This window comes from Gorilla gorilla, chromosome 19 (assembly GCF_029281585.2).
Source record: "Gorilla gorilla gorilla isolate KB3781 chromosome 19, NHGRI_mGorGor1-v2.1_pri, whole genome shotgun sequence".
Taxonomy (NCBI): Eukaryota; Metazoa; Chordata; class Mammalia; order Primates; family Hominidae; genus Gorilla; species Gorilla gorilla.
In genome coordinates, this window is record NC_073243.2 from 99,786,826 (window position 1) to 100,075,183 (window position 288,358).

Genomic DNA, 288,358 nt, shown 5'->3' on the forward strand with positions numbered 1-288,358 from the left:
TTTTTGGCAAATAAACCCAATTTGTATGCTACCACCAAAGCTTAAATATGCAGTTGTTATGTACATAAATTGAAGCAAATTTTATTACTTGGAAAGAAATATAAGAAAAATAAATGAAAATACTGCTTAGACATTATCATTTGGTATGTACAATGGTAAAACTGGAAGACATGTAACATTATATAAGCCTATCTCCAATATACTTTGAATTCTTACTGGACTGGTGGTTATGAAGTGTTTCCCTGACTATTTCCAAAGATAGAACACTCAAGGCTGTTAATATTTCTACATATAATATGAGAATATGAGTCAAAATAAATATTTATTGAATGTCTAGCTTGTAAAACATATTAAACTGGCAATTTTTGCTATCGTCTAACAAAATTTTCGTAGTTTCATAAGCTAGATTATGCTTCTTAAAATATATTTGGTGAAATACTGTTTTGTTTTAAAAGAAATCTTTTTCACTCTCTCCAGCAAGATGCTTTTGTAAAATAAGAGAAATAATCACAACAGTATCAAATTGCTATACAATTTCTAAAATATTACTCTTAACTTCTGTATACCTGTCTAGTTTGGACCATTAATGAATATTTTAAGGACAAGGAGTAGTGCATGGTCTACACCTTGAGCAGAATAAGATAGATATCATTATGAGAAAACTAGATGTTTTAATTTATTATTACCATTGTACACATTGACACATTCTAGAGGTTTTTTTTGCTTATTTTGTTTTATTGGGATTAGTATTTCAGTTAGATAATAGCACAAGAAATTTACTTTTAAAAGATCTTCCAATGGCTGTGTGTTCAGCTTCTTGAGAAAATCCATTTGGTTTTCCTGGCTAGAATTGATGGAGCCTTCTACAAGGTTGATAGAGAAGTGGTAAAATGTGGGAAATGTTGATGTCTTGAAAGGATCATGAAGGGAATGTCAACATGAGCTCTAGGTTTCAGGTCTGGGCATTTGTGTTGGTGGTTTTACCATTTTTTTGAATAAGAAGCATTAGAAGTCAAGTTGTTGGAACACAGACACTTAGTGGTTTTCAAATCTTCTTGTAGTTGTAATCAATCTGTCAGCTTTCCCTAAACAACCAGCTGGATCAGACTATGTTCCTTTTAAAGGAGGTACTTACAGTTGGCCATCATCCTAATAGCAAGTGCCTGATGCAGAAAGACCGTTTGATAAATATCTGTAAAATCAATTAAGAGATGACAAAATTTCTATTAAAGATGTAAATTTTTTCAACTTAAATTATCCATGGTTTCAAGATATTATAAAATACGTAAGCTATTCCATTTTTTAAAGTCACTGCTAATAGAGGAATACACTTTGGATGAAACTCCATGGTTGTGGTTTGCATATTATGAAGACATAATAAATAGCCATTGGACTAATAGAATGTTTTTATTTGTGCCAGGAAGATAGTGGGCCCAGTATATTTCAAAATGAACACCTATATATCAAATCTTTTATCTAATTGTTCATTTATTTATTTTATATAAATGTTTATAAATGAACAGAACTATAAATTTACAGTTTAATCTTGTATAATAAAGGTGAAGCTAGCATGTATGTGCTATTCTCAACTTAAGTGTAAGTGTCTCTAAAATTTCTATTTTAAGTACTGATAAGGTACAATTTTTTAAAATTAAAACCATGGCTTCTACACAAATGTAAAAGAACATGTGTCAACATTTTATTCAATTCATTAATCAGTGACAAAACCTGCCAAATGGTAGGTTAGGATCATAAGTAAATTCATATATATATATATATATATATTTATATATATAAAATGAAGTAAGCCTAAAATGAATTTACACATAGAAACAAAGCTAGTCAATGCCCTACCAGCAGAAAATTTTTACTTTGGGGATGACCTTTTCTATAGACAGTAATCTATGAGTGCACACATAATTTCAGTCTCTGAGCTCTAATCAGTTAGTGGAAAACAAGACAATATAGGTGCATTCTTCTTAATAATAAAATAGTCCTTGAATAAGCCAATGGAATTGAAAGGACTTTGATATAGTTTGGCTTTGTGTCCCCACCCAAATCTCATGTCAAATTGTAATTCCCAATGTTGGGGGAGGGAACTACTGGGAGGTGATTTGATCATGGGGGCAGATTTCCTCCTTGCTGTTCTCATGATAGTGGGTTCTCACGAGACCTGGTTGTTTAAAAGTGTGGAGTACTTCCCCCATCACTGTCTGTCTCCCACTGGCCATGTGAAGACAGTGACTGTTTTTCCTTCGCCTTCTGCCATAATTATAAATTTCCTAAGGCCTCGGCAGCCGTGCTTCCTGTACAGCCTGTGGAACTGTGAGTCAAACCTTTTTTCTTCATAGATTACCCAGTCTCACATGTGTCTTTATAGCAGTGTGAGAATGAACTAATACACACTTATAGCCACCTTTGACTTTATGTCTAAAGATTTGAATAATTTTCATAAATGGGCACATTGCTTGCTGTAGGATTTTGAGAGAAACTTACTAATGGAGTTTCATTCTGTTACTAGTTCGCTAAGATTTTAAAGTCAATTTAATGGCATTTCATTCTGTTCTACTTAGCCAAATTTTCTTAAATACGCATTCATGAAATACTTTTTTATGGCTCTGCAGAGATAATCATTTTGTTTTTCTACTTTAGCCTGATGCTATTATGACTATCTAACACTAAAACAAACTTGCATGGCTATAATAAACCACAATAATCATTGTATTGGGTTAAATGTTATATTAAGTTCATTCATAATTTACTTAGATTTTTGCAGCTTTATTGAGGTATATTTGACAAAAAATGTGTAAATTAAGGTATACAACTTGATAGATTTGTATACGTATATATTGTGAAATGATCATCACAGGCAATCAAGCTAACTAGCATTTCCATCATCTCACATAGTTAGAATTTTCATATAAATAAGCAAAGATATTGCTGCCTTATAGTGCTCATCTTAATTGAATTTTAATTGTGTGGTTTTGATATTGATAATATACTAGCTATAGAAATTGAGTTAGGGAGGATTATTGCCTTTTCTAATTTCTATAAGAGATTTTAAATGATATATTATGTTTTCTTCATGTTTCGGTTAAACTTTCTTGTAAATTATCTAGGTCTCCTGTCTTAAGAGTGATGAGACTTGAGTAGCAATCAAATTTCTTATGTTTACTGGTCTAATCATGTTGTCTTAATTCTGGGTAATTTGAGTAATTTTTAATTATAATATTTTAGAAATTTTCTCATTTTTAAAATTTAAAGTGTAATGCATATAGCGCTCATATCATTATTTTCACTTCCTGCGTGTGTCAGTCTTCCTGTCACTTCACCGTGTTATTTTTCTCTTTCATTTTAACTTGTTACATCTTCCTAAAGTTGATCTCTTGCATTATTCTTTTCATGTTTTTAGGGGTTTACCACTTTCTATATTATTATATTATTTCCTCTGTTTCTTTCTTCTTCTTCTTTTTTTTTTTTTTTTTTTTTTTGAGACAGGGTCTTGCTCTGCCATCCAGGCTTGAGTGCAGTGGCATGATCATGGCTCACCACAGCCTCAATCTCCCAGACTCAAATGATCCTCCCAACTCAGCCTCCTGGAGTAGCTGTGACAGGTGCACACCACCACACCTGGCTAATTTTATTTTTTTCTGGAGAGATGGGGTCTCACTATGTTTCCCAGCCTGGTCTATTATAGTAATTTCTCCTCTTCATTATACCCATTCTTTTACTTTTTTTTAGGTTATTATGATTTATTTTCCCTATTTTCAGATACTTATTTTCAAACTTTTTTCTTTTTTTCTTTTCTTTTCTTTTTTTCTTTTCGCTTATATTTTAAAAAGTTCACTTAGCACTTAGGTTTAAATGTTATTTTAATGTGGATGAAAAATTTTATCATTTTTTACAAGTTTTAGCAAAAGGTGTTCAACTTTATTAGCAGAAAAATGTCAGTTAAAATCACAGTGAGATATCACTACATACTAGAATAGATAAAGTCATAAAGACTGACACTACCAAGTGTTGACAAGGATTTGATGCATTCAGAACTCATACACATTGCTTGTAGGAATGCAAAATGGTACAGTAACTGGTGATGAGTGTGGCATTACATTATAAAGTTAGATTCATTACTATATAATCCAGAAATTCTACTTCCAGGTATTTACCCAAGAGAATTGAAAATATACATTCAAACAAAACAAGTACATAAATGTTCATAGTAGCATTATTCATATTAGCCCCACTGGCAACAACACAAGTGACCATCACTATTAAATGAATAAACAAAGTGTGATAAATTCATACTGTGGAAAACTCAGCAATAAAAAGACAAGAAATATTAATATAGACAGTAACACAGATTCATCTCAAAAACATTACATTAAGAGAAATAAGTCAATCATAAAAGACTCCATACTCTATAAGTCCACTTATATGAAATTCTATAACATGTAAAACTATGACCGACAGCAAACCAAAGGTTGCCTGGAGTGAGGGTGAAGAAAGATTATGGAATACATACAGGTATGAGGAAGCATTTTGTGGTGATGAATTGCTCTACTTCAATCACGGTGGCTAAATGATTTCACACAATTACCAAAATTCACCAATCTGGACACTTAAAATTAATATACATATTACCTTGATAAACAAAAGAGAACAAACAAATTCCAACTAGTTGTGAACAATGTACAGCCAAAATTTAGAGTATTTGTTTATAAAGAGTTCAGTGTGATAAAAAACTTACATTGGTTTACAAAATAGATATCAAAGGCTCAGACTTTTTTCAGCATCAGATTGATGACAAGCAACAAAGAGGGAAAACACATAATGCCATTCTGAAGTATTTTTTATATTCAACATCAGCATTATCATAAGATTTTGTAATTTAGTATTCTGTACCTACGAACAAGCATTTACAAATTTTGGCAATTATAATTTTTTGCGATAAACACATTTTGCTTTCTGACAGTATGAATGTAATTATGAATGATGTGTGCACCACATCCAAATGCAAGCAGATCTCCAACTTTAGAAAACCGTTTTTATCAACGTTTGTATTCATAATGTCACCAGAAAATTAATTGTTTCTCTTCAGTGTTGACATTTTAAATTTATTATAGAATAATACTCAGAATTTTTTATATTTAACCTTCAGGAGGATACATTTCAACAGTTTTACTTTGATTTCATAAACTGGATGGAAAAAATTAAACATTAGACTGAACTGGTTTCCTATTTGAAGCAGCTGATTAGTGATCTACAACTGGCACCAATCAACTGTAAAGTTATTCCTCTTCATATAAATTGCTATCACTTTTTCTACAAGAAAAAAAATGAAGGAAATGATCAAAAGTACAAAAATGTGGTTTGATCTAAGTAGAAAGCTATCCATTATAGAGTAATAGATGAATCCAGCTTCTGCAACCATACATTTTATTCTTCTTAATTGATATATAACTGTACATATTTGTGTGGTACAGAGTGACATTTCAACACAAGTATACAATGTATAATGATCAAATCAGGGTAATTATTGTATCCATCACCTCAAACATTTATTATTTCTTTGTTTTGGGAATAAAAATCCTCTCTTCTAGCTATTGAAAATATACAACAAATTATTAATTATACTTACCCTACAATGTTATAGAACACTAGAAATTATTTATCTTATCTAGCTCTAATTTTATACCTGTTAAGCCAGCTCTCTCTATCCCCCAGTCCCCTTTCCAGCCTCTGGTAACCACTGGTCTATGTTCTACTCCTGTGAGATTAACTATTTAGATTCCACACGTAAGTAAGAAAATGCGGTATTTGTCTTTTCTGTTCCTGGCTTATTCCACTTAACATGTCCTCCAGACTCACCTATATTACCAAAAGTGACAGAATTTCATTATTTTCTTATGGCTTAAGAATTTCCATCGTGTTTGTATACTACATTTTCTTTATCCATTCATTTCTTGATGGACACAGGCTGCTTTCAAATCCTGGCTGTTGGGAGTAGTGCTGCAATAAACATGAGACTGCACATATCTGTTTGATGTACTTGTTTCATTTGCTTTGGATATATACTGAGTAGTGAGACTGATGAACCACGTGAGAGTTATCTTTTTAACATTTTGAGGACCCTCCACATGGTTTTCATAATAGCTGACCTAATTTATGTTCTTACCAACAGTGTGTAAGAGTTTCCTTTTCTCCACACCGCACTAGTATTTGTTACTTTTTAATCTTTTTGGTAATAGCCATTTTACCTGGGGTGAGATGATCTTATTGTCGTTTTTATTTGCATTTCCCTGATGATTGGTGAAGCTGAGCATTTCCTTATATACTTAATGGTCATTTCTAAATCTTCTCTTAATGCCTAGTGTTTCATTATTGGAACGCTAAGCTAGCGGGAGTTATTTATATCCTACTGCTCAAGGTCATCGCCAAGGTCTAATTTTTCACACCCACACAAAATTGTAACTTCTGGCATTAATGGGTTAAGAAATGTCTATTCAGATCAATTGCCCAATTTTTAATGAAATTATTTTGTTTTTGCTGCTGAGTAGTTTGAGTTCCTTGTATGCTCTAAATATGAATCCATGTTGGATCAAAAGTTTGTAAATGTTTTCTCTCATTTTGCAGGTTGTCTTTATATTCTGTTGTTTCCTTCTCTGTGTGAAAGCTTTTTAGTTTTATATATCCCCATTTGTCTATTTTTTTCTTTGTTATCTGTGCTTTCAAGGTCTTATCTGTAAAATACTTGCTCAAACCAATGTCCTTGAAGCATGTCACCTGCTTTCTTCTCTTAGTTTCATAGCTAAATATTTAAGTGTAAATAATTCAGTTTTAATTATTTACATTTAAATAACCAATGCATTTCGGGTTCACTTTTATATACAGGGAGAGAAGGTTTCTAGTTTAATTATTCTGCATATGAATATCCAATTTTCCCACCACCATTTATTGAAGAGACAGCCTTTTCCCCAGTGTTTGTTTTTTGAGCATTCGTTGATAATCAGTTGGTTCCATATATACGGATTTGTTTCTGGGCTGTCTGTTCTGTTCCATTGGTCTATTATCTGTTTTTATGCCAGTCTTATACTCTTCCAGTTAAAATAGCTTTCTAGTATATTTTGAAGTCAAGTATTGTGATCCCTCCTTCCAGCTTCGTATTTTTTGAGGGGGAGCAGAGCTTAAGATTGCTTTGGCTATTTGGAGACTTACGTGGTTCCATAAAAATTTTAGGATTCTTTTTCTATTTCTGTGACAAAAATGGCATTGGTAATTTGAAAGCGGTAGTTTTCAAATAGATAACTTTGGGTAGTATGCTTATTTTAACAAATTAATTCTTCCAATCTATGAATATAGGATGTCTTCCCAATTTATGTGTGTCCTCCCCAATTCTATTTTTTCATCACTACTTTGCAGTTTTCATGGTAGTGATCTTTTACCTCTTTGGTTAAATTTACTGTTAGGAGATTTTTTGTAGTTCTTGTGAATGGGATTGCTTCTTTTGATTTGTTTTTCAGATAATTTGTTATTCGTGTACAGAAATGCTACGTATTTTTGTAAGCTGATTTTGTATCCTGCCAGTTTACTGAATTTGTTTATCAATTGTAAGAGTTTTCTGCTGGAATCTTTAGGATTTTCTATAAATAAATCAAGTCATTTGCAAACAGGAACAATTTAACTTCCTCCTTTCCAACCTGAATGCCCTTTATTTTTTTCTCTTGCCTAGTTGCTCCGGCAACATAGTTCCAGTACTATGTGGAACGAGTGGTAAAAAATGGGCATCCTCTTCTTATTCCAGTTCTTAGAGTCTTTCAGCTTGTTCACATTCAGTGTAATATTAGCTGTGAGTTTTTCATATATGGCCTTTACTGTGTTGAGGAAGGTTTCTTCTATACCTAATTTGTTGAGAGTGTTTATCATAGAAAGATGTTAAATTTTATCAAACACTTTTTCTGTGTCTGTTAAGATGATCATAATGGTTTTGTCTTTCATTCTGCTGATGTAATGTAGCTCATTTTTTTGATTTTCATATTATGAACCATCGTTGGCTCCCTAGGATATGTCCCTATTGATCACAGTGTATACAATTTTTATTGTGCTGTTGGATTTGGTTTGCTAGTATTTGGTGGAGGATTTTTGCATCTATGTTCATAAGGAATTTTTGCCTGCAGTTGTCTTCTTCTCTTGTGCTCTTCTCTGGTTGTGTCATCAGAATAATGCTGGCTTCATAGAATACACTTAGAATTTTCTCCCATTTAACTTTTTGAAATAGTTTGAAAAGAATTGATGTTAGTTCTTATTTAAAAGCTTAGTAAAATTCAGCAATGAACCCATCCATTTCTTGGCTTTTTTTGATGGGAGACCTTATATTGCCAATTCAATTTTTTACTCATTACTGCTCTGTTCAGATATTCTATTTCTTCTGAGCTCAATTTTGGTAGGTTTCATGTATCTAGGAACTTATCTATTTCTTCTTTGTTTTCTAATTTGTTTGCATATAGTTGTTCATAATAGTTACCAATGATCCTTTGTATTTCTGTGTTATCAGATGTAATGTCTCTGTTTTTTCTGTTTTTGTTTATTCGGCTCCTCTTTTTTTGTAGTTGTCTTACCTGATATGATTTGGATCTGTGATCCCACCAAATCTCTTGTCCAGTTGTAATTTCCAGTGTTGGAGGTGGAGCCTGCTGGAAGGTGATTGGATCATGGGGGTGGATTTCTCATGAATGGTTTAGCAATATCCCTGTTGGCACGGTCCTCAAGACAGTGAGTTCTCATGAGATCTGGCCATTTAAAAGTGTGTGCCACCTTCCGCCTCACTCTCTCTTTCTTGTTCCTATTGCCACCATGTGTGTGCCAGCTTCCCTTTTGCCCTCTGCCATCATTGTAAGTTTCCTGCACCTCTCGAGTACCCAAGCAGACACCAGCATCAGGCCTCAGCCTACAGAACTATAAGCCAATTAAACCTCTTTTCTGTATAAATTACCCAGTCTGAGGTATGTCATTGTGCCAATGCAAGAATGAACTATTACACTAGATAATGGTTTGCCAATTGTTTTTATCTTTTCAAGGAACCAACTTTTCATTTTATTGATCTTTTGTATTTTTTCTAGTCTCCATTTGGGAGATATCTGTCTTATCTTTATTATTTATTTCCTTCTAGTAATGTTGAATTTAGTTCATTCTAGGTAATTGAGACATATTGTTAGCTTATTTGAAATCTTTCTATTTTCTGTTGTAGGTGTTCATTGGTATAAATTTCTCTCTTAGTACTGCTTTTTCTATATCCCGTAAGATTTTGTGTGTTGTCTTTCTATTTTAATGTGTTTCAATTTTTTAAAAATTTTCTTCTTAATTTTTTTATTGACCCATTTGTCATTCAGGAGCATGTTGTTTAGTTTCTATGTATTTACACACTTTCTTAGGTTTCCCTTGTTACTAATTTCTACTTTTATTTCATTCTGGCCAGAAAAGGTACTTGATATTATTTTGGATTTTCCAAATTATTTGAAAGTTGGGTAATGGTGTAATATATCATCTATCCTGGAGAATGTTTCATGTGCTGATGGGAAGAATGTGTTTTCTGCAGCTATTGAAGGAAATGTTTGGTCCATTTGGTCTATAGTATAGTGTAGTTTCAACTGATGTTTCCATGTTGACTTTCTTTCTAAATGAACTGACTGATGCTATGAATAAAGTGTTGAAGTCCCCAAATATTTCTGTGCTACAATCTATCACTCTTTTCAGATATAATAATATTTGCCTTTTTTGTTGTGTGTTCCAGTGCTGGGTGCATATATATTTACAAGTATTATGTACTCCTGTTAAAATCATCTCTTTAATGACCTTCTTTGTCTTTTTTTATGCTTTTTGACTTAAGGCCTATTTTATCTAATAGCTACTCCTGCTCATTTTGCCTTTCCATTGGCATGAAATATTACATTTGTCTATTGTCACACTGCTGTAAAGAAATACTGTTTATAAAGAAAAGAGGTTTAATTTGCTCACAGTTCCATATGCTGTACAGGGAGCATTGTTGGGGAGGCCTCAGGAGACTTACAATCATAGCAGTAGGCAAAGAGCAAGGAGGCACATGTTACATGGCCAGAACAGGAAGAAGAGAAGAAAGGGGGAGGTGCTACACACTTTTAAACACCCAGGTCTCATAAGAACTCATTATCATGAGAACAGTAAGGGGAAAATCTGCCCCCGTGACCCAATCACGTCCCATAAGGCCCCTCCTCCAACACTGGGGATTAAAATTTGACATGCGATTTGGGCAAGGACAAATTCAAACCATATCAAATATCTTTTTTTATCCCATTACTTTCAGCCTATGTATGTTTTTAAAGATGGGGTGAGTTTCTGGTAGGCAGCATAAAGTTGGGTCTTGCTTTTTTAATCCACTCTACTGGTTTATATCTTATATTTAGGGAATTCAATCCACTTACATTCAAGACTATTATTAATAGCTGTGGACTTATTCCTGTCATTTTGTTAATTGTTTTCTGATTTTTTTGTATATTTTTTGTTATTTTCCTCCTCTCTTATTGTTCATCTTTGCGGTTCTGTGATTTTGTGTTATGATGGTAAGGTTTGATTCTCATCTCGTTCTCATTTCTATTTCTGCTCTATCAGTGCATTTTATACTTTTGTGTGCTTTTATGATGGTAGTTACTGCCCATTTGCTTCCAGATGTAAGACTTCTTAAGCATTTCTTCTGCCAGCCCAGTGGTAATAAATTCCCTCAGTTTTTGCTTTTCTGGGAAAGCCTTTATTTCTTCATTTCTGAAGAACACCGTTGTTGGATCTAGTATTCTTGTATGGCAGAATTTTGCTTTTCTTTTAGTACTATGAATATATAATTTCATTTTCTCCTGGCCTACAAGTGTTTCCCTGTGAAATATTATGCTAATGAGGATTTCCTTGTATCTCTTGTTGCTTATCTCTTGCTACTTAAAGATTCTTTCTTTGTCTTTGACTTTTGACATTTTGACAATAATGTGTCTTAGAGGGTACTTTAGGTTGAATTTTTTTAGAAATCTTTCATCTACCTTGATCTGAATGTCCGTCTTTCTCCCAAGATGTGGGAATTTTTCAGCTATTATTTTATTACATAGGTTTTCTATGCCTTTTCCCATGTCTTCTTTTTCTGGAATACCCAAAATATGAATATTTCTTATCATAATGGTGTCCCATACATCCTATAGACTTTCTTTACCATTTTTTCTTTTTAGTTTTAGTTTAGTTTTTCTTTTTAGTTTTTTCTTTTTACTTTTCTTTTTAGTTAAATTTTGTTTGGTTTTAACTGACTTGGTTATTTCGTAAGACATGTCTTCATGTTTAGAATGTCTTTCTTCTGCTTGATCTGCTTTATTGTTGATCCTTTTGATCCTTTTTTATTTCATTCATTAAATTTTCAGCTCCAAGATTTCTGTGTGATTCTTTTTTATGATATTTATCTTTTTGTTGAATTTATCATTCATAATATAAATTGTTATCCTGATTTTGTTGGATTTTCTCTCTTTATTCTCTTGTATCTTCCTGAGTTTCCTTAGTATCATTATTTTGAATTCCTTTGCAGGCATTTCATTTACTTCCTTTCCTTTGGGGTTGTTTACTAGAGAGTTACTGTTTTCTTTTGGAGGTGTCATACCTTCTTGCTTTTTATATTTCTGTGGTCCTATGTTGATGTCTACACACCTTGTCACACAATTGTCTTTTCAATTTTACAGAATAGCTTTCATAAGTGAAGAGTTTTTTCTATAGATGTGACTATTGTTGCAGTTGGGTAGAGTGCTTAGGAGGTGCAGTAGTGTGGTCTCTGTGATTTTACTGGTTGTAATCCAGTCATCAGTGTCATCAGGTTCCTCAGTGGCCTAGACTGTGAGCATTTGTGAAGGCATTAGTGTGTCTTTGCTGAGTTGGGGTCATCAGCAGCACTAGTCAACAAGAGGGATAGTCATTAGTTTCTAGGGAAATAGGTTACATGTAGCATTCCACAGCTCTATCAATAGCAAGGGATTGGTCACTGCCACCAGCAGCCACCAGGGTCATCAGACCCAGGGGAGCATATACACCACCCTCAGCAGCTTTGGTGCTGCCAGTCACAGGGTTAGGGTTACCAGCAGCAGTTAACACCTATGGGTCTCTCCTCAGTCTCTGAGGGAGCACACACAGTGCTTAGCTACTGTACCAATTGGGGGATTGTGGTTGACACCATTAGTGGTTGTTGGCTCCCCAGGTAAGTAGGCAGGCATGGTACTTCTCCTTGGTGCAAATGATGCTGCATGGGCTCAGGAAGGGTCACAATTGCTGGTTCAAGCTGGAGTCATGGTATTACATCCATTTTTGTAGGCATAATGAGAAAACAGTAGGACTCTAGGGATGTGGAGATGCAGGGGCTAATAAGCCCTAGGAGAGAATGTTCTTCAGCAGTGACTCTGCTTTCAAAATGATGTACCACAGCAGATTAGATCCTAAGGAGTGAGACGGACCCAGCATGAGTTCCCTCTCTGGAGCAATACAGCCATCTGAACTCTAGGCAGCTCCTTATCCTGAGCTTGGCCTATGAGGACTATGAGTCTCTCATGAAGCTAGTATTGGAGGCATTCAGAGTTGTAATCAGGATGGCTGGGGGTCTCTTGCTTACATTTTTCCCAAAATGGGTAGCTCATCTTAGCTCTGGGACAATCCTGGCTGGGTGCTTCACTTCCCTGTCTATGCTGTTACCCTAAGTTAGTGTACTCCAGAGAATCTTGTCATTTTCTTGCTGAATTTTTGTGTTCTGCAATTTACTCTGCTTTTAGCCACTCTACTTGAAGTGCAGTTATGTATTTCCTGTTTTTGGTCCTTTTTTGAGTAAAAGAGAAGCATTGAATAACTCTACTCAGGTATCTTGATCTTCATACATTTTAATCTGCAGTATTATTATTGTGCTTTAAATATTGCATAATCTACTTTAATTTCTTCTTTAACACATAAGATGTGTGGAAGTTTTTTCAAAATAATTTTGATTTACTCATCAGTGAAACTTTTCTTTTACTATGGTTTTGCAATCATTTTATTGGTATTTTCAAATTCATTGATCCAGTGGCATATTCAATATTAAATAAATTCATTGAAATTTTAATACTTCTATTATAGCGCATGAGTTTTGTCTGCTTAAAAATGAATTTTAAATTATTATGTAGAATGATATAATTATAAATGTGAAAAAGGATCATAAGGATCCCATACACAATAGCACTTCTTTTTCCCACAACCATAATTTCAGCCAGTTAAGAGTTAGTCACTACAGACAGGCAAGTAGAGACAAAAAGCTAGTTTATAATTGTTAAATTGACCATGAGAAATGTGACTTAGTTGTCCTTGGCAATGGCTTACTAGTATATGACTCCTGAATTAGGCAGACTTACACAGGTAGAATCACTGGCAATGCTGCTTTACTGTGAGGGCTTCACTCAACCAGTATGGCATAAAGGAGGGCAATGGAGCAGAGTGTAGAATCTCTAAATGCAGATAGATCCTTAAAAGGTGAAGAAGGCTGCTTGGTTTTCCCTCCCAATCTCTTAAACTTATATGTCTCTCTGCCTCAGAAAATGAAAATATATGAAGGAGGGATATAGTAGCCAGAGGAATCCCTTCTAGCAAATGCAATGGAGATTGCTTATTTTAACTGTGTTCAAATAATACAGTTACAATAATTCAAATAATGTAACATAATATTCAAAATATCATGTAATCTGTTTTTCATTTACTGTTACAAAATTTTCTGAAAGAAATGAGATAGTGCACTATTATTGTGGCTTGAAATATGTTGAATTTTGCTTTATATGTTTTGCATTCTAACTGCAGATACATATGAATTCATGACTGCTATAGCTTTTTGTTGGATTTTCAGATTTATTTTTGTGAAGCATCCAGAACAGAATTTCATATTACATTCAGTTCTCACATTTTTTAATCTTTTAAGATAAACTAGGTATTCAGTCTGTCTTTGCCTTTTATACAGGATATAATCCATTATTTTACACAATATTTGTCTTCATTTTTTTACTTTTTTAAAAGGTTTAGAATTCTAGGTTAGCCAATATTTTCTTTTATCACTTTAAATGTATTTTGTCCTGGCTTTAAACATTTTTGAGAAGTCAGCAATCGATCTTATTTTTAATCTTTGAAGTTAATGAATAAGCTTTTTCTTGGATAATTTTGGAGTTTTCCATTTCTTTTAGGTTTCTATCATCTAAAATGTATGTATGATGCTTGCTTCCTTTAGCGGCACATATATTAAATTGGACTGATACAGAGACGAATAGTGTGGCCCCTATGCAAGGATAACATACAAATTTGTAAACTGTTCCATATTTTTGCTATTAGAAAACATTATGAGCAATTATAACCCAACAAACCAGATTACCTAGAAAAATGGATAAATTCCTGGACACATAAAATCTACCAATATTGAATATCAGAGAAGTAGAAAACCTGGAAAGACCAATATCACATAATAGAATTGAGTTAAAAATTTAAAAATCTTCCATCAAAGAAACGCCCAAGACCTGATGTCTTCACTGCTGAATTCTACCAAACATTTAAAGAAGAACCAATGTCAATTCTTCTCAAACTATTCCAAAAAAATGAAATGGGAGAAAATTCTTTCAAGCTCATTCTTCAAGATGTGCATTATCCTGACACCAAAACATACAGCAAAGCAAATAAAACAGCACATCAAAAATATTATTTAACCATAATCAAGTAGGACTTATTCCAGCATTCCGAAGATACTTCAACATATGCAAATCAATAAATGAGATACATTTCATCAACAGAATGAAGAAAAAACCCATATTATAATTTCAATAGATGTAGGAATAGTGTTTGATAAAATTTAACATCCTTTTATTAGAAAAACTTTCAACAAATTAGATATAGAAGGAATTTACCTCAACACAACAAAGGCCATATATGGCAAACCCACAGTTAACATCATACTGAATGGGAAACAGGTGAAAACTTTTCTTCTAAATCCTGAAACAAGACAAGGATGTCCACTGCTACTATTCAACATACTACTGGAAGTGCTAGCCAGAGCAATTAGATAAGAGAAATAAATTAGGGATATTTATATTGGAAAGGAGGAGGTAAAATTGTCTCTATTTGCAGAGAGCATGATTGAATATACAGAAAAGCCTAATGACACCACCAAAACAATGTTAGAATTAATAAATAAAGTCAATAAACTCACAGGATACAAAATCAATATATGGAAATTATTAGCATTTCTATATGCCAACATGAACTACCTGAATAAGAAATCAAGAAAGCAACCCCATTTATAATAGTTACAAAAATACAAAATATCCTGGAATAACTTAACCAATGAGAACATCTCTACAATGAAAACTATAAAATGTTGATAAAACAAATTGAAGAAAACACAAATAAATATTAACATATTTCGTGTTTATGTATTGGAAGAATTAATATTGTTAAAATGTCCATATGATCTAAAGTTACCTACAGATTCAATGCAAACCCTGTCAAATTACCAAAGCTAATTTTTATATATTTTTATTTTTATATATACAGAAAAAAATCTTAAAATTTGCATGGAATAACAAAAGTCCCACAAATAACCAAAGCCATCCTGATCAAAAAGCACAAAGTTGGAGGCATCAAACTACCTGACTTCAAAATATACTACAAAACTATTTCAACTAAAACTTCATGGTATTGGCATAAAAACAGACACACAGACTAATGGAACAGAATAGAGAATCCAGAAATAAATCCACACATTCACAGAAAACAGCATTTCAAAAAAGGCACCAAGAACACACATAGGGAAATGTTAGTCTTTTCAATAAGTGGTTCTGGGGGAAACTGGATATCCACATAAAAAAGAGTTGAACTAGACCATTATCTCTCACCAGTGACAAAAACTGACTTAAAATTGATTAAATTCCTAAATGTAAGACTCCAAACTATAAAACTACCAGAAGAAAACCTAGAGGAAAGGCTTCATGGCATTGGTCTTGGCAAAGAATTTTTTTTTTTTTTTTTTTTTTTGGGTACCAAATTTCTTTATTTGAAGGAATGGTACAAATCAAAGAACTCAAGTGGATGTTTTGGTACAACTTATAGAAAAGATAAAGGAAACCCCAACATGCATGCACTGCCTTGGTGACCAGGGAAGTCACCCCACGGCTATGGGGAAATTAGCCTGAGGCTTAGCTTTCATTATCACTGTCTCCCAGGGTGTGCTTGTCAAAGAGATATTCTGCCAAGCCAGATTCGGGCGCTCCCATCTTGCGCAAGTTGGTCACGTGGTCACCCAATTCTTTGATGGCTTTCACCTGCTCATTCAGGTAATGTGTCTCAATTAAGTCACACAAATGGGGGTCATTTTTGTCAGTGGCCAGTTTGTGCAGTTCCAGTAGTGACTGATTCACATTTTTTTCCAAATGTAATGCACACTCCATGGCATTCAGCCCGCTCTCCCAGTCATCACAGTCTGGTTTCTTGATATCCTGAAGGAAGATTCGGCCACCTTGTTGGTTCTGCAGCTTCATCAGTTTCTCAGCATGTTCCCTCTCCTCATGAGATTGGTGAAGAAAGTATTTGGCAAAGTTCTTCAAAGCCACATCATCGCGATCAAAGTAGTAAGACATGGACAGGTAAACGTAGGAGGCGTAGAGCTCCAGGTTGATCTGGCTGTTGATGGCGGCCTCTGAGTCCTGGTGGTAGTTCTGGCGCACCTGCGAGGTGGACGCGGTCGTCATGGCGGCGACTAAGGAGAGGCGGCGGCGGCGGCGGCGGTGGCTGCGCGGCGCTGGAGCGACGGCGGGGGCCTTGGGGCAGTCCGAGGGTGCGGTGAAGAGGTGACGGAGGGCTGGCTATGGGCGGCCGGCCGGGGTGGGGGACGAGCGCCGGGTTCCGTCCAAGCACTGTTGAAGCAGGAAACCCCGACGACTCTCGGCGAAGAACGTCTAAGAATTTTTTTAATAAGAACTCAAAAGCCCAGGAAACAAAATAAAAAATAGACAAATGAAAATACATTAAACAGAAATGTTACTGCACAGCCAAAGAACCAAGCAACAGGTAAAGAGACGACCTACAGAATAAAGAAAAAAAATTGCAAACTACACAGCTGACAAGGGGATAATATTCAGAATATGTAAGGAACTCAAACAACTCAATATAAAAAATATAATCTAATTTACAAATGGGTAAATGATCTGAATAGACATTTATCAGAAGAAGACATACAACTGGCCAAGAGGTATATGAAAAAAATGCTCAGTATCACTAATCATTAGGAAAATATAAATCAAAACGTCAGTTAAATATCATCTCATCCCACGTATAAAAGCTATTGTCAAAAAGAAAAATGGTAACAAATGCTGGCGAAGATATGAATTAAAGGAAACCTACCCACTATTGATGGGAATGCAAACTTGTGTAGCCATTATGGAAAACAGTATAGATGTTTCTCAGAAAGTAAAAATATGACTACCGTAACATCCAGTAATCCCACTACTGGGTATATATCCAAAGGAACTGATATCAGTTTTTCAAAGAGATGTGTACACTCTCGTGTTGTTGCAACACTATTCAAAATACCCAAGATAGGGAATTAACCTAAGTGTCCATGAATGGATGAATGAATAAAGAAAATGTGGTATATTTACACAATGAAATACTGTTCAGCTGTAAAAAAGAATGAAATCTTGTCACTTTTTACAGGTTAGATGAGTCTGGAGGACATTATGTTAAGTGAAATAAGCCAAGCACAGAAGGACAAATACTGCATTACCTCACTCATACATGAAATCTAAAAAAGTTTATCTCATAAAGCTAAAGAGTAGAATAGTATTGTGGGATCTGGCCAGCAACCCACAATGCAATGGGGGTCTCTCTTTGTTCCCAGGCGGATCAGCAGGTCAAGAAATAATAGACACACACAAGATAGTGAAAGCTGGGTCCAGGGGGGTCACTGCCTTCTGGTCCCACAGTGCCAACGATGCACTGGATATACCAGCATTTATTATTAAGTTTAGTGAGGGCGAGGGTAGGTTAGTGAGGGATTTAGGGTCATTTGATTATGAGGTGTGATGGTCACATGGGGATGAAGTAATTCTTTAACATAACATCTGTATGCAGAAGTACAGTATACAGAGGTAAGAATTTACAATATAGTGTGTGCATCAGTAATTTCTAACAGAGCCTTAAAACAGAAACACAGTCTTTCCATAACCTATGATTAGCAAGATATTAATCAGCAGAAACAATTGCAGCAAAAGCTGGTTACAAACAATCCATAGAAACAGGACGTGAAGCTAGACAACTGGTTAGACCAGAAATTCTTAACCCTAGGCCTTAACCCTAAAGAGGCCTAGAAGAGCTGTGGCAAGATGAGGACATCTATAGCCCTGTCTTATCCATATGGACAGGCACCCCTTATGCGTCCATTTTCTTTTCATATCTCTTACAGCTTACTTAATGTCTCTAATGTTTTCTTTTTATATTTCAGTGTTTTATTGTGTGATTTCTTCACATCAGTTTTCCAATTCACTGAGTGTCTCTTTAACAGTGTTTATTAGTTGATTCATATAATATATTTATTTCAAATATTAAATTCTCACATCTAGGGATTACTGTGTGACTACTTTTCAATTTCTTTCCTTTTAATAATAGTTTCCTATACAAATAATGTTTAGACCTATTTCAATGTTTTTCATAATTATTTCATCTTATTTTTGAGGCATGAAATATCCTAGGCTGTTGCATTCTATATGTCATAGCTGTGGATTCTTTTAGATGCTTTATACTTTCAGCAAGAGCATCCATGGTAATTGCACTTGTCTGTCTTATGGTGTAATCCCTATGAATTAGATTTGCAGTGAATTCTGACCAAGTCCACAAGCTTACCAAGCTGATTTTTGTTTTGTTTTTGTTTTTGTTCAGTAATTGTTATATTTTGTTTGGGCTAGAAAGTGGGATTCAATTTAAAACAATCTTTAGTAACTTAGAAGTAATATTTCAACACACAGCAATCAGTTAGGAAAAGTTATTTCTTACTTCAAATATTATACTGTCATTTCCAGGATTTTCGTATAATTATTTTCAAGTTTTCTTTCTTTTATTTTATAAACAAACTCATCTTATACAAATGATGATTTAATTATTTCATAGACTGTTTATATTGCACTGTTATATCTTCTTTCTTGGATATGAAATTCTCTTTTTTGATATATACAAGGCTAACTGTGCTTTAATTGCTGGTAAATTCTTCAATGGTCTAGTAGCAATATTTCAATAAATATCAAAATATACAATTGTTGGGCAACAAACAACATATATGCATCTATTAATTTATTTTTACATGTATACAGTAAAATTACCCTTTCTAGTGTACATTCTGTAGGTTTAGACAAAACTATAGTTGTATACTCACCACCACAATTAGAATACAGACATTTCATTATCTCCAAAATTTCTTTCCTTCCACTTTCATCCTCTGGGCACCAAATCTGTTCTCTGTACCAATTAGTTTGCTTTTCCAGAATGCTATGTTATTGGAATAACTCTACATGACATTTAAAAGATGATTTTTTGAAAACAAACAAGTACTTTTTTCTTTGACAATTAAAGAATTCCTCCTCACGTCTTCAAATTAATCAATACATTATTTTTTAATAACAAATGAAATTACAGAATTCCAAATGATAGAACCATTTAGAAAGGTGCTTGTAAAAAATTTTTTGTAGTTTTCAACATGAAATAGCGTCAAATAATAATTAAATTAAACCTCATCAAAATAGCTCTCTTGACCACCTGCTTGGGAAATCTCTTCCAGAGTTGTTTCAAGTCTGTAGAAATGAATAACACTGCCTTACTGCCCCCTAGTGTTTGAAGTTTATGGATACCCCAGCAGAGTTAAGGAAACATGATCGCTGTTATACTTTGCCAGGTGTTCTGCCACACTCTTTTATTTTACATCTGGGATAATTGGTAGTGATGAAACGCATAAAATCTCATGACAATAAATATCGAGGCATATGATACATAAGGCAAAAATCACTAGTATAATACCCAAGTCAGGTGGAAATGTGCTTTGCTAATTCCAGTCTATTTCCCAGGTGGAGAAATCATTAGGAGAGGGGAAAAGGATAACACACACCACTAACCTCCAATATTGTCCAAAGTTTTCAAGGCATGGTTATAGAGCTGTAATTAATTCATAGCATAAGAAGGATATCTAACATTACGAGCAACATTCTAGACAAGCTGGACAAAGAGATTTTCTGTGTTAGTTCGGATCTTCTGAGAAGCACACACCAAAATAGGATTCAAGATGCAAGAAATTTACTAGAGAAATGTGCAAAGTGATTGGAATGGTGTCTGACATGTTTTAAGTTCTATATATGTGTTTGCTGTATTAAAATATTCCATCGATGAATATCTTAGTGGCTTCCAAAGTTTCTCTACCATTAGTAGGTTTGTCAGATTTAGCAAATAACATACAGGATTCTTGTTAAATTAGAACTTCAGATTAGCAAAGAAGAAATTTTAGTAAAAGTATGTCCCATGCAATATTTTTTTTTCTGAAATTAAAAGAACCTACAAATATGTTAATGGCGTTCTGCTAGTCATAAATGAATGCAATTATGTACAAGAACAAGATTCTTTTGAGTAAATGACAGATTTGATTCCAAGGCATAATCAGAGATTTTTTTAATCAGTCATATCACCATTCATAGTTTCACTGTGTGTGTGAGTGTGTTTGTGTTTGTGTTATAGACGAATCAAAGTAAAAATGCTTTAAGTGATGAAATGCAGATACACTACTGGGTATAAGATACCGAATAATACTTATATCTCATAAAAACAAACCAACACATTTTGTCTCTAGTATTTAATTTGTTTATAATTTTCATACAAATGTAAAACTGAAAATTCACAGTTAACTGCTATAATCTCAATAACTTGCAATAAAATGTGTTTAAAAGGCTGAAACATTGACAGGTGCCTATGATTTAACATGATAATTTGCCTAGATTTTCAAGCATTTCATTGTATATTAAAAACCAAAGTGCTGATCAGAACAGGCTTTGATATCATTTGAAATTGAGTTTCTAACTTTAGCTTTGAATCTTGAAAGAGCCTGGTAGGTCTCAATGCACAAAGAGAGTAATTAGACATATTGAGAGGTGAGAATCTTTGCAAAAGCCTCACTTTTGAAAACCCAGAAATATTTTAAGGAGTGCCATTGGGATTTCTTTCAAAATGTATATGATAATTCATCTGCAAAGTGTTGAAAATGAAAGGTTTACAAAAAGTTGATGTTATATCTATATCCTATAGCCTGAATCCATGATATCAAGGCACACAGTCAGCTTCTATCTACTTGTTTCATTTGTTTATTTGGTTGCATGCAGAGTACTTATTAAATTTAATCTTGATACTACAGATCCACACATTACCCTTGACTTGTCACCCTACAACTCAACATAGTAAATGTTTTCACATAGTTGGATAAAAATGTTAAGTAGGCATGGTTATTTTATATATATATATGTAATTATATATAATTATTATATGGTCAATAATTTTATGTATCTTTGTTAATACAATAATTATATGTATACAATTGTGCTACATATATGTGGAGTTACATATATTTCACTTTTCCATTCAACTGGAGAATTGATGATTTTTTCTTGCTATGTAAAAATAGCAGGATATTTTGTTGACAGGCCAACGCATTCTCATACATTATGTTTATGTACTTTATCCTTGAAATCCCCAAAAGCAATGTCTGGATTTGGTTTATCATTAGAATTCCAAGGCCCATGTACTTCACATTATTTTGCTTGAAATCATTCAATAGAAATGTATAATCTTAAATTCACTGAGATTACTCAATTTCTTTTATGTAAGAAATTGAGTAATCTCAGTGAATTTAAGATTATACATTTCTATTGAATGATTTCAAGCATCCCATGATTATATTTGAATAAATGGCTTAGTATATGTTAACATATAGCTAGAATATGTATATACTAAATATAAATTTTTACTTGTGGTATTTTAAATTTTGCCCAACATTCTTATTGCTTTGATAACTATTCGACATTCAAAACTTCTTTCTACATGGTTCTACTGCCCATGCATAGCATCAGTTATCTTGTCAAAATATGATAGATGGTTGCATGCTAAATCCCCAAATAACTCAGTAGTCGATGTTTTATAAGTTTTGATGAAGAATTCTGTTTTTCTGGGAATCTTCCATGATAGACATTTTCTGCTTTGGCTGCGTTTTGGAATCATTTGGGGACCTCGTAATGTTCAGCTGCAGACACCCTGGCCCAGTCAATTTCATCAGAATTAACTCTCCTTTGGTGATTTCTGGAGTTTTAAGCTGAAGGAATTGTATAAATAATAGCTTCAAAGTACTTACCCAATTAAATTATTTTTCCATTCCCATTCATCCATACATTCACAAATATGTATTGCAGGTCTACTGTTAACTAATTATTGGAATAGACATTGGATATTCAGTAATCACTATAGCAACAAAAGTTCCTGTCTTTATCTTGTCTAGCAGTGATAATATATATTTGACAAGCAAAAAAGCTAATAATTGTAAAATGGGAGAGAAGTAAACAGAGCTCAGAGACAGAAAAGAATGGCAGGGCTATATTAGTAAGGTGTAGGATCAAATGCTACTCTAGAGATCCCTAGATAACACTGGTTTTATTAAGAACGTGTGTGTGTGTGTGTGTGAATATATGTGTGTATATATATATAAGAATGTGTGTGTGTGTGTGTGTGTGTTTTACAAAACAGCAGTAAACAGTTCCATCATCCCTAAGGGATTTACTCATCCACATTTTCTAAAATGGTACGCCAGAATGTGCTAATACTAGCCTGCACCTTTTCTCTTTTATATATACCACCTGAAAGTTGCAAACACTCCTCCCACTTTGATCCCATTAGCTAAGATTTATCTCATGGCTACACCTAGATACAGAGAGTTTCTAAAACGCTATTTTTGGCTTTCTTTTCTCTGCCTTTTTTTTTTTTTGAGATGAAGTCTTACTCTGTCTTGCCCAGGCTGGAGTGCAGTGTTACTATCTTTGCTCAATGCAACCTCCATCTCCCAGGTTCAAGCAATTCTCCTGTCTCAGCCTCCCAAGTAGCTGGGACTACAGGCATGTGCCACCACACCTGGTTAATTTTGTATTTTTAGTAGAAATGGGGTTTCACCATGTTGGCCAGGCTGATCTCAAACTCGTGACCTCAGGTGATCCACTCACCTCGGCCTCCCAGAGTGCTGGGATTACAGGCATGAGCCACCACGACCGACCCTCTGCCTTATTTAAATGGACATTAGAAGAAAGTTGAAAGGAATGCTGAACCCTCATCTACCAATCATGCACTGAGAGCTACCTCAGATATTTCTAGAAGGTCTCCCTAAGGAAGTGTTTGTAAAACTGAATGAATGAGAAAGAGCCATACACTTGAAAAGGTAGAGGCCAGAGGGCCAATGTCCTAAAGTTAGAACAAGCTTGCTGTGTTAAGACCTAGGTAACTAAAGAATACTCATTACATGAATAGGCGGTGAAAAATAAAGTTGCAGAGGAAAATAGGAATGGAGTATATACATTTGTGCATGCCAAGTGATATATTTTGCATGTTATTCTAAATTCATCAGAAAGCCATATGAATAGCTTACATTTTCAAGAGATGACTCTTGTTATTTTGAGGATTTGGGAGTTGTGAGGAACAATAAAAGAATAAACACAGAAAGTTGCATAAATACTGAAAGCAAGATATGACACTAATTTGGATTAAGTTGTAGCAGCAGAGAAGGTAATAAATGAAAATATTCCAGGTATAATTTCGAGACAAGGTTATCTGATCTGCTTGGTGGTTGTAATGTGGATGCTAATAGAAAGAGAAGAAATGAGGAAGGGTCAAGTTTCTAGATCAAGCCACACGGTAGATGGTGGTGCCGTTTACTGAAATGGTGACGAATGAGGGAAAACCTGATTTGGGAGGAAATATCAAGGCTCTTATCAGAAATGTTAGTCATGATACCTGTGATCTCCTTAAATCCAAATGTCAAATAGGGCATTAGCTATATAACTCCAGATTTTGGAATAAAAGTCTGCAGTATAAATAGAAATTAAGATCTATTAAATATTTTCCGGATAATTAAAGCCTTGGAATGTAAAGTCATGTGAAAGTGAAGAGAGGGATGAGCCACAGACTACGGTGAGCTCTGAGGAACACAAAACTCAATGGAGAGAGGGGCGAGGGGGATGAACTAGCAGGGACTTGGGTTCTCCTTCTTTTTTAAGGCTGAATAATATTCCACTGAGTATTTTTCACAGTCACCAAGGTATGTAGGCAATCTAAGTGTCCATCAACAGATGACATGGATTAATAATGTAGTATCCATATAACACAGCAGGTATGTACCTGTTCTTTATGTTCATAGGATGTGAGCTTCATGAGAATTAAGAGTTGTGCAATTTAATCTATAGTGAAAGAAAGGCAGAACAGTGTTTGCCTGTAGGAGGGGTGTGGCCGTAGATTGACTGGGAAGGGTTACATGAAAGCTTGAAAGCCTCCTGGGGTGACAGTAATATTCTATACATTAATAGGATTTGGGGTTTAGAAAGACATTTGTCAAAAATTATCAAAAAATATATTTAAAATGTTTACATTTCATTGAGGTAAATTTTAGAAAAATAGTAAATAGGTATTTGAACTCTAGGTAATGTTATACATGCTCAAGAGTTTAGGGGTGAAACATATTTTCTAAAATTTATTTGGAAATGAATACAAAATAAGATAGATTGAGAAATGGACAGATGTATAGATAAGTAATGCAACCAAAGCAAAATATTTATTGTAGAATCTAGATAGGGAGTATATGGTGCTCCTTGCCCAACTATTTTTGTATATTTGAAAATATTCATAATAAAATATTGGGAAAAAAAGTATTAGAGTTGTGCATTTGAATTCTCAGAGCTTCACACAATGTCTGATGCAAATTTTTAACAAAGAAGAAGGAAGAAAATACAGTTTATATTTTGTAGGACTATACACATATACTATCTTAGTTAATCTTCAGAGATAAAAATTACTATCAAATCATTTTATATTTAAAAATGGTGGCTTACGAATGACACATTGTATGAACTTGGAAAAGCTAGTAAGTAACACAGCTAAGTTTTAAGAATTGTTGTCTTTATCTGAAGCTCATGATTATCTACCACATGAAAGTTAGGCAAGCATTTCTTGTGCAGAAACAGACTGATTTGAGCCTATTGGGAATACCTAGAAGACCTACCAGAATGCATCATTCAAATCCATCCAGCTAACAGGACATTGGGTAAACTCAGAATTATTAGAGGAATTTACTAATCAGAGTAGAGAAAAAGAAAATATCACTTGCATGAATATAATTATCTATTATTACCTTATGTCTAAGACATAAAAATATATTTGTAGCTCTAAGTACTTCATATTTATGATAAACTTTTCACTTATCTGCCATAATATGTGGCAATCACATTGTAAATGTGTCATTTCTCCTGATAGTAATTTAGCAATCAAATTTGGAATTGTCCAGCAGGAATTTGTTGAAGACGCATTTATTTCTACAGTGGATTTACTACTGGACATGGAATTACATTTTAATCAACAACTTGGAATGAGGAATCCTAGATTATTCATTCATGTTTTACTTTTTATAATATTGAAGGCAATGTTTGTAATTGTATAACTCGTCACTTTTTTGCTTAATATTTACAGATGAAAAGTCTGATTTTATGTTTTCAAACATGAATTTTATTTTTTATTGCAGCATTTAGATATATCACTAGGTGTATTTTTGGAAGTCTAGGGGCGTTGTTACTGTGATCACGTTTTAACAGAAAATAAGTCTATAGCTAACTAGCATCATCTTTCCTATTACATATAAAAGTCCAGCCTTAAATAGCTCTTATTCATGCCATTTGAAACTAGAAAGTCTTCATAAGGTCTATTTCAGGTATTAAAGAAATACAGTTGTTTCTGATTGTAAAATTTCTTTACTAATTGTATATTTAATATATGATAGTCATTGATATTAATTGCTTAAAGTTGGATCATATTCTTATATTGTCTAAATGAGGTAAGCTCACTAGATAAAGGCAATGGCAGAATGTTCAAATGTATCTTTTTATAAACCAGCTATATTTTGCTTTCTTTCCACAACCTTATGCTAAATCAATATCCTCGATTAATACTCTCACAAATATGTGACTTTTTAAATGAACGAATCTTGATATGTCAAGATACTGTTAATGGCATAGAAAATTTCACAAAACATTGGCCAACTGGGTTTTATAGTTGTAATATCATTTTATATTAATTACCATGCCTGAAATAACAGTTCCTATTCATACAATAATAATCACCATCATTGTTTAAGTATATTATGTCTCATCTTCCTCATCCTCATAGCACTGCTATGGGTTACATAGTTGAAAAAGCTGATTCTCATCTACATTAAATGAGGAAAGTGGATTCTTATCGACATTACTTTAGGTTAAACAAGTTCGGCAACTTGCAATAGTTCACACAATCAGTGGGGGCTGCCAGGCAGGGAGTTGAACCTGTCTTCTTTCCACAATCCCCCAATGGCTTCAGCTGAGAAAAAAAAAATTGAATTTTCCACAATATTTTGTATTTCTCTTATTGGAGATCTAAAACATTTTCCTTTAAATAAATATTTTCTACCTTCATAGCAGTGTATGCATGATGATATTTAATATTTGGCAAATAGTGCGTCTCCAGGCTCCGTAGCAATATTGATGTTTTGAGTAACTTTTTTTTAATATAGTGAGGCTAATGCAACATTTTCAGTGCCATCAAAGTAAAGGAAAATAACATATGATTCCTGGTCCAGGAATCATATTTGTTACATTAGAGCATTTCAACACAATTTTTAGGATACATATATCGTTAGATTTCCATAAGTGAACACAGAACCATAAAAAGCAAATTTGGGCCAACTCAGGAAGATTAGGGCAGAGAAAAGGTGGTGTGGAAGTCACCAGAGCAAGAGAGACCTGGCTGAAATCCATAATAAGGCATTTGCACTCTGAACTAGGTCTACTTTCGGTGGCACCCTTGATCATGTACTGGTTCTCTCCACCCTTTCGACCATGGTCCTAGCAGTCTTTTGTTATTGAAGAAATTATTATAGCAAATGAGGATCTAAATTTCTTTCATTGACAGGAAAATGAAAAGATTTCTCTGAAATCTTGTCTTGATTTGCTAGTGAGGCGTGGGAACATTCGGGGAGGAGAGGAACCATTTATCCTCTTTCACTTTCATCTTTTTAGGGCCTCCTCTTCTCTCACTCGGGAATCCTTTCTCTCCAGAGGCATTTTATCCACTTTCACGGTTTTGATGATCATTTTAATGCAATTCTTCCAGAAATCTGTGCATCTATTTGAATTCTAATTAATGTGACATGACAATCTTAATCTCCTCTCTTTTACTATTCTCTATTGAAACACTTTCCAAAAAATATATATTTGGCCTTTATAGCAACACAAAAATAACGATATATATTTATAATTATATATAATAGTAACATTTTAACATATCTAAACTACTCTATAAACTCCTGCTTATCTCATTCACTTCAGCTTATCTTGTACACTTCACGTAGTCATTGTTCAACAAATATTGTTGAATAGCTAAATAATTGAATAAGCAGACATCACTAACTCTTGTTTATTTTTCTGAATAAATATTTCTGGAATTCATTCAGACTGTTTTTCTTACATCAGTCTCCAAAGTCCAGGTTCCCATCATCTCTTCTGAGCCACTGCCTCTCTCACGAACCACTCCCTCTTTCACAAACCACTGCCATGTTTTCTATATTGCTTTCAGAAGCCTTGTGGTCTCTTTACCACCTGCAGTAAGAGAAATCCCTTAAAAATCTATGTCCAGTCATAACTTTATTTTTTTCCTTGCTTTATTCGTCTGAGAATATTCAAACCTTTGACAAAGCTTTCAAAGAGTTGCACAACCTGGCCTCTGCATACCACTGATGTTCTAGGAAATTCTCTCCCATTCTCTCAAGAGACTTAAGCCATAATTTTATTACTTTAACCTCCTAATGGATTATACTGTCTGACCTTCTTTCATTCACATGTGGTTTTCCTTCTGCTTAGGACTTTCTTCCTCACCCAATTTTCCTCATTTTCCCCTAACTAACCTACACATGGAAGTATAAAGTTCATTTCCTTGGGAGGGTGGGAAGGAGCAAAGTATTTTAACTCCCTGACCAGATTCTAGAATTAATTCCCCTGATAAAGAGCCACACAATACAGACTCTCCACTTTTGTAACAATCCAACACTCTTACAAACATTTGCATAATTTTCCTAGTCCTTTTATTCCCCAGCACCTACCTTAATTGCATCTGGCATAGTATTGTGTTCAAAGATTTTTTTCTGAAGGAGTAAATGTATCTTAAATATAAATAAATATAATATTTAAGTGTCTCTAGGCCATTTGCCCTTAGATTGATTCCTCAGTTTTTGCCCACGCTGCTCTGTAAAACAGACGCCTGGCTGCTGAAAGGGCATGTTTCCCTGGTCTTTTGCCAGGGACTTTTGTAATTGTCCAATAGAAAAAATGGAGAGTAGGTGGAGGGGGAAACTAGCGTGTCTCTTCCCCTCCCTCTTTATCCAAACCGTGTCTCTGTCAGGAGGAGCATATGCTCCTTGGATTCGCACCCTGTTTAACAGTCCTCTGAGTTCCAAAGACCAGCCTCAGCTTTTGCCCCTCCAGTCCAGCGGTCCCAGAGGCTCACTGCTTTCTCTCTGGTGGCAGCATTTGCCCTCATTTGGCTTCTCAATTTTCCATCACATATTTTACAAATTCTTGCTTTAAATGATCTTATTTCAAATAAACAAAGTTATTGCTATTTTTCCGATTATATTCTGCCTGGTCCATTATCAACCCAATGAAAATTGTGGAAATTTGTCACCAGTATCCCTGCCCAACAAGAAATGTTAAAAGAAGTTCTTCAGAGAGGAAAAAAATGGTACGTGTCAGAAACTTAAATCTACATAAAGCAAAGAAGAACGTATCTTGGCTATTGTAAAGGGTACTTTAATGAATATGGGGGAGCAGACATCTCTTTAAAATCCTGATTTCAGTTATGTGGAATAAATACGCAGAAATAAGATGGTTGGATCACCTGGCAGTTCTAATTTTAACATTTTGTGGAATCTCCATCTTGTTTTTCATAGTGGCTGCACCAATTCACACTCCCTTCAACACTGTATGAGAGTTCCAGTTTCTCCACATCCTCACCAGTACTTGCTGTGTTTGTGAGTTTTATTTTTATAATACCCATCTTAACAGATGTGAGGTGGTATCTTATTGTGGTTTTGATATGCATTTCCCTAATGACTAGTCATATGGAGCGTCTTTTCATACACCTGGTGACCATTTATGTCTTCTCTGGATAAATGTCCATCAACAGGTAACTGGATAAAGAAAACAAGGTATTGACATAAAATAGAATATTATTCACTCTTTAAAAAAAGGAAATCCTGACATTAGCAACAACATGGATGAACCTAGAGGAAGTTATGCTAAGTCAAATAAGCAATTCTAGAAGGACAAATACTGTATGAATCTACTTATATGAGGCATTTCAAGCAGTCAAATTCATAGAAGCAGAGAATTGAACTGTAGTTGCCAGGAGCAGAGAGGAGGGAGGAAGGGGAATTTTTGTTCAGTGGTTATAAAGTTTCAATATATGCAAGATAAAGTAGTTTTATAGATCTGCTTTACAACATAGTACCTATAGTTAACAACATGGTATTGTGTATTTTCAAAGATACTAAAAGAATAGATCTCCTGTTAAGTGTTCCCACCATCACCAACAACATGCACACACACAAAAGAACACAAGAAAATGTTGTAAAGGTGAAGGATATGTTTAGTGCCTTGATGGTAGTGATGGTATATTAGGTATATACCTTTATTCACACTCATCACATGTATGCATTAAGTATGTGAAGTTTTTGTATATCTGTTATACTTGAATAAAGCTTTAAAAACTGAAGGGAGAATATCAAAGGAGAAATAAATTAGGTAAAAAAAACTTTATTTTTCTTATTCTTAACTGACCTAGAGATAAATAAGTGAATGTTATAAGATACCCAATGGAGAAAATTGGGATGTTTTGTTAAAAGTTATCTGTGCTACCCATGAGGTGGTATGTGTTATTTAAAGTGGACTTAGATTAGTTGTAAATGTATATTACAAACACTAGGACAACTCTATAAAAACTTCTTACAAGAATTATAAATAATATTGCTAAGAGGGGAGAGAAAATAAAACCATCAATTGACCAATTAAAACTAGAAAAAGTATTTTTTAAAAGGTGAAGGCATAAAAGAAAAATAATAAGCTCAATGAATACAAAACAGTTATAAAGATGGAGATATTCAAAAATATAAATAATAATGTTAAATTAATGGTCTAAGTACAACAATTAAAAGATGGAGATTGTCAGACTGTATATAAAATCAAGACCCAGCCCTATCTTGTCTACATTTTTTAAAATATAAAGAAGCAAACAGATTAAAAGTAAATTGATGAAGAAAGATCTACCATGCTAACACTTATCAAAAGCAAGTTGGGGTAGCTGTATTAATTTTATGCAAAGCGGACTTTAAAACAAGAAGAATTAACAAAGATAAAGAGGAAAATTACAGAATGTAAAGAGATCAGTTCTTTAGGAAGATATAACTATTTTTAATGTATATGCACTTAATAAAAGAATGTCAAAACAAGTGAGACAAAAATGGATAGAAATTCAAAGATAAATAGACAAATGCACTATTACACTTGGAGACTTAAACATCCCTCCAACAGTAATTGAAAGATCCAGCAGATAGAAAACCAGTAAGGATGTAGTTGAACTGAACAGCACCATTAATCAGTTGAACCTAATTTGCATTTATAAAATAATTCATCCAACAACAGAGATTAATCATTCTTCCCAAGCTCACATGGAACATTCACCAAGATAGACAATATTTTGAGACATTAAACACATTTTAAAAATAGAAATCATATAAAGTATGTTCTCTATAATGAAATTAAACTAAAAATAAATAAAAGAAGGATAGCCCCCCAAAAATCCCAAAATATTTGGAGATTACACAGAAAATGTCTAAATAACAGGGGATCATGAATCATGAAAGAAGTTTTAGATAGACCAATACATTTTGAACTAACTCCAAATGAAATTACAACTTCTCAATATGTATGTGATACAGCAAATGCAGTGCTTACAGAAAATATTTTCTATCTTAGAAGATGCATATGAATGCATATCTTAGGAGATAAAAAAATCAATGATCAAGGTTCTTGCCTGGCAATTACAGAAAAAAGAGAGCAGTGTAAGACCAATGCATGCAGAAAAGCGATTAAAATTAAAATTAGAGAAAAAGCAATCAAATTTAAAGTGAGAAATCAAAAAAGAAAATTAAAACCAAATGCTGGTGCCTGGAAAATATCAATAAAATTGATAAGCTGGTAGCCAATCTAGTCAAGAAAAAAAAAAGAAGATATGAAATACACTTATCAGAAATGAAAGAGAGGTCATCATTTCTGATCACGTGAACATTAAAAAGATAATAAAGGAATATTTTAAACAACTAACTCTAGGCTCACAAATTTGATAACTTTTACTAATAGAACCAGTTCCTTGAAAGATACAAAGTGCCAAATCTCACATAGGAGAAAATATATGATACGAATGATCTTATATCTACTTAAAAAATAAATCAATAATTAACCCTCCAAAAGAAAAGCGCAAGGCTCAGATGGTTTTATTAGAGAATTCAACTACACATTTAAAAAATAAACACCAATCTTTTACAATTTATTCAAGAAAATAGAAGTAGAAGAACACTTACTAATTTATTTATGAAACTAGTATTACTGTAATACCAGATAAATACATTAAAACTACAGCCCCATATCTCTTATGAACATAGATGCCAAATTCCTCAACAAAATATTAGCAATTTAAATCCAAGAATTTACAAAAATAATTATACCCAGCACCCGGTAGGATTTATTCCTGGTATTCAAATCTAGTTCACCATTTAAAAATCAGTGAGTGCAATCCATCACATTACCAGGCTGAAAAATAAATTTATGTGAGCATACAGAAAAAGAATTTGACAAAGTCTCAAATCCATTAATAATGAAAAAATACACTTTCAGCAAACTAAGAATAGAGAGTAACTTTTCCAACTTACAAATAACTTATATAAAAAACTTCAAGTTAACATAATTAATTGTGCAGAACAAGATGCTTACCCCATGCTCCTGAGTACAAGACTAGAATGTCCCCCTTACCACTTTTATTTAACCTCTTCCTGCAAGTCCTAGCTAATCCAATGAGACAGAAAACAAATAAAAGCTACACAGAAAGAGAAAAAAGAAATTAAACTGTCTTATTTCAGGCATAAGATATTTATCTGTGTAGAAAATACCAAAGAATTGACAAAAATACCGAAATTATTAAGCAATTATCACAAGGTCATAGTATGCAAGTTTAATATACAAAAGTTAATTGCTGTTTCATGGGAAAAAGCAATGAACGATTGGAATTTGAAACTAAAAGCACATTATCATTTGCATTAGCACCCAAAAATGAAACATTTAAGTATATGTCTGACAACATAGATATCAGATCTACATGCAAGAAATTACAAAACTCTTATGAAATAAATCAAAGATCTAAATAAATGGAAAGATATTTTATGTTCATGGATAGGAAGACTCAATATTATTAAGATTCCAATCTATCCAACTTGGTGTATACATTCAACGTATTCTAATCAAAACGTATGCAGAGAGAGACTCACAAAAACACAGGTAGATAATCTTTGACAAAAGAATAAACTCAATTCAGCTTGTATTCAAATTTCTAGTCAGAGCAATAAAAAAGTTAAATAGAATAATACTATCAACTAAATATCACCAAATTTAAAATACTAAAATCATATTAAACAAGGTATCTAATTGCCACGCAATTCAACTGAGCATAAGTGACTAGAAAAAAATTCATAAATTTAAAAGTTAAGAAATAGAATTCAAAAGACTCTATTGTTCCAAGGATGAATCACAATGAGGACTGGTAATATGCCTTGAACTAAATTATAATTGAGATAAAGCTATGGAAATTTGTAGAAGGCAGCAAAGCTATACTTAAAAAATTTTATAGTCTTATAATGTTTTCATGTAAACACTAAAGAAGCAAAAAGGCTGAAAAGTGAGCTAAATATACTTCTATGAGAGAAAATGAATAACAAATGAATGTACATAATATAAAAGGAAGAAAATAAGAATAACAGAAGAAATAAAAAAGCAAAGCATAAAATAGGTAAAAGACATCAACAAAAACAAATATTGATTCTTTAAAAGAGTAATAAACTAGCCAAATACTTGTTAATTTATGCCTCATGTTCCATTATTGGAATGCTAAGCATGTGGGAGTTCTTTATATCTTACTGCTCAAGGTCATCATCAAGGTCTGATTGCAAAAATTAAAAAAATTGAATCCTCAGGCAAAAATGAGTCAAGACCAATTGAGAGAAAAGTAGAGTATAGAGAATTTATATTGGGAATGAATAAGTGACTTTATTACAGATTCTATGGACATTAAGAGAAAAAGATTTTATTAACAAATATATACTAATATATTTGAAAACTGAAGTAAAATTGACATTAAAGAAAACTTACAAAACTTTACAAAAAAAATAAAATTTGAATATTGTATAATAGAGAAAATATATTATTAAATATCTTCTCACAAAGAAATTCAAGGTCCATATGGCTTTGTGAGTGATCTGACCAAACATTTAAGAAATAAATCATTTGAATCTTAGACATCTCTTCAAGAAATAAGAAAAAAATGTAGACACTCTGCAAATATTGTTTATTCTCAGCATACACTTGATACAAAACCCTGACAAAGGCATTATAATGAAAAGAATATTTGTACACACACACACACACACACACATGCTTTTAAATAACATATTAGGACTTGAGTTCTTGACAAAAAGAATGACTTCTTTTAATTTTTAATTTTTGTGGAGACATAAAAATTTAATTATAGTAGGATTATATATTTATATACTACATTAGATATTTTGATACAATCACAAGATAAATGAGATATCCATCACCTCAAATATGTATCATTACTTTGTGTTAGAAACAACTCAATTATACTATTACAGTTATTTTTAAATGTACAATAAATTACTGTTGACTGTAGTCACCATGTTGTGATATCAAATACTAGATCTTATTCATTCTATCTAACTGTATTTTTGTACCTATTAAAAAAAATACTCATCCTCACTTCCCTCGCCCATTACCCCCAACTACCCTTCCCAGCTCTGGAAACCATACATCTATTCTGTATCTCCAAGAGTTCAATTATTTTAATTTTTAGCTCCCACAAATAAGTGAGAACATGCAAAGTTTTTCTTTCTGTGCCTGGTTTATTTCACTTAACATAATCACCTCCAGTTCCATCCATGTTGTTGCAAATGACAGGATCTTATTATTTTTATGGCTGATTTGTACTCTGTTGTGTACATGTTATACATTATTTTTATCCAGTTCATCTGTTGATGGACACTTAAGTTGTTTCTGAATCGTGGCTATTGTGAATAGTGCTGCAACAAACATAGGAGTGAAGATCTCTCTTTGATATACTGATTTTGGGTATATACCTAGAAGTGGGATTGCTGGATCATGTGTTAGTACTAATTTTAGCTTTTTGAGGACCCTCCAAACTGTTCTCCATAGTGGTTGTAATAATTTACTTTGCTACCAACAGTGTATGAGGGTTCCATTTTCTCCATATTCTTACCAGCATTTGTTATTGCCTGTCTTTTGGAAAAAAGCCATTTTAACTGGAGTAAGATGATATCTGATTGTAGCTTTGATTTGCATTTCCCTGATGACCGATGATGTTGAGCACCTTTTCATAACATATTTGCCATTCATGTCTTCTTCTGAGAAATATCTATTCAGATCTTTTGCCCATTTTAAAATCAGATTATTTCATTTCTTTCAATTGAGTTGCTTGAGCTTCTTATATATTCTGATTACTAATCCCTTTCAGATGGATGGTTTGAAAATATCTTCTCTCATTCTGGGAACTTAGTTGATTGTTTTCTTTGCTATACAGAAGCTTTTTAACTTGATGCAATCCCATTTGTCCATTTTGCTTTGGTTGCCTGTGTTTGCGAAGTATTAATCAAGAAGTCATTGCTCAGCCCAATTTCCTGGGGAGTTTCCCCAATATTTACTTGTAATAATTTCATAGTTTGAGGTCATAGATTTAAATTTATAATCCATTTTGATTTGATTTTTGTATATGGTAAGAGATAGGGATCTAGTTTCATTCTTCTGCATATGGATATTCAGTTTTCCCAGCACCTTTTTTGAAGAGACTGTTCTTTCCACAACGTGTGTTCTTGGCACCTTTGTTGAAAAAGAGTTCACTGTAGGGGTGTGGATTTGTTTCTGGGTTCTCTATTCTGTTCTGTTGGTCTTCGTGTCTGTTTTAATGTCAGCTCCATGGTTTTTTGGTTACTATAGCTCTGTAGTATGATATGAAGTCACATAATGTGATTCCTCCAGTTGTGTTCTTTTTGCTCAGGATAGCTTTGACTGCTCTGGGTCTTTTGCAGTATACATTTCAGTATACATTTTAGGATTATTTTTTCTATTTATGTGAAGAATGTCATTTGTATTTTGATTGAGATTGCATTGAATCTGTAGATTGCTTTGGGTACTATGAACATTTTAACAGTATTGATTCTTTCAATTCATGAGCATGAAATGTCTGTTCATTTTTGAGTGTCCTCTTTATTTCTTCATCAATGTTTTATAGTTTTCATTGTAGAGACCTTTTACTTCTTCAGTTAATTCCTAAGTGCTTATTTTATTTATGGCTACTGTAAATGGGATTACTTTCATGATTCATTTTTTAGACTTTTTACTGTTGGCATATAGAAATGTTACCAATTTCACATGCTGACTTTGTATCCTGTAACGTTGCTGAATTTGTTTATCGGTTCTAATAGTTTTTTGGTAGAGTATTTAGGTTCTTCCCAATATAAGATTAAGAATAATTTGACATCTTCTTTTCCAATTTGGATGCTCTAGCTAGGACTTCTGAGAATGATTTCTTAAGAAACAAAGAACACTAACATGACAAATAAAAATACTGATAATTTAACTATGTAAAATAAGAATGCCCTACATCCAAAATACCTTTAACAGATTGAAAGGTAAGCAACAGAGCAGGAGAATAAATTTGCAGCACACATAACTAAAAAAGGACTCATATCCAGAATAATCAAATACTGCCAGAGAATAAATAAAAGACAGGCAACCCAACAGAAATAAAGGCAAGAAACATAATCAGACAGTGCACCAAAGATTATTACCTAAATGCCCTGTAATAATTAAGTACAAAGTAGATCAATGCATTCTGCAGGATTATGATTACCCATGCTCCAGAATGATTAAAGGCAAAGGTTATTCACCATGCCTAGAGCAAGGTAAGCTTTGGAACAAGGAACTTCTACACTTCTCCTGGCTGTGCACATTGGTGAGTGTGTCAGTCAATCATAAAGTTCAAGTTCAACATAAACATATGATGTGCCCTAGCAATTCCACTCCTAGATATATTTTCAACAGAAAAGATATGTATGCATATGTGTACCAAGACATAGGTACAAAAATGTTCATAGCTGAATTATTCTTAATAGTCAAACATGAGAAACAATCCAAATGTTAATCAACAATGCAATAGAATACTTACTAATGGATATTTGCAAGAACAAATGATCACTACATAAAAGAAATTAAATAATCTCAAAATATTTTATAAAAGTTGCCAGTAACAAAATAATTCCAATTTTATGATTCAATTTATATCAATTCATAAACAGATAAAATTATCTTTTAAGAATTAATAATAGTTATTTTATTTTAGGGGAGTGAAATGTTAGTGATGGGGAGGAGACACAAGAGAGTTCTGAATGCTAAAATGTTCTACTTAATGACCTGGTCTTGGCTATAAGTACGTTCAGTTTGTAGCAATCCATTGAGCTGTTTGGTTAGGATTTTTCTCTTTTCTCTATGCTTGTTACACTTGAAATAAAGTTTAAAAAATAATGAAAGTGAGCTCTGCTGTTGCTGTCAAAATACATTATGTGTACTTTACACTTTTAAGTGTCTTAAGATACTTATCCCTTCCTCTAGTTGAAAAAACATGCAATAATCTTTAAGACATTTCTGTATATATAAACAGAGAAGAAGGATAAACAGAGCAAGAGGAAGGATAAACAGAGCAAGAGGAATGAGGCAAGAGAGAGACAGAGACAGAGAGAAAGGAAAAGTACCTGGTATTTGTCATCCCAGAAAATAAGTAAATATGCTAATGCCTGGTAGAAAAACAACCTCTGGTAGAAACATAACCATATTATATTTACCTCCAGAAGAGGTAAAGAAAAGAATCCAAATATTCAGTGCACCTTTAAGCAAAATATTTAAAACACTTTTTTTAAAAAACTAGACTTTTTAAAGGTTGAATTTTTCAGAATAAATGTAAAATTCTCAAGAAGGATTTGTTTTTAAAGCTCTATTATTATTGTTTGTTAGGCAGTCACACAAGAGGGTATATTAAACTAATCCATATATACTTAATCTATGACAAGAAGTGGATTTTTAAATAAATGTGCTCTGGTGACAAACTTTCTATGAGACTGCAAATGCCCCTATGCCTAACAGACATGTCTGTATGTATATCATCTATATCTACCTGTCTTCCTATTAGCTGTCCTACATACCTGTTATTTGTTTTATTGGAGTTCCTATTAAAATTTCACTGTTTTTCAAGGTTTTATAGTTTGGGTATATATTTGTGTATTCTCTTCTCTTCTGGCAAATAAGCAAGTAGTGGGGAAAAAAGACTAATCATCATAATGGTGATTGTTCATTCATTGAGCTCAATGAAGCACATTCCTTAGATTGCCTGAGCTAATTCTCACAAACATCCTATGAATTAGATACCTTCAGTATGCTAATTTTGCATACAATTATCCCAAATCTAATACATGTTAGGGCCAGGATTCTCACCCTGCAGTCTGTATCCAGGTCTTGTGCTAATAACTATTATACTAGATGAGAAACCATAACGATGCTGCCTAAGGGGAAATTTCTCATCTCTCAGACACCTGTTTCCACCTCCATATATGTAACCATGTTTGCTTTTAACCACCTCTGCACTCTCAGAGGATGTGGTGAGCATATTTTTTAAAGTTTAACAACATGTTTCAGTGCATGTGGGTGTATGTATTTAACCACATCCCCTCCTATGTGCACAAGGAACAAGTTACCCTTAACTTTTTGCACTAATTTCTCCCTTTTTATGTTTATTTCACCAAAGGCTGATGTTTACAAGAGGAATCTCATAGTTTTTCTCACTTACATTTCCTTGCAGCTCTACAGAGAAAGGATACTGCTACAAACTGGCACATATCAAGAATGTTTGTTAAAGCAGAGTTAGCAAGTGAAGATCATTGTCTGAGCAATAACCCACTCTTGCTGTCATTTTGAGAGTGCCAGCCACCAAAGGATGCAGATTGCCAACCCAGTTCCCCAAGGAGGCACCACTTTGTCATCACAGCCTTTCCACAAAGACATTCTGTTCACCTCCATCTCAGGGGCTGCTGCCTGGTCACTTGGAGAGACAGGAAAGGCCTTATTATAACTCTGGGAAATCCTCACCCTTAAATATGATTTCTCTAAGGCCAGCATGGCCCACATCCAAGAGCAAACCTTTCTAGGACTGGTGCCCCATTCTACTCTGTACTTCTGTACCCAACTTTTTTTCCTACATTATTGAGTGGTTTCATCCAAAATCATCCCTTCTAAGATAACCTGCAAACTCACTTCCATTAAACGATGTTTTTGGTATATTTGCACCATTCTATGCCTTACCTGAGATTGGACTATCTTCAAAAGGCACTGCTCTCCAAGAATTGTAAGTTGGAAGTTGCTTGTTTTTCACTATGCAGAAAGGAAGGACAGGGTTCATCTTGTTTTCAGTCACTCCTGTAATAAGAACAGTATCTTCGACACCTCTTTCCATAAGTCTATTCAGCTTTCTCCCAATGGCATCACCCTTATTTACTGACCTCATGAACACCCTCCTTCAGTTATCACAGACTTTGCCATTTTGATCAGGTGTAATCTCTCCACCTTGGAAAAGTTTTTGTTTTGAATTTCATCGGACATCAATATTACATGTTTTATTTTTCTTCGTACAACCAGGTATTTCTATTTCAGTATTCTGAAACTTCCTAATTCTTTCACTCTAAAAATCATCCCTTGTGAATAGTCTATTGTTCAGGTTGTTTGTTTGCTTGTTTGTGTTAACTATTGAGATTATCTACAATTCATAATTATCATTACATATGTTCACCTGATCTTATTCCTCTGTCATCTTAGTTCAGGTTTTCCAGATATGCTTTCTATTTTATTTATTCTCATTTGTTTTCTTTTGTTGATTTGAACAAATTTTCCTTGTTTCATTTCATCTTTTATTTAAAAGTATTTTTTCAAGTAAATTCTGGACTTAAACAATATCTATATCTTTTTTCTGAATAAGAAAATGACCTTAACATATTTTCACCTTCTCTGCATTTTCTATTCCCACCATATCCCATTAGGAGATTTCCTGAGATTTTATATTTATATTTTTTAAATTATGGCAACGTTTACTTCAACATATACTTAAGTTTTACTGCCATTGTAAGTAGTACTATTTATTTAGCCTAAAATTTTCTTAAAACTATTTACCCATAAATAATTTTTCAAGAGAGATCCTCTAGTTGGCAAGTATTTCTGACTTTAAATATTCAAAAATATTTTATTTGTGTTTTTCTACAAATTCTACTGTGTCTGGACAGAATGTTGGGTTCCCAATTAAGTTTTCCTCAGAATACTTAAGATATGACTTTATCCTCCCACATTTGAAGTATTGAATGAACTTTTCATGGATAATTCAGTCAACTTCCCTTGTACATAGACTAGGTCTCTCCATTCTGCATTCTGCATCCTCTAGAGTATGTTGCTCTAATTCTTAACTTCTTGCCATTAATGTTTACAGTTTCAACATGTTTGTTTCCATTCTATAACACTTTTCTTTCTAAGAAGTAAAATCTGCCCAATGTGTCTAAAAACATTTTCTTAAATTTTTTAAATGCTTTGGAATTGTTCTTGACTAGTCCTGTGTTAGGTAACTATTAGTAAAAGCTGATGTTTCTACCAGGATGCTGCATTTGTTCAAGTAATTAGTAAGATTTGATTGTTGTAGTTTTCTTTTAATTTTATAATCCATGTCCATTTGTCTGTGGGTAGAGATGTGATTGATTACAGGATCTTATTTCTTACCATTCTGCAGATTTGGGAAGACCATGCTTCCTTTTGGGGTCTATGTTGGCATCTTGACCTCCACTTCTTAGTGCGCATTGTCTCTTCAAGGGGCTACTATCTTCCTGGAACACTCCCTTGAATCTCCAGCCACTGCTAGCAGCTTTATTTTTTACACCTGTTCACCTCTGCTTCTTCAGGGTTGGGGTGTAGACAAGAAGAAACCAGGCTAGTCTCCAAATTCTCTTTCCAATTAGTGGCCTTAATGTTTGTTCTCTGAAGTCCTAGTCTGTTTGGACTTCTATAATAAAATCTCATACATTGGATGGATTATAAGCAATAGAAATTTACCACTGTTCTGAAGTCTGAGATCAAAGCACCAGCAGATGTAGTGTCTGGTGAGGACCCACTTCCCAGACCATAGACAGCACCATTTGTTTGTCTTCAAACTCTGCAAGGAGTCTTTCTTTGGCCTCTCTTCTAAGGGTAATAATGCCATTCATGAGGGCTCCAGCCCCATGGTCTAATCCCCTTCCAAAGCCCCCACTTTCTAATACTATCACCTTGAAGGTTAGGATTTCAATGTACAAATTTGGGAGAGGGGACACAAACCTTCAGAACATAGCATCTGGCTTCCTATTCTGGTGCACTCATCAACTGTAAAATTGTAGCAACCCAGAATTTCTCCTACCTCCACAACATTTCTTTGTGTATTTTGTAACCACATATGTAAATAATTGATTGGAGAAGGAGACTACTATGAATAATGTGAAATAAGGCATTTATTATAGAGGTTAATCCTTACACATTATGGAAACTGATGAAGAAGTCTTGGTGTATTGGTGAGCCTGGGGTAGGCAGTGTCATGGGTCCAGTAAAAAAAGCTGGATGTGCATCAGGAAAGAGCATAGAAAAATTCAAACCTATGAGAACAAATCAGAACCCACAAGAGCAAAGGGAAACCTGTGTCTGTCCCTGACTGCCTCCAACATTGACAGTGAAAATGATCTGCAGAAGAGAATGTCAACCTTGCGAAGTTGCATAGCACCTGGCCTAAGCTATGGAATCTGCGAGCTAGTCAGTCAGTGAGGGTGTATGTGAGCTACAGCTCCTCTAGCAGTCCAAAGTAGTGTTCATATGATAACCGTTACTTCAGTTTTGCCTTTAAATTTTTCACGACTGTCTCTAACCTAGTATATACTTTGAGGGAATGTTGGGAAACCTAGCTAAGTTGACACAGTACAATGGCACAACAGTCCACTCTTGTCAACTTGGCATTTGTGCACATCTCTTTTTTATCATATGTAATCTTCAAGTAAATAAAATCATGCTTCCATCTGCAATGTTTCAACTATTCCTCATATAAATGAGAGCACTCTAACTGCTCCCCAAAGAGGATACATGGTCACATTATCTACCTTTGGTTGAGGTTTGGTTGGCTTCTAGCTGAGTCATATATCCCTTTAATATGCCTTAGGCTAAATACTAAGATAAGATTAGCTACTAGTCACACTTATCTGATATGATAGGTGTATAGAAAGGACAAAACTGTTGAATTATATATGAATACACTCATACCCAAACAAGGAAAAATACTCATAACTATTACAATATTCATTTATGTAATTGGTCCAAACTTTTTTCTTCCACTCTTCATGCTTTATTTTCTTTCTTGTCTTCAAGCACCTTGACTGATTGTGGCTTTCTGTGTGCTGGAATGACCCAAATCATCCTCCACTTCTGATGGCTCTAAGCCATTAGCAGTTCAGTGCTGATTATTTTGTGTTTCTGTAGTTTTCCTTTGATTGTTATTCAGGACATGGGAGTACAAAGAATTACCTCAGAGCCTATCTTATATTTCAGACATGTTTTCTTATCCCCATTTGTGTAGTAGCAACATAATTTTTCTTTGATAATTAGTGTCAATTACTGCAGCCAATATAATAACGCTTTCATTAAATGAGGAGCCCAATATGGCCAAATGTCAGTTTCACCTTTCTTTTTTTGAAAAAATAAACTTCCAATCTTAGAATACTTTTAGATTTATAGAAGAGTCATACAGCTAATATGGAGAATTCCAGTGTATTATTGTTTCTTCTATTGTCAACAGCTTACATTAATATGGTACATTTGTCACAACTAATAAACCAATATTGATGGGATTAACAAAGTCCATATTTCATTCCAGTGCCTTTAATTTTCACCTAATGTCCTTTCCCTGTTTTAGGACTCCATCCAGGAAGCCACATTTCACTAGCTGTCATATCTCCTTAGCCTCCTCTTGGCTATGACAATTTCTCAGACTTTCTTTGCTTGGATGGCCTTGACAGTTTTTAAGAATAGTGGTTAGGAATTTTGTAGAATGTCCCTCAATATGTATTTAATGTTTTTATTGTGATTAGAATGAGCTTATGGGCTTTTGCGAGGAAGACCATTCATTTTAATGGAAACAATGCCATACTGTGTCCCTTGCTGGAACCATTCCTCCCCTGGGAGTAAGACCACTAGACAAGCAGATGTTGTCCTTTGAACACCCTAATCTGAGAAGTTTATAGTTGAATATATTAACATAAGGCCAATGTCACCTAGGCATGGACTATCCTCCATATGCAATGAAAATTTAAGCATAAAAATGTCCCTTCCTTACAAAGTATACATAATTTGATCTGATAAGCCAATTATCAAACATCCAATGTGAAAGTGAATCTTATGTTCAGATTCACATAAGATGAGAGAGTAAAACTATGACTAATATTTAAAAGAAATGTGAATGAAGCTATGTTTTCAAAAATTTAGGCCCATCTGAAAATTTCTTTAATCATCACAGATAGTTAGAAGATGAAAATTATCTTGATCTTGATTAGTAATTTCACTTATACAAGAGAGAAAGACATAGTTGCTCAAAAGTTCATTTTTAAAATAAATGTATTGTTAGGGCTTGAATTGTGTGGCACCAAATGACATAGTGAAGTCCTAAACCCCACTATCTCAAAATAGAATCTTGTTTGGAAATAGGGTCTTCACAGAGAAAATCAAGTAAAAATGAGGCCATTAGTGTGAGCCCCAATTTAATATGATTAGTGTCCTTTTAAAAAGGGGAAACTCAGACAAAGAAACAGACATGTACAAAGGTAAAAATGACATGACATGAAGACACTTCGGGAGAAGATGGTCATATGACCGGAGTGGTGCATCAGCAAGGCAAGGAGCCTATCTTGTGTTTCAGCCTATCTTATATTTCAGCTCCTCCTGTTGGCTGCAATTCCTTCTCATTACAAGGAAAGCTTGCCACCAGGAGGAGCTGAAGGAAGCCAGGAGGGTTCTCCTCTAGCGCCATCCAAGAGTGCATGGCCCTGCCAACATCCTGATTTCAGACTGCTAGCCTCCAGAATTTTGAAAGAATAAATTATTGTTGTTTTAAGCCACAGAATAAGTAAGTATCTGGTACTTCGTTATGGCATATATATATGTGGCATATATATATACACACACACACACTGCTCATATACATATGTAGTCTTTAACATCATTTTTCTATGTAAATATACATCTAAATACATTTTCCCTGCTAATTATTTTAAAGAACATCAAGATGCTAATAATTCACAACACAAAACAAATCTAAAGCAGCCTTTTAATAGTCAGACACACAAATCTGTTGGAGAGAGAATAAGGTGAAAACTTTTCTGTTAAGTTATAAGTATTTTTGCGTTGATATGATCAAGTGCCTTGAATATTCAAAATATGTGTGAAAAAACAAAAACCTCAATATATATGTATTGAAATATATATTTATATAAATATTTATTAAAATATATATACTTTTTGAAATATGTTGAGTTCTGAAACTCGTTTTATACAGAAATAATAAAAAGTAATATCGGAAACAAAAAGCATTGACACATTGTTCAGAGAGAGAGAGCTAGATATTCCACAAAGGTGTTTAATTCATAAAGCTGTTTACTAGGAACTATTAAATTAACTGAAAATTTTTAAAAACTCTATTGTGTAAATTTCAGAACTTCACAATAATAATGCAGTAATGTTTCTAAGAACCATGTTCTAATCTATTACCCAGGAAATACATAAAAGTCCAAATGAAGCCTGAAATAATAAATGTGTCAGAATATTCTTGATTATAGAAGAATTGCATACAATGTTCTTTACGATTTTTTTCATTTATTAATTAAATCAACATGATTTAGCGCCCATATTTACCAGTCTGTGTATTAGCAGTTAGGAGCACATTGAGAAAACAAAGCAACATACATATAAAAAGTACAATGGTTTGTGCAAGCTTCTTATCTTGACAATTTTGTCATGTTATCAATAATGGTTTGCAGAATCTATGAAAGATATGTTACTGGTATCTTGGGTTCTTGCAGTCTCCCAGGAGATAAATAATGAGAAAAGACTATCAGGTATAGCAGTTAAGAGAATATTTATTTAGCTTGTGCACAAGGGAGTCAGCACTGAGGAAGGAAAAGGTGTGGGCTTCTCCCTGAAAGAAGTGTGGGAGTTAATTTTATAGGGCCTTCCTAGGGGGAGGGGTATTATCAGGGCATGCATAGGAGAATGGTTTTACATGCTTCTTTACACATTTCCTGTAGCATTGGCATTTTAAATTTCCTCCTTTGGTTATGATGTTTTAGCATTAAAATGAACAAGGAGTAACCATAAGTTGAGTTTTAGTCCTAACTGCACATGCAGGGCTTCAGGGAAGTCCCTGGCTCCCTGAAGCAGAAACTGTGGCTAACAGTTTCTAGGGTCTCTTGTTGCTGTTCTGCTGAAAGTTAAGTAAGCTAGGGCTTGAGAAAGGGGCTTTTGTTCTTCCCCTCTAGATCAGATCACAACAAGAAGGCAGACTGCCATTTTCGGATATACTAGCTTGGCTGGAAGAGGTATAGGTCAGGAATTTTAAACTTGGGAGTAATTATTTAATTTTCCTTCTTGAAGGAAAGATGTCTTCACAGTGGGTAAAAACATACACACACTCACACACTCACACACACACACACACACACACAAATAATGAGTTCATTGTTCATGAAAATAATAAGTACTCATGAGACGACTAATTGAGAAGGCTGATTTCAAGGCTAGACACTGTCAAATCAGTAAACATTAAAGTCTAACAACGCATTAAAGTTAAGATTATGGGCTTACCATGAAATCAACTGCATTAGCTGATTAATCTTCAATGTGACCCACTGAGTTACTATTTTTAATGATATCCAAATGAGGAAATGGAAGTGGTAGAAGTTAGGTACTTCTCCAAACTCACATGACATGTAAGTGAAGCCCAGAATTTGTATCCAGATCTTCCTGCCATAAACTTAACATATTAGTAAAACAATGCCATAGTCCACAAGTGCAAAGATCTGTGAATGTTTTTGTCGCACGTGGGAAGATTTGTGGAAAGAATGAAGGTCCAGAGTTGTAGTTCTTTGCTTTCTTTCATTTTTCTTTCCATTATTTCTGCCTAGGTTTTCTATCCAATTCCTCTGGCTTTGTTTCATAGACACTGCTTTATTTTAGATAATATTCCTTCCACTATCTATTTGTGTATTATACATATACTTATTTCCCTTTTTCCTCAATACTTTCAGCTTTTACCTTCCTACCTGAATTCAATTTCTTGTGCTTACTGCCTACGTTACATGTTATTAATGTTTTGTATACAAGCAAATATTAAGGGAAGTTTTGTATTTGAAGATAACCTTGAGGATGTGTTTTCTCATCTGGTTGTTTTGTGAGTATATTCTCCAGATCGCCAGAATACCACAGTTCTGAGCAGGTCCTAATGTGGCAGCTTGGGCTATAAAATGCACAGGGCTGGTGGAGATGGTGTCCCCAGGAGAGTGAGTGCTGTGGTCCAGTTTTCTGCTGAGTGCCGTCTCTGCACCTTCTGTAATTCCATTTTTCTCAAGGTGGGAATACCACTGCAGTTCCTTGCTTTATGTGGCGGTCCTGCCAATCCTGAAGTAGATTTATTGCCTTTCTTTGCCCATTGTCATGCTTTGGTTAATGGAAAATGTTATCTTGTTCTTGGTTTGTGTAGATAGAAGTTCATATACATAGTGCTCACTAAGAAAATAAATGTTTATACACATATATACACGTAAAAATTATCTTGCTAATGCTTTCATACATTTTCTCATCTATTCTTCACGACAATAATTTTTTTGTAGATGAAAAGACTGATGTTTTGAGAAGTTAAATTATTTCCCCAGGAATGCATTTTTAATAAGTGGCAACATGAGAATTCTGTTTCTCATGTCCCTCCTGATTTGGCTGAAATTTAAAGTTAATTAGGTAGACCAATAATTATTTGTTCATTGGTTTATTTACTTGTGATTAAAGTTTGATTATTACTCACAGAAGTCATTTATCAATGATAATCTTCACTTGACAGGCGTTTCTCTGAGGCAGTACATTGACTGACTAACCGGGATCAGAGATTCTTATGATTTGCCTTAGACTGAGCAATCAATCTATCAGCAAGAAGATAAAGCAATAAAAATGTCCATCAGCATTTCAGCAGCCTGAAAACACTATACTCTATATTCAGCTACTTCTTTGCAGCTTTCTGAGAATTGTTTCACAGTGATTTTCCAGATATAGAACAGTGGAAATAAAGAGTATGTGTTTGTCCACACACATGTGAACATATCTCAAAATGTTATGAGGCAAAAACAGTAAAGAAATTGTCTGAACACCAAATTAGATATGCAAGGGTCACACCTATTCAAATCAGAACAAATCTCTGCAATTGGTACTTAATGCACTAATGCCTTGTGAGAAAAAATGGTGACACATCTTTTTATATTGTTATTCCTGTATAGAAAGAAATTTTTCTAGGAATAATGATGTTTTTGCAAATTTGGTAGCTGTTTATCACAAAAATTTCAAGGCAAGGAAAAAAATCAAAGGAAACAAAAACTGCATTACCCTGCATTAGAGAAAACCACACAAGACAATCTTTGTTATTATGTGATAAAGGCAATTAGCACACATTTTTCTATGGCTAGAAATATATATGGAGATAGAAAGCTAGATGAATGGATAGACAGAGAGATAGGAAGACAGATAGACACATTTAACACATAGGAGTAAATGAATAAATATATGTAGCATTATACAATATTAATGTAAATAAAGAGCTTACACTTAAGTGTACACTTAAGGTTACTCAAATATAATATGTAGATATTAATGTAGAATTAAAGGAATTTCTGAACTTTGGTTAAATATTTCTTCACCAAAAGGATTTTTCCATCAGTTAAAGACTTCCAATTATTCACATTTTATGCTCTTTGAAATCAGAGTACCTCTTACAGTCAAAGGTGTTTTGATAATATGTCCTGGTTTTCTTGTAGTTTTTGTTGTTGTTCTTGTTGTTGTTGTTTAGTGGCGATGGTGCACCTCATAATTAAATGTCTATTATTTTTTATCAAGTAAAATTTTAGTCACTAGGGGATCTCCTTACAGTTAAAAAAAATGATTGACAAAAAAATCAAGGGATCAAAATCTTTAATTTTAGGCACTACTTAGTGCCCAGCTCCCTGCTATGATAAACGGAGAAACAATTGCATTTATACTTATTTCAACCTTTTGTTACATTGAAACTAATTTTAGTTATATAATTATCTTGCTCTCATTATCTATACTATGTACATTGTACTATATAAAAATACAATTATTTAGCCTTAGCTCTCTCTTTGAAAGCATGTAACATTTTTTATCAGATGTCACATTATTATATTCCGTATTGATTATCAAGTATCCCTAAAATCATAAAACACTGAGAGGGAATGTCTTTTGAATTAACATTTGAAGGATAATTGGGATGAATATAAAACTCCTTGGATGCACTTTCCTCAGAAATTTGTAGATCATTATCCTTAGCAAATGAATGCAGGAACAGAAAACCAAGTACGGCATGTTCCCACTTAGAAGTGGAAGCTATGAGAACACATGGACACATAGAGAGGAACAACACACACTGGGGCCTATCGGAGGCTGGAGGGTGAGAGGAGGGAGAGGATGAGGAAAGATAACTATTGGGTACTAGACTTAAAACCTAAGTGATGAAATAATCTGTATAACAAACCCCTGTGACACATGTTTACCTCTGTAACAAACCTACACATGTGCCCCCGAACTTAAAATAAAAGTTAAAAATAAAATAGATGCCTTTCTCCTTTTTCAGAATGTGGAGCTATTTTTGAGGCCACACTAATATTTCCCTCAATATGTGACTCCTTATCATCTAACCAAGACGTGTCTCTTTGTTGCCAGGTCTGTCTTGGAATCCTCACCACCCACCTGTATCTCCTGCCATGTGATATGACTCTTTGATCTTCAGATTCAAATCTATCTTTACCTCAAGAAAGTTCCATTATAGGTAGAATATTTATTTAATTGCATTTTTTTAATGCTTGAAAGTTCAGTATCATCACTGAATCACTTTTGTTTTTGCTCATAACCATCATGCTCTCAACAATGTCTTTAGGCAACTTTTAAATTGCCTAAAACACTTCAAATGCCTAAAAACACAGAACAAGATAGAAACCCTTAAGGTCATTTGAAAGAAATACAGAAACATGTCCAGCTAAACAAAGACAATATTTACTATGGACTTTTTATTAGAATATATTCAAGCCAAAAAATATTAGATACTAAATCACATCTTCAAGGTGCTAGAAAAAAATTAACTTAGGATTATACATGCAGAAAAAGTCTCCTTCAATAATCAAGGCAAATTAAAAGTATATTTGAATAAACAGAAATTCTGAGAATTCATTGCCAGCTGACTTACTCTATAGGTAATGTCTAAAGAAGCTTTTCAGGCAAATGGAAAATGATACCAGATGGAAGTTTGAGCCTATTTAAAGAAATGAAGAAAGCCAAATAGATAAACTTATAGGAAAATAATAAAATATATTTTTCTCATTTTATAAATTTTTAAGAACATATTGACTGTTTACCTTAAATAAAAGTTCAATCATTGCTGGCTCAGGCAACTCCCAACACAAGGAAAGACTCACAGCATATGGCAGGCCTCTTAGGGTTAGTAAAGCAGCAAATCCAAAACCCAGGGGCACTACCATTGCTCACTAGCCAGCTAGTGTGAAGGTCTACCAGCTTTGTGTGGGACCCAGAGCAGAAAGGTCTCTGCCACAAATCCTGACTTGTCCAGAGTAAAAGTGACACTTTAGTCACAAAAGCTGGTAGTTCCTATGGCATAAGAGCAGGGTTTTTCAACCTTGGCACTACCAACATTTCAGGCTGGCTCATTTATCGTCCTGGGTGGGCTGGCCTGAGCATTGTCACATGGTTAGTGGCATTCTTGGCGTCCACCCATTATGTGGTGATATCACTCTCCTCCCAAGTTGTAACAATCTAAAGTATCTTTAGACATTCTCCAATTTCCCATAAATGGCAACTTATGCCAGTCGAGAACCAATGCTTTAGAGGTATCGATGGTGGGAGAATAGCACCATGTGGTATTTATTCAAAGCTCTAATGGGAAAGTAACAACACAGCCTTGTAGGTATCTGATGCACTAGCCATACAGCTGCAGCAAGTGGTTAAACACCTTTGACAACCTACACCTGGTATTCTAGTAGGCCCTGGTTGAAATGGAGCTCTTGAACATGAGACACCAAATGACCAAACAGCCAGAGCTGCCCATCATGAGCTGACTTCTAGTAAGCTCCCCAAGCCAACAGGTTAGGTGAACCCCACCATAATCTATTGTAAGTCTGAATGTTATATCCAGGATTGAACCTAAAGTTACAAGAAAACTACATTACCAGGTTGCAAATAGTTGGAGTCTTTTTGTCTTGTGAATAACAGACAAGAAAATGAGACACTATCATGGCGAGAGTGGTTGATCCTCATCATCGGAAGGAAATACTGCTGCTGTATTACAATCAGAAAAATAGGCATGGGTTAGGGACAGATGACCAACTGGAGCCTTTCTTACTTCTCTTTAACTGCTGCTGCTGATGAATTGGCTAATGTGGCAACCATGGCATGGTGACCAGGGCTCAGACCCCTCAGAAATGAGGGCCAGCTTAGGCTACCAGGTAATCCATCGAGACTAGAGGAAATGGGGAACCTGTAAGTTTTCATCTCTGGCCACCAGCTTGAGCCATTTGGATGTAGTATAAAAACAAGGATAACTGAGCCTTGCTTCTGATATGAGAAAGCCAAACCACATTCAAAACGAATGTCAAGGCAACAAAAAATTATAAGAATTTACTGAATTACTTTCATTTTGTGGGTGTTGCTCCTGGCAACACTCTGCAGTTACTCAAAATGGCGCCCTTCATGTGGTTTGCAACAATAGCTTCCATTGCTCCTTCGTCCTCTTCTTGCTGATGTCTGCTCACAATCTGTTTTTCACGTGCACTGTAACTTTTTAAAGGGGAAAATAAAAATAGTAACATTTTAAACTTTTGGAATAATTGATTGAAGCATCTAAGGGCTAAGGGTAGTGTAGCTCCAATTTCTGTTCTATGTTTGGCACTCGATGACATAATTTAGGGCAAGTGGGACAGTCATGCGGCATTCTGAACCAACATTTTCTTGTCTTTAAGGAAAGTTAATTTCCTTATCCTGCAGGTCTGCTGTGAGGATTAAGCAAACTATTGCAGAGAAATTACATTTTCTGGCCAAGTGATGGGAAGTACAAAATTGTAGCTATAATTATTCTGCACCCTGAGAGGTGGCCCTGTTTAGCATTAAACAGAGATTCCAGAATGGGGTTGCCTGGTTTCAAATCTCATTTTTGCCACTCATTTGGTGACCGAGGAGCCTTCTCTGTCTATTTCTCCTTATCTAATGCAGTCTTTTCTATAGTCAGTTTCTCACAATGCTGATTGGGATTAAAGGAGTTAGCATATGAGGTGCTCCAAACCACACTTGGCATAAAGCAACTAAAAGGAAGCAGGTAGAAAATCTCTTCACAATTGCAGGTCAAGTTGAAATATATTTTTAATGTTAAGTTCAGTGTTCACAACTCTGAATAAAACAAAATTAATGAATGCAATTGTGGCTAAAATGTAAATGTTATGTATAACATTAATATTTTATTTTAAATATAAATATAAATATAAACCAAACTGAAAAGACAACTCCCAAGTCAGGATGAAGAAGCACATTACTTCAAAGATGTTACAATACTCTTCTAAAACACATGCCACTTCTTGCTAAAATTCATTTTGCTATATGGTTTTATATCTGATTTGAGATATTAGTGCAAAACTCTGACAAAGAATAAAATCATTCATTCATCCTGTGGTAGCCTTATTTTATCCAATTAATATTTCTTAGGAAAAGTTAAAAATGCACTTTGTAATGGTAGAAAGCAAAGCTATTGACCATACTTTTTCTGCTTTTGTCTTATAGTTTCTTTAAAAAATTTTTTGGAGACAGGGTCTTGCTGTGTTGCCCAGGCTGGAGTGCTGTGGCTATTCACGGGCACAAGCATAGTGCATTACAGACTCAGCCTCCCAAGTAGCTGGGACTACAGTGTTCTGTAGTTTCTATTTGAAATTCAAGTTAGAAATACAATGATGAAATCGTAACATTCTGAAATAATGTTTATTTTTCACTGTTTCTGTTCAAATGTGAACATTGCCTCCAACTTCACACCTCATGACAACCCTAATTGATGCAATTGACTAGGCTGCATCTTTTACAGAATTTGCTGATTGATTTGACAGGGACAAAAGAGACAACTGTTACTCAACAGTATTCCCTAAGCACAAACAAGTTACTTTCTCACACTTGGAAGCAAAAGCTAAGTTGAAAGGAGCAGGACAATTTTCAGGTTATTGGATTGTTTGCTCCCTTTTAGAGAAATAAGAAACAAAATTGTTGTCTAAAAGTTAGAAATTTAAAAATCAGCTAAATAAGTTATTTACACAGAATTTAGAAACAAAGAAAATAAATAGTCGTATTTCCTAAGATTTGTAACTATTTATAAGAAAATATTATGCAGTTTAAGGAAAACAGCTTGTGTGAAAATAAGTATCAGTTTACACCCTACCACATTAATTACTATTTGGAGAGAAGAGTAGGATTTTAAATATAATTTTTTATTTTAACTCAGTTCTTCTAGGGATAGATGACTTACTCTGTCTGATGTTACCTGGTAACAGTGAATTAATAGTTTTCACCTATTTCACTTTAACGATCTCCAGGAGTTTTACAAGGTCAGTGAGTCAATACAGTTTCCTTTTCCATTCTAAATTATTAGTAAGTAATTTAGACGTCTGGTATATTTATTGCCAATTATTTCAAAATAATCTGTGATGCTTGTAAAGAGTCAGTGTGTGTGTTGGTGCTATATACTTACTGCCAGAGAGTGAGAAAGGCTGTATCCAATAGAGTTAGAGAAGATACGGGGACAGGTGAACTCAGGAAATGGAGAACGGGATGAACAAATCCCTGTTCTACAAGTGAATTTTAGTATAATGATAATTTATTAAGTACAAGGAATAAACTTTACAAAGCATCTCTATTTTTTTTTACATCTTAAATGCCAGCACACCCACTTTTGCCCTCTGATCTAATCATCACCCCAATAACAATCCCTTTATCCACATTAATTTCTCTAGAGACCTTGTTTTTCCATCATAGGCAGGAGACTCCGTTAGTTCATGTAGATTGTTCACTACAGCAGTAAACAATTCAACATATGGCAACAACAACACAAGCTTCAGTAACACACTTTATGAGCAAATTTATGAAACTATAACATCTTGGCTCTAATCCTATCATTTCAGGTTGATGTGGATCACTACAAAATCAAGTTCCAACTTCACTTGTATCCAAATAGCAATTCAAGTAAGTTGCAAGGAAAAAAATGCGTATTTGGATTAATAAGAGAAATCAATATAGGCAAAAGAACATTAATCTCACCTAACCTCCAGTTGAGTAAATGTTCTCCCACTGAAAGATTTAGAGGCCATTAAAAACATAATCCACATTTAAAGGAGGGTGCCAAGGCAGTACCTGCACTGCCCAGATATGTACAACAATGTTTATTTAGTACAATCAATTAAAAAGAAAACAAACAAATATAGCTTATTACCATTTTTTTAGTTGAAGAAAAAAAGAATTTGCTTGTAGGAGAAATAAAGATCTTTCTTAGCATATCAGCTGAGGTAAAATAAATGGCCAGTCCACCTTACACCACTGAAGTAGCACGCCACCTTCACAGGGAGCAGAATCGAGATGTGCGCAGTTGCTGCATATAAGCACTGGCCGTAGACACAGGCAAGCCACTGGCAGGACAAGGATTAGGGATAGACAAGCCACACACTCTTTCTCCTCAAAAATTAAAGAAGGAGACCCTTGGGGGAAGGGGTAACATAGACACTATAATATCATTAGAAATTCAAAATATTAATCTGACTTGGGGACTGGAGAAAAGACTCAGTGTCTGACTGATATGGTGAAAACTGAATTATTTAATTTATAGCTAGAGAAATGCAACCTTGTTGCTTTCAGGTTGATACTCTACATGGATTTAGATAGGCATTCTAGAAAATTACTATTAAAGAAAGAATAATTTATAATGGTCATGTCACTCACAGTGGCCTAAGCAGGATTGGTCTCTATGGGATACGTGGGAAAAAGCATATTTCAAACAGTGAGGAAAGTGGTGTTTTAAATACACAAAAGCTTCTCTCATAAGTAATCTTAGTTTGTCGCCCAAATCCAATTTTAATAGATAAATGAAAGGAAAATTAAAGTGATTACAATAATTTTAAATTGTAAAAATGTGTTTTGAATTTTAAAAATAGACACAGAAACCGGGCGTGGTGGCTTATGCCTATAATCCCAGCACTTTGGGAGGCTGAGGTGGGTGGATCACCTGAGGTCAGAAGTTCAAGACCAGCCTGGCCAACATGGTGAAACCCCGTCTCTATTAAATATACAAAAATTAGCCAGGCGTGGTGGCAGGCACCTGTAATCCCAGCTACTCAGGAGGCTGAGGCAGGAGAATCGCTTGAACCCTGGAGGCAGAGGTTGCAGTGAGCCGAGATCGCGCCATTGTGCTCCAGCTTGGGCAACAAGAGCGAAATTTCGTTCCAAAAAAAAAAAAAATACACACAGAAAACATGACTCTGACCAGAGTAACAGAACAGAATCCCTGAGATGAAGACAAGAGGATATTTATAGGAGACATTGATATTTGTGGAGCAGTGCTTGCTGAACTGACCATTTGTGTAACTGTCTTATATTCCAAAGTGACATCAACATACTGCCCCTTTTCTCAAAGGCCAAGGGTATGGCCTTTATGCCCAGCCTTGTATATTTTTAAGTTGAATACCTAGATTTAAATGATATCATCTGCCCTGGACCTTACATAATTTCAAAAATAAAAAAAGATCATATATTTATGAGATTCCCTCTATTCCACCCCTAAAGCCTATAATTAAAAACTGTGACCTTGGGGATACTTAATAAATATTTATTAAATGAATAAAAGAGAAAAAATACTTTAGTCAAATGCTGTAACCCAAACAATACAGTGAAATATTTTGACTTCTAGAAAGATTTTTTAATAGAAGTTCATCACCGAATCCCATTATTAAGCACTTAGGTGTGCAAGGCAGTGTCCAGGGTCCTAAGTGGAGCATAATGAAATCAGTTTAAAATCAGTTCAATGCTATCCTAAAAAGAAAATGTATGATTTAAAGAAACATTTGCAGAAATAACATTCATATTGTCCAGTAGGCATATTCCTGAAAGAAGTAACACACGTACTGTTGGGAATATAAAAACTTGCAACCTTCAACTAGATGCTTTTAAAATGTATATACAGCAAGACTGCACCTAGGGAAAACTTGATTTTAAAACAGAATGTGCACAACGAACAAAAAGTCAGTCTTAGATTATCTTTGGCAACTGCTGATTTCATTTCCTTATTTAAAGCTCAGCCCAAATGGGTGGCAAAAGCTGTTATTTAATTTTACTTACTTGTACTTTCTGCTGCCCAACTGGCATCACCGTAACCAGCAAACACAAAGCACTAATTACCTTTCTTAATAAAGAAAATTGCCAACACCAATTGTTGAAGATATTTTCTAAAGGTGGCCACGATATTCTTCCTACAAGGTGATTTTGAGTCTTATCCTTTTGAGAAGTGGTGTCTCCCTGCCTTCCTCCCCTTGAATCTGAGTGCTCTCATAACTATAATATATAAGAGAAGTGACAGTATGTGACTTCTGAAGATGGTCATGAAGCTTCACACAGCTTTTTCCAGCTTTCTTGGGATGTTCACACTTGAAACCAAATCGTCAGTCTCAAGGAAGCCCAAGCAGCCCATAGAGCTGCTCCTATGGATAGGCCTGTGTGGAAAGGAGCTAAGCCCCCCAGCCCTCAGACATGATTGACTTAGTTGTCCCAATTCAACTGAATTGCCAGACATCGTGGCTCTTCCATCCTTAGTAGAGCTATTCCAGTTGACGTAGAACACAGATAAGCTGTCCCTGCTGAGACTTGGCCAAACTGAAGATTCATAAGCAATATTAATTATTTTAAGAAAAATCTACTATTTTCAACCATCTATCCTCATTCTTGACAATTTGTTAGACAGCAATATATATGTAGACCATCAAGTTTATAGAGATTTATCTCTCTCTCTCTCGTGTGTGTGTGTGTGTTTGTGTGTGTGTGATTTTTCTTTTGTTGGGGGTTAAGGGTTCATTATTCATTATAATGTGGATAAGAGACAATGGTTCATACAAGCATGAAAAGGAAGTGAAATGGATGAATAATTGGAAAATGGGAAAGCTTTTCTGAATTTCCATTGATGTCTTCAAATCCCATTTTCTTTCCCTTTTTTACTGAGAGTTCATTGCTGTTTTGGAAATGTTGTATATGTCAAGAATATCATGCAGAAAAAATGTTTTAACATGCTATAAAATTCAAACAGCTCATATAGAGTAGGGGTGAGATGAACAGGCTCAAAGTCAGGCTGATCTGCAATGATGTTTTACTTTTTCCCTAAAAGTTCCTGTGCAAAATTGCAAGTGAATTAGTTTCACCAAATCTTATTTCATTCACCTATGAAATGGACATAAAGATTAAATTAAATGTACTCCAGAGACCTATATCAAACTTATTAAATGGAAGCCATGATTGTATTTGGGGGATTATCTACTATTCTTTATTATCTGCATAATTTAGTTAGCTAATATACTTATGAAATATCTTTGAAAATTAAAACTAAATAATAATACATGAATTTCAGAAGGGTGCAAAATGAGGAATCACATAGCACTTTAATAAAAGGGTGTCTCCCGTCAACTCAAATTTAATTTAATACTTGGATAGATAGGAAAAGCCAGAGCCCTACAGTGCTGTGAACAATGGTCTCTCCACTTCTTCCCCAATGTGGGAACCTTCTCCACAGCTTTGCTAAAATCTCAGGTAGGATACTCAGGATACTACCTAATTGAGGAAATTTTATATCTGGCAACGCCTCCATTAATACAAATCAAAGAAAGAAAAGATTTATATAAGCATAGAATTTTAGAGAACAAAATGATGTTGTCTCTTCTGAAACAGATTCCTAATGTATCAGTTTAAAAGCATTCATGTTTTAATAAAACAATGACTTGTTGGTTTTCAGAAGAAAATATTACAGTGTCACTAAGAAAATACAAAAGATTAGCTTAATGCATTATGAACAAGTGTTTCCGTCTAAACTTGGGAGTTTTACCCTCACTTAAAAAATGCTGGGTTCATGGAGGATAAAAACCACATGAATTTAATTAAAACAAATCAGAAAACCCAGTGCATTATCCCTGCATCTACATTGGTTTTTAACCTACAGGGAATCTCACTTTTATTCCACTTTGGCTTGGCTTCTTAATTACACTTGCTTTCTCATAAGAGAAATTAAATATTTCTTAAAATATTCCATCATCTTTATTATTATTTAAAGGGCTGGATTCTTCCTTCTTATGCCAGGCCCTGCATAGCACCCCAAAGCCATATAAACGCTACTACTCTGCATAATCCTCACATGACTGTGGCACTCCCAGGAAAAAAGAAAGTGTTCACTGATTATTGGAGCTCCTCGGACTCTCTTTTGTTTAGGGCGTACTGAATATTATTAACATAATGAATTGGTGTGACTTCAGAGGAGGGTGAGGGGGATGAAAGGGGATGTGAGTAGCACCAAGCTTGAAGAGTATGATTGAAGAAGAAAAAGGTAGGAGAAAAAGGCTGCTATTTCCATTCATTAGTTTGAAATAGCTACATTAGGCTAACTTAGCTGCTGACACTAATGACATATTGCTACTAAGGAGAGTGACCATAGATTTCCTCTCTTGGAGATGCTAGACCAGAAGACTACAAACAGAAACAAAAGAACTGATTATTTTTGTTGTTGGTGGTGTTACTATTTTCTTCTGATTTATGTAACATATACTCATTGTAAAAACATTAGAAAATGCATATGAACCAAAAGTAAATTAAAAAGAACATGTGATCTTCCAATACAGAAATCTCTATGGCCACCCTTTTGGAGCATGTCTTCTGATGTTATATGTGAACATATAATACACAAATAAAACAAAAGTAATCACAGGTCACACTTTCTCATATTCTACTTTTTAGAAATAATAACAATTTATGCCTTCTAGTTACTGTCATTCTTAAATACATATGTTCTACCTCATCATTATTAATAGGTGCATAGTATTTCTTTGAATGAAAGTACATACCACATTTTCTTTTAAATTATGTCAGTCCTTTCATCATTTTACTGATCCCTTGTGGTACGGAAGCTGATTTAAGGCACTGTAGAAATGCTTGAAAGAATTTGAATCCTCTGCTCTGAATGTTTAGGTCAAGAGTCCAAATCAATTCAATCAGAAGGTAGTGTATCCTCTGTGGCCATGTTCAACTGTTGTGCAAGTACCACAGATGACACAGAACATTTCTGATAGTCACAGTCCACTAAATTGATAAATGGGATCTAATTAAACTAAAGAACTTATGCACAGCAAAAAGAAACTATCATCAGAGCAAACGGCAACCTAAAGAATGGGAAAAATGGGGTCGGGCATGGTGGCTCACGCCTGTAATCCCAGCACTTTGGGAGGCCAAGGCGGGTGGATCATGAAGTCAGGAGATCGAGACCAGCCTGGCTAACACAGTGAAACCCCGTCTCTACTAAAAATACTAAAAATTAGCCGGGCGTGGTGGCGGGCGCCTGTAGTCCCAGCTACTCGGGAGGCTGAGGCAGGAGAATGGCGTGAACCCAGGAGGCGGAGCTTGCAGTGAGCCGAGATCGCGCCACTGCACTCCAGCCTGGGCGACAGAGCGAGACTCCGTCTCAAAAAAAAAAAAAAAAAAAAAAACCGTTTTCCATCTGTTTCACTCTAATCTTGCACAGAGTTCAGAATTCAGTATTTCACTCCACTGCTTAAATCACTTTTAGAATATTTGACCTGCTGCTGACAACCCAAATAACCACTTCCTTTTCATCAATTTGTCTTTGCCTAAGTGTATCCCAAATTGCTCAAATAAATTCCCTTCTCACATCTAAAATTTTAAAAAATGAATTTATTTGTACAACTAGTAATAGTGTATACAAATATCTGAAAATTTAGCAAGGACAAATTTCAACAGAGTACACATTTGACTAATAAATATTTAATAATATAGGTTGACCATAGTGATGCTAAAATTCTTGATCCAGACATAAAACCTGTAAATACTGATTGAAAATAAAAAGAAAGAGAAAGATATACTGTATGGTGAAGAATTTAGCTTTTCCCAAATAAAAGTCTGAGCTTTGCCCTAGCTTCAAGGAGGTGATCTCTAAGCCCTTGGAATGTCTTGCCTGATAGACATGTCTTTGCTTAGGGTCTTTGGACCATGACAGAAAATCTAATACTGCGGCTCATGGAGTGGTAGGTGTGTCAGTGGGGGATTTGGTCATTCAATATCCACTCAGCCTCCAGAGGGGCTAGAGTGGAGATTAAGGTTGAGGTAAGCCATGTGGTCAGTGGACCACGCAGCTTCAATAAAGCCTCTGGACACCAAATCTTGGGTAAGCTTCCTTGGTTTGCAATGTTCTGTATGTGTTGTCACCCATCTTTGCTAGGAGAACTTAACACTGTCCATAACTATGTGGGGAGAGAATAGCCTGGAGCTTCATGTTTAGAAACTTCCTGGAGTCTGCCACATGTATTTTTTCCCTTTGATGATTTTGATCTGTGTCCTTTCCTTGAAATAATACATAACTATAACAGTGGTCACTGAGTTCTGTGGACTCTTCTAGAAGATTATCAAATCTAATGGTGGTCTTGGGAATCCTCAAACTCTGCAGCTGATGTCAGAAAAGAGGGAAGTTCTGTGGACTGAGTTCACTCAAAACTTGCATGCACTCACCAGGCATTTTAACTAGAGGATACTGACTTTATAACTTATTTAAAACTAGTTTTTAAAATAATGCTATAGTGCAACTAAAGACAGTGTCTTAATGAGACCGACAAGCATAAACTTAATGTGAATTCTTTATCTTAATTTATTCTTCTAACACCCTGTTAGGTTTCCAGTTTTCATAAGGGCAAAGATTTAAGTGACTGCTGATTTCTTAAAAGATATTTTGGAAATCAGAAGACAATGTGATAATATCTACAAGAACCAAAAGACAAAATAGTGTCGTTGACCCATAGTCTCTAGCTGGCATGAATATTCTTAGATTGAAGGAAAATAAAGATCTTTGTAAACAAAACAAAACTAAGAAAATTTGATGCCAGCAGGTTTGTACCATAATAGTAAGCCAAAATATGCAGCCTGAGGAAAGATGATACCAGAGGGAAGCCCAGAATTTCAGGAGGAATGAAGGCAACTGGGCAAGGTATGTGTGTGTGTAAATACAATGGACTATTTATTTTTAAAGTCCTTCATATATAAAGGGTTGTTTAAGAACAAATTATGACATTGTCTTGTGGGGTCTAACATATATATGTCAACTATAAATTATATAAACTATATAAAAAATATGTAAACTAAAAACGTATATATGTCAACTATGTCATAAAAGCCAGAGAAGAGTAAAATTACTTATAAAATCACATTGTAAAACTCCTACATTGTTTGTAAAATGAGAAAATTATTAACTCTAAGAAAATAGTGGGCAATGTTAGAAGTATATACTTTCATTGCTAGTGAGAACTAAAACATAACACAAAGGGGTATAGATAAACATCTGATAGGTAAATTAGAATGCCAATATATATTCAAATTTTTAAAGACAAAAAAGGGGAAAACAAATCAAGAAAAACTGGGAGGACAAAGAAAGCAAAGAATGAAATGGTAGAATTAAGTTAAATTATGTCAACGGTTAACTTTTAATGTTAATGAACCAGAAAACAGAGATTGTCAAAACGGATGGAATGTAATAGCCAACTACTTAATGACTACAGGAGATACATTTTAAATACGAAGAGACTAACAGGTTCAAAGAAAATGGATAGGAAAGATGTATTGTGCAATCCTTAAGCATAAGAAGGCTGAAGTGATTACATACATAACACAAAACAGACTATGACACTGAAAAGTATATCAGCCAAGATAAAGAAGGACATTTCATAATGAAATGATAAAAGGATGAATTCATCAAAAAGACATAACAATCAGAAATGGGTTTCCATTAACAAACTACTTCAAAATACACAGAGTAAAAATAAACAGCATTAAAGAAAGAAGCTGACATTTCCAAAGTCATATTTGGAAAGTTTAGCACCACTGTCTCAGTAACTGATAGAAAAGCTAGACAAAAAAATCATTTGATCTAAAAAGACTGTTAATCTAAACAAACATTATCCACCACCTTCACCTGATTGGTATTTATGGAACACTGCATCCCCTAAAAGTAGAATACATGTTCTTTTCATATTTTCATTGTATATAAGAATTAAAATATTTAACAGGGTTGAAATATTAAAGAGTGTGTTCTCACAAGAAAAACACAAAAATATTTAGAAGTTTAAGTATTTGGAAAAATATTTGAAATTATTTGGAAATATTGGAATACTTATAATCTAATATTTCTTGAAATTCAAAAAACACACATATTTGGAAATTTAAGTATTTAGATAATCAATTTTTCCTGAGGAGATACAACAAGAGAAACTAGAAAATGTTACAAACAGAATGAAAATATAACTACAACGTATTGGATATTGTTGAATTCAGATAAAACTGTATTTATTAGGAAATTAGTCACTTTACAAGCTTAGATTAGAATAGAAATTCTAAAATAAATAACCTTAAGTTTCTTCTTAAGAAGCTCAAAAAGGAGAGAAAAATAAACCCAAACTAAATAGAACAAAGGACATACTAATAATGAACAGGGATGAAAAAATATCAAACAAGCAATAGAAATTTAAAAATAAGCAGATTATTTGAAAAGATGAAAAAATTAAAACCCTAGCTAGACTAATTGAGAGACAAAATTATAAATGTTAGATATGAAAGGAGATTATTACCAAAGATCCAACAGACCTGAAAAAGGTAATAATGAAGAACTTTATAATAACAAATTGGACAAGCTAGAGAAATGAGCAAACATTGTTCAAAAACATAACTTACCACAGCAGACAGAAGATGGAACAATCAGAATAGCCTATAAATATTTTTAATTTGATTTTTAAAAAAATCTTACAAATAGGCCGGGCGCAGTGGCTCATACCTGTAATCCCAGCACTTTGGGAGGCCAAGGTGGGTGGATCATGAGGTCAGGAGATCGAGACCATCCTGGCTAACACAGTGAAACCCCGTCTCTATTAAAAATACAAAAAAATTAGCCGGGCACGGTGGCGGGCGCCTGTAGTCCCAGCTACTCGGGAGGCTGAAGCAGGAGAATGGCGTGAACCCGGGAGGCAGAGCTTGCAGTGAGCTGAGATTGAGCCACTGCACTCCAGCCTGGGCAACAGAGCAAGACTCCGTCTCAAAAACAAAAACAAAAAAATCTTACAAATAAAACTCTAGGCCCCTACAGTTTCAATTGTCAATCATTTAAGGAAGAAATAAGACCATTTTTATGTGAAATGTCTAGAAGAGAGGAAAAAACCTTTCTGAACCGTTTTACAAAGCCAATATAAATCTAATACTAGAAATCCCAAAAGAAAAATAAATTATGCACCAATTATATACAATATCCAACAAATAACCCCTATGAAATAAATGTTAAAAAGCACAACACAGTATTAGCACATAAAAAGGAGAAACATTTTAAAAGCATGTTACATCATGACCTAATAGGTAATTCTAAAGAATTCAAGGTTCTCACATTTAGAAAATCACCTCGAGTACAATGCACACTGTATTCTGCATGAATTCTCTGCTCACCTGTATGACTCCCAGCATGCTGACTTCTCAATTTCAAATCATCCTAATTTCTAATGTCTACTTCACTCAACTCAGTGTCTATTTATAGTCCCTTTCTGAAATTTGTCATCGTCTGGAACTATTTTGGGTTTGAAATGTTTAAGACCACCAGCCAATTAACCTACAAAGTTTTTCTGAATATCAGCCCATTTTTCATTTTCTTTCTAACTTAGATTCCAAAGTCTATCATTTCAACCACTCTATTGAGGATAATTTAAATTATCATTCGTCTGTCTTCATGTCATCTGCCTATATTCCCATTCTAGACAAGCCACTAGTCTACTCTATGCTTGCACCTAATAAGATTGCTCAATTAAAAAAATAAATTCACACAATTGGGATAATTGGTAAGACCTAAATTATGGTTCCTAACCTGACGGGGTCCTCAACACCATTAAACACACTCATAGGCATACATTTTTAAAATTGGCATTCTACTTCAGAGAAAACGTAAATCATCAGATTGCAATTTTCTCAACTTTCAATCAGCAAATACAAAAACTGAAGCACATCAGCCCTGTCCTTTCTTTCTGACTCCCTATGCCAATGGAGTAACATTTTGTCCATCTAGTACAAAAGCCAGCTCTGCCGTCTGTCTTCTGTTTTCCCATCTCTTGCCTTCACATTATTTAATCCTTCCTTATTCTCTCATGTGAAAAAAAATTTTTTTTCTATTAATCCCACATACTCCTCCAGGTATTTCTTCTATTTTCAACTTTTTGCAAGAGTCGTCTAGAGTAGCTGCTGTTTCCACTTTGTCACCACACATTTATTGATCAGGAATCTTCACTGTGTCTCCGTTCCCTTGCCATTATGCTGGAGAGCTTTACCCAGGCATAAACATGAATGCCATGACAACGAAACTAATGGACAATGTTGGAGCCTCATCATTACCCATTGTTTACTCATTTGCCAGAAGTGACCACTTTCCTCACGTGGAGGTTGATCACATTTTCTGTTTCTTCTGCTAGTCTTTATAGAACTAAATTCCTGACTTTCTTTCTGATTCTTTAGCCATTGCTTATCTTTTATTTGGCAATAAAACTTGAGGTTCATCAGGAATTGGCCATAGGCTACTTTATCTCTCTCTCTACATTCTCTTCCTGGGACTTCATAATAATCCTCGTGTCTCCAATTTTTTCCCCCAAGCAAACCTCCTTATTTATGTCTTCCTCTTAAACTACTCATAAACCCAGCTGCCTTCTCTGAATTTTCACATGGATACCTCAAAATGAAACATCCCAAATCAACCCAATATTCTTTTCCCACTGTCCAGATTTTTGTTCTATTTCTGTAAAAATACTATGTTTTTAAAGAAAAGAAAAACAAATAGTATAAGTAAAACCCATAAGAATGGCTAACTATAGAGAATAAACACATGAGTAGTCTGAGATGTAGGCAAATTTATAAGACATGTTAATTAGAGAGAGAGTAAGCAAGTAAGCATCTTATGAGACATACAGTAGGTATGAATAGCAGCTTAGTAATCTCTAAGACATGTTAAAAATGCATAGGGGAATGCAATATGTGATTGAAAAAACATAGGTAGGGCAAATGCAAGTGTTACTTATAGACAGAAAGGATGAAAAGGCCCAATTGTGAGTTCGGGATCATGCCAACTCCAGAGAAACAGCTATGTCATTCCCAAATTGGCCACTGTTTGATGACATGATAGTCCTATTTTGTCCCCGTGCTCTACTAGAAACTCATATGAGACTTAGAGCTATTTATCAAGCTCATTGGTAAGCAAGTAACAGCCATGGTCGACATACTTGATCAATACAGTATTGGTTGGTTCCAGGCATAATTTGACTGCTGAATTCCTTAGTTTAACCTCAGTTTTCTCCTTATAGTTACCCCACCAGTGGAGATTGGTGTATCTCAGAGATATAGGACCGATGAGCATTGCAAAACACAGGATTCCATAGTCCTTCTCTCCTCTTGTACCCTATCATAAAGTTAGGACTTATGAACATTGGAAAACACAGGATTCTGGTAGCATAATCCTTCCCTCCTCTTGTACCCTATCATAAAGTTATCTCACCCCATCTTTTTCTTCTTGTCTGGCTTTGTGTGTCATGAATGAATTAAACAAGGATGTAACATTAGTATCTTAATCTAAATGGTCCATAAACATTTATTTTTCATAATGTCTAAAATAGCTTGCTTAATGCTATACTTGGGAGGCTACTGGGATAATTTTTCCTAAAACATCCTCCACCACAAATATCTTCTCATGTATTTTCTACCTCTCTAAATGACACTAACATTTATATAAACACTTCTTCTTCTAAACTTATTTCCAACAATTGATGTTATGGTTGAGTTCAGGAATGGGTCTTATCTTAGTATTCCTCAACCCCTTGCTAGCATTCTTAATTCTCATAGTCCTTAGTTTGTCAGGAGTTATTTGCGAAGTGTCTGTCTACCAAAAAACACTCTAATTTAATTCTAATAGAAAGCAGGAACTATGTCTGCTTTCTATAGCATGGTATTTCCAACACCCATCATAATGTTTCTCATTAAAAGATGCTCTCTACATTCTCCTTTCCTAAATAAATGCCTACCAGATTTTCTTTCACATAGTAGGAATTTAGACTGATTGCAAAGCTGATTGGACAGGAAATAATTTCTAAAAAAAAACTAGAGTACAGTGGCATTTTGCCTTGAGAGAAAAGTGTTGGCACTGTGATAGGACACGCTGATAACAGTAATAGAGGTTGAAGCACAGCTTATCTTTTGTTAAAAAAGAAGTTACCTCATGCTGTGAAAACTTGACATGCAAATGAATGTATGAAATTCATTGGAAGTTCAACTGTAATCTATTTGAATGTTAATGAAGGCTGCTGAGGGATTCTTTTTAATCTTTTCCTTTTTTCCCTTTACTGTTAAAAGAAGCTCTAAAATTACCTAACAATTGATAATTCTTTATTTTATTTCTCTCATAATATGATTGATAAACTATTCAAGTAATTTATATTTGTATTTTGAATTATGAAATAGAAAAATCAGCTCTGCAAGGAAGTTTTTGGGACTACCATGTAGTCTTACATTTGAAATTTTTTAAAAAATGCATTTGGCTACGTGAATCCCTAAAGAGAGATGTGTTTATACATTGAAAACTTTGTGCTGAAATAATTTTCAACATAAAATTGAATTGATGTTGGATATTTTCCAGTGTAATATAAGAAACTGATCATTTACAAAATAGTAGTAATTAACCTAATAGAAGTTTTCCTATTGCTAAAACTGTGGTATTTTTTCAGAAATATAAGTTTTTGTTCATATTGCTCATATCCACATTTAATTTTAAATTGAAATTGTACCACAGACAACAAGACGTTAATTCATTACGACGTGTGAGTGTTTGTGAATTCCTCACCTCACTTTAATGCTGTAAGATTTCAGGTTCTTCCTCATATTTCCCCCAGAGGCTTTTATGACTCATTTTGTCCCTCAAATTGTTTCACAAACATGATTCGTTGGTCCCTACGTTTTTTCTTTCTATGTACTTGCTGCATTATTCACTTACTTAACAAATAAATGATTGATTGCAAAATGCTCTTTTCCCCTTCCCCCCCTTTTCTGAAAATCATATCTATTCCAAAATCTTCAGCTAGAATAACTCAACAATACTTAGTTACACTTTCATATGTTCATATGATTGCTCCAATTATAAGTCATATATAACAACAACAACAACAACAAAATTCAAGGCAACCAAAACTGATCTCACTCTAAGCCTCTTCAATACCACTGTCACAATAATATTGCTGATTCACAGTTCTGACTGTTCCATTACTGTGCTCGAAAATCTTGTATTGCTCATTATTTCTTTACATTAAACAAAATTTCTTACTTTCAAGGAACCTCGCAAGTCATTACTAAAAAATTCTTACTTGCCATTATTCCTGCTTTTCACTACAAGAACATCTACAAAAACTCTGCCTTCTAGCCAGAAAGCCCATGTGCCATCTTCCCAGGAATGTCTGACAGTTTTCCACAGACCTGTGGCTTGACTCATGCCATCTGTTCAAAATGCCTTTTTAATGCACATAAATTTTTGATATTTCATCTATACTTTAGCATCAGATTCAATGTATTCTCCTTCCTGGGTCTAAAACACATGAGAAAGGAGATAGAAATTTCTGTAAAAGCCTACAAACCTCTCACGCTTCATTTATGTTTCTGACCACATATTTTCTTGATTATAGTTAGTTGCTGCTGCTCTAATGTCCCCTGCTAGATTATAAAGTCCTGGGACTAGGGATCTTATTTTATTCATGTATGAATTTCTCACAGAACCTAAAGTAGCAGAACATCTTGCAAACACTCAAATATTTATTTGTTGAGTAAATAAATAATGCAGCACATACATAAAAAGTAAATGAAACAACATTGACAACATCAAGAATTTCAGAAATACATTAATCATCAAATAATTTACTATCCCTATAGTTATACAGTCTAGAAAACATTAGTTAGCTATAGTTTCTTGAAGAAGTTTAAGACCATTATTTTATAAAATCTATTTCTAGTTCATATCATTTAAAAACAATAATTTATTTCAATATAAAATGCATGCACATAATAAAAATATAAAAGTTACAAAATGAAGTAAAAACTGTTCTCTAAACCTTATCCTTCAGTCTCCCATACCCTTTCAAAGAGGCAACCCATTTTACCAATTCTATGCTATGCGGTTGGTGCAAAAGTTATTGTGGTTTTTGCAATTAAAAGTATTTTTTCCAGGGATAATCTACATATATACAAACTTAATGTTGTGCATTATTTTGCCATTTTACAGCTGTCAGCATACTCATACACACTATTCTGAAAACCATTTTTCACTCAAAAATAATCTTGGAGGTTGTTTTAAATGTTCATACTATCCTTATTGCTTATAATGTTCCTTAGTGTTTATACCATAATCTATCCATATATGACTAGATGCTTATTTATGGGTATGGAGGATTTTTTTCCATACTACTGTTATTACAAAACTTGCCACAATAAATGATTTTGTACATATATGTTTGCACATATCTATACTACAACTGGAAGACACATTCCATAAACAGGTATTATTGGCTCAAATTGTTTATTAATATTTCTTTCTATAAATATCATTGAATTTATCTGCATAGATGCTTTACTAGATTTTTATTTTTGCATACCAAAAAATCACAAACTTATGAGAGTAAAGCTATATACATTTATTTTCTCACTGCTTCTATGAAACAGCAGTCCAGGCTTGACTTAGCCGAGTTATCTGCAAGGCTGCAGTTGGGGTATCAGCTGAGGCTAGAATCTCATCTGAATGCCCAACTGGGAAAGGATCCTCTTCCAAGATCACTGGGTTTGTGGGCTGAATTCATTATCTTGCACCTAAGGACTGCAAGCCTAATTTTCTTGCAGAGTTGGCTGAAAATCATCCTCAGCTCCTAGGGGTCATCCTCAGCTCTTTATATTGTGAACCACCCCCAAACCCCCACATACACATGACCACCTGTGTCACGAAACAAGCAAGCATGAGAATCTCTCAGCCCAAAAGAAGTTACATCTTATGCAGTGTAATCATATACACATAATCAAGTATGTCCTGTATATTGTTGTATTCTCTTGGTTAGATGGACGTGACGGGTTATCTCCACATTCAAGCAGATTACTCAAGGGCCTAGTTTCCCAGAGACAGAGATCATGAGTGTGTCTGCCACAGAGATGTATCAGTTTAGAATCCTACCAAACATGGGAGAGAGCCTCATACTCCGCATGCTCTCCAAGTGTATTACCAGAATTTTGTTTATTGTTGCAAATCTGAGCTGAAAGTAAATGCTCTCTCACCGTAGTTTTTTTCATTTTCTTACAATATGTGAGTTTTAGCATCTTTTCACGTACTTAAATGAAGTAGATGTTTTTATTTAATATTTGTAAACTGTTCATGGACGCCTACTTTACCGTATGTTAATTGGTTTCCCTTGCGTTTTTTTGTATTAACATGTAGAAATTATCTACATGGTTTCAAAAAGCTTTTTGTCTCCAATAATGTTGCAAATAATCATTATTTGGTCAATAGGTTTGGGGATTTTTAAGAATTTCTTCTGTTCGCAGATTTTTTTTTTCTTTTCATTTTAATATAATTAAGAATATTACCTAGTTTGAGTTCTATTCCTTCATTCAATACTAAATTCCAGATAGATAAAGATTTAAATTTTAAAATTCTTTCTTAAAACTAAAGGGAAAAAATAGCACCACAAGGGGAAATCTCTAACTTGCACTCTACTGGGTGAGTGCCTACCTAAGACCATTTTCGAGAGGCCTATGCTCAATAAGGTAGGGAATTGTGCTGAAGTGGCATGCCCGTGATAAACTGCTGGCTGGTGGAAAGGCCTTCACAGAGGCTCTCCAAAGAGCGAACCAAGCCCATATCCCCAGACAAGACAGTCCTAACTCAGCGGCACTCTTTTACCACAAGTGGGAAGCCACTTCAAGCCCACCCACAGTAGCTGAGAGGTATGAGGTTCGCATTCACAAGTCACATCCTCAGTAATGCCTTTCCTGGCCACTCTCTAAAATTTTAACAACATTCACAACACTTTAAATCTCTCTGTCTTAATTTTTCTCCTTTGATCTTTTCACTATCTGATACTTTATGTATTTCATTCATCTTTTTTTAAGTTGTCTGTCTTCCCAGTAAAATGTAAGCACTGTGATGAATGGACCTGGTCAGCTTTGGTCCTCACTGGTTCTCTAGAGTCAAGCACAATGCATGGCACACAGAGCAGGGTGTGCTCAAATACATGCTCTTCATCGAACAGTGCATGGGCATGCATTTTTAAAAGAAACGTAAAATGCAAACATCTGATAAGAAAGTGAAGAAGATACTTCAAGAAGCAGAAGAAATGTTCTTGAGTATTTTCTAAATTGAAATTAATGCTTGGTGCGGTGGCTCACCCCTGTAATCCCAGCCCTTTCAGAGCCTGAGGCCGGTGGATGGCTTGAGACCAGGAGTCTGAGACCAGCCTGGGCAACATGACGAAACCCTGTCTCTACAAACAATACAAAAATTAGCCAGGTGTGGTGGCTTGCACCTGTAGTCCCAGTTACTTGGGACACTAAGATGGGATTATCACTAGAGCTCATGAGGTTGAGGCTACAGTGAACTGTGATCTCACCACTGTACTCCAGCCTGGGTGACAGAGTGAGACCCTGTCTCAAAAACTAAGACAAAAGCAAACAAAAAACCCCATGAAATTAATAAAAATATATAAATCAATCAAGAGCTTAAAATTGTGATATATTAGTAGAATGTGGGCAAAATAAAATTATTTCCCAAGGAAAAATAGTTAATTGACATTAAAAATCTGTAAAATAAATTCGAAACAGCAAAGAATAGAATAGAATAGACAAATTTGAAAGGAACTTGAACTGACATAATATAAAAATTCCTTTGAATTCATTTGACAGGACTCCAAAGGGCTGTTAAGAGCCAGGGGGCAATTTCTGCCTGGAAGTGACAGACATTTAGAACTTGCTAGATTCCAATAGAGAACATAATTCCTCCATGAGAAAAAAAATAGGTGATCTACGTGCATTTGGTCATTTTTTCTCCTTTTCATATTATATTGTTGTCTTAAATAAGCCTTATTTGAAATGATCAAGATGGCCCATTTATAGAAATATAAGAGAAAGGTTTTCCTTGAACAGTCAACACAATCTCTATTTAAATATGTATTTATTTGAATTGGATTCTTCAACTTCAGCTTATACAAATCAGAAGCTTTATTACAGAATTTTCAGAAAGCCTCCTATGTTTAAATTTATTTTGCTAATAACTAGACAATTTCAGAATTATTTAAACCTAATATTATTATTCCATTATTTTTTGACATAGGCCCAAACATTGAGAAAATTACATGTAAATTAAAAGCAGTAAACTTAAAATAAAAGTATAATCAAATGCAATTTTTAAATGTAAAATAAGTAAATACATAAATAAATAAAACTCCAACAAATCACAGCATTACAAGTTCATGGGTAACCAGAGCAGTAATGTCGTTAAACGTGGTATTGAACTGAAAACTCATTGTCCAGTGAGCCAAGTCTTGGCCTACCAATTCCATGCCACTACCTCACCCCAACCTTTCTTTAGGAACCACTGATGGGAGCAGAACATGAACATTCTAAGCTTTCTTTTTTTTTCCTTTTAAGGAGGGAGGAGAAAGTAATGAAGATGCGCATTATTATTCTACTTCAGGAAAAGCAGTATACGGTAGTCTCAATATTTGCAAGAAAAGGTCTAGGACTAAGGGGTTCCATGATTTTTAGGTATATGCTGCCCTTCATCTGCCAAAACCTGTTTAACAACTGATCTCAATTAAACTAGTAATCTTGAAGGTTTATTAACAATTCTACTAGAACAGAGCACAGGGGGTTTTGTCTTATTTTGTTACCACAGTATCTCCAACACTTAGACAAACAGGCAATCCATATTACTCAAGCACTATCTATTTGATGCACATAGGTAAGACTTTTATTTTTATTATTCCAACAAGTAGAAGAAAGTTCTCATAAAACTAATGGTGACTATTTCTGGTGAGAGGGTGAAAGAAAAATATAATTTTCTTTAGGTAACAGATGGGGATTTTCACATCACCTTCAGCCTCAGACTGGGACTTATCAACTTCTCGGTTTCCAAACCTTTGGGCTGGATCTGAAACTACACCACTGGCTTTCCTGGGCCTTCAGCTTGCAGATGGCAGATCATAGACTTTTCAGCCTCTGTAATCACGCAAGCCAATCCCTCACGCGCAATCTCTTTCTACGTATCTATGTAGCCTGTATTGTCTTTCTGGAGAACCTTGACTAATATACCTTCTTTATCTTAATCAATTAATCAATTTGACATAGAGCTAATTAGTCGCCAAGAAAGCCTTACCATTCCCCTTAGCTTCAGTAAACATTAGGCAGGTTTCTTCCTGCCTCCAGGATCTTAAAGCGTTTACTTTAGAAAACTTCTCATGGTAAATCCTCTCTCTGCACTTTTGAAATGCAAATCTTTTTAAAAGCCTCTTTCCACTTTCACAACCCAAGAATAGACCTAGGAGCCATGCTTTTGAAAGGTAATCATCAAGGAAGATGTAACCCCTCTCCCTCTCTCTGTGGGAGGGTAGGAGCCTAGCTGCAGTGGGGCACCTTGCTCTAAGTTGTAAAGCTACCTCCTATCATGAAAATAAAAAGTTTACTTTTCCTTTGGTTAAGGCCAACTGGCAAACAAAATTGGCTTAAGGTTCCCTCCAACCCCAGATCTTAAAAACGTTCCAGCTCTTGCTGGTATCGAGTTGGTCTGTCCCCACTACCCTATTGCTGGCCGTAATGTCAGAATAAAATCAACCTCTGTCTGCTCATCTTGTCCAGTGCGACTTTCCTTTTTAACAGTGTTAAGATTCCTTATCTGTTTATTCAATTTGATTTTTTGAAGATTTGGAATACACTTCAGAAGTCAAAAGTATTATGCTCAGAGGAGTTGTCTTCTTTTCCCTACCCCATGTACCATGTTGCCAGATTTCTTCTGCACATCACTATTTCTGGCTTATTCTTCCTGTGGTTTTTGCGGGGAGAGAGGAACACAAATAAGTAGGTAGGACAGGTAGCACACTCTATCTACGATGTTAACCCTTGACAATGTATCCAGGAACTCACTCTATACTACATAGATCTCTTTTGTTTTTCAGAGACATATAGCATTCCATTACATGTATATACCATAGTTAATTCAATCAGACTACAGTGCATTTATGTAGTTTCTAATATTTCACAGCTAGCAATAATGTCACAATGAATAATGATTTGAACATATTTCTCCCCACCTTCTACTTTGATGTTAAATCTTAGAAATGAAGTTGCTACTGCAAAGGGCAAATTGGCAATGGACATTGATGAGATATCACACAATTCCTCTTCATAAGGCATGCCATCTGGCACTAACACCAGCAATGAATGAGAAGGCAGGTATCTCCACAGCAATGCCAGCAGAGTTATGTTATCCAGCTTTTACAATTTTTTTCAACGTACAAAAGGAGCAATGCTATTTTTATGTATAGTTTCAACCTGCATTTTAATTATTATGACTGAAGTGACCATATTTCTTTACTTTGGTCAGATTCATTATTTGTTCTTGCGATCTTTCCATGTTTTTATGTGTTTTAAAAAATATATTGGGGGTATTAGCATTTTATCAACATGTTAGTATTTTACTGAAGGTCTTTTCAGCATTCAAAAGGAGAATGGCTTTTCTCCTTTGATTTAATCATTTAGAGAACTTTATCAATGATTTTCATAATGAACATGCTTACCTTTCTGAAATAAGCCTATTTATCTACAATGTACCCTGACTTTTTGCTTCATTTGCTATTTTATTTAGAAGTTTTGTGTTGATATTCATGTTTGGAATTAGTCTACAGTTTTCTTGAAAATTTGTTTCCACTTCTAGTCATCTCACTTTCAGTTTATTACACATTAAATAGAAACTATCTATTTATTCTATTTACCTCCATAGAGATGTTTAAAATAATATCTCAATTAAAATTTTTTTTAATTTAAATGGTTATTTCCTTATCATTTTCACATTTTGTTTTTGCTTTCTTTTTTCTTATTGGGTAGGTTAGTTAGTGGTTTAAATTTTCCTAATTATATAAAACACAAATTTTATTTAGTGATTAATTATATTGTTCTCTGATTCCTATCTAAATAATATTATAATTTTTATTTATTTTTTGATATTATGTTTGCTTTCACATTTTTCTTTTCCTAGCTTTTCAAGTTAGAAATTTATTTAAACTAATTTAACTCTCTCATTTTTATTGAAATACATGCTTCTGACTATGAGTTTTTCTTTTTTCATAGTTTAAAATAAATCCTATAATTTGGATACATAGTGTTTTTAATTTTTTAAAATAATTTTAATTTTCATGTCCATATTCTCCAAAAATTTGTTAGAGAATTTTAAAATTTCCAGATGGAAGAACTTTTTTTGTCCTTAACTTATAATTTCACTGTGCGCTAAGAGCTTTATTTTATTCCACTATTTTTTTCCATGTAAACTATTACTTGATTTGTAATTGTTTTACATTTGAGAATATATTCTTTATTGAATAATATAAAATATAAATATATCCCAAACATATACATTTCATATATAAGCTAAATTTTTGTGTTAGTCTGTTTTCACACTGCTATAAAGAAATATCAGAGACTGGGTAATTTATAAAGAAAAGAGGTTAAACGGACCCACAGTTCCACATGGCTGGTGAGACTTCAGGAAACTTACAATCATGTCAAAAGGAGAAGAGGGAGTGAAGACTTTCTTCACATGGTGACAGGAGAGAGATGAATGTGTTAAGGAGGAACTGTCAAACTCATAAAGTCTTCAGATCTTGTGAGACCTCACTCACTTTCACAAGAACAGCATGGGGAAACCACCCCCATGATCCAATCACCTCCCACCAGGACCCCCTCCACACATGGGGATTATGAGGATTAGAATTTGAGATGAGATTTCCCTGGGGACACAGAGCCAAACCATATCAATTTTACAGCAAATTGATATATTACATATATCACAGAAAGCAATTATTAATTATGTTGATTGTACCATACCCTTATTTCTTTATTTTGAATGTAGAAGCCATGTTAATATTTCTTATAATGTCAGGAACCACAACTTTAAATAAGTTGGCTTCTGTGCTACTTTTGCACAGATATCAATCATTTTATAGCTTCATTTTGATTATAATATTTAGCATAACACTATCCTTCTTTGTCATATTTAATGCTTTGTGGTCTGAATACTGATTTTTTTCCTGACATGAGGATTATAATTTCTGCCTTCCTATTATTTCCCTCAACTCCACTTTATTTTTTTTTAACCTATTCCCTAATTTTTAGCTTTCTGATTTCCTTCATTTTAGGGGTGTTTCTGGTGTATAGCATTTTTGGGGTTGTGTTTTGTAAGCCGATTTGAACATCTCTGTTTCTTAATAAATGAATGAAATCGGTTGGCATTTATTTACATAAATGATTTTATTGTTCTTGCTCCATCAAATTATTTTGTTTGTGTGATTTTTTTCTCCGTGCAGGCTTCAATTAATTTATTTAGTTATTTAGCTTTATTTTGAGTCGTTACAGATGCTTGCATTTTTATGTTGTTTTCTCTATATGGACTAATGTGTTTTATAGTGCTTTCAATCCCTTTTTCTTATTATGCATCTAAAATTTGGTTTCAGTTTTATGTGACTTACCTGACTCCTACCTCTTAACTATGTGACAATGAGTAAGAATTACATTACTTTCTCTTTTTGTTTACCCTACACATTTTCCGTTTTTACATTGCAGTGTTTCTGTGTTGTTATATCACTTTTATATATTATTTTCCCACATTTGTTTTAGTATTATATCTGCAATTACATATATTCACTTCCCTCCATCAGTTCCTTTGAAAATTTCTCCCATCAACTCCTGATTGAATGAGCGAGGTCTCTTAGTGGAATTCTTGGCATCTTTCATGAGTCCATATTCCCTTAATTTGTGCACACTGAAAACTATTTTATAGACTTAAACTTCGAAGGACATCTTAGCAGGATATAAAAGTTTTCTTCAAAATTTTCCCTTGATTTTATTGAAAGAGCTGATTTCATTAGAGTGTAATGCCAACTTGATTTTCTTTCCATTGAGGAAAATGTGGTCTTTTTGTGTAGGGCCCTGATAATTTATTTCTATCTATTATTAACTTCCAATAATTTTATAAATATATGTCTTGACTGTAAAACTCTGGACACATTTTTGAAGGTACTGGATAGTCTTCTAAAAATGTAGATTCTGGCTGAGTGCAGTGATTCATGCCTGTAATAGCACTTTGGAAGACTGAGATGGGAGGGTCACTTGAGAACAGGAGTTGAAGACCAGCTTAGGAATATAGCAAGATCCCGTCTCTACAAAAAATTTTAAAAATTTGCTGGGGGTGGTGGCATAAGCTTGTAGTCCTAGCTACTTGGCAAGCTGAGGTAGGAGAATCCCTTGATCCCAGGAGTTCAAGGCTGCAGTAAGCTATGATCAAGTCACTGCACCCCATCCTGGGCAACAGAACAAGACAAAGAGCTTGTCTCAAAAATTTAAATTAAAAATAAAATAAAATGTAGATTCACATCTTTTGCTTCCCTAAGTAATTATTTGATTAAAGTATTAAATGTTGATGAAGCATTTTTTTCCTTCAAAGTTTCTTTTAAAATATAATGGATTTTTGAACTCATCTTCTACATAGAAAGTTATCTTTCTGATACATTTTATATCATTTAAGATAATTTATTCCACTTATTTTTTTTTCAGTGACTTTATCACATTTTTGGTTAAATTTATTTCTCCTTTGGTTATTTTGTAATTTAGCACAATATAATGATTTGGCCTTCTTTTCCAATTTATGTCTTGGGTTGTTTAATTTTTCATTTAATTTCTTTTAATTTGCTTATTTATTTTGATTTTGTTCATATATGCTTCCAGTGGTTTTGTTTTTGTTTTTGTAGTAATGAATAAGTAATTTTATCATATCTGCAACTGCTTATTTAAAATTATGTAATTTGGTTTCAGAGATGGTAAAGTTTTTTTTCTTCTTTGTGATTTACATTTATGGAGAATTTTTATCATCTACTGTATTTTAATTTTTCATATCCTATTTTCTCCTTATTGTAGACACTTGTTTCCTATTTTTTCGTAATATCTTATTTTCTTGGATTAGATACAATTATTATATATGGATGAAGTGAATGTTTTGGAAAATTTACTTACAAGTTACATGACCACTGACCTGCTATCCTTCAGTCCTTGGTTTGAAATTATCAAAATTTTTTATATGACACAAAAAAATTTATATGACATAATATATTCCAGACATTAGTTTATTTAACTGTAAAAGATACGAAGCAGACAAAAGAGCACACAGCCAAAAGCAGATGCCTCAGAAGCTCTTGAAAAATATCAGGTATAAGCTCTAAACTCCGTCCTCCACCAACAACCACATGGGATGTCACTGATGGCAAGAGATGATTTCAAGCTACACCTTCCATTCTTTAGCCTCATATTATAGCCACCAAGGTATCAATTTTGTCATAGTTAATAATTCTGATATCTAGATACCAGTTAACGTAACTTAATTATTTTAACTAAATACATTCAGGTGGCAGTATTGCAACTAGATAAACTGAAAGACATGTACATGCTCTGCCACAAATTTGACACAAGATTTAGGGAGTCAACATTTTCCTAAAGAAGCTTACAACTCCATAATCCAATCATAATAATGGAAGTTTTATAAGCTAAAATTAATTACTGAGAATGCAAAACCATGGAATATTATTTCAAAATATTATCCAGCAACTATATTTCTCTATTTTATTACAGTTTTTAAAAATGGCATACATCCATTTATAATTAAAATTAATTTTTAACCAAATATAAATTATTTTAAAATATAAATGGGCATATATCTGTCACATTATGATGATATTGGATAAATAATATCACTCTTTGATACCTTTTATAATATTCAGGTTTATTTTTATGTTTTCCTCCAAAATTTTAGTAATATTATTACTTAATATTTGCCTATGGTTAGAGAAGGTATATAGGAAACATCTAACACAGTTCTTTGACTTCTAGGAGAGTGAACTCCTATGTCACTAATCTCTGTCAAGGGACTGATTTTAATCTCTAGTGTCTACGATTGAATCCTGATTCCCCAGACAGGTGACTGGGGCATAGAAGCTGCTCACCAATTATTTTTGGAAAGTTGAATAAATATTTGAATGTAATCACAAGAGGTGTATGCACCATCATTTTTTTTCCATTTTATTGAAAAGACTGTTGACCTTGCCTGTATCTATATACAATACCTGAGTTGGATTAATAACTATTTTACCTTTATAATATCCTTAGGTGATGACATAAAGGAGGTTTAACACAGACACCCTTATCATTGGAGACAAACTGAAAGGAAGTTTAACGTCCTTAACTAGGTAATACTCATGTAACACCTAATATGAATCTAGGCAATCTCACCACCACAAATTAAGTGCACCATAGTAGAGAAAAAGCAATAAGAGAGTGAATATAGACATTAATTAATGCAGGAAGCAGTGCCTATAAAATAGTGTTCTTATTATCTAAAAGCTACACAGTAAATAAAAGAGCACCCAACACTGGTTACAAAGAGTCCAAGTGGAAAAAAAAAAACAACTAAAATGCAATTTAAGGTAATATTTTTGAGGGTCTGCAGATTAGGAAGACATTTTTCCAGCTGAAAATTATATAAAAAGTAAAATGAAATCCTGTGACCTCTCTTAGTGTGTGCTGGGTTGGCACTGGGGGTTGCTGAAAACATTGCATCACAAGAGTGAGGCACAAATGAGATTGCCTCCAGAGTGGAGAGAGAAAATATTTCTAATTAAGCTTGCAATGTCCTGTGATCTTTGTTATGGCTTTGGATGGCTTACACTTGGAAACACAAATCAGCTATAGACTTTCAAAAGCCAAGAAAAGTAAGAATATCTGAGAATGACGATCTCAGCCAAGACATTAATTCTTCTTTCATAACAAGTCAAAGACACTCTCACACCCAGGATCTCAACCTTGCAATGCCCTTTTGTGATTGTCAAGTTTAAAGAAGTAGCTTTTGTTATACTGAATAAGCTTCACATGCAGAAGGAAGCTATGAAAATCTCTTGTGAGGCTGCTGGTGGAAAAGACCATGAGTTACAAGATATGAAATTTAACAATAAAGTAAATTATTGTGTTATATTTAGCCTGATAATTATGAAGTACTGAAAAAATGATTTTTAAGCATTAAAAATACAGTATACATCAGTTTAGTGGATCAGCTATCGAATCATCTAAAATGAGAAAGAAAAATTCACAGAACATGTTTGATTTTATTTTTGGAAGTTTGCCACTTCGTCTTTCTTGAAATGTTTTTTCACTAAAGCTTTCAAGCCATGGAAAGGCTCTTTTTTACATACATACATTCCAATGTCAGTTTACCTTTCCCCTAAGGGTTACTTGTCTTGTACAAGTATAGAGGGGAGTAGCTTGTATCACAAGCAGTCCTTCTAACCTCTAATTCTTTCTATATGCTGTATCTCTCCCACCATTTTCTTTAGTCTGGGGTCTAAATCTCTGTGTTGACTGTTGACCACAGGGAAAGCAGTCATGTGGGCAAAAGCTCCGCCCGTCGCAACAATCTCAGCAGATGTGCTGGGGTGGTGACACAGGCAAAGCTTCAACCCGGTATCCCACATTCGGTCTGGTGATAACTGAATTCAAATATTTCTGCGTGAATTAGGGTATATGGGAAGGGAAGGAAATGTTAAGAACAGAAAAATAACTTAAAATTGTAAAGGAAAATTATAAGGGATGGAGGGCAATAGTATTGCAAGGCAGGAAGGACATCTGTCTGACATGGGATTAAAGGGCCTATCTCCTGAGTTAGACAGTCCAGGCTTGACGACAGTCTGGGCCTTCCTAGCTGTGTAGTCTTAAGAAATTTGCGTACTACTCTGAGACTCAGTTTACTCATCTATAAAAGGGGAATCTTAATAGCACCAGAATCATAATGATCATGGAGTTATCGTGAGGGCTAAATTAAATGAATCATCTATAGCAAAATCTGACACATGAATAGTGATAAATAAATCTTAGCCAGCTTCAAATGTTTTCTCCAGGTAACAGCAACAAAAAGTTCACAAATTTATCTTACTTCTTTAAATAAACTGTTAGGGAGGACACAATTCTAATTATCTATTGAGTTATGTATGTCTTCGATTTATTTCCTTTTATCATCTACTATCAACAGTAGGAAAGTAGAGTTTTATTTTCATCATTTTACTAAAAATGGAAAACAAGCTCTGGAGAGTTAAGTGAATTTTCCAATGTTATAGACATTCAACTCTGACAGTAATTACTTAGCTATATAAATATATTTCTTTATTTTAGAGGTATTAACCTAATTGCTAATTACACACACACACACACACACACACACACACATATAACAAGAGAAAAAAATTATATCCACATGAGTAACAAATAGTCTCTTAATTTCTAGTTCTCTATCATAATAATTAAAACATTGGTATTTATCATTTTTCTTTATTACATTTTTGCAGAATTTAACTTTTCTTCCTTTGTATTATGTTGAACCATTTGAAATGACCATTTGTGATCATCTGTGACCTACAAAACAGCAATTTATTATGACTCAAACTAATACATAATATCAAGATTATGCAGAATTCCTCAAAATAAGACATCATAGTATGAAAAATTTCACCTACATTAGACTTCCCAGGGGGAAAGGATAAACAGAAATGTAATTTATCTTCATCTTTTCTCCCTCTTCCCTACCGACCTCAACACTGTATACGATGTGTAGATCAATTTTAAAGTTTGGGGATAAAATAAAAGGCATCCATCAGCATATATTAAAGGGCAAAATACACTGTATTACAAAATATTCACCAAACAGCAATAATGAAGCCCAATATATGAAAAATATTTTTGGCTTAAGAAATTCTCTGAAACATAATTTCTGGATTGATCTGTCAATTTCCTCAATCAACAAGAATCACCCACTAAAAATGCAAATGCTTTCTAATGTATAGAGTTTTGTGTAGAGTTCAGCAAGTGAAGACTTCTTGTACGACTTAAGTTCAAGCTAAAAACGTGGTGGGGTCACATGATGACCACACTGCCCTGCACACAGATAAGCAAAAGGAAAAACCTTTCTTGGAGAATTGTTACCAGCTATTCAGACCACATGGGAAGTGCAAATTCTGTAATTCAACATGAGGAGAAAAATCATGAGATCTGTTGTAAAAGAGTAGAGAAATTAGCAACACTGAACTCAAAATGCCTCTGAAAAATATAAGCCTCCAAATGTGAAATTTTACCCCTTGCAGTTATAAATACTACAGAAAACAACTGACATATAGTTGAAGAAGTCAGAGAGAGAAGGTTGCCATAGTAGCCAAAAGAATCACACAAAAAAATGGGCAGGTGAATTGAGAAAAGTAGCAAATTGGAATGATTGTCACTAGGTTTTCCATTTGCCCGAATTTCTCACTCCATAAATGCTGTTTGCAGACAGTCCTCAACTTGCTAAATGACCTTTATCTAGAAAATAGATATATTTTCTCATTCCCAGATGGAGAGCTCACATTTCTTTGCTAAGACACCAGCCCAAATTGAACCTGGAGGAAGGAAGATGGGGAAATATACAAGGCACTGAAAAGCATAAATAACTTGAAAGAGTAGATGGCAATATGATAATTCACCTAATATAACATGTCATACATTTTACAAGGTCACATTCTTTGATGTAGCATTAAGAAGAAAAAAATAACAAACTATGACATGCTGTTTTCATATGATTGAGTTTTCAATGGAATACTTAGTAGCCATTGAAATTATAAGGTAGAAATATTTGTGTTGGCACTTAAAATTGCCCCTTATTTAAAGAAAAATGTAAAACACTAAAGAATATTTAGCATGGTCTTGTGTATGTTGCACACATAATTGCCAAAGTCTGAGCATTGTAAATAATAAAATAACACTTGTTATTTCTAGAGGATAAACAACAGAATACATTTTAGGGCATTTAAAATTTTTACAGTAAGCAAGAATTGTATATACTCAGCAAAAGCACAGATTATAATTATGTTTTCAAAGCAGAAAGAGCATGAATTAAAACTTTAAAAAACCACATTCTGGTCAAATCATAAAAAGCACATGTTGTCGATTCCCCTGACTTAACAATGAAAAGACTTTGCTGTGCCATTTAACCAATTTTCTCATGTAAGGATCTAATTTAACTATAAAACAGTGGAACAATATATAAAATATCTTTGCAAAAAATGTATTAATTTTATGAACAATCACACAGTTTAGATATCTGTGTTTCTCAAATAATTCTATATCCAATTAATAGCCACAGGCACAGATCAATGAAGATAAAAAGTGATTTTCAAGTAAAATTGGCCATATTGAGAAACTAATAGCTCTATAATAGATGTGTCCATTTTCTCCTCTTGAGTATATATTCCAAATTACCACGTAAATCACTTACTTAAGAATTATGTATTCTCTTTTCAGACATCCATCTAGAGTACTCACTGTGTCCCCAAATATTCAGTCTGTATTTATCTGTTTATATTGTAGTGCTGTATATTTGATTAAAACAAGTGACTTTCTGCTTGAAATTAAATAAGGGACTTTATTTATATTTGTTTAATGTTGGAAAAGAAATCACCTGCAAGCTGAAGAGAAAAAGAGGCTTTACCTGAAATTATCAACCGCTCATTTTTTTTTAAGCACCTCTGAGACCCTAATTGCTAGAGTTAGCCATTCAGATGCATCTATCACAGGCTTGGACATCAAGACAATGCAAGCTTGAAGAAAGCCAAGCAATTATCACTTGGAGCAAAACGTCCTCTAATGTGAAGAGCAAAGTACAGTGAAACCCTTGGGAAAATTTCCCAGAAATGGCTAGGGTTGGATGGATGAAAGTCAGAGAGATAATTTTCTAAGGGCATTCAAACTGCTTAAAATATACTCTCATTCATAATCATAGCCATCCAAACAAAAATGAGATATTTCTCTTTTATATAAAAAGTATTTAATAAAGAATAAAATTGCCTCAAATGAATGTTATTGCCTATTCATACAGAGTGGGTTGACAGTCTTCAGAGTAAAAACTATTCTAGAACTACATATTTTCGTTTGACCATCACAAAGGGGAAAAGGAGATTAAGAGGGAACTTGGAATGATTGAATGCAAAGTAGACACAAGAAGCAATATAGAAACAAACCTATAGCAATTTCATTAATCTATATCCAGACACAATGAATTGATCTTAGGTCCCTGTTCTCTTTGTTTTTGTTGTATTTTGAGAGGGAGTCAGGGTCATCAAGCCCATTGACACAGGTTCTACAGCATTTGAGGCTGCCTCAGGAACTAAGATTGTTTTAAGCATGTTGCCACATAGGAGGGGGTAGATATCAGTCCTATCAGCATTAAGGAGCCAGGGAAAGCAATTGAGACTAACAGCAGTCGAATAAATATAAATTAAATACCTATTCTATATTTCTATCCTTTATGTTTTTTAAATGGAAATATTTGTATGTATATGAAAAAGAGGCACTGAAGAAGACACGAAAGAAAGTCTTCAATTTCCAACCCCACCGGTTCCCTGGGAGTAGCTGTGTGGCATGCAGAGAGAATCTGTATGCTTGAGGGAGGGAGAGCACAGTGATTGTGAGACTTTGCATTGGTACTTAGTGCTGCCTGTCACAGTGGAAAACGACACCAGGAAGAACTCAGCTGGAGCCCCTTGGAAGGAGCATTTAGAGCTCCATGATGTCTGTAGCCAGAGGGGGCTCATTCATCCATGGTAAGAACCTGATTTCTGGCAAGCCTTGCCACTGAGAACCAAAGTGTTCTGGAGTCCCAGATAATCTTGAGAGGCAGTCTAGAGAGCAAGAACTTTGATGCCTTGGCAAGTCCTAGTGCTGTATCAGAATGAGAGCCAGTCAACCTAGGGGGCACACAAACTAGTGATACAATAGCCGGGGAAGCCAAGGGAGTGCTTGCACCACCACTCCTACAACCCAAGGCAGCACAGTTCGCCGCTCCAGGATAGACCCCTTTCCTCTGCTTAAGGAGAGGAGATGTAAGAGTAAAGAGGACTTGGTCTTGCAACTTAGATAGCCCTTCAGCCACAGTAGGATAGGGCAACAGGCTGAGTTCTGGGGACTCCATTCCAGGCCATAGCTTGTGGATGATATTTCTAGACACACCCTGGGCCAAAATGTGATCTGTTGCCTTGGAGGGAAGAGCCTAGTCCTTGCAGGATTTATTACCTGCTGACTAAGGAGCAATTGGGCCATGAATAAGAAGCAGCAGTAGCCAGATGGTACTAATAAGGGCTTTGTGTGGGACTCAGATATGTGTTAGCTTTGGGTTGACCCAACACATTCCCAGCTATAGTAACTATGGGGAAAAACTCCTTCTGCTTGAGAAATGGAGAGGAAAGAGTAAAGAGAACTTGGTTTTGCAGTATAGGTACCAGCTTGGCCACAGTAGGATGGAGCGCCAAACAGGCAATTGGAATCCCTGATTCCAGGTCTTGCCTCCTGGATAGTATTTCTGAACCTACCCTGGGCCAGAGGGGAGCCCACTTCCCTGAAGGGAGAGTCCTAGGTTTGGCGGCATTCGCCACAAGATGACCGAAGAGCCCTTGGGCCACGGGTGAACATCGGTCATCTCCAGGCAGTATTTGCCACAGGCCTGGGATGGTGGTGGACTCTTCTTCTGGAAAGGATATAGAAAACTGGGAAGGAGCTCCTTCTGTGGTTTCGTTGCCACATCAGCCACAATAGAATAGAACATCAGGTAGACTCCAAAGGTTTCCAACTCCAGGCCCTGATCCTGCACAGCATATCTGGATCTACCCAGGACCAGGGGGAGTTTACCACCCTGAAGAGGAGGACCCAAGCCTGGCTAGCTTCATTCACCATAGGCTGACTGTAGAGCCCTAGGTTCTAGAACAAACATAGGTGGTAGACAGCAGTGGTTAATGCAGGCATTGGTGAGAACCAGTGCTGTGCTGGCTTCAGGCCTAACTCAACATAGTCCCAGTGGCGGTGGCCACTGCAGTGTTTGTGTCATCCCTCCCCCAGCTCCAGGCAGCCCACTGCAGAGAGAAACTCCATTTGTTTGGGAGAAAGTAAGAGAAGAGAACAAGAGTCTCTGCCTGGTAATCCAGATAATTCTTCCATATCTTATCCAAGACCACCAAGGTGGTATCCCTATGAGTATGAAAGAGCCATAGCATTACTGGTCTTGGGGTTCCCCCTAATGTAGATATGGCTGTAATTACCAAAAACTTATATCACAACTCCCAAATCCCTTCAAGCAGTTAAAAGCCTTCTCAAGAAGAACAAGTATAAAAAGCCCAGACATGAAGACTATGATAAATACCCAACTCTTCAATGCTCAGACATCAGTGAACATCCACAAGCACCAAAAACATCCAGGAAAACATGACCTCACCAAACAGGCCAAATAAGACACCAGGGACCAATCTGGAGAAACAAAGATATGTAACCTTTCAGAGAATTCAAAATAACTGTTTTGACGAAACTCAATAAAATTCAAGATAGCACAGAGAAGAAATTTAGAATTCTATAGGATAAATTTAACAAAGAGATTAAAATAACTAAAAAGAATCAAGTATAAATTCTAGAGATGACAAATGCAAATAACATTCTAAAGAATGCATCAGAATTATTTTAATGGCAGAATTGACAAAGGAAATAAATATTAGTAAATTTGAAGATAGGCTAATTGAAAATACACAGTCAGAGGAGAAAAAAGAAAAAAATGTAAAATAATGAAACATATCTACAAAATCTAGAAAATAGCCCCAAAAGAGCAAATCTAAAAGTTATTGGCCTTAAAGAGTAGGTAGAGAAAGAGATATTGGTAAAAAGTGCATTCAAAGGAATAATAACAGAGAAGTTCTCAAACCTAAAGAAAGAGATCAATATTTAGGCACAAGAAGGTTATAGAACACCAAGAAAAGTTAACTCAGATAAGACTATCTCAAGACATTTAATAAGTAAATTCCCAAAAGTCAAGAAAAAAGAAAGGATTCTAAAAGCAGCAAGAGAAAAGAAACAAATAACATACAATAGAGCTCTAGTATGTCCAGCAGCAGACTTCTCAGTGGAAACCTTAGAGTCCAGGAAAGAGGGGTACGGCATATTTAAAGTGATGAAGGAAACAGAAAGCCTTTCATCCTAGAATAATATATCCAGTGAAAATATCCTTGAAACATGAAAGAGAAATAAAGACTTCCCAGAGAAACAGAAGCTGAGGGATTTCATCAACACCAAATTTTTCTTACAAGAAATGCTATAAGGAGTTCTTCAATCTCAAGGAAAAGAATGTTAATGAGCAAAAAAATCATCTAAAGTTATAAAACTCACTGGTAGCAGTAAGTACATGAAAAACACAGAATATTATTATACTGTAATTGTTATATATAAACTATTCATATCTTGAGTAGAAAGACTAAAAGATGAACATATCAAAAAATTACAACAACTTTTCAAGACATAGGCAATGTAATAAGATATAAATAAAAACCACAAAAAGTTAAAAAGCCAGGGATAAAGTGAGAGTTTTATTAGTTTTTTCTTTGTTTGTGTGGTAATTTGTTTGCTTATGCAATAAGTGTTAAAATAAGTTTAAAATAATGGGTTATAAAATATTATTTGCAAAAAAAATTATTTGCAAGATTCATGGTAATATCAAATAAAAAACATACAGCAAATACATAAAAAATAAAAAGCAAGAAATTAAAACATACTACTAGAGAAAATGACCTTCACTACACAGAACAGAGGAAGGAAGGAATGAAGACAGACAATAAAATAACCAGTAAACAAATAGCAAACTGGTGTGAATAACTCATTACTTATTAATTATAACATTGAGAGTAAGTGAATTAAACTCCCGAATCAAAAGATAGGTGGCTAAATGAATAAAAAACAAGACTCAACAATCTGTTGCATGCAAGAAACACACTTCAGCTATAAAGATACACATAGACTAAAAACAAAGGGATGGAAAAAGATAATCCATGTCAACAGAAACCAGAAAAAAGCAGGAGTAGTATGCTTGTATCAGACAAAATAGATTTCAAGACAAAACATAAAAAGAGACAAAAAGGTCATTATATTATAATAAAGGGTTCAATTCAACAAGAGGATAAAACAACCAGGTATATCACACAAATATTATTTGAGCTAAGGAGATAGACTCCAATCCAATAATGGCTAGAGACTTCAACATCCCATTTTCAGCATGAGACAGATGACCCAGAAAATCAACCAAGAAACATTGGACTTAATCTGCACTACAGATCAAATGGAACTGATAGATATTTATAAAACATTTCATCCAATGGCTACAGAATACACATTGTTCTCCTCAGCACATGGGTCATTCTCAAGGATAAACTATACATTAAGCCACATAAAAATCTTTACAAATTCAAAAGAAATTAAAATTATATCAAGTATCTTCTCTGACCACAAAGGAATACAACTAGAAATCAATAACAAGAGGAATTTTGGAAACTGTGCAAACACATGGGAATTAAACAATATGCCCCTGAATGACTACTGAGTCAATGAAGAAATTAAGCAGAAATTTAAAAAATATTTTGAACCAAGTGATAATGGAAACCTATGGGATACAGCAAAAGCAGTACGAAGTGGGAAGTTTATAGCTATACGTGCATATACCGAAAAAGTAGAAAAACTTCAACTAAACCACCTAATGATGCATCTTAAAGAATCAGGAAAGCAAGAGCAAACCAAAACCTAAACTGGTAGAAGAAAATAAATAATAAAAATCAGAGCAGAAATAAATGAAACTGAAATGAAGAAAGCAATACAGAAGATCAAGGAACAGATAAGTTGCTTTTTTGAAAAGATAAACAAACTTGACAAACCTGTAGCCAGGCTATTAGGCCGGTGCAAAAGTAATTGTGGTTTTTGTCATTAAATAATAAAAAAAAATAGAGAAGACCCAAGTAAATAAGATCAGAGATGAAAAATGAAATATTACAACCATTCAGAGGATCATTAGTGGCTACTATGAGCAACTATGTACCAATAAATTAGAAATCCTGGAAGAAATTGATAATTTCCTGGACACATAAAACTAATCAAGATTGAAGCATGAAAAAAATCAATAATCCAAACAGACCAATAACAAATAATGAGATTGAAAGTGTGATAAAAAGTCTCCCAGCAAAGAAAAGCCCAGGACCCAATGGTTTCACTGTTAAATTCTGCCAAACATTTAGAGAAGGACTAATACCAACCTTATGCAAACTATTCTGAAAAATAGAGGAGGAAATACTTCCAAACTCAGTCTATGAGGCCAGTATTACCTGATAACAAAACCAAAGACATATCCAAAAAAGAAAACTATATACCAATATCCCTGATGAAGATTGATGCAAATATTCTCATGCTAGCAAACTAAATTCCACAAAACAATTAAAAACACATCTTGACCAAATGGGATTTATCCCAGGGATGCAGATGATCCAACATACACAAATAAATCAATGTGATACACCATATCAACAGAATGAAGGACAAAAATCATACAATCATTTCAACTGAAGGCTGAGAAACCATTTGATAAAATTTAACATCCCTTCATGATAATAACCCACAAAAACCTGGTTATAGAAGGAATATACCTGAACACAGTAAAAGCCATATATGACAGAACCACAGCTAGTATCATGCTGAATGAGGAAAAACTAAAAGCCTTTTTTCTAAGATCTGGAGCACAACAAGGATGCCCACTTTCACCACTGTTATGCAACATAGACTGAATGCCTTTGCTACAGTAATCAGACAAGAGAAAGAAATAAAAGGCATCCAAATTGGAAGACAATAAGTCATATTATCTTTGTTTACAGATGATAAGATCTTATATTTGAAAAAACCTAAAGACCCTACCAAAAAACTATTAGAACAAATGTAGTAAAGTTGCAGGATACAAAATCAACATACAAAAATTAGTAGCATTTCTATATGCTAACAGTGAACAATCTGAAGAAGAAATCAAGAAACTAATCACATTTAAATAGCTGTAAATAAAGTTAAATATCTAAGAGTTAACTGACAAAATAAAAGGCATCTATAATGAAAACTGTAAAACATTGATGAAAGAAATTGAAGAGGACACACAACATGGAAAGATATTCCATATTTATGGATCAGAAGAATCAACATTGTTAAAATTTTCATACTACACAAAGCAATCTACAGTTTGAATGCAATCCATATTAAAATACCAATGACATTCTTCACAAAAATAGGAAAACTAATCCTAAAATTTATACAAAACCACAAAAGACCCAGAATAGTCAAAGCTATTGTGAGCAAAAAGAACAAAACTGGATGAATCACATACCTGACCTCAAATTATACTACAGAACTATAGTAAACAAACTAGCATGGTACTGGTACAAAAACAGAGACATAGACCGATGGAACAGAATAGAGAACCCAGAAACAAATCCACAGATCTACAGTGAGACCATTTTTAACAAAGTTGCCAAGAATATACATTGGGAAAAGGACAGTCTCTTCAATAAATCATACTGGGAAAACTGGATATCCATATGCAAAAGACTGAAACTAAACCCTTATCTCTTGTCATATAGAAACATGAAATCAAAATGGGTTAAAGAATAAGTCTAACACCTCAAACTCTGAAACTAGTAAAAGAGACCATTGGGGAAACTCTCCAAGACGTCAGACTGGACAAAGATTTCTTGAGTAATGTTTCACAAGCACACAGAACCAAAGCAAAAATGAACAAATGAAATAACATCATTTGAAAGCTTCTGCACAGCAAAGGAAACAGTGAACAAAGTGAAGAGACAATTAACAGAATCGGAGAAAATATTTGCAAACAATCTATCTGACAAGGGATTAATAACCTTGTATTAATATATACAAGGATATATATATTAATATATACAAGGATATATATATTAATATATACAAGGATATATATATATACACACATATAGCTCTCAAACAACTCTATAGAAAAAAATCTAATAATCCAATTAAAACATAGGCAAAATACCTAAATAGATATTACTCCAAAGAGGATATATAAATGGCAAACAGGTATGTGAAAATGTGCTCAATGTCACTGGTTATTAGAGAAATGCAAATTGAAACTATAATGAAATATCATCTCACCCCAGTTAACATGGCTTTTATCCAAAAGACAGGCAATAACAAATGCTGGCGAGGATATAGAGGAAAGGGAACCTGCCTACACTGTTGGTGAATGTGTAAATTAGTACAACCACTTTGCAGAACAGTTTGAAGGTTCCTCAAACTCTAAAAATAGAACTACCATATGATTCAGCAATCCCACTCATATACCCCCAAAAGTCTGCATTCCCATTTTATTGTGGCACTATTCACAATAGCCACCATTTAGAAGCAACCCTAAGTGTCCATGAACAGAGGAATGGATAAAGAAAATGTGGTAACATACACAATGGAGTACTATTCAGCCATAACAAAGAATGTGATTTGCAACAACATGGATGGAACTGGAGATCATTATGTTAAATAAAATAAGCCAGGCACAGAAAGAGAAACATCACATGGTCTCACTTATCTGTGAGAGCTAAACACTAAAATGATAGAACACATGGTGATAGGAAGGCTGTTTATCAGAGGCAGGGAAGGGTAATGGTGGGGGGAAGTGGAGATGGTTAATGGGTGCAAAAATATAGTTAGACAAAAATATAGTTAGAACGAATGAATAAGACCTAGTATTTGATAGCATAACAGAGTGACTACAGTTAACAATAATTTATTGTATATTTTAAATAACTCTAAGAGAACAATTGTATTGTTTGTAACACAAAGAAAGAATAAATGCTAGAGGTAATGAATTCCCCGTTTATCCTGATGTGATTATTATGCATTGTATTTCTGTATCAAAATATCTAACATACCCCATAAATATATACACTTAGTATGTACCCACAAAAATTAAAAATTAAAAATATTTTTTAAAAGGAAGGTAAAGGAGCATGAGAGTTGTTTTAGATTTAGAAAAACTAGACGATGAAAGAATAATGGAATTTACTTACCAGAGGAACTAAGAAATAATATTCCTAGCATGAAAAACCTATGACTGTAAAGAAATTACTTCACTACCCTCTATTTGTCTCCTCAGTAAAATAAATATAGTTTTCTTTCCTCAAAAAAGATAATGTAGCATGATGAGCCTAAGGAAGATTTTTTTACTAAAAATGAGGAAGGAGGCTGAAGCCAAAAGACATAATGAAAATAATACAAAACTAGAGGATAGGCAGACACCCGTGAATGTTGATCTCAGGAAGTTTGTCAGATTTTAATAGATTCACGAAAACAGAATTTAGAAGATTATTTACAAAGGTGCCTTATATCCTACTGTTTGGGTGTAAAACATAATTCAATAGAAATAAAATATAATTTGTGTTGAATAAGCCAAGATTGAATCAGTCTGTCTGTAGAGATTTCTAGGATACCTTATTGACAGAGAAATCTGAAAGCATATCAAATTACAGAAATTCAACACATGATTTGAAGTTTCACAAACTAACAAAATAACTTTTATATTTGTATTTTATGGTTTGAAACAGCAGTTCTTACAGGGTATCTCAATCAAAGCACAGTGGGATGCTGAGTTAAATATAGCAATCGTCAAACATCAAAAAGTTGTGTTGAATAAATTTAACTTCTCAATATCCCAAGATATATACCATTTGTCTCATCTCATCTTCAGTCTGTAAACTACAGACCTTTTTACTCAAGTACATCCACTCTCTAAATTCACTGGACTCCTTTAAACATTCTCTCATTTGGGAAGTTAAAAGATTCATCCAATTTTCTAATTTGTACCTAAAATTGAGCAGTAGTAACAGTGGCTAGAAACCATCTTTCTAATATAACATCTAAATTCCTGCTGAGTAATGAAGGTATGATAATGAAAACTCATTTGTGAATAATCAGTGCAATGAAAAAATTATTTTGAAATAATTAAACTTTTTTTATTTTGTTTGTTTGTTTGTTTGTTGTTTGTTGTTTGAGATTGAGTTTTGCTCTTGTTGCCCAGGCTGGAGTGAAATGGCACGATCTCGGCTCACTGCAAACTCCACCTCCTGGGTTCAAGTGATTTTCCTGCCTCAGCCTCCTGAGTAGCTAGGATTACAAGCGCCCACCCCCATGTCCAGCTAATTTTCGTATTTTTAGTAGAGACGGGGTTTCACCACATTGGCCAGGCTGTTCTTGAACTCCTGACCTCAGGTGATCCACCTGCTTCGGATTCCCAAAGTGCTGGGATTACAGGTGGTAACCACCGCGCCCAGCCTAAACTGTATTTTTAGAGATGTGTATTTTCATTCTCCCAGTAATTCATTTCTCCTAAAGATATTTCAGCATTCAGTAACCCAGAGAGAAGGGATGAGGGTTATGAGCTTTGAAGAAAAGAACATAAGGTACAGTGAAGTCCCAGGCATTAAGGAATGAGAAACAAATTCTCTCTGATTCCAGAGTAAAGAGGAAGGGAAGTCAGGCAGTTCACTATGTGTTCTGACTTCCCCCTTCAGAGTGAAAATAGGTTGAGCGCACAGCTGACAACAAATGGTCTCATTCCCTGGCTCTCTGCACATGGGTTGCCTGCATCACAGTTTAACAATGGCCTTGTGTCTAATGGGAGGACCTGATTAAGCAACTCTGAACCTGTGAAGGTTAATTTTATGTGTCAACTTGACTGGCCAAAGGGTGCCCAGAGTACACATTGTTTCTGGGTATGTCTGTGAGGACGTTTCCAGGTGAGATTAGCATTTGTTATTGTGGTTGTTGTTTTAATTGACAAATAATAATTGTGTATATTATGGGATACAAAGTAATGTTTTGATCTACATATACATTATAGAGTCAATGAAGCTAATTAACATATCCATAACCTCACCAATTTAACTTTTTTGTGTTGAGAACATTAAAAATCTATTCTTTCAGCAATTTAAAAATATACAATATATTATTAAATTAATTGTGGTCACCATGCAGTGCAATCGATCACTAAAACTCATTCCTCCACACTAATTCTAACTTTATACCCTTTTATCAATATTTTCTCTTTCCCCATCATTTCCCCTCCCATCCTGAGAACCAGCCACTTTTGAGATTAGCATTAGAATGAGTAAATTCAGTAAAGTAGAATGCCTTCCTCAATGCAGTTGGGCGTCATCCAATCCTTTGAGGGCCTGAATAGAACAAAAGACAGAGAAAAGAGACCTTTATCCCTTTTTTCCTCCCTCACAGCTTTAACTAAGACAGCTCATGTCATCTTCTGCCATCAGACTGGGATTTACACCATAGTCTTCCCTGGTTTTCAGGATCAGACAATTGCACCAGCTTTTCTGAGTTTCCCGCTTTCAGATGGCAGATTTTAGAACATCTCAGCCTCCATAATTACATGAGTCAATTCTTTAAAATCAATCTATCTATCCAACATTCTTTTTTTTTTTTTTTTTTTTTTTTTTTGAGATGGAGTGTCACCCAGGCTGGAGTGCAGTGGCTTATCTCGGCTCACTGCAGCAACCTCCTCCCGAGTTCAAGCAATTCTCCTGCCTCCCTGAGATAACTGGGACTACAGGGGCACACCACCATGCCCAGCTAAATGTTTGTATTATTGGTAGAGACAGGGTTTCACCATGTTGGCCAGGCTGGTCTCGAACTCCTGACCTCAGGTAATCTGCCCGCCTCAGCCTCCCAAAGTGCTGAGATTACAAGCATGAGCCACCACGCTCGGCCCCAATGATCTATTCTCTACCGATCTAGTGATCTATCAATCCATATCTGTCTATCTCCTATCGGTTCTGCTTTTTTTGTTTGTTTGTTTTTGTTTTTGTTTTTGTTTTTTGAGACGGAGTCCTGCTCTGTCGCCCAGGCTGGAGTGCAGTGGCGCCATCTCGGCTCACTGCAAGCTCTGCCTCCCAGGTTCACGCCATTGTCCTGCCTCAGCCTCCTGAGTAGCTGGCACTACAGGTGCCACCACCACGGCCAGCTAATTTTTGGTTTATTTTTAGTAGAGACGGGGTGGGGGTTTCACCGTGTTAGCCGGGATGGTCTCGATCTCCTGACCTCATGATTCACCCGCCTCAGCCTCCCAAAGTGCTGGGATTACAGGCGTGAGCCACCGCACCTGGCCTGGTTCTGTTTCTCTGGAAAATTCTTATGTATATGGAACCTCTCTCTACTCCTACATCCAAGAAAGGGATGCTCTTTCCTAAATAGGGCACAGGAGGACCTCATGCATAAATCAACATACTTGCAATGTATTCATGAGGAACTGCATCCCAAACAATAAGGGAGATGTGACCTAGTCAGAGAGAAAAAGCAACCCGGCCTCAAGGCAAAGAATTCACTATATCCACTATAGACAGAGCTCTCAGAGAATACACCTGAGGAGCTACCAGAGACAGTGACTTGTGGTGACCTGGAGAGCAGTCTGAGCACCTGTCCATGGGACTGTGGCTGCCTTCCCATCCTCTGGGCAGTCAGACAATACTTCTCACATACTTCCACTTCATGTTGGGAAAGTAGGGTGAAAATGACCCAATACTTGAGCTTGAGACACATCTATCTTGATGTTTCTTTAGCATCTCAAACTTAATGGAAAAGAAATCTGTAATTGTTAGAATAGGTAGGTTGTCAAATATAAGTTTTATTGGGCAAGAGAGAGCCCCCCCCCAACTCCCCACCCTGCCTCAAGGAATGTCAGGTGACCATCAGGCGATGGTCAGGTGGTTGGTTAAACTTTCTCTCCAAAATAATAATTGGTTGCAACTTGTGCCACAGAAAGGCAGTCTCCCAATAGAAAATACCTGAAACTGATGATCAGTAGCTTCTTGATAAGAGGATAAGATCTCAGAATTTGGGCAAGCAGACTCAAGCATGTACGCTAAGAGGCAAGATGGTGGAGTTTGACTGGTATGTGAACTTCCTCTAGGAATGCTCAACTGGTAAGGGGAGAACACCTCAAGTGAGCCTACAGGTAACTTCAGTAAACACACTGCACATGCAGCCTCTCCTAAGTGCTGGCATGCCACCACACATGCAGAATGCTAGTGTATAAAACCCCAAGTCAAAGGTCAAACCAGGCACTTGATTCTCTCAAGTTGCCTGCTTGGCCCTCATCCAAGTGTGCTTTACTTCCTTTCATTCCTACTCTAAAACTTGTTAATAAACTTTCATTCCTACTCTAAAACTTGTTCCAGTCTCCCCCTCTGCTTTATGTCCCCTTGGTCAAATTCTTTCTTCTGAGAGTCAAGAATTGAGGTTGCTGCAGACCCATATGGATTTGCCGCTGCCAACATAATGTCCCTCAGCAAACATCTTCTTTTGCCATTTCCTACTTTAGTAAATACCCAATCAAGCCAGAAGTTGGGTGGTCATTCTTGATATGGTCTTCTCTCTCATTACCTGCCTCTAATATATCATCAGTTGCATTTGATCTTACCTGGAAGTTTCCTCAAGCCCATCTGCTTCTCTTCATCTCACCCCAATCACCATCATCTCTCCTCTGAGTTGATAGGTTAGTCTTTTAAGGAAGAATGAGTCAGCATGGCTTCCATTATATTCAGGGCAAGGGTGTAGTGGATAAATACAAACTGTGGAGCCAGATGGCCACAGCTCTGCCTTTTAGTAATGGAATGACTTCAGACAAGTGACTAACTCTCTGAACCAGTTTTTCTACCAGAGAAATGGAAGATAATAAGAGTACACACCATATATAGTTGTGGCAAGAATGAAAAGTGCTAGTGTGTGAAAAATGCTTAAAATAGTTTTGGCACATAGGAAGTGCTATAGCAATGTCTTTCTTTCTTTCTTTCTTTTTAATTCTAATTTTTTATGTGGCCTGTTCGAAGCCTGCTGCTCAGTTTAATTTTATGCCAGGCTCCGTCTCACCTACTTGTCTTCTGTCACTCTGAGTTTTTTTCATCCTCTCCAATACTGCAAGCCTATTTCACTCACAGTACCTGTTCACTGGCCATGTGTTCTGCCCAGGAGACTTCATCCCCCACTACTGGTAGGATTGGCTGGATTTGTATTTCTATTTGCAGCTCAAACTTCTCACAAAAAAGCTGTCTGAAACTGTCCAATCTAAATTAAATTTCTCAAGTCTATCCTATAGCTTGCATTTAAAAAAATAAGTCATTTCTTTTGGAATCATTTTAGATGTATTTAAAAGAAAGAATAAGATTGTTCCCATATAACCCTCACCATACCCATAATATATTTATCAAAAACTTTTGGTTATATAGATGAGAGGTTTCTATATTGCTCAGGCTGGCCTCAAACGCCTAGCCTCGCCTCCTTATGTCCCAAGACAACGGGCCTGAGCCACCGCGGCTCCCTATCAAACACTTTAAAAACTTACTATCAGCTAAACTCCAGGGTTTATTGAGAGTCTGTCAATTTCCCCACTAATATCCTTTTTCTCTGTACCAGGATTCAAACCAGGTTACCATACTATATTTAGTCATTATGTTTTCTTTCCTTCCTCTGAACTGTGACAGCTTTTTTATTTTTTATTTTTATTTATTTATTTATTTTGTCTTGTTTTTCACAATTTTAGCAGTTTGGAGGAGTACTGGTGACATATTTTGTGGAATGTCCCTCAGTTTTAGTTTGTCTGATGTTTTTCTCATTATTAAACTGGGATCATAGGTTTATTGAAAGGAGATTCTAACAGGCTGAATAGAATCCTAGCAAAATTCACATTCACCTGGAACCTGTGAGTTGGATCTTTACTCGCAAATAGGTCCTGGCAGGGTCTTTGTTGTCAGTTAAGATGAGGTCACACTGAATTAGGGTAGACTCTAAATTCAAAAAATGGTGTTCTTATAAGTAGAGGAAAATTTAGCCATATACACATCCCCAAAAGGGGGAACATCATATGATGGCAGACATCAGGATTGGATGATGCTGCTGTAAGCCAGGGGGCATCAAGAGTGACCAGCAACCACCGAAGCTGGGAGAGGCAAGGAAGGTTTCTCCCCTAGGGCCTTCAGGGGGAGCGGGGCCCTGCGACACTGGGATTTTAGGCTTCTCGCCTCCAGAACCGTGAGAACATACATTCCTGTTATTTCAAATGACCTAGTTTGTAATCATTTGTTATGGCAGCCCTAGGCAACTAATACAAAGACTACAATGGTATAAGCCCTTCTCCTCACAACTTGAAAGTTGTATTGCTTCCACATTGCCGTATTCTATTGATTAGAAGGAAGTTATTCAAGAGTAGGAGTTTACGCAAGAGCATTTACGTGAAAATGTGAGAACACTTAGGGGTCATCTAAGATCTACCAATCACAACATTTCACCAGTCATTTTCATTTTAATCATTCTAATCACTGTGCAGTGTTATTTCATTATGTTAATTTTCATTTTCCTGAAGAATAAGTGCTTATTGGCAACTTCTGTATCTCGTTTTGTGAAATTTCTGTTCAGATATTTTACCCAATTTTTAAAATTTCACTTCCTGACTGGTAAGAATTCTTTATTTTAAAAAATAATTATTTATGTATTATGGATACAAACCCTTGGTCAGATACATGTGTAACAAATATTGTCTCCAAGTCTAGGGCTTCCCTGTTTGCCTTTTTTTTTTTTTTTTTTTTTTTGAGATGGAGTCTCGCTCTTTTGCCCAGGCTGGAGTGCACTGGCACGATCTCGGCTCACTGCAAGCTCCACCTCCCAGGTTCACGCCATTCTCCTGCCTCAGCCTCCCAAGTAGCTGGGACTACAGGCGCCCACCACCACGCTGGCTAATTTTTTGTATTTTTAGTAGAGACAGGGTTTCAGCGTGTTAGCCAAGATGGTCTCGATCTCCTGACCTCGTGATCTGCCCGCCTCGGCCTCCCAAAGTGCTGGGATTACAGATGTGAGCCACAGCACCCAGCCCCCTGTTTGCTTTCTTAACAGTAGCTCTTGAAAAACAGAAGTTTCTAATTGTGATCAAGTTTAACTTATCATTTTTTTTTTCTGCTTGAGCTTTTTATGTTTTGTCAAGAAATCTTTGGCCACCCTAAATTTGCAAATATAATCTTTGGAAAGTTTTATGCTTCTAAGTGTTATGTCCAAGGATCATCATAAGACACATTAAAAGTTAATTTTTGTGCATGCTATGAAGTAAGGGTAAAATTTTATTTTTTTCCTAAAGGATATTCAGTGGATGATCCAGCATCCCTGTATTTTATTTTAATAAATAAGCATTTATTAATAAATAAAATCATTTATTGAAAATATTACATTTTCACCATAGAATTATCTTAGCACTTTAGTTAAAAATCAGTTTACTATATAGGCATGAACCAATCTAGACAATCTATCCTGTCTATCGCTCTACTTGTCTATTTTACACTAATGCCACAATGATTTTGGTTTATAACAAGTCTTAGCATTATTAAGACAAGTTAATGAAGCGTAAGCCTTCCTGTTTTTTTTTTTACAAAATTGTTTCTGCTCTTCCAGGTACTTTGCATTTTTACATAAGTTTTGAATTTGTTTGTGGATTTCTATCCAGAAAATCTGTTGTAGTTTCATTGAGATTTCATTGAATTTGTTAATAATATTTTTGTTGTTGTTGTTGTTTTGAGACAGTCTCACTTTGTCAACCAGGCTGGAGTGCAGTGGCACGATCGTGGCTCACTGCAACCTCTGCCTCCCAGGTTCAAGCAATTCTCATGCCTCAGCCTCTCAAGTAGCTGGGATTACAGGTGCCCACCACCACACCCACCTAATTTTTTTGTATTTTTGGTAGAGATGGGGTTTTGCCATGTTGGCCAGGCTCATCTGAAACTCCTGATCTCATGTGATCTGCCCGCCTCCCAAAGTGCTAGGATTACATCACCCCTGGCCCAATAATACTTTTCTACATTAAAGTGCTTTCATGAGTTTTAGATTTGCTTGATACTTTACAAATACTTTTTTTAATTTTATTTTTTTAAATTGACACATAATAATTGTACATATTTGTAGGGTACATGGTGATGTTTCCATACATATAGTGTATAGTGATTAGATCAGGATAATTAGCATATCCACCATCTCAACCATTTGTCATTTGTTTGTGTTAGGATCATTAAATATCCTCCTTCCAGCTATTTAAAACAATAAATTATTGTTAACTGTACTCATCCAGCAGTGGTATAGAACACTGGAACTTATTCCTTCCATCTAGTTGTAATTTTGTATCCTTTAACAAATCTCCCCCTATCCTCTCCCTTCCCCCTACCCTTCCCAGCCCCTCGTATCCTCTGCTGTACTTTTCACTTCTATGAGATCCACTTGTTTGAGCTTGCACATCTGAGTGAGAACATGTAGTGTTTAACTTTCTGTTCCTGGCTTATTTCACTTAACATAACGTCCTCCAGTTCCATCCATGTTGCCACAAATGACAGGATTTCATTACTTTTTATGGCTGAACAGTACTCCATTGTGTACATATACCACATTTTCTTTACCCACTCATCTGCTGTTGGACACCTAGGTTCGTTTCCATATCTTGGCTACTGTGAATAGTGCTCCAATAAACATGGGGGTGCAGATGCCTCTTAGATGCACTAATTTCCTTTCCTTTGGATGAATGCCCAGGAGTGGGATTGCTGGACCCATATGGTAATTCTATCTGTAGTTTTCTGAGGAGTGTCCATACTGTTCTCCAAAATGCCCATACTACTTTACATTCCCACTGAAAGCATATGAGTTCCCTTTTCTCCGTATTCTCACTACCATTTGCTTCTGATAATATTTTTTGCTTCTGATAATAACCATCCTAACTGGAGTGAGATGATACTCAATTGTGGCTTTGACTTGCAGCTCCCTGATGATTAGTGATGTTGAGCATTTTTTCATATATGTATTGGCCATTTGCGTGTCTTCTTTTCAGAAATGTCTGTTCAGATCCTTTGTCCATTTTTCAATCATAAATGATTTTAACATTCATCTTTGAAAGCAAAATATATAAAATAGCCTCAAATTTCTAAAACAATGACTAATATAGGGAGATATTTATCCATTTATCAAATTACATTTTAATAAATTTAATTAAATAATATGGCTAATAAAGACTAATATAAGAAGACAAAAATAGAGATAAAATATAGACTAATAAAAATAAGTCTGAAACACTAATAAAAGTTTTTACCCAGTTCTCAAAATGCATTACAATAAATTTAATTAAATAATAGTGTACTAGTGCAAGACCTATAGATATAATTAATCTGGAAATATAGCAACAAATAATTGCTATTTAATTTTAAAATGATGAGCCAGAAAAATTAGTTGTCCAAGTAATGAAAATACTAATTGGACCTATTAGTAATGCTACTCTAGATGAAAATATGTAAATATTCCAAATTCTATATGGTGCAAATATGTTTTAAAAATGATAAACTGAGAAATATCTATCCAGTCTTATCACTGGTAAAATTTTAAGCACTCTCATAAATATGTATTAAAAAGATCAATTCTAAAGAGAAATGTAGCCAAAGAACATGAATAAATAACTCATAAAGAAATAAATATAACTCAATTGTCCAACAAATATTCAACATGTATTAACCACATTAACAAATCAGTTCAAGCAAAAGCAATAATGAAATACTTTAGCTTTGTAACTGATCATTGAATGAGAAAAAGTAACTCTATAGTTCGGAAATTTGTTATTTCGACGTGAAAACCAGTTCTGTAGTAATTTGCAAATTTTTGCAAGCTTTATAAAAGGCAGTTCTATAATATATGCCAATTTAAAAATGTGCATATCATTTGCTTCAGCTGCTTCTGGTCAGTGAACATATCCTAAGATGATAATGTAGAAAGGGTGTGTGTGTGTGCTTGTATACACACAAATACATACACATATAAGGATTGTCAATGAAATGCTGCCCATATTATCAAATAAATGTTGACATTTGAAATGTTCATCCATAGGACATTAAAGAAATTAAGTACATCCATACAAAGGGTGAATAGTTTACCATTTTAAAATAGTTGAATTTATATGGTAATTCATATAATAAAGGACCACATCTTACGTTTGAATAAAATGAAAGGCTCTTGAAAAATTACATATATAATAAGATCCTTTTTAATTTATGCAATTGCATAAAAAGGACATTTAAAATCAAGATGAAAATCATTTTATCTTTCCTTGTGGGATTTGGGTTGATTTTTACCTCTTTTTTGGTATTTTAATTGCCTAAAATTTTAAGTAATTAATTAATGATAAGTAAAAACAACAAGCAAGGAATATGAAAACAAATTTACAGATTAAATACACAAGATGTGTTAATGGCCAATATGTGTATAAAAAGATATTCAACCTCAGTATTTATAAAGAAAGTGTGTATTTCAAGAAAATATGGTATATAATTTTCTTTCATCATTTTTCTTTCAAAATTTTTTAATGTGATAGAATTCATTATGGAACATGGTGATGGAAAGTGCATAATTTCATACATTGTTGGCAAAAGGCTTAAATTGATACTGAATTTCTTCTGGTTGGCAATGTCACATCTCTAGCAAAAGTTGAGTATATGTGTCATTTGATTTAGCAAATCTTCTTCTAGGCATATATCCAAAGCAACTACTTGCAATGTGCACAGAGACCTGTACAGCCACATTCCCTATGTTGTTGTTTGCAATAGTAAAACCTTGGAGAGATACTAAATGGCTACTCTGAAATGACTTTAAAAGTCTACGGTACAAGCACATTGTGGACTACAAGAACAGTAGTTATAGAATAATAAATGAGTGCTACATGAATTGACAGGGAAATAGCTCTAAGTTAAATATTTACATGGAAAAGTAAGTTAAAAGAAATTAAGCAGTTTCTTATAATGTAGTTAACAAAGGTAAAATATGTATTTTCTTCATTTTTATATGTTTACTAGGATACACCAAACATTGTTGAATGTTACTCTAATGTAGGAAATGCAAAACAAATATTTTTTATTGTGTAGCTCCCTCTCTATTTTAATGATTTTTCAAGAAAAATGTGATCCCATCTGTAAAATATGCCAATTACATAAAAAGAAAATAAAATGATTGTTGGACAGAATTTTTCAAATGCCAAAAATGCTTTCACTGTTGGTGCACAATTGGATTTTTTGCAGAAGTGGATGAAGAGGCAGCTCTAAGCTCTATGATAACAGAGAAAGCACTTGTCCTACTCATAGCTTTAGCTGTACTAGACAGCACTGGCAGAAATTTATAAATGTTTGTATGTCATTATACTTTCATATTTGCATGTTACTAATATTTGTATATTGTACATTAATATAATATTGTATAAAATTAATATACAGTATTATAATTTTGTAGAGTATATATTAATATTTGTATATTATGTAAAATATAATATACTTTAATACATGTATATTAAAATTTAAAAATATTTGTATATTATTGTAAATATTATAAATATTTGTATATTATTATAAAGTTATTCACAAAAATGCATTGATTGATTATGCCAGTTTAACTATTTAATAAGTGGATCATTGAAGAGCCCAGTGAGAGTATTGACCTTGAGATAGCCAGCCTAGTATAAGAGGCAGAAGAAGAGTTTACCACTGAAGTTTACATAGTACTTCTGCCAGCAGGGAAATGCATTGTTTGTAGGATTTTCTCACACACTGGAATGCTATCATTTAAAATATACACTTATAGATATACATAATTATAACATCTTTGATAATAGTGCCTTACAAAGCATACTCACTAAACACTTTTATAACAGTTTTCCTCATGAAAGTTTGAGGTGTTGATACTCCTCTTTTAAATGGTCTTAAAATGCAAAATCAATTGTTCAAAATTATGCGGATACAAACATTGATAATAGTTTGAATCTTTTCAAAGTACGGTAATTATAATCAGTAGCTAAAGGTTGGAAAGCAAAGACTCTTTTAAAAAATATATATTATATATATTGCAAGTCCAAGTATTAAAATGGAACTAAGAAACTATAACTTTTCTATAATGTAGTAATTGAGAAATGTTGCTTTGACAATAAAAGATAGCTAAATAAAATGTTAACGAATAGTATGTTTCTAAGCATTATATAAAATACTAACTTTAAAATATGTAGGATGAATATTATTGAATTTTAAAATTATATATTAACAGCTAGGTATTAAACATTTATTCCTTTAATATATAGTTCAAAGTATTAATGTTGATAATAAACTAATTCCTTCATGGAATAAATTGATGTGACTTATGGAGCCCAAAGGTAAGTTTTGCCATCTTACATTCATTTCTTGGTAATGGATGCTCAGAGATGGAAAAGAAAATGGAAAGGTCATAGGAAAATGGCTAAATAGCCCTCTTTCACCACATCCTAATATCTGAACCAGTTGAAATTTAGAGAATAAGAAGTCAAAATGGGGAGGAATATATTGGTATTATTGTTCATAAAGCTTATAGTGGAGAACATGGCTTGGTTGCAAATTAACACTAGGCTTCTTAATATTGTGCTATATTCAGCCTTTCTTGGGCATAGCTGGACAACCTAACGGCTCCTAATAGTGGAAACTGCTCCTTATAAAACTGAATTCCTGGAGGAGAAAACAAGTTCAGCAGCTGGCTCCCAGTGAGCTGATCTCTACCTTCATAGCTTCTTCTACTAAACTCTAAGTGACTCTTCCTCCCATAGGTAGAAAGGTGCCAGAAGCGAGTATTGTTTAATAAAAATTCTACTGTATAGATATAATAAGGCTTAGAGAAAGCTAAGCCCCATTTTAACATTAGACAGTATTCTTAATTATGTATAAATATGGGCTTTAACCTCTCCTATGTTTACCTGTTTGTTTTTTTTTATATCCTCCTTGGAGAGATAATCAGAACCATATCATGGCCATCTTGTTCTAACATTCACAAAGCCCCACTGACCCCAAATTAGCCAACTCATTCTTCTATATCTCCCAGGAATTGGTATTTGTTAGTAATTTACTCCCAAAAGGTTCTAAAATGTATATCAATAAATGTTGATGCTCTCTTCTTCAAGATAGAAAATGTGCTCTACATACTGTATCTTATGCCACATTGTTGTAGATAGCCTATCAGAGACCTGCCGTAAGGTTAAATGCTACATAAAGATATTTTAATAAAACACAACTACATTAAAAAATACCCCAATTTTTGATTCTGTTATGTAATTATTAGAGCCTCTTAAAGTGCTGAAAATCCAAGGAAGTTAAAGTCCAAAAGAAAACTATCTCATTCTTATGAGGTAAACCCCAGAGTTAAAAAAAAATGCATATCTTAAACAAACAATTCTGCCCCCATGCAACATTTTCTTCTTCTATTAACGTTTATCCAGAAATTCTCTTGATGCCTAAAGGGAGGTGCTGTTCCTACAGCAACTGCAGCCTGGCCACATCTCACTGGATGAGGATGGCTTTTTTATAGTCTCAGAAGTTTTATTAGCTCAATGCCAAACCCAGATGCATTTTTCACTTTCTAAAGTGTCTAGACTGCAGGGTGCTATGGATAGCACATTGGACTTCTAAAGTTTTAATAAATGTATAGCGATTTCCCAATTCACTACACAACTAACCAAATTTAAAGTATGTGTCTGACTGCCAATTCTGACAGCAGCTATCCCAGGGAATATCATAAGCCCAGAACACAGTACTTAGTGTTATAAGTTGTAAGCTTATAACCTCTTGTTATGAGCTCTCTTATAGGTATAAGGGACCATAACAGAGATTTAGAAGTACTGCTGATTACTGGAGGGGTGACTCCATTTGCAAAGAATTTGAAAAGCTGTTCACAATATTCCCTTGTTTTCCTTTTATGTCTGTAGTATCTGTAGAGACGTGCCCACTATTTTATAATATTGATAATGGTTGTGTATTCTTTGCATATTCACTCAATGTATCTGGACAGAAGTTTATTAATTTTATTGATTGTTTCCAATAATCAGCCTTGGTTTCATTTATTTTCTCTATTTTTTTGTTCTGTCTTCTATTTTATAGACTTATAGTCCTTATTATTTCCTAATTTCTTCCTGTTTGGAGTTGACTTTGTTCTTCTTTCTCTAGTTCCTAAAGGTTTATCTTATTGATTTAAAACCTTTTCTTGTTGCCGGGCGCGGTGGCTCACGCCTGTAGTCCCAGCACTTTGGGAGGCCGAGGCAGGCGGATCACGAGGTCAGGAGATCGAGACCATCCTGGCTAACACGGTGAAACCCCGTCTCTATTAAAAATACAAAAAAATTAGCCGGGCGTGGTGGTGGGCGCCTGTAGTCCCAGCTACTCGGGAGGCTAAGGCAGGAGAATGGCGTGAACCCGGGAGGCAGAGCTTGCAGTGAGCCGAGATCGCACCACTGCACTCCAGCCTGGGCGACAGAGTGAGACTCCGTCTCAACAACAACAATAAAAAAAAAAACTTTTTTGTTTTCTATTCTGAGCATTTGGTACAATAAACCTCCTTCTACAAACTGCTTATGGAGCATCCTACAAATTTTGCGTCTTTTTATTTTCATTCAATTCAAAAAAATTCATGAGTTTCTGATGCTCTGAAACTTTATTCTGTGAGTTATTTAAAAATTTGTTATTTAATTTCCAAATATATGAGGGATTTTCTTTTATATTTTTCCACTCCTGATTTCTAATGCAATTTTACTATAATCAGAAAACATACACTATATGATTTTATTTCTTTTAATTTTTCCAAGTTTGTTCTATGGTTCAGAATATGGACCTTAAATTGATGAATTCTCTATGTACACTTAAAAAGAATGTGCATCCTAATATGATTGCTGTTCTAAAAATGTCAGTTCAGTCAAGCTGTCTTCAAGTATCGTTGCAGTCTTTTATTCTCTTATGTTCTTTCAACTTGTTTTGTGATTACCTGAGTGGAGTATTGAAGTCTCCAAATATAATTGTAGATTTGACTGCAGTTTTTTTCTTTCAGTTCCAGATTTACGTATCTTAAGGCTATTTTTGTTAGGTGCATACACATTATGATTGTATTCCTTCTTGGTAAATTGGCCCATTAATATTATGGAATGACCTGTCATTTCCAATTATATTCATTGTTCTGAAGTTTACTTCATCAGATACATAGCTATATCAATTTTTGATTAATGTTTGCAATGTAAATTTTGTTTTATATTTAAAATATATTTTCTTCTATATACTTGGGTCTTGATTTTTTTATCAAACCTAAAAATTGCTAACTTAAATTGACACTTCTAGAACTTTTATATTTATGCAATTATGTTTGAAAAAGTGCTTATTAAATTTTTCTTTGATTTTTTAATTATATTTGAAAACATGTAAGTTATTATCTTTTCAAATATTTATCTTGTCCTTTTCTCTGTCTCTTACGCTTTTGAGACTTCAGATGAATGTATATTAGAACACTTTATATTGTCCCACAGCTCTTGGATACTCTGTTATTGTTATTATTTTTAACTATTTGTCTGTTTGTATTTTAATTTGACATTTTCTATTGATATATCTTTAAATTCACAAGGATTCAATAGAATCAGCTGTTTACTAATTAAAGCAGTGTTGACTACAGAATTCTTATAAAGTTCCCTCTCAGTTTATTTCAGTATGTACTGAGACAGGCACATATGTTGTTTCTAGACATGCCACAGCAGTTTGCATACAAATCTTATGCCAGGTAAAGTCCCCAGATTCCTTGGGCTATTTTATCACTACCCAGGACAGGTTTTCTGCTGCTGGTCTAAGGTCTCACATGCCCTGCCTGCTATATTTTTTAACAACCTACATATATCATCTAGACACTGTAAAAACAGCCTCTTGGCTATATAAAAATATCTTTTTATTTTATATTGTAACACTACAAGCTTCCTTAACCCAACATGTCACTTGCTTAGATATTCTGGGTAAAAGCCAAATATTCAAATGGAAGCAACACCAAAAAAAATCAGTGAGTACTGCACACTGGAAATGGTTATTTGAAGCCAAGATCAAGAACTATTATGGTCTGTGTCTACACGTGGAATACTGCCTACCTTGTCCACTCCAGAATCCTCAGTCCCTCTCTACATATTTCATTTTAAAAAACAACACTGTGTTGTCAACGTTCTTTGCCAACACAAAAGGTCCTAACACCTTCTGAATTGGTCTTATTTTCTATAACTACAGAAACTTTTTTACAAAGTTTGTGGCATGGTCAAGAGTTTCACTGTGATATCAGAAGACAGAAAGAAAAGATAGCCCATTTTCATATTCTGATGCTGAAGTCATCAAGGACATATAATTTCCATTTTCTGCAGAGTCCATGAGGAGCAAGTTGCATGAAGAATTTAGGAAAAGTCTTTTTTCAATGGAACCTGCACAGGTAGACAGAAACACTCCAACTCTGTAATACGATATGAAATTCTGAAGACTGCCTCTTTCCTAGGTTTCTCCATGAGGAAGAACCTCATAGATGAGACACCTGTAGTGTCCTGAGCTTGTGGCTGTCTTTGATGAAAACAAGGGAAGTGCAATGAAACAAGCTCTTGTCCAAGAGACATTGAATTCCTTTCCCGTCAGTGGACTCCCATAGTTTGAATGAGATAGGTAACGAAAGCAGGGGCAGTTGACAGCCACTGCCTAAGGATGATCAGAAGACAGGGCTGCAGCAGCCCCTTTGCCTGACTTCAAAGGAGGAACCTCTGCTCTCATTGACTTGCTGTTTTGCTTAGAAGAGGAGTTAGCGATCAGTTAATTTATTATTGATGTTGATGGCAGAGATAGGCAGTCCAAGAATGTTCAGTGTATGAAATCTCTGATCTAATTCTAGGATACCTTTTGTTCATGTGTCTCCTGTAAAGATAATTTTATTTTCTTCATTTCTGATTATAGTAATGTCTAGATTTTGCTTCACCCTTATTCATATATGACATATAACAAACACTTTTCAATCCCCTGTGTTTAAACATGGTACTTTTGTGCACATTCACCTAGTAAAGTATGTTTCATAGTGCAGACATTAATCTTATTTAAGGTATCTTATTCTAACAATGAAAAATAAAACAATGAGAGTAAGATATCTTTATTTAGAAAGAACAAAGTCTCCTTCTAAATAAATTTATTGATTCATTCTCAACTTCCTTACTTTCTGTAAATTTTTGAAACTTGAAGAACTGGCTAGCCTTGATCACATCAGCTATTTTTTTTTTACAGTCATTAATAAACTTCCTTTAGCTTGGAAAAAGTGATTAAGATGTATTTCTCATGATGATATTTATCCCTAGTGGTGATTATATCATCATTTTCCAGAAAGAAATAAATTATAGTTCCATACAAAATGTTCATTTACAGAGGTCTTTTTTAAAAGTAGTATTTGTTCAGTTGTTTCTATAGCTATTTTTCTTATTCTTTCAGCTCTTATTTTAAAACAGATAAAGTATTACTTATTATTTGAAGGCAATAAGCACAAACATATTTCCAAATGTAGGCAATAACACATATAACACACACATACACACACAAATTCTCAGTTTTAAATAATCTAAGTGATAATATGGTAACCTATTTTCATGTAAGAAGTTGAAGAGTGAGTATAAAGAATAAAAAATTAATAAAGTAAATGCCTTTCAGTAGCCTGGCAACATGAATTTAGGCTTGAAATAGGAGGTAGTTATGATTTTTCTAGGTCATTCATGGGAAATGAACGATAATCACAAAGTACAGTGTTTAGAAAAAAATATAGACTCAACAAATATTTTAGGAATGAATGCATGCAAGCAACCTGCTAATTGCTGTAGAATTTTACATAAAATTATTTTATATTTGTAATTATTTATACTATTAGAAAATCAGAGGACAAGTATATCAACCCAGCAATTAGAAACAAGATGCAGTGTTGTGTTTTTGTTCTTCTTGTTGTTGTTGAGACAGTCTCTCTCTGTTGTCTAGGCTGTAGTGCAGTGGCATGATCTTGGCTCACTGCTACCTCTGGCTTCTGGGCTGAAGTTATTATCATGCCTCAGCCTCCTGAGTAGCTGGGATTACAGGCGTGCACCACCATGCCAGGCTAATTTTTGTATTTTTAGTAGAGATGGGGTTTCACCACATTGGCCAGGCTGATCTAAAACTCCTGGCCTCAAGTTACCCATCCACCACAGCCTCCCAAAGAGCAGGGATTACAAGCATGAGCCACCGCACCTGGCCAGACACCTAGTGGTTTTGAGAGAATTTTTCTGGATGATGGTGAAACAACTGGGCAAAGCCATTTACCCAATGACTTCTTTATTCATGGTGACAATCAGGGTCATGATTATTTCCATAGACACTGGATTTAGTTTGAGTCCTGCCTTTACTACAATTGACATTAACACCTAGATCCTTCGAAGGGTAATATCAAAAGACTGATAGGGTTATTATGGTCACTAGATAGTATAATCCATTACAGTTACTCAGCAATTTGTATAGGCTCTGAAGGCACAAATATGATTTTTCTAAATATTATCACAACTATTCACTGGACCTATCTGCATTATCAATATAGCAGAGGCAAAAGCCAAGAAAGCTGACTAGAAGGAGCCAGTGTGTGCCACTTTTATGGAGAAAAGAAAAAGTGGCAAGTAAATACTAGATCTTCTACTGAAACATCCAGGAGGACACAATGGGATTAAGCAAGGAAACAACTCAACCCAAAGAGAATGAGAGGAGAGACAGGATGACCACCCACTCAGGAATGGCACAGAGACAGGGGAGGCTTCCCCACCATGGGGAAATGGTGAGTGAGTAAGTGAGTGAGAGTCCCTGGGAACCCATACTTTTCCCATAGACTTTTGCAACCTTGGGCTTAGGAGATCTCTTCACTTGACCAGGGCCTTCAGACTGACATGCAGAGCTACATGGAGTCTGGGCAGAGTCCCTGCTCAGGCACATGTGGAATCCAGGGAGCCTTGGATGCCCCGGCATTCTGGCTTAGTGGCAACAGCTCCAGCAACAGGGGAAGTCAGGTTCCCTTGCACAGCCACAGGAAAGGGGCCAAATCCAGAGTGCTGAGCAGTGATGGACTCCAGATCCAGAGTGCTGAGCAGTGATGGACTCCAGATCCAGAGGGCTGAGCAGTGATGGACTCCAGATCCAGAGGGCTGAGCAGTGATGGACTGCAAGCCTCACCTCCACTGCATCTCCCAGGTTAAGGCCCACTAGCCTAGGACTTCAACCACCCCCTGCTGGGGCTATCAGGCTGATAGCAGCTCTGCACTTTCCTGGGATGAAGCTCCCAGAGGGAGAAGAAGGCTGCCATTTTTGCTGTTTCACACACCTTGCTGATGCTGCCTTCAGTCCCCAGAGAGTGCATGGTGACTAGGGACCGGTGTGGATCCCCAGCGCATCACAGCTTCCCTACGGGGGGGGTGGGGGGGGGAAAGCAACAAGCAGATTTTTTTACTTGGGTCCACAATCCTGCTTCTCACTTCGCAGGACCTCTCAACCCAGGACTCCTGCCCCCACTCTGCCGGGGCTCTTGGATGAGTGGCAGCTCTGCGCTTCTCTGGGATGGAGAAGCAAGCTTCATTTTTTGCTGTCTTGCAGACCTTGCTGCTGTTCGCTTCAGGCTCTGAAAACTGTGTGCTAGAACTGGGACTGGACAGATCCCCAGCACAACACAGCTGCTCCACAGAAAAAAGCAGCCAGGCTATTTTCCATGCAGGTCCTGGACCCCACTTCTCTTGACCGGGTAGGGCCTCCCAACCTGTGACTCAAGCACAACTGCCCTGCCCCCACCTGAACACTTTAGATGGTGACAGCTCTGCAATTCTCTGGGGAGGAAATCTCAGAGACAACCCACAGGCCCTCTGCCATACTTGCCTACTAACCCTTGGGCTGGAGAAGGAACAAAGGGCCTAGTCACTAAACTTGAACCTCCAGCACACGGCAGCCACCATACGGAGAAGAGTTCAGTACCTCGTCCCTGTGCATCCCCGGCTCCCAGTCTTCAGCAGGCAGAGCCCCTGGTTCAGGACCACAGATCAGCCACTCCACCCACAGCTGAGCACTCCCATTGGTAATGGTTGTGAGTTTCCCTAGGGAGGGCTTCCAGTGGCAATGAGCCCCTCTGCTACTGCCACAGCAGTGGTTCTACCCCTGCTGCCTTTAGTATAGGGAATAAATAAAGATCCTGAGGGCTTCACTCCTGCTCCCAGCATGCCACACACCCCATATGAAGAAGAGCTCAGTCTCTCCTCCTTGTGAGCCCTTGACCTCCACACTCGTCAACAAGTAGAGCCGGCAGCTCAGGGCAGCAGCACAACCACCCCACTTCCTGGCTGAACATTCCCAGCAGCAGCTGCTCAGTGTTTCTCTGAGGTGGAGCTCCAAGAAGCAACCAAAAGCCCCCCTCCCACTGCCACTGCAGTGGTACTGCCCTTGCTGCTCTCGGACTGGGGAAAGAGCAAAGACTGGGAAGATTAACTACACCTCCAATAAGCTGCAGCTGCCCTAAGGAAAAGAGGCCAGTTTATCTGCCCTATGAACCAACCACCTCTCCTGCTTATTACCAGGCAGAGCCCCCCAGCTTGGGTCCACAGTGCAGCCACCCCATTCCAGGCTGATCACATCGATTGACAGTGGCTCCACTTCTCTCTGGGGTGGATCCCCAAGAGACAAGTGAAAGACTCTCTGCCACAACCACTGCTAAGGTCCCTTCCCCTGCTGCCTCCAAACTGGGGAGGGAACATAAAGCCTGAGCTCACCCCAGAGCCTCAGTGTACACCCTGGGAGTGCCAAGATGAAATCTACAGCCAGCCCTTGAGTGGGAGAGGAGCCCACACTCTCAGAACATGGAGCACTGAGTGGGAGCTTGGCTGCAACGATCAGAAATACAGAGGAGCAAAGTGGCTGAGTAAGATACTACTTGCCTACTGGCCATTATGCTTAAGTACTATGTACTGCATCACAGACCAAAACGTCAACATCAAAAACACTTTGCAAATATACCACCTCACCACCGGAAAACCCAGAATAAGAATTCAGCTGCAAATAATGACCCAGCACAAAGCCTTGTTCCTCTGAAAACATCCAGAAAAGAGGTCTACTGACTGTACTCAAATTACGCTACAGTTAAAGGAACGCCAGTCCACACAGATGAGAAAGAACAAGTACAAGAACTTTGGCAACTCAGAAAGCCAGAGCAGCTTTTTTTCTCCAATCAACTGCACTAGTCCCTCAGAAAGGGTTGTTAATTGGGCTGAAATGACAGAAAAAAGAATTCAGAAAATGAATAATAAAGAAAAACATCAGGATCCAGGAGAGTGTCAATACCTAATCCAAGGAATCTAAGGAGTACAATAAAATCATACAGGAGCTGATGGACAAAATAGCTATTATAAAAAAAACTGATCTGACAGAGCTGAAAAACACACTACAAGAGTTTTATAAGCAAAATTGGAAGTATGAACAGCAAATAGACCAAGCTGAGTAAAATGTCTCAGAGCTTGAAGACTGGCTCTCTGAAATAAATCAGTCAGAAAAAAATAAAGAAAAAGAATTAAATGAAATGAGCAAAACCCCCTGGAAATATGGGATTACGTAAAGAGACCACATGTACAACTCATTGACATCCCTGAAGGAGTCAAGGAGAAAGAAAGCAACTTGGAAAACATATTTCCGGATATCATCCATGAAAATTTTCTCAACCTCACTAGAGAGGCCAACATTTAAATTCAGAAAATGCAGAGAATCCTTGTGAGATACTACAGAAGAAGACCATCCCCAAGACACGTAATTATCAGATTCTCCAAGGTTGAAATGAAATTAAAAATGTTAAAGGAGCTAGAGAGAAGGGTCAGATTATCTACAACAGGAATCCCATCTGGCTAATAGCAAATCTCTCAGCAGAAACCCTGCAAACCAGAAGAGACTAGGGACCCATATTCAACATTCTTAAAGAAAATAATTTCTAACCAAGCATTTTATATCCAGCCAAACTAAGCTTCATAAGTGAAGGAGAAATAACATTCTTTTCACACAAGCAAATGCTAAGGAAATTCATTACCACCAGACCTGCCTTACAAGAGGTCCTGAAAGGAGTACTAAATATGAAAAGGAAAGACCATTATCAACCACTTCAAAAACATACTTAAGAACACAGACCAGTAATAATATAAAGCAACCATACAAACAAGTCTGCATGATAACCCAGTAACATCATTACAGGATCAAATCTGCATCTGTCAACACTAATCTTGAATGGAAACAGGCTAAGCACCCTAATAAAAACACAGTGACAAACTGGATAAACAAGTGCTACCCAATGCTATGCTCTCTGCAAGAGACCCATCTCACACGCAATGACATACATAGTCTTAAAATAAAAGGATCGAGAAAAATCTACCAAGAAAATGGAAAACAGTAAAATTCAGGGATTGATATTCTAAATTCAGACAAAATAGATTTTATGCCAGCAAAGATCAAAGAAGACAAAGAAGGGTATTACATAATGATAAAGGGTTCAATGCAACAAGACCTAACTTCCTAAATATATACACATTTAACACAGGAATACCCTGATTCATGAAGCAAGGTCTTAGAGACCTATGAAGAAGAGACTTAGATTCCCAAACAATAATAAAGGGAGACTTTAACACCCCACTGGCAGTATCAGACCATTGATGCAGCAAATTAACATAGATCTTTAGGACCTGAACTCAACCCTGAACCAACTGGACCTAATAGACATCTACAAAATTCTCCACCCAAATAGAACAGAATACACAGTCTTCTCATCACCACATGACACATACTCTAAAATCAAACACACAACCAGGCATAAAACAATCCTCAGCAAATTTTTTTAAAAAGATGAAATCATACCAACCATACTCTTAAACCACAGTGCAAGAAACATAGAAATCAATACTAAGAAAGTCACTCAAAACCATACAATAACATGGAAATTAAACAACCTTCCTCTGAATTACTATTGGGTAGATAATAAATTAGGGCAGAAATCAAAAAGTTTTTTGAAACTAATGAGAACAAAGATACAACATACCAACATCTCTGGAATACAGCTAAGGCAGTGTTGAGAGAGAAATTTATAGCGCTAAATACATCCAAAAGAGAGAAAAATTTCAAGTTAACATCACAACTAGAGGAACCATGGAAACAAGAAGAAACCAACCTCAAAGTTATCAGAAGACAAGAAATAACCAAAATCAGAGATGAACTGAAGGAAATTGAGACACAAAAAAATACAAAAGATTATCTAATCTGTGAGTTGATTATTTGAAAAAAATTAACAAGATAGACCACTAGGTGTACTAATAAAGAAAAAAAGAGACAACATATAAAGAAACACAACTAGAAATGACATGGAGACATTACCACTGACCTCAACAGAAATAGAAAAAATAACCCTCAGAAACTACTATGAGCACTTTTGTGCATACAAACCAGAAAATCTAGAAGAAGTGGATACACTCCTGGACACATACAACCTCCCAAGGCTAAAACAGAAATAAATTGAATCTCTGATCAGACCAGTAACAAGTTTCATAATTGAATTAGTAATAAAAAGCCCACCAACGAAACAAAAGCCTAGGACCAGACAAATTCGCAGTCAAATTCTACCAGATTTATAAAGAAGAACTGATACCATTCCTGCTGAAACTATTTCCAAAAAATGAAACTAGGCCGGGCACGGTGGCTCATGCCTGTAATCCCAGCACTGTGGGAGGCTGAGGCAGGCAGATCATGAGGTCAGGAGTTCGAGACCAGCCTGGCCAATATGATGAAACCCCATCTCTACTAAAAATACAAAAATTAGCCAGGCATGGTGGCACATGCCTGTAGTCCCAGCTACTCAGGAGGCTGAGGCAGGAGAATCGCTTGAACCTGGGAGGCAGAGGTTGCAGTGAGCCGAGATCATGCCACTGCACTCCAGCTTGGGCGACAAAGCAAGACTCTGTCCAAAAAAAAGAAGGAAGGAAGGGAGTCGGGGAGGGAGGAAAGAAGGAAGGAAGGAAGAAAGGAAGGAAGGAAGGGAGAAATTATTCCCCAACTCATTCTATGAGGTCAAAATCATCCTGATACCAAAAGCCTGGAGAGACACAACAACAAAAGAAAACTTCAGGCCAATATCCTTGATGAACATTGATGCAAAAATACTCAACAAAATACAAGCAAACCAAATCCAGCAGCACATCAAAAAGCTAATCCTCCACAATCAAGTAGGCTTTATTCCTAGGAAGTAAGGTTGGTTTAACATATGCAAATCAATAAGTATGACTCATCATATAAACAGAACTAAAAATGAAAACCACATAATCATCTCAACAGATGCAGAAAAGGCTTTTGATAAAATTCAACATTACTTCATGTTTAGGCATTGAAGGAACTTACTTCAAAATAATAAGAGCCATCTATCAAAAACCCACAGCCAACATTATATTCAATGGGCAAAAGCTGGACGCAGTCCCCTTTAAAACAGGAGCAAAACAAGGAAGAGTTCTGTCACCGCTTATTCAACATATAACTGGAAGTCCTAGCCACAGCAATCAGATAAGAGAAATGAATAAAAGACATTTAAATAGAAAGAGAGGAAGTCAAAGGATACCTGTTTGCAGAGGACATAATTCTATATCTAGAAAATCCCATGGTCTCTGCCCAAAAGCTTTTAGCTGATAAACAGCTTTAGCAAAGTTTCAGGATGCAAAATCAACAACAAAAATTAGTAGCATTCCTATACAGCAACAATATCCAAGCTGAGAGCCAAATCAGCAATGCAATCCCATTCACAATTGCCACAAAAAGAATAAAATAACCAGGAATACAGCTAACCAGGGAGGTGAAAGGTTTCTACAATGATGATTACCAAACATTGCTCAAATAAATCAGAGATTACACAAACAAATGAAAAAGTATTCCCTCTTCATGGATAGGAAGCATCAATGTCATTAAAATGGCCATACTACTTAAAGCAATTTACAGATTCAGTGCTATCCCTATCAAAAAATCAATGACATTCTTCAAAGAATTAGAAAAAACTATTTAAAAATTCATATGGAACCAAAAAAGGTTCATATAGCTAAGGCAATCCTAAGCAAAAAGAACAAAGCTGGAGGCATCTTGTTACCTGACTTCAAAGAATATTACAAGGCTATAGTAACCCAAACAGCATGGTAGTGGTATAAAAATAGAAACATAGATCAAAGGAACAGAATAGGGAATCCAGAAATAAGGGTGCACACCTACAACCATCTGATCTTCAAAAAAGCCTACAAAAACAAGCAATGGAGAAAGGAATCCCTATTGAATAAGTGGTGCTGGGAGAACTGTTAAGTCACAGGCAGAAGATTGGAACTGGACCCCCCACCTTACACCACATACAAAAATCAACTCAAGATGAATTAAAGACTTAAATTTGAAACCTAAAACCATGAAGACCCTGGAAGATAACCTAGGAAATACCATTCTGGACATAAGATCTGACAAAGATTTCTTGATGAAGATGCCAAAAACAATTGCAACAAAAGCAAAAATTGACATGGGACCTAACTAAGCTAAAGAGCTCCTACATAGCAAAAGAAACTATCAACAGAGAAAACAGACATCATACACAATTGGAGAAAATATTTTCAAACTGTGCATCAAACAAAGGTCTAATATCCTGAACCTATAGGGAACTTAAACAAATTAACAAGAAAAAAAAAGCATTAAAATGTGGGTTAAAGGACGTGAACAGACACTTCTCAGAAGAGGACATACATGTGGCCAACAAGCATATGATAAAAGCTCAACATTACTAATCAATAGAGAAATCCAAGTCAAAAACCACAATGAGATATCATCTCACACCAGTCAGAATGGCTATTACTAAAATGGCAAGAAATAACAGATGCTGGTGAGGTTGTGGAGAAAAAGAAATGCTTATACACTGCTGGTGGGACTGTAAATTCGTTCATTCATTTTGGAAGGAAGAGTGATGATGATTCCTCAAAGAACTCGAAACAGAACTACCATTCAACCCAGTGATTCTATTATTGGGTGTATATCCAAAATAATATAAATTATTCTACCATAAAGACACATGCATGCTATGTTCATGGAAGCATTATTCACAATAGCAAAGATATGGAGTCAATCTAAATACCCATCAGAGTAAATTGGGTAAAGAAAATGTGCTACATGTACACAGAGTGGACTGGGTAAAGAAATGTGGTACATATTCCACATTTGGAATACTACACAGCTATAAAATAAGAATGAGATCACGTTCTTTGGGGCAACATGGATGGAACTGGAGGCCACAATCTTAAGCAAACTAATGCAGGAACAGAAAACTCAATACTGCATGTTCTAACTTATACTTAAGAGTTGGGAGCTAAACAACAAGAACACATGGACACAAAGAGGGGAGGGACAGACACCAGGGCATCCTCAAGAGTAGAGGGATGAAGGGAGAGGATCAGAAAAAATATAAATATATCTATGGGGTACTATGCTTATTACTTGGGGGACACCAAACCCCATGACATGCAGTTTACCTATATAAGAAACCTGCACATGTACCCCTGAAACTTAAGTAAAAGTTACGATACAATAAAACATATGCATGTGGCAGACGCTATGTTAGCCTCTGAGATGCAAAGTTGAATGTTCATTTCTGCCTTCAGGTTTGCCACAGCCTACTAGATGAAGTAGAAATGTATAGATAACAAAGAGAAATAGTAGTTCTTTATTCTCTGCGGAGCAAGGCAAAGAATCTAGGAAGATTTAGCAAGTGACCTGAAGCTTATCTATTATCTATTTGGATTGTGTAAATAAAATTTACTAATAAGAACATTGACAATTCCAGAGAAGGGAATTTTCATGTAAGCTGAAACTTAACATAAGAAGAAGCCAGAGCTGACACAAATTATGCTTAAGGAATTAGTAGTAGTAGTTTATATGTTTCAAGCACTATTTTATATGAGAGTCAGTAATGAGATAAGAGGCTGCAAAGAATATATGTATACACACATGTTATATATACACATAAAATACACACATATGCACATACTTGTGTGCATATGCATTTTATGTTTATATACATTATATATGTGTGTATATATTATTTACAGCCTCTTGTTATATATATATACATATATATATATATACACATATATATATGTGTGTATATATATATATATTCCTCAGTATGCCTCAGAGGTGGGAGGCATTTGAAAATACCATGCCTCTTCAGCATTTAGAATGAAATGGTCTAGACCAGGAAAGCAGTAATGGGAATAGAGAGGAGAAGACTGAGTCAATAGTTTGGGGCAAAATCAACTAGATTTAGTAAATGGTTAGGTATAGGTGTGTGAGAATATATGTTGTCTGGGTTGACTCTAAATTTTCTCTGTAAAGTAACTGAGTGGATAGTATCCTACCCATTAACAAAAAGTCATACTAGATTAAAGAGGAAGACTAAGAGCTTATTTCAAAATGTTGAATTTCAGAAAGTATGTTAGATTCAGGTAAAAATGCTTAGCAGACAGAAGAAAGTCCAAGATATGCAACTCGTATCTATGAGTTATCAGCATTTATTTTAGATCAACAGCAAGAGCTGCAAATAGGTGTACAACCAAAAAGTATGAAAGTGTAAATTAAAATATAATTGATTATGGAAGACATTGTGGATGACTCCAAAATACCTATTACTCATCAGATGATCAATCTAAGACATGCAGAGTTTTGTCATTCTTCTTGACAGTGTTGAGCCGGAATCAGCATGTGACCTGATTCTGGCCATTGAGATGTGGGAGGAAGTCTGATAGTGGAAAGTATTTCTTAATCCTAAGAAAGAGATATAGGAAAAACAAAGAACAAAAAAAACAGTCTTTTTCTTCTGCTTCTGGATTGTGAAGCCTCAAAATGCTTTAGCTATCTTGTCATAAGTCTGAAGATGAAGTCAAAAAAAATCCAAGCTTTGGAGGAAAGAAAGAATCTGGTTATACCAATACTGGGGTCATGTTGGATTCACTTTTATGAGAGATAGTAAGTATCCCTTCTATTCAAGTCACTTTGAGTTTGTGCTTCAGTTACTTGAAATTGAAATCCTTATTATTAATGTGATGATTAATTTAATATATGAACTTGACTAGATTTTGGTGAGCATTTACTTGTTTGACACTTATCTAGATGGATGTTGCTGTGAAAATATTTTATTTTTTTAGATGTAATTAACATTTACAATCAGTTTACTCTAAGTAAAGTAGATGACCCTCCATAATGTCAGTGGGCTGCATTCAATCAGAAAAGGCCTCAAAAATAACGACTGAGTCTTCTCCAGGAAGAATAAATTCTGCCTCTAGACTGAAACGTGGAAATTCTGCCTGAGTTCCCAGTCTTCAGACTCAAGACTACAACACCAATTCTTAATTGAATCTCCAACCTGCCAGTTTGCCCTACAGATTTTTGGACTTGCCAGTCCACACAATCCTGTGAGCCAATTCCTTAAAATAAATCTTTTAAAGTATATGTATCCTACTGGTTCTGTTTTTCTGAGGAAATTTGACTAATTCACAGATACAGTAGTTCTATTTTGCAATTTTTTTTTTTTCTGAGACGGAGTCTCGCTCTGTCGCCCAGGCTGGAGGGCAGCGTGGCGCGAACTTGGCTCACTACAACCAGTGGCGTGATCTCAGCTCACTGCAACCTCTGCCTCCCGGGTTCATGCCATTCTCCTGCCTCAGCCTCCCGAGTAGCTGGGACTACAGGCGCCCGCCACCACTCCCGGCTAATTTTTTTTTTTGTATTTTTTAGTAGAGACAGGGTTTCACCGTGTTAGCCAGAATGGTCTCAATCTCCTGACCTCGTGATCCGCCCGCTTCGGCCTCCCAAAGTGTTAGGATTACAGGCGTGAGCCACCGCACCCTGCCAGTAATATTATTTTCCAATGAAAGTTAATAATGATAACTGATAATCAAAATAATTAAAGTTCATTGTCTTATTTTTTCTTTGGTGAAAGAACCTCCATCTAGCATGTGTCTGGAGACCAACAAATTTAAATAATCTTAATCTCAGGTTCATTTGATTACATACTTATTCATATAAAACTGTTGAGTGCTTTCAAAAATAGTTAATATTTTTATGACTGTTTTTATTTAAATCAAACCAAGCCTATTGTGCTTAACAACATTTCTTTTGTGGTCTCTGGATCTGGGTAAATTTAACATTTTTTCTTTTATAAAGACAGATTTATTTTATCTATTTTGTTTATTACAAAAGAATTTCCCTATAATAAAACTAAAACAATGAGAATGTGCATCAAATTATGAGGTAATATAATTTTAAATTCACAAATACATTTTTACTATCTCTTGTTGCCAAGGAAACCACTTTGTCCTTGTGTTGAATTACGACAATTTTTTTTAAATGTAAATGCTAATTCCTGTTTCACTCTGGATGCTGCATTAAATTAATCACTGTAATTTATATATGATGAAGCTATTTTAAAGTGTTTGTCAATAAAACACATGCAAAACAGAATACAGATCAAACAGCTATTGCCATGAGATAGGCATAATTATAGGAACAAATCTATTACCCATTAATTGAAAAATGTATGAAAATAATTATACATGCTTGGTAAGAAAAATCCTATAAATTTGAGAGTATATTTAAATATGGTACTTTAATATGCTATATGAGGTATTTCCTAGAGAATGCAAAAACATTTTTCCGGAAGCAATGAGATATAAATATCTGCCAATAAATACAGAGCTTAAACAATTTGGTTTACATATCCCTTGGAATTATAAGAATATTGTAAATTCCACATAGAATAACACGTATCTTCCATTTGCCTGATTGCTTTTATTCTGAAAATGGTATCAAGTATATATCGAATGAGATTAATAGCCGAAAGTCCCAAAAAGTTGATCCTACATTCCAGGTATCTTAAGCATCTTTCAATAACTTTTCATGGATTTGTAAAATTAAATTAAAAAATATTTTTAAAATTTTAGTTTTCAAATGAAAACATTTAGCTGAAATGAAAGCACGTATGTAAAGTATGCTATGAAAAGTTACAAAATTCTTCTGTCTTTATCTTAACTTTTCAACATTTTAGAATTTTTGGAAGTGTATTTATTCAATTATTATATGTTTATAGTGGGCCTAATCTGCTGAGCATTATGCTAAATGGTAAAGCAGTGTATAAACGTAAAAGGTCTCCACTGACAATAGTGACTAGGTATCCGGAACTGAATAGGAAACGTGCAGATACACAGATATTTCAACTTCACGATAAATAAACAGGTAAAACTGGGCTATTGATTTAGCATTGTCGAAAGAAAAACTGGGTGGCAAGAAACTTTGTGGATAATGTCCTGTGTCACTGGAGATAAATAATCACTGTCACCATGTCCACCCATATGTACACACACAGGCATATACCCATACCCGGAGAGGGGTGTGCGTGCTCACATGCAAACACACTTCGTATGAGGTACTCTGGATCTGAAACAGGTTATAATGATCTATTTTTTAAAGTTTTTACATAGTCCTTCCCATCCTGATTCTTATGCTGGCTCAACAGAAAAGCCACATCAAATGTTTTCCGTATACAAAATGTAATGTCAGTGTCATAAACAAGTGGAAATGGAATTAAGGAAAAAGGAGGGCAAAATAATTTGGAAATGGCAATGAAGAGAAACTAAGGTAGCTATTCCACCTCCAGGCCACATAGTGGGAGGTATGGGAGAAAAAACAGATATTACTTGAAGGCACTACAGAGAAAGCAATGGCTTCAGTGAAAAGCCCAATTTTAGTTAAAGCAAAAAGTAAAAGTGGAGCCCTTGAGAACCGAGGGTACTTTTCTGATGTTCAAAGTTCAGTTCCGGGGGATGCATTTGAAAGGTTCCAGAAATTAGGGAAAGATAGAATAAGGAAAGTGAAACAGGAAAGCGTAGAGGTGCAGGGGAATTGGAATGCAAGAAATAACAGGTGACCTGGAGTCCTGAGCCATCCTTATCATTGTGACACTCATGTGACTAATCTTCGTGGTCTCTCTGTGGCAGACGAGATAGTAAGCGTATGACTGACTGGTGAAGAGTGTGCAGTGGACACTTGCCAGGAGCACAGAGTTCCAAAGTCTCCCTTTGCCCCCTTCAAATAATTACTGCAAAGGTGAAAAGGGGGCTTATTTAGAGCACCTGGATTTAGAGTTTTTACCCATGGTGTGGTCCCTGGACTGGTGGCGTCAGCAGCAACACCTGGAAACATACTATAAATATAAAGCTTTGAGTTCCAACCAAAACCTACTAAGTCAGAAGCTCTGGAGTTGAGGCTGTCATCTGTGAAAAGTACTTTTGAAAAGCACTCCAGGTGATTCGAATGTACACAGACATCAGATGTTCAAGAACAATAGACTTACAGCATAAGCTTTGGATCTCTGTCACTTGATTTATCCCATTGTTCACCTGGAGATGATTGTTGATGGCAGAATGATCTAATTCTAGGAACTGTCTCTTATGCAATATGCTGAATTCCTCATAATAGCTTAGATTGCTATTTAATATTTTAAAGAATTTTAATGTTATTGCCACAGAAGCAGAAGGACCAAGACTTAGGAATAAATAATGGATGAAATTGAAATCAATCCAGAAGATTAAAAATTAAATAATTTAAGATTATTCCATTGAATTTAATTTTCTTAAATAAATGAAAATATATTTGTTGAAACAGCTATATGTATGCCCAACAAATAAAATTAATTTTCTTTCAGATATATGGAGATTTGAGATGGAAAACTAAACCATATTTCTAGAATCTTGAAAATGTCAGTACATATTGAAAAAGTCAAAGAGAACTGAAGGTTTTTGAATTGAACAGAATACTTTGCATAATATTCTAGGAAATTTGCTTAAAACATTTGTAAATAATACATTTCCCCCCTGAATAGTTGCATTTAGATTTGGTTAGTATATTCACTTCACACTGTGCATTTGATATAATAAAATGGTTAATTGCAGATGTTTAAGCCATATGGTATTAGAGAAAAAATCCTTTCAAAAATGTGATTGAAAGGATCATTAATAAATGAATAAAATGAAAATGGAGTCATTACTATTAATTTATGTTTAACTCCACTTGAAATATTGGCAGATTTTAGATCTCATTAATAATATTGAAACTGATTAAAACAGAAGAAAAATCAGTTTCCCGTGAAATATTGGAAGAGAGGGCTCATTCAATAAAGAATCTGGATGTATTAATGAAGTTATTTATCCAATAAATTATTCAACAACCCAGTCTGGCTTGTATTAGTCCCAGGTTTATGCAAAAATGTAACTCAGTGTCTCTGCTCTTCAGATATTCACACTTTTGATAGTACAATGGTACAATAAAACACTCCTTTTGCATTCATCATTTCATAAGAAAAGTTTTACTAGCGTGGAGTCTTCATAATGATGATTTAGGTCTTTGAGCTTTCAAAATTTTCAGTCATTAGGATTTGCCTATTTTGCACATACTTCGGAGAGAGCATAACTTAAGTCTTTATTGGTGGTTAGCACCTGACAGTTTAGCAGGGATTCATCAAGGATCTGTGAAATGAAGCAATCCCAGAAAACTGTGGTAGGAATTATAATACCTGAGAGAAGACTCAATGGAAAGGGAAAATGAATATAACAAGATAATTATTGCTTTGTCCTACATTTTTATAAAACCCACCCTATTGAAATCTATAGCAGAAAATTTAACCCCCCCAAAACGTGGCCTTTAAATTTTAGAAACCAGCAGAGGATCTGCCAACTTCAATAGAGCTAAGATTATATTTAAAGCTGAGTCCAATTTTTGTCTACAATAAGAAAAATGTTGGCTGCATTACAATAATGGATTTATTGGGAGGACTAAAATCTTTTGGTTACTGGAAAAATCATAAGAACATATGATACAAATATATAATAACATCGAGTTTGATTATTAATGCTAACAATTTCAAAGACTGGTTACATAATGGATTCTATTTAAGCGAAATAATCTTATAAATACTTCATGAAACTAATATATATTCAAGACAGGGCCTTTCTCTATTGCTCAGGTGGGAGTGCAGTCGCATGATCACAGCTCACTGCAGCCTTGACCACCCAGGCTCAAGTGATCCTCCTGCCTCAGCCGCCCGAGAGACCACAGGTGTGCGTGACCACACCCAGCTAATTTTTTTTTTTTTTGTAGAGATGGGGTCTCACTATGTTGCCCAGACTAGTCCTGAACTTCTGGCCTCAAGTGATTCTCCCACCTCTACCTTACAAAGTGCTGAGATTAAAAGGCATGAGCTACCACACTTGGCCCTAAGGTATTCTTACAAGGGTAAATCCAAGGACCATGTAGGAAGAAATGACGTAACTAGAACTCCAAAGATGTTTCAAAATTAAGCTAAATATATAGCAGTATTTTTAGTAAAACTTTGGAAGTATGTAAGGCTAGAAAAATCCTTGAGAAATTTAGAAATATAAAAAAACTATAATTAATAAAAAATTCAATAAATGCTTGAATTGATGAATTTATTGATGTCTGTTTCAAACTAACTGGAGATTTTCACATGTTTGCTTAAACTAGAGCCATTAATAAGAATGCTAAACTTCTAGATTCATGACATATGAGTTTGCCTACATATGTTTTAACTCAGTGGTAGATTACTATAACCCCTTAGGTAATAAATCCTGAATTATTGAGTTTCACTCATACTTCCTAGAGCAAATAATTTAAGCTTATTGATCCACAAGTTCCTCATTTCAAAAATGTAGGATTAATAAAAATATAAAAATTTGCTCATGTGTATTGAAGAAAATGAATTTTAAATGTTTGCATATTACATAAAGCAGTAAATTTATGTAAGAAATAATAACTATTATATGAAGACACTAAGAAAACAATTCCCCAAATCTTCTAAAATACTGATAATAGCCTAAATCCACGTCTTTCCTTTCAAACTCCAAACACTTATACGGATTATCTTTTATAAATTCACTCACCTAACAAAACAAAGCAAAACAAAAAGGCATATTTAATCAAGGTAAATACCACAGCTAAGAGCCAGAGAGGATTCCAAACTTCTAATAATGTGTAAATAAGGATCAAACACACTAATCCAGCAGAGCCGTTGTAGGAGTTCATTCAAACCTGGCATGGTTTGAATGTCCCTTCCAAAATTCATGTTGAAATTCAATCCCCAATATAGCAGCATTGAGAGGTGGGGCCTTTAAGAGGTGATTGGGTCATGAGGGCTCTGCCCTCATGAATAGATTAATCCATTCATGGATTAATGGGTTAGTGAATTAATGGGTTATTATTGGAGTGAAACTAGTGGCTTTATAAGAAGACGAAGGGAGACCTGAGCTGACACATGAGATGCTCAGACCCCTGGCCATGGGATGACCTGTGCTGCTCCAGGACTCTGAAGACAGTTTTCCCCAGCAAGAATGCTCTCACCAGATGCTTCCTCTCACTCTTGTATTTCTCTGCTTCCATAACTGTAAGAAATAAACTTCTTTTCTTTATAAATTGCCCTGTTTTTGGTATTCTGTTACAAGCAACAGAAAATGGACTAAGAGGCACTTTGTAGAAAACACAAAAAGGGAGAGACACCTTCGAGAGAAAAAACACAGTCACCCCAAAACATTGAAAATCCCAGAATGAGTACAGAAAATCTGAGAACAGTTCTCAGACTTGGCTGAGCTTAGTGAATAATGTCATTGGATAATGGCAGCACTCCTCCCAGATCCTCTTAGCTTCCTTCTGATGGCATTTTTATGTGCTCCTACCCCTATCTCACTCCATCCAACAGCCAACATCTTTATAGATGCTTTGCCAGAGACTGTCTCTCAGACTTCTGGATCCCTCTTTGCTTGCGGGCACACAGAACTACAGGTGGCCCTTCACCAAGAATTGAAGACTGTGGAGTGTGCCAGCCCAGCCCTGCCGCTGATGATCAGGACGTTTCTGAGTATCATGGGACTTTGCCAGTTATCACAAGTTTGCTTGGCTTCCTTTTTATTCCCGTCCTGCTTTCTAAACTTCCTTGCCAATTTCCTTGGGAATACGTGTATGCGGGCGTGCTCGCGGGTGTGTGCATATATATATTTTCTGGAGAATCCAAGCCAAAATAACTAGCTTCTGGGGGAATTCAAAGAAAGAAACTTGAAATTCATGAGTTCATAGGAGGAAGAAGTGCTTCAGGGGATGAATGTAAGTTGTAACGTGAGTTGCTCTTTGGAGACGTGGTGGTAAATGGAAAAAAAGGCAGATGGACAAAGTCGAATATCTTATGAAAAACAATAAAGAATGCTGAGCCATAGACATACTAAAACACTTCACCCTTCTCCAGTGAGCATAATCAGTTCAATAAAATTATACTTGGCTATATCAATGTTATTGGCAGATGGATTCAAGTGTCAGCTTCTCGGGAGTGTCCAGAGGCAGAGAGATTCCTCATGAAAGGTCACACTTCTTTCCCAGTGGCTCCCATCCAAGACATTTTGAAGCAAGAGTATAAAGACCTGGCCATTTCCTTCAACTTCGGGCAACTCTGAAAGGCCATTCTAGCTCCAAATTTCCCCATGGGGACAGCCAAAGCTGTCCTTGAGCCTGAATTACGTATCTCTTTCTCTCTCTGCCACCCACTACAGCTTTCTTTCACTACTTGCCAGATGTTAATCTTGAGTGCCCCTTAATAAATATTCTGCAGGTGAAACTACTTCAGAGTTTGTTGTTCAGGCATAACCTTGGAAATAAACTAACCCAAATCCTCACCATAACCGCATATCACTTTTATTGATGAAAATCATTCGTACAAATGCATTGCGAGAAAAAACAGAAAATGATAAATAACATTTCAGCTGGTAAAAGTCTTCCGCATGAAGCAGAAGAAAATCGTAACAAAAAAACTCCTCAAATAATTTGCATACTATAGAACGCCTTGCGTTACGGTGTCAAAAACTGATAATAGAAGAAATAAGGTGATATAAATTAACAACTGTCTATAATAAATTAAGAAATTTTAAATAACTCCAAATAATCTTAGAAATAATGACGAAATTATGGGGGTCAGTGAAGAAAGTCAACAGTTGAGACAATAAGAAGGAAATAACGAGGTTAAAAAAATGTGAAACAAAGAAGTGAAAAGATTTATTGATCGATATGCAAGATAAGAATATACGCTATGTAATATGCATAGAGTCCATTAAAAACAAAATAATGGAATAGGACATATATTTAAAACTGTCTAAGAAAGCTTTATGCAAATAAATTAAGACTTGAACCTCCATATAGAATGCGTTCTTAGTATATCTAGGGAAATTAATCTTAAATGGTCATCTCAGTGATATAGCCTACCCTAATAAAATGATCAGACTTTAAAGCTAACAACAAACAAGCAAACAAAAACTGTCAGGTCCACCAGGAAAAAGATGCTAAGTCATTTATCACCCCACCAAGAAAAATGAAATTAGAGGAGGAGAAAATAAAAATCAACTTGGTATCAGACTTTTTGCAAGAATGAAATGAGGCAGATTTGCAAGAAATTAAAACATGAAAAGGGTAAGCCAAGAACTATGTATTAGACAAAGCTGTACTTCAAGCACCAAGGTCTTAGCCAATGAGTTTTATATATGCAGTAACTCCATAAATGCCATATTCTGAAACCATTTTTTTAAAAAAATTTCCTAGAGAACAAACTTTGACACCCCAATGTTAGTGGGGAAAATTTTAGCAAAAAGACTAACAGTAAGCAATTCATGTATTTATAGCAGATATAAGATTAAAACAAAGTGGAGATAAAGTGGAATAATAACAAATATTGTATGCTCAAGCTGAAAAGAAATACAAGATATGAGCAGAAAATTTAGAAAAATTGTATAGTAAGATAACCTCACTGACTACACCGTAGCTAATAGGTTTGTGTCAAAGAATATCTGATAAAACAGAAATCCATAGAGTAGAAAACTAGTTAATAATAACTGGGACTTACAGTATTATATAAGGTCTTAATATAAAGGTAAGCATTAGAATAAAAAACATGAAACATTTCTGAATACCAAAACAATATAGAAATATTTTTTAAAGTATAATATGGAGAAATCAAAGGAGAATATTTGTACATTTATACATATGTATTTAAATCTATATAGAGACAAAGACTAGTTTCAGATTAAAGATATCAGTTATGTCAATAAATTTACATTGGTTTTACTCATCTGTTAAAATAAACTAAGCATGTTTGTACTAGTAGTATATAGATATGGACCAATTCAGAAAAATGTCACATGAACATGTATATGAATAGTTTGCAATCAATCAAAAAACTTGGATTTTTCAATAAATGGTACTTGAACAAAAGGATAGCTAATTGATAATAGGTGAATTTTAATCCTTACTTTACATCATAATGAAGTGACCCGAAATAGATTCACAATCTAATTCTAAAAAGTGAAGTAAAACCTTTATAAGGATATGTTTTACTATGGTTTTGATTTTGATTTTGTTGTTTTACATATTCATAAAACAAAATTAAATTAAGAATAGGAGGAATACAATTAAATATAACCATAAAAATAAAAATCTAATTGTACATAAAATTGAAAAGAGAACAACAAAGAAAAAAATTAATTTTTACACAGTGATCTTACAAAATGATATCAGTTAGAAACATAATTGTAAAAAAAAAAACTCGAACTAAATTTAAAATTGTTTTAGTAACATTAGTTTACTAAATTCAAACGATTTTGTATGTATTGTTTATATTATAATGTTGACTAATGAACATACTGTCATTTGGGGAAGTAGAGAGATTATTGTGGGAGAAATATCATATAAATGTTGAAAAGAGAAGGAGAGAAATAATCCTGTGTTGTTAAATTGACCGAGACGGTATCAGTGTGAACTTAACAATTTTTAGTATTTTTTTCTAGCTCAGTTGACTGAAATGACGTAGAGGCATTGATATCCCAGTACAAGTGAGCACACCTAGTGCCTAGATGTTGGGCTGTAATATCATTCCCCAATAAAAGCAAGAAGGGTTCCTTGGAGAAATAACAGGTTCCAGATGTAAGGCAGTAACAATCACTGATGCATCTGAAAGATTCTGTTTTGCTGGGAAAAAAGAAAGCACTCAAAAACTGATGCAGGCATTTCAGAAAACACAAGAACCACTGTACAGGGGTCCCCACTCACAAAATATGAGAAAATTCCAGGATCTAAAGAAATCATGACAGTGTGGGTTACAATGCATTTTTTTAAAAATTCATGAATCCATAATTATAATAAAAACTATAAAAAAGAGAAACAGTAAAGCTCTCTTTCTTTTTTCAGAAAGATGCAGGATGATAAATGCCAAATATCCAAGTAATGATTAATGAGGGAAGAATCAGCAATGGATACTAAACCATTGAGTAAAAATGTTGTTGGCAAACAAGGTAATCACAATCTCAAAATATCATCCTATAGATGACTTAGTCATTACAAAGAGAAAATGACACTTTTAACAATGAAGAAAACCAAGGGATCCAACTTAACATCGCTAATGATGGCACAAACTCACACTGTATGAATTGAATAATGAGGAGAGAAAAATCCACTTGTGCAGCGAGTGACCTCGGTACTTCCAAATTATCAACGCAATGAACAAAATAAGCCTAGATAATTATTCTAAATTAAAGAAAGTTAAATACATGTAAAAATTAACGATAGCGTTTACTCTTTAAGTGAATTCAGTATCAAAAATACTATAAAATATTTTATTAGAAAGTTGAACAGGCTGGGCGCGGTGGCTTACGCCTGTAATCCCAGCACTTTGGGAGGCCGAGGACAGCAGATCACGAGGTCAGGAGATCGAGACTATCCTTGCTAACACGGTGAAACCCCGTCTCTACTAAAAAAATACAAAAAAAATTAGCCGGGTGTGGTGGCGGGCGCCTGTAGTCCCAGCTACTTGGGAGGCTGAGGCAGGAGAATGGCGTGAACCCAGGAGGTGGAGCTTGCAGTAAGCGGAGATCCGGCCACTGCACTCCAGCCTGGGTGACTGAGCGAGACTCTGTCTCAAAAAAAAAAAAAAAAAAGAAAGAAAGTTGAACAAACATGAATATGTTATTAACATTAAATTCCTTGAATGTGATAACTGTATTATGGCTACATCAGAGAGAATATCCTAGTTCTTAGAAAATTATTGCTAAAGTATTTAGAGGTGAAATGTCATTATGTCTACAACTTACTTTTTCTCCAATGGTTTGCCAAAGAAAAATATGATTATCTCAAAATACCTCAGAAGATTATCTTAAATAATATCTCAAAAGGTTAAATAAATACGACAAAATATAAATAACTGTGGTAGGTAAAGCATTCATGGACACAAGCTATTCACTTAAATGTTTCTATATGTCTGAAATTTTCAATATAATAAGTTGTAGATAAAAAAAAAAACTCAAATTCTTTCTAGGGCTACTAAATATCTTAGGACAATTTCTCCAGGCTTCATAACACACAAAAACCAACTGGAAAGCAGAATAAAATGTATGTATCATCAAATTTTCCAAGATACTTGTAAAATTCTTAATTTGTTAAAAAGAAAAAAAGTGTCAGAATAATTTGAAAGCTCATTAAAACGATGACCCTTCAATGCAATAAATTTTTTTTGGAGTTTACTCTTAAGAAATCACAAGATATCTTAAAAAGTACAGGTGCAATTATCTCTATATATTTGAATAAATTGGCTGAAAACACAGATTTCTGTCAAAAAAAATCTCTGGTAAAGAAAATCACTTTGTTCAATGTTAACAGCAAAGCTGTTCAAATCATGACTTAACCGAAATGTTGAATACGGCAGTGGCACTCCTGGAGACTCTTGTTTTCCTCTTGTTAGCACCGTCACCATGACACCCCTGATTACATGTATTTGTCAGCTAATTGATGTTTCATTGGGCCTTAACATTTTCTTCCATGTTCTTCACCCAGAACATCACAAACTACTTTGCTCTTAAAAGAGCAGTACCCCAGAAAGCTTATACTGTGGCCCAACTCATGCTGAGTCCTGGTTCCCAACCATTTTGAGTAGGCTCTCTCAGGCTCATGGGCTTATCCTCCAAATTGTAGATCTATCTTTTACATACCAATGTTTGGGTAAATAATAGATTCTGCCAATAAAAAGTACTCAAAACAATCTGCTACATATATTTCCTTAATTTTATTGTACATAAACACGTTCCTGCTTTAATCTTAACCAGAAAAAATTATAAAAATTACTACTGGAATGGCATTCTCTGCTATTGTTCTCATCTCTCCATATAAGTTTTACAGAAACATTTTTAATTACTTTCCATTTTTAAATTAGTATTACTTTTTAATGTGGACTATACAAAGCATTGCATTTCTCATTTTCTTTCTTTAAATATTACTAACTAGGTAAGGGTTTTCTGTCTACCACTTGCCATACATTATTTATTGTCCTACATCACCTTGCTAGGATTTATTAAAATTCCTGCCCTACTGTGAAGTTCATGAGGTCAAGGCCCTTGTCTTTGGTAGTCACCACAGAAAGCTCAACTGATAGCACAATTCAGGGTGGTTGGTAGGCTGAGACTGCACCTCCAAAATGTTCCTGTCCTAATTCCCAGACACGGAAATATGCTACCTTACGTGGCAAAACAAAATTTGCAAATCTGATTAAATTGAGGATTTGGGAATGGAGAGATTATTCTGGATTATCCCACTGGGCCCAGTGTAATCACAATGTTTCTGATAAGAGAGAAGCAGGAAATTCAGAATGAGAGAGAAAGAAATTTGACTATGCTGTACTGCTGGCTTTGAAGGTGGAAACAAGGGCACCAAGAAGTGCAGGTGGCCTCATGAAGCTGGATAAACAGGTACTAGATTCTTTCCTGAAGCCTCCAGGAGAAACCAGCCCTATGGACACCTACCTGCTGTAAATTGCAACTGATTTTAAATTTCTGGCCTCTAGACTCTCAGATAATAAATCTGTGCTGTTTTACATCAATATTTGTGGTATTTGTTACAGAAGCAATTGAAAAATAATATGCCAGTAAGTCTGGAGGACTGGAGATCAGAAATTTTAAACTATCTCACTGTACCAGAGTCAAGATGTCCAAAGGGTTGGTTTCTTTTGCAGGCTCCAAGGGACATTCTGGTACCTGTCTTTCCCGGCTTCACAATGCCGTCTGCATTCCTTGCAGCCCCCTTTTTAACTGTTGTAACTAGGATTTAATACATTAAGGTAAATCTTCTTACATCACATGGGAATAAATTCGGGATTCAAACTTAGACTTTTTCTGACAATAAACCCTGCCTATTTTTATTAGGTTTGCTCAATTATGATAGTTATTTTCTCAAGACAATTGTGTGAAAACTGGACGATGTGCTGCTAAAATGTTTCCTGCATTACTTTATTCATTTTAAGTAAAATACAAGACAGCAATTAAATGAATTTCAGTATGTTTCAATGATTAAAATGAATGAGTCTTCAGATAACACTTTTGTTTCAATAATTTCTGGCTGAATTTAGTAGAATTAAAATGCTCCCTATACAACATACAAGTACAACTTTGTAGTTTTCTTGCTAATTTATGCAGAATGTTTAGTTTCAGACAAACATTACTGAAATGATGGGATGAACATTAAAACTGCTTTTATGTACTAAATAACAATTTTGTAATAAGTTATAGATCATCTCATTTATAATCAGTACAAATTCATCTTCTCTATAATTTCCATAAATGCAGTACATCAATTTATGTGTATTTAAAGTTAAAATTAAATTGTATATTGTTTCAACATCAACCACCTAAAAATGCAAGTTTTTTTGTTTTTTTTTTTTTTTGATACTTGCTACTTAAAGTTCCTCTGTTGCACTGAGAATAGACAAGTGCAGAGAGAAAACATTTATTAAGCATTAACTTGATATCGGATACAGCACTATCTTTACATACATATTCCCATTTAATTCTCATAACAATCCAATGAGATTGATAATAATATTCCTACTATGTCGTGGAAGGATTGAAGCCTCAGAGAGATTAAGGAACCTTCCCAGAGTCACACAACTAGATTGTGATCTAAGAGCAGAATCTGTGTCTTTTTTTTTATTGTACTTTAAGTTCTAGGGTACATGTGCACATTGTGCAGGTTAGTTACATATGTATACATGTAAAAATGCAAGTATTTTTAAAAATCTAGTTGTATTGAAATATTATCAATCCAATCAAGTTGACACTCAGTATTCACCACGACAAGCCGCTTCCACATTTGTAGGCATTTTGTTACAGCAGCATTCCACTTCTCACTACTAATTTCTGTTTAGTTCATTCTTACTGCAAGAACAAAATACTACAGACTGGGTAATTTATAAATAATGGAGATACATTTCTCACAGTTCTGCAGACCAGGGAAGACCTGGATCAAGGTGCTATCAGATTCAGTGTTGAGTGAGGACTCGCTCTCTGCTTCCAAGATGGTGGCTTGTTGCTGAGTTCTACAAAGGATAAGGGTCCAAACATTGTGTCCTCACACTGCCGATGAGATGGATGGGCCAAACTGCTCTCTGAAGCATCTTTTAAAGTCATTAATTCCATTCATGAGGCCAGAATCCTCATGACTTCATCACTTCCCCAAAGGCCCTACCTCAATACTACCACAGTAGGGATTAAGTTTTAACATGAATATTGGAGGGGCACATTTAAACCATAGCAGTGCTCTTTGTTGAATTTTGTCAAGTATATATGGTTGTGAATTCACTACCACAATAAAATATAGAGCATTTACATCTCATGCTTCTTTGCAATGAATACTCCCCCATTCCCAATTCTTGGCAACACCAATCTGTTTATAGTAACTCAAATTTTGATTCTTATAGAATTTGAGATAAATAGTATTATACAGTATCTAGTCTTCTGTGTCTAGATTGTTTCATTTAGTGAAATAATTTTGAGATTCATCTGTGCTGTTTGATGTTTCCATTGCTCATTCTTTCTATTACTGAGTTTCATTTCACTGTATGAATGCAGAAGGGTTTATTTATTCACTGGTTAATGGACACTTGGGTACTCTCCAGTTTGGGGCTACGATAAATAAAACTTATATGGTCATTCATATGCCTGTCTTTGTGTAAACATGTGTTTTCATTTCTCTTGGATAAATACCTCAGAATGAAATGCATAGGTCATAAAGTAAGTATATATTTAAATTTATAAAAGAAAATTGTGGCCAGGCGTGGTGGCTCACCCCTGTAATCCCAGCACTTTGGAAGGCCAAGGCAGGTGGATCATGAGGTCATGAGTTTGAGACCAGCCTGGCCAACATTGTGAAACCCTGTGTCTACTAAAAATACAAAAATTAGCCTGATGTGGTTGCGGGTGCCTGTAGTCCTAGCTACTGGGACTGAGGTAGGAGAATCACTTGAACCCAGGAGGCAGACGTTGCAGTGAGCCGAGACTATGCCACTGAACTCCAGCCTAGGTGGCTCTGTCTCCAAAAAACAACCTTGCAAACTTCTTTCCAAACTGGCTAAACCACTGCTACAGTTTGGATGTGTGTCATCACCCAAATCTCATGCTGAATTGTAATCCCCAATGTTGGAGGTGGGACCTGGTGGGACCTGGTGGGAAGTGATTGGATCATGGGAGCAAATTCCTCATAAATGGTTCAGCACCATCCCCCTCGGTACTGTCTTCACAATAGTGATTGAGTTCTCATAAGATCTGGTCATTTAAAAGTGTGTAGCACCTCCCTGCTGTCTCTCTCTTGCTCCTGCTCTGGTCATGTGATGTGCCTGCCCCCACTTCACCTTCTGCAGTAATTGTAAGTTTCCCGAGGCCTCCCCAGAAGCTGAGCAGATGCCAGCACCATGTTTCCCATACAGCCTGCAGAATCATGAGCTAATTAAGCCTCTTTTCTTCATAAATTACCCAGTCAGGTATATCTTTATAGCAATGTGAGAGTAGCCTAATACAACCAGTTTTCATAAGTTTTCTGATTTTAACCTTTCATCATCTTTGAGCTATTTCATAACTCTGCAAAGCATAAGTGATCTATAAACCTGTGAATTCTCCCCTGTCTGGTAAAATTTCAATTGACTTCACTCTCTGCTGTGGGGGAAAAAATCTGTTTTGCCTCCATTTGAACATTTATTTCAAGATTCCTGATATGTTTTTGAACTAGATATAATATCTAACTAATAGAATAAATGAATAAGTAAAATCATTTGTGTTCACTTTCATCTCTATGAAGCCCATGATTTTACCATTTTTTGAAACTTATCTATTGGCAGCATCTTAGACATCATGAATATTAACAACTGGAAATTCTGAAATCTGTTATTTTCTGTAAGAAATGTTTCTTTTGTTTTAGCAGGCAATTAATTTGAATAACTACAAAACGCAAAATGTTTCTTGGAGAGTAGCTCCTGGTTCCATTCAGATCTTTTATCTCTGAGTTTCTCTCATTCTGTTCCACTCATGCATGATTCAAGGATCAGCCCTAGACTTGGCCAGACAGATATCTAAGATCTTTTCTCTGGCCTTTACAGAAAAAAAATGCAAGATGTAATACAAGATGTTGTTATAGGTATCCCACCCTATTTTCAATTAGGCTGAATTTCCCTGACTTCTAACTGTGGCTCCTGAGGCCAGGCAAACTGTGCTCTTTCCCCTGCTACCTCCATCCCAACTCTATGTGTGTTCATTGCTCCTGTCCCTCAAACTGAAACTACAGGGGGAATACACCATACAGCTTCCATCAGAATTTGTGTTCCATACCTGCCTGCTTCTCTTCATTCCCCAGTGCCTTCAGGCATCTGCTTATTGTATTATGTTTAGATTTTATTATTGCTATCTGTGGCAACATCAGTCCACTTTGACATTATACCACCAGTATTAGAAATGCAATTCTGAATATCCTAAGGTTTTATTTTTTCAACGTGGGTTTCCTATACAAATCAACACTGCACTTAGTAACGTATCAACACATTTGAGTCTAACATGCTTCATAATAATGGAATACATGTACATATGCTTGGAACATGTACCTTTCATATGTGACATCTATAACCCCACAGTATAAGTACAGTTGAATATTTGATGAGTGCAATATTTACAATACATGAAAGTTAAAAATCTTTTATATTTCTCTTTGAATTGATAACAGTAGAAAATAGAGTCTCCTAGGATTTAAAACAAGTAAAAAAATTGAATTTTCTTTTCAAAGCTGTTTGCTCTTGTGTCTTATTTCACAAAAGGAAGAAGAAAATAAGCCAGTGGTAACAGTGATTAAGAATGGTTACAAATAAAAGCCTCACTTACAAAAGTAGACTCGAATTTTCATGAGCTGCTCATCTATCTTCGTGTGCTTTTGTAATTACCCTTTTCAAAATGCTCATCTTTACCTATGACTACATCTTATATTACCCTTTCTCATAATAGTAGCTTTGAATTTGTCCCCTCGGTGGGATGTTGCACTCATAACTCACATTTTCCTGATTTCCATGATGTAACAAAACACAGTCTGTTGCTATGGCAATGATCAGCATCTTGCAGCGCAAGCCATCATGATTATAGGTCTCCGGTGCTAGACTCTTTGTCCTTCAGTCAATTTTCAGAGATCTTTTTGTCCTTCCACACATTCCAAATTAAGTGTTTAGTGTGCTTTGATTAATGTTTCAAACTTTAACCAGTATAGTGATGTGTTAAGTGGCAGTGTTTTATCTGCATTTTTCTTTAACTGCATTGTTCAGCCTATGAGAATAGTTCACTGAATCACAGTAAACTAGATGTATCTGACATTTTGAAACTACACAAATAAGTCTGGAAAAGCAAATACATGTATTCTACAATTTGTTTGCATGTAATCTAGATTGTAGGACTCAAATCTTAAACATAAAAACTGCATTATAAAGAGTAAACTCTTGTATTAATAATGTCTTATTAAATATGGATCAGGACCCTGAATTACTGTATGTTGAGGACAGGGAAATCATTCCTATCACACAGGGTAAGCCACCTCAAGTATGATACTACAAAAGTATTACTTTGTATTTATCAGACAAATTTTAGTCAGATATTTAAGTTGCAAAGTTTGAAGTGTGTTAAATTAAAAGCATACATTCTGCTTAAATTGCACTTAGTTATGAGTGGAAGTGAAAGCCCTCTTCTCTGGGGTATAGGTTCTTAGTATTAAAAAATGTGAATATCTTTTTACAGTTTTTCAGTTCCTGTATAGACCAAAGTTTAAAGTCAAAATAACAATGAATGTTGGTTTTATAAAATTATAAAACACAGGCCAGTTTTTGTAGAAAGTAAATCATCACATAGCAAAAACATTGTGAATTTCGTAGTTCATCAATACTTGTTTTTAAAATTTTCACATCATGTTTAGGTCAGTGATTTTGTGAGAAGGCAAGTAAGCTATAAAATCCAAAATTAAGAAGTCTTACTTTCCAAGTTTGAGGAATAAATTAATAATCACTGATATGAAATATTATTCAAATACCCATGACTCTCCTACTTCTGACTTAATTTTGGATTCAATTAAAAGTCATCTGGTAATTTGGATTGCCATTTAAAGCCACAACTTTACTATCCTGAATGAAATTATTTTCCTTCTCCAAAATAACAAAGATACCCTAGCAAAAGTTGCTGTTTAAAACTCACTAGATAAGAAAACCAATTTTGTGGACTATCATCTACCACTAGGCATCTAAATGTCCTCTTGACAACTACTAATACATAGACTAAGTAACTTACATAGCTTCAAAAATCATGGGCATTTGGATTAATCTATACCCATTATCAACCCTCAAATTTGCTCAGGATCAAGTAAATTGAAAGGATTGAACCCTATTTAGAAAGGAAGTATACAAATTACACAGAGAGTGGATATGTAATCATCTATCACTCTATGCTACTAAGTGATATAATATTTTTAAGTGGAAGAATATTAAGCATTTAAAAGTTGATGAGTTTGCATTTAAAATACGTATTTTGCATGCTCATCTCCCCCTTTTCAGACCTGTTCTTAAACTTTGGTGATATCTAGTGATATCTAGTACTGTATCCCATATATGTATTGCAATGTTCTCTCTCTCTCAAGCTTTCTGTTTTCAAAATTCACTTCCAAAAAGAATTTGCCGAGCTAATGTAACCCCCAAAATGAATATTCAATAATCTTGAAGTATTATCTTTACATTTCATCGTAAAAATATACTCTTACTTAACAGTGAAGAGTTTCTGATTGAAAATGGTCATATGTGGGCCAAGAAGTGACATAGGTCAAGTCCGTGGAAGCCTTTGAATGGTACTTGCCTACTCAAAGTCTCTACTTCCGGTAAGGCAAATGCCAGAGTTACAATTTCACTTAGCAGAAGTGTAATAATAATCATGTATGTAATGACGTTCATATGACAAAGTCTTACGGGGCCAGAATCAATGAACCAAAGATGACATTGTATTTCCTATAGCCCTAGAAGTTTCCTGCATGAACCTATGAAAACACATTTCAGAGCAAGGCAGCACATATTTCAATGGCAAAATGTCTGACAGTAACATTGAGCAGAGTAAGCATTTTAAACAAGAAGGATAAGGCCTAAAGGAAAATAAATAACTTCTGTTGGAGCTTTAAGATGAAGAAGTTTTAGATTAATGCAAATGTATTCATATGGAGAAATAAAGCACAGGCTTCAAAGTTGGACATAAGGCACAACTTGAAAATAATGACCTTAGCAAAAGATGTGCCAACTAATTCAACATGTTGACCAACTGTATTAAATTGCACAAATATGATTGAAAATATGTATACTGTTTTGTGGCCTCTCTTTTGAATAGCAAATGAACCAATCTATACTTTTTATATTTTTATAGAAGTTGGCTAAATTTTCTTAATAGTCACTCTATCTTTTACATAAGAACACTTTTTTAACTTAAAATTTATTACCAATAGAAATAACTTTTTTATTGTGATTTGTTAATCAGAATTTTGTATTTTAAACTTTAAATTTTATAAAGCAAAACTTCTGAAGTAAATGTTTAGCTTTCTTGTACTTGGATTGGACCTGCTTCTTAAGTAATTGTATTTCAGTAAATACCAAATACTATAATGCACTTATTGGAAACATACAAACCAATGAAGTCTAGTCACTTATTTCAAATGGGTTTAAAGTTTTCTTCAGTTGCATATAAAATACTGAATTTTCCCCTGGTTGTTTTCTAATTATTACTTTCAAAGCAACTGAGTAACAATAGGTTTGGGATAATATAAATTGACTTCAGTTTGTTTTTTCATTATGTTGAATTAAAATGATTAATTACCAATTTTTGTTTTTTAATATATCTCTTTATGCCAACATTTTCACCATTTCTTTGCACCAGTCATTATTATTATACTCTTACCATATAGATTCCTAAAGCTGGGTATGAAAATCACTGCAGTACAATAAGAAAAGAAAATTAGATATGTGTTTATAATCATCTCATCCTCCAGAAATTTCTCATTCTGTATTTTATATAGAAGGGTGAATGTGTGTAGTTTAAATCACATATTACCACTCTAAGAGCTATAAATAGCTTCTTTACATAAATTGTATAAATGCTGATACAATTCAATATAGTATCAATTCACTCTTAGCTGATATACAATTCAATATATAGTACAATTCAATATATAGCTGATATATTCAATATAGTTTAACTATATTGAATTATAATAACAATTCTTAATGTTAATATATTAATTAATAATTTTTACTAAGGATAAAAAACTATATTAATAATTCTTACTAAGGGTAAAAAACTTATTGATAGAAAGGTACTCAAAAAAGTCCAAAGTTGATGCAGTGGAATGTCCTAAGGTACATTCAAAAATTGAATTACTGGTACTATATTGAATTGTATCAGCATTTCAATTTCCTAGCAATTTCTCTATATAATAGATATGATGACAATTGAACACAATGGATTAAATGACAATAAGCAACACTGGATACAATGACAATAAACCTTGATAAAAGGCTGGGAAAATTTGCTTTTAAGTCACCCATTTACCTTTAACATGGGCTTAAAATTGTATAAATAAGCCTCAAAAATATAAACCTATGAATAGGGTAAGTTATATAAGTTCAGGTGACTACAAATAAAGGAATCAAGAAATAAGTGGACTGTAATGTTTAAATTCCAATTCACATAAGGAGGTATTTCTGTTGGAAGTGCCTCCAAAAGTGGATACCAGTTGGTTAGCAGAGCTCATTATTTAAAAAGGAAATTTCATAAATAGGGAGATTTTTGGTTTATGCTGTATCTAATGTAAAAATATATAAAACAAGATTACATGTTTTCTAGAAAGATTGATTTATCTAGGCAGGACTTATTGTTTTTGATTACAGCTGATATCACTGTGTTAATACCAAATAGCATGACAACTAAGGAAAGTTGTTCATTGGGTAGAAAATTCTCTAATTTGCTTCCTTTAACTGTAGCTGATTTGTCCCTCAAATGATGATACTTAATTTAATCTTCACAATACAGCTATTCCCCTTGGGAATCAGAAGTGCCTCTTTTAATGCACATATATTTCTAAATATATCACTCCAGACATATTTAGAATATGCCATATGGCATTCAAGTTTATCTTACATTGTGACGACATTCCCAAGTTATCTGAAGATGCCCATTGAATCTGGAGGTTGGGCAGCCTTCATTGATCAAAATGAAGCCTTCTTCTTTGATCAAAATTATCCATTCCAATATGTATAAGTCTGTGCCTAAATTGGAAAATCTCTTGTAAATTTTTTCTCACAGATACTATGGGCATAGTCACAAAGAAGTTTACATGTAAGTTTTGCTTCTTATAGCCTTTGAGATACAATTACCAGTCTCACACTTCTCCATATATCATGTAGTTCAAATGAAGTATTACTAAAATAAATCATAAGGTAAAATACAATAGCAAATTTTATCTAGTGCACTATTCTATTTATTTGGTTTAAATTTTAATAACATATGAAAACATACTTTTTGCAATACCTCTGCTTTAATCTTTTATCTGGAATGGTGCAGTAGAAACTAAAAAAGACTAGAGCATTTAGTATGTAGAACAGCGTGGCAAATAAACTCAAAGACAGGCCCCAATGGTCCCCACCTCTTTATTCATATTTTATATATTATCTTTCCTTGACTTTGGGTGGGATCTACAACTTACTCCTAATCAACAGAATATGGCAAAGGTATGAGATGTCATTTCCATGAAGATGTTACATAAAATTGTACCTCCATAGTGAGTTTTTATTTTGGGAATGGCAATGAGGCAAATAACTGAGGTGGCCTGAGAACAACAGACAGCTAGAAACTGTAGCCCTCATTCCAATAGCCCAAGAAGAAATCAATTTTACATACAACCATGAGAACTTGGAATTGGATCCTGCCCCAACTGAGTGTTCAGATGATACCTCAACCCAGGTTGATACCTTGACTACAGCCTCATGAGAGACTTTAAAAAGTGGGCCAATCTAAGCCAGGCCTGGCCTTTTTTTAGTTTTTTTTTTATTTTTAAGGAGATGAGGGTCTTGTTTTATTGCCCAGGCTGGAGTACAGTGGCTATTCACAGACATGATCATACTGAACTGCAGCCCTAAACTCCTGAGCTCATGTGACCCTCTTGCCTCAGGTCCTGAGTAGCTTGAATGACAAGCATCTGCCACTGTGCCCAGCTTTTTGTCTGGACTTTGATCCAAAAATGTAAATAATTTGAAGTTGCTAAATTTGTAGTGATGTGTTATATAGCAATCATTAACTAATACAAACAGAAAACTCACTGTTATGCTGATTACTAAACTGTATTTATATCATTTCAGCAGGTGAAGGATTAATTGAGACTCATTGCAAGATTTTATAGAAAAGTAATTGTTAGCAAACAGAAATCAAGTTCAACACTGTGTCAGGTCCTGGTGTGATGGACGTATTTTCTTTTTTTTTTTTTTTTTTTTTTTTGAGACGGAGTCTCACTCTGTCACCCAGCCTGGAGTGCAGTGGCGCGATCTCTGCTCACTGCAAGCTCCGCCTCCCGGGTTCACGCCATTCTCCTGCCTCAGCCTCCCGAGTAGCTGGGACTACAGGCACCCGCCACCACGCCCGGCTAATATTTTTGTATTTTTAGTAGAGACGGGGTTTCACCATGTTAGCCAGGATGGTCTCGATCTCCTGACCTCGTGATCCACCCGCCTCGGCCTCCCAAAGTGCTGGGATTACAGGCGTGAGCCACTGCACCCGGCCAATGGACGTATTTTCTTGCTGACTAAGCTATTTAAGACTACCCTAAGAAATAACTGTTCGATATGATATAAATTATTAATATTAGTTAGAAATGGGCAAAGTAACTTGATGGATGCAATTAATTCTGTTATCAATACAGCATATCAAAGAAAACAAAGATTCTAATCATACTGTCCATTATTTCATTTCCACAAATTAACCATATGACTATAGTTGTTTTATTATTTCGTCCATATTTCTAACTGTATGGCTTAAACTACACTTCATAAGTTCAGCATATTGTTGCAATTTGAAAACTGTGTCCAGGTATATGAATAACTACTATGACTGACTGCTATGACTAAGCATTCACTATAAGAAATCTCTCTTATGTTGAGCGTACTCTGATTTTCAGAAACACATACTAAGTTTAGATGTTAGCTTTATTTCCCTTTTTTATTCCTAATTGTAATTTTTCTTCACCATGAAAATCAATGCAGCCATTCTATCTTTTAAAAACCTTTTAAAAATCTAGTTATTATAGATAGAGCTAGAAATATTATCACCCCCATTGTTTTTAACTGAGGGGTAAATTTTCAAGAGTTTCTACTTCACTTGGAAATAGAAATTCTATTTTATTTGGAAATAAAAATCCCCAAAACAAATTGTTTTCTTTCTCAAAAGACTTGTCTTTATCAACTATTTTGAACTTGATTTAAAAAATAGAAAAAAAGAACAAAAAAAGTATACTTTGCTGATTGGAACAAATAGCAAGTTAAAATGTAGCTAAAAGGGGAAAAACAGTATTTTTGCCAAAAAACAAAAGCCAAAAGTGAAATACAGAAGTGAAGACATTTTTATGAGGAATAAATATTCATGGGATATCACAGAAAGGTGAAGTTGAAAATTCAATCAGTTCTCTGTTGAATTAATAGGTACCTCTGGAACTGTCCTGTTACTTTATGTGAAATAGCTAATGAGCAGGAGAGAAGTTTCCAAAAACAGGAGAGTCAGCACGTTCCAGGAACTCACTTGCTTTTTAAAAGGAATTATAAATAGCACATGGCTATTTCTTGAAAATTGACATATTTTTCTTTCACTTCTACGTTGAGAAGAAATTGTTAGATTTTTTCTTCTGTCTGGGAAAATAATAGTAACAAGGAAAAAATTAAAGCTACACATTTTATGCATCATATCTGCACATATTTTTTACTTTTTAAATTGGTATTGCTCTGAATATGAAGTTTAAAATGAATTTCTCTTCGTGTACTCCTTGGTCCATCCCAGGAGAATAACACTTCTAAGAACCACCTCACTAACATATGTGGGACTCACAGACTCAATTGGCAAGGGCCAGCTTGGTGACTTAAAAGACTGACATTCATTATGTGACATTCAGGGAGTGAATACCCCATCTAAAGGGCAACACCTCTTGGCTTTAGTCATTTGTAGAGATGAGGAAATAAAGTCTCAATACGGCTTGAGTATTACATTTCAAACTGATGTTCAACTGTTTTCACAGCACATTCTGATTTTTAAACCTAAGTCAAACAATTCAAAATATTGTCAAGGCTTAATAGAATATGCCTAGTTGCATAAGGCAATTTACACAGCAGTACTTACCCAGTGGCCCATCCTGGGCTCACTCCTTGGCTCCATCTGAGAGACTCCTATGTAAGCATCATGATCCAAACTGCACCAACACATTCCTTGCTGGAGATTTGAAATCTGATAAAAGATACTCGGATATCCACTGTGTTGGGTACAAATCATCCTATAAGGCAGCAGCAAAAATAGTAAGAAAGGTCCCAAAACTCTAGGAAGTCATTGATTTCTAACCATCCTTCAATTTTCAGGTGACTTCCCTGGTTCTTCTGCTAAATACCTTTTGACTATGTTTTTCCTCAATTAACCAGAATTGAGTTTTGTTTCGTGAATATAAAAACAAAACAAAACAAAAATAACCTAACAACCACAGGAAAACCTTAATTGAGATGGAAATCAGTCTTTTTCTTTCCATCCAATCCCTTTCTATATGTAAATAGTTTCAATCAGGAGAAAGGCCAGGCTCCTAAGCATATGTGAATGAGGGGTGGGAGGTGAGGGGGCAATATTTTTGCTTGTTAATGAAATTGTGGTGATGGGGGGCAGTTGCCATTGTTACTTAGTATTTCAGGTCATGGAGTTTGGAGTTTGTAGAAGTTCCAGGCCTAGTAAATATCCTGCAATGAGAGGCACAGATGTACACATAAAGAATGGTGCCATTCAAACAGCAAAAGAAATATTGCTGTGTTTCTCAAAAATCTCAAGAGGGGCAGCATGGTATTCCCAAAGTCAATAATCTGTTATTTTGAAATTTAAGATGTCAGCTTGAGTCTTGAGCCCTCTCAAGACTCAGTTGAGGACTGGCTTCATCATGATGCCTCTCCAAACTATTCTCAAATTGTTTTCCTTCTTTCTCTCTTTTTTTCTTCCTTCTTTCTTTTTTATTTATTCGTTTTTGTTTTCACAAACTGTATCTTTCCCCTTGAGGGTTTGCAATATACAAGAAGGTATATTAAATGACTTGAATTTAAAAAAAAGAAAGAAAGAAAACATAGTCTTGAGAATCTTTAATCCAAAGGTTTTACTTTATTTCTCACCTATTTTTATGCCAGCTTCTAGAGATGAAATCCTATATATCACCTATCTTTCTTATGTTGTCACTAGAGAGAACTTGAAAATGTCTTTACGTTTGACTATCATTTATTTTTGGATTCCCCATTAAAATAAAATGAAAGTTTTTCGAATTGCTTCCACTCATTAAGTGAGTACTTAACCTTTATTACCATGACAATAGCACAAGTTCACTAGGGAAACTATTTTATATTTGCAATTGTAGGCATTACTATCATTGCATTTTTTGGTTTAGAACTTCTTGGAAGCACTAACAAATGCAAAGGCTTTGCAAAGTATTTTGTAGATATTTAGTAGGTTGCATTGTATAAGAAATTCATTGATAAAGCTCAGTAAAGCTAGAATTGTCTCTGTTTTCCTTAGTTACATCTCACTCTCCATTTGTTCTTATTCAAATTAAGCTGCTTTCTTCAAATCTACCAACCTCCTCCAAGCCCATTTGTCATCTTTAGCAAGCCTGGTGAACACATTTATTGATCACCTGGCACATGCCAAAAAACACCTCTGATTGCAAAAGTTAATAGAAACATAGTAATATGATACTTGAAGGGCATTGATGAGGAAATATTTTCCATGTGGTTTGGAGAGGTGAATGTTTTAAGCAAGCAAAGCCTCACATCATCGGATAGTCTATAATTCTTCTGCTCTTCTTTGGGTTTCTTTGGGTTTTTATCATTGTGTTATAAAAAGTTGTTTAAATAACTGCAGCTTTACTAGAATGTGAACTGCCTGAAGCAGTCAGCATCACTGAGCTTTGTATCTCAATGTCTAAGCAAGTTGCCTGGCTCACAGGAAGTACTTAAAAATGACTGTGAAGGAATACACAGGAAGCCATTCTAAATTATTGCTTTAATCAAGGTTCCTTCTAATTCACTGATTTCTCAAGATTTTCTGGTGCATTTGGACCACTTAGGTATGCTGACTCTGTCGGGAAATTGTATCTTTCACTGTAAAGAAAAATTTGGCCAGGCATTGTTGGTTATGACGTGGCATCCCAGCACTTTGGGAGGCAGAGGCAGGTGGACCACTTGGGTCCAGGAGATCAAGATCAGCCTGGGCAACAAAACAAGATAAGTGGTTAATGCAAGTCATTTTTGAAGACTGTGCCCAAGGCACTCAAGACATCTCATTCATTTACCTAACAAAATTAAGAGCCAGAACTGGACTTTGGTAAATGTATGGAGGGAAATTTATTTCTTAAAAGCAGAATGATTTGCTGTTGGACTGCAGAATGATTTGCTGTTGTGAAACTCCAAAAAAATTTCAAAAAGTACAAGTGGAAATGTGTATTGTATTAGTCCGTTCTCACACTGCTATAAGGACTAACTAAGACTGGGTAACTTATACAGAAAAGAGGTTTGATTGACTCACAGTTCCATAGATTGTACAGGAAGCATGGCCGGAAAGCCTCAGGAAACTTAGAATCATGGCAGAAGGTGAAGGGGAAGCAGGCACATCTTGACATGGTAGCAGGAGAGCACAAAGAGGGAAGTGCTACACACTTTTGAACAAACAGATCACGTCAAAATTGACTCACTGTCATGAGAACAGCAAGGAGGAAATCCGGGCCCATGAGCCAATCACCTCCCACCAGGTCCCTCCCCCAACACTTGGGATTACAGTTCAACATGAAATTCGGGTGAGGACACAGAGCCAAACCACCTGAAGTGTCAAGCCCAGAATTGTGTGAAAACAGTTTAAGTAAGATTCTTACATTTCTAACCAGAATCACAAATGTGATGTGCCCACTTAGGCTGTGAGTTATTGTCTGTTATTAAAGGATACCTCAGATGGAGGACATTACTTGGGAGCAGAAAGCAGCAGGTGTTTTGATGACAAATAAAACTGGACCACTTCCTGACTTTGTCACCTATAACCTACAGCAAATCTTCTTAATTGTGCAGACCATCCGTTTACTCAATTTTAAATATGCTAATGATTAGACTATCTGTCTTAAGTGATTATGACTACAGAGGATTGAAAAGTGCTTTGCCCAGTGCTTGACACACAATAGGTGCCCAAACACATTAATCTTTCCTCCTCCATTGAAATCAGTACCACTCCTGCCTATCCAACTTCCATGTATTTTTTAATTCAACAAACATTTGTTGAGAGTCACTCTGATAAGTATTAAGAAAAATATAAAAGTGAAAGAGATAATAATTCTGGCCTTCTGGAACCTTAGCAATTTCAAGTGAGAGCAAATCACATCATATGTATCAGACAGAGGGCAAGTTACAATGAATAAAATGTTACCATTTAAATAAATTGATGCAGCAGTACAGTGGAGGGTGACAGTAATCTGAGCTAAATGAATCTCCAAAAGTTTCTCTGAGGAAGTGTAAGACTTAAGCCTACAGGTTTGCATTGTATATTAAGCTTTCTCTAAGCAGTGCAATCACTAGGAAAATCTCCTTTTTACTTTATTGTTTCTTGTTTGGTAGACCTAACTCATTAGTTAAAAAGCATCTTGAAGTTACTGACTTTCATCACAGTGTGAAAGTTAGTGCATTTATACCATGCAGTAAAAAGTGGGGGGAAAAAAGCCCAAATTGGTTTAGAATGCAAAGACCAAAGGTACGTAATCTTGATCATTTGCAGAATATTTTCTACCTATAAAAGGTAGTTATCTCACTAATTCCAGTCGTTGAGATGATAATTTAACAAGGTGGGATTTATAGAAGAGAATCTTATCTATCAAATTCTGTAGAAGTGGAGGTTATTTTTATTGGAGTTCAACTAGTAACTGTTGATTGATTGAAACTTCTAGCAGTTTTATGGGTTAGGAAATAATTTTCCATTGTCTGAGTGAATCACTGAGATGTTTCATTGAAGGCACCTAAATGAATTTTTAGCTTCCTGTATAAAATCAGTCAACCATACAGGTGATAGATATATCCAGACAAGTCCTAGAGTGTATTGGAAATATTAATATTTTCTTTATTGGTTCTGATAATGTTTCAACTTTTGCTGTAGTAAAATTATGCTAAGTTTTGGTAGAATAAAAATTACAGTAAATTTTTAACTCCATAGGGGAAACTAAGTTGAGAAATCCAAGAACACAGTTTTTTATACTCCAAAGTAAACTACGGGAAAAATAAAACAAACTGATTAAGATTTTAGGGCAATTGTTTTGTAAATAAACATAATTACAGTTTTTCCCGTTATTGCTATTAAGAAGTACCCTACCATCTAATCTCTTCATTTGAAAATGTTAGAATATATACGTTAAAAATAATCTAGTTGGGCCGGGCGCGGTGGCTCACGCCTGTAATTGCAGCACTTTGGGAGGCCGAGGTGGGCGGATCACAAGGTTAGGAGATCAAGACCATCCTGGCTAACACGGTGAAACCCTGTCTCTACTAAAAATACAAAAAAATTAGTCAGGCATAGTGGCAGGTGCCTGTAGTCCCAGCTACTCGGGAGGCTGAGGCAGGAGAATGGCATGAAACTGGGAGGCAGAGCTTGCAGTGAGCCGAGATTGTGCCTCTGCACTCCAGCCTGGGTGACACAGCGAGACTCCATCTAAAAAAATAAATAAATAAATAAATAAATAAATAATAATAATAATAATAATATTAATCTACTTGATTAATTGAGTTTTCATTAATTTGTAGAAATATTAATGCACATAATATTTACTTGAAAGCCAGAACATATGAATTTAGAATTCAGGTGTACCACTACTGGATTATATTAGCTTGGATAATTACATGGTTACTCTGGCCTCAATTGCTTTATCTTAAAATTGAAGGTTACTATTATTGGTTTTGTAGGAAATGTTCAAGTGTTGACCAGATTCTATATTAAAAGTGCATTTTATTTATTTTAAAAAAAATTTTAGGAGCCAGGGTTTTGCTCTGCTGTCTAGGCTGGAGTGCAGTGGTACAATCATACCTCACTGCAACCTCAAACTTGTGGCTCAAGTTCTCCTCCCACCTCAGTCTCCTGAGTAGCTAAGACCTCAGGCATGTGCCACCATGCCTGGCTAATTTTATGTATGTATTTATTTATTTATGTATGCATTTACTTCTTTGTTTGTTTGTTATTGTAGAGATAGGCTCTAGCTAAGTTGCCCAGGCTGGTCTTGAACTCCTGGCCTCAAGTCATCCTCCTGCCTTGGCCTCCCAAAACACTGGGATTACAGGCATGAGCCACCACACAGAGCCCCTAAAAGTGTATTTTAAATGTTTACTGATACCCATTATTTACAATTTAGACACCAAATTTTCAAACTTCTTAATAATTTGCATGCACATACAAATTCCTATTAATATTGGCCAAGAAAAACTGCTTAAGCCTGTATTTCAATTTGCCAATTACAAAATATTTCCTCACTGAAACAAGACCTACCACAAAAGTCACATAGAAAAACAATAAAATTAAGTTTCAAAGTGTATTTTTGAATGCCCACAGTGTGCCAGATATGAACCTCTGCTAATTCATAGCTATTTATTAAAAAAAAATTGTTTTTGCACTATTTCAGATAGCCTTCTTTGACAGTTGTGTTCAAATTTTAAAATCTCTGAGAAAGTACCAAAGGTCTGTGTAAATGGATGGCTGAAAGAAAGGGGAGTAAGAGGACTTCTAGGTAGGAATCCAGAGACCCTGGTATTGTCTCAGTTCTATCCTCAGTTTTGATTCAATAAACTGTGAGCTTCTGCCTTAGCCACCAGCTCTCTCCTAAACTTGTTTCCTCTCAAAACGTGAGCTGGAGGAACTAGGTGATCTCTAAGTTATTTCTTTCATTAATCGAAAAAGAACGATGATCAAAAGGTGAGCCTTGATACATAAAATATAATTCAGTAGTAACAAGCCCCAAGCATTCATAAACAGTTAATTTTGTGCTGCTGAGACTATGTGAATAATAAAACCTTCAATATCAGAAATATTAATTAGAAAATGGGATCCTTACTTGCACTTGATTTAAAATAAATCTTACTTATCTTTGGAATAACTTAAACTGGACTTGAACGAAAGGATCGGAATTCAGTTAATCTCTGTTTAGACAAATACTTCATGTCTTTCAAGACGCAGTATAACTGCCTCGCTTCCATACATCCAATGGTTCCCTGCTTAAAATTCCAGTATATTTACTATATTTATCATTTAAAGAGACATAGCATTCTTGTATTTGTCTCTAATTGCATTCTTTAAAGACTTTGATGATAGTAGAAACCACTAAGAGAGTGAGAAAATTGAAGTTTAAGTTATGTACATTGCTCATAATCAAAGAAAAATGAGATCATTTATTTAGTGGAGAGTGACAACATGCTAACTCTGGTAAGAACAGTTTAAAAATGTAAATATATGCGACTGCATATGTGATTTCTTTCTTTCATGTCATTAAATACAGGATGTAGAAAATAACACTGTACAAATGCTAGAGAAAAATCATGTTGCACAATCTGTGCCCCTGAGAAGATTTTTCCCACACATTATAAATTTTGTTTTTTGCATATCTAAGTGCAATAATCTCTGTTAAAAGAGCTTCTTTCATATGTTGTTTCTGCCCCTATTTAAACCACACAAATAAAAAATTACATTAAAATATATATATATTTTTAAATTTACTTTAATTATATTTTAAGTTTTGGGATACATGTGCAGAATGTGCAGGTTTGTTACATAGGTAAACATGTGCCATGGTGGTTTGCTGCACCTATCAACCCATCATCTAGGTATTAAGCCCAGTATCCCTTAGCCATTTGTCTAGGTGCTCTCCTTCCCCCTACCACCACTACCAGGCCCCAGTCTGTGTTGTTCCCCATGATGTGTCCGTGTGTTCTCATCATTCAGCTCCCACTTATACGTGAGAACATGTGGTGTTTGATTTTCTGTTCCTGTGTTAGTTTGCTGAAGATAATGGCTTCCAGCCCCATCCATGTCCCTGCAAAGGACATGATCTCATTTCTTTTTATAGCTGCATTGTATTCCATGGTGTATATGTGCCACATTTTCTTTATCCAGTCTATCATCGATGGGCATTTGGGTTGATTCCGTGTCTTTGCTATTGTGACTAGTGCTGCAACGAACATATGTGTGGATGTGTCTTTATGATAGAATGATTTATATTCCTTTGGGTATATATCCAGTAATGGGATTGCTGGGTCAAATGGTATTTCTGGTTCTAGGTCTGAGGAATCACTGCACTGTCTTCCACAATGGTTGAACTAATTTACATTCCCAACAACAGTTTAAAAACGTTCCTATTTCTCCACAGCCTGGCTAGCCTCTTTTGTTTCTTGACATTCTAATAATCATCATTCTGACTGGTGTGAGATAGTATCTAGCTTGTCTCTTTGTTTAATGTACCAGAATCTGTGAGATGCAGCTAAAGCAATGTTAAGAGGGGAATTTATAGCACTAAATGCCTACATTAAAAAGCTAGAAAGATCTCAAATAGACAACCTAATATCACAGCTAAATGAACTAGAGAGCCAAGAGCAAACCAACCCCAAAGCTAGCAGAAGACCAGAAATAACCAAGATCAGAGCAGAACTGAAGGAGATAGAGACAGAAAACCCCTTCAAAAAATCAATGAATCCAGGAGCTGGCTTTTTGAGAAGGTTAATAAAATAGACTTCTAGCTAGACTAATAAAGCAGAATAAAGAGAAGAATCGAACAGACACTATAAAAAATGATAAAGTGTATGTCACCACTGACCCCACAGAAATACAAACAACCATCAGAGAATACTATAAACACCTGTATGCAAATAAAACATCTTTAAAAAATAAGAAACTATCAACAAAAACAAAAAACACATCTTACACCTTAGTGGAATATAAAAGAGACAGAAGTTGTAAGATGAATTTCCTATTGCTCAATGTTATATTAATTTCTGTAATTACAAAATATTTTTGTAATCAAAAACATTGACCTCAAGTTATTGTAAGATCTTTAAGGATTTTAAAATTATCAGACCATTAAATTATTCTCCAGTTATTTTTTTTAAATGCCTGTGAATTCCAGACTGTATTTGTCAAAGTCCTACGGTGTGCTCAGGAGTTCTACCCACACTCCATTGCCTAAAGATACTTATTATTCAGGTCAACACAATTGCACCAGCCTCCCAATCTACCTCACTTTTACTCCTGCCTAGTCTACATACAGAAACAGTGAGCTCTACAAAATCCCAAATTGTTCATTCAAATCTCCTGCTAACCATAATTTATGGCTTCCTAATACCACCAAGATAAAACCAAATGTTCTCAACATATCATGCAAAGCCCGCTATGATCTTTCTCTGACTACCTAACTAATTTCATTTCATCACATTCACACTGTAAGCGCTAGCTGTAGTAGCTATATATTTCCTTAACACTAGTTCATTTTTACCCGTTGGCCTCTATACACAAACTTTGTATTAAGAAAGTGTCTATGATTTTCTTTTTTAATTTATTCTTTAATCCCCAAAGACTGTTGCACTTTGTTATATGCCTTTCCTGCATCAACGATGTGATCGTATAATTTTTCTCCTTAGTTCTATCAATACAGTGAATTATGCTTTTAGATTTCCTAATATTAAAATCATCCTTGCACCCCTGGAATTAATCCCACTTTGTCATGATGGCTTCACTTTTAAATGAGCTAAATGATTCTGTTTGCTACCATTTTCTTAAGATTTATGCATTACTATTCATAAATTAGGTTGGCCTTTAGCTTTCCTGTTCAGTGCAATCTTTGTTGGGGGTAAGGATTCCAGTTATTCTCGTTTCATAAATCATATTTGAATATTTTCCTTCCTTGTCTATACTGTGGGACAACTTATATTGCTTTAGGATTGTCTGAGCTTTGGTATTCTTCCTGCATGAATTTATCTGGGCCAGGGGTTTTTATCGTAGAGCACAGTAATCACTTTCTCTCTGTGCATTAACTTATTTTGCTATTACTAATATGAAACTAATTTGTTACCTTCTGGGGTTTAGATTTTTTGCTTTCCTTTACTTTAACTTTCCTTTACTTTAACTGTTATCTTGCCTGTTCTTCAAAAAACTTACTTATTGGCTTATTTACACTTTTTGTTTTCCAACTTGTTAAATTGTTTTATTTGTATTAGTTGCCTTTATCTGCTTTCTTTTCTTACTCTGGTATTCATTTTTTAGAATTTTAAGTTTGAATGTTTTACTTAGTAAATTTATGCTTACTATTTTTATTAATATAACAGTCTTTTCCTGGAAAAGAGCTTTTACTGAATTTGGAGATGTTGTCATTTCACTACTTATTTTAACATAACAAAATTTTTAATTATGTTTCCTCTTTAAACAAAATTCTTGAATATTACTTCTATTTTAAATAATTTATTCTGCAATTTGTGCAATTAAACTTTAATATAAATATTGACTATATAAATGTTCCATGTGAAATGTTTAAAAGTATATTTATATGATTTGAACTCAAAGTATGTATATGTATTTTTTTCTTTTCCTGCTTGCAATGACCCCACCATGGTTTATGACTCATCTCACATCACCCCCCCGTCTGCATTGTTGTCATTTTCTCCTAAAAGTTTTCCCTGCTTCCCTTATTCCTAATTGTATTTTCTTTTCTTTTCTTTTTTTCTTCTTCTTTTTTTTCTTTTTTTTTTTTGTGAGACGGAGTCTCGCTCTGTCTCCAGACTGGAGTGCAGTGGCACGATCTCAGCTCACTGCAAACTCCGACTCCCTGGTTCAAGCAGTTCTCCTGCCTCAGCCTCCTGAGTAGCTGGGATTACAGGCATGCACCACTACACCCAGCTAATTTTTGTATTTTCTTTTTTTAGTAGAGACGGGGCTTCACCATGTTGCTCAGGAGGGTCTTGATCTCCTAACCTCGTGATCCGCCCGCCTCGGCCTCCCAAAGTGCCGGGATTACAGGCGTGAGCCACCCGGCCCGGCCTCCTAATTGTATTATCTTAACGTATCAGCTGGAATCAGCCCTTTAAGATATCAACCAATTATGACCGTCCATTTCACCATAAATGCCCGATTGATTTCCAGGGCAGTCTTCGACCCTCTCTCCTAGTGGCCTCGCTCTTACTGAAGCTATCCCCACCACAGTAGTAATCTTGCTGTTTACTGAAAACTAGTATCATGTTCCTAACTTAGGACATTTCTCTAGCTATTTCTTTTGCCTGAATTATTTTCACCTTAGAAGCCATATGGTTAAATCTCTCACGTCTTTTAAATATTTTTTCAAAATGTTAGTTTGAAGAGCATTGGCTTCTACTTAAAGTCTTCTTCTCCATTAGCCCCTAACCAGGAAATCAGCCAGTCCTTTGAAGCTTTGAAGCCAGACTTTTCATCTACATTGAAAATCTATTGTTTTAGTGCAGCCACCTTCATCAGTGATCTTAGGTAGACCTTCTGATGCTACAGCTTCACCGTCAGCACTTGTTGCTTCAAGCTTGCACTTTAATATTCTGGAGACAACTTCTTTTCTTAAACATCATGTACCAACCTCTGCTAGCTTTTCTTCTGTAGCTTCCTCACATCTCTCAGGCTTCATAGAATTGAATAGAGTTAGGATCTTGCTCTGGATTAGACTTTGGCTGAAGGGAAAGTTGTGGTGGGTTTGATCTTCTATCCAGACCACTAAAACTTTCCCCACATGAACAATAATGATGTTTCACTTTCTTATAATTTTTTTGTGTGAAATAGCACTTTTAATTTCCCTTGGAAGCTTTCCTTTGCATTCAAAATTTTTCTAACTGGTGCAAGAGGCCTAGATTTCAGCCTGTCTCAGCTTTGGACATGACTTTCTCATTAAGCTTAACCATTTCTACCTTTTAAAGTGAGAAACATGCAACTCTTCCTTTCAGTTGAACATGTAGACACCATCATAGGGTTACTAATTGGCCTAATTTCAATATTCTTGTGTCTGAGAGAATATGGAGGCCCAAGGAGAGGTAGATCGGAGTAGTCAAAACACACACCCTATTGATTAGGTTTGCCATCTTACATGAGCACAGTTTATGGTGTCCAAAAACAGTTTACACTAGTAACTTCAAACATCACTCATCACTGATCATTATAACAGATGTAATTACAATGAAAAAGTTCAAGTATTATGAGAATTACCAAAATGTTCCTCAAAGACAGGAAGTAAGTGCATGCTTGTGGAAAATTGATGCAAATGGACTTGCTGAACAGCGGGTTTCCACAAACCTGTAAATCATAAAAAAATGTAATATCTGTGAAGTTCAATAAAATGAAGTACAATGAAACAAGTTGTGTCTGTATGCTGTTTAATGAAGCCACTAGCCATTAAAAAGTAAGTCAATGATATTTGCTGTCAGATACAAATATGTAGATATTCATTGACCTTCCTGAATGAAGAGGAAAAGTGGTGTTTCCTTTGAATTTCCTACTTAGTAAAACAGGAGTCTCTTCCTCTGACCCTTCACTGAATAACAAATTATTGGAATAAAATCAGTGTCCATTTAACCTCTACTGAGTGAAATTAATCCTCTAACCAGCATAAAGTAAGATTGTAAATGACAAACCTTCCATATACATAGGATCTTGGCATGTTTGAGATTTTTCCTGGATTGGAAAATTCTGTGATCTGTCTCAGGTATTTACCAATATCCTACTCTCTGACATGTGATAGCATATTACGTATGTTCAAAAAAGCAGTTTGTAGATAAATTTTGAGCAATGAGTGAGTTTTCTAGTTACAGGAAGGCATATGCAAGGGAATCAGCTTTCAGAACTGGTTCCCAGAATAAAGAGTGAAAGTGGTATTTATAGTTCAAATTATTATATCATCAACAATAATTCCATTAGGATAAGCTTGAGCCAATGTTAATGAAAAAGGTGCTTTCTTCTTAGAAGGCCCATCTCATAATTCAGGGTTTTGGGAATGCTCTAATTTTCATGGCCTTCAGGAAGTTTCACTGGTTACCTCAGACGCTGAGAATTATGAGCTTTTTCTGACCTATTTTTTGTGTTCCTGTAGCCAAAGTCTGTGATGAGACTATGAGACTAAGGTCAAGATATCAGATTGGCCCTTCTAATACCTTGTAGTAGTCATCTACTACAGTATGTATTAAATTAAATAGCAACTTTCCTAAACCAGAACCATTAATTTGATAACATGTTCTATTTTGTCTATTTTATTTGTAGAGGGGCAACAGATGATGATGTGGGCAAATGTATAATAATATCCTCATATTATGTTTAACAAAACTGGAACTATAATATACTAAGCCTGGAGGATTTTTAAAGCATCTAGAGTTACTTACTCTCTCTCTCATGGGAAGCATAAGTTCATTGTCCTTTTCTTGTCATCTATTCCAAGTCTGAAAATCAGAATCTGCAAATTCACCAATGTACTTGCCAAGAAATGGCATTGTATTCCCCTTCTAAGGCTGATTTCAGAAGCCTCACAGCAGCAGCAGACTATGCTTTCTATAAGGAGGAATTCCATAAATGTTTCGTATATGGAAATTATGGAATTCCACTATGTTTTGTATATGGAGATTGTGACTCAAAATTCCTCCCTCCATAAATGGAAGGAGTTTTGAGTCATGATCTCCATATGCAAAACATAGCCTTTATGTCTTTAATTATGGATTGTCCTACCTAATCAAGTGGTATTTTCCCTTAAATTTGACATATCTGTCATGGATATGGTTGAAAAAATATTTTTTAACCTATCCAATTAGGATGCAAAATTAGACCAAAAAATCACTTGGGTTAATATTTGACCATTTATCAGACAATATTTATCAATATGTGTCATTTTTTAAAGAACCATCTTCCTTAGGTATTGTTAATTTATTAACTGACAAAACATACTTGATTTTTCACAAGATATTTTTCATGAACTTTGATATATCAGTTAGAGCAAGATGCCATTGAAAAGTTCTGTCATTCTAATTTTCCTCCTTAAGTCTTTTAAAATTGATCATTAGACGAAAAAGATAAAAGCAATTTTTACCCAGGTCTATCAGAAAATAGAACATTTAAAAGAACAATATTTCAAGACAAATCATTGAAGTTAATCTCCCCTCTTTAGTTTCATTTGGGCCCACATAACTAACTCTTGTTTTGGTCCTGAGTCAGCAGTTTGCCTCATGAAATCATCTGCTTCATCAATAAACATGGAAATCCTGACTCAGTTGTATATGAGAGACATCTGTTTTCATAGACCATGTCATCTTGGTGCCGAGAACCTGAGCTCATGACTCTCCATAACTCTGCGTCAACAATGAAGAGTGCTCATTACAACCTTTTCTACCAAGATTATGAGAAACGAGCTTTATTTATTATTTCTCCTAGGAGATCCAACCTCTGCTTTGTAACTTGTGGCAGGAACTTTAGATAAATAAGAGAATAATGCTAACCACCTATGCAGGGTCAGGATGGAGTAAAATCTCTACTTGTGGCGTAAAACACAACTATATTATATGTAATCAATCAATGGTTACCTTGAGATTCAGAAAATATTATGACCAGTGAGGGCATTTGCAAATTTCCCAGACCTTCTAATCTATTTTACGACACATGTTAAGATTTTCAACACTGACAAGTGTATTTTATTCCTAGAAACAAAACTTTCTTAAAACTTATGCTCACAAATACTTTGCTAGAGTCTGCAGTGAGTTATGATGAATTATAAACTATAACTTAAACATAATTATGTCTAATTATGTCCACATTATAATTATGGTCTGGATAAAAAGACTTTTCATTGCCTTGTTGAGCTACTTTATGGATAAATATGGAAAATTATATCAGCCTGCTCAGCCTGCTATAATAAAATACTTATAGACCAGATGGTTTAAACAACACATTTATTTCTCATAGTATTGGGAGCTTGGAATTCCAAGGTCAAGGTCCAGTTAACTTGGCTCCTGGTGAAGGCCCTCTTCCTGGTTTGCAGATGGCCTTCTGACTGTGTTCTCAGATGGTAGAAAAGAGAGTTATCTGTCTGTATGTCTCTTATAATGCCACAAATCCCGTTATGAGGGCCTCATTCTCATGATCTCCTCTAACCCTAATTACTTCCAGAGGCTCTATTGGTTATTAGTGACTCAGTGTATGAATTTGGGGGGCACACATTTCAGTCTCTAGCATTCTGCCCCAGCCCCTCAAAATTGATATTTTTCTTGTATGCAAAGTACATTCATTCCATCCCAATAGCCTCAAAGTCTTAACCCATTCCAGCATCAACTCTTTTAAAGTCCTTTTTTTTCCCTAAATATTATCCAAATCATATATGAGTAAGACTCTAGGTATGATTCATCCTAAGGCAAAACTTCTCTCCAGTGTGGAGCATGTGAAACCAGACAAGTTATCTGCTTTCCAAATATAATTGTGGGGCAGGGGCAGGTACATGTTCCCATTCCAAAAGTGATAAAAAAGGGAAAAAGAAAAGGTTGATAATTCCCAAGCAAGTCTAAATCTTAGCAAGATAAATCCCAATATATCTTAAGGTTCAAAAACAATCTTCTTTGCTTGGATACTCTACCTCTGGACCCACTGAGGCAGCCAGCAGTCTCACCTCCACAGCTCTGCAGGGCAAGGGTTGTTTTCCCAAAGCTCTGGGAAGCCTCACCTCCAAGGCTTCTGCTAGAGGCTGTTTGGCTTGTTGAAACTGTGGCATTAGCCCTAATGTATTACACCTTTAGGACACTTCTTTTCTTAAAGAATAGCACACGTTCTCAGCCAAAGAGCTCTATGGTGTAGGCTATGGAATAGAAGAAGTCTGTCATTCTTATTTAATTTAGTCTCTGTTTTTCCCCTTAATTCAAACTAGTAGTGTCTTTGCTGGTATGATCCCATCTCTATTCTTGGCTTTTGTTGAAATGGCTGATTTAATCCATGGGTCACACTAATGATCTCTTTATCAAATCCTTCTTCAGCCATACCCTTACCGCTCTCTTCAGAACAAACGTTCTTATTTTTTGCATGATGCTGAGAGTTTTCCAAGTCTTCAACTTCTGAGTCCTTTTGGCTTTACAGTTTCTTCTTCAATTTATCTCTCTCTTTTGCCATTTTACTATCAGCACTCAAAAGGAACAAGGTCACTCTGTCAACAACTGGTTTAGAAATACTCTTAGCTAAATACCTGACTTCATCACTCACAAGTCTTAGCTTTTATAAAACTGTAGAACACCGTTCAGCCAAGTTATTTGCCACTTTATAACAATGTCACCTTTTATCTAGTTTTCAATAACCTGTTCCTCGTTTTCTTCTGAGAACTCACCAGAATCAGTTTTAACATGCATATTTCTGCCATGCACGTCAAAACTCTTCCAATCTCTACCAACGGCCCAGTTCTAAAGCCACTTCCCCGTGATTGGGTATTTGCTGAAGCAGCACTGCACATCTCAGTACCAAAATCTGGATTAGTCAGCTTGAGCTGCTATAACGAAATACCACAGACTGGATGATGGAAGCAACGCCTGTATCTCCTGGTTCTAGAAAATGGAAAGTCAAAGATCAAGGTGCTGGCCAATTCAGTTCCAGTAAGGGCCCTCTTTCTGTCTTGCAGACCTTCTCCCTGTGTCTTCACATGGTCATTAACCAATCATGACTGCCGCAGACTCCTGATCTCATCTAACCCAATTACCTCCCAACAACCCCATCTCCAAATAGGACATCTGTGGTTAGGACTTTAAAATAAAAATGTGAGGAGGACACAATTCAGCCCTTAACCATAATATAAATATTTTCCATATCTACTTTTTTTTTTGCCATTCCTACTTGTTCATTAGTGCCATGTCTCACAGGTACACTCACAGTTACTAACTGAGCCTTTGGCACTACCCAGCTTTCTTTTCAGTTCAAGGCCTGATTTTTAAAAGGCAATATCAAAAAGTTATCAGAGGAGATTTGTTATTACAGCAACATATAAGTTGTAGATGCCTCAGGACCAGAAATGATTGCAGTCTTGTTTACATAATTAATCTGTCAGACAATAGTTTTCAAATGAAGAAAATAAACAATTATTACAAATTTTATCTTTTGCAGAAGCCAGGAAGTTTTATTAAAGATGATTCAATAACATGAAAAAATTCATATCAAAAACACAGTAAGTTAAAAGGTTCTCAGGAAATGAGAATGTTGTAATGAGATATGAACATCTGTTCTCTAGGCAGAATGCACTGGTATACACTGTTTCTGTTAAAGAACAATTTTATGCTGAGCTAATTTTTTTCTCTTCATTGTTTATAAGATTACTTTGATTAAAAATGAGAATATGCTTTTACCTTCAGCTTCTTAAAATATATGAACATAAAATATCAGCTTTAAAATATACAAATTTTAATCATGTTATAAGCAACTCATGTATCACACTGAATCCACACTCTCATTTATAATTTACTGTGTGTTGGTATAGACAAGAAAACGTAAGCAAATCTTTGCTTTGTGACTGATTGAATACTTCAGTTTTCTCTCTTTATGAATTTTCATCTCCTGTAGAAAGTATCCAAATAAAAATTACTTTTAAACCAACTTAAATTATTATTATACTTTAACTTCTGGGATACATGTGCAGAACTTGCAGGTTTGTTACACAGGTATACATGTGCCATGGTTGTTTCCTGCACCCATCAACTCATCATCTACATTAGGTATTTATCCTAATGCTATCCCTCCCCTGGGCCCCCAACCCCTGCCTGGCCCCAGTGTGTGATGTTCCCCTCCCTGTGCCTATATGTTTTCAATGTTCAACTCCCACTTATGAGTGAGAACATGTGGTGTTCGGTTTTCTATTCTTGCATTAGTTTGCTGAGAAAGCTGGTTTCCAGCTTCATCCATGTCCCTGCAAAGGATATGAACTCATTCTTTTGTATGACTGCACAATATTCCATGGTGTATACGGGCCACATTTTCTTTATCCAGCCTTACATTGCTAGGCATTTGGGTTGGTTCCAAGTCTTTGTTATTGTGAACAGTGCTGCAATAAACATACGTGTGCATGTGTCTTTATAGTAGAATGATTTATAATCCTTTGGGTATATACCCAGTAATGGGATGGCTGGGTATTTCAAATGGTATTTCTAGTTCTAGATCCTTGAGGAATTGCCACACTGTCTCGCACAATGGTTAAACTAATTTATACTCCCATCAACAGTGTAAAAGCATCCCTATTTGTCCACATCCTCTCCAGCATCTGTTGTTTCCTGACTTTCTAATGATCACCATTCTAACTGGCGTGAGATGGTATCTCATTGTGGTTTTGATTTGCATTTCTCTAATGACCAATGATGATGAGCTTTTTTTCACATGTTTGTTGGTGCATAAATGTCTTCTTTTGAAAAATGTCTGTTCACGTTCTTTACCCACTTTTTGATGGCATTGTTTTTTTCCTGTAAATTTGTTTAAGTTCCTTGTAGATTTCTGGATATTAGCCCTCTGTCAGATGAATAGATTGCAAAACTTTTATCCCATTCTGTAGGTTGCTTGTACGCTCTGATGATAGTTTGTTTTGCTGTGCAGAAGTTCTTTGGTTTAATTAGATTCCATTTGTCAATTTTGGCTTTCGTTGCAATTGCTTTTGGTATTTTGGACATGAAGTATTTGCCCATGCCTTTGTCCTGAATGGTATTGCCTAGGTTTTCTTCTAGGGTTTTTATGGTTTTAGGTCTTACATTTAAATCTTTAATCCATCTTGAGTTAATTTTTGTAAGGTGTAAGGAAAGGGTCCAGTTTCAGTTTTCCACATATGACTAGCCAGTTTTCCCAACACCATTTATTAAATAGGGAATTCTTTCCCCATTGCTTGTTTTTCTCAGGTTTGTCAAAGATCAGTTGCATGTAGATGTGTGGTGTTATTTCTGAGGCCTCTGTTCTGTTCCATTGGTCTATATATCTGTTTTAGTACCAGTACCATACTGTTTTGGTTATTGTAGCCTTGTAGTGTAGTTTGAAGTTGGGTAGCATGATGCCTCCAGCTTTGTTCTATTTGCTTAGGATTGGCTTGGCTATAGGGGCCCTTTTTTGGTTTCACATGAAATTTAAAGTAGTTTTTCCTAATTCTGTGAAGAAAGTCAATGGTAGCTTGGTGGGGATAGCATTGAATCTATAAATCACTTTGGCCAGTATGGCCATTTTCATGATATTGATTCTTCCTATCCATGAGCAAGAATGTTTTTCCATTTGTTTGTGTCCTCTCTTATTTCCTTGAGCAGTGGTTTGTAGTTTTCCTTGAAGAGGTCCTTCACATCTCTTGTAAATTTTATTCATAGGTATTTTATTCTCTTTGTAGCAATTGTGAATGGGAGTTCACTCATGTTTTGGCTCTCTGTTTGTCTGTTATTGGTGTCTAGGAATGCTAGTGATTTTTGCACATTGATTTTGTATCCTGAGACTTTACTGAAGTTGCTTATCAGCTTAAGGAGATTTTGGGCTGAGATGACGGAGTTTTCTAAATATACAATCATGTCATCTGCAAACAGAAATAATTTGACTTCCTCTTTTCCTATTTGAATACACTTTATTTCTTTCTCTTGCCTGATAGACCTGGTCAGAGCTTCCAATACTATGTTGAATAGGAGTGGTGAGAGACGGCATCCTTGTCTTGTGCCAGTTTTCAAAGGGAATGCTTCCAGCTTTTGCCCATTCAGTATGATATTGGCTGTGGGTTTGTCATAAATAGCTCTTATTATTTTGAAATATGTTCCACCAATACCTAGTTTATTGAGTGTTTTTAGCATGAATGGGTGTTGAATTTTATTGAAGGCCTTTTCTGTATCTATTGAGATTATCATGTGGTTTTTGTCATTGGTTCTGTTTATGTGATGGATTACATTTATTGATTTGGGTATGTTAAACCAGCCTTGCATCCCAGGGATGAAGCCAACTTGGTTGTGGTGGATAAGCTTTTTAATGTGCTGCTGGATTCAGTTTGTCAGTATTTTATTGAAGATTTTCACCTCAATGTTCATCACGGATATTGTCCAGAAATTTTCTTTTTTTGTTGTGTCTCTGCCGTGTTTTGGTATCAGGATGATGCTGGCTTCGTAAAATGAGTTAGGGGGAGTCCCTCTTTTTCTACTATTCGGAATAGTTTCAGAAGGAATGGCCCCAGCTCCTCTTTTTACCTCTGGTAGAATTTGGCTGTGAATTCTTCTGGTCCTGGGCTTTTTTTGGTTGGTAGGCTATTCATTACCGCCCCAACTTCAGAACTTGTTATTGATCTACTCAGGGGTTTGAGTTCTTCCTGGTTTAGTCTTGGGAGGATGTATGTGTCCAGGAATTTATCCATTTCTTCTAGATTTTCTAGTTTATTTGCATAGACGTGTATTTTCTGATGGTAGTTTGTATTTCTGTGGGATCAGTGGTGATCTCCCCTTCATCATTTTTTGTAGTGTCTATATGATTCTTCTCTATTTTCTTCTTTATTAGTCCGGCTAGCAGTTTATCTATTTTGTTAATCTTTTTTAAAAAAACCAGATCCTGGATTCACTGATTTTTTGAAGGTTTTTTTGTGTTTCTATCTCTTTCAGTTCTGCTCTGATCTTAGTTATTTCTTGTCTTCTGCTAGCTTTTGAATTTGTTTGCTCTTGCTTCGCTAGTTCTTTTAATTGTGATGTTACAGTGTTGATTTTCGATCTTTGCTGCTTTCTCCTGTGGGCATTTAGTGCTATAAATTTCCCTTTAAACTCTCCTTTAGCTATGTCCCAGAGATTCTGGTACATTGAGTCTTTGTTCTCCTTGGTTTCAACTAACTTATTTATTTATGTCTTAATTTTGTTATTTACCCATTAGTCATTCAGGAGCAAGTTGTTCAGTTTCCATGTAGTTGTGTGATTGTGAGTGAATTTCTTAATCCTGAGTTCTAACTTGATTGCACTGTAGTCTGAGAGATAGTTTGTTATGATTTCTGTTCTTTTGCATTTGCTGAGGAGTGTATTACTTGCAATTATGTGGTCAGTTTTAGAATAAGTGCTATGTGGTGCTGAGAAGAATGTGTATTCTGTTGATTTGCGGTGGACAGTTCTTTTGATGTCTATTAGGTCCACTTGGTCTAGAGCTGAGTTCAAGTCCTGAATATCCTTGCTAACTTTCTGTCTCAATCTGTCTAATATTGACAGTGAGGTTTTAAAGTCTCCCACTGTTATTGTGTGGGAGTCTAAGTCTCTATGTAGGTCTCTAAGAACTTGCTTTATGAATCTGGGTGCTCCTGTATTGGGTGTATATATGTTTACAGTAGTTACCTCTTCTTGTGACATTCATCCCTTTACCATTATGTAACGTCCTTCTTTGTCTTTTTTGATCTTTGTTGGTTTAAAGTCTATTTTATCAGAGACTAGAATTGCAACCCCTGCTTTTTTTTGCTTTCCATTTGCTTGGTAGATCTTCCTCCATCCCTTTATTTTGAGCCTATGTGCATCTTTGCATGTGAGCTGGGTCTCCTGAATACAGCACACTGATGGGTCTTGACTCTTTATCCAATTTGTCAGTGTGTCTTTTAATTGGGGTATTTAGCCCATTTACATTTAAGGTTAATATTGTTATGTGTGAAGTTTATCTTGTCATTATGATGCTAGCTGGTTATTTTGCCCATTAGTTGATCCAGTTTCTTCATACTGTTGACGGTCTTTACATTTTGGTTTGTTTTTGCAGTGGCTGGTACCAGTTTTTCCCTTCCATATTTACTGCTTCCTTCAGGAATTCTTGTAAGGCAGGCCTGGTGGTGACAAAATCTCTCAGCATTTGCTTTTCTGTAAAGGATTTTATTTCTCCTTCACTTATGAAGCTTAGTTTGGCTGGATATGAAATTCTGGGTTGAAAATTTTTTTCTTTAAGAATGTTGAATATTGGCCCTCACTCTCTTCTGGCTTGCAGGGCTTCTACAGAGAGATCCACTATTAGTCTGATGGGCTTCCCTTTGTGGATATCCTGACCTTTTTCTCTGGCTGTCCTTTACATTTTTTCCTTCATTTCAACCTTGGTGAATTTGATGATTATGTGTCTTGGGGTTGCTCTTCTCGAGGAGTATGTTTCTGGTGTTCTCTGTATTTCCTGAATTTGAATGTTGGCCTATCTTGCTAGGTTTGGAAAGTTCTCCTGGATAATATCGTGAAGCGTGTTTTCCAACTTGGGTCCATTCTCCCGGTCACTTTCAGGTACAGTAATCAAACATAGGTTTCCTCTTTTCACATAGTCCCATATTTCTTGGAGGCTTTGTTCATTCCTTTCTATTCTTTTTTCTCGAATCTTGTCTTCATGCTTTATTTCATTAAGTTGATCTTCAATCTCTGATATCCTTTCTTCCCCTTGATTGATTCAGCTATTGATACTTGTGTATGCTTCATGAAGTTCTTGTGCTGTATTTTTCAGCTCCATCAGGTCATTCATGTTCTTCTCTAAACTTAGAGGAAGTTAGCACTTCCTCTAAACTTTTATCAAGGTTCTTAGCTTTCTTCCATTGAGTTAGAATATGTTCCTTTAGCTCAGAGGAATTTGTTATTACCCACCTTCTGAAGCCTACTTCTGTCAATTCGTCAAATTCATTCTCCATCCAGTTTTGTTCCCTTGCTGGCAAGGAGTTGTGATCATTTGGAGAAAAAGCATTCTGGATTTTGGAATTTTCAGCCTCTTTGCCCTGGTTTTTCTTCATCTCTGTGGATTTATCTACCTTTGGTCTTTGCTGTTGGTGACCTTTGGATGGAGTTTTTGCATGGTCGTCCTTTTTGTTGATGTTGATGCTATTGCTTTCTATTTGTTAGTTTTCCTTCCAACAGTCAGGCCCCTCTTCTGCAGGACTGCTGGAGTTTGCTGGAGGTCCACTCCAGACCCTGCTTGCCTGGGTATCACCAGCAGAGGCTGCAGAACAGCAAAGACGGCTTCCTGCTTCTTCTTCTGGAAGCTTTATCCCAGAGGGGCACCCATGAGATGACAGCCGAAGCTCTCCTGTATGATGTGTCTGTTGACCCCTCCTGGGAGGTGCCTCCCCATCAGGAAGCAGGGATCCGTGACCCACTTGAGGAGGCAGTCTCTCCCTTAGCAGAACTTGAGAGCTGTGCTGGGAGTTTGCTGCTCTCTTCAGAGCAGGCAGGCAGGAACATTTACGTCTGCTGAAGCTGCACCAACAGCCACCCCTTCACCCAGGTGCTCTGTCCCAGGGAGATAGGAGTTTTATCTGTAAGCCCCTGACTAGGGCTGCTGCCTTTCTTTCAGAGGTGCCCTGCCCAGAGTGGAGGAATCTAGAGAGTCAGTCTGGCTACAGCAGCTTTGTGGCACTGAGGTGGGGCTCTACCCAGCCTGAACTTCCAGGTGGCTCTGTTTACACTGTGAGGGGAAAATCGCCTACACAAGTCTTAGTAATGTTGGACGCCCCTCCCCCACCAAGCTGGAGCATCCCAGGTTGACTTCAGACTGCTGTGCTGTCAGCAAGAATTTCAATCCAGTGCATCTTAGCTTGCAGGGCTCCTTGGGGGTGGGATCTGCTGAGCAAGACCACTTGGCTCCCTGGCTTCAGCCCCCTTTCCAGGGGAGTGAATGGTTCTATCTCACTGGCATTCCAGGTGCCACTGAGGTATGGAAAAAAAACTCCTGCAGCTAGCTCAGTGTCTGCCAAAATGGCTGCCCAGTTTTGTGCTTGAAACCTAGAGCCTTTGTTGTGTAGACATCTGAGGGAATCTTCTGGTCTATGGGTTGTGAAGACTATGGGAAAAGTGTAGTACCTGGGCCGGACATCAAGTCAGGGTCCCTCAAGGCTTCCCTTGGCTAGGGGATGGAGTTCCCTGACCCCTTGTGCTTCCCAGGTGAGGTGACATCCAACCCTGCTTCTGCTTGCCCTCCGTGGGCTGCACTCACTGTCTAACCAGTCCCAATGAGATGATCCAGGTACCTCAGTTGAAAATGCAGAAATCACCCACCTTCTGCGTTAGTCTTGCTGGGAGCTGCAGGCCGGAGCTGTTCCTGTTGGGCCCAGGAATGTTTTTTCATCAATTCCTGTCAGACATTGAATGAAGGCTTTTCCCAGAGAGCATCAATTCCCTGACTCTTTCAGCCAGCTACATGTGTGGCAAAACAGGCTCCAGTGACAAGAGAAAACCTTCAGGCAAAGAAACAGAGGGCCTGACAATTAGCAGTTGAGGTGACTTATGGACTGAAATGGCAAGTCTACAACACTCAAATAGCGTAGGTGGAGGAAAAGAGTCCACATGATATTCAACTTTAACTGATGGTCACAGAAGGCAACACTTCCAAACAATATTAGTATTGAATCCCAAATCTGACTGTATTGTCATAATTTTAAATAATTTGTGGAAACAATGATGACTATATGACCCCTCAAAAACAATATAGGAAATTTAGAAAGCTCAAAATAATGAGATTTTCTATAAGAAAAATAAAATTAAGCATTACAAAAATTAATATACCATTCTTGCATTTTATTCCAGAGTTGTCAAAATTAGAGAAAGGATGTATAGATATTTTTAAACCAGTACTATTAATGTAGCATTGCCCAAAGATTTATCTGGACTAGAAGTATTTATGAACTCAGATTCTTACATATGTTTCAAATGTATATCCCATACAGTAAATATTTCAGGGATCTTATTAGTATAATTTTATGACTACTGATTTCTAGTCCAATGACAAGAATTTTATATATATATATACATATAAAATACCAAACAAATGAAAGCATAAAACCATTTTAAACTGGTAAGCAAATAGACTGGGGAGTCCCTCTTTTTCTACTATTCAGAATAGTTTCAGAAGGAATGGCCCCAGCTCCTCTTTTTACCTCTGGTAGAATTTGGCTGTGAATTCTTCTGGTCCTGGGCTTTTTTTGGTTGGTAGGCTATTCATTACCGCCCCAACTTCAGAACTTGTTATTGGTCTACTCAGGGGTTTGAATTCTTCCTGGTTTAGTCTTGGGAGGATGTATGTGTCCAGGAATTTATCCATTTCTTCTAGATATTTGTATCTTCTAGATTTTCTAGTTTATTTGCATAGACTGGGTAATAGAACTTAATCAAATAAAAATTATGTTGAGGAAGAAAAATTCTGTGTACTATCTTTAATTAAATCGTAATATAGATGCTCCTTGACAACATCATACCTTAGCCTAGCCTACCTTAAACATGCTTAAAACACATTAGCCTACAGTTGAACAAAATTATCTAACCCTAAGCCTATTTTATAATAAAATGTTGAATATCTTATGTAATTTATTAAATTCTGTACCAAAAGTGATAAACAGAATGGCTGTATAGGTACTCAAAGTACAGTTTCTACTGGATGTGCATCACTTTCACACCACTGTAAAGTTGAAAAATCATAAGTTGAACCAGCACAGATCATTTTATTTTGAGTGTTCTGGCTAAAATGTAATTTGTTATTTTAATTGTAACAAAGCATTTTTCTCTCCTTTTTTTTTCACTGACACCTATAGTCAAATAAGAAACAAAGAATTTCAGACTTGGTTGCCAGAAATAAGCAAATGAGTCACTTACTCATTGAATTAGACCAAGGCTATTTAGAATCAATAATAAATTGAGAAATGACTTGTTAAAAGGAAATTTTTATTGTCTATTTATTCATCGAAGTCATGTCTATATGATGGTTATAATTCTGAGAATTAGAAGCTTGAAAAGAATGAAAATTAATCTGAGGAAAACAGTATGTGATTACATGTTTCTTAAGCACTCTAAAATTAATCAGGTATATTTCTTCACATGAGCCTTCATATGTAGAGAAAAATGTTTCACACTGAATATCATCAAAAAGCCATTACTGTTGATAAAGCATAATATAAAAACTGGAAGAATTACCAAAGAAATCCAGTTTATAAAGAAGAAATTAATTTAATTTCAGAAATATCAACAAACACAATCTTCATTTTTTATTTCAGATAATTAAGCACACTTGAAAGTGAAAAGTAACCTACAGGGAGTAAATACATTCCTAGAAACGTGCAACCTACCAAGACTGAATCATGAAGAAATAGAAAATCTGAACAGATAAATAATGAGTAAGGAGATTGCATCAGTAATCACAAACATGCAAAGAAAATCCAAGACTAGGTGGCTTTACTGGTGAATTCTACCAAATATTTTTTAAAATAATTAATGCCAATCATTCTTAATTTCTTCCAAAATATTGAAGATTAGGAAACACTTCCAAATTCATGTTATAAGCCCAACATTACCATGTGTCAAACCCAGACAAGTAAACTGCAAGAAAAGAGAATTACCGGCCAATATCCATGATGGACATAAATGCAAAAAACACAAAATACTAGCAAGCTCAATTTAACAGCACATTTAAAGAATCATACACCAGGACCAAGTTAAGATTTATCCCTGGGATGCAAGGATGAGTCAATATATGCAAATCAATAAATGTGAAGTACACATTAACAAAATAAAGCATTAAAATTATAGGATCATCTCAATAGATGTAGAGAAAGAATTTGACAAAATTTAACATCCATTTATGATAAAAATTCACAAGAAATTATGTATAGAAATGGAATGAACCTCAGCATAATGAGAGCCATGTATGACAACTCACAGCTAATATCACACTCTACAGTAAAAAATCTGAAAGGTTTTCTGATACGATCAGGAACAAGACAAGAATGTCCACTTTCACCAATTCTGTTCAACATGGTACTGGAAGTCCTAGTGGGAGCAATTACACAGGAAAAAGAAATAAAAGTCATCTAAATAAAAATGGAAGTAAAATTGTCTGTTTGCAAATGACATGGTCCTATATATAGAAAACCCTAAAGACTCCACCAAAAAAGTGCTACAATTAATAAACAGTTTCAGTAAAGTTGCAGGATACAAAATCAGCATAAAAAATCAATAGTTTCTGTATGCTAATAATAAACTATCCCAAAATGAAGCTAAGAAATCCCATTTATGGATCTAATAAGTGTTTACCCACATTTCATAAAATGACTGCAGAATACACTTTATTTTCCTCTGCACATGGATCATTTTCAACCAAAGTGTAAATGGACAAATGGGATCACAACAAGTCAAAAAATCTTCTGCACAGCAAAGGAAACAATCAACAAAGTGAAAAAAAAAAAAACAACTTATAGAATAAGAGAAAATATTTGCAAATTACTCATCTTACAGGGGATTAATGGCTGGAATATATAAGGAACTTAAACAACTTTAACTCCATAGGGAAAAAATGCAATAATCCAATTTAAAAAGGAGCAAAATTTTGAATAGACATTTCTCAAAAGAAGACATACAAATGGCAAACAGGTATTTGAAAAGGTGCTCAACATCATAGATCATCAGAGAAATGAAAATCAAAACTACAATGCGATATAATCTCACCTCAGTTAAAATGGCTTTTATCCAAATATGGTACGTATACACAATGGAGTATTTTCGGCCATTAGAAAAAATGAGATTCTACCATTTTCAACAACATGGATGAAACTGGAAGTCATTAATTATTCAGTGAAGTAAGCCAGGAACAAAAAGACAAATTTTGCATGTTCTTATTCTTTGAGAGCTAAAAATTAAAAGATTGAACTCAAGGATATAGAGAGTAAAAAAATTATTATTAGAGGCTGGGATGGGTTGTAGGGGGTTGAGGAGGATGTGGGGATGGTTAATGCCTACGAAAAATAGAAAGAATGAGTAAAACCCGGTATTTACTAGCACAGCAGGGTGAATACAGTAAAAAAAAATTTAGTTGCACATTTAAAAATAAGTAAAAGAGTATAATTGGATTGTTTTTAACACAAGGAATAAATGCTTGGAGTGTTAGATACCTCATTTACTCTAATGTGATTATTACACATTACACACATCAGTATCAAAATATCCTCTGTAATCCATAAATATATACACCCACTATGCCCACACGAAAAAAATTTAAAAAGTAATTCCATTCACAAAAGCATAAAAAATTATAAAATATTTAGGAATAAATTTAACCAAGATGAAATTTAACCAATTTACACATTGAAAACTGTAAAACATTGAAGAAATAAATTGAAGAAGACACAAATAAATAGATATCTCATGTTCATGGATTAGAAGAATTTGTGTTGTTAAAATGTCCATACTATCCAAAGTAGTCTACAGGTTCTATGAAATTCCTTTCAAAATTCCAAAGTTATTTGTCACACAAATAAAAAAAAAAGTTTAAATGTACATAGAACTACAAAATGCTCCAACTAGCCAAGAAGTCTTCAGCAAAAGTAACAAAGCTAGAGGTGTCCAATTACCTGACCCCAAAATATATTACAAAGCTATAGTAATGAAAACAGCATAGTACAGACATAAAAACAGACATAGAGACCAATGGAACAGAAAAAATTGTAGGATACTGGAACAAAATATACATATAAATCAATGGAATAGAATAAAGAAAGGGAAAGTTGGATTTCCATATGCAGAAGAGTAAAACTGGGCCACAATGAAACGTCATCTTATTCCAGCCAGAATGACCATTATTTAAAAAGTTGAAAAATGATAGATGGTGTGGATGTGTTAAAAAAGAAAATGCTTATATACTCTTGGTGGGAATGTAAATTAGTACAACCTTTAGGAAAACAGTATAGAGATTACTCAAAGAACTAAAAATAAAATTACCGTTTAAACCAGCAATCCCATTAGTGGGTACTCACCAAAAGAAAAAAAGATCATTATATAAAAAAGGTACCTGCACGTGTATGTCTATGTCAGCACTCTTCATGTTAGCAAAGATTTAGAATCAACCTGTGTGTCCATCAACAGATAATGGATAAAGAAAACGTGGTTTAGGGTCAGGCAGATGGTTTTTGCCTGTAATCGCAACACTTTGGGAGGCCAAGGCAAAAGGATTGCTTGAACCCAGGAGTGTGAAGCTGTAGTGAGCTATGATTGCACTACTGCACACCCTCCTAGGGTGACAGAGAAAGAAACCTTGTCTCAAAAAAAAGGAAATAAAGAGAGAGAGAGAGAAAAGAAGGAGAAGGAGACGGAGGAGAAGGAGGATGGACGGAGGAGGAGGGAGGGGGAGGGGGTATGGGGAAGGAAGGAAGGAAAGAAAGAGGGAAGAAGGGAAGGAGGAAAGGAAGGAGGGAGGGAGGGAAAGAAGGAAGGAAGAAGGGAGGGAGGGAGGAAGGGAAGGAAGGAAGGAAGAAAGGAAGGAAAAAGAGAAAGAAAGAGGAATAGAGGAAGGGAGGGAGGGAGAGAAGGAGGAAGGGAGGAAGGAAGAGAAAAAGAGAGAGAAAGAGAAAAGAGAATGGAAATATAGAAAGAAGAAAGAAAGAAAGAAAAAAGAAAGAGAGAGGGAGGGAGGGGAAGGAAGGGAGAGAGAAAAAGAAAGAGAAAGAGAAAGGAAAGAAGATAGTATGGTTTATATACACTGGGATACTACTCAGCCATAAAAACAGAAAGAAATCATGTATTTTTCAGCAATATGGATGGAACTGGAAGCCATTATCTTAAAACCACTCAGAAACAGAAAGTCAAATACCACATGCACTCATTTATAACTTGAAGCTAAATAATGTGTACATGTATACATACCATGTGGAATAATAGACATTGAAGACTCAGAAGGGTGGGAGGTGGTGAAAGATGATAAATTACTTAATGGGTACAGTGCACAATATTGGATGATGGCTACACTAAAAGCCCAGACTTCATCACTACACAACATAACCATGTAACAAAATGTTTTAAAAATTACAATTAAAAAGTCAAACTTATAAAAGGGGGGAGTAGAATGGCAGTTGCCATGGCTGGTGATATGGTTTGGCTCTGTGTCCCCACCCAAATCTCACATCGAACCGTAATTTCCAACATTCAGGAAGGGACCTGGTGGGAGGTGATTGGCTTATGCAGGCAGATTCCCTCTTGCTGTTCTCGTGATAGTCAGTGGGTTATTATGAGATCTGATTGTTCAAAAGTATGTAGTACTTACCCCTTCTCTCTCTGTCTCACGCCACCATGTGAAGACATGCTTGCGTGTCTTCGCCCTTCGCCCTTCCACCATGATTGTAAGTTTCCTGAGGCCTCCTAGCCATGCTTCCTGTACAGCTGGTGTAATTGTAAGTCAATTAAACCTCTTTTTTTTATATAAATTACCCAGTCTCAGGTAGTTCTTTATAGCAGTGTGAGAACAGACTAATACAGCCAGGATGTGGGGCCCAGGGGAGGTTGGGTGGGGAAATATTGGTCAAAGGGTACAGCATTTCAGTTAGATAGAATGAGTAATTTCTGTAGATTAATTGCATAGCATGTCGACTACAGATAATAATAATGTATTGTGTACTTGAAAATTGCTAACAGTAGATCTAAAATGCTGTCATTACAAAAAATGATAAGTATGTGAGGTAATGGATATGTTAATTAGCTTGAGTGTGGTAATCATTTCACAATGTATACATCTATGAAAACATCATGTGATATACTATAAATATATATAATTTCATTTGTCGATTATGCCTCAAAATTGGAAAAATATAAAATCAGTATTCTTGTTAAAAAAAGAAAATTTGAAAAACAAATATAATGTAATATCCAGATATCAAATGTTTTAATTTCATCTCCCTAAAAACTGTGTTTTACTTTTACTATATCCTTTACCTTACCTGTTACAGTTTTACCTTTTAAGCTTTTGATTTCCATAAATAAAAATGTTATAATGCATCAAATTAATCAAATGAAATAACTGACTCACTCAGAGATCTGATTACTTTGATTAGATCATTCAATTATAAAGTAGCTTTTTCATTATCTAATCAATTAATGTCACCTGCCTACAAAAGCAAATAAATATGACAGAACACTTTTCTAAGCTCATTTCACTAAGGATATTATCATGTGTTCATCAAATGAGGATGTTAGAAAGTTTGCTAAGAGCAGAATTATATATTAATTCTAAATTTTTTGAAGGAAATCTTTACTGTGTTCTTGATTCTGATAATTTTTTGTTGATATTGGAGAATCCACATTTAGAAATAGTAACACCAAAGAAAAAATTCTGAGGACAGTATTTCTACAGTATTTCTTTATTTTAAGAAAAATAATGTTGAAGCATACTGAAAGGTCATGTGGTTTGCATTAGAAGATAATATTTGTCTTGTATAACAAAATAAAATTCAGTAATTTTTATTTTATAAAATACTACAGAGAACAGAATACTCTCATTATTATGCATCATTGTAGTATAAAAGTCTTTAATTTTAAAACATTTAATCTGTGTTTAATAAGAAGAAAAATTTCAACCTCCATGTTTCATAATTATGAAATTTACAGCTAATCAAATAGTGTTCACAAAACTACTTTTATTTTCAAGATGAACTCTACCCCTTCCCAATTAAATGTGAAGAATGGTAGTGTAAGTTATTTTAGTTTTCTTGCATTGACAGCAAGAAGTAACCTCTGAGTTCTAAGGTGTTAATCAGACCATATTCTAATTTCAAAGGACCAGCTGATGTGGTACCTCACAGCGCTCTAGGGGCTTACAGATATCTGTCATTTCAGCAGGACCAGGATAAAACCTCCCCTCCAATCTCTGCACCTTTCCCAACTTCTATTTCCATTAAGAATTGGTTTGTTGTGTTTTCAAACATCACTCCTTTCCCCTCTACTTTTTGGGGTGTTACATGCTCTATTTTTTAAGTGCATATACTATCTATTTTAGGATATGTTTTTAAATTTTAACTTACATGGAAATTATGGCTTTAGTCATCATTTTTTCTTGTTTTTATGCAATCAATGTTTACTAAGCTTTACTCTCATTTTCACAAACATTTTTCTTACCCTTTCTCCATTTGTTTGAGACAATTTTCACCTGTGAGAAATGTGATTGGTGGTAAATTCTGGTTTTATCATCTGAAAATGTCCTTATTTTCCTCCTTTTCTAAAAGACAATTCGCCAGAAATGGAATTTTAGGCTATTTTTCTCTAACTCAATACAGATAGAATTCCATTAGGTGCTATCTTCATTGTTGCTAATTGCAGTTACTCTATTTTTTACCCTGAAGGTGGCCACCTCTCCAACGTCATCCACTTCCTGTAAGATCTTCTCTTGCTTTTGTGTTCTGCAGTTTTTCTGAAATCAGTCAAGACTGATATATTTTTTATGTATATTTTCTGAAATCTTAGCTTCTTAATACTCTTGAATATCTAGATCATTATGGAACTTCTTTGTATGTATCCAAATATTATGCAAATTTCCAAGATTTAGTTCAGTGTTTTACATCTCTATGCCTCTGGACTACATTTGAGATAATATCATCAGATTTATATAAGAACTATCAAACTACTTCTTCAATTGAGTAAATGTGGTGCTTAAATAATGATGTACATTGCATTTTAAATTTAACAATTAAATTTAAATTAGCATTAAATTAGTTTTGAATCTATTTCTCGAATTTTTTTTTCATTCACATACGCTTAGTCATTGTATTAGTTCATTTCCATGCTGCTGATAAAGGCATACCCGAGACTGGGCAATTTACAAAAAAAGAGAAGTTTAATGGACTTACAGTTCCACATGGTTGGGGAGGCCTCACAATCATGGTGGAAGACAAGGAGGAGCAAGTCACGTCTTACGTGGTTGGTGGCAGGCAAGAGAGAGCTTGTGCAGGGAAACTCCCATTTTTAAAACTATCAGATCTCGTGAGACTCATTCACTATCAAAAGAACAGTGCAGGAAAGACCCACCCCCACAATTCAGTCACCTGCAACTGGGTTCCTTCCATGACATGTGGGAATTGTAGGAGTTACAATTCAAGATGAGATTTGGGTGGGGACACAGCCAAACCATATCAGCAATTTTTCTTTTTTTATAATCTTGTATTTTCTTCAAATATTTTGCATTTTTTCTAGCTTCTTCAAACATATGAATATAGTTATATTCTATGCTTTATCTGACAATTTCATTATTTAAAATCATTGCAGATCTCTTTCTAATCTCTGTTTCAGCTAATTCTTACTAATGTTACCACTCTCCTGTAATTTTTAATTCTGAATTTGAGCCAATTGTTCTCTTTGAACTTTATTTGTAAGAATGCATTGAGTTCAATATTAAAGTTGTGTTCTTTCAGTATTTGTGTTTATGTCTACCAGTTTCTGGAGGCGTTATCCATCTAGACTACTTTAAATTCTCTATTTCAGGGACTAGGGGCCTTACTGGTGGCATGGATTTGGTCAAACGTCTATATGACAGCCTGTTTGAAGTGATAAATTCTCAAGTGAGATATTTGCTCCTTCACCCACCCATAAGTTTGATATAGTCAAGTTTAGTTTGTCTGCTGGGAGGCTGATTCTAATTCTTATTCATCCTATTACCATCACTACTGTAAGGAAATCGTAAGTATTATTGCCTGCTGCATGTCATGTACTTGGTTATTCAAGTAAAAACTCAAGGTTTCCAGAGTATGGCAGAAACCCTCTGAATGTAAGTCCATTCTGGCTCTTGCCTTCTTCTCAGGACTTCTGTTTTAACTCTATCTGGGGATTCTAAAGATTCCTTATTTTCATAATCATTCATCAATAAATTCATTTTTAATGTTTCTTATCTAGCATATTGTTTAATTTAGAGAGTCACTCAAGGTATTTAACACATATTAGAGTTTAGAAACAAAATCCCTATCTCCTTTAAAATAAAGTTCTGAAGGCAGGCGGCAGATATGGACCCTCTTCTTTGAGAATGTAGGGTTGACAGTGTATTAGGGCTCCCTTCCCCTTTTCCCCTATTCTGCTCCATGGGTGGGTGGGGAATGGGTAGGTTTCTGTTAAACTTTCTCTCTTTCACAGGATAACAATGATTCAGAACAAAGCCAACAGATGAATATTCAATTCACATCCATGCGTAGAGTCCATTCTTTTGCTTTCCTTCTTCCTGAAATGCATCTCTAGGAGAATTTGAGGGAGAGGAAGGCATTTGTCCATATCTTCATCTCTACTACAATCTCTACTCAACCAGTGAGGTCACATGCCTCTCAAAACTGTCAGCAATGTGGAATGGGGAGTTGAATAAAAATAAATCAAAATTAAATCAAAAATGGAGTGGGTTTTCTAATGACTAAAAATGACTAAAACAGTATGAGATTTAACTGAGCTGCCATCTCTGACATTTTGTTTCTCCAAGTCCATTTCAAATTCCTGCTTGTGAACTATTGTCCCAACTTGGATTAGGTGTCTACGCCTTGGTCAATGGGCAGCAAGCAGCAATTATTGGTGATTCTTCTACTAGGAATACACAAAGTGGGGAAGAAGTGTTTCTGTAAGGGTGTAGATCTTATTATACTAAAAATTAGCTATAAATGGCAAAGAGAAAGAGATAGTGGCCTGACAAGAGAGCTACAGACCATGACAGATTGCATTAAAGTCAGGAAATTATCAGATGAGGGAAAGGAACAGTAATGCTTATTAAAAAAAATATATATATATATATATATGCCTAGAAAGATATTATGGGGGACCAGCATGACTGTGTACACAAGATATCCCAGAATATTAGGTTTTAATATTTGAACACAAAAGAAACTTAAACAAAATTGCAAATAGACAAGTTTTTGTAAGAAGTCAATCAAAGATGCAGATTTTACATGAGTCATGACTGCATTAAGCAAAATAAATAATCACATTATTATGGATTAAAAAATGAGATAATTACTTATACCTTAACCATGGTTGCATATTTTCCATTTTCTTTAAAGTCATACTAAACAATGCAAATACTTTGAATAACTATTTTGTAGTATACACAGGCATATTAAGAGCACGTATTTTGCTATTTTGAAGTTAGGCTTATATATTTAATGTAATAAAATATAAATTTATTAAAAACAAGTAAGTAATTTACCCTGAAGAAATAAAGAAATAGTGCAATGTTATATACCCCTTAATAAATGAAAAAATGGATTGATTTATTAACAGAATAAATTGTATAGAAGCTATGATGTGATCTTCAAAAGCAGGTATAATCAGTGTTCTAGAAAATTAGTCACTGGCAAATAATAGAAGGTAGAAATGAGGATTGTGAAGCTGTTTTGTATCTTGTTAATTTTATTTTTTCTTCCCCTTTCTTCCAAGGCAGAATTAAAAAGCTCATTTCCAGTGTCAGCCAATATCAGGCATTTTGCCAGACAGGCAAAGAAGTGGAGGTAATATCATAAGGGGTAATGACTAAATTTATTTTAGAGCCTCTCCTTCTACAGCTTTGCAAAGAAAGTGATTCATAGCTGAGAAATCAGGATAATGCAATCAAAAGTCCCTATGGTACCATTCTTGACCTTTAAAGCCAAAGCACATTCGCAGAATGGAAAATTGAGCAGGAAGCCCTCTTTCAAACGCTGACCTAACAATGCTTGGTGGTTCACCAGCTAAACAGAGCTCCTTATCAATATTTCAGAGTCTAATGGAACAGGTGCCCTTTATAACCAAAGGTCATGTTAAAACTGGAAAAGAGAACTGCTTGAAGAAAGTCATCTTCGGTAGTACTAATCTTAGATACAAAAGAACATAGAGAAACGTACACAGAAATATTTTTGGCAAACATTTCTGAAAGGGCGTTTATAATGGTTTATTTAACTCAGAAACTTCAAAAAGCTGTAACATATTAGTTATTGTTTAATTGTAAGAACAGGAAGGCATTCAAGCTGATATATGTATAGGTGTTTATTTTTGTTAAAGCTCATAGATGATTTTAAAAATATTTGTGGAACTAGAAAAAAATGCACTTCCATGGCACATAGATCTGTTATTGGAAAGTAGGTGCTGAAACCATTTATTGTTTTCACTTTTGCCTCTCACTGTATGTCTAACACTCTCCTATTTTTCTCCAAAGACAAGTTTGCTGATGAATTCTGTTCTGTCCTCCAATGTTTTGCATCCACTCTGGCTTCAAATTTGAATAACCACTCAATCTTCACACCTAACAGAATCTAGTTAGCCTAGACTCTAAGGTTTCTATATCAAATTTTTATAGAGCCAGAAAGACTCACTCATCACAGCATATGGGTAAAGTTCCTGGGGTCAAAATTCCACTTTTGTTATGGTATTTGAGGGAAAACACCCCCACAAACCATAAGAAGTAGAAATAAAAGATAGTTGAAGCTTTGGTTGGCTGCAAATTATCTATAAAGGGAGAATAAATAAGGAAGCAATTATTAGCTTCTCTACAAAAATTAGTAAGGTAAATTTAGGTTAGAAAACAGATTCTCAGTCTACCAATCTAAGCCAGTTTTAAGGGGCTGTGTTGTAATCTCCACGATAAACACTCCAATTCTGAAAATACATGTGGATTAACTATATTACATTGCCTTATTTTTTTAGGATTATAAAAAGCTTTTGAAAATAGTGAGATATAAATGATATCACTGACCAGGCTTAGAACAACAGAGATTATTCATGATAGTGGAGGAAAGAGGCATAAGGTTACAAAAGAATCTGAGGGAAAATATTTAGGAAATATTACAGCAATCACAACTCGACACATGACACTATTATAAAATTGTGAACAATTTTTCCTTTTTGATAAGAAGGTTGAACTAGATTCATGAGATAGTCACTTATTGAAAACTGTCCCGCCAGAAAATAAATTTAGAGCTAAAATAATCATAGTAAAGTAAACAAGACTCTACCTTTGGTGTCAGAGATCTCACAATATAGGGACAATGTCCCTTCCAGCTCTAAAATTCTGCTACCTCATATGTTTGGGGCAATGGTGATGTTGAGGGAGATATTAGGCATAGCATCCTGCTGCATGGGGGCCTCAGATCTGCACTGGTGCAGGCAACTTTCCACTACAAGCTTCCCAGAGCTAGTCACACTAAAGAAATGTAAAACTTGAAACAAGTTAACACTTTCTATTAATGGAACTAATGCTGAAACCCCAGTGATACTCTGGCAGAAGCTGGATTGTAGAATGTAAAATACGTTTATAGGCTTACAGTGGCTTTTGCTTGACTTCTAAACCCCCAATCCAATTTAGATCTGACTGCCTCTGCCCAGGGGCAGGCATAGAAGACTGACTTGAGGAAGTCACAGGCCATAAATGGGTCCATCTGACTCATCCTGCTGCTTGGCTGGTTGTGGCAGACAGAGGAGAGAGAAGCCACAGATATCCGCAAAACTTCTACCTTTTTTTTTTATTAAAAAAATTTTTTTAAAGAGGCAAATGGCTCAATCACTTGCTTAGAGTCCAAATCATGATTAGCAATTTTTTTGTGAGAAAAAAAGTGCCCAGTGGGGTTGGAAAAGATCTACTTTCTGTATATTGCTAGGAATCTGCATTCACAGGCAGTGCCAGTTCTCGTAAGTCCATATTCCTTGCTAGGGCTTCTAAGGCTCTTCACAGTCTAGTCCGACCTCATTTTCCAACTGTACTCGCAGCCCCTCTCCTCCCAACTGCTCGTTACACTAACTTACATGTGCTCATACATTTGTAACACCTTCCTCATGCTTTCCTGCCCTGACACATCCTACCCACCACCGCACACAGTGATGAACACCTATTCATCTCTTCAGCTAAGGATCAGCTCTCCCATATATAGGAAACGTTCCCTAACTCCCACAGAAAGGCCTAACTGTTCCTTTATTCATGACTTCCTAAATAAATTTTATTTCACATTTTAAAAACCGTGATGTGTTTTTTCCTTGTGTCTCTACCGTCTTCGTGATAAATTAAACTCACTGAAAGTAAAGTAGATGGTGCTTCATCTTTGTGTCTGAAAACTATCTTACCTTAAGACATTGTATAATTTGCAACTGCCAATAATAATCAATAATAAAAAAATTAAAATAATGGTTTGTTTTCTTTAAAACCAGTAGTTATTGTCATATTTTAAAATCCCTTCTCAATTCCTGAAAGATTTGTAATCATTTAAATAAAAGTATACAATATATGTGTTCAACTGATGTCAAAAAATGGCCCCTTTTCTCCAGTCATTCCTGTGTCATCTCATCCTTAGCAACATCACTTTGCAATTCTTCCTTTGACTCTGAACTGACACTGTGACTTCCCTTAGCCCTTAGAATGTTCACTTGTGCCATCTTGCTGGGAGCTCTACCACCATGAGACAAAAACTCAGGTTAATGAAGTAGAAGCCTCTCAGCCAAGGTCTTCCCAGACCAGCCCATTCCCAGTTAACCCAACATATGACCATAGATAACTAAATGATCATGATCCCAGCCCAGCCAAGTCCAGGTCAATCTGTAAAACCATCAAATCAACATTGATATGAGTGAAATAATAACTTCTTCTTATTAGAAGCCACTAAGTTTTAGGGTGGCTTATTATTCAACAATACTTAACTGACATAAAACACAACAGTACAGAAAATATAAAAGAAGAGCAAAAAATGCCTTAGAATTTGACAAGAGAAATAAATTGAATCAAAATTATAAATATTTAAATATTTTATACAGAATAGCAGAAGCAAAAATCAGTATGAGTCAGTACCTAAAATAAAATAATGTATTTTATTATTTTATATTCAAATTATTAATTTTTATTATTTTAATGTAAGGTTAAAAATAAAATAATGTATTTTTTTCAATGAATAGGATAGTAAATATTATTATATCCTCTTTTAACTTTTATTTTAGGTTAAGAGAATCATGAACAGGTTTGTTATATAGGTGAATTGTGCATTGTGGGGGTTTGGCATAAGGATAATTTCATCACCTGGGTAATAAGCCTAGTACCCAATAGGTATTTTTTCTGATCCTCTCCTGAATCCTATTGTCCACTCTCAAGTAGGCCCCTGTGTCTGTTGTTCCCCTCCTAGTGTCCGTGTGTTTTCATTGTTTAGCTCCCACTTGTAAGTGAAAACATGTGGTATTTGGTTTTCTGTCCCTGCATTAGTTTGCCTAGGATAATGGCCTCTGTCTCCACCCATGTTGCTGAGAGGACATGATCTCATCCCTTTTTATGGCAGCGTAGTATTTCATGGTGTATATGTACCCAATTTTCTTTATCAAGTCTACCACTGATGGGCATTTAGGTTGATTCCATGTCTTTGCTATTGTGAATAGTGCTGGTATGAACATAGGTGTACCTGTGTGTTACAGTAGAACAATTTATATTCCTTTGGTTATATACCCAATAATAGGATTGCTGGCTCAAATGGTAATTCTGTTTTAAGTTATTTAAGGAACCACTGCACTGTTTTTCAAAATCACTGAAGTAATTTATATTCCCACTAGCAGTATATAAGCATTTCTTTTTCTCATCAGCATCTGTCATATTTTGACTTTTTTATTAATAACCATTTTGACTGGTGTCAGATGGTATCCCATTGTGGTTTTGATTTGCATTTCTCTAATGATTAGTAACTCCAAACAGTTTTTTATATGCTTGTTGATTGTTTGCGTGTCTTCCTTTGAAAAGTGTCGTTCATGCCCTTTACCCACTTCTAAAAGGGATTGTTGGCTTTCTGCTTGTAAATTTGTTTTTAAGTTTCTTAAAGATTCTGGAGATTAGACCTTTGGGGAATGCATAGTTTGCAAATATTTTCTTCCATTCTGTAGGTTGTTTATTTACTCTGTTGATAGTTTCTTTTGCTGTGCAGCAGCTCTTTAGTTTAATTAGATCTCCTTTGTCAATTTTTGGTTTTGTTGCAATTGTCTTGGATGTCTTCATCATGAAATCTTTGCCAAGTCCTATGTCTAGAATGGTATTTCATAGGTTATCTTCCAGATTTATGGTTCAAGTTTTACATATAAGTCTTTTAATCCACTTTGAGGTGATTTTTGTACATGGGATAAGGTAGAGCTCTGGTTTTGGTCTTCTGCCTATGGCTAGTCATTTACCCCAGGACCATTTATTGAATGGGGAGTCCTTTCTCCATTGCTTATTTTTGTCAATTTTGTGGAAGATTGTACAGTTGTAGGTGTGCAGCATTATTTCTGGACTGTCTATTCTGTTGCATTAATCCATGTGTTCATTTTGTACCAGTACCATACATTTTTGGTTACTGTAGCCCTGTAATATAGTTTGAAGTCAGGTAACGTGCTGCCTCTAGCTTTGTTCTTTTTCCTTAGAATTGCCTTTACTATTTGGGCTCATTTTGGTTCCATATGAAATTTTAAATAGTTTTTTCTAATTCTGTGAAGAATGCCATTGGTTGTTTGATAGGAATAGCATTTGATCTGTAAATTCCTTTGGCCAGCATGGCCATTTAGACAATATTGATTGTTACTATCCATGAGCATGGAATATTTTTCCATTTGTTTGTGTCATTCCTGATTTCTTCGTGCAGTGTTTTGTAATTCTTGTTTTAGAGCTCTTTCACCTCCATGGTTAGCTGTATTTCTAAGTGTTTTTTTGTGTGTGCAGAAATTGTGAATGGGATTGCATTCCTAATTTGGCTCTCAGTTTGGATGTTGTTGGTGTGTAGGAATGCTACTGATTTTTGTACCTTGATTTTGTATCCTGAAACTTTCCTGAGGTTGTTTATCAGATCAAGGGGCTATTGGGCTGAGACTATGGGGTTTCCTAGATATAGAATCATGACCCCTGCAGACAGGGATAATTTGACTTCCTCTCTTCCTATTTGGATCCCTTTGAATTCTTTCTCTTTCTCTTGCTTGATTGCTCTGTCCGAGACTTCCAATATTATGCTGAATAGGTGTGGAGAGAGAGGGCATACCTATTTTGTGCTGGTTTCCAAGGGAATGTTTCTAGCTTTCATACATTCAGCATGATGTTGGCTGTGGATTTGTCATAGATGGCTCTTATTATTTTGAAGATTTTTCCTTCAATGTCTAGTTTTTTGAAGGTTTTTAACATGAAAGGATGTTGAATTTTATCAACAGCCTTTTCTGCATCAATTGAGATAATTATGTGGCTTTTGTTTTTAGTTCTGTTTGTGTGATGAATCACATTTATCGATTTGCATATGTTGAACCAAACTTGCATTACAGGAATAAACCCTACTTACTTCATCATGGTGGATTAGCTTTTTGAGGTGTTGCTGGATTTAGTTTGTCAGTATTTTTCTTTTTGATAATTTTTGCCTCTGTGTTCATCAATAATATTTGCCTGAAGTTTTCTTTTTTTCTTGTGTCTCTGCCAGGTTTTGGTGTCAGGATGAGGCTGGCCTCATAGAATGAGTTGAAGAGAAGTCTCTCCTCAATTTTTATAATATTTTCAGTAGTTATGGCACTAGCTTTTCTTTATACATCTGGTAAAATTCAGCTGTGAATCCATCTGGTCCTGGGTGATGTTTGCTTGGTAGGATTTTCATTACTGATTCAATTATAGAATTCGTTATTTGTCTGTTCACAAATCCAATTTCTTCCTCTTTCAGACTTAGGAGGTTGTATGTTTCAGGAATGTATTCATATATTTTAGGTTTTCTAGATTGTCCGCACAGAAGTGTTCATAGCTGTCTCTGATGTTTTTTCTTTTTGTATTTCTGTGGGTTCAGTGGCAACATCCCATTTGTCATTTACAATTGTGTTTATTTGAATATTCTCTTTTTTATCTGTCTAGCTAGCAATCTATCTTATTAATTTTTTCACATAGCCAGCTCCTGGATTTGTTTATCTTTTGTATAGTTTTTCTTGTCTCAGTTTCCTTCAGTTCACCTCTGATTTCAGTTGTTTCTCATCTTCTGATACTTTGAGGTTGGTTTCTACTTCCTTCTCTAGTTCTTCTACTTGTGGTGTTAGGTTGTTAATTTGAGACCTTTCTACATTTTTGATGCTTAGTGCTATAAATTTCTCTCTTAACATTGCCTTAGCTGTGTCCTAGAGATGCTGGCATATTGTACCTATGTTTTCATTAGTTTCAAATAATTTCTTGATTTCTTCCTTAATTTCATTGTTCACCCAAAAGTCATCCAAGATCAGGTTGTTTAATTTCCATGTGATTGTATTGTTTTAAGTGATTTTCTGAGTATTCATTTCTATTTTCATTTCACTGAGGTCCAAGAGTATGGTTGGTATGATTTCAGCCATTTTGAATTTGCTAAGGATTGTTTTGTCTAATTATGTGCTCATTTTTGCTGTATATGCCATGTGGCAATGCGAAGAATGTCAATTCCATTGTTTTTAGCTGGAGAGTTCTAGAGATGCCTATTAGATGCATGTCATCAGGTGTTGGTTCAGGTCCTGAATATCTGTTAATTTTCTGCCTCAATAATCTGTCTAACAGTGTCAGTGGTGTGTTGAAGTCTCCCACTTTTATTGTTTGGGAATCTAAGTCTCTTTGTAAGTGTCTAAGAACTTGCTCCATGAATCTGGGTGCTCCTCTATTTGATGCATATAGATTTAGCATAGATATGTATTCTTGTTGAATTGAATCTTTTACCATGATATGATGTCCTTATTTATCTCTTTTTATCTTTGTTGGTTTAAAGTCTACTTTGTCTAAAATTAGGATTTCAACACCTGCTTTTGTCTTTCATTTGCTTGGTAGATTTTTCTCCATTACTTTATTTTGAGCTTCTGGATGTCATTGCATGTGAGATGGGTCTTTTGTAGACAGCATACCATTGGGTCTTGTTCTTTATCCCACTTGCCACTCTGTGCCTTTTAATTGGGGCATTTAGCCGATTTACATTCAAGGTTAGTATTGATAGGTGCAGATTTGATCCTGTCATCATGTTGTTAACTGGTTATTATAAAGACTGGTTTGTGTGGTTGCTTTGTATTATTATCTATACTCTGTGTACTTAAGTATGTTTTGTAATGGTTGGTAATGCTCTTTTCTTTCCATATTTAGTGCTCCTTTCAGGACCTCATTTAGGCAGGTCTGGTGGTAATAAATTCCCTTAGCATTAGCTTGTCTGAAAAGGTTGTTTATTTCTCCTTCACTTATAAGCTTAGTTTGGCTGGACATTAAATTTTCGGTTGGAAATTCTTTTCTTTAAGAATGTTGAATATAGGCCCCAGTCTCTTGTGGCTTGCAGGGTTTCTACTGAAAGGGCCACTGTTAGTCTGATGGGGATCCCTTTGTAGGTGACCTGTCCCTTACCTCTAGCTGCCTTTAACATTTTTAAATTTCATTTTGAACTTGGAGAATCTGATTATTATATGTATTGGGAATGGTCTATTTTGTGTATTATTTCACAGGGGTGCTCTGCATTTACTGAATTTAAATGTTGGCCTCTCCAGTGAGGTCAAGGAAGTTTTCATGGATGATATCCTGAAACTTGTCTTCCAGGTTGTTGCTTTCTCCCTGTCTGTTTTACAGATGCCAATGAGTCATAGATTTGGTCTCTTTACACAATCCCATATTTCCAGTGGATTTTTTGTTTGTTCTTTTTAATTCATTTTTATTTATTTTTGTCTGACTAGATTAATTCAGGAGCCAGTTTTCAAGCTCTGAGATTCTTTTCTCAGCTTGTTCTATTTTGCTGTTAATATTTGTGATTTGCATTATGCAATTCTTGTAGTATGAATTTCAACTTTATCAGCTCATTTTGTTCTTTTTTATAATGATTATTTCATCTATCAGCTCCTGTGTTGTTTTACTGTGTTTTAGCTTCCTTGAATTGTGTTTCAATGTTCTCATGAATCTCGATGATCTTCATTGCTATCCGTATTCTGAATTCTATTTCTGTTATTTCATCCTGGTTAAGAAACTTTGCTGGGGAACTAATGTGGTTGTCTGGATAAAATAAGGCACTCTGGATATTTGAGTTGAATCAGTAGAGTTCTTCTGCTGATTCTTTCTTATTTGTGTGGGCTGATTATCCTTTAATATTTGAAGTTTCTGTCCTGCAGATGGATTTTTCTTTTTTCTTTTTCTTTTTTTTTTTTTTTTTTTTTTTTTTGCTTTTTTCTTCTTTGATACCCTTGGTGGTTTGATTATGTTATAATATGTATTCAGTTGACTGGCTTTGGTTCTAGTCATCTCCTGAGTCTTGGAGGAGCCCCCTTCAATTATTCTCTCCATGCTTGTGTTCTTTTGTTGAGCGTTCTGGTCCACAGGTCTCCCTCAGGCAGGGGCCACAGTTGGCAGATAAGCCATATCCTTAAGAATTCAACCCTAATCTGATGTTTGTGTGCCTCCTGGGAAAACATGGGATTGCACCTGTCCACAGAGTTCAAGTGGAAGTGGGACACTGGATTGGAAGCTCTAGTGGGTGCGGCCCTTCTGGCTACAGGAGGCGGGAATGGGTAGGGTTGCCCATCGTACCATCCATGTGTTTCCATGGCAACAGGAGGCTGCATTCCTCAGCAAATTTAGGCAGAAGAAGGACCTCTGAGCCAGAAAGTCTAGCAGGCATGGCTCCTTTGGCTACCAGTGTCAGGGGTGGGTGGGGATGTTCACCCTGTAGTCCAGATGCTTCCTGGGACAACAGAAGGCTGTGTCCATCAGCTGAGATCCCACAGAATCAAGACTGGCCCAAATGGAAGCTGTGTTCCTTGGCTAAGTGGGCCACTGGGTGGGAAGTTGTAGCAAATATTGCCCTCCTGGCTATCCATGGCTTGGAGGGTGGGGAGCAGTTGGGGTGCAGTCACTTGCCCTGCTGTCAGGGTGTTTCTCAGAAGATCAGGAGGCTGCACCCTCCAGCTGAGTACACACAAAATAAGACTGCTGGGCTGGAGGCTCTAGCAGATGTTGCTCACCTGGCTACCCATGGTGAGGGTGGGCAACATGGCAGGCCAAATTTGGGCCCAGGCGGGACTGCTGGAGCCAAGTCCTCTCTGACAAGGTGGGTTGGAGCAATCCTACCGTTCCCAGGCACCACAACAGCAACGTCTACTGGGGATGTGGCAACCATGCCGGTTGGCTCCAGGACCCAGGGCTTATAGAGGTCCCCTTGGTCTCGAGAGTTGCCGCCAAAAAATATCTGGCATCTTCCTGCCTCAGTCTAGAAGTGCAGTGATTTTTCTCATCCCCAGTCTAGCACAGGTCCCTGTGGAAAGTGCGAATCTCCCAGGCACTCTTACTCACCCACTCACACTTTCCGGTGTTGGAGAGGTTCTCCTGGCTCTACCCTGAGCCTGGACAGGCTGGGGTCCAGCCTCATTTCTATCTGCACTCTGTCTTCCCCTGCTGCCTTGATGAATCCCAATGTGTTTTCTCAGATGATTGGCCTGTGGATTCAGTATCATTAGCTCTTTTCAGCACACAGGAGATAATTCCTGTAGGCCATCTTGGCACCCATGATTCTTGTTCATAAGAATAATTTTGTCAGATTATTTTGTGAAAAATAGTTACTTCTACCTGAGTTTTATGTTTACAGAAAATAAGTGTCAATTTTTTTAAAAAACTTTACTAGTAAGAACATACACACTTATATTAATACTCTCTTTTTATTTATTTATTTGTATTATTTTTCTTATTATATTTAAGTACTAGGGTACATGTGCACAATGTACAGGTTTATTACATAGGTATACGTGTGCCATGTTGGTTTGCTGCACCCATCAACTTGTCATTTACATTAGGTATTTCTCCTAATGCTATCCCTCCCCCATCCCCCCTACCCCCGACAGGCCCCAATGTGTGATGTTCCCGCCCTGTGTCCAAGTGTTCTCATTGTTCAATTCCCACCTATGAGTGAGAACATGCGGTGTTTGGTTTTCTGTTCTTGTGATAGTTTGCTGAGAATGGTGGTTTCCAGCTTAATCCATGTCCCTGCAAAGGACATGAACTCATCCTTTTTTATGGCTGCATAAAAAAGTATTCCATGGTGTATCTTAATCCATGTCCCTGCAAAGGACATGAACTCATCATTTTTCATGGCTGCATAGTATTCCATCATGTATATGTGTCATATTTTCTTAATCCAGTCTATCATTGATGGACATTTGGGTTGGTTCCAAGTCTTTGCTATTGTGAATAGTGCTGCAGTAAACATACGTGTGCATGTATCTTTATAGCAGCATGATTTATAATCCTTTGGCTATATACCCAGTAATGGGATTGCAGGGTCAAATGGTATTTCTAGTTCTAGATCCCTGAGGAATCACCACACAGTCTTCCACAATGGTTGAACTAATTTACACTCCCACCAACAGTGTAAAAGCATCCCTATTTGTCCACATCTTTTCCAGCATCTGTTGTTTCCTGACTTTTTAATGATCACCATTCTAACTGGCATGAGATGGTATTTCATTGTGGTTTTGATTTGCATTTCTCTGATGACCAGTGATGATGAGCATTTTTTCATGTGTCTGTTGGCTGCATAAATGTCTTCTTTTGAGAAGTGTCTGTTTGTATCCTTTGTCCACTTTTTGATGGGGTTATTTGTTTTTTTCTTGTAAATTTGTTTAAGTTCTTTGTAGATTCTGGATATTAGCCCTTTGTCAGATGGATACATTGCAAAAATTTTCTCCCATTCTGTAGGTTGCCTGTTCACCCTGTTGGTAGTTTCTTTTGCTGTGCAGAAGCTCTTTAGTTTAATTAGATCCCATTTGTCAATTTTGGCTTTTCTTGCCATTGTTTTTGGTGTTTTAGTCATGAAGTCTTTGCCCATGCCTATGTCCTGAATGGTATTGCCTAGGTTTTCTTCTAAGGTTTTTATGACTTTAGATCTTACATTTAAGTCTTTAATCCATCTTGAATTAATTTTTGTATAAGGTGTAAGGAAGGGATCAAGTTTCAGCTTTCTGCATATGGCTAGCCTGTTTTCCCAGCACTATTTATTAAATAGGGAATCCTTTCCCCATTTTTTGTTTTTGTCAGGTTTGTCAAAGATCAGATGGTTGTAGATGTGTAGTGTTATTTCTGAGGCCTCTGTTCTTTTCCTTTGGTCTATATATCTATTTTGGTACCAGTACCATGCTGTAGTATAGTTTGAAGTCAGGTAGCGTGATGCCTCCAGCTTTGTTCTTTTTGCTTAAGATTGTCTTGGCTATGCGGGTGCTTTTTTGGTTCCATCTGAACTTTAAAGTAGTTTTTTCCAATTCTGTGAAGAAAGTCATAGGTAGCTTGATGGGGATGGCATGGAATCTATAAATTACCTTGGGCAGTATGGCCATTTTCACAATATCGATTCTTCCTATCCATTAGCATGGAATTTTCATCGATTTATTTGTGTCCTCTTTTATTTCATTGAGCAGTGGTTCGTATTTCTCCTTGAAGAGGTCCTTCACATCCCTTGTAAGTTGTATTCCTAGGTATTTTATTTTCTTAGTAGTGATTGTGAATGGGAGTTCACTCATGATTTGGCTCTCTGTTTGTCTGTTATTGGTGTATAGGAATGCTTGTGATTTTGCACTTGATTTTGTATCCTGAGACTTTGCTGAAGTTGCTTATCAGCTTAAGGAGATTTGGGTCTGAGACAATGGGGTTTTCTAAATATACAATCATGTCATCTGCAAACAAAGACGATTTGACTTCCTCTCTTCCTAATTGAATACCCTTTATTTATTTCTGTTGCCTGACTGCCCTAGCCAGAACTTCCAGTACTATGTTGAGTAGGAATGGTGAGAGACGGCATCCTTGTCTTGTGCCGGTTTTCAAAGGGAATGCTTCCAGCTTTTGCCCATTCAGTATGATATTGGCTGTGGGTTTGTCATAAATAGCTCTTATTATTCTGAGTTATGTTCCATCAATACCTAGTTTATTGAGAGTTTTAGTATGAAGGGCTTTTGAATTATGTCAAAAGCTTTTTCTGCATCTATTGAAATAATCGTGTGGCTTTTGGCATTGGTTCTGTTTATATGATGGATTATGTTTGTTGATTTGCATATATTGAACCAGCCTTGCATCCCGGGGATGAAGCTGACTTGATTGTGGTGGATAAGCTGTTTGATGTGCTGCTGGATTCAGTTTGCCAGTATTTTATCAAGGAATTGGCATTACCATGCTGAATTATTTATTCAATTTTAGAAATGTAGCTAATTTTTATATGAAAAGTGAAGAGGGAATTTAGGCAAGCCATTTATAACTTCAGATAAAAGAGAAAAATAAGTATAAAACTGATTAAAAAAAGCATATCTAAATGTTTGTTTGAGGTTCTATGATTGATCAGCATATGAATCTTAAATCAGAGCCACAGAAAGAGAGAGTGAAGTGTCCAAGCGTTGGCTTAGGGGTGAGGGTTTTGATTTACGCATGTCCTCTATACCATAATTATGACTAGATTGACAAGACCTGGGTATATTCCACCTCATTTTTAAATATGAAGCCGAATTTATTCACAGAGGCTTGGGAAACAGATTAAGTTATTACCAGAAAAAGTCCTTCTTAAATTACAATAAATAAATGTAGTGAGTTTTTGATTCCCAAGAAACTCTACAGTGTGGTTACTCTAAGTGTTGATTCTTTGAATATCTTTTGAATTCCAAATACAGGATACACCAGTAGACTTTAAAGTGAAACCCTATCTACAGTTTTTCCTCCTAAGAAAACAATCTATTGGCTTTCAAAATTATAGCAAGGTTAAAAGACAGTATATTGGATAAAACATATGCCAAGTTCCATTATGGACTTTCTAAGCTATTTAATGAAGGCAGATTTTTTCACATATGCATATATTTTATTACTTAACTTATTAATTTTAGAGTATTTTTAGGTTCACAGCAAAGCTAAAAGGAAGGTACTAAGATTTCCCCTATACTTCCTACTCCCACACATGTATAGCCTCCCTCATTATCAACATCCCCCACCAAAGTGGTACAATTGTTATAACTGAGTAATCTACATTGACACAACATAATCACCCAGAGTCCATAGTTTACCTTAGGGTTCAGTCTTGGTATTGTACATTCTATGGGTTTGAAGAAACATACAACAACATGTATAGACAAATTCATGTACATGAGTTTCTGTAGTGTTAGAGGTGTATCATTAGAAGTGGAATTGCTGAGTCAAAAGGTAAATGCATATGTAGTTTTTTTGTTTGTTTGTTTGCTTTGTTTGTTTTAAGACAGAGTCTTACACAGTCACCCAGGCTGGAGTGCACTGGCATGATCTCAGCTCACTGCAACCTCTGCCCCAGGGTTCAAGCAGTTCTCCTGCCTCAGCCTCCTGAGTAGCTGGGATTACAGGCATGTGCCACCATGCCCGGATAATTTTTGCACGTTTTTAGTAGAGACAGCGTTTCACCACGCTGGCCAGGCTGGTCTCGAATTCCTGACCTGATCGGTCTTGACTCTTTATCCAATTTGCAAGTCTGTGTCTTTTAATTGGGACATTTAGCCCATTTACATTTAAGGTTAATATTGTTATGTGTGAATTTGATCCTGTCATTATGATGTTTGCTGGTTATTTTGTTCGTTAATTGATGCAGTTTCTTCCTAGCATCGATGGTCTTTACAATTCAGCATGTTTTTGCAGTGACTGGTACTGGTTGTTCCTTTTCATGTTTAGTGCTTCCTTCAGGAGCTCTTGTAAGGCAGGCCTGGTGGTGACAAATCTCTCAGCATTTGCTTGTCTGTAAAGGATTTTATTTCTGTTCACTTGAAGCTTAGTTTGGCTGGATATGAAATTCTGGGTTGAAAATTCTTTTCTTTAAGAATGTTGAATATTGGCCCCCACTGTCTTCTGGCTTGTAGGGTTTCTGCCGAGAGATCTGCTGTTAGTCTGATGGGCTTCCCTTTGCAAGTAACCGTACCTTTCTCTCTGGCTGCCCTTAACATTTTTTCCTTCATTTCAACATTGGTGAGTCTGACCATTATATGTCTTGGGGTTGCTCTTCTCGAGGAGTATCTTTGTGGGGTTCTCTGTATTTCGTGAATTTGAATGTTGGCCTGCCTTGCTAGGTTGGGGAAGTTCTCCTGGATAATATCCTAAAGAGTGTTTTCTAACTTGGTTCCATTCTCCCCATCACTTTTAGGTACACCAATCAAATGTAGATTTGGTCTTTTCACGTAGTCTCATATTTCTTGGAGGTTTTGTTCATTTCTTTTTACTCTTTTTTTTCTAATCTTGTCTTCATGCTTTATTTCATTAATTTTATCTTCAATCACTGATATCCTTTCTTCCACTGATTGAATAGGCTATTGAAGCTTGTGCATGCGTCATGACGTTCTCTTGCTGTGGTTTTCAGCTCCATCAGGTCATTTCAGGTCTTCTCTACGCTGTTTATTCTAGTTAGCAATTTGTCTAACCTTTTTTCAAGGTTTTTAACTTCCTTGCTCTCGGTTAGAACATGCTCTTTTAGCTCGAAGAAGTTTGTTATTACTGGCCTTCTGAAGCCTACTTCTATAAACTCGTCAAAGTCATTGTCTGTCCACGTTTGTTCCATTACTGGTGAGGAGCTGTGATCCTTTGGAGGAAAAGAAGTGCTCTGGTTTTTGGAATTTTCAGCTTTTCTGCTCTGGTTTCTCCCCATCTTTATGGTTTTGTATACTTTTGGTCTTTGATGTTGGTGACCTACAGATGGGGTTTTGGTGTGGATGTCCTTTTTGTTGATGTTCATGCTATTCCTTACTGTTTGTTAGTTTTCCTTCTAACTGACCCCTCTGCTGCAGGTCTATTGGATTTTGCTGGAGGTCCACTCCAGACCCTGTTTGCCTGGGTATCACCAGTGGAGGCTGCAGAAGAGCAAATATTATAAAACAGCAAATATTACTGCCAGATCCTTCCCCTGAAAACTTCGTCCCAGAGGGACACCTGCCTGTATGAGGTGTCTGTTGGCCCCTACTGGGAGGTGTCTCCCAGTCAGGCTACAAGGATGTCAGGGACCACTTGATGAGGCAGTCTGACCATTCTCAGAGGTCGAACACTGTGCTGAGAGAAGCCCTGCTCTCTTCAGATCTGTCTGACAGGGACGTTTAAGTCTGCAGTTGTCTGCTGCCTTTTGTTCAGCTATGCCCTGCCCACAGAGGTGGAGTCTGTAGAGGCAGTAGGCCTTGCTGAACTGCGGTGGGCTCCACTCAGTTTGGGCTTCCTGGCTGCTTTGTTTACCTACTCAAGCCTCAGCAATGGCGAATGCCCCTCCCCACTCCAGGCCACAGCCTCGCAGGTCAATCTCAGACTCTTGTGCTAGCAGTGAGCAAGTCTCTGTGGGCATGGGACCCACCCAGCCAGACATGGGAGGGAATCTTCTGGTCTGCCGGTTGCTAAGACCATTGGAAAAGTGCAGTATTTAGGTGGGATTGTACCATTTTTCCATCTGCAGTCTGTCACAGCTGCCCTTGGCTAGGAAAGGGAAATCCCCTGACCTCTTGCACTTCCTGGGTGAGGTGATGCCCTGCCCTGCTTCAGCTCACCCTCCATGGGCTGCATCCACTGTCCAACTAGTCCCAGTGAGATGAACCAGGTACCTCAGTTGGAAATGCAGAAATCACCCGTCTTCTGCGTTGATCTTGCTGGGAGCTGCAGACCAGAGCTGTTCCTATTTGGCCATCTTGGAAGTGACCACCAATACTCTCTTTTTAATATTGTACTCTGGCCTCCAATTTTCTTGTAAAGTTATATTTAGATTCATAAAAGTGATTGAAAATGTATTTCTTCATTTGATTGTCTGGCTTTGTCATCACTGAAAGTGAAAAACTAAAACAATAGTTTTGTTCTAGTACTTCATTCTATTTTATCTTTTTAACCTCTTTGTGAAGTAACTTATTCAGATCAATATCAGTGATTTATAAAGCTATTTCATTATCTGTAGCATTAAACAATTTGAAGATTAATCATCCTTCTATAAAAATACTGCTGTCTATAAATTAAGGTGTAAAAATTCTGTTTATTTTATACATAAATGTCACCATGCATATTACTAACTTGAGGAGCCAACATTCCACTTGGGTCATGTTTTTTATCTCACAAACTGAAAAGATCACATTTAGCTTGTACCATGTGGGGCCATCAATATTAATTGAATTAATTCCCAGTATGAGTCTTTTTATTTTTAAAATGAATCATGATGTATCTTTTATTAAGAATCAAGATAAAAATTCTGGGATTTTGCAAAGTTTTCGTTTATATATAATAAATATATTTCGTTCTATATAAGTATGTTTCAAGACAGTGTGACTATATCTGCCAAATGACAAGCTTTTGAAATAAGAAATAAAAGCATATTGCATTTTCCACTATGTAGAACTATTTTGTTACTATGATTTTCTATGGCTTTTTTATTAAAGAGAATTATAGATGAAAACGTAGCATAAAAGAAAAAAATTAAAATATCTGTTAACTAATTCTACAGTAAATATTAAAATTTCTACATCCAAAATAATTATATTTCAAATTTGTCTTTTTTTCAGTATAAAAAGGTTTTCTGAGGATAATAGCTTTCAACTTCATCCAAGTCCCTGCAAAAGACATAATCTCATTCCTTTTTATGGGTGCATAATATTCCATGTTGTATATTTACCACATTTTCTTTATCCAGTCTATCACTGATGGGCATTTGAGTTGATTCCATGTATTTGCTATTGTGTATAGTGCTGCAATGAACATACATGTGCATGTAACTTTATAATAGAATGATTTATATTCCTTTGGGTATATACTCAGTAATGGGATTGCTGGGTCAAACTAACGCAGGAACAGCAAACCAAGCACCGCATGTTCTCACTTATAGATGGGAGCTGAACAATGAGAACGCATGGACACAAGGAGGGGAACAACACTTACTGGGGCCTGTCAGGGGTGGGTGGGATGGAGATAGCATTAGGGAAAACAGCTGAAGCACGCGAGGCTTAATACATAGGTGATGGGTTGATAGCAAACAACCATGGCACAAAATTACCTATGTACAAAACCTGCACATCCTGCACATGTATCCCGAAATTTTAAAAATAAATAAATAAATAAATACAGTTTTTGAAAAAGAAAAAAGAAATAAAAGAGGTTTTATATCTCACATTCACATGATGTTTGATAGATAATAAAGCATTTTTTATTAATAATCTATAAAACTCAGGAAGGATGGTTATTTCTTCAGTGCCTCTTATGGGTCTTGTGCAGTGCCTACTATTACAGTTATTGTGTTTAAGGAAAATAGTTTTCAGAGCCAAATATGATTAAGGCACCCCTGGAAGAGAAGAGTAGGAGAAGTGCAGTCACATGTCCCTTAATGACGGGGATGTGTTCTGAGAAATGTGTGGTTAGGTGATTTTATCATTGCGTGAACAACATAGAGTATACAAACCTAAATGCAACAGCCTACTACATGGTATGGCCTATTGCTCCTAGGCTACAAAATTGTACAGCATGTTACTGTTCTGAATACCGTAGGCAATTATAACACACTGGTAAGTATATGTGTATCTGAACATATCTAAACAAAGAAAAGATACAGTAAAAATACAGTATAAAGGTTAAAAAAGGTACATCTATACAGGGCACTGACCATGAATGGAGCTTGCTAAGACTGGATGTTGCTCTGGGTGAATCAGTGAGTCAGTAACAAGCGAATGTGGAGGCTTTGAACATTGTTATACATTACTGTGGACTTTATAAACACTGGACACTCAAGCTATGATAAATTTGTAAAGACCACTTTCTTTCTTCAAAAATAAATTAACTTAGTTTACTGTAACTTTTTTATAAACTTTTATTTTTTTAACTTTTTGGCTCTTTTATAATTACATGTAGCTTAAAACAAACACATTGTACAATTGTACAATATATTCTATTTTCTTATTGCATAAAGGTGTAAAGTCTTCTCTATTTTTATTTTTTTTCTGTTTAAACTTTTTGTTAAAAATGAATACACAAACACACATGTTAGCCTAGGCCTATACAATGTCAACATCATCAATATTACTATTTTCCACCTCCACATCTTGTCCAAGTGGAAGGACTTCAAAGGCAATAACACACATGTAGCTATCAGCTCTGTCATCTCCTATGATAACAATGTCTTCTGGAATACCTCCTGAAAGGCTTGCTTGAGGCTCTTTCATAGCTGTTTTTTTTAAATGTAAAATGAGTACGCTCTAAAATAACAATAAAAAGTATACTATAGTAAATATATAAACAAGTAACATAATTGTTTATTATCATCATCCAGTATTATGTACTGTACATAAGTGCATGTGCTACACTTTTATACAACTGGCAGTGTGGTAGGTTTGTTTACACCAGCATCACTGCAAACATGTGAGTAATTTGTTGTACTACTACATTGTAATAGCTATAATGTCACTGGTGATAGGAAAAGGAAATTTTTAGCTCCATTATAATCTTATGGGACCACTGTTGTGCATGTGGTCCATCAACCACAACGTTGTTATGGGGTGCATGACTGTAATCAAATTGGGAACATACAATAGTTCTGTTTTTATCATAGCTTTAATTCTCTTTCACCATTTTGATAGCATCACTTTCACATATGGGCTTTTCTGATTCCCTACTCTTCCCTTATAAACCCAAAATTGAATTTTAAGGTTGAATTTGACCAAGATTTGGGTAGAAGATAACCTGTTAAGACAACAGTAGAAAATACGTCTCAGGTAGATCTGTAAACCCAAAGACAAACTTTTGAAAGACCATTGTCTCCAGACTATAAGACATTTATGGAATCGCCTTAGCTGGTAGTAGAAAGCCACATTCAAGAGGGCTAATCCTGGCCCCAAATAGATCCACAGAGGCAGACAGACCTTTTCAGATAAGAGACCCCAAAGCAGTTAGTTAGATCATCAACATCTAAGAGTCGGGTGCAGGTGGTGTGTTTCATCCATTGGGATGAGCGTGAGTCTGTTTAGAGGCCATGCAAAGTTCGTGAGAAGACAAGGAGGCAAGTCAGAAGCACAGTTGTCCTAAAGGGCATGAGGCAGGGAAAGAAGTGAACACTTGAGAGACAAGAGTAAAAGTCACCCAGTCATGGACAACTGTGAGGCACAAAGCAGGGCCTTGACCACAGGTTAAAATCCTAACACTCAGACACGGGTGGATGGATATTCAAACTTCAAGCATTAGAAATTCTGATTTTAATGTGAACTATTCAACCCTTAGCCTGGAATCCTGCCTACTTCCCTGACATGGGATATGATTGGCCTTTAATCTGCACTACCACTGAAACAGGCTCAGAGGACTTGAGCCTGGACTTGAGGTCAGCCAACCTAAGAGGGATACAAGCCTAACATATCCTCATTCAACTGCCCCTTCCTCATCTCCCTCTTTATAAAATTGGAAGGTTGCGTAAGATCATCTCTAAGGTATCTTGTTGGTCTGCAAGTCTCAACTTTGTTTTTCATCTTTCTATTATTTTTTCACATCATCTTTATAGAGATCAGCACTTCTTGAGGTCATCTAAATGACATGATCTGAAACTTCCGACTCGTTGAAATAGCAGAATTAATCTAGCCATAAAAATAGACAAAGGTCAACACAGTGTCTGAGCCTAAAAGAAAAAGACGAGGGAGGCTGTGATGAGAAAATTATACCTGACCTCACCCTTCCAATTCCTTCGGCTTTAGTTTTTATAGGATGCTATATTTCTAGGGGAACCATTCGCATTTGTTGCAGGTAAATGCTTGTGTTCTGAATTTATTGAGACAGGTAGCAGAGTGTCAAGGTATAGGCCAAGGGTAACTAAAACAGGGAAAGGGAGCATTGGAGAGTGATGTACACAGATGCAAACTTTGTGGATTAGACATGTGGTGGGGGTGGGGAATGGATCATTTACAGAAAAATGTAAAGGGCCATCTTTTAAACAACTGATAATAAAAGAAAGCAGCATATCATTTTTTGTCATTTCTTTTCTTCCTTAAATTTCTCCTGGGTTGCTACAAATAATTCCAAAGAAAATGAGTCTTTAAAATTATAATGCGTTGCATGTAACATTTTTGTTTTAGTATATGCTTAACTAATTTTTAAAGGGAGAAAACCCATAATTTTTACATAATATAAATTCAGTCTCTAACTGGGGCTTTAGGAAGCAGGCAGGTAGCTGTTCCATCCAGATGATTTTTTTTATTCTAATATAAATGGTCAATGATATCTTTCATTTGAAAAACCAAGGGTTTAACTGAGCACAGATGTTCTTATAAAAATTTTTAAAGTGAAAATAAAAACCTCTAACTTAACATGCTTTTATAAGCCTCCTTTATAACAAGTATTCTCTCTTAGTACTGGTATAATAGCTTAGGAATGATTTTATTCTTAAATATTGAAAGCAGCAAATGAGAATGTTCTTCTGACTTAATCCTTTATAGAATATGTCACTATTTCCACTAAATTCCAGCTCATTCAAAGCACAGAGGAATAATAGGTGGCTTATATTTAAAAGTAAATGGGCTTTTGAATATTAGTTCATAATTTAAATAAGGTGCTCTTACAAATGTATACATAAGTGTTTAACCTGGCTAATAACCTGCTAAATGAATGCAATTTCTATGTGTGTGTAAATTTAAGAGATATTCTCAAAAGAATGTAAAATAGCTGTTTCTTTAAAGTTGCTTTTGAGATAGTTGTAGATTTATATGCAGTTTTAAGTAACAATACAGAGAGCTTTCATGTACCCTAGGCCAGTTTTCTCTAATAATAAGTTGCAGAACTATAATATTACAAACATTATACTGACATTGATCCAGTCCATAAATGTTACTTGTATTTGTGTGTGTGTGTGTGTGTGTGTGCGTGTGTGTGTGTACGTGTGTTGATTTCTATTCATTTTTATCACATGGGTAGGCTTCCATATCCACCACCACAGTCAAGGTAAAGAACAGTTCCATCATCACAAGCATCCCTCACCTTGACCTTTAATAACTGCAAAGCCCATTTCTATCTCCAAAAGGCACAATGTCAAAATGAAGATTAAAAAAGAATAAGGAAATTGAGAATGGTAAGAATGTATAAAAAGAACTAGTAAGACACAAAAGAAGACAATAGGAAATAAACACAGATAATGGATGTCTTCACCTAGTTTGCCCCCAGAAAACAGTCTAGGATAAGGAATTTTATATCAGTAATTTCTTTTGAGAATTGAATAGAAGTAATAGAAGCAGAAAACTGGGAAGACAAAGAAATAGGAGGTGAAAAAACCAATACAATGGTGGGCCTTTCAAGCTGGAAATCACTGAGGGCAACTGGGGTTTGACCCTACTGGGATGCTTTGAGGAATCAGGTAGAATGCATCACAGAATTCACTAGCCATGGGATAAAAAGGGGAGCTTGTACCTACCAGTGCCTATCACAGTCCCTCGTTGGGTTGATTAAGGGCTGACTCACGAGGAATTAACTTCCTCACACCTCTTGATATGCACAAAGTCAGTGCCAAACTGGTTCCTACGGACGGCCAGGCTGCAGCATCAGAGAAGGCACAGGATGAGAGTCACTGGCATGTGGTGCATCTGAAACAAAATCCGTTAGGTTACCTTTGTGAAGTTGGTTGATACAACAAAAGGTGAGTAGACAGTGGAAACTAGGTGGCACACAAGAGGTATCTAACATTTTGAGTTGCATAGGTGAGACAAAAGAACTACTGCTTAGTTATAAGCAAACTCCTTTCAGATAAGGCACCTGACTGAAATTCTGTGACTTACATCAAGTAACTCAGGAAACCACCAATAAATTCTTTAAAACATCTTACTTAAGGCTTTGCTCAAATAGACTTTATGTATTACTCAGGGTTCTCCAGAGAAACCGATGAAGAAGATGAAGAGATAGATGATAGAGATGACAGATACATAGATAGATAGATGATAGATAGATAGATAGATAGATAGATAGATAGATAGATAGATGATAGATAGATAGATAGATAGATAGATAGATAGATAGATAGATAGATAGAAATTTATTATAAAGAATTGGCTTATGCTATTATGGAGGCTAACAAGTCTAAAATCAGAAGAGCCAGCATCCAGTTCCAAGGCCATCATGCAGGAGAATTCTCTTACTTGGGAGAGAGTCAGCATTTTGTTCTATTCAGGCCTTCAACTTATTGGATGAGTCCCATCCACATTATGGAGGGCATCTGCTTTACTCAGTCTACCAATTTAAATATTAATCTCACCCAAAAATACCTAACAGAAATACCTAGCGTAAGTTTTGACCAAATATCTGCATACCTTATGGCCCAGTGAAGTTGACACATAAAATAAACCACCACACTGTACATTCTTTTTCTAGAAATGAATTTTTAAATGATTACAAGTGAATAGACATGGAGATCTCCTTTGTCAAATGTGATCATATGTAAAGTACTGTTTTAAAGTAGCAATGTATGAATGAGAAATAAGATAATGGAATTAATTTTAAAATCTTCATTTAAATTAAACTGAACAATCGCGTTTCCTCTGTCACTAACGTTTTTAAATTATTTGGTTTGATGATTTTGTCTAATAAACAACTATACAAAATATAAGACTACACAATTATCAAACCAAATAAAAGTCAGTTTAAAACTATCAATAGGTTGGCTGGACTGAGATTTTAAAGCTTCCTAGAAAATTACCAAGTAGTATAAGCTAAAATTATGCTACATTCATCACTTTGGTGGTAGTTGGGAGACAGTAAGTTTGCATGTATAAAGGTTAAGTATAGGCAACTGATTGAGGTTTTAGCTTGATATTCGTTAATAAAAAAAATTAGATTCAGTTGGTCATGGCCTTTAAAGGAAGACGGAGAAGAATCAGACTATTCATGAGCATAATGCAAAGAATTTCAAGGGCTGTAAATTAGAAATACAACCATAATAGAGTTTTCTTGTAGTAGTTTTCCAGCTCTGGTCATAAGTTCTCCCTTCTTTCAAACCAGTATGAGTAGACTGATAAGTAGGTGACCACGTAGGAAAAACATGTCAGGCATTGAGCCCGTGTTCAAAAAGCTCTTTAATCCTACTCCAGACTAAGATATGTTGGTTTCCCAAAGAGACCATTAATTTGGTGCTCTTTCACACCGATATTTCAAAATGTTTAAACATTGTTCAACAGTTGTTTAGAATGAGAATTGAGTAATTCATTCAGTAAGGCATGGGGTGGAAGTAAGCTGAATTTCTTGATATCAGCCTCCTCTCTATGGTAGATTGAACAATGGCACCCAAAGCTGTTCTAATCCAGAGAACTGTGACTACATTATCTTATATGGCAAAAAGGATTTTGAAGATGTATCTAAGTTAAGGATTTTAAGATGAGGATGGATTTTCCTGAATTCCAGTGGGCTCAATATAATCACAGGGATCCTCATAAGAGGGAGGCAGGAGTGTCAGAGTGAGAGGAGGTGATGCAATGATGGAAACAAATGTCACAGTGATGCCACTGCTGGTGTCCAGAAACTGGAAAAGGCAAAGGCAAGAAATTGTCCCCATGCATTATAACATCACTTGAGAACTCTGACCTCACCAGGTGAGACCAAATGAGACTCCTGACCTCCTCAGGGTGTCAAAGTCGATCACATGAAAACATACAGCATCCCCAAGAAAGGAGTGATGTCAAAAACATTTTCAACTTTTCCCAACATTTCCAGTGATATTTTAGAGCCATAGTCAAGCATTCTTGCCGCAAGAAACTAAACGCATGCCAGATTTGCCTCACCCTGAATCTACCAGAGTGGGAAGGTTGGAGGATAGCACACACATCCTTCCAAGATGTTCTGCCTTTTATTTTTTTAGTTTGTAATATATGTTCTGAAGCCGAGGCTGATTTGCTCAAGAAATCAGGAATAGATGGTTCTTGTTTATCATCACCTTGTCCTCTCCTAAATAGAGTAGTCACTGCAAAAGTCACTGGATAGAATCAAAATAGAACTGGAGGAGAACTCAAATGCCATCTTCTCAATGAGGCTCACACCAATCATCCTATTTATACATTTCAACTCCAATGTCCTTTGCCTTTTCTTACTTTCTTTTTATCCTGTAGCACATATTGCCTTCTGACGCACTGTATGTTATCTTATTTAGTGTGCTTATTGGATATGTTCCTCTTCTCATACTAAAATGAAATTCATGGGTCAGGATGTTTGTCTCAGATCATTGATGTACTCAAAGCCCTGTAAGAGTTAAACAAACAGATGCATGAATGAATTAACATTGAAATTGCAAAGGCTGGCTGAGGGAAAGCATCTCATATAGTGACTTCTCTGCTTCACCTCTGGGTACAGTACCTTGTCTGGATTGTTAACCCTTTTAGGTGAGGGTGAACAAGGGTAAGGATGTGTCCCTGTTACTGGATTATTTTAGGTAGCCTTCTTTGAGGCTGTTTAATTTACAATGAAGATCCTTGCTATCTGGCAGATAAGAACTAGAATATATATGTAGACCATGATGGATACTTGAGAGCTAACCCCTCCTTGTCTGTGAAGCCTCTGTCTTACTCACAGTACAGCCCGAAGATCACCTATGCAGAAGGTACTTGCCTTGGTATAATGTGAGTTAAGGACCTAGGCCACTGCGTGATTAGTCAAAGAGGGTAATTTAGCTTAGATATGGCCTGAAAGGAATGAAATCGATACTGGATGGAACCTAGCTAACCCAATTTCTAAGTAAGATTAAATATCAGATGAGTGGAGAAAAATACAAACATTAAAGTAGAGAAGTAGCAAAATGGTATCTATAAGCAAGATAATAAGTAGGATCATGAGGCAGAAAAAAAGATAACAGTCAGTGGTGATTTCTGAGACCTTTCAGAGCAGAAATTGGAGAGCTGAGTCACTAGTTGAAGTAGTTGAAGCACTAGATCAGGGAGTAGGAGAGCGTGCTGCTGAAGGAGCCAGAGTCAATCACAAGATCAGAGTCTGTGTTGGACTATTGTTCACAACCTTGATCTAAATGATGGAGTCATGTTCTTTAAGGCCCTCTGGCAGGCTCGGAGACAGTTTCCTGCACCCATTACTTTTATTCTTACTAACAAATTTGTAGCTTAGAACACAAAGTCAAGTAGCATTCTTAATTATCTTCTACAATAACTAAACATTATTTCCATTTCTCTCCTCCATTTAGAGGGATAGTAGAAACTTAAAATAGGTCACTTTCTAATTCCCACCTTTATCCCTTTCTCTAGAGTTGTGTCAAGTGCCAGGAGGCTTACAAGGGGCAAGCGTTTTGGCGGCACTGTGTATAAGAATGATAAGAGTGAAGAGATGGGAAGGAGGCCATCTTCATGAATTTCCACTGATTTATACTTACTGTAGAACTTACTATATATCCTCTTGAATCAGGAGATCTCTTCATGTCTCTCCACTACTTCTAAGCTGTCTTCACTTCTCAAGCCTTGAATGTTTGAAGTCATAACTGCTTGGATATACCACGAGCCATTCCTTCATTGGGGTCTTTCTGCACTGCTGAGCCTCTGCCTTGGAGAGGTGTTTCATTTTACTTCTGCCCTGGGATTCTCTAAACATGCCAAGGCATTTGACTACCCCTTTCCCACACACCTGGACTTCACACCCTTGTTGGAGTCAGAAGGTTCTTGCACAAAGCTCAGTGCTCTGCACTGAATATTACACATTTCCTTCCCAAATATTCACAGTTGTAAATATATTTTCAATATTCAAAACTGTCCACCAGAACTCTTAATCCTGCCAACTAGGATCATTTTCCTGGATCAAGATCAGAAAGCCTTCACTAAATATTCTCTAAAATATATTATTCAAGCCCAGAAAGTTGTTCTTAACGCCCCCCGTCTTCAACATCAAAATTTTGGAAACAAAGGCCAACAATAGTTGTCTCTATATTCTGCTATGTCACCCCTTCTCTGAGATGATAAAGGTAGAGGACCCCAAATTTTGAATGGGGCAAAGGGCCTGGGGTACAGGGCAACATTGAAGGGGAAACTTTGATTAACATTTTGATATAAATATGCTTAAATATTTGCATTAATTATGGAAAATGATGTAACCTAAATACTATGAATTTCTTAAAATAAGGAAGATCCCAATCGACCTCATATGAAAGGATTTTCCTCTGTGAATCTTAGTAGAGATTTTAGTGAGCCAACTACAGTGTTCTGGGTATAGTTTCTCACATGAGATTCCTAAAACTGAATCATTAGTTACACACGCATACTTAAATCTGAAAAAGTGAAATAATGTTTAACTGCCACCAAAATGTATTATTTGAATAATAAATAATACTAATAAAGTATAATCATTTGATATCTTTTACATTTGCATATGGTCGCAATAATTTTCTCTGGCAATAGAAATCTTTCATATTCCAGAGTTTGAGAATTAATTATAATAACTGCAATCAAATGTTAGTATTGCACATTGGTATTTACAAAGTACTCCTTAATATATTGTTGCATTCTATTTTTATGGAAGAAATTGATAACTTTAAGGGAACCAAATTTAAAGTGGTAAATTACTTTATTTTTTTCCTAAAATGAAGTATGTAACTGGGAGTAGAGTAAGTTACCCTGGTGCTCAGTCCAGTAGTAACTTTAAGAAAACTAAATTGTTATAATAATTTCCAGAGCTAAAGAGATTTGCCCCCTTCACCTTGCAAGACTTATTTGATATACTAGCATCAAATCCTGGCTCAATTCCACTCCAGAGTTAGATATATTTCAATCTGTTAACATTTTTAGCAGTCTTTGGTTGACTACACACATAATCTGGAGGATGGTTTATTGCATATAAAGTATCTATTTTTAAGCAGTTTTCTCTGTGATTGGTTTTTCAAGTAATTACTTCTATTAAAGTCAAATATTTCATGTCTTCTCTTTCCACATCTATTTGTAACATGGTTGCATTACTTATTTTGTATTCTAAGAAGACATTCCTTTTCCCAAGGGCTTCTATGTTTCCTCCCTCTTACATTGCAACCATATTCAGAACTTAAACAATTCATCAAGACTCTGACACCTTGCCAGTCTAATTCAGAAAAGGCAGCCATGTTTTAATCAACAAAGCTTAAAGAGACAGAAAGAAAGGAAGATTTCACTTCTCTAGGGGTTTGTTGTATATATTCTCATTTTAGACACAATTTCTTTCAGTCAATCTTGAAGCACAGGTTACATAAGAAATATGTTAGTCAAATAACTACAAAATATTGGAGAAAATGGAGTTGCAATTTATGCACTTAATATTTTCCTTGCTAAAGTCAATGAAAGGAATTAATTTTGCATTCATGAGCATGAAATACAGCTATACAAAAACATATAATTTGGTATATTTATGGCATAATTTGTTCTCTAAAATTAAAAAGTTATCTACTTCATTAAATCTAATGAATCAGTATAGTGGGCATTTTCACATATAATTATACTGGAAAGCACAAAGAAGGAAGGAGAGAGAGAGAGACATACACACACACACACAGAGAGAGAGAGAGAGAGAGAGAGAGAGAAAGAGAGGGGAAAATTGTATTATTTGACTATCATTTTCTTTTTTATGGTATTATACATATATGTTAGATTTGCTTCATTAAAGTTCCTTGCAGTCTCTCTCTCTCAGTCTCTGTCTCTGCATGTGTGTGTATTCTTATCTCAGAAGGGGGCGGAGAAAAGAGTTGACATAGATAATAAATGTTCAAAGAATTAGGCCAATACAATGAAGGAATCATCTCATATTTCATATTTAGAGGGTAGATCTGAAAACAATAGGACTGCAGATAATTTTATGGTACACAAAAGTAACCATTTTATTATCTGAAAATCTCATATAACATATTTTATTCAATCTGCTTCACTAACCTACAATGTACATCACATGAATTTGTCCTATCAGATTCTCACTTTTAATTTGGTGACTGTAGCAGATACACAAAGTAACTGTGTTCCCAAGAAGAATTTAACATTTCTCATGAGATTAGAAGATACATTTCTACAGTGTGAATGAGAGAATGTAGCAATGCTGATATCCCTACAAGTCAATCTGGGCATAGAACTTGTTTGGTGAAAGGAGGAGAATATTGATTTAATGTTGGGCTTGTTCAACTGATTTTCATTTGTCCAGTGGCCAAGTAGGAATATTAGGCAGACAATTACATGCATGGGAATGGGGATTAGATAAAAACCTTGACTGGCCTGTCGAGCAGACTTAGAAATAGTATCAGTTGATGAGGTCATAAAGGTATTACTTTCCATAGAATTTCTTTACACTGGATCTAGAGTTGAGGGGAGTAATTCACTGTGTGGTACAATAACACATTTTTGTGATTCCAAGTCTCACCTTTCATTCACTTTGACATCTTTGAAATTTTCTTATAAGACTGTACACACATACATAGATGTATTTATGTGCATATACGTACAGTACCCCTTATTGATATCACTATAGAATCAAGGAAATATAGTCATATTTTGTATTTCTACTTGATATAATTTTCAATTCTCATTAGGAGAAGCATAGCTGCCCAAATGAAGTATTTGGGGACAAGTTTTTAATTTGACAAAGGTCTTCCAACTCTCCAAACTTTATGGCATGTGGATTTCAAATACTGCAAGTAACAGGTGGAAATGTTATCTAGGGAGTCAGCAGGTTGAGGCTTGTTATGGTCTCAATGTGTCTCTCAAATTATAGTATTAATAGATGAGGCTTTAGGAGGTAATTAAACCATGAGGATGAAGCACTCATGATTGGGATTAGAGCCTTTACACAGGACTGTGAGGGGATGGGTTTGTTCTCTTCTGCTCTTCCACCATATGAGGACACAGAATTTGTCCTTTTTTGCCCTGTCTTTCTCACCACATGAGGACACTGAGACAGCACCATCTCTGAGGAACAGGCCTTCTCCAGACACTGAACGTACTGACACCTTGATCTTGAACCTCCTAGCTTCCAGAACTGTGGAAACAAATCTAGAAATAAATTTCCATTCTTTATAGACTACCCAGCCTCTGGTGCATTGTCGGAGCAGCACAAACAGACTATCACAAAGCCCATGCCATTTCCTTTAGAGACTCAAAGCTATTGTGACAGTCTTTAACTGAAGTAGTTCCAAGCAAGATGAATAGTCTGCCTATTCACTATCAGTGGTTTTGAGGAAGTCAAGAGACTAGAGGGAAAATAAAATATTGTGTATAGCACTCAGGTGCTAGACCTGGTGACTGGGTGAATGATGCCATTACATGATATAGAGAATACCAAATAAGCCAGGGGAGAAATTGGGAGAGGAGAGTAATTCAGCCCAAAAATTGTGAATTCAAATGGAAAATGAAAGTTAATATTTCTGCAAAAATGTTGTTGATATAGTATGTAACAGCTAACTGTTGATACGCTATACATTTAAAGAAAGTGTATAGTAAGAGCTTACAAATACTTTCTGAACAAATTTTAGGAAGTTTTGTGTACATATTCTTTAGTTACAGGGCTATAAATATATTTTTATGAAGGCAATCATGCCTTAAAGTCTAGATCCATACTGTCCAATATTTTCAGATTTCTTATTCTTTACATTTTAGATGTGTTCCTCCAATATAATAAGGTTGCTCTTTAATTTGAGAATTTGTTCCATTTGTAATTAAATAACTTACTTAGATGAGTATGGATTCACATCTATTTATCTTATTCTTGACGTTTACCCTTCCTTTTCTTTTTTCTTTTAACTTCTCTTGGGTTGTTTTTTCATTATTCTATTTACTCTGGTTGGCTTGGTAGATTTACAAGATTTGCAAGATTACAAGTTTGTTTTACTATGCTTTTTAATGATTACCCAGCAATTATAGCACATGTCCTTCAGTTATCAAAGTTTAGTACCTTTACTGCTTCTCATATCAGACAATTTCCTTTAACTACCTTCATTTCCTTTGTCTTCTTCCTGACTTACAGCCTACCTCTCTCATGTGATTTGAATCTTTTAACTTAGTTCTTTTTTCTCATTATTGGGGGTTTCTCCACAAGTCATAATCACCATAGTTCTAACAGACAATATCCGTTTATATTTATTAATATATTTGCCATTTCAAATGCTCTTCTTTCAAGTTTGCATCTTCAAGCTTTTATCCAGCATCATTGCCCTTCTCCCTAAAAAATATAGTTATTTAATGTACTTCTACTAGTGACAAATCCTGTGCCACTTAATTTCTCTAAAAATGTCTATCTTTATTTTCTGAAAGATATTTTCATGGGTTTAAATTCTAAGTCAGCTGACATCTGCTTTTCCCTCTTTGAAGCTCCCGTTCTCCTGTCTTCTGGCTTCCCTGCCTCTCTGGGGAAGTCCAGGGTGGACTTCCTGTCATTCTTTTGAAGGTATTGTGCCTTTTTTCTCACTTCTTTTAAGATTTTTAAAAACAAATATGTTTTCCAAATCTTGATCTTGAGTATATGCTTTCTAGTTAATCATTAACTTTGGGACAGTAAAAAAAAAGAAAAAAAAAAAAAAAAAAAAAAGCTGTTTAGCGATCTCTGGCAATTCTCTGTCCCATTTTCAATACATTTGAGAAAGGAGTTATAGTTACAATACACTGACAAACGGAAGACATTTTTGTCCCACCAAGCTTATTTCGAGCAGCTCTTTAGTTCACTGTTCTCTGGCCACCAGACCATGAAGGGTCTCATTTTCTCTTCTCTCTTATTTATGAGGGGAATTTAAGTAGAATCTTGTATTATTCACGTCAAAAATGATCATCCACATTCAAAACTTCTCTCAAATAAAATATATTGAATGTCTTCTCAAAATCAGTCAATAAATTAAACAGTATGCTTTCTTCATAATGTTTACTTAAAGTGTTGGTCTGTGTGATAATTAAATTATTTTTAATTAAATATTAACCATCCATATGTGCCTTCCAGGTAATTGTAAGTAAAGTCTCTAATTACAAAACAATGTGTGAAACTTCCCAGTGACTTGTCACCAAGTTCTTTACAAGGCAGGAATGGGATTCTGGAATGCGTTGATGGCCTGGCTGTTCTCTTTGTCCCTAATATGTTTGTGTTGTGCATGTGTGCACATGCACATGTGTGGATGTGTGTCAGTTACTTCTAAATTTTTTAAAGTTTGACTGAGAACTCCACTATAAGCTTTAGCTTCTCTGCTATGAAGGACCTCTGAAAGCCATATTTTTCTGTGAGTGCACAGTATAGTCAGTTCAACATTTGATTTAATGTAAAGAGAAAACATTCATTAAAGATAATGTACTAACAAATATATATATACATATATATTTCAAATATATATAGGTCAAATATAAAATAAATAATTAGATGCACAGAAGTACAGGATTACAGAGATGACTAACATAAATTTTAAAGATTCACCGTTTACTACATATACGTTCAATGTTACACTTTCCACTACCATGAATAATATGTCCAATGAGCAAATATTAAACTAATGTATAATAATATCATCATATACTTAATATCTAAACCTAGACATGTTTTCTTCTAAATTCATAGCTCATAGTATTTGATAGTCTCTGGCTCTTACTATTACTTGTTGCCTGTTTATGAAGCATCCAGAATTTCCAGAGTGATTATTTTCTAGCCATTAATTTCACAACAGTGACAACAATGATCATGTTTGGTGCATCAATCTCCTGCTGAGAGCTGTCCACACTCTGATTTTCATATAGCCTTCCTCTTTGAAATAACCATCTCGCTTTCTATCTCTGTCGCTGTAGGTCTATATTCTGATAACTTAGGTCACACTGTCAGGTCATACCGGACAGTTTACTTTAAAAGTAAATAGGCCTCCAAAATAACTGGCCATGTGACAGTCTTGTGATTCATGGTGACCTTCTGTCCCTGAGTAAAGAATCTTATCATTAGTTTCTCAAATTGTTGATGTACAGATTAATGCATAACCTAAGGACACTGAGAAGGACCCTGATTTATTTCTGAAACATGAAGTTTTACTGACTCTCTTGCAGGTAGACATTTTAGCTTGTATGTTGCAATCTGTATACAATGATTGTAACCTCTGTATCACACTCTCAAACCAGAAGGGACAACTCTGGTATGAAGCCTCTCCTCCCTCTCCTAAAGTTTCCTATTCACACCTTCCAACTTGTAACAGATTCTGGAAACTCCTAACCTTTTTGGTGTGTCTTCCCAGGTCAGTCCTCACATATGGCTTCCAATAAACCTTTATCAAATTATTTCTGCCTCAACAGCTATAATTTGGGTCACAATTCCAAACTGATAAAACCTGAATGATATTTTTCAACGTATTCTTCCTAATTTACCACATACGTTACAACATTTTCATGACTAGTCATTTATCACTTAGATTAAAACAAAAATTTTCCAAAATTTACTGATGCAGTGCTTAGCAAAGTAAAGATTTAGGCCTCTGAACATGACAGGACTGTTTCAAGATGTAAAGACAGTGTACTTTATGCCATAAATATTTATTTTAAGAGAGCATAAAAATCTCACCTTCATTTCCAAAATTTAGTCCAAATTAGTAAATGTAAAATTTTATGGTACAATTTATTTATTATTTAGAAATAACCTGTTTTTCTATATATGCTCACATTTTAGATCTTGTGTGCCTGACTCAATTAAATGATTACACTATATTAATCTCAATCATTGTTTGGGGTTTAGGACATCAGTTTAGAAGTATAAATGATTTAACGTACTTGAGTTTAGTCACTAGGAACTTCCAGCAATATTACAGAAAGTCAAAGGAGATTACAGACATGCACATTTTTCAAAGACTAGAACCCTATTATTAATTAACATTAAACTCAAAGGAATGTTGATACTTCAATTATGTTAAAAACTGCTGATCGGGAAATGATGAATCAGAGTCAAAAACATAAGTATGAGTGCGGTCACCATTAAGCAGTTACTGAATATTTTATCTAAATGTTAAGAGCTTTTTGGTATAGTGATTACATATTCAGAAAGGTTACTGGTGAACACTAGGATCTCAAAAACAGTTTCATTAAAAATAATACAACATTAGAGAATTTGTGTTTAACTGGGGATTTTTTAACTTAAGGAAACAGTATCATCCTTGGCCTCCACCAATGATGGAAGACACTAGTAGTTCCCAGTTACATACAAATTGAATGTCTCCAGTCATTGTCAAATGTGTCCTAGAAGGCAATATTGCCCTGGGTTGAGAAACATTGTTTTTAGATAAAAGTCAAAAAGTTTCCTAAATTCTTACCATGTGCTGAAATTTTATTAACTCGCCTAATATTAAGATATTTGATAAACTGTATCTTTAACTAGGGGCTAACCTGCATTTTAAAAAACCACAATTCTCTGCTACAACAAATGTCTAACTGTAAAGATTATTCAATCCTTCTTGCCTGGGAATCACCTGTTCCAAAAATTAGTGTCCCGGGGAACACCAATCAATCTTTCTCTAATGGGCATCAGCAATCTGCTGAAAATTCCACATTAGTGAAGTAAACTCCCCTGTTGTAAGTACAGTTGTCCCTCAGTATCCATAGGGGATTTTCTGGGACCTTCCACAGATACCAAAACCCACTGATGCTCAAGTTTATATAAAATGGCATAGTATTTGCATATAACCTCTGCACATTCTCTTTTTACTAATTGTATTAAGTATTATAAGTCATCAGTTGGTACTAATACTTTTTACTAATTGTATTATTATAAGTAATCTAGTTGGTATACTCAATACCATTTTATTAGGCATTATATTATAAATATACTGTATATTATAAATATAATATAAATCTTATAATACCTAACACAATGTAAATTCCTCATAAATAGTTGTTTAGGGAATTGTGTAGGGAATAATGTATTGTATAGGGAATTGTATGTATTGTTTAGGGAATAATGACAAGAAAAATGTCTATACATGTTCAGTACAGATTCAACCATCTTTCTTTTGTTGAATATTCTGTCTAATACTGTAGACTGTTCTGTCAGAATTTTATAATATACTGCCATTGATCTGCTGTGGTGGTTGTGAGAGGGTATGAAAGCAAGTTAAAAGAGTATGGTCCCATCTCAACAAAGGAATTACTATATTCAGTAAACCAAGCTATATATTTTCAAAAGATATACAATAGATAGAAGAGCATGAACATCTGGAAGATCCCCAAACTAACAGCAATTCCCACTAGTGCAAGCATGGGTGAAAGATTATGTACACTGCATCTAAATTCTTCTAGGTTGCTTTTGAAGTGTCATTAATTGATGTGTTATGTGACTAAAATATAGTAATTATTTTATATATCAAATGAATAATGGATATTTTAACAATAACTAGAATAGAAAATATTTATTAAGAAATTTCTATTTGTCAGACTCTTTGGTGCATACTTTAGAAGATTTGCCTTATTTCAAAACAACCACATCACATAGCTAATATGATTATCCTTATTGTACAGATAAAGAAACGATGGCAGAGTGAAGCTAAGTAAACTGCCCAAGGCTGAATTACTGATAAGTGACAGAGCCTGAATTCCAAATAATGCACCCTATCCCCAGAATTCTGCTTTTAACCTGTAGGGTATTCTATATGACACATTACAATAATACTGTGATGTGGATACCCATTTTTCATCTTAACAACCTAAGAAATATTATAAGCAACAAATTATTGAGGAATGATGGTTAGCTGAACAAGGAGCGAGAGCAATTTTACAGGTGTGTTTCCTTGACCTACTTGATGAATACCATGACTGACTTCACTTGCAGATTGTATATAACATACAATTATTTGGTTAAATTGAGCAAACATTTTCACACATTATGAATTTCCAGTTTACAAAAATAAACCATTTTATTTCTATTCTTCATGAAACTTGCTTTATAATAGACCTTCCATATGCCTATACCCTGCAATTCACAATCAATATTTAATAGTTTTAGATAACCATCTATTATGGTTGAATTGCGTCCCCCAAAAGGATATGTTGAAATCCTAAACCCCAGTCCTCAGAACGTGATATTGTTTGGGAAAAGGGTCATAGCAGATATAATTGGCTAAGTTGAGTGATACCACAGTGTGATGGACCTTTAATCCACTATGACTGGTGTCCTTTTATAAGAGGGAAATTTGGACACACACACACACACACACAAGAGAGCAGTATGTGAAGACACACACACAGAGGAGAGAGCCTTGTGAAGACAGAAATCAAGCTTTGGAGTTATGCTGCCACAAACCGAGGAATGCCTGAGACTATCAGAACCTGAAAGATGCAAGGAAAGATCCTTCCCCAGAGGCTAGAGAAGAAATAAGGTCTAGCCAACACCTTGATTTTGGACTTGTGGCTCCAGAACTCTGAGTGAATATATTTTTGTTTATTTTAGCCACCCAGTCTGTGGTATTTTGTTATGAAAGTCCTAGGAAACTAATTCAACATCAAAATAATTAATCACTGAACTAATATTTAGAATAATCATTCTTTAAAAATTAAGTTTCTAGAATAATATTGGAAAATGATACTTCTTGACTGAATCAACAGATTGTAATGTGTTAAGGGAATTTTCTTAGCATGATGAAATCAACGTAAACATCACAACCCTTAGCTCTTAACTGTGGATTAATCATATCAGACAGTTTATAGTCTGAAGTACAAACCACTTGCAAGTAAGCTCATGAAGCCTTTTTACTAAGTGATAAAAGATAACACGCAATGCATTTCTTCCCATCAGGAAGAGGAATAGCTGTCCATAAACTAGCTGTCCATTTCCTTAGGGGATCAAAACAGATTTCTAGCATCCCTGGGAACCTGGAAGGACAACAGCAATTGGCATGGGACAGCAGAAAGTGGGTGACCTATCATCTTCTCTTCAGAGTGCTAGGACTTATTGGGTTAGAGATGCTGTGTAACCAAAGAACATGAAGCAATTTGGTATATATTTGGGCAACTACATTGCTGATGTTTATGAGAAAAAAATATTATTTGACAAATTAATGCGATTAGAAACATCAGAGATGTCAGCATCTTCTCCCTTGCAAATATATAGCAGAGACATCAAGTATAGTATCTTGAGAATTTTCCTAAGGGCAGTAACCAAATGAAAAATTTAAAAGTTCCTAAATAGAGGTCATCCCCAAGCCTAAAACAAAATATTTCAAACATAGATCTCAAATTAGTAGCTTTGGCATTTTCAATCCACAGGATCATTTAGATAACGCACTGCTCTAGATACCGCTTTGTAACAGCCGGGCAATATGTTTAACCTGACGGCCGATAATTTAATCTATGGTACACACTGTATACCAAAGTTATATATTCTTACTTTATTGTCTGCATGGAAATATTTTCGACTTGCAATACATTAAGTTAGACATATAAAATAGTATTATAACCTTTTTTTAAAAAGATTTTTTAAACACTCTAAGTATGCACCAAAATATTATCTAAAGTACAACCTTTTGTAAAAGGAACTGTCAAAACAGTTTGGCTAAACTTAACTGAAAATTACTATCTCACTTTGCAGTTCTGTGAAAAGACATTTAATGGGCTCATGATCAGAGATTTATAATAGGTACTAAATGACTATCTGACCAAAGATTTAACGTAGTACAATTATGTGAAAGGATAAACTGCACACTGTAATTTTAGATCATGTTGATTTGAGGATAATGCTAAGGCAAATGAAAATTTTTAATGGATGATCACTACAAAATTATTTTATAACTTTCAGTTATAGAAATGTATTTAGTGTTTAGAACCCTGGTTAGGTAATGTTAGACTTTAATTTGTTGCAAGGCAAGTGGCTGGTTATATGTAATATTAAGATAATATGTAAGGACTAGAAAGAAAATATTCGGTCTTCTAAGTGATTATATTTAATTCTATAGAAAAGAATCTCATTTTATTTAAATAAATTTTATATCAGAAGCATCAAGCCTTATATTAATAACTTATTGATACAGAGAAATACTGTTAAATTTTGAACAAGAGGATTAATAAAGTCGAGGCCTAGAAAGCCAAACTATTATTTTACATCTATTGGCAAATATGTGTGTGTGTCTGTGTGTGTGTCTGTGTGTGTGTGTGTGCATGCATGTGTGTGTGTATGCATGTGTGTGTGTATGAGAGACAGAGAGAGAGAGATTTTTATGTTGCCTGCTCATTTCACCTACTTAACTAAAAAACAACATAAGATCATAATTTCCCCTAAAAGCAATCATCCTAGTTGATGTTTAGATGGATAATGAAATGTAAGGAGGCAAAACTAGGGAGTGGGGTATCAGCTGGGAGCCTGCTGTAGTTGTATGTAGACCAAGGATGGTGGCTTGGGCCAGGATGCTGGCAGAGATGTGAATAAAAGAAATGAAACATACATGTGATGAAGAATCAAAAGAGCCTGATGGTCAATGAGAGAGACAGAAGGGCCAAGAATGACCTCTAGATTTCTCGCAGGTGCAACCAAATTGATGGTGATATCATCCACTAAAATGAATATCATCGGAAACTTGAATCACTGACTATTGTGTGTAAAGTTCTTGACCATCACTTATAATAAGGAAAATGCAAATTAAGAGGAAAGTAAGTTATTGCATCACTCTCAACTTTCTACAACCATTTGTTGATGGTGGTGAGAAAAAGGGGACACTAATATGCAGCCAGTGAAAATATTAATTGATAAAACCTCCTCAAGGAGCAATTAGAAAACATTTAGTGAAATTAAAGATGCAAATACCCTATGACCTGGCAATTCAGTGTTGTGTCCTGAAGAAACACTCCCGCTTTGGCCCAAGGAAACACATCCGGGCATCTGCACCATAGCACTGTTTGTTGTAGCAAAGTAGGGGACCTGCTTATTTCCTTCTCAGCAAGAATTACACAAGTAAGTATAATTGCTTCAAACAGTGGAATATTCCATAACAGCAGCAAGAAATAAATTGGGCCTATATGTGCTAACATGGATAAATAACTAAAATGTAATATAAAGTTCAGAGGTTGCAGAAGGATATGTACATTATCATACAGCTTATGTAAGTTCTAAAAGCATAAAACAATACTATGTATTGTTAATAGTAATACAAATTACAAAATGGCACTTGGGAATGATTAGCACCTGTATTATGGTAATAATTACCACTAGGGAAGAAAGAAAGGGATGGGGGAGCTACATATACAATACAAAAAAAATCTAAGAATACAAAAAAAATCTAAGAATTCAAAATAATAGTTTCAGGTAGGTAAAATTATTAATGAATTTTATTGCCATTATTATATACTTCTGTATTGTTGGCATTTTAATAATTTTAATAAATAATAAAATATTCACTAAAAATTATCTCAACAATTTTTATGTTGAGAATTACCGCCATCTTACTCCACACATATCCTTCAATATGGTGTTTTGCAAAATAAAGCACACACATTATTTCAAGAAATATGCATACCGTCGCCATCCTAGACATGTGTGCAATGTCATGATACTTGCGTTTGCCACTAAGTGTCCAGTAGCTACACACTGATGATGAGGTATTGTTGTCATGGTCTCACATGTTTCTGTCACTTCTACAAGCTCTGCAGCAACTGCAATGGAGATCAGTTATTTCAGCATTAGTCAAATCCAATTTGTCAGTTTCAAGTCCTCAATCTATCATTACATTTGAGGTCAGAAAATCAGACAAAAAGTTGCGAAGTGCCCAAAATCAGAATAAAAAGCCAAGTTTTATAATGTCTAGTGCTTTTAGAAAACTATGGCCAGAGATAAGACAAACTTGATTACTCAGCTTGGCTATGACCCTCATCCCCTGTGAGACTTTCTTTCTAAATTAAAAGTCATTTAATCTTGGGAAGGTGCAATTTCCTCGTTGCAGGTACTGACGGCATCTCTGCTGTGTCTCCATGTTTTACATACTTGTCTCATTTAATTCCTAAACAACTGTGAGAGGAAATATTATTGTCACTGTCTGATATACAGAGAAACATACATTTACCAACCTAATGTCCCCAAGTTGGTAAGTGTTCCAGAGACATCTCAGCCATGTTTTGGACCATCTGCCTCCCATTCTTATGATCAAGACACAGCATTTGGTCTGTTGAATGCAAAGCATATGTAAGTTTTATGCAAAGGAAGTCAAAGAAGTGTTCAAAAAAGAGAACTTTAAAGCATACTACAAGGATTATCTTATCAATATTAGCATACTGTTAAATCAAACATAATCTTCTGAGAGCCAAATCTCAGATAAAGCAGTGAATAGTTGGATAGGTGTTTGCACTCACCTTACATAGAGCTTTTAAAATAATAACAATTTCATGTCATGATTATTTAGTATCATCTTATTTGTCTTGCTCAATTCCTCATCATTTCCTCCCTTTTCAGTCCTTTTCCCACACCTACCATGCCAAAAATGTTTCTTTGCAGGTGTAGCTAGTGGCAGATTGCACTTAGGTAATAAAAGGCTTTATTAACTATAAATCGTTTTGCCCTATAGTAAACCTGGAATCGTGAAACTTGCTCTGGGTCACACTCACAAATAAAACAATCAATGGATATGTATGCATGAATACTAAGGTGTGAGTATTGGGGTTAGATCAAGGACACTTAATGTGTAACTGTGCTGAATAGTGGACTCTAGGGGAAAACCCAAGTGACTAAGCCTGTTATATTTTTTCATGATTGAATGCTCTCTTAAGGTTATCTTTGTAGAAGTACTGAGTCCTTAACATTTGCAAAATTATATACCTTTCAAAAATCATCAAGCTCATTTCATAACTGTATTTTGAGAACTTTTTGCCTTGGGTTTTTACTTCCAAAAATCTTTTACGTTTTGAACATGATATAAATATAAATCTCTGTGGTGAGGATCTTCCTTATTTATGTTTCTGATGATTTCTAAGCAAAATAATTTCACTCTAGGGTAGGCATGGTGATAAATTTTATTGTCCCAGAGAATATTGATAATTTAAGTTCTGTGCACTCTGAAGTTCCTTATTGATTCTGCTTAACCCTCAGGATCCAATTTAAAATGAAATCTTCTTGCTTGTCATAGAGATATGGAAAATGTTTTAAGAGTGGAGAAATCACGATAATATATATATAAATATTATTTCATTTTATATTCATCATTCCTTCTTAATTCCTTATCTAGTCTTTCTTTTGTTGTTGTCGGGAGTAGAGCCCCAGGTACTATTTTAAGGATTTTGGAAAAATTGGAATTAACCTAGGGTACAAACTCTGTCCCTGAGTTTCAACTTTGATTTCTCTGGGCTTCAGTAATTCTCGAGAAATTGGAAGGTCTAAGAAAAGTTAGTAAGTTTGGAGAGCTTTCAGAACTAAAGTTATTTCTAGGTGAGAAGGAGGGTCCTTGTTGTATCGTCTTTACACTGAAATTTATAGTTTGAATTTAGAATCACCTTTTTCCCACAAGTACCTTTATTTATGTTTATTTAACAAAGACTATTCTAAGCACTTTACATATGAAAACAAATTTGAGTATCTCATTACTGAATTAGGCACTACTCTATGCCCATTTTAAAGATTAAAAATCTGAGAAGCAGAGAGCTGGGGTATCTGTCAAACATCTTATCACTTGCTAGAAGAAAGTCCAGGCAGCCTGCCTCAAGAACTTACGCCCAGAACTACTCATGCTGACCTACAGGGGGAGTTTTCTTGAGGTTTGAGGTTTTGGTGCACATTATTGTCTACCGTACTGCAATGATCTAAAATAAAACTAAAGTGCCCTCTAGTTTTGAGAATGTTTTCATTTGGTGGGATTTTGTCTCATTTATGAAAGGGATTCCTTCTCTTTCTACTAAGAACATTGTCGTCTGCATCTTCATCTTTCTGGATTATAGCCTTGCCTGCCTTCCTCTCGTCCTTCATCACAATCAGAGCAGAGGAAATAATGATGCCTGTTCCTCTACAATGTGTTCAGAATTAATCACTTAGTATTTTCCTGCTACCTAACATTAGTTCTATTCATTTTCTTTTTCTGCTACTCAAGTCTCTCTTCATCTATCATTGCTTACTCTTGTTTAAAGGCAATTTTAAATATCAATGCCTGGTTCCTTCTTGCTTTGGAAAAATAATGGATTTTTCCTGACAAGAGCCTGGAGCACTTTCAGCCTCACCTTTTACTGCTATTCTTCGTGCCAATCTTGGTGAAGACAATAAACTGTATAAAGAAGGCTTTCCTTTGAGATCCCGTCACCTCCACCCAAACCCCACCTCCATGGGAAACGCGTTGCTGTCACATGCTCTTCTTTTTCCTCCTTGTCTAGTCTTACTTGCCTGTTGTCTGACCCTGCCAGACCCACTCTCTTTTTATCATGATCTCAAACTAAGCCAAGAAACTGATCTTGTGAGTTCATAAACAGGGATAAAAAATTCACCCTTTCCAAATTAAATAGAACCTGCCTTCTGACTTTCTCTTTCCTCATAATGCCATTGTAAATGTCCAAAGTTAAAGTAACCTGGCCCACTCTAATTATAGTCCAAAGTTACAGTATTCTGAACCATTGTTCCTTTTTCTTGATGTGTATTTACCTGTTAATTCATGAAAAGTGTGCATTTAAAATCTCACTCATCTATCTTGTTTCCAGATTTTACTATGTCTCCCCTGCACTACCATAACATGGTTTTTAACTGGCTTGTTGAAAGGCCTCATATCTCTATCTACACTGTCAGTTATTTAATATTTTTAAAAATATTTTTGATACCAACTCCGTGCACATAGGCAAACAAAGTTCTTGCTAAACAAAGTTTAATAATACATTATCCTTTCTCTTTAGAAAGCTTGGTAGCCGAGAGAGAGAGAGTGTGTCAGTGTGTGAGTGTGTGTGAGTGTGTGTGTGACTGTGTGCGTGTAAGTGTATGTGAGAGTGTGTGTGAATGTGAGTGTGTGTGATTGTGTGTGACTGTGTGCGTGTGTGAGAGTGTGTGAGAGTGTGAGAGAGTGTGTGAGTGTGTGTCAGTGTGTGTCAGTGTGTGTGAGTGTGTGTGAGAGAGTGTGTGTGTGAGTGTGTGTACCTGTACTCAGGCTTCACACAGCAGGTGTGGGAATCTATATTCAATTAAACACGGATTTAATTATATGCCTTTACTAAAAACATTAGTAAGTCTTTGTTTTCCATTGAATTAAGTGAATACCATGTATTCTGACCTTAGAGCCTCAAATTTTACAAATCTCCTAGATACACCAAACCTCATGACATATGGCATTCAAACTAGACTCTTCTTTTTCTGGAATGGCCCTCAGCTTTCCCCCTCTCCCTACATGTGCTGAAAACTCTTCCTCTTCTTCCTGCCACAACTGACTTCTTTGTTAAGTCTTGGGCTGCCTGTTTTACATCCTTCAAACACCATCTTCCTACAAGAAGGGCTGTCTTCCATCATGCCACCCTACTTCAAACTCTATTACCAGCCTACAGTAAGCAAAACAGCATGCTACTAGTACAAAAACAGGCACATAGACCAATGAAACAGAATAAATAACTCAGAAATAAGACTGCACACCTACAACCATCTGACCTTCAGCAAACCTGACAAAAACAAGCAATGGGAAAAGGATTCCCTCTTTAATAAATGGTGCTGGGAGAACTGGCTAGCCATATGCCGAAAACTGAAACTGGACTCCTTCCTTACACCTTATACAAAAATTACCTCAAGATGGATTAAAGGCTTAAATGTAAAACCCAAAACTATAAAAAGAAAATCTAGGCAATACCATTCAGGACATAGGCACAGGCAAATATTTTATAATGAAATTGCCAAAAGCAATTGCAAAAAAAGCCAAAATTGACAAATGGGATCTAATTAAGCTAAAGAGCTTGTGCACAGCAAAAGAAACTATCATCAGAGTGAACAGACAACCTACAGAATGGGAGAAAATTTTTGCAATCTATCCATCTGATAAAGGTCTAATATACAGAATCTACAGGGAACTTAAGCAAATTTACAAGAAAAAAATCCTATTAAAACGCGGGCAAAGTAACATAAATTATTCTATTATAAAGATACATGCATGCATATGTTCATTGCAGCACTATTCACAATACCAAAGACATGGAATCAACCCAAATGCCATCAATGGTAGACTGAATAAAGAAAATGTGATACATATACACCATGGAATACTATGCAGTCATAAAAAGGAATGAGATCATGTCCATTGCAGGGACATAGATGGAACTGGCAGCCATTATCATCAGCAAACTAATGCAGGAACAGAAAACCAAACACTGCATGTTCTCACTTGTAAGTGGGAGCTGAACAATGAGAACGCATGGACGCAGGGAGGGGAACAACACACACTGACACTGGGACCTGTCAGAGGAAGACAGGGGATTGGGGAGAACATCAGAAAAAATGGCTAATGCATGTGGGGCTTAATACCTAGGTGATGGGTTAATAGGTGCAGCAAACCACAATGTCACACGCTTACCTATGTAACAAATCTGCACATCTTGAGCATGTACCCTGGAACTTAAATAAAATAAAATAAAAAAGGACTGCTTTTAGTCCTTCAAACTGAAATGAGCTCCATCCTTTTCTGTAGGCTTATAATACTTTATCTCTTTCTTAAGATTTGTTCTTGATTACAGCTTGCATTTGTCACATTTAAGGACAACAGAATACGTCATGGAAAGGAAAGGGGACTTGGAGCAGGCACATCCAAATTCAAATTCTTCCCCTTTCTGTCTCTGAGATCTAGCCCATTACTTCACTTTCTGTCTACATTTTTCCTCATCTCTAAAATGTAGATAATAAATACCCAACCTGGAATTGTACAGAACGTATTTGGCACCAATTCAGTGCTCAGTGAAATGTTTCTTTCTCTTTGTGCAGCTGGCTTACTTTCTCTCGTTCATTGTCCACTTCTTAGGGACTTAGGTTTGAATGCCTTCAGGTTTTTCACATGGTTTTTTAAACATATTGATAATTCAATACCTTGTTATTGATTGAAATAAAATTTAATATTGGCCTTAAGAAAGTATGCATGAAACCAGAGTGATTCTGGAGAACCAGAGAGTTTGCACATCTTAACGTGGCAAGGAGAGAGAAGACGTGTTAGGATAGAAGAATCCTGTTTTTTAATCTTTCAAATCACACCAAAAAGATTCCCAAACCGTAAAGTCATTACCACCTTGAGGTCCTGATCACCAGTTCAGAGCTTTTGTTTTATGCCTTTACCTTTATAGTCCTTCTTCTGAGTCCAGAGAGCTCCTCCTCCAAGGTCTTGCTGAAATGTTTGGTTGTCTTCAACATTGCCCTGTTCTTCACCCACTAGCCACTCACTTCTAGACAGGGCCAGTGTCTTCCACCTTTTCCTAGCCTAATAAGTTGCTGATGTATCTATTGGTTCACTTTTCACATTGTATTGCAAGTATTTGTTATCAAGATTTTTTTTTCTTTTTCTTTTTCTTTTTTTTTTTTTTTGTGAGATGAAGTCTTGCTCTGCCTCCCAGGCTGGAGGGTAGTGGCACGATCTCGGCTTACTGCAAGCTCGGCCTCCTGGAATCAAGCGATTCTCCTGCTGATTCAGCCTCCCGAGTAGCTGGGACTACAGGCACGTGCCACCACGCCCGGCTAATTTTTTTGTATTTTTAGTAGAGACGGGGTTTCACCGTGTTAGCCAGGATGGTCTCAATCTCCTGACCTCATGATCCACCCACCTCGGCCTCCCAAAGTGCTGGGATTACAGACTTGAGCCACTGCACCTGGCCTGTTATCAAGATTTTAAGAGCTGAGTTGTCTCTGTTTAGACTGAGGTATGAATGCAATGGATATGAGATAGGTAGTTGAGTGCAGGAAAAGATCCTCAAATGCGGAATCTATGCAGGAATAATTATGAATTCATTCTATCTCCAGGGCCTCATGGTACTATCAGAATTATAAAAAAGAAAGCAGAAAGTGGAGACAGATAGTGAAGAAATGTGTTTTTGGAGAAAGGTGTCTTTGAACTTTGAGTCCTCACCCAAAAGGAGAGGCATTTGCAGGCTGCCTCATACATGAGACAAGCGGATGTGGGACAGAGGTCAGTTTCTGCCATAGTCTAGATGTTTGTCTCCTCCAGACCTCATGATGAAATTTGATCCCCAGTTTAGAAGTGGGGCCTAGTGGAAGGTGTTTGGATCATGGGAGCAGATGCCTCACGAATGGTTCCATGCCACCCTCGTGGTAATGCCTGAGTTCTCACTCTATTAGTTCCCACAAGAGCTGGTTGTTAAAAAAAAAGTCTGGCACCACCCCACTCCCTCTCATTCTTCCTCTGTCACCATGTGATCTCTTCACACATCTGCTCTTTTTTGCCTTCCACCGTGAGTAAAGGCAGCCTGAGGCTTTCACCAGATGCCCAGACTTCCATCCAGCAGAATCATGAGCCACATAAACCTTTTTTCAAAATGAATTCATCAGTCTCAGGTATTCCTTTATAGCAACACAACATGGGCTAAGACAGTCTCTGAGATTACTCACAGTAATGCTTTGACACACATTCTTTGCAGTGGGGAAATGCAGAGAACTGCTAGGTTTCTATCAGAGCCAGCAGGAGAAAGTGAAAATGAGCCAAGGAGCAGATGTGAGGTATGAAAGAGAGAGCTATCTTGGGTTCCGCTCAACAGGATACAAAAGGCTAGAGGTGAATGTCAGAGACTGGAGCCTGGGAATGGCTGGCAAGCCAGCACCCAGAGTACAGAGGCACCTATCCAGGCAAAGTGAATGGCAGCAAAAAGACCCAGGGTGATGGAAGTAGCAAAGAGTTCACTAAAGCGACAGAAGAAAGTTCCAATATCTGCCTGTTCAAGAAAATCCTTCCACACTTCTCATCCTTTCTCTTTCCCTGAAAAAGTCCAAAACAGCCCAAGAGGGTTATGAGTGGAAGTTGAAAAAAAAAAAACTGGCCAGAGGAATAAGAGAAGAGACCAACCCTGCCTCTTCCCAGTGCTAGAGCTCACACTCAAGCAGGCCAGAGCTGGCAAAGATAAAGGCAAACCTGACATCAGGTTCCTGGTGTCGTTTAACAGTTTGGAATGAATATTCTAATCATAACATGTGACAGTAGAGTCATCTTTCATTATATGTGGGGAATTGGTTCAAAGACCCTGTGTATACCCAAATTCGTGCAAGCTCCAGTCTGGCAGTCAGCCCTGCAGAACTCACAGATAAGAAAAGTCAGCCCTCCATATATGTGGATTTTACATGCCACAAATTCTGCATTTTTAGTAAGCATTTGGTTTAAAATTTTTGCATATAAGTAGTGGACCATGCAGTTCAAACCCATATTGTTCAACGGTCAACTGTATTTATAATGTAAAGCAACCATTAAACATTTTATTTCCTACAAAGGAACAGGCAAGTGAGGAGACCTACTTAAGGTTTTGTCCTTTTGGGGGTGAAGCATGTCGCCACTGAATTAAAAAATAAGTTTCATTTAGGTTGCATCTCTCATCTCAATTGTTCAATATGCTGCTTACATTCACAGTATGAGGCTCTAGGTGACTGAAAACAGCCATGTTTACTCATCTCCACTATGCTACGCCCCAATTGCCCCAAGTCATAGGCCCCACTCTCAGATAATAGGCACTAAATCAGTGAACTGTATGGACTGTTCTGGAACATAAGGGCACAATATTTGTCTCATGCAGGTTTGTATTTCTCGTCTGCCTCCAAGGCTATACCTTTGATTTTGCATGTAGCAAATACTGAGCTGTAATGATTTACCACGTTCCTCTCCCTAATCTCAGTAAGAGGCTTTTATGTTAGAACAACTTAAAAGGGGAAAATATGGGACCCAAAATGTAATGACACAGTTTTAGGCGTCCTAATGGAAATGTTGCCAAGTTTGGCTGCCACAGCGGTCTGTGGCATGAAGGAGGAAGTGTTCAGTTTAGAGAGAAAGAGAATAAAGAGAGTGGAGCACACAGCATACCCTTTTAACATTTTGGAGGACTAGATTCCACCAGGGACAGTGAGTATGCAGGGGCAGCATTGCCAGCCGCCAAGGTAGGGGCCCACCTTAATTGCCCACTTTCTAGTGTTTTCATGTGATGCTTCAAGGGAAAATTGTCTGCAGCTTATTTTGGGGAGGTCCTTAGGCATGGAAGTCAAATTCCATGTAAGGGTTCTTTTTTTTTTCCTTCCTTGTTTTGTGGCACTCTGAACAACCTATCTCTTAAAATCTGAGGCAGGCCGATCACGAGATCAAGAGATCAAGACCATCCTGGCCAACATGGTGAAACCCCCGTCTCTACTAAAAACACAAAAATTAGCTGGGAGTGGTGGTGCACGCCTGTAGTCCCAGCTACTCAGGAGGCTGAGGCAGGAGAATCACTTGAACTCGGGGGGCGGAGGTTGCAGTGAGTCGAAATCAGGCCACTTCACTCTAGCCTGGTGACAGAGTGAGACTCTGTCTCAAAAAAAAAAAAAAATCTGTGCAAATATTGACTTGTACTATATGATTAAATTCCCAAGAAAAAAATTATGCTTTGGCTTGAAATGTTCATTTAATTAGAAATAAAATCCAGTGAATAATTCTAAAAGAAAATATAGGTCTCAGTTCCTGGCATAAACTTTTTGTTATCAGGCAGATTTCCCAAACATCATTTTATTTATTTATTTATTTATTTATTTATTTATTTATTTATTTATTATTATTATTATCATTTTGCAACAGAGTTTCACTCTGTTGCCCAGGTTAGAGTGCAATGGTGGGATCTTGGCTCACTGCAACCTCCGCCTCCTGGGTTCAAGCGATTCTCCTGCCTCAGCCTTCCAAGTAGCTGGGATTACCGGCACGCGCCACCACACCTGGCTAATTTTTTATATTTAGTAGAGACGGGGTTTCACCATGTTGGTCAGGCTGGTCTTGAGCTCCTGACCTCAGGTGATCCACCCACCTCGGCCTCCCAAAGTGCTGAGATTATAGGAGTGAGCCACCGCCCCTGGTCCAAACATCATTTTATAAACAACCCATCCTCATCTTTACTTCTCACCTCCTGCATGGGCACACACACACGTGTGGACACACATGTACACACACAAAACTTGCTTGACTTTTACCTAGAGGGTGAAAGTGCTAAGAATTGCAGAATTCCAGGTAATTTACTATTGATCTTCCATTTCTGAATTATACATATGGAAGTTACAGGAGTCTGCATAACCTCGTGAGGACATTCATGGGTCATTAAGAAGTGTGTGCAATTTTCTTAACAGTCATAACTGCAGATCATTTATACAAGCTTATTCACTTGGAAGAATTTACTTCTATTTCTTGTATGATTTTTTTAAAAGAATGTTAATCATCTCTCTGAGAATTACTAACTGGATGTAATTTTTTGCTTGTGGAATCAAATCAGTTCCTCATTGATTTGAACCAGGCTTACAGGGTGGGCACCACAGTTTGGAGGTAACAGTCACAAAGAGAATCTTTTTATTGATTTAACCATAAAAAAGTAGTATCCTGGGAATATTTACAGACAAGAGAGATAATGCAGCCCAATATTCCACCTTTATGGCAAAAAACTGACGTGCAAAGACTGAGATGATCCCCTTTTTCATGACTAGTTATTAGTGTTTATAAAAAAGATTAAGTACACGTAGAGACTGGTTCATACACACTTTCTGCTGAGTATAATTATTAAATTGTTTTATGAATATGGTTTTAATGTATATGCACTTCAAGATTATGAATCTGAGAGCAAAGTGATGAAACAATAGTTTTCTATAACAAGCGTGATGAGAGACTTCCTGTGCAATCTGCTGCTAAGATGGCACCTCAGGGTTTACAAGGCATGTATTTTCTTTCAACTAGCTAAAATAAATTTTACCCAACCAAATATGGATTGTGAAATGTCAGGCAGATTTTAAGACAGAGACATCTCCTCTCTGAATTTTTAGATATTCTGTCTGCAAAGCAGAAGAGGTTTTATTGTTATGTAGCCAAATGTCTTCATGATGAATACCTTATTAAAATCATTTTAACTGTACAAGGTCACTTACAAAATGAATTATGCTTAAAAACCAGATGAGTTGTTTACATTGCAGGTAGATGGACGGAGAAATGTTGGTGATTTCTTTGTGAGAATTAAAAGGGAAATAAATGCAAGTCAGAATATATACATATACATATATATGTATAAGCTCACTAAACAAAATACTAAAACAAAAATTGACTATTAAAATATAAAGCACAGACATATGATTACCAGCAAATATTCTATACATGTGTGATCAGTTATTTGCTGGCTTACAGTGACTGTGTAGCTTTTTAGTGGGGAAGGGATTTTAAAGAATATTGTTCTATACATGTGTGATCAGTTATTTACTGGCTTACAGTGACTGTGTAGCTTTTTAGTGGGGAAAGGATTTTAAAGAATATTGGACTAGTTTCCTATTGCTGCAATAACAAGTTACCGCAAACTTGGTGGCTTAAAATGGCACAAATTTATTCTCTTAACACTTACAAAGGCCAGAAGTCTGACAGTTTCACTGGGATAAAGTCAAGGTATTAACAAGCCTGGTTATGTCTATTAGCTTTGCGGAGGATTATGGTCATTGATTTTGCCATTTCTAGAGGCTGCCCACAGTCCTTGGCTCCTGGCTGCATCTCTCCACTCTCTGTTTCCATAGTCCCATCGCCTTCTCCCTCACCGTAGTCAAATCTATCTCTGCTTCTCTCTTTTAAGGGTAACTGTGATTGCATTTAGGGTCTACCCAGATAAGACAAGTAATCCCCCATCTCAAGATACTTAGTCACATCTACAAAGTCTCTTTTGTCAAGTAAGGTAACATGTACCTGTTCCTGGGATTAGGGTGTGAATATCTTCAGGGTCATTATTTAGCCTACCATAGAAATGCTAGGATTTTTGCTGATGAACAGATTAGAAAATGCAGTTAGAATTTCCCAAAATATCTGAACAAATAGGTAGTTGAACCCTGTCATCAGCCAATAACATTGGTAATGTTGAAAAATGTTTTTTTAGGTTTATGTCAGTAATTTACCAAATGTGTATCATCATCAGAAACAACACTTTTCAGAAAATAGTAGATTACTTACCTGTAAATCCTTTTCTAGACAAGCCCTTGGGACGGATTCTTAAACTCCACTAAAAGAATACTAACATTGATATTTGGAACTATTCATTAGTTAACTCCTTATTGGAATGTAACCATCTCCTTATTGAAACAATTCCAAAATTCTGACAAAATTAGACAAATAATAACAAGAAATGTGAGATAAACTAGGCTTTTGAATAAATAGACCAGTAATAGAAAACCACTATAACTCAGTTTTTTAAGGTATCAACTAGTTATAATATTTGAATGAGTGAGAAATAAAAGGTGTTTATTCTATATACTTTAAAGTGAGTATTTGAATAGTTGGTAAATTGTGTAGTAAATTGAGATTTTTAATAAATATAAATGATTCTTCCAAAAAAAATAACTTTCTGTTTAATAATAGTTATTTTGCCTAAATTTGCTACAACTCTTCTTACATTAGGCACAGCGTCAGCTAGACGTATTGAACATTTCTCCAATTAAATGAAAGCTTTCACATTTACAGATGCAGACTAGATGTATAAAGTTTATCACAAAGCTATGCATGCAGGGTGCAATGCTAGCACCTGGAAAAGAACTGCGTGTGGGTGAAACCGGAGGCTAATCAACTAGGCACTGACAGCTGTTTATAAAGAAGAAGAAGAGGAAGAGAGAGAACAGGAAGTAGAAGGAATATGAGAGAGAAAGGGGAGGGAGGGAGAGAGGAAGTAGGAAAAAAGTGGTGCTCTTGATCTAATTGGTAGCATGTAATTCACTAAATTGAAATTCTCCAAGAACACAGTCACCTGACTCTTTAAAGGAAATGATGACACCTTTGATGACTGTAGACAGCCAGTTCACCAAAGAAGAATGACCTTTGCTATGAGAATGGTAGACAACTCTCTCTACCGAGTTTTTTTATTACCCAATGTTGAATTAATTTTGGAGGTAAATCCATTCAAAATATTGATGTGAATCATTTTTGTGCATTTATGACATGAAATTTTGCTCTATTAACAACAATAAAATTGAATTATATTTCAATTTTATAAATAGAGGTAAAAGGGCAACTCATTGAGATCACTTAAAAGTAACAAAAAAGATAATAAATACAGTTTTTAACAATTAGCATTTTCCCCCAGCACATCAATTTACCAAATTTTATAGGCACAACATTAATATGACGGCAAACCATGGTGAGTCTTTTTTTGGCCTACATCTACATTATGAAATGTTTGGTTTGATTTAATAGCATATAGCCAGAATGTTCTAAATTGCAACAGAATTATGGAAAATTTATATTGTAACAAAGATAAGACTATGGTTCCAGTGCTCAAAACAGCCATCACCAAAAATATATGACAGACTGTGCTTCAAAGTATCTCATTTGTCTCCTGCTTAACAAATGAAATCCGAAATAAATTACGTTGAAATAAAATGTACATATCAGAAGTAATTATGAACTCCTCTAGTGTTATCATAGATTTTTCCTGCATTTATGGCTTTCTTTTAGTGAATTGTCCAGAAGAACATTTAAATTCTACACTTTGTTAAAGTTCAATTTATTACACCTTAGGAAAAGGGCATATGTTTCTAGAAATCAGTAACTTCACAGTAAAGATAAGCTGAATTATATGTGCTTTATTTCCCTTTTATTTTTCCTAACTAATGTTGATACATATTGCAAATGTATGTGAAGACATAACTGATATAATTTTCTTCCCAGTGAATCTAGTATAACCTTCCTTTTATCTAACAGAAGTAACATGGTTCTTGAGAGTATTAAATGAATTATTGGAAAAGTACTTGGGAGATAAAAAGCCCATAAGTGCTAACTATTAATTAGTATTTCTATTATGAGTGTGACCTTGAAAACTGTAGCTCACACAATTAAATGCTGGCTATACTTAGCATATATAAATAAATTTCAGTGAAAAATCAGATTTTAGATTGAGTGAAGATAAAATTTTTTATCTAAATACATTCCACCTTAAGAACTGAATGATTATACATGTATATCATATGTATATCATACATGTATCACATGTATATCATGTGATACGTATATATGTGTGTAGTCTACATGTATGATATCATATGGTATGATACACAAAATTTAAGGCATCATAATTAACATTTTATACGTTATTTAAGGACTATAATAAATTAGCCAAACTAAGGCTAAATCAACTTGTATTTCAAATGGTGGATAAGTTATAAATTGCAGTGGATATGAATATCAGTTCATAAATTCATTTCTCTAAAAATACTATTTCACAATTTCTTGTAATAGAACTTAAATTCTGTTTTAATCTCTATCTCATATGGTAGAGGTGACATACCTTGAATCAATTTAGATTCTCCTCTTTGTATCAAATTTCTGGAAGACCTAACAAGTAACCAAAAAGTGTCTCGCTGTATGTGTGGGTGGGTGCATGCCATGTTTAAATATGCCCCCCAAATTTCATGTGTTGGAAACTTAATCATCAAATTCATATGAGGAGCGAAGGTGGGAATTTTAGGAGGTAATTAGGATTAGATAAGGTCATGAAGGTGGGGCCCCTATGATGGAACTGGTGGCTTGATAAGAAAACTAAGAGGAACCTCAGCTGAGACTCGTGCTCTTGCCCTTTCACCATATGATGCCTCACACTCTTGCCCTCTCGCCATGATACCTCAGCCATGTAATGACATCACAAGAAAGCCTCCACAGATGTGGGCACCATGCTCTTGGACTTCCCAGCCTGCAGAACTGTAAGAAATAAAAGTATTTTCTTTATAATTTATTCAATTTATGGTCTTCTGTTATAGCAACAGAAAACAGACTGAGACAGTATTCTTTTTATTTTTTGGCCTCTCATCTATCAATACTAGCACTGTTTGTTGTCAGCTGATCTGAGAGTTTCACCTAAGCATGCTTGTTGCTGTTGTGTATTTCTTATTCTTGAGAGCAGGACATAGAGCTAGCCTGCTCTAGGAATCACCAACACCTCTTTATTCATGTGTCATTTCTAACAACTACATGATATTTTGCTTTGAGAAAATTAAGAAACATTCTACAAAGCACAAACGTAGCAAAAAAACTACAACAATCACAAATTTATATTTGTTCACTTAACGTTATATTATTTTTTAATTTTAATTTTTTATTTCAATAGTTTTGGGGGTACAAGTGGTTTTTGGTTACCTGGATGAGTTGTATAGTGGTGAAGTCTGAGATTTTAGTTCACTCATCACCTGAGCAGTGTGCATTGTACTGAACATGTAGTTTTTCATCCCTCACCACTCCACTTCTGAGTTGCCACAGTCCATTATATCACCTGTATGTCTTAGCCTATCCACAGCCTAGCTCCCGCTTATAAGTGAGAACATACTTGGTTTTCCATTCCTGAGTTACTTCACTTAAAATAGTGGCCTCCAGCTTCATCCAAGTTGCTGCAAAAGACATTATTTCATTCTTTTTTATGGCTTTGTAGGATTCCATTATATATATAAATATGTGTGTGTGTGTGTGTGTGTGTGTGTGTGTGTGTGTATTTATCCACCCAGTTTAATGAATGAATAATGGGTACTTAGGTTGGTTCCATATATTTGCAATTGAAAATTGTGTTGCAATAAACATACACATACAGGAGTCCTTTTGATATAATGACTTACTTTCCTTTGGATAGATACCCGGTAGTGGGATCGCTGGATCAAATGGTAGATCTACTTTCAGTTCTTTAAGAAATCTCTATAATGCTTTCCATACAGATTGTACTAGTTTACATTCCTACCATCAGTGTATAAGCATTCGCTTTTATTAGAAATGAAATAATTTTTAAAAGTTTTTTTTAATAGAAAACAGTACAGATAAAGTTAAGGTCATTTTATCCCCAATTACTAGTTTTATTTTACTGCACACTTTGTAGAAACAAACTTCCCAATCTAAATATATATGCTTACACACACAGAAGCATGAAAAATAAAAAGATACTTATTATCATTTTTATTTCTACATTACATAAATGCTGCCTTATTATTTGTATTATTCTGCATCTTACTCATTTTTACTAAATTTAGTATTTCTGTAATCTGCTTTGAACTGTGCAGGAATTTCTTTCTATGATTTCCATTGGATGATGCACTTTCTATACCTTGCTCAACTTCAACCATTAGAGCTTTAAATTATGCCCTGAAACCTGAAATGACAACCTGCCACATACCCCGCATATTGTGATGATTTTCAATAACTTTTAGAAACAATTTTTTACATTCCACAAAATGTCCTATTGAGCTTTGGCTCAAAGTTGCATTAATTTATCATCTGTAGAGGATTTACATTTTTTAAATAGTACATCTTCCCTTTCTTCTTTAAAGCTTTCAATGGCATCATATATTTTAGGCACCATGCACATGTGCATATACTTTACACATATTCCTAGTGACCATCCAGTTTTTGTTGCTCTTTAGAATAGGCTTAAAAGATAAACATTATTGCACTTATTTCTTGTATAAAGATACTAGTTATTTTTGCTTGTTATCACGTATCCATACATTTATTGAACTCTGTCATTATTAGCAGTATTTTATACATTTTCCTGATTTTTGTGATTTCCTTTATTTCATTTCACTTATAATTCTATTTAAATCTTTTAGCTCTTATGTCTTTGTCTGACATTATTATATTATCTAAAATTTCCAATAATAATGCTAAATAATAGCCATCATATGAGGCACAATTTCCTGTTGCCGACCTTAATGAAAATATTGTATTTTTTCTGTACAATTAACAACTGTTTTATGAAAATGAATTGATTGCTACACAGATACAATTATATCCTATACAACCCTGTATCATTTTGAGAATATCTTGTCAAAATTTGTTTGAAAATCATCAGAATTATTTACCTTTTTTGTATTTTTTGTTTTGCATATACAAGTGCATATGGCTTTAATAAGCAGCTTGGCTTAAACATCTTACATAATATTGCTCAGTCAAAGGTTCTAAGTATTTTACACTTTTGACCATTCATTTTATAGGTGTTATCTAAAATTGAATGTTAATGCTACTCAAAATGCTTGTCAATTTCCATTTAATACATTTCACTGGTTTAGTTAAACTGTACATTTTCCCAAAGGTGTTGTGCCTCAGGCTTTGTTTCAGATGCATGTAAGATTTAATGTGCAAACAAACATACTGCCTGTCTAATATTTTGTGCTAAAATGACATGGTTTTTCCCATGGCCTAGTTATAGAACTACAGTGACAATAAATAGATAAAAAGAATCTTTTGAGTCTGAAACATTTAAGCTCTCAAGTCTTTCAATTCGGTGCTGCAAGAATAAAAATATTACACCTTTTAAATTCTGATACTCCTTCTATAAATACATAAGAATTTATTAAAATATAGAATTGCATGATTAAAACACAGCGTGTAAGGATTCATAAAAGTGATACACATTTTAATGTTAAAGAATGAAAAGCTAGCCAAAATGTATTTTTTGTGCTATGAAACATCCTACTAAATATGCTAAATTACTTTTGAGATGCAGCAGTGATGTTGAGAATATTACCTGTCATGCTAAATCAATCAATCTCTGGGGAATAAAACTATTCATAATTCTCCTTTGAATATAAACATGATACTATTGGCCAAAGTCAGATTTCTGTATCTTTAAATTTAGATTTTAATTCACTTCCAAGATTCTTAAGCAGTGGTATTAACATGGAAGTGAACAGTGTGCTAAAAAGGATTTTCCAGTCCATCATATGAAGCAGTGGTTAAATTAATTATCAAGACAGATCATGCAGTTATCTAAATTTATAATATGTAGCAAAAATTTTTCTTGTTTAACTAATATCTAAATTACGAAGTTCAAATTCCATTGGTTTTTCCAAATCTGTTTTTCCATTAGTATCTTTTTCCCTTTTATATATTCTAACAAACCTACATTCAAAATATTAATCATTCTAGGATAATTTTGCATAACTTCCTCCCTGTATTTATTTGCTCCTACTCCTTTCCTCACCAAAAATACTTTTCTCTTTCCCACTTTTTGCCAGACAGGCTCTACCCAAATGTCACATCATTCTCTGAAAATCTATTACATTTATGAATGCATATAAAATAACTTTGCCATCATTATTTATTTTATACTACTTGATATCAGATTTTAGTAAATAGTAGATATATTTTTAAAATTTTATTTTAACAAGCAGTCATATCAGTTAAGAGCTTTTTTTCCCCCTTCAAGATATTTAGGTTCCTATCAGTTTCTTCATTAGACCCTTTTCTTCTCACTCTATGCCGTCTCCTTGGATTCTGGCTGGCTCACAGCTAGGCCATCTCCCCATCATCCCTGCCAGTTCCTGAGAGCCCCAGTCTCGTATATTTGCCTGGTTATTGTGGAGCTCCACCATAAGTTTGTGTGGGCAACACAAACTTAACATATCTAATCTGAGTTTACTCCCCTTCTCCCATATAATTACGACTGCTCGTGGTACCACTATGTTTTTAGTAATCAAGGTCAAAAACATGGAAATAATTCAAAATATCTTCATTTTCCTAATTTCCTTTATGCACTTACCTTCTGGTAGTAGACTAAATGTTTGTGTCCCCCTAAAATTCTTCTGCTGAAACACTGACCTCAAACATGATGCTATTAGTAGGTAGGGCCTTGGGAGGTAATTATGGCTAGATGAACTCGTGAGGGGCCTCATCATGGGCCTCACGAGGGGACTGGACGATGGTAACACTATTGAATCTTAGAACTTATTCCTTCTATCTAGCAATGTGTTTACCCATTAAACAACCTCTCTTTATCCCCTTCTCCCAGCACACATACCAACACACACTTCACATCCTCTAGTATCTATAATTCTACGGTTTACCTCCATAAGATATTTTTAGCTCCCACATATGAGTGAGAACATGCAATATTTGTCTTCCTATGCCTAGTTGATGTCCAGTTTCATCCTTGCTGCTGCAGATGACATAATTTCATTCTATTTTGTGGCTGAATAATATTCCACTGTGTATGTATAGAACTTTTTTTTATCTATTAGTCTGTGGATGGACACTTAAATTGATTTCACGTCTTTGCTATTGTGAATAATGCTGCAATAAACTTGCAAGAGCAACTATCACTTTGATATACTGATTTTCTTTTCCATTGGATAAATTTCTGAATTATATGGTAGTTATATGTTTAGTTTTTTAAGAAATCTACATGCTGTTTTTCATAGTAGCTATATTAATTTACGTTCTCACCAACAGTGTATATAAGTTCCCTTTTCTCCACATCCTTGCCAGCATTCATTGTTTTTTCTTTTTAATAATAGACATTCTAACTGGGGTAAAATGATATCTTATTGTGGTATTATATTCGTTTGTTTCAATAAATTTTTGTATTTCCTCCTTAATTTCTTTCTTGATCCAATGGTTATTCAGGAGCATATTTTTGAACTTTCATCTTTTTGTACAGTTTCCAAAATTACTCGTTATGGATTGCTGTTTTTATTTCACTGTGGTCTGAGATAATACTTGATATGATTTCCAGTCACTAAATTTGCCAAGAATTTGTTTTGTATTCTAAAATATGTTCTATACTGGATAATGTTCCATATACTGATGAGAAGAATGTGTATTCTGTAGCTATTGAATGACATGTTCTGTAGATGTTGGTTAGGTCCATTTGGTCTAACGTGCAGTTTAAATTCAATGTTTCTTTGTTAATTTTCTGTCTGGATTATTTGTCTAATGCCGAGAGTGGGGTATTGATGTCCCCAACTATTACTGTATTGGAGTCTATCTCTTCCTATAGATCTAATAACATTTGCTCTACATATGTGGATACTCCAGTGTTGGGTGCATACAGGTTTAAAATTATGTCCTCTTGCTGAATTAATCCCTTTATCATTATATAAAAACCTTGTCCCTTTTTGTTCTTTTTGACAAAAAGTCTGTTTTATATAAGTATAGATACTCTTGCTCACTTTTGTTACTGTTTATAGGGAAAATCTTTTTCTATTCCTTTACTTTCAGTCTATATGTCTTTAAAAAGGTGAGATGGCCTTCTTGTAGGCAGCATATAGTTGAACCAATTAAAATAAAATTCATCCTGTCAGTCTACATATTTTAAGTGGAAAGCTTAATCCATTTACATTCAAGGTTATTATTGGTATGTAAGAGCTTATTCTTGTCATTTTATTAATTGATTTCAGGTTGTATGTACCTCCTTTGTCCCTTTTTTCTGTCTTACTGTTTACCATTTTGGTTTGGTGGTTTTCTGTTTTGAGTCCTTTCTTTATCGTTTGTGTGTTTGCTCTGCCAATGGGTTTTATACTTTCATGCATTTTCATGGTGGCAGATATCATTCTTTCACTTCCACGTGTAGAACTTCCTTAAGCATTTCTTAAAGAGCCTGTCTAGTGGTGATGAATTCCCTGAGCTTTTGCTTGTCTGGGAAAGACTTTATTTAAGAAATGTAACTTTATGGAGTATGATAGCCTTGGCTGGAAGTTTTTTCTTTTAATACTTCAAATTTATCATCCAATTCTCTCCTGGCCTATAAGGTTTCTCCTGAGAATATCACAGTTATCCTAATGGGGGATACCTTATAAATGCCCAGATACTTTTCTCTTTCTGTTTTTAGAATTATCTCTCTTTGACTTTTGACAGTTTGACTATAATTTACAAAAGATAAGACCTTTTTCAAAAAATTGTGTCTGCCAAACTCTGAGCTTCATGTATCTCAAAGTCTAATGTTCTTCCTAGACTTGAGGACAATTTTGTTAAATACGTTTTCTATTTCTTTTATTTTTCCCTTCACCTTCTGGGACCCTAAATATTTGGTCACTTTATGGTGTCCTATATGTCACACGGGCTTTGTTCATTCTCTTTTATTCTTTTTGCTTACTTTTTGTCTGCGTTATTTCAGAAGACTTGTCTTCCAGTTCTGAAATTCTTTATTCTGCTTGATCTTGTCTATTGTTGAAGATTTTGAATGTCTTATTATTTTATTTAATTAATTCTTCAGTTCCAGAATTTCTGTTTGGTCTTCTTATATCATCTCTTTGGTAAATTTCCCATTCGTGTCTTGAATTGTTTTCCTGATTTATTTGTGTTGTCTTTTTGTATTGTTTTATATCTTATATCTTCCTGAACTTCTTTAATATCATTATTTTGAATTCTCTTTCTGGAATTTTATAATTGTTTTATTGGACTCTGTTGCTGGAGAATTATTGTGACCCTTTCAAGGTGTAATGTTTTCTTACTTTTTCATGTTTATTGTGTCCTGATGTTGATAACTGCTCATATGGTATAACAGTCACCCTTCTTAGTTTTAGAATTTACTTTTTAAGGGGAGGACATATTTCTGAAGATGTATTTATGGTGTTCATTGGGTAACACACTTTAATTTTGATTCTTAGTGTGTACAGTTTTAGTCTCAATATAATTTATCTGGCTATAAACAGCATCAGTGATATCTGTTATTTCCCCATTGGCCTAGGGTACAATTGCTAGTGGAGGCTGTGATAAAGTTTTGGTGGGTACGGGGTCATGAAATAGGCCCATTCTTGAGCCTCAGGGTGGTATAAGTTGTTACCGCTGTTAGTAGGTCCAAGAGGGTCAATTTTGGGGCCTCCAGGTGACTTGCTTGGGTGCTAGTAATGGCAGAAGACAGCTAGGCAGATGGACAAGTCCTCAGGGCCCTAGGCAGTGGGCGTGACAAGGACAATGTCAATAGCAGGGATGGGACAATTTTCTGGCTCACAAGAAGTTCACTTTGGTCTTGGCAGTGGTTGCAACAGGCTGAGTGAGCCAGTCTCCAGGTCCACAGGTGGCACATGTATAGTAACCAGCTGTTGTGGGTGCCAGCCATTGTGGTAATGGCAAGCTGGGTGGGCTTGACCTCAGGCCCCTGGGAAGATAGTTCATTGACCAATGGTGGTGAACTTGGCTGGTTGGTCTGCAGCCTCCCAGGGGGCATGCTCAGGCACTTACAGGGTGGTTAGGTCCTGGCTGGGCAAACCTGCCCTCAGGACCCCTGGTGGAGCACACAGGTGCTGATTGTGGTAGACATGGGTGAGGTGACCCCTAGGAACCCAGCAGAATGCTTAGGTAGGGGCCACAGCAATGGCACTGCAGCCCAGATACTGTGGAGGGTGGGGTTGCTTTCAATGGCAACAGCCTTATGCAGGTGTTGGAGGTGCATGCATTTCACTGTGCTTTGATCTCAATGGCAGCAGCCTGCAGCTGCTGGAGGGGTTTGTCCTGAAGGTGTATGAAAATGCATGGTAGCTTTGCTGCTTAAAGAAGTGGGGTTATTGCCAATGGATTGTGCTTCAGCCTTGACAGAAGCAGCCAGCCATGGCAGTGGCTGTGAGCAGGGGATGTCAATGAGGCTCCAGGGATGTGAAAATGCAGGGGTTGTTAGGCTCCTGGGCAGGACATGGTCTAGAGGGGGCTGGGCTGTCTGTATGGTGCCTTGTTGTAGCTGTTTAGGGCTTGTGGGGGTGTGGTACCCAGCATGAGCTCCCTCACTGGAGCAGTGCCTTCATGCAGTGTCTAGGTGACTCCCTATGTTAGCCTCAGAGTTCACAAAGGTCTAGAGTCTCTCATGTAGCTAGGAGCATAGGAGTCCATGGTGGGAATATGGATTCTGGGAAGGTCACTCAGCCTTTCCACACAATGTAGAACCTCTCCAGGCTCCCCACTGGTCCCAGCAAAGCAGGCTGTTTTGCTTCCCTCTCTTTCCTTGCTTTAAATGTTTCCTGTCATTTCTCTGTTGAACTCCAGTGTTCTCTCTTAGATAATCTATTCAAAGTGTGATTATCTACTCAGAATTTTGGTTCTTCTTTGTAGAAGAGGGAAATACCAGTTGCTTCTAATCAGACATCTTAAAGGTCTTTCTCAAAGAAACTTTCTTAAAAAAAAAGATTCAAGTCTACAAATGAAAAATACTCCAATATCTCTCACAAAATTGATGCACAGTTATCTATAATGAGTGCCTTCTTATGCTACTCACCAGATTTGAAAAGTAAAATAAAAATCATTATGAATCTCAATGCAATAAAAGAAAAGGAAATAAAGTTAGATAATGTACAAAAGGGCAAAAACCAGGCTCCTCCCAGGCTCTGTGCACTATCATCTAATAGTATGTAACAGTGGAGTAATATCTACAATGACTGCAGTAAAAAAATGTGTGAATTATGAATTTTTTATGTTTTTAAAATTGGAGCTAAAAATCTTAAAGTACTTGAGAAAAGGCAGCTTTTTAAAAGCGGGTGTTAACTCAGGAACTATGGTTAACGATATGGTTTGGTTGTGTCCCCACCCAAATATCATCTTGAATGTTGTGGGAGGGACCCAGTAGCAGGTAATTGAATCATGGGGGCAGGTCTTTCCCGTGCTTTTCTCATAATAGCAGATAAATCTCATGAGATCTGGTGGTTTTAAAAAGGGGAGTTTCCCTGCACAAACTCTCTTTGCCTGCCACCATCCAGGTAAGATGTGACTTGCTCCTCCTTGCCTTCTGCCGTGATTGTGAGGCCTCCCCAGCTATGTGAAACTAAGTCCAATAAACCTCTTTCTTTTGTAAATTGCCCAGCCTCGGGTATGTCATTATCAGCAGCGTATAAATGGACTAATATAGTAAATTGGTAGCAGTAGAGTAGGGCACTGCTGAAAAGAAAAGATATCCAAAAATGTGGAAGCAACCTTGGAACTGGGTAACAGGCAGAGGTTGGAACAGTTTGGAGGGCTCAGAAGAAGACAGGAAAATGTGGGACAGTTTGGAACTCCCTAGAGCCTTGTTGAATGGCTTTGACTAAACTGTTCATAATGATATGGACAAAGAAATCCAGGCTGAGGTGGTCTTAGATGGAGATGAGGAACTTGTTGGGAACTGGAGCGAAGTGTCTCTTGTTATGTTTTAGCGAAGAGACTGGTGGCATTTTGCCCCAGCCCTAGAGATATGTGGAGTTTTGAACTTGAGAGAGATGATTTAAGGTATCTGGCAGAAAGAATTTCTAAGCAGCAGAGTATTTAAGAGGTGACTTGGGTGCTGTTAAAGGCATTCAGGTTTTTTGTTTGTTTGTTTGTTTTGAGATAGAGTCTCGCTCTGTCATCTAGGCTGGAGTGCGGTGTCACGATCTTAGCTCACTGCAACCACTACCTCCGGGTTCAAGTGATTCTCCTGCCTCAGCCTCCTGAGTAGCTGGGATTACAGGCATGCACCACCACACCCAGCTTATTTTTGTATTTTTAGTAGAGACGGGGTTTCACCATGTTGGCCAGGATGGTCTTGATCTCCTGACCTTGTGATCCACCCGCCTCAGCCTCTCAGAGTGCTGGGATTACAGGCCTGAGTCACTGCACCCAGCAAGGCATTCAGTTTTATAAGGGAAGCAGAGCATAAAAGTTCAGAAAAATTTGCAGCCTGACAATGCAATAGAAAATAAAATCCCATTTTCTGAGAAGAAATTCAACCCAGCTGCAGAAATTTGCATAAGTAATGAGGAGTCAAATGTTAATCCCCAAGATAATAGGGAAAGTGTCTCCAGGGCATATCAGAGGTCTTCATGGCAGCCTCTCTCATTACAGACCCAGAGGCCTAGGAAGAAAAAGTGGTTTCCAGGGCTGGGCCCAGTGTCCACATGCTGTATGCAGCCTAGGGACTTGGTGCCCTGTGTCCCAGCCATTCCAGCCCTGGCTGAAAGGGGTCAATGTAGGGCTAGGGCTTCAAAGAGTGCAAGCCTTAAGTCTTGGCAGCTTCCACATGGTGTTGAGACTGCTGCAATGCAGAGAAGTCAAGAATTGGGATTTGGGAACCTCTGCCTAGATTTCAAAGGATGTATAGAACGCCTGGATGTTCAGGCAGAAGTTTTCAGCAGGGGCAGGGCTCTCATGGAGAACCTCTTCTAGGGCAGTGTGGAAGGGAAATGTGGGGTCAGAGTCCCCACACAGTTTCTACTGGGGCACCACCTAGTGGAGCTGTGAGAAGAGGGCCATCATCCTCCAGACCCCAGAATGGTAGATCCACTGACAGCTTGCACCATGCGCCTGGAAGACCACAGACACTCAATACCAACCCATGAAGGCAGCCAGGAGAGAGGCTGTACCCTGCAGAGCCACATAGGTACCATTCAGGAAGAATAGAATTTTGATTTAGTTATTCAGGAGTTATCATCTTGTAAATTTGCCCATGCAGTGACTACCTCCAAAATTTACATTTCCAAGGGATAGTAAAGACAATGTAGTGCCATCTGATTTTCATATTAAGTATCCAAGAGAGATTGTGTCTACCTTCACATATGGGCTTCAATATATTTCTAATAACTGCAAGTATAGTGCAAGTTTCATTGTTTGAACAAAGAAAGCTAATGAGTATCAATGTTAAGAATTTGTGCCTGTCTGTAGGCAGTTATAAAATAGGCAGTAGTATCATGATTCTGTCACCCCAAATCATCCATCATCTGTCTCATCATTAAGATAGCTTAATTTTCATAATGGCTAGATTGCATACTCACTTGTCAATGCACAATTATTAAATGGAGCTAAGCATTGCGTGGGCAAAGCATCTGCATCATCAGTTCCAGGCATTTCAGTGCCTTAAAGATGAGGCCAGCAGCTGTGTCACACGGGCAGCAGCATGTCACTGGAAAGAATTAGTAAATTGGATGGAAAGCATGGTATCTGTGTATTACAGATTGCATGGTTTTCTGTAAGCTCCAAATTGGTACATTTTGGTTATTTTACACATCATTTCCTCCTTTTGTGACCATTAAAATCCACTGAACTAATCATTCTACAAATCCCTAGAAGTCCACAGCTCTTGCCTGGATGAAAATTTATGTAAACTGATCCTTTGGAATGTAAGAGGTAGTTATAAAACATGAAACCTATATATCTTTAAAACTCTAGGGATTTTACAAATACGATTATTCAAATAGATTTGTGATGTTACTATGCTCAAAATATATACTGCATCATAAAATAAGTGATTTACTTAAAAGTAATGTGATCCATTTCCTTTTATCATGTGTTCACAGAAGTTCCTAAGACAAGAATATGACATCATGACATGACAGCTTATAGCTACCACTTTGTAGGACACTTCCAGGTTCTTAAGTTTCTAATCAATCCTGTCACTTCTCACTGACTTTTGATGCTTTCTGGGGAAAAAAATTATTTTTGCTCTAGATTTATTCTGTCTAATATACAACCTTAACTCTGAATTTTTATGAGGCTTCTTTCTACCATCTTTTGGTACAGTGAATGATGAGCTGATTTTTAGACTAATAATTTTTTTGTGTGTGTTATATAAAATTATTGGGTTCTAGAAGTTTCCATTTGGTTTTCAGCATTTTATACTGAAACACAGCATTCTGTATACAATTTGGGGGGTCAAGATATTACAGAAGGTAGTTTTAATTAAATACATGGGCTAAAAAAATGTGTAAAATGTGTTTTCCCTCAGTGTTATGTGAAATTCTTGCATACCGGTAGATAACATCTGGAAGTACCAAATCTAATTAAGCAAACACAGCACGAAAAGATCCTCTTACTGTTAACCCATCTGACACCCAAAAATTCCTCATTCAACTATACATACCAATGAGAAGAGGATTTGAGCATTAGCAAGGCCTCAGCTGCTACCCTAAACTTAATGAAAGTCAGGGAAATGAGAAATCTCAGTTTTAACATAGACATCTGACTGTCTTGCTTTCCTTTTAAAAGTTAGTATTAACTTCATTTTCTAATTTGTAATGTACAAAAATATACCGCATTTTGCATACTAGTTTTATCATGTAACTATTAAATTCAGTATATAATTCAAATTTACATTATTATAGACTTTAATTAAAAAAAACCTAGAAATAAAGACAACTACTTTTCTCTTTGGTAATATGTTACCTCTTCCTCAAGAAATAGATTCCAAAAAGAGCCCCACAGGGCTCTATATCTGAGAAAAACAAGAGTTGGTAAACACCAAATTCTTTTCTCTATCTTGAATAATCACATTTCCTGCTAATATGCTTCTGAGAATTATTACATTAAAGATTTCTGTTTTTTGATGATAGAATCTTTTTCACTGAAATACCTATTAGAAGAATAAACTATGATGTAGATATCTTGGAATGTTCACTGATCTTAATTTCATTTAGAATTTGCAAAGAAGAATCTCATATAATAAGTCTAAATAGCTCTTAATGTGATAACAAGGTCCTGTCCACTTGAAGAGCTGCCACGCCTGGGATAGTTTGCTGAGAAATCATGAAATGCCTCCATCAACTGGCAGCTGGAAAACTGGTATAAAAGGCATGAATCAAATCTGGCCATGTCTTTCAAGCCCTGACCTCTCACCTCTCTTACCTTAAAAAAGTTGAAAATATACATTATTCAAATGCAATGCCAAGTTTTTCTCTAAATAACCATATGGCCAAGTGGAATAAGAAGCCTGTCAGGACTACTTGAATGTTACCATTTCCATGGGTTTAGTGGGTTGAGAAATTGCAGAGGCCCTTCCAGAGGTTATGCACTTCATTCAGCAGATGACGAAATCATCTGTCTTTGGAACGCTGTCCTTTGTGTCATGGCATTTCAGGTCTTCTTTTGAAAGGTCATGCAACTAAAGAATAACACTTCACATAATCTTATTTTTTAACAAATGTATTAATCGTTTTTTCCTCAAAATAATTTTATTAGGTATAATACACAGATCTTAAGTACACAGTTCAATCAATTTTGACAATTGAATGCAGCCACATAAATCACACTTCTATTGAGATAAAAAGTTTCTTTTTGCTGTACCAGGGGTCCCAAGACCATCCCCAGGTTTGGTGATTTGCTAGGAGTGCTCCCACGACTCAGCATATAGGCATAGTCATGGCAGTGATTTATTACAGAAAACGGATAAAAAGCAAAATCAGCAAAGAGAAAAGGTACATCCAGCAATATCCGGAAGAAACCAGGTGCAAGCATCCAAGAATCTTATCCCACTGGAGTCACACCAGCTGATCTTAATTCACCCAGTAGCAACTTGTAATGGCAAGTATGAAATGCTGTCTACCAGGGAAGCTCCTGAGACACTCAGAGTCCATGGTTTTTATTAGGGTTGATTACATAGGACACACTCTGCCTACTCTGTATAAAAATTTTAGACTTCAAGAAAAACAGATATTCAGGATAAACCAGTTGTTTGAACAAATGGTTTAGGACAATGAATCATTCTTATCAGAGAATGGTGGGTACTCTCTTGAAACATAAGTTTCTAGATGCCGGCGAAGACCAAGCTCGCAAGCAGGCCCTTCTAAGGATCAGAGTCTCCTGCCTGCTGATGTTAACACTTTCCTGCACATTTACTGCAAATCAAGCCTCCAAGAAACCACAGATGTACTTTTAATCAAAATAAGTTAGTTTTCCTAGTCTAGAAATTCACATAAGTGGAATCAAATAGAAGAACATAATGTCATTTCACCACTTAATTTTCATTCATTTGTCATAGTTTCTAAATGTTTTTGGTCTTGATTTAGTGTGCATTTTATATTGCGACATTTTCTAACTCAGGAATCATGGCCATCAGCAGTTCCAAGCTCAGCTTCACACAGCTTGGCTGCTGGAAAGAAAACTCAAGTGTGCATTGGAAAATCCCAGAATTTCTTCTCAGCTTTTTGGCTAAGATCATGTGTGAAAATTCCAGGGAAGAATCATGATTGTCCTGGATAAAGCGATGACCCACTTGTGACCAAGGCCAGACTCAAGGAAGGCAGTTTTGGCTTGCATTCTGAGCTACAGTTCTACTGTTATCAGAAATGAGTGGTTTTCAGAAAGAACAGGATCCAGCCACTAGAAGAGATGACGCTGGGTGAGACAACCATTCCAATGAAGACAATATGATGTTTAATTTTTCAAGATATCTTTAATTTTTTAAATTCCAAACCAAATGTACGTTAATTTATTGAGCAATAATAAAAATAATTATTTTCTCTTCCAAGGGACCTGAGAAAGTGCTGGGACCCTCAAAGTGCTGGGATTATAGGTGCAAACTACCATGTCTGACCCATTTCATGTATAATTTATAAAGTCCACAAAAGCTAGTAAAGCTGTACATATACGTTGAATATAAATAATTTTAAACATATATATATATATATATATATATAAAGCAGAACCTGCTCAGATGATTTTTAAGTATTAGTGTTGATCAAAAAGGAAGGACATTTTAAGGAACATAATACTAGTTATTTCTCTTTCTGTTTCAACTCTTCTGGATATCCCAGCCTCCAGGTCATCCATCCTTGGAAGGGACCTGAGAAAATATAAAATGAACAGAAGAAAGATTTTTTTTCACATAGTGTGTATTCTAGAATGGCACTTAGAGCCAGCCATGTGAACATTCAGTAGATCCTATATAGTGGACAGAAGGCATTCCACTGAAAACAATTACATCTTCCACCTCTGAGTCAATTTTTCATCATTGCATTTCAATCTTCTTTAGCTTCTTGTTAAAAAAAAATCATCTGACAACTATTCAGAAAGCTAAATGCCAGGGTTCAAACCTAGATCCTTCATCACATTGCTTCTCCAGGCAAGAACGAGATTGAGTTGAGGGTACCTGGAGATCAAAACAGAAAGCACACTTTACAAGTCATTTATTAACTACTTTTTAAAAAAATTCTGGTCCTAATAGCAACATTTATTCTACTTGAGAAGCCAAGTTGAAGATGGCATAATAGACAATTCAAAGTCATTTCCTCTAAATATATTTTGTCTAAACGATCTAATGTCAAATTTTCCTGCAGTTACATTTGCATCCCTGGAGAAGGGCTTCCCGATGTTGGCCTGCTGCTGATGTTTAGTGCAGCTGCAGAGCTTTAGCCTGACTCTCTCACTCCTTGAGCATTCCCTATGCCCAAAGAATAATTCATTGTTCCGGATAAATTTTAAAACCTTTCTTTAATGTAGTATTATTCCTCAGTTTATTGTGCAAAAGAAAAAAAGAATTGTTTTAAATTTATACATTAAAAATTAATCTTTTTCTCAACACTTTTCATTCAATTATATGTACGATTGATTGATTGATTGATTATTTTGAAACAGAATCTCACTGTCACCCAGGCTGGGAAACAGTGGAATTATCATGATCATAGCTCACTGTAACCTTGAACTCCTGGGCTCAAGTGATTCTCCCACCACAGGCACCTGAATAGCTGGGACCGGAGGCACATGCCACCACACTTGACTAATTTTTTTTTTTTTTGTGGAGATGGGGTCTCACTATATTGCCTAAGCTAGCTTCAAACTTCTGGCTTCAAGCAATCCTGCCACCTTGGCCTCCCAAAGTGCTGGGATTATAGGTGTGAACTACCATGTCTGACCCATTTTATGTATAATTTATAAAGTCCGCAAAGCCTAGTAAAGCTGTACCTATACATCAAATATAAATAATTTAAAACATATATATAAAGCAGAACCCGCTCAGATGATTTTTAAATGTGTTGATCAAAAAGGAAGGACATTTTAAGGAATGTAATGCTAGTTATTTCTCTTTCTGTCTCAACTCTTCTGGATATCCCAGCCTCCAGGTCATCCGTTATCTTGAGACTTCTGACACCCACTGTACTTTACACAACCTCCGAACTACCATAAACAGTTCCCATTTTTTCCCCTGAAGAAATCTATCTGGAACTCTTCTTCTGGGGTTACAAAATTTTCTCCTATTATCAACTTCTCTTTTCTCTCCCTTCCCCTTCCCTTTACCCAAACATCACTCTCCCGGACAAACACTGACTCTGCTTACAGGTGGAGGTTATTAAACTTTTCCTGTTCCTTCACGACCCCCATCATTATTGCCAAACCATTTCCACTTCTACCTCCCTCAAAATGTTACTGCTCTTCTGAACTTCAGACCACTTAGCTGTAATCTCCAAATTGTTTTGACACACCAGTGTCAAAATGTCTACAAATTCTCCACTGTGGAGTTCACTGAAAAACTTAGTTCTTGGTTCACTGTCTTTCCCTTCCCCCTTTTCTAGCAGTCATTCCCGGTGATTTTAAAACCCGCATGTAAAGCCCATACCACATTTTGAATCGGCAGCTCTTTGGCCACCTCACTTCCTACAACCTTTTCCTTTATCCTATTTCGGTCATCTTGTCTTTGATCGCATACTGGACCTTAGCAATCACCAGTAAAGCCACATGACCACCAAAAATCTCAGTTCCAAATACTCCACTATTTAACTCGTCATTTTAACCTTCAGTGTTACTGAAACCAGAGCCTTTACTCTACTAATTCCTTGGCCTCAGCATGTTTTCTATCACACCTTCCAAGCATTTGCTTCCTTGTTTACTAAATTAGAACTCATTGGCCATCTTCATAGTCACTGCTCTGAATAGCAACATCTTTGATTTACTCTCCCTTGTCCAATCAACTGATAAAGCACAAACCCTGGCTGCAAAGCTATATCTGCCTTTTAATCTGAGCCTAGCAAGTAAAGTTTGCTGGAAATTCTTACTCTACCATGTGATACACGACCACAGACTTTGAATGGACCCTCATCATTAGCCAAAAGAACTTACTACCTGTCCTTTCTAAGTTTACCTTGTCCCTTTCTAAAACAAAACAAAACCAACAATTGTATACCCCTTCCTCTCTCCTCAGAGGTCCAAACTCTCCCCACCACACCTTCTCAGCTGAGACTTCACTTCATACGGTATTGGTAAAATGGATGTCATCAGATGGAAACTCAATCAACTAGATTAACCTTCCTGTATCTGTTTTTATCTCTTATGGCTTCCCTCCATAAACTGGGATAATTTTCTTAGATTCTTCCAAAGGCATCCCCTCCAACTGTGATCTACATTCCCTCTTCTCTCTTCCTTCCAAGAATTTTAGTTGTTTCAATGTTTTTGTTCATCCTAATTCTTCTGAGTAATACATATTTCTCCTTATTCTTTGTTAGCAGATAGTAGTACATGGGTTCATCTTGGAAGTCCACTTAAGTAGGCATCTCCTCCATGAAGTGCTTTCCATGACTTCCTTTATGGAAATTAAAAATATGCCCCTCCTTTGTGCCTCTATATTTTGTACAATGTTTTATTGAAAGGTCATTTTGCCTTTCAATGTGGCATCTTGTTTCTACCTCTGCCATACAATAAATTCTAAACTACATGAAAATACTGAAAGTTTTTAAAAAATCTTTATGTTTCCCATAGCTTTAAGCACTAAAGCCTTCCAAATAATAGGTTGAACAAATATTTGTATCAATATTCTATTCATATTGCCTACCATTGCATATTCATTAAAGTGACTTTCTCCCCTATTAACATAATTTCAGTCAATTAGCTGATCATTCCCATCACATGAAGAATGTCATTAATGAAATTGGATTTTTCTACTCTTATATTTTAACACAGAAATGTGTTCTTTCTTAGTTTTGCATTCAGTCATTATGTTTGCTGATATCCATAATTTAATCATGAAATAACCATTAAACATTTTAATGTATTATATATTTAATGTTTGGAATATTTGTATTACTTTTATTCCTCTGCATATGCAGATTTAGCTCTTAACATTTCTCTATTTTAAAATAAAATAGGGCTCAGTTCCCTTCCTAGACTTAAAGATAAGTCCACACAATAACATAATTTTAAATTTTCTAATTCATCCTTGAAATCTCCAGCTATGTTGGCAATTTTTTTATATTGATTTGAAGACCACAATTAAAATTTTTTGCCAGGACCTTCATAGCTTCTCTTTGTGCCAGTAATCTTGCTTAAAATTTAGTAATTAGTTTCAAGAAGAATTTAAGTGCATTCAGTAAAATAAATTAAAAAGCTTAGCCCAAGTTTATAAAGAAGAAGGAATCAAGCCAACAATCCCTTTTCTTCCATCATATTTACCATATAAAACCTTCTATTCAGCTTAGGATTACTTCTGAGTTATTTTAAATGCTAATTATGTATTTGTTAAAATAAAGTCTAAGTGGTTAAAATGGGAATATTAATAATTACTCTAAAATATGTACTTACAGTACACTATGATAATCAGATTTATTATCAAATATGTATTTTTATAATCAATTTCAATACCACAAAGGGATTGAATGGTATATTACTTTTAATGAAACATCTCCCAGTACAATTACATGTACATAATTTAATAAATTCTTTTATTATATTTTAAAGCATGAGACATATAAATGTATTTTTAAATGTGCACATTAATGAAAGCATCCACCATTTTGTGGTTTGCAATATTTAAGCTTGAAAACCATTTTAACAATCTCTTTACTGAAAATAGACATTTGCCCTTTGCTTTTGTAAAATACATGGGTGAGGCAAAGTTGAGATGGACAGCACGACTGGTGAATGACACAGTCAAGATCCAAAAATAGTTTGATAGTTGTAAATAAGCAGTCAAATCTATTAAAAAGAGGTTACTAAGGTTAAATCAAAGACTTTTCTTCAGTTAACGTTTTATTATCTAACCTACCAACTTGAGGGACATAAATAAGCTGGTGGCAGTATGAAAATACTGAGTCATTTTAAACCATAATTAACATAAGCCATCCTGAGTCATTTTAAAACATGGTTAACATAAAGGTATTTTCCCAAAATATTTAATGAGTATATAGGTTTCATTAATAAAAGTAAATTATTCAGAGGAATATTCTTCAGAATGAAATTTACAAGATAATCCACCGAGGAACAGAAAAAAATGTATATTATTACATATTTAACTTTATAAAAGTTAAAGAAAGTGAAGTTGGACTGATATTAAAGATCTCATTGATAATCAAAGTATATAATTACTTAGAAGATACACAATTATTGTAATAGACAAACAATTTTTTCATAGTTAACTCTTTTGACATTTCATAATACCACATTTTTATAACACAAAAAGATTTCCCATTTCTTAGTTTATAATTGGAAGATAAGAATTTTAGCATTATTTCTTTTAAATGTTGACAATGTATATATGATTATTAAATCAGACTTCCACATTGAATTCAGAGTCTACCATCAGAGATTTGAATTGAAATTTAATAAATTGTGTACAGATGGAAATTCTGTGGAAATGAATTTTACTTTAACTTAAAATAATTCCCTAATATATTAATTACTTCCATTGGACAAAACTCTGTAAAGTATACAACTATTTTTGACTCGAAAGGCACCAAAACTTTGAATGATACGTGTTCTGCCAAATTCAGCATTAATCATATTGTTTTAAAGGAAAGTAATAGTTCCATTCATGTATCAATAAAGAAATACAAATATCATGGCTCACAGATTTCGGTTCTTCCACTTCCATCACAGAAATTTGGAAAAAGCATTGCACCACGCAACCTTATATCTAGAACAAAAAATAGCTAAATAATTTGTAAAATATTAACTTTTCTTGAATTCCTAAGTCAGCTAAGGTTGTAGAGCACTAACCTGAAATCTGAGGAAAAACAGGTACCAGGTAGGAGGCATAAGACACAAATATTTTCATCTTTGAAGCACAGGCTGGATGCACCAGGGCTAGTAAGAAGTCAGCTGAAGTTTTTAGCAAACTCTTAATGACTGACTGGGCTACCAAGAGAATGTGAAACCCTCGGAGCCACAGATACATGGGAATTTGTACCTACATCTGGGCTCTCCACGGCCCTCACAAGGCACCCAGGAGAGACCCAAGATTGTCTCTCATGACACAGGCCTGGAGTAAGGGCACAGAACAGCTTTGGGAAAGACACAAAATCTCACCCTTCTTCATCTTCCCTAGAGGAAAACAGCCACAAGTCACTGGGGAAACAAGCAGTAAAACCTGTCTCCTTCAGGATGCAGGAAAGACCCATTCCAGCTGGTCTCGGAAGAGAACTGAAAAGGATTCTTTAGATTATCAAAGAAACCCCCATCTCTGGGGCAGGAACAAGAAAACCTCTGGGGTCCAAAATATTAGTTGTCTCCTAGTGACACAAGAGGTGCAGGATCCCCGAGAACAACCCACACCCAAGACCCAGCAACACAACCCTTGCCAAAGACTGGGGCTGCGACAGAATAAAAGACAACAGCCTTCGCCTTCCCATGCCTATCTGCAGAGGAGGAAATGTTAAGAAGTAATAGGAATCCACCACTGAAGGAGAATCAAAGCTCACAGAGACCTCCTTTGAGACGCAGGCACAAAAGAAAGACCGAAATCAGATGGTGAGAAGACATTGAGGGAAAAGTCTGGCAAACCTATCCTCACCCTAAACACACTGGAGGCATTTAAAGTTTGTGCTGCACTAAGGGTAACAGGCGAATCAATAACAACAAAATGAACAATCCCAACTCAGGTTCTAAATGGATTGGCTCAACCCCCAGACTAAAGGTTTCAAAAGAGAGAGACAGAGACAGAGAGAAAGAGAAGACAGAGAGAGGCAAGGTGGGAGGGAGGAAGGAATTGGGAAAGGAACAAAAGTGGACTTTTTAAGCATAAAAATTATTTACCTCAACAAACAAACAAGAACCATGACACACTGACACATGATATTTAAAGTGCTGAAAGTAAAAGATAAAAGTTGCCAGAGAAAAAGGACATACTATATCCAGGAGGATAAAGATAAGAATTATAGATGTCTACTAATCAGAAAATGTTCAATACAAAATATGATGGAGTGGCATCATTGAAGTGCTAAGAAAAAGTCAACCCAGAATTTCATAGCCAGCAAGAACATCCTTCAAAACTGAAAGAGAATTAGAGGTGAGAAAAAAAGGCAGGGTATTAGCAATAGACCCGCACTACAAGATATGTTACAGCAAGTTTTTCAGACAGAAGTTTTGTATGCATTAAGTAAACAATAGCTATAAAATGTACTTTTTCCCCTTTTTGTTGCTCTAAAATATGTCTGAGCAGATAAAGCAAAGATAGTACCAACAAATTGTATCTTTACAACATAAGTAAAAATAAAGTCTATGGCAACAATAGCACCAAGAATGAGATCAATTTAACTAAAAGCCAATTATTTGAAACAATTGACAAATTTGATAAACACATAGCCAGACTAAATGAGGTAGGTTGGAGGGGAGAACACAAATTACAAATAGAAATAAAAGAATGTTCCTCTTCTCCCTCTTATTTAACACTGTTTTGGAGATCTTCTCCAATGTAATAAGAATAGTAAGTAAAATGCACTTAGACTGGAATGAAACACTAAAAGCTGTCTTTTAGTGGAGAAGAATACTGTTTTCAACAAAAGGTGCTGACACAATTAAATATCCATATGACAAAAAATTAACATCAATACGCAACTCATGTATTATACAAACACTCGCACAAACTCTTTTATAAACCTAAATGTAATAGCTAGATCTGTAAAACTTTTAAAGTAAAACACATGCACAAAAATATTGTGACCATGAGTGGGCAAAGCTTTCTGAGATACAATACAACAAAACAATTCAAACTAGGAAAAATTATAAATTCAGTTTTAAAATGATAATGACACTGTAAATAAAATGTACAGAGAAGCCACAGATTAGAGAAAATATTAGCAGATAACATAACTGATGAAGGACTTGTATTAAGAATACCTAAAGAACTACTGAAATTCCATAACCAGAAAATAAGCTACACAATAAAAAAAATGGGTAGAAGTACATTAAAATATGTTCAACATCATTAGTCACTAGGAAAATGCAAATTAAAACTACAATGTAATACCAAAATACATATAGTGGAATCGCTTAAAAAGGTACAAGTGAAATTTTTGGTTTGATGGAAATGTTCTATATTTTGATTATGGTATGGTTACATGATTGTCAAAACTCTGTTGAACTCTATCAAAACACAAAAATTAAACTAAAACAGTTGAATTTTACTGTATTTCAATTACACCTTGAATTTAAAAAAGAAAAAAATCATGACTGGCAAATAATTTGCATGCAGAAATGAACTGGTAAAGAAAACATTCGTATTTTACAAAAGTAAAATATTTGGATTTTGAAAGTATATTCTCCAATTATATGCCAGGAATTATAAGTGTTATGTAGGTTGAGTAAATAGCAAGATTATTACATGTGAGTAAAAATTATTTTATGTCTATGGAAAGATAGATAGATGATTGATAGATGATAGATGGATAGATAGATAGAGACATGGAAATACATATATTCATCTTCAACCTGTTTTTTCTCAAAAGCTTTTTAAAATACTGATTGTTACACCAAAGTAATTACTGACAAGTTATAGTTATCTGATCTAGGTTAAGTAACAGAAGCTCTAATAAAATTAGTAATAACTTCAATTTAAAACAGAATAAAAAGAACGTAATTCAATGCCTATTCCCCGAGACACCTAAGAAATAGATGACTTCTCAGTATTTCAGTAACAAACAAATATTAGACTCAAATAAAATGTTCAGTCATGTCATTAAAAATACATGTATAAAAAAACGCAGCATTTCCTACGAGCTCCTAATGATCTGATATATACTCAGCATTCTTCCAAAGTTTCCATATTTATTTTAGATTGTCTATACTTTTGTTTCTACTTTTAAAAATAATCACGTTTTTTCTTTGTATTTGATATTTATATTTTACAGAAGAGCACAATTAGTCACAAAAAGCTTCAGCAACATTGATTATTAATGGATCCAGGATTTAGAACTGGACAGTCTGAATCTAGAGTCCTCCCTCTTAAAGACTACAGGATACCATTAAGGAAAATTCACTGTGAATGTTATCAGATATATTTACATATTAATTTGTGAATGCTGTTTGATATTTAACCCTCCGAGGCTAGAGCTCAAGGCAAACAAATCCTACCCAGTAAGAATGCGTTGGGGCTGCTTAACAAGAAGGATCCCAAGAAAGGTTAGTTTATCAGGTGCTCAAGGAAGATGGAGGAAACCGTTTAAGAATCAGCAGATATCTCCAAAAGCCCTATCCCTGGGGAAGCAGCCAGTCTTGGAGTCTGATTGGAAACCCAAAGAAGGCTGGTTATACAGGTAAAGCAAATGTCATGCCATGTGAGAGGTCAGACTTGCCCAGGTCTCCTCGGGCTCTCCTACTTCTAACTATTTAGGGGATGAATCATAAACTGGCATATTTACATGGGTAGATAAATTATTTTTATCATACTTACTATTATAACATATTTTACATCAAACAAGACAATACAGATATTCTTACCTCTAAATAACAATGAAGAAACTGAGGCTCACTCACTTGCCAAGGTTATAAATCCCAGAAACACAGTTCAAACTCGGCTCTTTGAACTTCAAATGAAGTAGTCTCTCCCATTTGCCAAACTGCATTCTGTTTAATAAATTCTAGAAACACAGGCAGCTAATTCCTAATGTAGAATTATTCATCATTGAAGTGTCTGTGCTGTCAAATCTAATTGACTTCGTGTATGAGACGGTGGGTGTGGTAAAATCTTAGTGTGCTGTTTTTTTGATATTTATCTTAGCTGATGCTTATAATGGATGTAGGTTCATTGCCTACAGGATACAGTATCTTGGAGTTAAGGGTTAGCACTAAGATTTTTATTATATAAACAAAAACCATTGACATAATCCAAAGTCTAAACTCTGAAATATTATATAAAATACCTGCTTTATTTTTTATTTCCTAGGAAACAAGAGAACTTCCATAGTTTCTTTCTCAATTACATGTATGTATTATTTATAATTATCAGATTTATTAAACTTAAGTGTACATACTTTTACATATGAGTTTATGTACACTGTCACACATACTGTGTTCCACTCCCCATGCCTGCTCACCAAATCTGCTCAACTCATTTTCAGTATCTTGTTAAATGGAATGCAATTGAACTAGTTGATTATTCCAGTAACTTGTTTTTTAAACTCTTCATCTTCTGCACCTAAAACATCAGAATTTCCTACCTTCAAAATATATCCTCATCACTTCTCACACTTTGCCAAACTGTTCCACACTGGTCCAAGGCCAAGGATCTTTCACATGGCCAACTCCAACAGTCTCTTCATCTTTCCTTTTCTCCCTCTTTGACTCACTGTAGTCCAATCTCCACATAACCAACAAAGGAAACGTTCTAAACTGTAAATTGTATTTCATATTGTGCAGTCTTCCTGTGTGTAACTCTTGAAAGGCTTTTCATTATTATCTGCAACAACATATTTCCAATAAAACTTAAACACATATCCATGGCCGTGAAATTCCTATGTCATTTATCACTGCTAACCCCTCAGGTCCATCTTCCGTCACTCTTAACTTTTCTCAGTATAAATCAAGAGGACATGCCCATCTCCACCACAGAACTGCTACAGGTTGCAGATTCTACAATCTACCCTTCCTCCCAAGTCTCCCCAGAGCTGTATGTTTCTCATCCTTCAACTCTGCTCAAATGTTCCCTGTACAGGTAAGTTATTCATAAACACCATGAAAAAATATTTCCCCAACTTCCTCCCAATCACTATTCTGTTACTCTGGTTTCTATGGTAATTATTAGTGTCTGAAATTCCATTATTTATTTTTGCATTTGTTTGTTTTCTTACCCCCCAGATAGTAGGCTCCAAGATGGCAGCAACTCATTCACCCTGCTCCTTATTAAATGTCCAGTGCCTTGAGCAACGCTTGGTTTCTCCAAGAGGCTTGTGGTGGATTCCAAGACAGCCCACCACATCCCGTCTTCTGGCAGGTTGGCTGGAGTTGGCTAAATAGCAGCTGCCTTCTCTGAGGAGTTCCCTTGCTCTCACCTAGGAGGCAACATGCCTGTTACTACACCTGAAACTCTGCCACTGATGACTGACAGAGGGTACAAAAGCCTGCCCACCTTCACCAAGGTAGGATGGCTAGCTCTTAAGCACTTTTTCTTAAATTACATTGCTAAATGTATATTTATTACATTAAATATACATTTTTAATTATACATAATTAAATATACATTGCTAAATGTATATTTAATATATGTAAATGTTTTAATCATTATCATATCTAACTTAAACCTGATTATCTGAAATGCAGAAAAGTCACTTTATATATATATATATATATATAAAATACTTTAAGTTCTAGGGTACATGTGCACAATGTGCAGGTTTGTTACATATGTATACATGTGCCATGTTGGTGTGCTGCACCCATTAACTCATCATTTACATTAGGTATATCTCCTAATGCTATCCCTCCCCCCTCCCCCCACCCCACAACAGGCCCCGGTGTGTGATGTTCCCCTTCCTGTGTCCATGTGTTCTCATTGTTCAATTTCCACCTATGAGTGAGAACATGCGGTATTTGGTTTTTTGTCCTTGCGATAGTTTGCTGAGAATGATGGTTTCCAGCTTCATCCATGTCCCTACAAAGGACATGAACTCATCATTTTTTATGGCTGCATAGTATTCCATGGTGTATATGTGCCACATTTTCTTAATCCAGTCTATCATTGTTGGACATTTGGGTTGGTTCCAAGTCTTTGCTATTGTGAGTAGTGCCGCAGTAAACATACATGTGCATGTGTCTTTATAGCAGCATGATTTATATTCCTTTGGCTATATACCCAGTAATTGGATGGCTGGGTCAAATGGTGGAGAAATATAAACACTTTTACACTGTTGGTGGGAAGGTAAACTAGTTCAACCATTGTGGAAGACAGTGTGGTGATTCCTCAGGGATCTAGAACTAGAGAAGTCACTTTTTAAAAGATAATGCTCCCATTTCTGCAAACTATTCACAAATTATATCCTAGAGGGGAAAATCATGATTAAATAGTTTATAGTACATAGAACAAAGCTTGGTTTGGGGTAAATAATATAAACAAATAATAGAATCCACATTTGTAACATGTGGATCCAGAGTCATTCCTTTAGAATGAGTATTTTTTCAAACATGTTGGACATTAATCATACTCTCTGCATAAAATACAGAGAGGACCTTTAAACAAGTGTTACCAGTGCTTTTAGCTTTTGAGGCCTTTGGCATGAAGGGAACGCTTAACTACTTATTTCCCCAAACAAATAATCCTTTGTCATAAAAAAATCAATTAGCTATGAATAAAGTCTCTTATACCCTTCATGTCTTACAGTATTTACCATTCCAGAGATCTTTTATTAACATCCTCTACCCTGATCTTTTCAAAATATTAATTTTCATTGATCTTCAAACTATCCCCCTTTCTCTACCACCATGGTACTTTTTTATCTCAAAAAAAAAAAAAGTGTTTCATGCTCATCAGCTAACTCCCATTCACCCTCCATACATTGTAATCTGATTTTTATTCACACTCCACACATTGTAATCTGATTTTTATTCACCCTCCATACATTGTAATCTGATTTTTATTCACACTCCACACATTGTAATCTGATTTTTATTCACCCCCTTTTTTAACACTCCTCTTGCAACTATTACCTGTGATGTAGGTTTTCTATCAGTAGCTATTTATGGAGCATTTATCATGCACCCACACACCTTCAGAAGGACTTATGGGTCCTATTCTGTGTATACAGAGGTCTCGAGTGGTGTGAGCCTGGTCGTGTGTTGAGGAGTGCAGGCAGAAGAAGGAGGTGCTGTTGTGTTGGAACTGGAAACTGCTCTCAGAGACTCTGTATCTAGAGGCTCAAAGAATGTTTGTGTACAGGTTGCTAATCTTGGCATGTTTTCCTGCAAACAATATACATTAAAAATGAGATATCTTATATAATTAAATGTTTAAGAAATTATTCTTATGCTTTATAATTTATAGGATTCTCATAGTGAGTAATTATTTTGAATCTGCACTTAATTAATACATTCGAGACTCAGTTGGTGTTGGAAATTTGTATACTAAGATGCATAATAAATTTCCAAGTTCTTCCCAAAAAGTCAATAGCATACAGGATTGTGTAAGTTACTCCTTAAGACTAAATGAGGAACTTTGATACTCACTGAGATTATCAAATTTATTAAATAGAACACTAAGTTAAAAAGGGCAATAATTCAAAATCAAAATTACTATGGCTTGATAAAATCCACTGATCTCTCAGTTTTATAATTATATGTCCTCTAAATAAATGAGAATTTGCAGAACATACTAATTACAGCACATGTAAACTTGCACAGTTTTTTTGAAAATTAAAATTTTGTCTTCCATATATTAATCCTTCAACCAACCTTTTCTTATGAAATAACCATATACTAACTTTCATGAAATGTATGCATTAGAAATCTTTAAACATGCTTCCAATTTCAGAAGAAAAGCTGATGTTCAAGGTGTCAAAATTATTGATGTTATGTAATAGATGATCTTCCAAAATACAAGGCATAGCTGTTCATGCAATTTGTTACATCCTTGCTCAAAATTAAAAGCCATATCTGTAGCATATTGTACCTTTTCCATACTGATATTTTCAAAGTCAGCTGTGAAGTTAAAATGCCCAAGCACTCACTATATAATACTAAGCGTTTCATTATTATCTTTCATCTGAGTTCTTATTTTTTCAGATAAGAAAGTGTGTTTAATATAAAATGGTTAACATTATTAATAAAAACGTTACTGAGTACCTGCATTTTGTTACCAGGCAAAATAAGTCCAATTCCATTTTAGCATATGAAGGTTTTAACTTATATAGTTTAATTTTATTAATAAACACACAGATTGGCTGTGTCTAATATGCATTGAAATATGTTTCCCACTTTATTATGTGAAAATATCATAAGCTAGAAAAATAATTCCATTTTCTACAATTGTGATGATTAAACAATGTATGGAAGTAGTTGAATGAAAATGTGAAGCATCTAAATAAATAAAAGTGATTAAATAATAAAGAAGTAAATATTTGGGATTTTTTTTAGTTTACATTTTTATTTTCTGATTACTTTTATAAGCAGCAGTTACCTGATTAGACAGCATTTAAACTGATAATGTTATTTATAAAAACTTAACTAACTTTTGTTTCCAATAATACATTTCAGGAATGAAATGGTGAAACAAGAGAAATATTTAAACCATATGAAAAGAAAATGAGATTTCAACCATAATTGAAAAGTATGAAAGTTTATAATCTAAAGACTTCTAAAGAAAAGTTGAGAGTGTTTTTGTTCTGCAAGTTACCGAACTTTGCAGTTGTATTCCTGCTGAGCAGAAGGGAAATTGACCTAAATTTTATGGGCTCTCCAATTCTGTGTAGTAAAGAATGGCTTGGAAAAAATAGAGTTGGGAAATTATTGTTCAATTGCTTGGGGAACATGACTTCAATAGGTGTATTTGATTTATTAATACTGATTTATGTAACAGCTTCAGAAAGCCACATGTTTATTTGCCACTTTAAAATACATTATTTCATTTTTTGGGGGGGTGTTGGAATTTTACTTTAAGTTTTGCAGTTGAACTGGTATCAAGAAAATATTGAGCCAATATTTTGTGAAATCTACAATGGTAGGCCCTTGAGAGAAGGAAATAACAGAGTAATCACCTATCAAAAAGCGAGTACTCTAGTGAGGCAGGCAGACATCATGACTTGCAAAAGGGCTTCTAAGTAGGATTGAGTATCAGGAAGCTTGCTGTTACAGGATAGAAGACAGACTGCAATTCTGACTTTGGGATCAGAAATGACTTAATGGTGAGGGTATATTTTGAGATGAAGCATGATCAGAGCTTCTCTTGCTGTCAAGATGAAGATGAAGCAGCAGTGCATTCTGACATAAAATTTTAAAATAGCAAAAATAATTTGCAAGGCAGCATGGTATAATGTGTACTAATAAGTGGTCTGGAATGGCTGGAGTTGGTGGAAATGATACGGCACGAGCAGAGTGGGAAGACCGTGCAGGTGAAAAGAGAAAGTCAGGTAAATTAAGACACTGTGAGAGCAAGAAATAGTATAGATACTACCGTCTAGAGTTGGAATCTGCTGAACTTTTTCATCTAGATGCTGTTACAGAATGAGTGCTGGGAAAATACACTCAAGCACTCATCTTTAGATCTATTTCAGGCCAGCCATGGTAACTCATATCTGCCACCCCTGTAATTTTGAGAGGCTGAGGCAGGAGGATCACTTGAGGCCAGGGAGTTTGAGACGAGATTGGGCAACAAAGTGAGATCCTGTATCTACAAAACAAAAATAAAAAAAAAATTAGCCAGGCATGGTGGCACATGCCTGTACTCCTAGCTATAATACTTGGGAGGCTGAGGCAGGAGGATTGCTTGAGCCCAGGAGTTCAAGGCTATAGTGAGCGATGATAGTACCACTGCACTCCAGCCTGGGAGACAGAGCAAGGCCCCGTCTATAAAATTTAACTGAAAAATTAAAATAAAAAAATAAAGATCTATTTTGGTTTCTCATAAGTTCCTTGGTCCCTTTATATCAGACCCCACATACTCAACCTACTTTCCTCTAAAAGTCCCATGTTTGGGATCTAAAACCCAAATCAATCTACAATATCTGTCCCTCACAACAATGTATAAAATTAAATAATGTGAAGGTAAAAATCAGAAAAATAAAGAACCTATGCCTTTCTTATTATTCCATTCTGCTTCAACAACAGCAAAGGAATCTTCTTTGCATGAGAACATCTTTCTGGCTTAAACTTGCAATCACGCTGAAAATGCATTAAGCTGATTGACTGTTTCCTGTGAATAAACAACACTGCACAGGACTTTCAGCCATATGTCCAGTTCCCTGGCCTCTGCATGTTGAAGAAACATCCTCTTGTGGACATTTATATAATAAACCAAAAATATGTCCAAAGTTTCAATGTGACTAGGAAGATAACTGTGTAATTTGCCAGAAACAAAGTAAGAAGCAGAGAGAAAGAATGGAAACGGAAGCAAAGTATGTAAAATGTCAAGAGGAGGGAAGAGAGAAAACACACTGGGATAAATAGATTGAGAGGAATAAGAGAAGGAAAAGAAAAAACAAAAAACAGAGAATGCATTTTTAAAAATCCTTTTTGTGTCCCCAAAATGGAGGATTTCGTTTTCAAAGCTGTGTTAGTTATTGTCTAATAATGTTGCCACACTTAGTGGCCTAGCAACATACATAACGCTATACAGGAAGCCCTCACTTAATGTCATCAGTAGGTTCTAAGCAAGATAACATATAATGAAACCAATTTTGTTCTCATCAAAGTTATAGTAAAACAATATTGATCAAAATTATGTTATTCTGGGACCAGCTTTACATGGTTTCCAAAAATCTATGGACAGAACAACATTAAGCGAGGACTTACTGTATTATCTCACAGTTTCTATAGATCATAAATCTGCCACAACCTAGCTGGGTCTTCTGTTTCATGATCTCTCACAAGCCTGCAATCCAGGTATCAACCAGGGTGGGGGTTCATCTGAAAGCTCAGTAGGGGAAGGATCCACTTCCAGACTCATAGGGCTGTTGTCAAGTTTTAGCTCTTTATGAGTTGCTAGACTGAGGGTCTCAGTTCTTTTCTAGATGTCAGCTGGAGGCTGCTCAGAGTTGCTTGCTGGCTGTTACCTAGAGGGCACTCTCAGTTCATTGCCAGAGGGTCTACTATCAAGAGGGAACTTACAATCTTATGTCATATAACCACCAAAGTGACTTCTTATCACCTTTGTCATAGTCTAGTAATTAAAAGCAAGTCATAGGTCCTATCGCACACTCGAGAGGAGGCCGTTTGAGTGTCTGCCTGACACAAATGCATTGAGTTTTAATTGTAAATAACAGTTTATCTTAAAATGTCTAGCGTCTGAGAGCTCACATTAACATAACCCGCTTTCCCTGTGTTGAATAACACTTGTACCAGATGTACTTTCCTATCTGTGTGTTAAACAATGCTGGGCCCAAGTAAAAATGACTTCATGTCTTGCTCCAGAAAATGGCTGGTCCTAGATGATAAGACTCTAAAAAACTGCTTACTTATCAAGACTGATATCTTTTTTAAGACTCATTTCAATACCCTTTCTTTGTTGTAACTACCAATCCAAAGTTATAAACTCTATCCCATCAAAATTAATTCCCACCTTGCAAGAATTGATCTAAAATCACACAGTTCAAGGTCTAGGTTCCTACAAATATCTTTCCCTGAATCCATTCTCCTAAGACGTTACTAAGAGTCTATCAAAATAGTGTGCTACCTTCAAGCAGTAGGCTTTGCTTAGTCCATGAGTTTTTTTGGAAATTGACAGTCAACATAGTCAATGAATAGATAGATGCAGATTAGGAAGTCACCTTCTTTGATTGTTAAATCAATAGAAATAAATGAGTTATTTCAGGATATATATACAGGTCAAGAAGGCCAAATTTTGAGAATGTCTTCATGTAACCAAATTTCTCAGCCATAGTCATCAGAAAAATAAGTGGTGAATCAAGAAAGAGTTGTCACAGAGGCCTAGCTAGAGAAACCACAGAAGAGATCTCCCTTAATTTAAGAATGCATAATAAATTGTGAGAAATTATAATGTCATGGAAAGGTACACAGAGATTAAAATGAAGATCGATAGAGTTGCACATTATGATGCCAATGATTCCTATAAACTTAATATTGAGCAAAAATATATAACAAGAATAGAATGATTAGATTTAAACTTTAGGTGAATGCATAGGTGCACAACTATGAAGAAAATTAAGAGTATATTTTCATAAATGTTAGTATTGTGATTACCTTAGCAGGGAAAGGTGATGTGGTCTGGGAAGGGAGGTGATAACTTCTGTGGTGTTGGCATTTTGTATTTCTTCTGGGTATAAATTTCTAGAGTGAGAGTATTTCATCTTTATTCCTACAGAACTTTAAAGATATCACTCCATTGTTTTCTGGTTTACATAGCTGTGTTTCTGACAAGAAACCTGCTTTCATTGTAGTTCTTATTGCCCTGCATGTAATGTTTTCTTCTTCCCCTGCTACCTTCAAGACTTTTTTCTCCATATTTGTTTTTTGTTGTTGTTGTTGATTTTAGTTTGACTCTCGTGTGCTCAGGTCTGTTTTTCTTTGTACTTAGCCTTTGCTCAAAATATTCTTTTTCCATTTTTGCACCTTTCTCCTGGTGGAACAACAAGTAAATATGAGTTAATCAATTTAACAGTGTTCCACAGCTCATAGGTGCTCTGTTGTATTTTTTTTTTCATTCAGTTTTCACTTTGTGTTTCATGTAAGATTATTTCATGAAATGACTAACCATTTCTATTAACCATGAAATGATTGACCCATTTCTATTGACCCATCTTTAAGCTTATCCCTTCTGGAATCAGTTATGTAAAGTGTAATGATAATCTCATGAAAATAATTCTTTATCTCTGATAGTGTAGGATTTTTTAAAAAGCTTTTGTTTATAATTTCCATCTTCTTGCTTAAGTTTTCCATGTATTGCTGCATGATGCCCAACTTGCCAAATAGAGCCATTGACCTATTAGGTATGGGTATTTTAATGTGCCTATCTAGACTATCTCTAAGTCTAGTTCAGTTGATTGTTTTAGCTCTTGAAAATAGGTACTTTTTTTTTGCTTTTTAGAGAGCCATAATTTTTAAATTAAGTGGTGATTATTTAGATATTGAGGTAAATTGTACATACACTCAAATGTGGTCATTCCTCTGCTTTTCTTAACTCTCGCCATAGGGGAATAAGTCCATCTATTCAGGAGTTAGGATGTGTTTTGGATTTTTTGTTGTTATACTTACCTTTAGTGCATTGAAAACTGAAAATTTCTCCAGTTGTGAGCTGCTGCTACCTTGTGCTTAGTGTGATGCCTGGATTATCTGAACATTTTTTCTAAATATTTGTTTCTCTGCTTTCAGCAGGTCCTGCACAGACATTCCACACAGAAGTCTCTCTCCATACTTTTGCCTTTCACCTAGCAAATTACTATCATTTGTTATTAGTGCAGATTCTTGGTGTTAAAAGGTGGAGTTTTTAGGTTCTTATGCTCCAGATTCAGACACAAGCAGGCCCTGAGTAATTAGTCTCATGGATGGAGCTTTATCACTCATTCCATGGCACCTAAAATCTGTCTTACATAGTGAGAAAAGGTCTTGGGTAGACATGTTTCCCATTTCTCCTCTGGCAGCAGCTCTTTGTTTAGCATCACTGCAGAATTAGGTACAACAGGTGCTCTGCCACTTCTCATAAGCAGATGATTTTTGCTTCTACTCCTCCCCTGGCCACAGGTGACATCTGCCTGCAACAGAGATTTCCAGGGTGTTCTTGTAGTGCAGGTGACTTTTGCTTAGATGAGAAAAGTGCTTGTTCAGGAAAGGGATAGGTTTTAGTGGCTCTGCTCACTAAGGGAGAGGGAGATCTCTCTTGAATCTTTTGCTCTCCCCCCAACCCCCCACCAGTCCTTCTCATAAACACTAGGTGGAGGCCTGTGGCAAAAGCTGGTGGGTGGAACCAGTGCCCTTGTGCCTGGGGTCTCAGGTTTCTAAATTGTCACACTAGCCTACACTTATGATTCCTTACAATGTCACTTACTTTCTTCTCACCTGCTTTTATGGCTTTTACTGACCCTGTCTTGCTATTCCAAAGGCAGAACGATTTTTGTGTCCCACCCCTCCTTGTAGGGGCTTATCATCATTTGGAATTCAGTTCATCTGTATATCTTGCAAACTCTGTTCTCTGATGGGTCCCAAAAATATATGATTTTGTCAATTTTCTAGGTTGTTCTCAATATAGGTTGAGAGTCTTCAGCATCCTAAGTGCAACTGGAAATTCTTTAAGTGTGTTTGCTTTCTTTTGGGGGGGGCGGGGAGTGTTGATATTGTTTTTTATTGAACAAATAAATTTCTCTTTCTTGACACCTTCTGGTAAGGACCATAATAACTAGAAAATGAAGTTCTCTGTGGGTTCACAGAGAAATATTGTTAAAACATATAACTGCATATAAGCTTTATGGATTTTTCTTTACATATACCACATAGCACAAAAGAATGTTTAAAAATGAAGAAATCTTTATATTTTCATTTAAATTAACACTGACTTTTGCTTACAAATGACCAGAAATATATAGGTTCTTTATTCAACACATAGAGTATAAACTATCCCCTCTGAAATATGACAGAGATAGGAAAGTGAGAAAAAGCTGTGTATTCATCCGTTTTCATGCTACTGATAAAGACATGCCCAAGACTAGGTAATTTATGATGAAAAAGTGATGCCAGCAGGGTAGCTCACACCTGTAATCCCAGCACTTTTGGAGGCTGAGGCGAGTGGATCACCTGAGGTCAGGAGTTCAAGACTAGCCTGGCCAATATGGTGAAACCCCATCTCTACTAAAAATACAAAAATTAGCTAGGCACAGTGGCATGCCTGTAATCCCAGCTGCTCCAGAGGCTGAAGCAGGAGAATCGCTTGAACCCAGGAGGCGGAGGCTGCAGTGAGCCGAGATCGTGCCACTGCACTCCAGCTTGGGTGACAAGAGCTAAACTCCGCCTCTCAAAAAAAAAAAAAAAAAAAAAACAGAAAGAAAGAAAGAAAAAGAAGTTTAATAGACTCACAGTTCCCTAAGGCTGGGGAGGCCTCACAATCATGGCGGAAGGCAAAATGCATATCTTACATGGTGGTAGAGAAGAGAGAATGAGAGCCAAGCCAAAGGGAAATCCACTTATAAAGCCATCAGATCTTGTGAGACTTATTCACTACCAAGAACAGTGTGGGGGAAACTGTGCCCACGATTCAATTATCTCCCACCAGGTCCCTCCAACAACACGTAGGAATTGTGGGAGGTACAATTCAAGGTGACATTTAGGTGGGGACACAGCCAATAATATCAAGCAGTATCCTTATTCTTAAAAGTTTTATTGTCTAGAGGCAGGAAGGGATATAAAAATAATTTTGATAAAACACATGGCACTGTTACAGGAGCATTTAGTGGAAATATTACTTCCCTCAAGGATTCAGAATGCTATCTTCCTTGGAAACAATTCAGGAAATTTTAGAAAAAATATCTGATAATTCTGCAATTTCTGTATTAAACTCGAATACTGATCTCTACTGACATTTATTTGGCTTTATGAGAAAAATCTAAAAATATATCTGCTAATGTGACAGAGAGACATTCTTCAGATTCCTCTAAGTGTGCACAATGAGATGTTATTTTCTTAGTTTGGAGAAATCTTTTATTTTTTGGTATCAATGAAGTATGCATGAAAGGTGAAGCCAGCTGGACTTCCTGGGTCCAGTGGGGACTTGTAGAACTTCTCTGTCTAGCTAAAGGATTGTAAACACACCAATCAGTGCTCTGTGTCTAGCTAAAGGTTTGTAAACACACCAATCAGCACTCTGTAAAAACAGACCAATCAGCATTCTGTAAAATGGACCCATCAGCGCTCTGTAAAATGGAACAATCAGCAGGACATGGGCGGGGCCAAATAAGGGAATAAAAGCTGGCCACCTGAGCCAGCAGTCGCAACCTGCTGGGGTCCCTTTCCATGCTGTGGAAGCTTTGTTCTTTTGCTCTTCGCAATAAATCTTACTGCTCCTCACTCTTTGGGTCACTACCTTTATGAGCTGTAACACTCACCACAAGGGTCTGTGGCTTCATTCCTGAAGTCAGCGAAACCGTGAACCCACCGGGAGGAAGAAACAGCTCTGGACGCGCCACCTTTAAGAGCTGTAACACTCACTGCGAAGGTCTGCAGCTTCACTTCTGAAGTCAGCGAGACCAAAAACCCATCGGAAGGAAGAAACTCCAGACACACCATCTTTAAGAACTGTAACACGCCCTGGGAAGGTCCGCGGCTATGTTCTTCAAGTCAGTGAGACGAAGAACCCACTGGAAGGAACCAATTCTGGACACATGCATTTGAAAGAAATAGGGCTAATAATTCCAAAAAAAAAAAAAACCCTGCAAATTGCCAATCATATTACTACTTGAATAAATATAATTTAACATATGGTTCTACATGAATTATTTATACAGTGTCAACCTTAACATTCACATTCTCCAATTTCTGTCCAAATCTACATTTATCATTATTTTGAATTAATTCAATAGTACTTTACAAGTTTGCAGGAAAATTTCCTCTTTTAAAAAGTATTAATATTGAAAGACAAGTAGTTGGTACTTCTAAATTCATTTGTCATTGTACAATTCCATCATAATGGGAGTCAGTGAAACACCATTACTGAGAGTTCAGAAATTTTGCAACGCACTAAAGAGAAACTTAATAAAGGGGAAAATATCCAAAAAAGCTCAGATACTTTAAAGGACTGTGCAAAACTACAAGAAAACAAAACAAACTTTCATTCATTAGAAACTTGGATGATATTGTAAAGAAAGGTTTTAGAAGTATTCTTCATAATTTATATATAGGGTAATAATGCTGTGTACACTGTTGTTTATACCAGGTGGATACATCTGCCACAAACAAGTGCCTATTAAGCCAGTCAATATATTTAATGCTGGGCCAGGTGTGGTGGCTCACTCCCGTAGTCCCAGCACTTTGGGAGGCTGAGGCAGGCGGATCACAAGGTCAGGAGTTTGAGACCAGCCTGGCTAACATGGTAAAACCTTGTCTGTACTAAAAATACAAAATTTAGCTGGGAATGATGGCGGGTGCCTGTAATCTCAGCTATTCCAGAGGCTGAGATAGGAGAATCGCTTGAACCTGAGAGGCGAAGGCTGCAGTGAGACGAGATTGTGCCATTGCACTCCAGCCTGGGTAACAAGAGCAAAACGCCATCTAAAATATATATATATATGTATATATTTTATACATATGTATACATTATATACATTATAGACCTACATGTATACATTATATACATTATAGACCTACATGTATACATTATATACATTATAGACCTACATGTATACATTATATATATACATTTATATACATATGTGTGTGTGTGTATATATGATGCTAAATTCCCATTATTGATAAGGCAGCTTGTTGAACCTGTAACGATTATGACATTATTATTGCTGTTGCTGCTGCTGCTGTTGTTGTTATAGATAACAGTACACCATTTGCTAGCTTCTAGTCTAAGCACTTGACATACAACTTTACTATGACCCTATGAAGTAGATAATATTACCATTCCATGGTTTCAGATGAAAATCTGAAGTTTAGAGAGTTCAATTTGTTTCCACAAAGTCACACAGTTATTATGTTTGCCAGACTGCTTGGCTTCTGAATCCAAGCTACATCGTAATACTCTATTTGGTAGTGTCCTAACACATCATGTCTTACGGTGCTTACACTATTTATTTTTTGATTCCAAAGAATGGAATGAATTCTGCTCTTCTTGATTCATGTAACAAGCTAAAATACAAATTAAAATTTTGCCAGAGACTATTCTAAGTATATTTTTTAATGATAAGGATATTTGTCTTCTGAAAGAATTGATATAACTAAAGAGTTTCAGAAAATAATTATACAGATGAATATAATTTAAATTTAGAGAGCTAAATCATAGACTATGAGTTTATTCATGAGATTTCTTGTTAATACTGAGTCAGTATTCATTTTCTCATCTAAGTCAGTACATTATAGTGGTAGTTGTATATATCCATTTATTCAAGAATATTACTGAATATTTCTTATGTACTAAGATAATTTGTAAGAATATCCAGCTGGATATGAACACTGAATGTTTAAATAGATAGAGAGTAAAAAGCTTACTGAGAATTTAGAAGAAAATATCAATACATCAATACATGCTTGCCATAAAAAAAATTACACAAATATATTTAAGCTTGGATTACCTTCATTTCTCAATGACAACAGAAAGCCATGTGATGAGAATTCAAAATGCAGGAATATAAAGCAGCTTCTCATGGTTCTCCACCTAGTAATCACACTCTTCACACCTTCTTATAAGAGAATATCTCTGTATTTGTTTTAAAAAATGCTCTTCAGCCTAGTTATTTATAATGAGTGACTTGTAAAATGCTTTCAGAAGCTACAAGATGAATATTTTCTTCAAATATCGACTGCAAAGTACATAAATCTGTGACATAAAATAACTACACTTCCTATGACTTCCCTCACAGCATTGTGTTTTCTCGTTTGCTTGTTTCTTGCTTGGTTGGTTGTTTTTCTTACTATTACTATTGTTCATTCCACCAAGAGTTAGAACCAAAGAGTGGACAAAGAATAAGTTGAAAGTAACTGTGCAAGCAAAACATTTTCTACAGTTAACTGTACTCTTTAAAAATAATAATTATTAGAATAAGAAAACAAGCTTCTGTACCTGTGATTTTTCATCTTGTACCTCATAAAATGCAAGGCGGCATAAAGTACAGAAATTGAAACTCAATTGCTAGTTTTATTCTGGTTTTACTTTCAAGTTGCTTTCACTGGAATAATTTACTTTTCTTCTAAATTAAGCCAGGCAAAGTTAATATTTCTTCATCTTTTCTCTGCAGTATACCAGTTCCTAGAGCTATTATAAATGCTTTGGGGGGGAAAGGCAGAAGTTAAAAAAAACACACACTGAGGACACACTGATTTAAAGTCCAAAACATGTCAGTGATTTAATTGTGTTAACATACAAGAAAAATATCACAACAAAACTTTTGATACTTATGAACTTAGTATATAAATACTCAGAAAAATTAGTAAAAATTACCCAAGCAAATGAAAAATTGCATGTTGCAGTAACTCCCAGTAAGAAAAGGTAACTGGGTCACAAAGGTTTATTAAAGGGGGCATATCTGTTCTGGGGTATCCAGGAAGGATTCTCCTCTGAAAGGGGGATCAGATGGGAGAGTGGAAGAATGAGGTTTTTTACTTGTTTTGTCCCATCATAGAAAATTACACTATGAATAATTTATACACCTTTTATTGTATATGTCATGGCATTGTTGTAAGTACCTAGGAGTATAATTAAAGGGTTTGAAACTATGCATATTTTCATATTGATTAGATTTGGCCAATTATTTTCCCAAGGGTGTATTCCAATTTATACATCTACAATAATTGCATAGGCAAATCCCCTGTTCCATATTCTCACTGATGCCTAGTGTTATCCCATTTTCTATTTTTTGCCAATCTGATAAATATGAAATTGTAGTTTCCTATGGTTTTACATCTCTCTGACTAAATATGCATTTAAAAATCTTTCAGATATTCATTGGTCATTCTGATATTCTCTCCTATACATTGTTGTCCATTTACATCTCCTGATTTCTATGGAGTTATTTCTATATTTTACTTATACTTAGATCTTTTTATATTCTAAATATGAGTTGTTCATTGCTTTGATGTTTTTCAAATATCTTTTCCCAATGTGCTCTGACATTTTAATTTACATATAAGTATATATTATTTAGTAAATTACAAGAATTTTGTCCTCATCAATTTTCCTACTATAACAAAATACCATAAACCAGGTGACTCATAAACAATAGAAATTTATTTCTCACAGTTCTGGGGACTGGGAAGTCCAACATCAAGGTGTTGGTAGAGGTCCTCTTTATAGACTCCTGTCTTTTCACTGTCTCCTCACACAGCTGAAGGGGTGAGAGATCTCTCTGGGGCCTTTTTTACAAGGAAACTAATCCCATTCATGAGGGTTTTCACCATCATGACCTAATTACTTCCCTGAGGCCCCACTTCCAAATACTCTCACACTGAGAATTAGGTTTCAACATATGAATTTGCAGGGGGGTGGGGGAGCACAAATATTCAAGCCACAGCATTTGCTTTATTTTTTGTTTCTTCACTTTAACCTAATCAACATGAATTAACATTTACTTCATTGTTTTGCTTTTTGTGACTGACTCAAAAACTGAAGTCATAAATATATTCTATTTTACCTAAAATTGTTTCAGCTTTGCTTTCTGATTTCAGTTTTGAATGACCTAAAATGTATTTTTTGCATACAAAAAGAAGGGTCCAATTTTGTTGATTTACATATAGATTATTCATTTTTCCAGCAGGCCTTATCGAATAATCCATTTTTTCCCTTCTGATCTGCATGGTCAAATCTGTCATGTATCACATTTCTGTATATCGGTGCCACTTTCACCCTCTCTATTGTATTTTTCTGATGAATCTGCCTATTTCTGGGCCAGTGCCAAATGTCTTAATTAGGAAAGTTAATAATATATCTTCCTATCTAGATTACTCACTTCTACTTGTTTTTCCTCCCTTGGAGGAACTTAAAGAAAAATTACAGTTTTAAAATATGATGATGACTGCCTAGTGAGGACCAGGAGTGAATGTGAGGAAACCATTAGAAAAATCAACCAAGTGCAGGGTAAGGTAGCCGGTACTAGGCAGGTGGTGGTAGAGATGTAGATAAATTGGCACAATAGATATTTAGGAGTAGAATAGACACAGTGGGTGGCTGGCTATGTTTGATGATAGGAAGCAGTGTATGGTGGATGTCCTCAATGTTATTTGAAGAACTACATGAGAAACAGTGTCATGATTAGAGACAGAGAATACCAAAAATGATTCAAAGAAGATCTTTTACTTACTCAAGAACTAGCACCTTGTGACTCAGGCCAGCAATAGACTGGGTTTTAACCCACCAAATATATATGTGTTGAGATATATACATATAGATATAGATATAGATATCTGCTATTAATTTCACTTTGTTATTAATGTCACCTTCTATCTATCTATATAATTGATATTAGTGTGTGTGTGCGTGCATACCAACTGTTATCATATGATTCATTTATATTTCTTAACTGTTCCTGTACTCGATATACTTGCTGTTTTAAACAAAAGAATTTTAGAAAATGGATGTTACTTGAATACATGAGATTGAAGAACAAATTAATGGCACTGTAGATTCTAGTACTATTTGTTAATTAAATGGCTTTTATTTTGTTGTTGATGATTTTAATATTTTTATTTCCATAGGTTATTGGAGAACAGGTGGTGTTTGGTTACATGAGTAAGTTCTTTAGTGGCGATTTGTGAGATTTTTGTGCACTCACCACCTAAGTATTATACACTGCACCCTATTTGTAGCCTTTTATCCCTCACTCCCTTCCCACCCTTTCCCCCTGAGTGCCCAAACTCCATTGTGTCATTCTTATGCCTTTGCATCCTCACAGTTTAGCTGCCACTTACGAGTGAAAACATGTGATGTTTGGTTTTCCATTCCTGATTACTTCACTTAAAATAATAGTCTCCAATCTCATCCAGGTCGCTGTGAATGCCATTAATTCATTTCTTATTATGGCAGAGTAGTATTCCATCATATATATATACCACAGTTTCTTTATCCACTCATTGATTGATGGGCATTTGTGTAGGTTCCATGCTTTTGCAATTGAGAATTATGCTGTTATAGACATGCATGTGCAAGTATCTTTTTTGTATAAAGACTTCTTTTCCTCTAGTTAGATACCCAGCCAGTAGTGGGATTTCTGGATCAAATGGTAGTTCTACTTTTAGTTCTTTAAAGAATCTCCACACTGTTTTCCATAGTGGTTGTAATAGTTTACACTCCCACCACCAGTGTAGAAGTGTTCCCTGTTCACTGCATTCATGCCAACATCTACTATTTTTTTTATTATGACCATTCTTAGAGGAGTAAAATGGTATCATATTGTGGTTTTGATTTCCATTTCCCTGATAGAGATGTTGAACATTTTTTCATGTGTTTATGGGCCATTTGTATATCTTCTTTTGAGAATTGTCTATTCATTTCCTTAGACCACTTTTTGATGGAATTGTTTGTTTTTTTCTTGCTGATTTGTTTGAGTTTGTTGTAGATTCTGGATATTAGTCCTTTGTCAGATATGTAGATTGTGAAGATTTTCTCCCACTGGGTGGGTTGTCTGTTTACTCTGCTGACTGTTTCTTTTGCCATGCAAGGGCTCTTTAATTAAGTCCCAGCTATTTATCTTTGTTTTTATTGCATTTGCTTTTGGGTTTTTGGTCATGAAGTCCTTGGCTAAGCCAATGTCTACAAGAGTTTTTCCAAAGTTATCTTCTAGAATTTTTTTAGTTTTAGGTCTTAGATTTAAGTCCTTCATCCATCTTGAGTTGATTTTTGTATAAGTTGAGAGATGAGGATCCAGTTTCATTCTCCTGCATGTGGCTAGCCAGTTTTCCCAGCACCGTTTATTGAAAAGGGTGTCCTTTCCCCACTTTATGTTTTTGTTTGCTTTGTCAAAGATCAGTTGGCTGTAAGTATTTGGGTTTATTTCTGGGTTCTCTATTCTGTTCCATTGGTCTATTTGTCTGTTTTTAATACCAATACCCTGCTCTTTTGGTGACTATGGCCTCATAGTATAGTTGGAAATCAGGTAATGTGATGCCTCCAGATTTGTTCTTTAGGCTTAGTTTTGCTTTGACTATGCTGCCTTACTTTTTGTTCCATATGGATTTTATAATTGTTTTTTCTAATACTGTGAAGAATGATGGTGGTATTTTTATGGGAATTGCATTGAATTTGTGGATTGCTTTTGACAGTATGGTCATTTTCACAATATTGATTCTACTCATCCATGAGCATGGGATGTGTTTCCACTTGTTTGTGTTGTCTGTGATTGCTTTCAGCAGTGTTTTGTAGACTTTCTTGTAGAGGTTTTTCACCTCCTTGGTTAGGTATATTTCTAAGTATTTTTCATAGCTATTGTAAAAGGGTGCTATTGATTTGATTCTCAGCTTAGTCACTGTTGGTGTATAAGAGAACTACTGATTTGTGTACAAATACAAGATTAATTTTTTATCTGGAAACTTGCTGAATTATTTTATCAGTTCTAGGAGCTTTCTAGAGGAGTCTTTAGGGTTATCTAAGTAAACAATCATATTATCAGCAAACAGCAACAGTTTGACCTCCACTTTACCAACTCGAATGCCCTTTATTTCTTTCTCTTGTCTGATTGCACTGGCTAGAACTTCCAGTATTATGGTGAAGAGGACTGGGGAGAGTGGCATCCTTGTCCTGTTACAGTTCTCAGAGGGAATGCTTTCTACTTATCCGCATTCAGTATTATGTTGGCTGTGGGTTTGTCATATATGGCTTTTATTACATTGAGGTAAGTCCCTTGTATGCCGATTTCGCTGAGAGTTTTAATCATAAAGGGGTGCCAGGTTTTGTGGAATAATTTTTCTGCATCTATTGAGATGATCATGTGATTTTTGTTTTTAATTCTGTTTATGTGGTGTATCACATTTATTGACTTGCATATGTTAAACTATCCCTGCATCCCTGGTATGAAGCCCATTTGATCATGGTGGATTATCTTTTTGATATATTGTGGGATTTGGTTAGCTAGTATTTTGTTAAAGTTTTTAGCATCTATGTTCATTAGGGATATTGGTCTGTAGTTTTCTTTTTTGGTTATGCTCTTTCCTGGTTTTGGCACTAGGGTGGTACTGGCTTCACAGAATGATTTAGGAAGGGTTCCCTCTTTCTCTATCTTGTGGAATAGTGTCAAAAGGATTCCTACCAATTCTTCTTTGAATGTCTGGTGGAATTCTGCTGTAAATCCATGTGGTCCTGGACATTTTTTTGTTGGTAATTTTTTAACTACCATTTCAATCTCACTGCTTGTTATTGGTCTGTTCAGGGTATCTAATTCCTCCTGATTTAAGCTAGGAGGGTTGTGTCTTTCTAAGAATTTATCCATCTCCTCTAGGTTTTCTAGTTTATACGCAAAAAGGTGTTCATAGTAGCCTTGAATGATCTTTTGTATTTCTGTGCTGTCAGTTGTACTGTCTCCCGCTTTATTTCGTATTGAGCTTATTTGGATTTTCTTTCTTCTTTTCTTGGTTTATCTTGCTAATGGTCTATCACTTTTATTTATCTTTTCAAAGAACCAGTTTTTTGCTTCACTTATCTTTTGTACTTTTTTGTTTCAATTTTATTTAGTTCTGCTCTGATATTGGCTTTTTCCTTTCTTCTGCTGGGTTTGGGTTTGGTTTGTTCTTGTTTCTCTAGTTTCTTGAGGTGTGAACTTAGATTGCCTGTCTGTGCTCTTCCAGACATTTTGATGTAGGCATCTAGGGCTGTGAACTTTTCTCTCGGTACCGCCTTTGCTGAATCCCAGAAGTTTTGATAGGTTGTGTCAATATTGTTGTTTCGTTCAAAGAATTTTTAAATTTCCATCTTGATTTCATTTTGACCTATTGATCATTCAGGAGCAGGTTATTTAATTTCCATGCATTTGCATGGTTTTGAGGGTTTCTTTTGGAGTTGATTTCAAGTTTTATTCTGCTGTGGTCTGAGAGAGTGCTTCATAACGTTTCAATTTTCTCAAGCTTATCGAGGCTCATTTTGTTGCCTATCATATGGTCTATCTTGGAGAATGTTCCATGCACTGTTGAATGTATATTCTGTGGTTGTTGGGTAGAAGGTTCTGTATATATCTGTTAAGTCCATTTGTTCCAAGGTATAGTTTAAATCCATTGTTTCTTTGTTGACTTTCTGTCTTGATGACTTGTCTAGTGTTGTCAGTGGAGTATTGAAGTTCCCACTATTATTGTGTTGCTGTCTATCTCATTTCTTAGATCTATTAGTAATTGTTTTACAAATTTGGAAGCTCCCGTGTTATGTGCATATATGTTTAGGATTGTGATATTTTCCTGTTGGACAAGGCCTTTTATCATTATATAATGTCCCTCTTTGTCTTTTTTAACTGCTGTTGCTTTAAAGTTTGTTTTGTCTGATATAAGAATAGCTACTCCTGCTCACTTTCAGTGTCCATTTGTATGATATGTCTTTTCCCACCCCTGTACTTTAAGTTTATGTAAGCCTTTATGCATTAGCCGAGTCTGTTGAAGGCAGCAGATAGTTGGTTGGTGAATTCTTATCCATTCTGCAATTCTGTATCTTTTAAGTGGAGCATTTGGGCCATTTATTATTATTGAGATGTGAGGTACCATTCCATTCATCATGCTATTTGTTGCCTGTATGTCCTTTTTTTTTTTTAGTTTTGTTTTTGTTTTTTAAATTGTATTTCATTTTATAGGTCCTGTGAGATTTATGCTTTAAAGAAGTTCTGTTTTGATGTGTTTCCAGGATTTGTTTCAAGATTTAGAGCTCCTTTTAGCAGTTCTTGTAGTGGTGGCTTGGTAATGGTGAGTTATCTCAGCATTTGTTTCTCTGAAAAATATTGTATCTTTCCTTCATATATGAAGCTTAGTTTTGCTGGATACAAAATTATTGGCTGATAATCATTTTGTTTGAGAAGGCTGAAGATAGGGCCCCAATCCCTTCTAGCTTTTAGGATATCTGCTGAGAAATCTGCTGTTAATCTGATAGGTTTTCCTTTATAGGTTACCTGGTGCTTTTGCCTCACAGCTCTTAAGATTCTTTCTTTCCTCTTAACTTTAGATAGCCTGATGACAATGTGCTTAGGCGATAATCTTTTTGCAATGAATTTCCCAGGTGTTCTTTGTGCTTCTTATATTTAGACGTCTATGTCTCTAGCAAGGCTGGGGAAGTTTTCCTCGATTATTCCTCAAGTGTGTTTTCCAAACTCTTAGATTTCAATTCTTCTTCAGGAACAACAATTATTCTTAGCTTTGGTCATTTAACATAATCCCAGACTTCTTGGAGGCTTTGTTCATATTTTCTTGTTTTTTCTTTGTCTTTGTTGGATTGGGTTAACTTGAAGACCTTGTCTTCGAGCTCTGAATTTTTTTTATTCTATTTGTTCAATTCTATGACTGAGACTTTCCAGAGCATTTTGCATTTCTGTAAGTGTGTCCATCATTTCCTGAAGTTTTGATTTTTTTTATTTATGCTATCTATTTCATTGAATATTTCCCCCTTCACTTCTTGTATCATTTTTTAAATTTCCTTAAATCGGGCTTCACCTTTCTCTGGTGCCTCCCTGATTAGCTTAATAACTAACCTTCTGAATTCTTTTTCAGGTAAGTCAGGGATTTCTTATGGGTTTGGGTCCATTGCTGGTAAGCTAGTGTGATTTTGGGGGGCTGTTAAATAACCTTGTTTTGTCATATTACCAGAGTTGGTTTTCTGGTTCCTTCTCATTTGGGTAGGCTCTATCAGAGGGAAGGTCTAGGACTGAAGGCTGTTGTTCAGAGCCTTTTGTCCCATGGGGTGTTCCCTTGATGTAGTACTCTCCCCTTTTTTTTAGGGATGTGGCTTCCTGACAGCCAAGTTATAGTGATTGTTATCTCTCTTCTGGATCTAGCTACACAGCAAATTTACCAGGCTCTGCACTGGTAGTGGGGATAGTCTGCACAGAGTACTGTGATGTGAACCATCTGTGATCTCTCAGCCTTGGATACCAGCATCTGTTCCAGTGGAGGTGGCAGGGGGGTGAAATGGACTCTGTGAGGGTTCTTAGCTTTGGTAATTTAATGCACTATTTTTGTGCTGGTTGGCCTCCTGGCAGGAGGTGGCACTTTCCAGAGAGCATCAGCTGTGGTAGAATGGGGAAGAACAGGCAGTGGGCAAGGCCCTAGAACCCCCAAGAGTATATGCCCTTTTTCTTGAGTTACCAGGATGGGTAGGAAAAGACCATGGGGGTAGGGGCAGGGCTAGGCATGTCTGACCTCAGACTCTTCTTGGGTGGGTCTTGCTGTGACTGCTGTGGGGTATGGAGGTGAGATTCCCAAGTCAATGGAATTATGTTCCTAGGAGGATTATGGCTGTCTCTACTGTGTCATGCAGGGTGTCAGGGAAATAGGGGAAAGCCAGAAGTCACAGGCTTCACCCAGTTCCCACACAACCCGAAGGGCCAGTCTCACTCCCACCGTGCCTCCCCAACAGCAGCGAGTCTATTTCCAGGCATTGGGTGAGCAGGGCTGAGAACTTGCCCCAGGCTCCTCCCTCAAGTTGGCCAGGAGACTATGCAATCAGTTCAAATTGTTACAGAGTTTAGCTGGAGATATCCTTCTCCTGTGGCCTTTTCCCAATGCCTGTGGCCACCCTCCCCAAGGACCCCTGTGAAGCCAGGCAAAAATGGCTTGCTAGGGGACCCAGTGATCTCACAGGGCTTTGTCTCCTCCTTGCTCTACCCCCGTATTTTGCTCAGCTAAGTTGACTCAGCTCCAGTTATGGTCTGAATCTTCTCATAATATAGACTTTCAGTCTCCCCAATGTGCGTGTGTGTTTGAGGGCAAATGTTCTCCCTTTCCCACTTCCACAGTTTGGGCACTCAGTATTTGGGGTGTCTCCCAGGTCCTGCAGGAGCAATCCACTTCCTTCAGAAGGTCTGTGGGTCTTCTCGGGTTTCTTGATTTATGCCTGCAGTCATTCTGGAGCAAAAATTCACGATGTGAGCCTCCATATGCTGCTCTGCCCATCCGAGTTGGAGCTGCAATCTAGTCCTGCCTCCCGTCCGCCATGATCCACCCAGGTATCCCCTCTAAATGGCTTTTATTTTGAAAAATGTCCTATCTCACCAAGATCTCTTTTTCAGATTTGCCTTCACCAGATTTCCTGATGTTTTAAGCATTTTATCTTCTAGAGATTCCACTTTCTATCTAAGTATTTTACTTACCAACATTGGGGAGGAGATTAAGAATTGTGTCATGTTAGAACTGAAAGGAATTTAAGGATTGTGAAGATAGTTCACCCACTCCTACCACTTCAAGGGAAATAGTTGCAACATACAGGTTAAGAGGTTAGACACTAGGCTAGATTCCCTAGGTTCAATCCTTCTCTAAATGTTGTGTGACTTGGGAAGTTAACTCTCCCTACCTAGCGTTTCTCAAATTAAAGAGGCAATATTATTAATACCTCACATAGTTGTAATTTCAATTAAATATGTTTATGCATGCAACAGTCTGAAACGTTCCTGGCACATAATAAGTGGTCAGTAATACTGGCTACTTTGTTATTTACTTCACTTCCATAGAAGAGAAACATAAAACCCCAAATGACTCAGTTGCCCCACCTCATAGCCAGCCAGTCAGGGTCAGAGTTACGACCAGAATCTATGTCTTTTCTTCCTTACCTAATGTTGTTTCCAGAATTATTATTACATTTCTTCCCCACTCAACATACATATAAAAGTAAAATGCACATCCTACACTATAATATTCTCACTCATTTAGAATTGTTTATTGATTTGTATCTGTCTGCCAGGGGAAAAAGACAAATGATAATATACAGGTAAGCTATAATAGTGATGAAGTGCAATCTAATAAATGAAATAATGCTAGAAGACAGAATCAGTATTGTAAAAAGGTCAGTATTGCAGAAAATCACTATTAGTTTTTCTTATGGGTTCTTCCTTCTGAAGAGTACAAGTTTCTGTCACATACCTTTCCAGAATAGAGCCAGGAATGAGTATCCCCAGCCCAAACACAGAGCAAATGTGTTGGTAAATCAGCCTGTAAATGTAGAGACAGAATGTATCTAAAACCCCCAAAAGATAAAAATGTACAAAAGAAAAATGCATAGATGGAGACAAGCTTTAAAAGACTTTGATGTTCTTTCCTGACCCAATTTCATATGGCCGGCATGCCAGTCAAGAGAAAAAAAGTCTATAAATAATTTTCATCCATTATGACCATCTATGAGAAAATTAAGGGAAATATTGGTAAATACTATACCTGAATGTTTTTCAGCCCCTGTGGGATGTAAAAAGCATGGCTACAAACCTGTTACATCATTTTATCATAAGTAGGGTCACATATTTTTTAATAAGTTTAACACACTTCAAATAAAATAATCATTTCCCTTATGTCAGAGTTTAAAATCCAATCCATGAGAATACTTTTAAGAGTTTGCATAAATTGTTAATCTGAAGGATATAGCATAATTTCAGTCATTACTCCAAAGTGTATGATTGGTGGGAAGGGAGAGCTGGTTGCAAAGACCACAATTTGGGTTTGTCTGAAGTGTTGAAGCAATTTTTTGATATCCATTATTTTCTAAACAGCATAGAAGGAAGAGTGAATAAAATGAAAATTATTCTTCTTCTTCCAGCATTAATGTAGTAAGGCAAGGTGCTTTTTGTTCCATAAAGAAAATTTCATCTGAGATTTATTTTTTCAAGGGTTGCTGTTATTAGAAAATCAAGATAAAAAAGCAAAACCCCACTACCACCCCTATTATGTTTCTTGCTGTTCTACAAACACAGTTGTATTTTGGGAGAAATCGCATTCCCCATATGCATATTCACCTACAGTAAACTCTGGTTAATCACATGGAAAGTAAGTATGGCAGAGATGTTATGAATAGATAGATTATTGGTCTCTTTAGAGGGTATCATGTGGTCATTAAGACCTTGGAATCTAGCAAGAAACATATCTGGGGTATGATGCTGATTCTTCTACTTACTATCTGTTACCTTTGGCAATTAAATTTTGTCTATAAAATGACAAAAGCAATAGCCACCTCCCAACATTATTTTAGAGATTACATGATATAATGTTTGAAAAATCCCTAAAAATCATTCTGTACTTATAAATAGTGAATAAACATTAGCCATTATCATTATCTTTATTAAAATAATATATTCTACCATGTTCAAATCATATACTTGTAGAGTGTGTGTGCCCAGGAAAAGAACTTTGGTTTTTTACCACTTTTCAAATCTCAGGCTTTAAAGACTAGTTTACACCCAGTTCTTCCAGGAAACCTATTTTGGCTACTCCAGCAGCCACTGACTTCTCTACCTCTTAAAACTACGACATACATTATATTGAGTTTTCTTTGTACATTATCTGGCTTTTCTACTTAATGAATTTTTTAATGTCTCTCTTTGTATTTGATATTTTGCAGTTTCACCACAATGTGCCTAGGTTTGAATTTTTTTATCCCACTCAATATTCAAAGCATTCCTTTGATAGAGGGAATCAAGAGTTTTTTTCATATCTGAAGAAAACCAGAGTTTTATATCTTCTAAAATTTTTATATATTCTCCTTTTGATATTCCCAGTTGACAGAAGGCAACACTGCTCATCTCTTGTCTATTTTTCTTTAACACTTTCCAGTTCTGCATTTTCCAACTCCTTATGCGCTTGCACTACACACACTTTACAAGCTCTCTATTTTCCTGTGGGGAATCTTCTGTCTTACCTACTGTGGCAGTTTATATTTTCCAAAGACAGACTTTTGGGAAGCTCACTCTCGGGAAACCCCCTCTTGAAAGCCCTATGCCATGTCACAGGATGTAGCACCTGCTCTTGAAAGTTCTGGAAGATAAGACACCATGTGCCGTGGAGAGAGACAGAGAAGTCAAACAGCCCCAATGAACCAGACATGTCAGTCCAGGGCTGTGATGGGAGTGGATCCTCCTGCTCCTGTCTCCAAAGTGAATCAGAGATAAATATTGTCCACCATGAATTTTTTTGAAATTTCCAACTCTCAAAAGTGTGAACAAAATAAAATGACTATTTTGATATATTAATTTTGAAGGAGTAGACTTTTACTTAGCAGTTGTTATAAATGCAGTAGCCCCTCCTTCTTTTATCACTTTATCCACTTTAGTGCTATTTTAGGGCTTCTTTCAATGTTATCTATGATTTCCAATTCTTGTCTGACTGATGATTCTCTTTCAAGTTAATCTTCTTTTTCTGTAATTTTTTGGTTGGAGCTCATTTTTAATGGAAGATGAATTTTGTGTAAGGCCATTGAATAAGTTCCTTCTCACATTGCTATAAGGAAATATCCAAGACTGGGTAATTTATAAAGAAAAGAGGTTTAATTGACTCACAGTTCTGTATGGCTGGGGAGGCCTCTGGAAACTTACAATCATGGCAGAAGGTACCTCCTCCTAGGACAGCAGGAAAGAGAATGAGTACCAGTAGGAGAAATGCCAGATATTTACCAAACCACCAAATTTCTTGAGAACTCACTCAGTATCATGAGAACAGCATGAGGGAAACTGCCCCCATGATCCAATTACCTCCCACCGGGTCCCTCCCATAACACGTGGGGATTATGGGGATTACAATTCAGGATGAGATTTGGGAGGCGACACAGCCAAACCATATCAGCCATTCTCATGTCCTTCTCACATTTCAAAATACAATGATCCCTTCTCAATAGTCCTCCCAAAGTCTTAACTCATTCCAGCATTAACTCAAAATGTCCAAGTCCCAAATCCAAAGTCTTATCTGGAAATGACTTTCTTCCACTTATGAGTATGTAAAATTTTTTTAAAAAGTTATTCACTGCCAATATACAATGGGGTATAGGTATTGTGTAAATATTCCCATTACAAAAGGGAGAAATTGGGCCAGGCATGGTGGCTCACACTTGTAATCCCAGCACTTTGGGAGGTGGGAGGATCACTTGAGGTCAGGAGTTTGAGACCAGCCTGGCCAACGTGGTGAAACCTCATCTCTACTGAAAAATGCAAAAAAAAAAAAAAAAAAAAAAAAAAAAATTAGCTGGGTGTGGTGGTGGGTGCCTGTAATCCCAGCTACTCAGGAAGCTGAGGCAGGAGAATTGCTTGAACCCAGGAGGCAGACGTTGCAGTGAGCCAAGATGGCGCCACTGTACTCCAGCCTGAATGAAAGAGTGAAACTCCATCTCAAAAAGAAAAAAATTAAATTAAATTAAATTAAAATTTTAAAAAGGAAGAAATTGGCCAAAAGGGGTCTATGGGCCTCATGCAAGTTCAAAACCCAGCAAGACAGTCAGTAAACTTAAAGTTCCAAAATAATCTCCTTTGACTTCATGTCCACATACTGGGCACACTAGTGGGCTCCCAAGGCCTTGGGCAGCTCTATCCCTCTGACTTTGCAAGTTTCAGTGCGTGAAGCTGCTCTCACAAGTTGTTGAGTGTCTGTGGCTATTCCAGGCACAGGGAACAAGCTGTATAATCTACCATTATAGGGTCTGGAAAATGGTGGCCCCCTTCCCACAGCTCTATGAGGCAGTACCCCAGTGGGGACTATGCGTGGAGGTTCCAACCCCACATTTCCCCTTGGCACTGCCTGAGTAGAGGTTCAATGTCATGACTCCACCCCTGTAGCAAGCTTCCGCATGGGCACTCAGGCTTTCTCACACATCCTCTGAAATCTAGGCAGGGGCTGCTAGTGTTTTTCACTCTTGCACTCTGTGCACCTAAGGCTTAACACCACATAGAAGCTGCCAAGGCTTATATAAGGCTTGCACCCTCTGAAGCAGCAGCCCAAGCTGTATCCGGGGCCCTTTGAGCTGAGGCTGGAGCCAAAGTGGCTGGGATGTGGGGAGCAGCTTCCAGAGGCTGCACAGGGTAGTAGGGACCTGGGCCTGGCCAATAAAACCATTCTTTCCTCCTAGGCCTCTGGGCCTATGGTGGAAGGGGCTGCCATGAAGGTCTCTAAAATGCTTTTGAGGCCTTCCTCCCATTTTCTTGGCTATCAGCGTTGGGCTCCCTTTGAGTCATGCAAATTTCTCTAGCAAGTGGTTGCTCCACAGCCTGCTTGAATTTCTGTCCTGTAAAAGTTTTTCCTTTCTCTGCCACATTGTAAACCTGCAAATTCTCTAAACGTTTGCACTCTACTTCCCTTTTAAATATAAGTTTGAACCTTAGGTCATTTCTTTACTCCCACATGATTTCCTCTTATCTCCTTCCTTCTCTCATCTCTGAACTAAATTAACACTCTTTAGTTCTAGCTTCCACAGATGCCTAGGGCATGAACAGAATGCAGCCAACCTCTTTGCTAAGGATCAACATGGGTGACATTTACTGTAGTTCCCAAAAAGTTCCTCATTTCTATCTGAAACCTTGTCAGCCTGGACTGCACTGTTTATATCACTATCAGCATTATAGTCACAACAATTTAACCAGTCTCTAAGAAGTTCCAAACTTTCCCTCATCTTCTAGTCTTCTGAGCCCTCCAAACTCTTTCAACTTCTACCCATTACCAAGTTCCAAAGCTGTTTCCACATTTTCAGGTATCTGTATATTAACGCCTTACTCCTCAGTACCAATTTTCTGTGTCAGGCCATTCTTGCATTTCTATAAAGAAATATCTGAAACTGGGTAATTTATATGAAAAGAAGTTTAATTGGCTCATGGTTCTGCAGGCTGCACAGGAAGCATAGCAGCATCTGCTTCTGAGAAAGCCTCAGGAAGCTTTCACTCATGGTGGAAAGTGAAACAGGAGCAGAAATTTCACATGGTGAAAGCAGGAGCAGGAGAGTGGGAGGTGCCACTCTTTTAAAGAGCCAGATCTCACGAGAAGTTACTCACTATTGTAAGGAGAGAACCAAGGTGGATGGTGCTAAACCATTCATGAGAAATCCACCACCATGTTCAAATCACCTCCCTCCAGGCCCCACTTCGAATATTGGGGATTATATATGAACATGAGGTTTGACCAACATATACAACCTATATAAGATATGTTTATTTGGTCATGTGCAGTGGCTCACGCTTGTAATCCCAGCACTTTAGGAAGCCGAGGTGGGTGGATCACGAGGTCAGGATTTCAAGACCAGCCTGGCCAACACAGTGAAACCCCATCTCTACTAAAAATAAAAAGAAAAAATTAGCTGGGCGTGGTGGTGGGCACCTGTAATCTCAGCTACTTGGGAGGCTGAGGCAGGAGAATCGCTTGAACCCAGGAGGCAGAGGTTGCAGTGAGCCGAGATCGTGCCACTGCACTCCAGCCTGGGTGACAGAGCTAGACTCCATCTAAAAAAAAAAGATACATTTATTTGTTTGTTAATTTGTTTATGGGGAGGCAAATATGTCTCTTCTAGGGTCTGTTTTCCCCATTTCAGAGCCATGAAGTTTCACTGGTCTTTTCACTTATTTTATGTTAATTTTACGCACAGCAACTCACACCTAGAGTTTTGTAGTTCTGGAAGTTGGCTTTTCCATCCGTTCATCCAAGGATTTTTTTGGTGGCAGCCATCCCAACCACTTTCCAGTGCCAGTATGTAGTTCCTCTTGTCTTCTTATCTATGGAGCAGGACAGCACTTTGAGGCACCCACCATTAGGCAAGGATCTTATTTTAAGCTCCCTCCCTTGTGCACAACCAAGGATTTTCTGTCATGTCCTTCTTGAATAATAACCTCTCAGCCAGCAGCTCTAGGAGCTTTACCTAGGTACAAAATCCTTATGATGGCCGTGGTGCAGCTCCCACTTGGTGTGCAGCTTCCCTTTTCATTTCTGCCCCATTAGGACTTTCTTTCATTCAAGGTTGACAACAAGGTTTTCAACATCATCTTTTTGAGAAACTTCTGCCTAGAATGATATGGCTTGGCTCTGTGTCATACCCAAATATCATCGCAAATTGTAATCCCACATGTCAAGGGAGGCACTTGGTGGGAGGTGATTGGATTTAGGGGTTGGTTTCCCCCATGCTGTTCTCATGATAGTCAGTGAGTTCTCATGAGATCTGATAGTTTAAATGTGTGGTACTTCCCCTCTCTCTTTCTCTCTTTCTCTCCTATGGCCATGTAAGATGTACCTTGCTTCCCCTTCACCTTCTGCCATGATTATAAGTGTCCTGGGGTCTCCCCAGCCATAAAGAACTGTGAGTCAATTAAACCTCTTTTGTTTATCAATTACTCAGTCTCAGGTAGTTTTTTATAGCAGGGTGAAAATGGACTAATATAGAAAATTGGTACCAGCAGAGTGGGCCACAGCTATAAGATAACCTAAAAATGTGGAAGTGACTTTGGAACTGGGTAATGGGCAGAGGTTGAAATCATTTACAGGGCTCAGAAAAAGACAGGAAGATGTGGGAAAGTTTGGAACTTCCTAGAGACTTTTCGAATGATTTTGACCAAAATGCTAATAGTGATATGGACAATGAACTCCAGGCTGAGATAGTCTCAGATGGAGATGAGGAACTTCTTGGGAACTGGAGCAAAGGTCACTCTTGCCATGCTTTAGCAAAGAAACTGAAGGCATTTTGCCCCTTCCTAGAGATCTGTGGAACTTTGTACTTGAGAGTTATGATTTAGGGTATCTGGCAGAAGAGCTTTCTAAGCAGCAAATATTCAATAGATGACCTGGCTCTTTCTAAAAGTGTACAGCCATATTCATTCACAAACAGATAATCTGAAATTGGAAATTATGTTTAAAAGGGAAGCATAATAAAAAAGTTTGAAAAATTTGCAGCCTGACCATGCAGTAGTAAAGAAAATCCCATTTTCTGAGGAGAAATTCAAACTATCAGCTGCAGAAATTTGCATAAGTAATGAGGAGATGTTTGTTGATAGCCAAGATAATGGGGAAAATGTCTCCAGGGCATTTTGGGCATCTTCATGGCAACCCCTCCAATCACAGGCCCAGAGACCTAGAAGGGAAAAATGGTTTCATGAGCTAGGCCCAGGGCCCTGCTGCTCTGTGCAGCCTTGGGATATGGTGCCCTGTGTCCTAGCTGCTCCAGTTCCAGCCATGGCTAAAAGCGGCCAAGGTACAGCTTGGGCCATTGCTTCAGAGGGTACAAGCCCCGAGCACTCATGGCTTCCATGTGATGTTGAGCCTGTACACAGAAGACAAGAGTTGGGCTTTGGAAGTCTCAGCCTGTATTTCAGAGGATGTATGGAAATGCCTGGATGTCTAGGCAGAAGTCTGTTGCAGGAGTGGAGCCCTCATGGAGAACCTTAATGCAAAGGGGGAATGTGGGGTTGGAGCCCCCACAAAAAGTCCCCACTGGGGCACTGCCTAGTGGAGCTGTGAGAAGACGGCCACCATCCTCCAGACCCCAGAATGGGTAAATCCACTGACACTTTGGACCTTGTGCCTGGAAAAGCCTCAGGCACTCAATGACAGCCCCCAAAAGACGTTGCAGGAGCTGTACTCTGCAGAGCCACAGCAGTGATGTTGCCCAAGGCCATTCAAACCCATCTCTTGCCCTGGTTGTGAAAAATGGAGTCAAAAGATGTTACTTTAGAGCTTTAAGATTAAATGACTACCCTGTCAGGTTTGGGGCTTGCATGAGGCCTTGTGGCCCCTTTGTTTCGGCCAATTTCTCCCATTTGGAATGGAAGTATTTACCTAACACCTGTACCCACATTTAATCTTGGAAGTAACTAATTTTCTTTTTGTTTCACAGGTTTATAGGCAGAAGGGACTTGCCTGGTCTCAGATAAGACTTTGGACTTGAACTTTTGAGTTAATGCTAGAATGAGTTGAGACTTTGGGAGACTGCTGGGAAGGCATGATTAATTTTGAAATGTGAAAAGAAAATGAGATTTGGGAGGGGCCAGGGACAGAATTATAGAGTTTGGCTCTGTGTCCCCACCCAAATCTCATCTCAAATTGCAATCTACATGTGTCAAGGGAGGGACCTGGTGGGAGGTGATTGGATCATGGGGCCAGTTTCCCCCATGCTGTTCTCATGTAGTGAGTGAGTTCTCAGTAGAGCTGATGGTTTAGAAGTGTGACACTTCCCCCCACCGCTCACCAGCATGTAAGATATGCCTTGCTTACCCTTTGCTTTCTGCCATGATTATAAGTATCCTGAGGCCTCCCCAGCCATGAGGGATTGTGAGTCATTAAACCTCTTTAGTTTATAAATTACCCAGTCTTAGATAGTTCTTCATAGCAGTGTGAAAACAAACTAATACATAGGATGAACAAATCTAGGATGACTGTCACTTCACCCTAACAATTAGAAAATTATGGTTAAACAACAAAACTTTGGTGCAATTCATCACCACGATCTCCCTCTCTTTTCCTCAGTCCATATACATAAGCTCTTCTCTCACAGAAAAAAACTCTGGTTCCCAAATATTTACACAGTTATTCATTTGCTTAATTCTACTGTACACATCAAGTCATTTTATAATTAGAACTTTCATGACACGAACAACAAAAATTCCCTAAATAAAGTCCACATTTTCTGTTTGTTTCTTTTTATCTTTAGTTTGTATTCCATTGAAGGTATATATGACTGAAGACACAGGCCGTTCAAAAGTTACTTGGATTAGTTCTGTATTTATTTTTTGAGATGTTATTATCAATGTGATATTTAGTTCCTTTAAGAGTTTTTTCACATGTAAAGAAATAATTTGTCATAGACTGTGTAAGTCAATGACATAAATTGTAATCTCCAAGGTAACTATTAAAAGAATACTAAAATCATGTTTAATTGATATAATTGTAGGGAAAATGACAAAAATATGATTAATACAAAGAAGGCAAGAAAATAGAAAAATGATTTTTAAAAAATTAAATAGAAAGCAAATAGAAGAATAAAATGTATATATTGATAATTACATTAATTATAAATTGACTAAGTCATAACAGTTAAAAATATGATGACAAAAAAGTTATAAGCACAATTATCTAATCATTACAAAATGTGTAGTGAAATTTATGCTTAATTACTGATTATTAGATCTAATGTTAGCTCTTATACTTACTATAATTTTAAAGTAATCATCAGTTAATGACAATTTGAGTATCTGCAACAAGTACAAAATATTATAAAAATAAAGATAATTTCTATTGGTGAAAAAGTCTCAAGGACTTCTTTTTTTTGGTTGTGTGATCTGTGCGAATCAAGTACTTCTTATGATG

General features: G+C 35.8%; 1 protein-coding gene, 1 long non-coding RNA gene and 1 other non-coding gene across 3 annotated transcripts; 1 reads left to right on the forward strand and 2 right to left on the reverse strand.

Moving 5' to 3' along the window:
- Positions 1-744: 744 nt before the first annotated feature.
- Positions 745-136,251, reverse strand: LOC129528131 (uncharacterized). Its single transcript, XR_008673354.2, has 4 exons — positions 136,084-136,251; positions 50,868-51,014; positions 50,408-50,516; positions 745-1,192 (listed from the first exon to the last, which is right to left on the reverse strand). It is a non-coding gene; the product is annotated as an uncharacterized lncRNA (long non-coding RNA).
- LOC115931311 (U6 spliceosomal RNA) lies at positions 14,271-14,374 on the forward strand. Its single transcript, XR_004067820.1, has one exon. It is a non-coding gene; the product is annotated as a U6 spliceosomal RNA (small nuclear RNA).
- On the reverse strand, positions 16,052-17,015 carry LOC115931247 (ferritin heavy chain-like). The gene has a single exon (XM_055367914.2). The coding sequence runs from the start codon at positions 16,785-16,787 to the stop codon at positions 16,236-16,238; it is 552 nt and encodes a 183-aa protein (XP_055223889.1). The 5' UTR covers positions 16,788-17,015; the 3' UTR covers positions 16,052-16,235.
- Positions 136,252-288,358: the final 152,107 nt, after the last annotated feature.

What these genes read in the sequence shown, in the direction of transcription:
- LOC115931247 (XM_055367914.2), bottom strand. Translation starts at nt 16,787, where the DNA reads ATGACGACCGCGTCCACCTCGCAGGTGCGCCAGAACTACCACCAGGAC.